Source organism: Microtus oregoni, unplaced genomic scaffold, assembly GCF_018167655.1.
Source record: "Microtus oregoni isolate MIOR12 unplaced genomic scaffold, Mior012 000035F_ref0000213, whole genome shotgun sequence".
NCBI lineage: Eukaryota > Metazoa > Chordata > Mammalia > Rodentia > Cricetidae > Microtus > Microtus oregoni.
The window spans coordinates 22764274-22996366 of NW_024543094.1; the positions used below are offsets into that span (position 1 = coordinate 22764274).

The following is a 232093-nucleotide window of genomic DNA, read 5'->3' on the forward strand; positions in this document are numbered from 1 at the left end:
CTGGGCGTGTCTGCTTCTTTTTTTTCTAATGCTTTCAGGTGTGCTGTTAAGTCTCCGATGTATGCTTTCTCTGTTTTCTTTAAGTGGGCACTTAGTGGTATGAACTTTCCTCTTAGCACTGCTTTCATAGTGTCCCATAGGTTTGAGTATGTTGTTTCTCTATTTTCATTGAATTCCAGGAAGACTTTAATTTCCTTCTTGATTTCTTCCTTTACCCAGGTTGGTTCAGTAGTTGACTGTTCAGTTTCCATGAGTTTGTCGGCTTTCTGGAGGTAGGATTGTTGTTGAAGTCTAACTTTAATCCGTGGTGATCTGATAAGACGCAGGTGGACACTGATATTTTTTTGTATCTGTGGAGGTTTCCTTTGTTTCCGAGTATGTGGTCAATTTTCGAGAAGGTTCCATGGGCTGCAGAGAAGAAGGTATATTCTTTCCTATTTGGGTGGAATGTTCTATAGATGTCTGTTAAGTCCATTTGCTTCATTACCTCCAGTAGTTCTCTTACTTCTCTATTAGGTTTCTGTCTGATTGACCTGTCCATTGCTGAGAGGGGTGTATTGAAGTCTCCTACTACTAGTGTGTGTGGTTTGATATCTGCCTTGAGTTTTAGTAATATTTCTTTTACATACATGGGTGCTTTTATATTAGGGGCATAAATATTCAGGATTGAGACATCATCCTGACAAATTGTTCCTGTTATGAGTATAAAGTGTCCATCTCGATCTCTTCTGATTGATTTTAGTTTGAAGTCAGTTTTGTTAGAAATTAATATGGCCACACCTGCTTTTTTCTTAGGACCATTTGCTTGAAAGACCTTTTCCCAACCCTTTACTCTGAGTAGATGCCTGTCTTTGTGGTTGAGATGTGTTTCTTGCAAACAGCAGAATGTTGGATCCTGTTTTCATATCCAATCTCTTAGCCTGTGCCTTTTTATAGGTGAGTTGAGACCATTAATATTAAGTGATATTAATGACCAGTGGTTGTTCATGCCGGATATTCTTGTTGTTTTTGGGAGTAGAATTTGTGTGTCTCCCTTCTTTGAGTTGTGCTAGTGCAGGGTCGCTAGATGCCTGAGTTATTGTAGGCAGTGTTGGCAATGTTGGATTCCTTGGGTTGCGGTTTTCCTTCTATTACTTTCTGTAGGGCTGGATTCGTGTCTACGTATTGCTTAAATTTGTTCTTATCCTGGAATGTCTTGGTTTCTCCATTTATAGTGAACGAAAGCTTGGCTGGGTATAGTAGTCTGGGCTTGCATCCATGGTCTCTTAGCTTCTGCAGTACTTCTATCCAGGACCTTCTGGCTTTCATTGTTTCCATAGAGAAATCAGGTGTAAGTCTGATCGGTTTACCTTTATAAGTTACTTGGCCTTTTTCCTTTGCAGCTCTTAGTATTCTTTCTTTAACCTGTATATTTTGTGTTTTGATTATTATATGGCGAGGGGATGTTTTCCTTTGATCCAGTCTGTTTGGTGTTCTGTATGCTTCTTGAATATTCAAAGGAATATCTTTCTTTAAGTTGGGAAAGTTTTCTTCCATAATTTTGTTCAAAATATTTTCTGGGCCTTTGAGCTGTGACTCTTCTCCTTCTTCTATTCCTATTATTCTTATATTTGGTCTTTTTATTGTGTCCCATAATTCCTGAATGTTTTGTGATGAGAATTTGTTGGCTTTGCAGTTTTCTTTGATCAGAGTGTTTATTTTCTCTTTGGTGTCCTCAGAATCTGAGCTTCTTTCTTCTATTTCTTGTATTCTATTGATTATTCTTGTTTCTGTAGGCTGTGCTCGTTGACCTAGATTTTCCATATCCAGCTGGTCCTCAGTTTGTGTTTTCTTCCTTGCTTCCATTTCAGTTTTCAATTCTTGAACTGTTTCCATCACCTGTTTGATCGTTCTTTCTTGGTTTCCCAGGGTATTATGTACATATTTACTCATTTCTTCAAATTTTTGGTTATACTTCTCATCCATTTCTATAAGGGCATTTTTCACATGTTGTTTAAGGGACTCTACTGCTTTCAAAAAGTCAATTTTTTCCACTTCTTCTGTGTTAGGGTGTTGGAGACCTTCTGTTGTAAGATCATTGGGTTCTGGTGTTTTCATGCTGATTTTCAGATTATTGGGTGAATTCTTTCCTTGACGCCTGCCCATCTCCTCCTATCGATGCTATCTAAGGGGTCTGTTAAAACTGGTTCAGGTTTCCCTGCTGGCCAGGGGCTCCTCTTACAAAATGCCCTTGCTCTGTTTTCTGGTTCCTGCGGGGGGGGGGGGGGGGGGGGGGGGGGGGGGGGGGGGGGGATTGTAGTGGGGCGATCTGTTCTCGGTGTTTCGCGCAGTCCCTGCAGCCTGCTTCTGCTGCTGGGATGGTTCCCGCCACCAGCAGCCTGTGTCCTCTGCTGCCGCTCTGGTCCCCGCTGGTTCCAGCCTGTCCCAGTTGGTCCCCGCGGGCTGTGCTGGGCGTCCTCCGGCCGCCTTCCACCGCCCGGTGTTCCGGCCGCCTTCCGCCGCCCGGCCTGGTGTTCCGGCCTAACGATGAATTTTATAGCATTTAAAGGATCTTTAGAAATCCTCAGCCATAATGCAATGTCCAAGGAAGAGGAAGGAATTTGTTTTATCAATTGAAAAAGTCACAGTCAGTAAGTGTTTGCCAAATAAATACACTAAGCATGTGACTGTGTGCTGTTATCTCTACGTATGTTTTATCCATGTTCCATGTCAGGTTCCCATCAGAAAACCTGAGATTATCTTTCCTAAAGTTAAAAGTGAGAATTGCTTCCCAGCCTCTCTTCCTTCCTTCCTTCCTTCCTTCCTTCCTTCCTTTCTTCCTTTTTTCCTTCCTTCCTTCCTTCCTTCCTTTTTCCTTCCTTCCTTCTTTCCTTCTTCCTTCCTTCCTTTTTTCTTTCTTTCCCTCTCTATCCTCTCCATCCTTCCTTTCTTTTTCATCATTGTTTGTTTTTCTATTTACTTGTATTGTTAATGATTTATTAAAACTTGTTTATTTCATTTCCTATGCAGCCAGAATGACCTGTAACTCACTAAAGTAGCCCAATTGGATTTGTATTCCCGATCTTCCTGCCTTGACCTTCTGAGTTCTGGGATTATGAAAATATGCCATCTTGCCCTGCTCCTTAATTTTTGTGAATAAAAAACCCTCATGATGGGTAATGTTATAAACCTTTCACTACAGCACTCTGGATGGTGAGACAGGAGTATTGTGAATTCAAGGCCAGCCCAGGCTGAGTAGCAAAACTGTGTCTCAAAACAAACAAACAAACAAACCAGAAAAAATACCAGGGGGTACAGGGGTCAGTATAATCTAAAGTGAGTCCTATGTGGATGCTCACATCTTCAATAGGTATGAAAAATGCCATGTGTTCTTTGGTGTTTTGCCAAATTACACATTCTCCAGAGTTGTGAAGAAAAAACAAAACGAGAAGCTACATTAAGAGTAAACACATCCCAGCTTCCTTTCCCTCACCATCACCTCTAGAGAAATCCCCAGTGCGCCTGATCCTCAAGAAGGGGACATACCAGGTAATGTATTCCCTAGATATCTGTTTAATCATCTGTGACATGCTTATTGGCAGGCAGACTCTGCTCCTAGAATCTAGCCTACAGAGTGTGAAGGGGCAATGAAAAGTGATCATTTTTATTCTGCATCATTTAAAAGCATATTTATGAGATATTTAAAGACAACAATATTTCTCCTTGGGTGTGTGTGTGTGTGTGTGTGTGTGTGTGTGTGTGTGTGTGTGTAGTCCTTGACAAGAGGAACCCTGAGACTTGTAATATGCTAAACAAGTGTTCTACCTCTAAGCCACAACAACAGCTCTATTCTTTTTTTTCTATTTCCCATAGTCCTTTTATTCTATCCAGAATTACAACACATCAGCATGGCACTGCCCACATTCAGAGAGGTATCTTCCAACCCATGTAATCTCTTGAAATGAGTTTATAGAAACAACCAGAAGTGTCCCTTTCCTAATTTCCACACCTACAAAATTTTATTTTTATATTGTGTACTATTTCATGATAATTCCCAAAAACATACAGCAACTTGTACAGAGAGTTTATTCTGGCTCATGGTTCCAGCGGGATAGAAGCTCATCATGGCATGGAGGGGTGGCACAGGTGTCAGCCATGGCAGCTCAAGTAGGAAGCCTTACATTCTCAACTGTGAGCATGAAAGAGAGACAACAATCTAGAAGTGACATGTGGATTTCAACTCTCTCATTCCCAACCCCCATGATATATTTCCTCCATCAAGGCCATATCGCCTAACTGTCTCCAAAAAGACTCATCACCATGAGACCAAGTGTTTAAATATCTGCACTTATGTGATGGGACATTATAATTCAAACCGTTACAATTTCCAGAATTAAATCTCAATAAAATCACTTTCAAACATAACACTCTTTAGCTTTCTTCATTCTTTTTATTCAAAAATGGTTGCTATTTTTAATGACATGCATTAATGATCAATGAAATGAAAATAAGAGGCTTACATTAAGCCTTATCTATAACTGGGTACTGAAATTTGACAAAATATTTCTCCCACAGTAAATTGCAGTCTGATTTGATGTGAAAACAATTTATAGCATTACCAAAGAGTCGATGAAGTCAGAGTCGCTGAGTCTCAGCCTGGTGTAGCAGCTGAATATCTAGCTACTCATTAACTGAAGATGGTGATAATAGGAACACAAAATACCAAAATTATGAAAGCCTACTAGTTTTTATCTGGATGTCACATATGTTTCTCTGGGAACAAATAAAGTGAACACATTCTCAGTCACCACCAGCTCTATTCTTGACCTTAACTTAGACTATTTTATTGTCCATTTCTGGTCCTAGAATTTTTGAGAAACAGTCTCTCTCAAGCACTGTAAGTAAAAGGCTGTGTGTATCTTAAATACTTACATGTTGCAAAGAAAGCCTTCAGGAACACGGGTGTCTTTAGAGACCTGCTGGCTTTGTTGGTGAATCTGCATAGTCATTCTTTCTACCTTTTAAAAGTTTTTCAAGGATCTCAATATATAGTTCTGGCTGTCTTGAAACCCACTCTGTAGACCAAGCTGTCCTCAAACTCACAGAGATCCACCTGCCTCTACCTCCCGAGTGCTGGGATTAAAGGCGTGTGCCACCACCACCTGGCTTACATATTTGTTCTTAAAGTGTAGTTGACCCGGCTTTTGCTTTGTTCTCTGACTTCTCAGTTACCACAAAGTTAGACTGAAAAAAATATTAAGTAGAAAATTCTAAGAGTGAACAATTCATAAATATTAAATAACATTATAGTGTAGAGTTAAATTACTCTATTTTAGTGTTAATTATTATTAATTTAAAAGTATAGCTAATTAATCTTTATCACATGTATGCATATAAAGGGAAGATACGTTGATTTCTCTACATTTAATACTCCATAATATCAGGTATCAGATGGCACCTGGGAAAGTATACACACACAAAGGAGAGAGAGAGAGACAGAGAGAAAGAGGGACAGAGACTGTTCACTTTCTCATTCCAGGATTCTGTCCAGATGAGGGGGGCTGCTTTCTGCTCTGAGTCCTAAGTGACCCTGTATTTACATATGCTCAGGTTCTCAAGATAATAAGTCTTCTTTGGTTAGTGAATTACACTGGTGCTTGGGGTAGGATCCTTCCCATGGGGTCAGTAGACAGACTTAGGATTGGGTTGCCTGGGACTTTCCTGGAGCTCCATAGGGTGTTCTCGGGACTTTGAGGCTGCCTGTTGACAGCCTCACCTTGTCGAAGTGTTCTTAACTGTGGTAGTCACAGGCAGGCTGTCAGTTCTTTGCGGTCCATTTACCTGATTCTCAGTGATCCCAGAAGACTGATGTTGGAGCTTGTCAGTGAAATAACATGAGAGAGAAATGGGTGTAAACTTAGGGCCACCGTGGTGCTCTCATTGGGGGTTCTTTTGATGCCTGTTCCTTTTCAGTTCACTTTGAAGACTATCTTTCATTGGCATACAATATTTATTACATAAAATGAAATTTTATAAGAAACTTCATAGTTGGTAACTAAAAGTATCTAAATAACTTGAATGTAATATACTGAGTATGATTTTTAAACAGGATTTCTTGTAAATGAAAGTCAGATAGTAATTATAAAATGTAACAGGAAGCACATGGGTAAAGCATTGTGAGGAAAATCACCTTCTAAGAAATTAGAATGAGGACTAACGCCCCTATTTCCCTTGCCACATCAGGGAGAGCTCTATGGTGGCTCACAGGGCTGAAAGTGATGGAAAGCTTCTCAAACAATAAGCAGGACTCTCTGGTCCTATCCTGTCCTTTCTACTGCAGAAAGATGTACTGTCACCATCATTGTACCTCAGACAAACGTCCATGTCCCAATCTTTTGATAGAGAAGGAGGAATAAGCTTGTCTCCTGATAAACAAAGGCCGAGAATTTCCAAAGATATCTCAAAGCAATGAATCTATTTCCCCACCACATTTCTTAAACCCAGGGGCTCCCCAAAGCACAGCAAAGATATTGTACAAAGCATGGGGATTTCTTAAAAATGTAAAATATTTCATATTTCATATTTAGAAAAACCGACTCTGACAGTATTCTACAGATACACACGTGCCTTCTACATGAGATCATCTTGGTTACTGGAAAGAAAAAAGGTGGCAAGCTTGGGAAATGGCAGCTTCCACCAAATGTGTGAACAAGAGAAAAGCTGGTTTCTTCTCCCTCCTCTCTGGATCCTGTTTCCACCGGGGAAAAGGCTGTCCTGTTTCTCTTTTCACTGAACACTTAACAGTTCCTGCAGCCAGATTTCTTACAGAGGAATGAGGGAGAAGGGTGAGAGGCAAATTGTGGGATTTCCAGTCATATGGTTGGCACTGTGCTTGTTAAAATGGATGGTTATGTTACTTCTTTTCCCAACCTCCTGCATCAACTGTTTAAAAAGAACGAAAGATAAGATGGCAACCAAGTATTTGTTTTTATTCCTGGGGGACTCTTAGTAAACATACCATAAAGTATCCCTAAGGGACTCTTGGTAAATATACCATGAAGTATCCCTAAGAGACTCTCAGTAAACATATGATAAAGGGCTTGTTTCCCCACGTTTATTACAGCAGGTTTCACAGTGCCAAGTCATGGAATTGGTCTAGGTATGCCTCAACAGATGGATGAAGAACATGTGGGGGGGGTTTCAGGCATAATGAATAAATGTATCAGGACTAGTGGCACACATCTGTAATCCCAATACCTGGAGACAAAGGGGACTTAAGTCATTCAGGTACACACCAAGTTCAAGACCATCCTGGCTTTCATAAGACACTGCAAACAGCCAAATGAACAACAAAAAATGGGATTATGTCATTTGCTAGAAAACAGAAGGAGCTAAAGATGATATTAAACAAAGTAAGTCAGAAAGACAAATAATATATTTTCTCTCATTTGTATATTTTAAACACATATGCCATGCTCACCCCTAGCATGAAATTTAACGACCTGTAGAAGGAAAAGGGACTGTGGGGAAGGAAGAGAGGTTATGAGTATGAGTGTTTATAAAACTCAGCACTGTGTCAAGGGATTATACATCAATATAAAGCAGTAAATAAACAACCCAGTTCGGCAAGGGATTTGACTGTCAAACTTAGTAAGCTGAATTTGATCTCTAGATGCCATGTAAAGGTGGAAGGAGGGAGCCAGTCCTACAAAGTTGTCTTCTCACCTTCACACACACCATGACATATGTGTATATGTATGCATCCTACACAGAGGGGAGGGAAGGAGGGAGAGCAGGAAGTAGAGAGGAAAGGAGAAGGAGATAGGGGAAAAGAGACACAGGGAGACAGAGACTCCAACGTTTAATAACCAATGAAAAAAACATTTAAAATAAATGGAACAATTCTCATTTAATTAAAAGACCAACAATAAGAAGCTTTCATCTTTAAGTCTTGGGCTTTGATCTTAGACATTCTTTACTGGCACTAGGAACTGAACATTGGGCCTTATACATTACTAGGGTAGTTTTATTGTTTTGTTTTTACCACTGAGATACACCTTTCACCCATGATGGACAGAGATTTATTATGTTGCTAAGGTACTTCTCAAACTTGCTTTCTCCTCTTCCTCTGTCTCCCCTCAAGTACTGGAATTGCAGGCATACATCAAGATATTTTAAGGTCATTCTCCAGGTTGAAGTGCTAGGGATCAAACCCACAACCCTCATCACAACCATACAGTGCTGTGGGAGAAATTCACTAACTCAGCTACAGTTCCTAGTTAAATAATCTGTGCTTCTTACATCTCAAAATTTTAAAATAAAAGCCACCCAGTAAAAGTGAGGAGCATGGTTTTGTCTCCTCTCTTTCCTCTTCAGCCTGAGTCCCTTTGGCAAACACTTCTCTGTTTCCCTTGGATCCTGTAACAACATATGCCTAGTATGGTTTTCCCAGTGTATCCCCTGGCGGTCAGAAGCTAAACTGGTAGATGGTATCTTCAAGCAGAAGTGCCCTGTTAAAAAAAGGGGGGGGGGGTTGTTGATGGCAAAAGGAAGCTCCCTCTGCCAGGTGTGGGCTTCTTCTGCAGGAAGGAAATACTGAATATCCACTTAGTGTCTGGATACTTTACTACCCTGCTCCAGAAGTCTTTCTTACAGTGGACAAGCTGATCTTGGGGTCTAAGACCTCAGAGAACTCAGTTAGGAAATGCTGGATCAGAGCCCTTTGTGGATGCTCTCTGAGGCTAAATACCCAAAGCCTAGGACTCAGGACAGAGTTAAATTACAGTGCTCATCACTAAGAAAGGGACAGATGGCAGACCTACCCTGAAATAGCTTTTCTGGAAGGCTAACACATGCTAAATTGCATTAATTGTAATAATTGCTTTTCATGCCTTGATGAAACACTGGCAAAGACCTTCGGAGATCTTCTAATCATGGCAAATTAGCAGAGTACCCTCAACAGACAGAGCCCTGGAGCTGTGTTTTGACTTTTGTTAAGAGACTAAAAAGACCATAGGAAGCACTTGCTTGTGAAAGAGGTGGACAGCTGAGGCCCTGGATATAGCACACGCTAGAGAAGCACCCAGTGCTTCTGCAGTCAAGTTGTGAGCATTTCTTTAGTGACTAACTTAACTGATTCAGTAATGAACAGTTGGAGGTTTAGATACTTCTCCCTATAACAGGCTTCATTCCTTTCAACTCAGAGGAGCAGAGACACTGGAGGGTCAGACTTGCTACAAAAATGTTCATGATTTTCTTCTGATAAACAAAGCTGCGTTAGAGTTTGGATAGTGGTTTGCCCCTGAAGACCTATGTTGTAGGCTCCAAACCCAGCCTGGTGTGCTGTTAGGGTTAGGGTGAACATCTAAGGGGCAGGGACAGAGTGGAATGGGAGGAAGCTGGGTTGTTAGGAGCTATTTTCTGGAGGGGTACATGGCCCCTTCCTTTCTTTTTTGTCTCCTGGATGCAGTAAGAACAGCCCCATGTCTATCACATACTTCTGTCGGGATGATCTGAACTGCTCAGACCCAAATCAGCAAACTCGAGGGAACTGGAATGAACTCTCTAAACTTGAACCAAAACTCAACGGATCCTCCTTTATTTTAGTTGAATATCTCAGGCATTTTGCTACAGTAATGGAAAGATGACTAACACAGAGACCATGCAACACAGGGGGGATTTACATTACCTAAAAAAAGCTTTCCAGTCTTTCCTTTTCCCACTTTTCTACGGTGATGTTTATGTTTTGCTTTATTGTACCTCCTGTAAGTATGTTGAGCCAAACTTTTGCTTTAAGCATGGTATCAGTGTACAACTTTGGATCCTTGCCATTACTTTAATCTTCGAGGAATATGCATTTTCTTTCTACTTCAGCTATTCTGCCAACAAATGCAAGGAACCTTTCTGGAGAATGCAGTAGACTCCCAGGTACTGTGATAGTACAGAGGAGTTTATGGAACATCAGATGGAAAACTTGCTAGTAGCTAACATTATTTGATCCAAACACTACTGTAAGCTCTTTTGTAATAACTCATTTAAGCCCCATGAACTTAGAAGTCATTGTTATCCCAAGTTATACAAATGAGAAGCCTACTGTGCTGACATAATTGATTTTCTCAAGATCATACAGTTATGAGTAACAGAATTGAACCTCGTAACTTGGGAATCTGCCACCAGAGGCCTTGCTTCTTGTAGTCCATATCACGAAGAACTAGTGGTGATTTTGCAGGTGCCTTAATTAGAACTTATATGGCCATGACAAGGCAACTTGAGGAAGAGAGGATTTATTTTAGCTTTCAGCTCTCAGGTTACTCTGTCTCACCAAGGAAAGTCAGGGCAGAGATTCAAGGAAGGAATCTAGAAGCAGAAGCTGAAACAGAAGCTATAGATGAATACTGCCTACTAGCTTTCTCTCCAGGGCTTGCTCAGCCTGCTTGCTTATACAGTCTCCCCAGGGGTGCCACAACCCACAGTGAGCTCGACCCTTCCTGTGACCTTTCACCAGTCAAGAAAATGCCCCACTAGCCTGGTATTTGGCATTATCTTTATGAAATTTTCACTTCTTAAATAACTCTAGCTTGTGTTCAGTTGATGAAAAAATAGCCAGGTCAGTGAGTGAACAAGTCAGTAAGCATAGTCTCAACCCAACATCCAGGACCCATTAAACAGGAGTACTTGCTCTTGGGCAGTTGTTGGCAAAGTTTTTATGCCAGATAATAAATAACTTGACTTTGTGAACCAAAGACTCTGCATAGCAACTACTCTACACATTATCAAGAAAGGCCTATAGACAATGTGCCAATAAACAAGAAGGCTATGTTCCAATAAAACTTTATTCATAAGAATAGATGTTCTTTGTTTTCTGACAACTTGGTTTCTTCTGGGAGACTGTGGTTTGGTGTCAGCCATAAAGAGTAACCTAATATCAGGTCAAAATAAAGACTCGAGGTTAGACATTTGCACTAAAATTTGGATAGCAGGCAGCAGGGAAGAGAGTCAGTGTACTAAAAAGATAAGTACTTAGGAATTATGAAAGTAGGTAGCACATGGATAGTTGGGAAAATGCAAACATGGTGAGAGGTTCATATGACTTTGGCAAACTGAGAATTTGTGCCTAGTTTAAAAAAACTAGTGTCTTGTAAAGTAACTGCTTTCTAAGTTACTCATTTAAGAACTTCTAATTTTTCTCTGTGAACAACTAGTTTAGCTTCAATGTTTTCCTCTTAACTTAAAGCCTGGAAAATGTTTCTCCACAAACCAGGCATGGTGTCACAAACAGGTACTCACAGGACTCCAAATGCTGAGGCAAGACGATTATGGGTTTGAGGTTATCCAGAAACATGTAGCAAAATCCTACCTCGTAAAATGCATAACAAAAACAAATAGTTAAATAAATAAAATGTATCCATATGCAACTTTATCAACAAAATAGGAAGAAATTATAGAGGGTCTACTAAGCATTGCAAGAAAGTCACAAAGAAATGTGGAATTTCAGAGATAATACACTGTAACATTCTAGAAGATACACTGGAGATGAGAACAAATTTTTGTCTTTTGCAAAACCCTGCGGGTGTAATTTTGCCATTAGTTAAGATGGATGTGTCCATGGTGAGACATGAGAAATCTTCGCAACTCCAGCGGCATAACAAGAATGCTGCAGGGAAACATCATTGCTGGCGCCATTCTTTCTCTTGGTCTGTAAGTCAACTAAGGGTGCTCTTGACAGCTTACTGATGACAAAGGATTTATTTATAATGTCCACAGACACTTGTTTAGGTTATCAAGTTTATTGGGAAGGCTACATAGATATGAGGGATACTGGGTGTATTGCTAGATTTTATTCCCCAGAGTTATGCAACATTCCCAGAGGCATGTCTAGAACTGGAGGAGAAAGTGGGGTAGAAGACTCACCAGATTCCCTCAAAGCATGATTAGTTCTCTATGCGATTAGGCCATCATCTTAATTTAAGGACCCCTATATAAAAGAAAAAGATTGAAGTTTCACATCAACTTTTTAGGTAAAATTCTTAAGACAAGTTCCAAGCCAAGATGTGTGTGTGTGTGTGTGTGTGTGTGTGTGTGTGTGTGAGAGAGAGAGAGAGAGAGAGAGAGAGAGAGAGAGAGAGAGAGAAGAGAAAGGGAGAGGGAGAAAAGGGTGGGAGGGAGAGGAAGAGAGACAGAGACAGAGACAGAGACAGAGAGAGAGAAGGTACGTGTGTGCACAGCGCATATGAATGTGCCAGGCTAGAGGACAACCTCAGCTGGATCACATGTGTCCCTTTGGCACTGTTCACCTACTTTTTTGAGGCAGGGTCTCTCTCACTCATCAGATAGGTTAGTCTGGCTGGCCAGCAAGTCCCAGGGATCTGTCTCTACTCCCCCAGTGCTGGGATTAAAAATGTTTGTTATCATGATAGGCTTTGCTTACATGAGTTCTAGGGATTAAACTCTGGTCCACCTATTTGAAAGGTAAGTTCCTTATAATTAGCACCTCCCCCGCCTAAGCTGTTTGAGTTTAAAAAGAGGAAGGCAAAAGTACTGTGTGATTTTTTTAAGCAACTTACTCCGTGGGAAATAAATGGACAATAGCAGGGTTCTTGGAATTTTATTTTACTGTATTCACCCAAGAGTGCAGAGTAAGGAGGCTTTCTCTTGTTCTTCAAGCCTGTTGGGCTTGAACTCATGTCAGATAGAATTGTAAGGCCCTACAAACTGGAATCTGACTTCTAAGGGTGGAAAGAGACCAGGCAGTTAAGGAGACACCAAAGCTAGGGACCACCCTATTCTTTGGCAACTTTGAGAGCAATGATGTGCAAGAATCTCTTTTAGATTGAAAATGGGTCATGTGGGAAGGTGCTGATGGTGTGGTCATGTGTGTGTGGGGGTGCTGATGGTGTGGTCATGTGTGTGGGGGGGTGCTGATGGTGTGGTCATGTGTGTGGGGGGGTGCTGATGGTGTGGTCATGCCGGGGGCATGGTGCTGATGGTGTGGTCATGTGTGTGTGGGGAGGGGTGCTGATGGTGTGGTCATGCAGGGGGCATGGTGCTGATGGTGTGGTCATGTGTGTGGGGGGATGCTGATAGTGTGGTCATGCCGGGGGCATGGTGCTGATGGTGTGCAAATTTCTTCATCCAGTTTAAGACAGACACACAGAAATAGAAGGGACTTCCATGGAAAGAGGCCAGAGTTCCAAAGCCACAAATGAGACAGCAGGGAAAGGTACTCATTAAGGGTACCATAGGGATATCACCAGCCCCAAAGACCTCCCCAATGCATCCACAGAACTGTCAATAAAATGATAAAGCATTATATCAGTCAAGATGAAAAATGTGGATATATCACGAACAGCACGAAACAAAACCTTTTTTTGCCCCATCACCCACCTGCCTGCTCTTTGTGGCTGTTCCTTCCCTCTGCTCCAATGGTGGAGGTATCAGAACCAGCATTTAGCACAGCAACCTGGGTTAGGAGGAGGAGTAATGAAGTAGTAATTGGGACAGAAAAAATACCACACCTTCTTCCCCCGTGGAAGGTTCTGACTCCATTGAGTCTGAATTAGGAGAAGGAGAAGGAGAATCAGTTTGGATCAGGTTTAAAATATTCATGCAACTTGGAAACTAGCCTTTCAGCTCACATGGTCTGTTATGGCCAGAGAAGAACAGAGATGGCACAAGCCCTTCCTACATTGTCATCCAACATTTGTAGGACCGAGTTGGAGTCAAGTAGTTCTTTTTTTTTTTTTAATTTTTTTTATTGCGAAAAGAAGAAAAAAAACATAACCAAAAAACAAGTTTCCACCTCCTCCCAGCCTCCCATTTCCCTTCCCCTCCTCCTACCCCTCTCCCCCTCCTCCCACCCCTCTCCCCCTCCCCCCCACTCCTCTCCCCCCCCTCCCTCTCCAGTCCACAGAGCAGTCCGGGCTCCCCACCCTGTGGCAAGTCCTAGGTCCTCCCCCCTCCGTCCATATCTAGGAAGGTGAACATGCAAACTGGCTAGGCTCCCACAAAGCCAGCACATTAAGTAGGATCAAAACCCCCTGCCATTGTCCTTAGCGTCTCATCAGCCCTCATTGTTCGCCATGTTCAGAGAGTCCGGTTCTATCCCATGCTTTCTCGGTCACAGTCCAGCTGGCCTTGGTGAGCTCCCCGTAGATCAGCTCCACTGTCTCAGTGGGTGGATGCACGCCTCGTGGTCCCGAATTCTTTGCTCATGTTCTCCCTCCTTCTGCTCCTCCTTGGGACCTTGGGAGCTCAGTCCAGTGCTCCTGTGTGGGTCTCTGTCTCTATCTCTATCCATCACCAGATGAAGATTCTATGATGATATGCAAGATATTCGTCAGTATTGCTCTAGGATAGGGTCATTTCAGGTTCCCAATCCTCAGCTGCCCAAGGAACTAACTGGGAACCTCATCTTGGGCACTAGGGAGCCCCTCTAGGGTCAAGTCTCTTGCCCACCCTAAACTGGCTCCCTTAACTAAGAATTGTGGTTCCGTGCTCCCCTATCCACCTTTCTTTTATCCCAAATCTCCTGTTTCCCAGGTCCCCCCTCCTTCCCTTCTACCTTTTCTCTCCCCATCTCCCTTTACCCCCATCCCACCCCATCCCCAAGATCCCATTTTCTCCCCGGAAATTTGGTCGACTTCCCTTAGCCAAGAGGACAACTATATGTTTTTCCTTGGGTTCACCTTCTTACTTAGCTTCTTTAGGTTCACCTCTTGTAGACTCCGTGGTCCTTATTTATGGCTAGAAACCAATTATGAGTGAGTACATCCGATATTCATCTTTTTGGGTCTGGGACACCTCACTCAGGATAGTGTTTTCTATTTCCATCCATTTGCATGCAAAATTCGAGAAGTCATTGTTTTTTACCGCAGCGTAGTACTCTAGCGTGTATATATTCCATACTTTCTTCATCCATTATTCCATTGAAGGGCATCTAGGTTGTTTCCAGGTTCTGGCTATTACAAATAATACTGCTATGAACATAGTTGAACAAATGCTTTTGTCATTTGATAAAGCATCTCTTGGGTATATTCCCAAGAGTGGTATTGCTGGGTCCAGGGGTAAATTGATCCCTAATTTCCTGAGAAACCGAAACACTGACTTCCACAGTGGTTGCACAAGATTGCATTCCCACCAGCAATGGATGAGGGTACCCGTTCCTCCACAGCCTCTCCAGCAAAGGTTATCCTTGGTGTTTTTGACTTTAGCCATTCTGACAGGTGTAAGATGATATCTCAAAGTTGTTTTGATTTGCATTTCCCTGATTGCTAAGGAAGTTGAACACGACCTTAAGTGTCTTTTGGCCATTTGAACTTCTTCTGTTGAGAATTCTCTGTTCAGTTCAGTGCCCCATTTTTTAATTGGGTTAATTAGCATTTTAAAGTCTAGTTTCTTGAGTTCTCTATATATTTTGGAGATCAGACCTTTGTCTGTTGTGGGGTTGGTGAAAATCTTCTCCCAGTCAGTAGGTTGCCTTTGTGTCTTAGTGACCATGTCCTTTGCTTTACAGAAGCTTCTCAGTTTAAGTAGGTCCCATTTATTCAATGTTGCCCTTAATGTCTGTGCTTCTGGGGTTATACATAGGAAGCGATCTCCTGTGCCCATCTGTTGTAGGGTATTTCCCACTTTCTCTTCTATCAGGTTCAGTGTGTTCGGGCTGATATTGAGGTCTTTAATCCATTTGGACTTGAGTTTTCTGCACAGTGAGAGATATGGGTCTATTTTCATTCTTCTACAGGTTGACATCCAGTTGTGCCTGCACCATTTGTTGAAGATGCTTTCTTTCTTCCATTGTATACTTTTAGCTCCTTTATCGAAAATGAGGTGTTCATAGGTTTGTGGGATAAAATCCGGGTCTTCTATACGATTCCATTGGTCGACTTCTCTGTTTTTATGCCAGTACCACACTGTTTTCATTACTGTAGCTCTGTAATAGAGTTTGAAGTCAGGGATGGTAATGCCTCCAGAAGATCTTTTATTGTATAGAATTGTTTTGGCTATCCTGGGTTTTTTGTTTTTCCATATAAAGTTGATTATTGTCTTCTCCAGATCTGTGAAGAATTTTGATGGGATCTTGATGGGGATTGCATTGAATCTATAAATTGCCTTAGGTAGAATTGCCATTTTTACTATGTTGATCCTCCCAATCCAAGAGCAAGGGAGGTCCATCCATTTTTTGGTATCCTCTTCAATTTCTTTCTTCAATGCCTTAAAGTTCTTGTCAAATAGATCTTTCACTTCCTTGGTTAGATTTACCCCAAGATATTTTATGCTGTTTGTGGCTATCGTGAATGGTGAAGCTTCTCTGATTTCCCTCTCTGCTTCCATATCCTTTGTGTATAAGAGGGCGACTGATTTTTTGGAGTTGATCTTGTATCCTGCCACATTACTAAAGGTGTTTATCAGCTGTAAAAGTTCTTTGGTGGAGTTTTTGGGGTCGCTTATGTATACTATCATATCATCTGCAAATAACAAAAGTTTAACTTCTCCCTTTCCAATTTGAATCCCCTTGATCCCATTATGTTGTCTTATTGCTATTGCTAGAACTTCAAGCACTATATTGAAAGGTATGGCGAGAGTGGACAGCCTTGCCGTGTTCCTGAGTTAAGTGGGATGGCTTTGAGTTTCTCTCCATTTAATTTGATGTTAGCTGTCGGCTTGCTGTATATAGCTTTTATTATATTTAGGTATGACCCTTGTATCCCTAATCTCTCCAAGACTTTTAACATAAATGGATGTTGAATTTTGTCAAATGCTTTTTCAGCATCTAATGAAATGATCATATGGTTTTTTTCTTTCAGTTTATTTATATGCTGGATTACATTGATAGATTTTCGTATGTTGAACCAGCCCTGCATCTGAGGAATGAAGCCTACTTGATCATAATGGATAATTTTTCGGATGTGTTCTTGGATTCGATTTGCCAGTATTTTGTTGAGGATTTTTGCGTCGATATTCATGAGTGAGATTGGCCTGTAGTTCTCTTTCCTGGTTGAGTCTTTGAGTGGTTTTGGTATCAGAGTAATTGTGGCTTCATAAAAGGAATTTGGTAATGACCCTTCTGTTTCTATATTGTGGAATACATTAAGGAGTATAGGTATTAGGTCTTCTTGGAAGTTCTGGTAGAATTCTGCATTGAAACCATCTGGTCCTGGGCTTTTTTGGTAGGGAGGTTTTTGATAACAGCTTCTAATTCTTCGCGACTTACAGGTCTGTTTAGATTGTTCACCTGGTCCTGGTTTAGTTTTGGTAAATGGTATTTATCTAAAAAAGCGTCCATTTCTTTTACATTTTCCAGTTTTGTGGCATACAGGCTTTTGTAGTAAGATCTAATGACTCTCTGAATTTCCTCTGTGTCTGTGGTTATGTCCCCCTTTTCATTTCTGATCTTATTAATTTGCGTGTTCTCTCTCTGTCATTTGATTAGTTTGGATAGGGGTTTATCAATCTTGTTGATTTTCTCTAGGAACCAGCTTTTTGTTTCATTGATTCTTTGGATTGTTTTCTGTGTTTCTATTTTGTTGATTTCAGCCCTCAATTTGATTATTTCCAGTCTTCTACTCCTCCTAGGTGAGTCTGCTTCTTTTTTTTCTAGAGCTTTCAAGTGGGCTGTTAAGTCTCCAGTATGTGCTTTCTCTGTTTTCTTTAGGTGGGTACTTAGTGCTATGAACTTTCCTCTCAGGACTGCTTTCATAGTGTCCCATAAGTTCGAGTATGTTGTTTCTTTATTTTCATTGAATTCAAGGAAGACTTTAATTTCTTTCTTTATTTCTTCCTTAATCCAGGTATGGTTCAGTAGTTGACTGTTCAGTTTCCATGAGTTTGTAGGCTTTCTGGGGGTAGCATTGTTGTTGAATTCTAACTTTAATCCATGGTGATCTGATAAGACACAGGTGGTTACTAATATTTTTTTGTAACTGTGTAAGTTAGCTTTGTTTCCGAGTATGTGGTCAATTTTCGAGAAGGTTCCATGAGCTGCAGAGAAGAAGGTATATTCTTTCCTCTTTGGGTGGAATAATCTATAGATATCTGTTAAGTCCATTTGCTTCATTACCTCCATTAATTCTCTAATTTCTCTGTTAGGTTTCTGTCTGATTGACCTGTCCATTGGTGAGAGAGGAGTGTTGAAGTCTCCTACTATTAGTGTGTGCGGTTTGATGGCTGCCTTGAATTTTAGCAATGTTTCTTTTATGTACGTGGGTGCTTTTATATTAGGGGCATAGATGTTCAGGATTGAGACTTCATCCTGATGAACTGTTCCTGTTATGAGTATAAAATGCCCCTCTCCATCTCTTCTGATTGATTTAAGTTTAAAGTCAACTTTGTTAGAGATTAGTATGGCCACACCTGCCTGTTTCTTAGGTCCATTTGCTTGATAGGCCTTTTCCCAGCCCTTTACTCTGAGTAGGTGCCTGTCTTTGTGGTTGAGGTGTGTTTCTTGTAGACAGCAGAATGTTGGATCCTGTTTTCTTATCCAATCTCTTAGCCTGTGCCTTTTTATAGGTGAGTTGAGCCCATTGATATTAAGTGATATTAATGACCAGTGGTTGTTAACTCCGGTCACTTTTTTAGTATTAGGGTTTGTGTGTTTTCCTTCTTTGATTTGCGCTGGTGAAGAGTCTCTAGATGTCTGAGTTATTGTGGTCATTGTTGGACTCCTTGGTTAGTGATTTTCCTTCTATTATTTTCTGTAAGGCTGGATTTGTGGCTACGTATTGTTTAAATTTGTTTTTATCCTGGAAATTTTTGTTTTCTCCATTTATAGTGAATGAAAGTTTGGCTGGATATAGTAGTCTGGGCTTGCATCCGTGGTCTCTTTGTTTTTGGAGAACATCTATCCAGGACCTTCTGGCTTTCATGGTTTCCATAGAGAAGTCAGGTGTAAGTCTGATAGGTTTACCTTTATAAGTAACTTGGCCTTTTTCCTTTGCGGCTCTTAATATTCTTTCTTTATTCTGTATGTTTTTTGTTTTGATTATTATATGGCGAGGGGATGTTTTCTTTTGATCCAGCCTATTTGGTGTTCTGTATGCTTCTTGAACCTTCATAGGTACATCTGTCTTCAGTTTGGGAAAGTTTTCTTCTATAATTTTATTAAGTATATTTTCTGTACCATTGAGCTGCACTTCTTCTCCTTCTTCTACTCCAATTATTCTTAGGTTTGGTCTTTTTATTGTGTCCCATATTTCCTGAATGTTTTGTGATGAGAGTTTGTTGGACTTGCTGTTTTCTTTGATCAGAGTGTTTATTTTCTCTATGTTATCCTCAGAATCTGAGATTCTTTCTTCTATCTCTTGTATTCTGCTGGTTATGCTTGATTCTGTAGTCTCTATTCGTTTACCTAGATTTTCCATGTCCAGCCGGCCCTCTGTTTGTGTTTTCTTCTTTGCCTCCATTTCAGTTTTCAAGTCATGAACTGTTTCCTTTATCTGCTTGATTGTTTTTCCTTGTTTTCCTAGGGTATCATTCACTGATTTACTCAATTCCTCGAACTTTCTATTATACTTCTCATCCATTTCCATAAGGGCGTTTTTTATATGCTGTTTAAGGGTGTCAATCACTTTCATGAAGTCAGTTTTTTCTACTTCTTCTTGATTAAGGTGTTCATGTCCTCCTGCTGTGGGGTCACTGGCTTCTGGTGGTTTCGTGTTGTTTTTCAGATTGTTGGGAGAATTCCTGCATTGGCGTCTGCCCATCTCTTCCTCCCAATACTCCCCTTTGGATCTTCTTTTACAGGATCAGGTCTTCTTGCCCACTGATGTACCTTCCCAGTGATGTCACTCCCCAGAGATGTTTCTCCACAATGATGTTTCACTCGGTGCCCAGATCGAAACTCTGTGCTGCCTGGTTAGCTCTCGAACAAAGGGCCCACCCTGCTCGCTGCGGGCAGGCTATGGGAACAAAGGAGCTACAGGCCACCCCTTTGTCCTCCCGGTTCGGTCCCAGCGTCCTAGCAGGCTGGGAAGGGAGGCGCTATGCCCCAAAGGAGGGAGAGAGGGAGGGAGACAGGAGGTGTGGGGATCTGGATGTAAGCTGAATGGGATAGAAATAGAGAGGCGGTTTGGGCAGTATAGCCCCTGTAGGATGGCCTGGAAGTGTGGGCGGGCTGAGGTATGTTCCCAGCTGCCGCAGCACTCACTCACCACAATGATGTTTCACTCGGTGCCCAGATCGAAACTCCGTGCTGCTCGGTTAGCTCGCGAACCTCAAGTAGTTCTACTAATAAAACTTAAGCTAAAGGGAAGTAAAATATGGTTGCTTTGCTTCTTTGTTTGTGCTGGCTACTCTGGATCCTGCTACCTCCAGATCACTTGTCAACCTCCACCTTTTTGATTGGTGCCTTAGGATAGTGGTAGCACAATTCTAAACTGAATCCCTAAAATTTAGTCCCTTCCCACTGCATGCACTGATGTATAATCTCTTCCCCTTGAATGTTGCCAGGCTTTATAAATTCAGGAGAGTCAGCCCTGTGGTTATGTGACTCTATGTAAAGCTGTCTTGGAAGTCCAGAGAGGGAGAGTTGCCTACTGGTTTTAAAGAAGTCAGAGGTCATGCTGAGATGGCCAAGCAAATAGACCCTGGAGCTGGTTTCTGGAGAACCCTCTAGATCCCACAGCCAAGAAGACAACTGGTTCTTACAAATTCGGGAACAGGAATTCTGTTAATAACATATTGTTATTATTGAATAATCATGGGGAAAAGCCAAAATATTTCATGAGGTCACTGTCCTGGCTGAGACCTTGATTTTGCTATGGGAATCCCAGTACAGAAGCAGCTCTCCCATGTCTGGACTCCCATCTAGGGTAAGCATGAAAGAGTAAATATGTATCTGTCTGTGTAGTAACCTGCTATAGGATAAAGCTAACACACAAGGTTTGTTTTTGAGGGCTGCTTTCCAAATTTCCCATGTCAGGTGGTTTCCAGCTTCATTCAGCTAGAGCAGAAGTTCTCATCCCTTAGGGGTTGAATGACCCTATCGCAGGGGTTACATATCAGGTATCTTGTATATCAGATATTTACATTATGATTCATAACAATGGCAAAATCACAGTTATGAAGTAGCAACAAAATAATTTTGTGGTTGAGGGGGTCACTACAACATGAGGAACTGTATTAAGGGGTCACAGCATTAGGGAGGATGAGAACCACTGAGCTAGTGTGAGGTGTTCCAGAAAAACAGAGAGAGAAAGAGAGAAACCAAGGCCTCTCTCTCTCTCTCTCTCTCTCTCTCTCTCTCTCTCTCCCATGGATAATAATTTCACAGACAGTCAGAGACCAATACATCGGGTAGGCACTGTGTCTTAGTCTGGGTTACGATTGCTATGATGAAACAGAGCAAGACTAAAAGCAAGTTGAGGAGGAGAGGGTTTATTGGGCTTACACTTCCACATAACTATTTATCAATAAGGGAAGTCAGGACAGGAATTTAAACAGGGCAGGAACCTGGAGGCAGGAGCTGAAGCAGAAGTCATGGAGGTGCTGCTGTTTGTTCCCTATGGCTTGCTCAGCCAGATTTCCTTTTTCCCTCCCCTCCTCCCACTTCCCACCCCTTCCCCCCACCCCCTCCCCCACTCCCTCCAGTCCTAAGAGAGGGCAGGGTACCCTGCCCTGTGGGAAGTCCAAGGCCCTCCCCCCACCACATACAGGCTTAGGAAGGTATACATCTGAAGAGAATAGGATCCCCAAAAGCCAGTACATGCAGTAGAGACAAATCCCAGTGCCATTATCATTGGCTTCTCAGTCAGCCCCCATTGTCAGCCACATTCAGAGGGTCTAATTTGATCTCATGCTCATTCAGTCCCATTCCAGCTGGATTTGGTGAGCTTCCGTTAGCTCAGGCACATTGTCTCTGTGGAAGAACCAACCCCTTGTGGTCCTGACTTCCTTGCTGATATTCTCCCTTCTTTCGCTCTTCAAGTGAAACTTGGGAGCTCAGTCCAGTGCTCCAATGTAGGTCGCTGTCTCTATTTCCATCCGTAGCCAGACGAAGGTTCTATAGTGATATTCAAGATAGTCATCAGTCTGACTACAGGACAAGGCCAGTTCAAGCACCTTCTCCTCTACTGCCCAGGGTCCTAGCTGGGGTCATTCCCATGGATTCCTGGGAACCCCTCCAGAGCCAAGCCTCTTGCCAACCCCAAAATGGCTCCCTTAATTAAGATATCTCCTTCCCTGATTTCCTCCATCACAACCATCCTACTCCCCAAAGCTCTCCCCAACCATCCCCTGTGCCCCTCTCTCCCCCTCTCCCCTTCCCCTACCCTACCTCCATCCCCAATGCTCCCAAGTTTTTCCTGGCGATCTTGTCTGCTTTCAATTTCCAGGAAGATCTATATGTTTTTCTTTGAGTTCACCTTATTACTTAGCTTCTCTAGGATCACAAACTATAGGCTATTACCCATAGTGCTTAGCACATTCAGGTTAGTAATGAATTTCTGAGATATGCTTATGTTTAGTAGAATAATGCATTGAAAGCTTTGGCATTTGGAACTTCCAGCAAAAGTTTACTATTTAATCTATAACACCATGAATCTTAGGTGTCTAATGCTCAGCACTGGATGCCAGGCTAGTTTGAGGACCCTGAAGGAGAAGTCTACACCTTCTCAACCAGTCTACCCTCTCTCTGGAAGGAACTGCACCACCGGCCTGAATTCCCCACTCCCAGCATGAACAAGCAGTGACACAGGAGTGTCCTACTTACCTTACAATGGAAGTAAAACATTTCAGAAAGCCACACATCTGTCCATGCTGGAGACTCCTGCACTAAAGTGGAGGCATTTCCTCAAAGGAACTACATTCTAAGACTGCTAGAAAAATGTCAGCTTCGTTGTCCGTTGATGGTGGGCTTTGAGGACAGCCTTAAGCTCACAAATAAAAATGTTCAGGTGTAGAAGCTCGATAATCCAGCAAAAAGGAAGATGTTGTCTTGACCTTTTATTTAACATTTCTATGTATATAAGAAAACAATCAGCCAATGGTCTGAACTTTAGGTTAATAAAGGTGGGCTCTTGGCTCCTTACAAAGCAAACTGCTTGGAATGTGACAGGATCACCAGAGGTAGCCGGATGCTTTGCTCATCAGTAGCTGTGGGCAGACAGAGGAGGTGAGACCCATTAGTGTGATGGACCTTATACTACGGAGTGGATCCATGTAAACCAGTCCTCCCATGAGTTCTACGGTACATTAACTGCCTTGCTTGGTGTTGCTTCTTTACACAACAGTGCAATTCTGTTGTGGCTCACCTTTGGGCAGGAACAAGATTGTCACTTGAGAAAATGTTCAATTACATGTCAATATGTGATGTAAAACATCTGCCATTTGATTCTGAACTCATGATGATTCTGTAAGGGGAAAGAATTCAAACTTAGGTCAAATGATTCTCTATGATGTCATTGAAGGAGCCCTCTGTCAATGCCAAGAAATGGGTGTGATAGGTGAATGAGCATACTCCTGATACAAATGCCAGTTAATACTTTCATTCACAATAAGTGAAACAGAAAACAAAAGATGTGTCAGAGTTTCATCAAGTTGTCAATGGCATGAGTGACTTGCTTGCTCAATCAGTTCATAATTTCTGAATACTACAACATTCCTTCAACTTTTTGAAATGTTTGGAATGTGCAATGTAGTAGACACACATTTTTAAAACACAGTGAGCATAATTCACATAGTCTAGAGTTGCTTAGTCTGGAGGAACTAAAAAGTGAGCAAATCAAATTCCAACAGTAGTGTCAGCCCATTCCTGTGGTGTAAGCTTTGGCATTCTCAAACGTTAGACCTGACATGGAGAAAAAAATAACTTTATCTATTACACTCAACACAGCACCTTCAGACCCTGGAGAGTTCAGGACATAGGAGATGAGTGGTTTTAATCAAGAGAATTAGGGGGCTGGGGAAATGGCACAGCCAGTAAGGGTTGGATGTGAAACCATGAGTACCCGAGTTCTATGCTCAGCATGAATGTTGAAAATAAAAAGACAAAAACAAAAGGACAAAACGAACAAATAAATATACAAAAAGAAAACCAATCAAAACAAAATCAGATTTGCCAGGATGTGCCAAGCCTGGTGCTGAGGAGGCTTCCTGGCCAACCAGCCTAGCATCAAGCTCCAGGTTCAGTGAGAGACCCTGTCTTAAAATATAAGGTGCACAGCAATTAAGGAAGAAACTTGACATCACACACACATGCGCACACACATGCATGCACACATGTGCATGCACACATATGTGCATAAATAGGTTCTTCCCATTCTGAAATAAATGAAGAAGAAAATGGAATATCCTTTCCTGTCAAGGACCAATCTTGACAAAAATACCTCTTGCCAGGGTTGGGGCATGGGAATCTAGAAATATAAGTAAAGAATACAGAGACACATAAAAAAACAAGACAAAAAGCATAGAATAATACCTGGAGGGCATTCCAGTGATTACTGAAAATCATCTGCGTTTATTTTTCCATAGTTTTTATAGCCAATGTAATGGTGGGGAGGGGGGAGAAAATAACAAAAGACGTTGTTATTAACATGATACAAAGGACAACTCAAACAGTCAATTGCTCTAACACTCTGGGACATCAAATTATTATGAAGTGGAGCAAAAACAAAGGCAGAGGTATTTAGGGTTTATAAATATTACATTTTGTCCCCACAGTGGCAGCATATCTACCACTGCCTTTCCGGGACTTGAAGAGGCCAAAATAAGGCCTCGCCTTTGTCCTTTAAGCAGAGGTGCTATGGTCACCTAGCCTCAGCCTCTATTGCTGTTGAACCCAAGGGAAGAGTGAAGGGAATGTGGGGGTTAGCCTAGGTTACTGTTGAGATTGTGGCAGTCCACTACACACGCTGTAGCCAACTAAATCTGACCCACATGATGTGGTGGATCCAGAAACTTCAGACAGGAAAGCTTACAGGGCTATACCTCCCACAGTCAGCACACAGAGCCAGTCAACAGAAATGCCTAGAGGCTGTTTGACCCACGAGCCAAGGAGCCTATATGGATAAATCTATGGCTTTTAACAGAGGAGAGGATTTAAGAATTCTCCCAATTTTATGGTTACAAGATTTAAAATAAATAAACAAGGGTAATAAGAACCCACGTCGCTATACCCGCCTAAGCTTGTGGTCTCACATGGGAGTCTCAGAGCCACTATAATGGCGGACACCTGAGAGCCTGTAAATTTGTCAGCTGCCTCTAACACTAGCCTGTGATGGGACTGTTAAATGTTAAAAGCATGGCCTATGTCCAGGCACAGCTGGGTTCTAGGGTCACGCATGTGCGGACAAACCCTCAGGCAGAAGTGCCTAATGGTCCTAGGGATCTTAAAGGACTCCTCATGACCCACATGCCACATGGTTGCATCATCTACGGATGACACTGCTGTGTGAGCCCTTGTGCACAAGCGTGATCTCCATCATCTGTGTATGGCATAGTCACGTGACCCCTCTGTGTGCATGTGCTAGGCAGCCTTTAAAAGCTGGATGCACCATCTTCAGCTCTCTCTGCACACCAACCTCACCAGGCCTGTACACCCCACCCCCTAATAAACTCCTAAGCGGGTTTGTTGCATGTTCCGTGTTTCCTTCTCACTCATGCCAATGTAATTTCACCTACTCATCAAGCACATGCGGTTTCTGATGGATCAGTTCATGTTTCCCAGAGTTTTGATTGGTTAAATTGCAGGTTGTGCTCTTTCTTGGTTTTCTGGCCTGGCTGATTCAATTAGCATGTTTATCTTGTGTTATGGCAAAGGTTGGTTTACTCTTTTTCTTCTTCTCTCCCACTATTCCCCTGCATCTATGTGCAGAATCTGTTTATCATGACTGTAGGTGCTTGTTGAATTGTTTTAAGACCAGACCTGGAGAAAATATATACAAAGCAGATATTTGATTAAAAAAAGGCTTCATCAAGAATATATAGATATTTCCTAAAATTCAGTAGGAAAACAGCTATCCTAACTTTTTTGTTTTCAGCAGAGCTTGGTAACTGTTTGCTGTCCATGAGGGAGTTAGCATTTAGTCATGCTCCTATGCTATGCATATAAACATGATGTGTATATCTTTTCTCTCAATAGTGTTCATGGCTATTTCTTCTTCCATACCATTTCTATTTTTACACCTTAAAATTTTTGTTATTCATCACCTGCCGAATTCTTTTCAGCAATCAACTTTGCTTGAGAAGGGCTCACAATACTCTGTTCTCTAAATTTTTTCCTGCTTAATCATAGCTTCCAGGAACCATTATTCTTTTGCAGGTATGGCACTGGATACTGAATCCTGGGTCTCACACATAAGAGGCAAGCACTCTATCACTGAGCAACATCCCAGTCCCCTCTCCCCTCCTTTTTCCTTGGATTCTTTTGAAACTGGCTCTTGATAAGTTGCTCAGCTACCCATGAACTTCCTGTAGCCCAGCTAGGCTTGAACTTATGATCTGTCTGTCTACGCCTCTTGACTAGTTAGGATTTCAGGTGTGTGCCACTGGGTCCAGCTCATTATTCTTTATATTTAGTTCTGTGCATCTATCTTCTATCAAATCTCAGCCAGGTATGTAGTGTTTTGAAAGTTAATCCTTTGTGAGCTTTAAGTTTAGATTTCTTAACTCTTGCTTTTCATTGAAATGGCACACAATTGTATAGCTATTATCATTTGATAATTATTTCTATGATTTTTTTTATGATCTTTGCAAAAGCTTTCACTCTTGAAGGTTGGTGTCCTTCCTGTCTAGGCTTCAGTAGCTCCTAGCACAATCATGGTTCAGATATTTCTTTAATACATTTGATTATTTGTTTAATAAACACCTGTTAAGCAGTAAATATAATTGACAGCAGCAACAAAAAGTCCCCCTCTTATGAAACTTATATTCTGATGGAGAGAGACAAGAAATAAATGCACAGCATACATAGGGTGCTTTAGAAAAACATCATACAGTTTTATATATCTCTGCATTTGTGAATATTTTATTAAAATACATGTAAGAATTTTTGAAAAAGTATAAAACTTCATATGCTTATAAAATATACCTTTTCTAGAGTATTTTAAAGATAAATAGGTAAGGATTCTAGTCTAACAAAATCACACCATTCATTTACTAATTGTAATAATCATGTGATTTCAACGAAATGGGAAGGTTGATTAACACAATCCTAAAGTCCTAGAAAAACTCTCCTTTAAAGGCTGAGATCTGGTGGAAGGTCAGGCAGTACTGTTGGGGATTAGGGTCTGCTAATATGGTGGTTGGAAATGTTTTACCTGCAAAATAACATTTAAGAAAATGGCTTGGGTTGTAGTAATAAGAGCGGCGGGGCTGCGTCCTCAGCACCCCCTAGCCGCCTGCTAGCTTATGCCCAGAAATAATTACACGGACACTGTATTCTTTTAAACACTGCTTGGCCCATTATATCTAGCCTCTTCTTGGCTAACTCTCGCACCTGGACTAGCCCATTTCTAATAATGTGTAGCACCGAGGTGCGCTTACCGGGAAGATTCTAGCCTATGTCCATCCTGGGTCGGAGCTTCATCATGTGTGTCTGCCCAGGAGCGGGGAGCATGGCGTCTCTCTGAGCTCACTTCCTCTTCCTCCCAGCATTCTTTTCTGTTTACTCCTCCCACCTATGTTTTAACCTATCAGGGCCAAGCAGTTTCTTTATTGCTTAACCAATGAAATCAACAGATTGATCTATGACACTCCCACATCATTGGGTTTTTTTTTTCTCACACTACTGGGCATCAAACAAAAACACTCTACATCTAACCATTTTCTGAGTTTTATGTCTCCATGCCATGATGTGCATGAGGACAATCCACCTCCCATTGTCCTTCCCTATGGCATCTTGGATAAGATCTCACAGGACCAAAGTGAGGATTAAGGCATGCTCGGGCTCAATGACCAGTTCTACCACATTTGAAACATGGGCCTTGTGGTTCTCGAGTCCCAGGGGGCAAGGGAGCAGCACAAACATCACGGATTGGGCAGTCTGTCACTTCGGTGGTCAGGGGGCTGTGGCTAGCATGTGACAGTGATGGTTATGGGCTTTGTCATTCTTTGCATGATACACCTTAAAAGCCAACTCTAAGACTTCTGCCAGTGGGGTCAAAGGCCTTTCTCCAAATGTCTAAATTCAGCCTTAATTTCAGGGTAGCACTGAGAAAAAGAATGAGTCATGAGTAACTGTCTGCCTTCCGTGTTTCTGGATCTAAGTTAGTAAATTGTAACAGAGTTTTAGTGAGGTGTTCCAAAAATGCAGACGGATTTTCCTTCATATCCTGATTAACCTTTGAGAGCTTAGTATAGTTTACTGGCTTGAGGGCCAGACCTGCCAGAAGGAAAGTCAAAAACCGGTACCTATCTAAAATTCCACCTGGGGTGTTATAATCCCAGTGTCATTTCTGCTCAAAGACTTCCTCTGCCCCCAGTGGGTATGTTGCATGAGTTTGGTGAACCACATCAGCATGTAGTCTGGCCTGCTCCCAAACTTGCCTGCGCTCTTCAGTCTCACAGCACCAGTGAAATTACCTGACAAGAGTAAGAAGGAAACACAAAACAAGCAACAAACCCGCTTAGGAGTTTATTGGGGAGTGTACAGGCCTGGTGAGGTCAGTGTGCAGAGAGAGAGAGAGGAAGATGGCACTTCCAGCTTTTAAAGGCTGCCTAGTACAGTTGTACAGGGGGATGACGTGGCTTATGTTATTTGCAGATGACAGAGCTCACACGTGTGTGCAAGGATTCACACAGCAGTGTCATACATAGATGATGCAACCATTCACACATAAGTCATGTGGGGTCCTTTAAGATCTCCAGGGCCATTAGGCACTTCTGCCTGTAGGTTTGTTTGTCTGCACATGCGTGGCTCTAGAACCCAGGAGTGTCAGCCATGCTGTGGCTGAACCACAACACTAGGAGACAGGGAGATGGAGGAAGATGGATTTGCAAAGGCACCTGAAGGGACTGTAGGGAGAGCAGGGTAAGTTCATGGTCTTGAGTGTGGCCAAGTTTTATAGGTATTTGAAATACAAAATACCAATGTGATGTTTTCACACTTAGAGAATTTACAGATTAGTGTAGGCATACTAAAGCTCAATAAAACTGCTACCCTTGTCTGTGGGCATTGAGCAAATGTTTACAACTGCAGTTAGACATTATGCTGGTTTAGTAAATTAGAGGTTGTTGCTTCTCCTCCAAACCATGGCTTCACTACCACTGATACTTAGCTAGGTTTCTAGTACCAGCCATTGTCTACCTCTTATTAAGGGGGGGGGGGAGCTTATGTCGAATTAGAGAGCTGTTGGTTACCATAGAGGTATGTGTGCCACCTCTATACCTTTAGGCCATTTTGCCCAGGTTTTTACAACAAAATGAAACATGTAAGACATTTAGACAGTATATAATATAATACCATGTTAAAGCAGTTTTAAATGACCAGATGCCATTTCTGTGAAAATATATGTATAAAAAACATAGTCATAAATACTTTTTTTAAAAACAGACCCTTTCTCATTACCGCACACGCATACAAGTCTTGAACTCACCATGTAACCCATGCTGGCCTCAAACTTATCAATCTTCTGACTAATTTTCTGAAGTGCTGGGATAACATGTGCATATACCACACTTGGCTACATGTACTTTTACATATGTATATGTATTAAATGAAATATAACAGATACATATATAAATGTACAGAAATACATAGTTACATGTATGTATGTAAATTTATTTGTAGCCATATAAAATATGGGTACCTTTCATTGTATGTAACGATAGATTTTGTAGATGCTTATGTGTGTTTATATAAACAAGATTTGAAGTAATGTTAAATGTGTTGGATATTATTTCTTAGTTTTAGGCTAGTTTCTTTTAAATTGGGTTTTAAGCTCTATATATTTGAGTTTATTTCAAGCATCTGTTCATTGTTTTTCTTTTGGTAAATGAAATGGTTGTGATGTTATAACTAAGAAGGAGGAGGATGGGGAGTCAGCGGAAGAACAGAATAAAGTATTTCCAGTGGTGGAACTACCTGATGTGGGAGGGGCTTGATGGGACAACAAACAGGAGACAACAATGAAAGGAAGCCCAAGTAGCTAAGCTAGGAGTGGTCCAGGAAAGTGGGGAGGAGGGCAGACTTCTCTTACAGGTTCTCACAGGTGCCCTAAGGCTTTGGCATTTCATCTACTTTAGAAACAGGATGCGCATATTTTTTATGTGATTTTTATGAGTCAGTACTTTAGATCTACTAAGGCAGCTGCTGTCTTATTGAGGTTTTAGTAGTAACAGAATAATCATTCCTAGTAAATTAAATATAATAGAAAAATATTGAAAACAATATGAGTTTCCCTGACATGAGCAGGATATTTTCAGCTGTGGACACCACTCTATAGCTAAAACCTCAACCTTGACCAGGACCTGCAGTACTGAAGTGAATGCTGGTCTTTGCTTTTCGTTCTACCATAGTCAAGAGACTGTACAGACCTAAGCAACTGCACCTTACATGCACCACATGAAAATCAACTTCAGTTAGTAATGAAAGAAACGGAGCGGAGGCGGGGGAGGAGGAAGAAGGGGGAGGAAGAACAGGAGGAAGAGGAAAGAGGAAATGGAGAGAGGAAGGACTGCAAATCAAACACACCTGGATGAAGACACACATAAAAAGACAAAGAAGTCAGGAAGGGAGAGCAGATTTAAAAAGAAGCAAAAAGAAATGTAGAGAATCCCTGGCAGCAGACCTGGGTTGATCCCTTCAGGCTCCAGTCTTGCTGTAATCATTTAGCTCAGTGGGCTTGAGCCCGAGGCATGGCCCCCAAAGGGCTTGGACCCATCACTGTGAGCAATTAGTCTCACTGTGTTTCCTTCCCTGCCCTGGCCATTTTCATTGCCTCAGGCCACAGTCTTAGTGGGTTTTTTTTTTTTTCTGACCCCTCAGATTATTTACCTATAAAATGGGAAAAACAATTTTTTTTTCTAATATGCTTTTTACCTCATGACCTGTTTTTTAACATTTGCATAATTTACTTGAAGGGATCAGAATGTCAATGTTTAAAAGAGCTTTGAATTTAGAGCTAATGTGTTTTCCCCCTCTTTTTGGCTTGTCAATAAAATGAAGACTCACTATGGGGTTGACTTTTGTCCTCAAAAAACTGTGTTCCAAGTTTGACGCTGTGGAAGAAACAAAGAGATAGACATTATATTTTTTAAAAAAATGAAGGAAAAATCTTTTTCCTCCAAATGCACAAACATTAGCTTGCAAATGACAATGATAAAAAAAAGACAAGATTCAACATAAAGAAAAAAATTGTAATATATAAAATATAGTTGGCATATTTGACTATGCCTATTCTTTAAAGAATAAAGATAGGAACACTTAGCAAGGTGTATGCACAATAAATAAGAACATGAAAGGATGCTCAAAATCATTCATTGTCGCCCATGACTAGGTACCATTACACTGCCCTGAGAATGACCAAAATAAAATAAATATGGCAACACCAAGTATATGCAAATATACATGAACTAACTGGGATTCTGTTCACTGCTGATAGGTATATAAAATTGTTCAACTTCTTTTTAAGACAATTTTAAAGTTTCTTATGAAATTAAATTCATGATCATGCTGTACCCCACTCTGTTCATTGCTTTTGTATCTCTGTGACCAAACTACTTGACAGAAACAATTTGAGGACAGAAAGCTTATTTGAACTCATTGTTTCAAAGCTAGAGTTCAGTACATCCCCAGAAGGAAGGCATGGTAAAAGAAGATGACCTGACATGGCCTGATGGCAGGGGATGAAGCAGAGTCTGTCTCTAGACCTCGACTGAAAGTAGAGAAAATTGGAACCATTCTAAGTCTGCCTCAAGTAACCTGGTTTTCATCAGCCAGAACCATCCTCCAAAGACTCCCCAACTTCCCCAAAGAAGGACAAGTGTTTAAATTGTGAAGCATTTTAGGAAAATAGGAAGCGTTCTGGGTTCAATATGTAATTTTGCTGCACTATTTCTATGCATGGAGAGATAGAAACATGCGCCTATGCCAAAACTTACTCATCGTAAGTAAGATAAAACTTGCCTGAGCCCCAGTACTTGTGGGGCTGATGTGAGGGTGTCACAGGTTCAAGGCCAGCCTAGGCTACTTAGGAAGACACTTCCTCAAACTAACAAAAAAATTTCTGGTCACATAAGACTTATTGACAAATATTTAAAGTAGTTTCATTTATAATAACCTCCATACGTAAACAAATCAAGTGTTTCGACAGTTAAAAAAGGCACACATAGTATAGACCCTACTAAACTATTAAAAGCCCCTCACGGTAAGAAAACCCTACTGATGATACATTTCATAATATGGGTGAGTCTCGAGAGGATTGTGTTGCCCAAAACAGTCTAGATATCTTTATATAAAACTCCAGAAAAGAAAAACCAAATTTATGGTGACCAAAAAAATAGTTTAATACTTGGTTGGTTATGGCTAAGGGAGAGTGGGAGTTGGAACTAAAGAGAACTTTTGGGGTAATAAAATGTTTCATACTTTGATTGTGATGGTAGTTACATGGGCACATAAATTTGTCTACAGTTATTGATATGTATACTTAAAATGGCCACATTTTATTGTATATGAAGAATACTTCAATAAAACTGATTTAACTTTTTATTTTTTGAAAGAATGCTTACATCAAGTGGGTTAGCGAGTCTCAGAAGCATTGCATCCTCAAGGCATTTTATTCCACATTATAGCAATTTGAGGAGGGGGAGAATCCTCTGGTAGCGAATCTTAAAGCCTGTTCTAATATTAACATACTTTCTATATTAATGCTGTCATCAATCAAATATCAATCTATAAAGTGACAAAGCTGCTAAGTAAATCAAGCAGCACACAAGTCCCTCTTCTGACATCCTGACTATGCTTTATAATGTCACCTGCCTTCAAACAAATCAAGTTCTGTCCTGAGAGGCACTACTCATAATGTTTGTGCCATGAGTTTTACATTTACTGTGCGGACCGACTGATGGCAAGGTTTTTTAAGCTTAAGAGGTTTAAGTGACATTTGAAAAATATCTGAGATGAAAAATATAGTAGATAAATAATTTCTTTAATCAGTATAATCACCAAGAAATTGATGATCACAGTTTATAGCCTGCTCATGGGGATATTTTAAAAGTCTCAGGCTACTATAAAAATACTCCTGTGTTATAAGTGATCATTTACAATACAAAAAGATGAAAATTAATAATAAAAGATACTTTTTCATATCCCTTCTACTCAAGTTACCTCCAGTTATGTTCATTTATTCTACGGCAGAATTTCTTGCCATTTCCTTTTTAGGACCTACAAATGCTTGGAGTACTCACAGGTACAGGAGTAGTATTGTTGCAAAGTGTGCTGGGGAATAGCCAACCACTGTATTCTTTGTTTATCTAAAAATGACAATATATTTGTTGCCTTAATCCTTGCAAAATGCTCCCTATCTACTCTATTCTAAGGCATGTTGGAACAATGTAAATCAACACTTTGTTGAAAGGTCCCCTTCTGTCTCCACATATACCTGGTTGCTATGCAAGGGAATCCAGAAATCTCATTTCCACTTGTTTTCAGATGCAGCTAGGGAAATGTCTTAGTCATTGTTCTATTGCTGTGAAAAGTTACCATGACCAAGGGAACTCCTATAAAAGAAAATATTTAATTGGGAGCTTGCTTGCTGTTTCAGAGGTTTAGTTGATGGTGGGGAGCTTGGCAGTGGAGCAGTCATTGAGAGTTACATCCTGATCAGCAGGCAGAGAGAGAGAGATTCCAGGCTTGGCATGGGCTTTTGAAACCCCAAATCCAGTAACACTCTTTCCTACAAGGCCACACCTCTTAATCCTTCTAATCCTCTCAGTGTCATTCCCTGTTGACTATGAATTCAAATACATGAGTGTATGGGGAGCATTCATATTTAGATTATCACAGAAATCATGGTCAGAATGCAATGAAAGTCTTCTGTTCTTAACCAAAGTCAAAGGTGGCAGAGGTCAGAGGACATAGTTCAGGAGTTTGTTCTCTCCTTTTGTAGATCACAGGGATTTAATTTAGGCCATCAGACTTGGTGGCACATGTTTCCACCCACTGAACCACCTCAACAGTCTTAATTTTGATAACATGGCTTCACAGGACAAAACTAAAGAAAGAGATTTATAGGGCATAGGAAATAATTTATATTATGTCACATGAGAACATATGATATGTAAGATTATGCAACTTTTTTGTAAAAATGTGTGTGTATATATATTAAATACATGCACAGAAAGATAGAAAGATGCATGCTAATTGTCATCTGTAGAAAAAAATTAAAGGAGGTGAATATGATGAGTGAAGGTAATCTTTTCTTTTTCATTTTATGTCATCTTAGATGTTTGCAAAATAAGTGCATATTAAATAAAAGTATTTAAACTTATAGTATCCTTAGTTTCTGCAGCATTTGATTATTTTATAATATTTAGGTATGTTGACAGAGGTTTCTGTCCTGCCCGGTCCCCCAACCATTCAGTCCCAAAGAAATACACAGAGGTCTACATTAATCATAAACTGTTTGGTCTATTAGCTCAGGCTTCTTATTAACTCTTATATCCTACATTAACCCATAATTCTTGTCTGTGTTAGTCACGTGACTTGGTATCTTTTATCAGCAAGGCATTCTCATCTTGCTTCCTCTGCATCTGGGTGACGATTGTAGACTGAGTCTTTCCTCTTCCCAGAATTTTCCTGTTCTCGTTGCTCCACCTATATTTCCTGCCTGGCTACTGGCCAATCAGCACTTTATTAAAGCAATACAACTGACAAATCTTTACAGGGTACAAGATCATTGTCCCACAAGATGGATATGTTGCTGGGCAGTGGTTGTGCATGGCTTTAACCCCATCACTCGGGAGACAGAAGTAGATGGATCTCTATGAGTTCTAGGCTTCTCTGCTCTATAAATAGAGCTCCAAGACAGTCAGGGCTATTACACAGAAAAACCCTGTCTCAAAAAGACAAAACAACAAAACCAAAAAATTTATATGTATATGCTTATTTAAAAATGAGAAGTGCAATTCATCAAGGAGTGCAGAAGGCTGTGTAGTGCGGAGATGTGGCCACGGGCTCCATTGCTCCACTGACTCACTGTGTGATCTTCAGCAAATCTTTCCAGCTCATGGAGTTGTCGTCTCTCCATCTGTTAAATGTCACTTGTATCGGTTAGAGAGAGATTCACCTATTTGCTTATCCAACAAACACTGGTTGAAGTTTTACCTCCATATGTCTGTCCCCATGGCTAGATCTACAAATGCAAAACTGAAAGTGATACATCTTTACTTTCTGAGGAAGTTGTTCAGAAACAACAGCAGACATTAATAGGAAGTGAACGTGTTGATTAGTATCTCACTGACTGCAAGTCACTAAACTTCTAATCAAACATGGCTTAATCATACGACGGTATTTTAAGGAACATTTCACAAGAGAAGTTCCTAGGGTCGGTTAAATGCAGTGGTTAGCCTATCATTCTGATGTTGGCTCCATACTTTTTCTTTCAGATCTGATAAACTCAGTATGTTGGTTTTATATCCCAGGTTTGTCTCCACTCATGGATAAAGATGACAGCTATAGCTCTAGACATCCCATCTTGATACAAATAAAGATAGGGAGGGACCATGTAGAACAGGAGAGATAGACAGCTCAGTTGTTAAAATGCTTGTCTTCACCCTGTAGAGTTCTCTGGGCAAGGTGGCGCACACATTCCCAGTGTTGGGAATGCAGACTAGCTTACATGCAGAGTTCCAGAAGCAAGAGATCTTGACTTGAAGAAAAGGTGAAGAATGATTCTTGAGGTTGACCTCTGGCCTCTTTTTGGATTCCCATCCAAACATACATGTGCAGCTACTCCTGCACACATGATGGAAACTGTGATGATTGGGGAAGAAGGTGTGTTGGACTCTGGTACACAGAACCAGCTCAGTGGACATTAGCTTTAATTAATTTTTTTTAAAAATATCATACACTGCTAACTTGTTCCAAAGAAAGTGCTTGTGTTTGCTAGAGGTGCCAAAAAAGTTATTACACATTGGGGGATTTAAACAACAAATTTATTGTCTCACAACTCTGGAGGCCACAAGTCTGAAATTAAGGTAACAGATGGCAGGACTGGTTTCTTCTGTAGGCTGAGAAGATTCTCTTCCAATGGAATCTTTGGACATCTCCCGATGTGTCTTCACTGTATATTCTCTCTCTAGCTCTCTCTCAGTCTCTCTCTCTCTCTCTCTCTCTCTCTCTCTCTCTCTCTCTCCCTTCTCTCCCCTCCTGTCACACACACACACACACACACACACACACACACACTCTCACCTCTCCTCATACACACACACACACTCTCCCCTCCCATCATACACACACACACACACACACACACACACACACTCCTTCACTGTCTTTTGGTTGATAAGGATGACAGTAATGTTGGATTGTGACCTGATCCTTCATGATAGATGTCAACTCCCCTGGTGATAACTGCATGTGCCTAGTTTCCAAATAAGGTGACAGCAAGGGATCTCATTGTAGAAGGAGCTGCGGGCCACTTCCCACCACCCGGCCACTGGCTAGCTTTACCCAAAATAATTACACGGAAACTGTATTTATTGAAAAAAACTGCCTGGCCCAATAGTTTCAGCCTCTTATTGGCTAATTCTCACATCTTACTCTAATCCATATTTAGTAATCTGTGTAGCACTACTAGGTGGTGGCTTATTGAAAAAGATCCTAACCTGCGTCTGTCTCGGGTCGGAGGATCATGGCATCTAACTCACTTCCTTTCTTCCCAGCATTCTGTTCTGTCTACTCCACCCACCTATGTTCTGACCTATCAGGCCAAAAAGTTTCTTTATTAATTAATCAATGAAAGCAACAGATAGATAGAAGACACTTCTACATCATCTCATGGTCAAGACATCAACTTATGAATTTTGAGTGGTGGTTAGGACTTTAACCAAGAAAGTTTACCCATGGCACTGCCCATTACTGATTGAGTGTCTTCATTAAAAATCTTTCCAGGGTATGAAAGTAAAAGAGGAAACACAAATTTCTGGCTGCATGTTCAGTGCCTTCACGTTTAGATGTCCCCTGCAGGTAGCAAACTCCTTCCTCTAACAATTTTTGGGGAGATTTATGAGCACATGGAGGGGAAGCTAGAGTAGAAACTTTGCACATGCTCAACTCTCTCCATAAAGAATAACCTCTGCTCCCAATTTTGCTTTCATTGGCCCCCCACCCCATCATTTATTTTCTTGTTCCTTTTAGCAAGAGGAAAAAAAATCTCCTGCTGCAATCATTTGCATTTTTGTCCCACCATGGGGGAGAGTTGCAGTGCCCAACAGCTTGGGAGTTTCTTCTTGTCTTGTCGCCATCCTTTAGACGTTGGGTATTGGCCATGGTTTATATAGAGCACAGCACAACAACGCATGGTGCCTTTCACCCACTCACAGTTGCTCCTAACTGCAGATGGACTTTGTAAGCTTCTCCAAGTCAAATGCGTGTGGTCAGCTGCTTGGAGGAAGCACAGAGACCACCCTGGTGATGCTCTTCCGCCTACAGCCACAGTCACTCTGCCCTTAGCTTGGAGAGGGACTGGATGGAAAGAAGGCAACTCTGAGTTTCATCTCTGGAAAGAGATGGAAGCTGAGAGGGGACAAAACAGGAACTGTCCTCCGCCACTGCTAATCAGCAGGCTTGCTGGCTCCCTTCCTCACGCTAAGCTGAGTTTTCTGTTCTCAGCTCCTCTTTACCTCTGTCTGCTTCTCTCTTCCTCTTTCTCACCCACCAGACACCAGACCTCCTTCTGTTTGAGAGCTGCAGTTTTTAGTTTTGTCAGTCTGAGCCATCCCACCTAAAGCCTATGGCACTTGTGCAGGGTGGCACTTGCTTTGCACCCACTCCGTGGGATGGAGAGCCTGGCACCTACCCTGCCACTCACTGCGGCTCTGTCCCTGCCTTCAGTCACAGAGACAGGTGCAACAGTTAATTTCTAACTACACTTCCTGAACACCAAATGAGATGTATTTTCTTTCTTTTTAATGCTTACCGTTAATATTTTTAAGGAGAAAATGGGGGAAATTTTTCAGCATCTCCGACAGTGTGTTCCATGGGTTTCCTGGTGGGAGGTGATGAAGGCATTTTTTAACTGACTAAAAATGGTTAGCCACAACACCATGAAAATATCTCAGAATGTTTTAAAATGAAGGGAAAAAAATTCCTCTGTGACATGAAAATAGCAATTGAGAGGGGGTCCTTGGGCTGCTGCTAGCTTTGGGTGGCTGATTTTATTCTTCTCTGGACCTCTCTAGTGATTACCACACCAATTTCCATCTACTTCAAAAAAAAATCCAGCCTCCCAAGGTTCAGGGAGAAAAAAGTATTGGCCATTTGTTATTTTGGACACAGATAATTCCAGCTGAGGGAGGACATTAAAATGTTTCAGGAAACACAGCCTTTGAACTATCGCTATAGTTCTCATCTCTCACCAATTCTTCCCAAATGTGAACCCCTCCATCCAGAGCAGAGCCCTTTTGTGGCTCTGCAGGCTTCAGAGTGCCCTCCCTGGGTACCTTTTTAAGTAGTGGGATTTAGCCAGGGCTTGTACCGATGCTGAAGAACGACTTTATGCCACACACGGTTCTACGCTTCAAATTATGGCAGACAGCACCATTCCAAAACCTTCCACCCTTTCCAACTTTTCTGCCTCAAAGAGGGTGGAGAAAGTCCACTGCTTTGCTCTGTGTTTCTGACCAGAGGGGTTGAGGTGAGGGGTGGGGATCAGTACCATGATTGTCACCATGTTTTGTGTCTCTTAAGAGAGGGAGACTTCAGATGGTATATGTGGAGGCCAATGCACATACTCCGAATGGAAGTATGAAAGAAATGTCAGCATTATTAATAATGCCTTCAAATAACACAAGGTGCACATGTTCCAGTTGCAAATGACTGGAGCTATTGCATTGACTTATCTCTGCAGGAGTTTCTGCTACTCCACCCTTTTTCCTAGCCATTCTACACTTGGATGCTCCTGAAGTGGCCTAGTCTAGATCTTCCTCTACGACCTCTTAGGGTGGCTCTCTGTTTGTCATTTATTCAAGAGTCCTCCTACCTAGGGAGAGGCTCCTGGAGGAGCCTGTAACTTTGACTTAGAAATTGAGGGTGTCAAGAACGGAAAGAGACAGCATAGGAGGGAACACGAAATTCAGCCCAAATCTGGAGAATGGAAATGGACCAGGGGGCAGTAGGCTGAGTCTTATAAAGCCACAGTTCAGCATTTCCACATTGTGCTGGGAGTGAATAATGATGGAAAGGCACATCAGAGCCAAGCACAGATGCAGGACCAGGCAATAACACACCCGCATCCTTGGTCTTCTCCTCACTGTTAGCTTGTCAGGGAGATCTTGTTTCAAACACGCAGGGACTTGATTTAGGGAGATCCACTGAGTCTGGGTTTTTGTTACATTAGTTGAGATGAATTTTAAAAACTCAAATGTAGATCTCTGCTGTCTCTGAGACTCATATAAAACAAATCAGTCCCAGTTGGGCTGTGGTGGTGCATGCCTTTAATCGCAGCACTTGGGAGGCAGAGGAAGGTGGATCTCTGTGAGTTTGAGGCCAGCCTGGTCTACAAGAGTTAGTTCCAGGACAGACTCCAAAGCTACAGAGAAACACTGTCTCAAAAAACAAACAAACAAAATACCCCCCCCCCCCCAACAACAACAAACCAAACTAGTCCCATTTCACCAGACTTGGGTTTGTTTGATCTTTTCCAGGTAGTTTAGTTTGCTCAGATAACTAAAAAAAAGGGTGTAGGTTTTGCTTCTGGGCATCAGATTCCTTTCCCCCTCTTATTACCCCCTTGTGCGCATCCAAAAAAGTCTCTTTTGTAGCACATTCCAGTCAAGAGATTCTGCTTTTGTGAGCCAGTTTGAAGCGATGCTGGCCATCTGCTTCCTCCTCCTAATGGTGAGGCTAATTGGTTGGTTTACACTATGGTTTAGTAACCATTATACACATTATTGGGCTGTGACACTTATCTTTGTGTCACAAAGTGATTATGGCTTTAATCACTCTCCAAATATCAGATTTCCTAAATCACTTAATTCTTCATCAAACAGAGAGGAGAGCCAGATATTATCTCCTCTCACTTTGGATGAGGAGCCAGAGACACATGTATGATTTATGAGGTTTGGACAACGTCTGTACACATTGTGCTGGTCTCTCTTGTCTTCTCTAGTGTTTTATTTAAATGATCATTGATATCAAGTCCTAGAACCTAGATTCTAGTCCTGAACTTGTCATTCATGTGTGGTATGACTCTTGGATGTGAAAGAATCCCTCTATCTCTTGGAGCTTTTCTTATCCACCAAATGAATGGGTTGATCAAGATATGCCAGAACAATTCTTCAATATTCCCCAGCATTTGGCTTTCATACTGACCTTTGCAGAATAGAATAGGGGACAATGATGAGATAGTGACGCTATTTCATTTCTCAAAGTTTTGCCTAAAGTGGATTGGCTGAAGAGGTAACTTGTGTTTACTTACAGAATGCACATCTACTAATGCGGCATGAAAGCTTGATATCAACGTTCATTTCAGTCTTATTGGACAGCCTGATTTGAAAAAAATGTCTCTCTGTGTGTATGTGTCATTTGTGAGTAACCAGAGAGGCGCAAAGAGGGCAATGGATCCCCTGGAGCTGGCGTTAGAGGTACTTGTGTGTTGCCCAACATGGATGGTTGGAAACAAATCTGTGTCCTGGAAGAGCAAGCAGCAAGAGCTCTTATCTGCCGAGCCACCTCTTTAGCCCTGATAGTCCTGATCTTGTAAGTTTCTCAGTGTTGGCACAAAGGTGAACTTGATCTGTGTCACTTAGTCTTCATGGAGAAATGCAGTTTATTACCTTTTCCAGAGCTAGAGGTTAGGAGGCTGGAGAGGACCTGGGCCCCTAACAACCACATGACAGTTCATAGCCTGCTTTAACTCCAGTTCCAGGGCATCCAATGTGCTCTTCTGTCTTTTGTGGGCACCAGGCGCATGCATGAGATGCACAGACATACGTGAAGACAAAATACCCATATGCATAAAATACAAATAAAGAAATCTTTAAAAAAATAAAAGCGGTAAAAACAAAGAATCCCTTCCAAAAATCAAATTAAAGACTGCTCTTCTGGTTCTTGAATTTGCTCAAGGTCCTTCAGTATGAATATATCATTGCTGTGAGCTACAATGGGCATCATTTCACTATCAGAGTAAACACTGGAACTGTTGACTGAGGTAACCACATAGCAGTTTTACAGTCTACATGTTGCCAAGGCCATTAGATCCTCCTCTGCTCCACATCTCCCAATGGCCTTTAACCATAGACCTGGGATCTCATTCCTCTTATTCTGTGGATGCTTCGAGGGATTCCTTTTGGATTTGTGGTAAACCCCAAACTTTGTAGGGTTGTTGAGTCTATTCTTCACTGTTCTCTAGACCCGAGAACAGCACCAGGGATGCTGATGGCCTTTATGTCCCCCTCTCCCTCTCTGTAGGCTCCATCCTTTCCAGTCTCCCCTCTGCTTGGACGTCTCTCTCTCTCTCTTTCTCTCTCTCTCTCTCTCTCTCTCTCTCTCTCTCTCTCTCACACACACACACACACACGTATGTATGTATGTATATCAGAGAGAGGAGGGAGGAGGAAAGAAGATGGAGATAAAGAGAAATTCATATATTTACATAAAATCTAGGATTCACGAATGAAAGAAATCATGCAGTATTTGTCTTTCTGAGTCTGGTTTAATTTGCTTATTATGATGATCTCAAGTTACATGATATTCTAATCTTACTTAGTCCTTCTTGTTATTGCTCGTTACACTACCAAAGTTTTCCCTTTAGGAGGATTCAGAATTTGTAATTCCATAATTATTTGTGTGAATATTAGTCTTTGGATGGTTTCCTTCACTGGACTAGATTTTATGTTACAAAGGGCAAGGCTGCTCTTGCTTCATTTAAATGGCCTTCCCCATAGTTAGGATAGTCTGTATATGAGTGTTCAGTAAGAATTCATTTTAAAAATTGTTTAGAGAAAGCATTGACAATGTAGGAGTAGGTTTCTGACTGTTGACTAAACTGACAGAGCACACACTGTCTTAAACACCTATGCTTTTACCCATAGCCAAAGGGAAGTCTGTCTTTATAGACTGTGACAATGCATTATGATAAAAACATCTCTTATAGTCTAAGACTGGAACTTTTGCTGGATCATATAGCCAGAGTTAACAATAACACACCTTGAGGTTACTTAAGACTGCTGCCCTTCTGTGGACCCAACTTGTTTGTTTAACCTGCCTTTATGAGAATAGTAACAGCCAACCTTACTTGCCTTGGATTTCCTATGTAGTCAACTTTTACAACCTAAGCTAATACATAGATTTAACGGGAAGTTATGTACTCTTCTGTGACCCCGACCCAGGAGTAATGTATGCTTGTTGTGATAATTATTTTCTGGAATTAGAAACTAGATAAAAATAGCCTTATAAATGAGTACACAACATAAATGCTGAAAGCAGCATATGGCTATTGTTTGATAAACAATGATGCTCGTAATACTGTTGGTTATTTGGGTAAGCTGGGCTTAGTTTGGGTCAGTGACTTAAAGACCTTTAAAACTCAAAGATTTCTGTAAAGTGTCCCTCATTACTTTCTCTGTGATGCTTTCTGTGTTGTTCAATAGAAGAGAGGGCAACACAGCTGAGGCACAGACTCATGAGGACAGAGACAGGCACAGGGACAGATCTGCAAGACAGCCCTTAGGCAGGCACACATAACACACAGTCACAAGGATGGAAGACACAGGGAGAGTGAAGTAGATAATTCAAATCTGGACGTAGTCTTGGTTAATGACACCATGGAACATGCTTTGACTTCTTAATGTGACACCCACACATTCCTGGTGATTCTGAGTTTATTATTCACATCCACAGCAAAAACTAACAATGGTGGAATCAGACACTCATGGCTGCCTAAAATATAGAAAAGTAAGCAATGATACAGGGTCACCCTTTAACAAGTCACTAATACTGCTCAGGAAATTCCGTGGGAGAGGGGGCTGGGACTATGTGAGAGCCAGAAGGCAGGAGGAAGGACTAGGAATGCAATTATTAAAAAGGAAATTGAAGTTTTATGTGCTTATGTATTCAAAATACTTCATGTCCCCTTCTAAAGAGGGCACAATACTATGTATTCACTTATCCTAAATGCTTCATTCATGTCAATCCTAAAAAGGGAATATCACTGAAAAGCAAGTCCCCAGCCTCTGTGCCCAGGATCAATTTCTGCCGTACTGACATACAGTACACTGTATACTTGTTGAGATAATCTGAGAATATATAAATACATATTTAGCATATATTCAACAAATATTCTTCAGGTGAACAAGATAATAGACTGCACCTATTATTGTAAACTTGTAAAAACTTGAGGGGGCAACAAGATAGGAACTTCTTAGTCTGTTCATAAAAGTATATAAAATAAGCCTTTCCTAGCTGACAACAAAAATAATTTAGGCAGCTTAGAAACAAATTTCGTATTGATTCTTTTTGTCTTCGTTTATAGCTGTGGATCAGAAAATTAATATGAATACACACCGTCATCCCCACCTATAAAGAAATGAGGGTTCTTTAATCTAGGAAATAGGAAAGTTATTATTTTCTTGAAACATGCAATTCCATTCTTGGAATTTGCTGTAGCAATGGAAGCCACCCAGAGAAACAGGAATTCTTCAGGTTCTTAATTGGGGAGCTAGATGCCTGAACCTGTAGCTAGGTGAGGCATTTCCTAGAGGTGCTGCCAGGCAACACCATCTCGACTGATAGACCCCATGGAAGTTGACCACACACAACAGAATGAAAACTTCCGGAAGTTTTGGGCGGTTCTGCTTCTCTATTCTGAGCACAGGGGTGGTCACTTCTGGCTACACATATTTCTCTGTGCTGAATACATCTGCTTGTGTTTGTTTCCCATGGGCACCAAGTACCACAGACACAGCAGTTTAAAACAGCGGATACTTATTCTCTGGCTTTTGGAGATAATTTTACCTTTTGGATCTGAAGTGTCCCCCTGAAAGACCCATGTGCTGGAAATTTGGTCCCAGCTGGTCCATCCAATCACTGATGGGTAGCAGTACCAGGAGAAATTTAATTAATCCATGGATGGATTAATAATATAATAGTGCTACTGGGAGGTGTCATAATTAGCCTTAGCTGTCGTGACACAACCCAGAGTCACTTGGGAAGAGGAAACCCAAAGTGAAGAATTGTCTAGATAAGTCTGGGCTGTAGCCATGTCTGTGGGTTTGGTTCATAGCTAACTGATGTAGGAGAGCTCAGCCCACTGTGGGCAGGGCCATCCCTAAGTAGGTGGGTCTGAGCTGTAGAAGAAATATGGCTGAGCAAACTGGAAGCAGTGTTCATCCCTAGTTTCTGCTTCAAGCTCCTGCCTGAGTTCCTGCCTTGGCTGTTTTGACGTTGGATCCTAACTTGTAAGCCAAATAAACCCTTCCCTCCTCTAAACTACTTTTGGTAATGGTGTTTTATCACAACAATAGAAAAGTAAACTAGAGTAGAAAGTTATAGAAATATAACTAGGTGGGGCCTAGTTAGAGGAAATAAGCAACTGGGGGTGTTTGGAGAGTATATCACCCATTTATCTGTCTGTCTGTCTATCCATCTACTCATCACCAATCTTGCTACATCTTTTTTCTCACTTTCTTGCTGCCACAGGTTGAACAGCTTTGCTCTCCATGTTGTTTTGCCTCCCTACATCTCAGAAACAAGAGAGCCAGCTGAGCACAGGCCTAAGTCTCTGAACGTGTGAGCCACAATAAATCGTTCTTCCTTGTAAACTGTGTTCTTCTCAGTACTTTGTGCCAGCAAAGAAAGACTGTATAACCAAGTTTCCTCTGAAGTTTCTAGAAGATCCTTCCTTGCCTTTTCAACCTAAAGATGCTGCTGAGCATTCTGAGGTTTGTAACATCATCACTCCAGGCTCTGCCCTGGCCTTCACTGTCACATGACCTTCTTTCCTGGGTCTCTGTCATCACAGATTGCTTGTGAAGATACCAGTCACTGGTTGTGGCTTAATCTAATCCAGTAGGTACTCATTTCCCTTGCCTGATTATATAGCAAAGAGTATTTCCCCATAAAATAACATTCTCAAGTGCTAGGTGAACTTGAATCATGTAGGGTAGGGAAGGATACTCAATCCAGGACAGTGCCCAAGGCGAACTTGAATCATATAGGGTAGGGTTGGATACTCAATCCAGGACAGTGCCCAAGACGGACTGGAATCATATAGGGTAGGGATAGATACTCAATCCAGGACAGTGCCCAAGGCAAGTGAAATGCTACCAAGAAAAGCCAAAGCCTGCAGCTATCTAACCATCTCTAGCCCCACTAATGTTGACTTCCTCTGGAGCCTGCAGCCATCTAACCATCTCTAGCCACACTAATGTTGACTTCCTCTGGAGGCTCTTCCACCCAGCAGACCCAGTGTCTGCATCTCTGGGCTTCCTCACACCTCCAGTGAAAACAACTACCCTTCCAGACTCTCAGGTCTTACATGAACTGTCCTGTCACTGAAAACTACATGATGAAGGACCTTCGCCCACACCACCATCAATGCTGGAGCAGCTGAATGGTGAGATAACCTGGAAGCTGAGGCCAAGTCTTCAGGCAGAGCCGCCCTTAGCCTCAGCCTTGGTCTTGATGCTGCATTGTGTATGGTGATGCACGTAGATTTGTTAAAACTATGCAGCAAGCAGCCCACACAAGCAATGGGACCACAGCTGAGTGTGGCAGGCAGGCAGATTTTGGGGGGTTACTCTGGAGGACTTATGAATGGATTGTGCTCCCCACCCCTACTTGCAGCTGTTAGTCATGGTAACACTTTCCTCCTGGGCTGAGACACGTTGGTTTTGCTGACAACATCTGTGTACAGAACGTGCCAGTTTCAGAGTGTGGACGAGTGTCAGAGCGGGTTCCAGATCGGTAAACTGACCTGTGAACTGGAAAATTAGGATGATTTGAGGAATTGCACGAGTGTGTGTGTGTGTGTGTGTGTGTGTGTGTGAGAGAGAGAGAGAGAGAGAGGGGGGGGGAGGTGTTGAGGTGGGTGGAGGGGTGAATATAACCTCCAGCGACAGTGTACTGTCGGGTATGTAATTTACAGCTTGCTCCATTGCTATTGGAGGAACTGATACATTGCCTAGGTGGTTGATGACAAGCCATTCTAGTTCAAGGCCTTTTCTAATAACACTTCATTTTGGCCTGACCTTGATCCCTTAATTCACTCTCATTTTTTAGGGACACACACCTTATTAGACATGTCAGATTCTTCACAAGGCCTCCAAATATTCCATAAGATATGGCCACTACAGTGATTACATAAGTAAAAATTCTTAGAAGAAACAGGATATTGGAAATAGCCATTAGAAACAGGATTGACCCATACAGTAATATTTGAAGTATAATATGTTTGAAGAAGTATGCTGCATATGAGGACGCTATGATGGATATACGGATATAATGGGCTCTCTTCTCCATCTCTGACTGAACCTGTAAGAACAGCTTTCCAAATGGTCTGATCATTCAAAGCTAGGAAATGGTTCAATCCCTTTAGGTGTATTACGCTTCTTTAATGGGGCATCACTGGAAATAGTTCTCTGTTTTAGCCCAGGAGAGAGAGCAAAGGTTCTCTGGAGTGAGGTTTGTTGGCTTCAGTCACTGTCCCACATAGCCAAAAGTGACATGATGCCATCTAACCAACATTAGGAAAAGACATCAGAAACCAAAGGCCCAACACTGATAGATGGGGTCACGAATCAGTACCATGGATATCAACACAGAGTGGGGTGAGATAATAAAATAAACATTTCAGGATATCAAAAGCAGATACTCCAAGTATTAGGATATATGGGAGACCCAAGAATGGCATTTCTCAATTGGTGGGTCATGATCCCCACAGGGGTTACATATCAGATATCCTGCATATCAGGTAGTTGTATTAAGATTCAGAACAGTAGCCGAATCATAGATATGAAGTAGCGACAAAAACAATTTTATGGTTGGGGGTCATCACAACATGAGGAAGTGGATTAAAGAACTGTAGCATTAGGAAGGTTGAGAGACACTGCTCAAGAAGCTTGATTGACAGTCGAGGGGCAATATGGGCTTGGCCATGTGCTTAGGAGCCAAAGACCCTTCCCTTACAGTCTTCCTCTGCCACTTGCTAGCTGTACACCTTGAGAAAAGTTCCTTCATTTCTCTGACGTCACATTTCCTACTACTGATCATGAACACAGAATGAGAATGAAAGAAAACACGTCGGTGAAACGTCTAATATACAGAAGGCCCTCAAGAATGAGTGACATCATCCCTACCAGAAAAGACTAAAGCAGCAATGACAATGAATCCCAGTGCTTACTACATATGAGATAAGGGTTACCGTCACAATGTATGCAGTCTTGACAGAAATGTGACATTCCTTAAGAGCAGAGAAATTTTCTGAAATGTTACCGATGGGGAACTATCCCCTATACATGGAATATAACATATTGTGTATACAGTATGGGAAAGCCTATGAATACAAATGATTAAAACCTAATTTTAGGCCATAAACATGCTTACCAGCAAAAGCGCCATGAATAACTGCAAGGCAGAATAGCTGGCAGAATTGATTTCAGAGCCGAGTTTTATTTGTTCAAAGGCTACGTTTTGCACTATGATTTTGTTGTTGCTGCTATCTAGATAACAGAGTAGACATAGAATAGAAAAAGATGTGGGGGCTGGAGCACTAGCTCACTAGTCAAGGTGCTTGCTGCTCTTGCAGGGCTTGAGAGTCCACTGCCCAGCACCCACTGTGGGAGATTCACAACCATCTGTAATTCCAGCTCCAGGAGGTCTGATTCTGGTGTCTCTGGGCACCCGTAGATATATGCACCTGCACACATACACATACATAAATAATAAAAGAAGTCTTTTTAAAAAGGATGTGGAAATCCATTTTAGTAACAGAAAATGCTAACGTGACATTTTATATTATGCTTTAAATTTAAATACATGATCTTATTTTCTGGACTATGTTATATGTATAATATACCACGTTCATTCTGAAAATAAATGCATTTGATGTTTTTGATTACAAGTTACATGGTCATTACAGAAGTTTAAAAGCACAGAGTCAGGCTAAAAAAATAAAACGAGAAAAAGAATCCTAGTCCACAATGCAGCAATAATTCATCAACCTCTTTGATGTAGTTTTACATGCACATACTACAAACACAACTTAAAAAAAAGAAAATTAGGATCATTTTTTCATAGTTTGAAGATCTTTTTGCTATTTAACCATCTGGTATAATGAGATATTCCCCACCATCCTGAGACGTTGTTCATTGACTGCAGACACTCTGGAATTCTCCCATTCGGTCAGCTGGCTTTCCCTACATTCAGTCACGGCTGCCATGCCACCAGGGCAATCTTCACACACCTCTCTCCGTCTGTACCTCTGGCAGTGCCTTCAGGATATATCCTTGGAAGTAAAAATTCTTGTTCGGAAGGAAATAATTTTAGGTCTTTGCTGTGTGCATTATTGCAGTGCTACACCCAGCCTCGATGGAAATTTATATTCCCTGTGGCAGTAGAGAAGAATGTGGACCTCCCATCCCCCCTCTAACATTGAGTGCCACCTCAAAAAGATTTGCTCACTTCTCACTGCTAGACATTGCTTATTTTTGATTTGTATTTTTTTGATTACTAGTGAGTTTTTGCCTTTTTATTTCCCTCACACTTTTGGGGGATACTGCCTCCTAACAAATGTAAATGCTTGGCCCATATTCCTATCTAGAGAGCTCACCTTCTGAAAGAGAGATTTCTTAAAGACTTCCATATTGCTGTTTTTATTAAGACTTTGCTGCTAATTTAATTGTTGGCGACGGCTGTCATGCAATGGTGGTAGCAGTGTTCTTCCTCGTACAACTTCACAAGCTTTAAAATAAAAATAAAAATAAAAATAAACCATGGTGAGGCCAACTCCGTTTCTGTGAACATCCTTTGGAACCTGGACCAGGGAGTGGCAGTTGGGGCTTCCCATGGGTAATGGTTCCCAGTGTACTAACTGGGAAAAAAAAATTTGTAATGCTGTGCTCTCAGCTGAGATTAGAACTTCATACCCAAATGAATTTGGTCTGACTCTGGCTCGCTTAGGGCCCAGCTGGGAAATGGATGGCAAGTATTGCAAGGGAAATGTTAGGTCCTTCCCCCATAGCCCGCCAGAAGCCCATCTCATTGTACCCGACTTTTGCTGTGAGGTCTCCAGGTGCTCCCACAAAACTTGTGTTTGGGCTTATTTTCATCCCCACGCCCACCACTGCTGGCGAGAAGGAAAACTGCCTAATGCAGAGGGTTGAGAACTGGTCATCTGGTGACCCTGTCAGGGTGGTCCCCGTACCAGGTGTGCTATAGATTGTTCACATTTGCACAACTTTTTTGGCAGCAAGCTCTTAGGAGAATGTTTCTGTGTGAACAGATTCTCTCCACTTAGAAAAAAAAAAACACGCTTGAGTTTCTCTTTCCCTTCTTCCACAGTCCTTGTCTAGCAAGCACTGGCAAAAGTCACAGTTTCGTTTGGTGAACGATGACAGCTTTCCAAAATCCTCTGCCAGAATCTCCTCGAGATTTGTTTTTCTCCTCCTTCTTAATTTAGAAACAGTCTTCAAAGGAGAAGAAAGAGAGAAACCTGATAAATTGATGCGAGAGGAAAGCAACAATGATTTAATTATTTTTTATTTCTTTCATGATAAGGTTCATAGATGATCATTTACAATCAAAATTAGATGAGGTAAATTTTTTGGGGGGTTGAGGGAGTAATAAAAAATGTATATATATACCCCAATACTAGGTTAATTTTTTGTTTTAGTCAAGAAGTAATGTGTGATATAAATTCAAGACTTTATTAAAATCATTTTGGAGTTAAATGAACATAATAGCTTGGCGGTGAAGGAAGATTTTTCTTTTAATAAGGCACAATAATGAGTTATGTGAATAAACAGAAAGAATGAAAAGTGTTAAAAGTGTTAACTGTGACATTTAAGTAGTTACATGATTTTAATTATTCTTTTGATAATAAGCAGCCTTGTGACGTTTATTCAAGGAACTGAAACCCGTGCCTACCATGGAATTTGCAGGAGAATGGGAGCTTTGTTTCCTGCCTTTGGCAATTTTAAGGAAACAAATGGGAATGGATTTAAGGCTTTATAAAATGTACCACCTACCACAAGGATTTCAAAAGTGCAAAGGTGAGGTTGCACTCAAGCACTGGGAGGAGAGACGGAAAAGGATTTTTCTTTTCTTTCTTTTCTTTTTTTTAAGTAGGCACAGGCACGCTGTACTGATTTGTGAGACAGAGCGAGGAAGGCCAGGAGATCTAGAGAGGAGGCCGGAGTCCAGAGTGTCTTCTCCTCATTTGTTCTTGGCTGCTAGGGGTTTCCGGCTGATCTTTTTTGATTTGTCGTTATTCTTCTTTGGGGGTTCTGGGTTCGCCTGCATGTGTCTGCCGTAGAGGCTAAAGAGAGAAAGAGAGAGGGTGAAGTTATGAGCTTTGTTTACTAGTCTGATTCTTTAGAAAGATTTAAATATTCAAGCACCAGGTATGTTTGACAAGTGAAAAATGTTTGTTTACTCTGCCTCATCCATTCTAAGAACTTATGATTTTACACATGCATGTACAGACACGTATGTATGTGCATACCCCCTGTGCTATGGTTTTCTATCATAGACAAGGTTCTTGGTATTTTACACTTCCTGGACAGGGTGCAGGAAGAGGAAGGGACTGTGAACACAGGGCATGTTTACAAAGCCCTTCCAGAGCAGTGTTTCAAAGACTTAAGAGTATTTATACCTACAAGGACAAAGGACTCATTGAACTTGAGAGACAGAATATCCATTTCAAGAGCAGTAAGTACCAATGCTTGGACTGAAAGCCCAGGGGCCAGCTAATGTGACTAAGAGCAATGTCTTAGAGATCAGATTGGCTGCTCATGGATGATGGATAGTGTGGGGATGGCCACCACACATCAATGCCACTTTAATAAGTACCGCTGATTAAATGTTGACAAAGTGCCCCACAATTACAGTGGATGGCATCTATTGCCGGAAGGGTTTAACTGAGCAGGAGATAGTAATTAATCCATAATTTATGAGTAATTCTGATTAAACAAAATTAAAGCCACCCTAAAATAAATAAAGCTCAGCCTTAACTCCCCTTGGTAATATAATTGTGTTTTCCAGAGCGTTCCATGCACCTCTCAACCCTTGGTATCTCTAGAGGAAAGGCCTGGCCTCAGTCACAGTTGCACCTGCTCTTTGTTAATGGGATGAGAGTCAGCCAAGAGTCCCACCTCTCCGGGTAAGCAGTCACTGGTCCTCAGGCCTACTCAGCATCACATCTATTCTTCTGAAGGTTTGTTTCTGGGTCTGTTTGCTTACTGATTTACTTACGGTGCACAGCTGAGGATGAGTCCAGGGTCACGGGTATGCTAGATAAGTGCTTTATCCCTGAGCGACACCCCTAACCCCTTCTCCCAGTTTTGACACTAACACTATATGACTACACACTGTGAGGAACACAAGGATGCACTTGACTGGCGTCAACACTCTGGCTGACAAGTTGAGGGGAGGACCCGGCATAAAGAATCGTCTCCTTGGTAGGCGGCAAGCCAGGCACTGGTGTTATAGTAAGTAACATTATGTTTGCTCTTCTGCAGACTCCCAAGTGCCAGTTTAGAAGATGGTTGTTCCAACAGGGCTGATGGAGAGGTCTGCCCTTACAGAGCTGAGAATTCAGAGTTTACAGCTCACAGGGGATGGAACCCAGAGCCAGGTGTGGGGACTGCTCTGCAGGTAAAAGGGACAGTCATCCTCTTGTATCAAAGAGGCAGCCTATCTCTGTACAGGTTACAAGGGAGCCTGCGGATAGGCTTCAGCCCTGCAGCAATTAGGAGCTCGGAGAGCTTTGTACTGTCATAATGGTCAGAGTGGCCTGGACACCTGGGGTCCTATAACCCAGAAAGAACTAATGGCTTTTAATGGTGCACAAAGCAAGTCCAGCCTTAGTTCTGCCACCCAATTCCCATGCTGTCAATATCTCTGCCTATGTATTGCCTTCCCAGAATCTTGCCCAGAGACAATAAACAGAAAGCACACTGAGCCAAAGCAGCCCGGCCATTCTACTCTTTACCTTCATTTGCACATTTGGAAAAATACTTTTCAACCATATAGCCTCTGTGATCTCTTCACCCAAGGCCACACACCCAGGGCTCCCCTGGAGGACTCTCATCTCTGAGGTCCTTTCGCATGTCACAGAGCCAAGATCTGATTTTGTCTTGTGCACTCACAAGGATGCCCCTGACCTCAGGATCATCTGTTCCACTGATTTCTTATATTTTCCCTCTGTTTTACAACCTCTTATCCCCACAAAGGAAAAAGAAATACACATGCTCAAACTCAGACAACCTCAGACGTGATGGATTAGAAAAGCCAAGAGGAACAAGACAGCTCATTCGTACGTGTTTTGGTGTGAATGTGAAATGCTCTCAAAAGCTGGGTTTGAACCCCCGATCTGTAGTCAATGGCACAATTCTTTCGTGGGGGGCACATGTCTACAGAACTACTGAAATATGGGGCCTAATTGGAAAATGTGGGCCACTGTGGGGGGTGTCTTTAGAATTATACTGGGTTTAGCTTCTGGTCCCACTTGGCTTCCTTATCAAAGGGTGATCCAAGCCATGCCACAAGCTTTCAACGCTATGCCTACATCATGATGGATTGGTATCCCCTGAAATGAAGAGACAAAATAAATCCTCCTTTTTTAAATTGTGGCTGTCAGGTATTCTGTCATAGCAATGAGAAAGTATAACTAATACAACAGGGAAATGCAAAACTACCTCAGTATTAGCAAAGGCATACCAACGACAAGAGGAGATGGAGGGCCAAGAGAGCTCAAGTCTCATGAAGGACTTGACTGGCATGGCCTGAACGCAGCGAACCACATGGGCAAGCAGGACATTCCCTGGAGAGGCAGGGATCCAGAAAAGTCAGTTCTGAAGGAGACGCTAAAGCCACGTGGCACTCGGCAAGGCTCTCCTTCCCTTAGAGAAAGAGCAGGAATGTTCCAGTGTTTCAATTACTGCCTTTGACACTCAGCTTACACTGTGTGTGCTTGGGCTTCCCAGGGCTTTGGAGCAATGCACCACAAAGGGCTAAGCAGTCACTGCCGGCGTGGCAGTCTGAGTTTTGACCCTTAAACAGTGTTGCCGCTGAGCAAATCAGCAGCAGCTTTCACAGGCACCCGCCCTCTGCCATGCCTCAGTTTCCTCACCTGTAAGTAAGGGACTTTCCTTACAGGGTAGCTCTAGGCTGGGGACCATGGTAAATCTACTGGAAGTAGGCAGAAAACACTTTTGAAAACGAGGGCTTATGATATGGAGTTCTACTCAGAGTGGTTAAGTAGAGTTAATCACATGGTTATCTTATTTCATTAGGAGTTTCCTCTGAAAAAATAACATGTTATTTTCTAGCAATGACAAAGCTTTAGACACTCTAGAAGAAAGGTTTTAATTCTCTTTGAAGGAAGCAACCGTGGCTGAGCTAAATGCACTGCCCCACTTCCTCAGTGAGTCACTGAAGGGTTGGATGGTGCCTCTGTCCCCTGTGTGATCCTTTAATTCCTCCAGCTATGTGGGCAGATAAGAGTCAGCCTTATCCTGAGCAGCTGTCCCCACTGAGAGATGGACTGTGGCAGGGCAGTAAGGACACATATCTCAGGGTCCAAATTTTTGGGTACCATTCTTGGCTGCACTACTTATTACCCAGGGGGACCTCCATTTTCTAGGTGTGACAGACAGATCACTGGTCTGCAAAGGTGACCACATCGTAATCCTTCCAATACACTCTAAGGTTTAGGACTTTGTAGACTCCGGCCTCCTCCACTTGTCCCATTCCTTCCCATTTCTGCACCCAAGAAGACCCTAGCCATCCTTCAGCCCCGAACACTCTGTCACTTTCAAGCTGTGATGTAGCCCACAGCATCCAGGACTGCAGGCCCTGGGGTGAAGAGATCCAGCTGTGTACTCATTTCATCTGTACCGCATTCAGTTCCCAATGCTGCACGGCCTTGGGGATACCACTAGGTCACCACAGTCTGATGTTCTCTTCTACAGGACGGAGATGAAATTTCTCTGCAACCTTGGAGAGGGCTTCAGGAAAGATGGAGCTAGACACAGAGAAACGATCCTGTCCATGTTGGCACACGACAGATGCTCTAAAGACTATCACTACCTTTAACATCTCACAAAACTCATGACCCAGTCTACTAGTCCTCCTCTTAAACACTCACACATTCACACACACACACACACACGCATGCACACACACGCATGCACACACGCATGCACACACACACTCACACATTCACACACACACACACACACGCATGCACACACACACATGCACACACACACTCACACACATGTGCACACATGCACTCTGCTGTATGATCTGGAACCTATATTGTGACCATATGTCCCTGGGTTCTGTTTCTTGAAAGGATTCCAACAGGCACTGGCACCTGGCCATGTTGAACTGACAGTGTTGACAGAGAGAATCTTGCTCAAGATTACCAAGGAGCTTACAGTCACTAGTGGCCAAAGTGCTCAAGCAAGCTGGAAAATGGGGGAGTGGGAGATGTGTCTTTTGCAAAGAGTCCTAGAAAATCCCACTTCTGAAATCTAAGAAGATAAATGGAAGATGGTTAGTGAGTTCGAAAAAAAAAAAAAGCCACCACGACGAGGGATACTCTAAAGTGACAGGAAAGGGTCCATTCCTCCCAGGAGCCTGAGAAGCACACCTTGTCAATTTTAAAAGCACATTTGGCTTGTGGTTGCTCTCAGAATCTCCTTGCTCAGGAACACAAGGGCCCTCCACCTTCATCTGTGAAGACTAGAGTGAAAGGAGAAAGCCATGCCCCGAGCCACCAGCAGAAGACGCACTGGGAGGACCAGGGGAACCATTAGGAAAAGATCCTGCACACTGCTACTGTCGTGAGGACCCTACCTGGAAAAGCAGCTCTACTGAGGTGTCTTATTAAAGCAGTGGCACGCAGACCATACCAAGTCCATGAAACTGAAAACTACTACCCGTGAGTAGGTAATGGGGTATTGAATTCAGTTATTCAACAAAATGTTCCAGCCTAGCATATCAGAATAGATTTTGCAATCAGTGTTTCTATTAAGCATTATGAGATGCGCAGTTTCCCATTACGGATGTGTGAGTTCTGCTGAACGGGGACACTTCCAGTCTTAGACAAAGCCATATGTTTTCTTGCGGTCTTCTGCTGTGAACATCTCATTTCTGGAGAGCTGCCACGTGAGGACCACTGTGCACCAACCCACTCCTTCTTCCTGGAAGGTTTCTCTCTTGGCTACGAAGCACAGCCCGGAAATCCTCTGAAGGCATCTTTGAAGACCTCTTCTGTCCCGTGTCTCTGTTTTTATTCCTTTGTATCCTCTTCCACAGAAAGATCACCTAATTTTACAGCTCCGATGAGGACATCAAAGCTTTCCAAGTCATCGACCTCTTCAACCCAGCTGGAGAATCCATTACAAAATGTAACAAAGCAGGCGAGCAGCTCCAAAGAGCCTCCTTGGAGGAATTCTAGCAACACCCTGGAAACTGGATCCAGAAGGCAGTCTAGCCTGATATGATCTCATTGAGGTATCTGGGAAAAAGCTGGGGCTGGAAAGATGGCTCTGGGGTTAAAAAGCCCTTTTCGGATAAACATGAACACAGAAGTTCAGGTATCTGGAAGCCAAGGAAAAGTGATTTAACTGTAATTCTAGGGGTTAAAAATAGCAGGCCACGGATCCCCAGAACAAGCTGGCTAAGTAGCCTGCCTGAAATACAGAGAGATGAATTCAATTGAGAGAACTCATCTCAGTAAATTAGGAGGATGACAGAGGAAAATACTCAGTGACAACCTTGTATCTCCATGGACACACAAACATACATGTGCCCACTCACATGGACACCCATAACACACAAATACACATATAAAAGAAAAAAAATGCTATGTCAGTCTGAGGCCTGATATTAGTGTTTTACCAGCTATCATTCATCTGGGTCTCTGTGCTTTTGCTTTAGATGATCCGTGCTATTACTGCCCAGAATGCTGGCCTGGTCCTTTCTACAAGACAGTTTTCAATCTTACTTTGAGGCTTCCCCGGCTTTCACTGGTCTTCTCTGCTATTCTGCCTTCAGGAAGCACTATGGGATTCACTAGTCTCTCACCATTATGTCCTGGCTAACACAGTGACTGCTGCCCTTGGCTCACTATTTCAAGGCATCGGCGGAATGCCTGATGACACCGTGTTCATGGCACTGTGGCTTTTATGCACTCACTAGCCACTGTCACAGTCGCCCAGTGAAGTAGGTCCCATTGTTATCTTTCTTATCCAAACCAGAAAATGGACACTTACTTTCCAAATTCAGGCTTGGGTCAACCCAGACAATTACTCTGAAGTTCAAACCTGACTAAGTTATCTTGTCGTATGTCATTCCAGACTTTCCAGTCTTGTTTTCTTCATAAGAGGACCATGTTTTTTTTTTTTTCTTCTGGAGAGTGGGGGATGCAAACTTGCCTTCCTTTGTATTCTGTATACCCAAGGCACACTAGAAACACATTGTGTGCCGTGTAAATATTGTGTTTCGGAATGCCAGGTATATGCGAGGAGCAATATGCTGCTCTCAAGTCGTTTGCTGTGTCATATGCCTCCCTACTGTTGTTTTGGGTGTTTCCATGGCAAGTCCTTATACAGACCAAGAAAAGAACCAATTTTAAAAGCTAAGTAGATGGCCAGCAAAAATAATGAGAAGTAATTTTGCTTGTAATCTGTAATCTGATGGTAGGATGCTAAATTTAACATGGCTGCAAATAAATTTGTGGACAAAGTGTGAAGTCTGGATTATTAATAAGCATTTGCACTATCTTTATTTATCCCATCTAGCAGCTATGAGGGGCTGGTGACAGGATCTTAGCACATAAGTCGCTGTGTCCTGAAGAAAAAAACATATAACTATTCCATTCCTAAGATAAGTCTCATTAATTCAAAATGCTATGTTTTTTTTTTTTTTGAGATGCTTCCACACAGTCCTACCAGCAGCAATATGAGCCCTTCACATCTTTGCCATCATCTCTCCCAGTGTTCGCTGTGCTCAACACAGTGTAAAAGGAGTGTACAAACATACACGGGTAAGCAGCATCTATACAAACAGCCCAAAGGAATGCGTAGCTGCTTGAACACAGATGTGAGGCTGTGCCAAAATACCACACATACTAGAAGGCAGAACTGAAAACACTCCACACATCCCAACCTCACTCTCTGCCCCACTGGAGGGACGAACAGTAGATTCGGGAAAGAGCAAAACCAACAATACCATAGCTAGAAGATGCTCATTAAACTTCATCATCCTGTCTACTCTAATGATGCTTTCACTTAATAAAAATTCCCCGAGCAGTGCAAAGGATATTAGACAAAGTCTTTGGCTATGTATCAGAGGTCCAAGCTGTCACCAGCAAGCATGCAGTTCAGGAGGTATGCTCCCCGGGGAAGGAGCAGAAACGGCTTTCACGGAATACATGCAGAGGAAAATCAATAGCTGCAACTTGCTCCGCTGCTTAAGCATTTAAGAAAATAGGTAATCCTTTTAAATTAAACTGCAAAGTGCTAAATGCTGCAATTTCCAAACTGAACTCAGAGGTGAAAGGAAAGATGCCAAGGACACTGGGAAGTTCCCCAAACAGGCTTCTTCGATAAACACTATCCCTGGAGGGACTTCCCCCTCCATTCCCCCGAGGTTAATTTACTTATTTCAAAAATTATTCCTTAAATTCACTACTATGAAAACCCAAACCCCAATAACTTGAGTCTGGTCTTAAAAGTTAAATAGTAATTTTCCAAAGAGATTTTGGAACCTGGATAACTAGGTGCTAATAAAATAAAATACCACAAGCTATTGTGACATTTCGTTCCTATTTTATAAATCACCTTAAACTTCACATTCTGCCAATACAAAATTACCAAGTATATGAAGAGCTTATGATAGCTGGACCAATGCTGAAGCACCACCCTAAAACCCGAATATATGGGAAATAAGATTGTTCTTTGTGTGTTAAATGATAAATCAATACAGAGTGAATTGAAGTAGGGACATGACAAGTCATCAAAATAGCACCAGCACAGTCCCTAAGCCAGTGAGCTTGACCACAACAGACACCCACAGAGATGGAAAGAGACCCTGTTCTTAGAAACAATGGTCACCAATGGAAAAAGTGGGTTCAATGTAGGCAGTGGGGGGATTTCTGCACCTCCAGAGAAAGGCAGCAGGGGACAGCAACTGCAGTGTGTACATGTTCAAGAATGCTACATCCAGAGTAAAGCGGAAGGATCAATCACAGTGGCTTCTCTTGCTCTGCACACATGGGCCATGCCTACATGGTCCAGCCCAAGGTCAGCTCCCTACACTCTGCCATTACTTGTCTTAGTCAGCGTTACTACCGCTGTGATGAAACATCATCACCAAAAACAACTTTGGCAGGAAAAAGTTTATTTTGCTCACAGTCCCAGATAACACTCCATCATCAAAAGCAGCAAGGGAAGGCTTTTTGTAGGACAGGAACCTGGAGGCAGAAGCTGATGCAGAGGCCATGGAGGGGTACTACTTACTAACTTGCTCCTCATGGCTTGCTCAGTCTGCTTTTGTACAAAACCCAGGACCACCAGATGACATCACCCACAATTGGCTGGGCCCTCCCCCAAATATCACTTATTAAAAAAATGCTATACAGCCATATCTTATGGAGGTGTTTTCTCAATTGAGGCTTGCTCCTCTTTGATGATTCTAGTTTGTGTCATGTTGACATAAAACTAGGCAGCACAACTTCCCTCCCTGCTTTCATCCCAGGTTCTTGACACTTCTGACACTGGTCCTTATTTGCCTGTCCAGAGTTCTTCTTAAGTTCTCCCCTAGAAAGGAACTGTCACGATGCTCATTGACCGATGAAGAAACAGAGGCACTGGAAGCTTAAATACCTTGATGAGAAGATAATTAACTCTGAGGATACTGATGGCTTTGGAGGTCATGTGACTTACCTCATCCTAAGCCTGCCAGGATGTCTTGTCATCTTGGCTAAAATAATTGGATGGTAAATGAGCAAGTGGTCCATGATAGCCAACAAGAGAAACAGGTCTAGGTTCTGAGCTGTTGAGGGAAGAAACGCCTTTCTTTTTGTTTACTTAAGAATGAGTGGGACAGGGGACTGACTGCCTAGGAGAGAAACTGGCATAGACAAAGCAGAATGGAAACACAGGGAGGTGTTGGGCCAAATGATGCTAATTGAGCCCATAGACCATGATGTGCCCGAAACCCACTAGCTGCTCTTATTATATAAGATCTTCCTCTTGGACTTTGTGTTCCTTGCCATTAAAGGACAGCTGAGTGCTGACACTCTTACTCCATGCTACTTCAGGTGTGATCTCCCCAGCCAGGTCTTCTTGATCAGCATTGTCACTGATGATATAAGCCCCCTCTAACTGTATGTCACAATAGTGTTATGCTGCTCATATGATTACTATTGCCTCTTGCCCCACCAAACAGAATAATCCTTAGAGGGTAGGAACCTAACTGTCTTCCTTAGTCCCCTCTTTACCTGGCTGTGATGATCAATCCTCATTGTCTACTTGACTGACTTAGATTCACTAGGAGACGGCTCTTAGTATGTTTGTGCAGTTGTTTCCAGAGAGCTTTAACAGAGTGGGAAAGACTCATGTTAATGTGGGAAGCACCGTCTCATGGACTGGGGTCTTGGACTGCACAAAAAGGGAACAAAAACAAAGGCAGGCCAGGGTCAGCATTCCCTATCCCTTTGCTTCCTGATCCACAGAGATGTGAACAAACAGTCTTGTGCTTCTGCCTACAGTCTTGGTCCACTCCCACTGACAAGCCTTCTCCACAATGATAGAATGTTTCTTTAAACCGTGAGCCAAGTCCTTCTTCCTTTAAGTGACTCTAGTCAGGTATTTGGTCAATGGTAAGAAAACTAATGGATACCCGGTAGTGTACTACAGGTACAGTATAAATGTCCGCTGACTGAATGAAATCGAGTATAGCATTACTAGGATTATCAAAAGCATCCAAGTGTTGGAATGACTCTCCAGGTGGATCATGAATGCCTCTGGAATAAGATTATGTCTAAATCACTTTTATTTTTTTGTTCCTGTGCCTAGTACCCAATAGTCACCAAAAATATGGATTGGCTAATGGACAGAACGATGGTAGAGGGTCTGCGTGTGTGTGTGTGTGTGTGTGTGTTTGTGTGTGTGTGTGTGATGGAGAACTATTTGTACCATGGTGTTCAGGAAGCAGAAGGTCTGGCAGGAACCACAGGCTGGGTGTAACCTTAATACGTGTACACCTAGTGACCCATATTGTATAGCTAGGATCTGATTCCTACAGGTTTTTCAGTCTCCTAATTGTGCCATCACATAGGGGAACAAGTGGCTAAAACTGTGGGGGGCACTTCAGCATCAACCTATAACATGTACTTTATGGAACTTGAACAGTGCTTCAATTATACTTAACCAAGGCACAGTAAATGAAACTTCACAGGGTTGACATCTCAAAGGTGCTAGGTTATAACATGACATGATGCCTAACATTGAAAACATTGCAGTATTAGTTTTTTCTTTAGCAATCAAGGAATTTTGGTGAGAAAAATCACTTCTACTTAGAAATTGCAAAGATTAAACCAAGAGCAAAACCAAACAACAAAACAGCTTTAGTATTCAAAACCAGAATGTCTTTAGCTACAGACTATCTATGGTGGTTTACTCACAAGGCTGTCAGCCACCCAGGTGACTTCAAGCAAGAGTAGGAAGAAACAGTAGGTACCTTCTGCCCTGTCCCTATCATAGCCAAGTTCCTCCTGGAGCAGTGTTTCTGGGATGTGGTCACTGGCATCTCTGATACACAGCAAATCAAGTTTTGCTTCTCTATCAGGTCCCCACTTTTGAACACCTAGTGGTGATATAAAGATCAGCAGCAGGGCAAGCTCTTGTGACAAGAGGTTCCATCAGGAGTAGGGAGAGACAGGGGTACTGAATACAAGGCACCGATTATGAGAGGGATAATGAAGATACTACAGCTTCAAAAAACAAATCTTTGGATTTCACGTCCCTTTTAGTCTTGATTTGCATATTTTGAGTTTAAGAAAAGAAACACCCTCAAAAGGAAGTTTATAAGATATTTCCTGCCTTGATCTACTCAGATTGTTCATCATGTATTTTTATATTTTTGTTTTTATATCATATTTTTAAGAGTCTCTCAGACACATACAGTTCACAGAAGAAAAATGGCTAAAACCCAAGATGGTTACAGGCTAGGCTGGCTGTGACCCAAGATCTGCTGGAGGATCCCAGGCACCAGCAAGAAACCTGTGAGGAGACCCAGGGAAAGACAGCGAGTAGAGGCTGACTCTCAGGACTTGGTTTTTGTGTCTGATGCCCCCAACAGGCAAAAACTGTGGCTGTGGGTGGGCAGGGAAGAGCTGAAACCTGTCACAACAGCCCGCTGCATCCAAGAATCTCAAGCGCTTCGTCTAAGAATCTCACCCACCAAACACCCCTGGAAGGTGTTAGAACATTCGATGTGCAGATGGTGAGTGTGAGGTGGAGTAGAAGTGTGCGGTGGAGATGCCAGAGGCACAGGGGGTGTGGCAGTTCCTCCCCGCTCCACGGTTGCATGGGACAGAAAACCTCGAAGGGAACACACACAGAGAAGGAGCATGCAGATGCAATAATCGGCATGTGGGAAGAGCCTACTCAAGCTGTGAGGGTCTATAAAACACGGGGAAGCTCCTGTGGAACAAGGCGAGGCATCATAGTCAAGTTTCATGAGGAAAAAAGTCCTCAGATGATTCTAGACACCAACATTAAGTCCTCTGTGTACATCAAAGCTCATGATTTTTTAAAATTTCTACTTCTTGGTGAAGTATTTTCTCCATGTACCTCAAAACTAAAAACAACAACAACACACACAAAAGAAACCCAATACTCTGAAAATTGAAAGAAGGGTAGATGACCCATGCAGGTTTTCTCCCTCATGTCTGTGACAACAGATGGTGTGTGCCCTAAAAGTATATATGCTGCTTCTCTGTCTGTCTGTCTGATCCTGACAAGGAGTGCTCTCTTAAGAGGTCACTTTTGACTGTGTGTGTGTGTGTACGATATGCAGAGGTGTGTACAGGCATGCTCATAAATGTGATGTGTACATGGAAAGGCTAGAGAATAACCTTGGATATTGTTATTCAGGAGTATAACCCTGACCTTGTTCTTTGAGATAGGGTTTCTCACTGGGATTCAGGGATTGTCAACTAGGCTAGGTTGGCTGGCCAGTGAGTCTTGGGAATCTTCCCATCTCCACCTCCCCAGCACTGGGATTACAAGTGCTTGCCATCCTGGCTGGCTTTTCTGTGGATTCTGAGGATTGAACTCAGGTCTTCATGCTTGTGCAGCAAGAACTTTGACAACTGGCCCTATACCCTCAGCCCCAACATGCTGCATTCAATTTCCTTGTGGATTCAGGTTCAAAACAGAAAAGCCCAGATACACTTAGTGCACAGTATGCTTTGAGAGAGAGGAGACCATGGGAATACGACATCTTCTTCCATGGTCGGCATTTGTATGGAAGCTAACTTACAGCAAACTCACCTAAGTTATTCTGCGAGTCATCTGTAATTCTTCATGGCTGGGTACCTTTGGACAAGTTACTCAGCTTCTCTGAGAGGTCTTTCTCATCTGTAAACTACTATTGAGATTAACAGTACATACATCATAGGATTGTCATGAGGATGAAATAACAAAGTACTGAATATCTGGCAGACACCAAATAGGTACTAAAACATCCAGGCTGCCGAACGCTGTGCTAGAACTGGGGTTGTCCATTCTAAAGTTGAGTGAAACCACAGAATTGCAAAATGCCTTATGCTCGTCTGCACAAAGTTTTACACAAAACACAGTTTCTTTCCAGAGAGATATTTTAAAAGATGCTGTATTATGCATGCCTGAGGAAAATAGGAACTGGTGGAGAATACACAGAAGGTCCTTAGAAATAAAAACACCCGACAAGTTCAGTCACTCTTTGAGGCAGTCTTCACTGGGTATGAGACAAACCACCCCAGTCAATGCTAAAAGCAGGAAGGGAGCGCTCCATGCAGAGGGCTCTGTCCAGGGTTCTGAATGGGCGGCACTCCAACACTAATTGAAAAGAGGAGGCGGGGATCGGGTACATCTTCAGTCCTCATCTTGCTTCAGCCCTCCCATTCACAGGCTAAGCTGTTCTAGAATCTATTCAGATGGGACCCACATTATGTAAGAGTCAATAATCTTTATGGTAACTCTGCAGTGAAAGTGTCATTTGTTGTAATGAACACTGATCATAAGTTAAGCCCCTAGCTACTCTCTGTGTTATTTTTCATTATACTGTTCCTTGCTCTGTTATATTTCAGGAGTACTGAGGGAATTTACCCAACTATGTGTGCTAGTCAGCTCTTCGTTACTCAGATTGCATTCTACTAAGATGTTCCACAGCAATTTGCAAACACAGATTCTTAAGGAAATGCATCAGACACTGGTTATGTGTTCTCCTCTGCTGATGCCAGCAGGCAGCCTTCCCTCTTCTCTTTTCTCCTGGCTATCCGTCCCCTTCATTTGCCATTTTTCCTCTCTCTTTAGCTCCCACCCCATTCACAGTACAGTTCTCCAGGCCCATATCTGAGAGTATTAACAATGTGATACTGGGCATTTTTTTTTACCAGCAGTAATAACTCTTTGTTCGATTCAGCACCAAGAATAATGTTTCCCAAAGCATCATTGCCTCTCCTATAGCTCACACTTGCAAACACCGCTCTGTGCTTACATTACAGGCCTCCCCCTCTGGCTGCTTCGAATGACTCCAAAAGGCACATAAGCGAAGAAAAGCTGGAATGCTTCCAGTTCTTCTTCTTCTTCTTTTTAAACAAGTCAATATGAAAAATTCATTTGGCTTGTTGTATATTAGGCATGAGAGTAGAGTTTCCACCTGCCTCTGTGCCTTGTGCTCTTGGAATTGCTTGTAGGTAGGCCGTGATTTCCCCAGGGGACCACACTGCTGCCATGACTTGGAGATCACTGGTCAGCACAAAGGCATGGAGCCCTCATGGATTCACACCAAGCCATCAGCTCCCTGGCTATAAACAGCAGCAGACTCTGTTGCTCTGGCTGCCCATGGCGCTGCAGCCCATTACTACCAGACACTATAAGGAAGGTTAGTTTCTGTTGCACTGCTAGCTTTGAACAGGATGCTAGAGAAGAAACCAAAATATTAAGAATAAGAAAACAGCATGTAGAGGCATCAAAGATCTCAGCGCTCCATTGCTGGCAACTTTTTAGGGAAGACTGAGCTGGGAATGCTTCTTCTTAGGGAATCTTACTCAATGAACTGAAGTGCGCACAGGCAAGCAAGAAAGCCACATTCTCCTCACTATGTTTTCTTCCTGAGACACGTGACCGAGGAGCTGAGAAGAAACCTTGATTACCATACCTGCATCTCTTTAATAATAGCCTGGCTAGCTCCGCCCTCCCCGGACACATGCATCCTACCAGCACGCATACTTCCCCCAAGAGGAGTGGAAGAGTGTGTCTGTGCTCAGGCCCCTTTCACTAGCGGCCACTCACGGTCATTGAATAGATTCTATTCTAGGTCGACGATGATGCCACGGGGGTAGTGCAATTCTTCAAACTCTAAAATTCAGAGAGGTGGCTGGCAAGATGACTTAGGCCCTGACAACCTAACTCTGAGCCCAGACCCCACATGGTGGAAGGAAAGAACCGATCTCCACCAGCTGCCCTTGAGCCACTTGTTAGACTAAGTGTAACTTTCAAAAGGAGAGACCACAGGGTTCACTCATTTCAAGGCTTCTTCTCTGAACGAAACTTTATTTGTGGTTCCACTCACGCAGGTCAGAGCCATGCCATCAGGCCTGCATGATCAGATGTCTACAGTCGTAAGGTCCAGAAGGTCATAGTGAAATAGCTCAGTTGTAGAAAAGACAGCTTCAGAAGTTTAGATTTAAAAGGCTAAAAGCTGGGGCAAGAGACAGTTCATACACATAAGTGTAACCAGAATAAAAGCCAGTACTCAGTGAGAATAGAGACAGGGAAGCCAAAACTTCAACAGCAGAGGTTGAGGAAGGAAACGGGACGCTCAGCTGCTCAGGATGAATCTAGTCTTTAAAGAAAAGCCTCCATAAGTGAGTCTGTCTGAGGCTCAAAGCTAAAGGACCCTCATTGAGAGCACTTTCAGCTACTTTACAAGAGGCGGTAGGAGTACACAAGTCTGTGAAGGTACACCGAGAGCTGCAGGTCTCTAGATTCAGAACACCGCGGGAGATGATCCAGGCACACTAGTGGGTGGCTTGAGAGATCTGAAAAGTTACACATACAATTCAACACACTGGGCAGCCAGGTACAAAACTGCTAGATAACTGCACATTAGATTACATATCCAGCTTGAGAAAAGCCTCGTGATCATGAACCTCTATATACGGAAGGCAGGGTGGGTAAGAAAAAAAGGGAGTTATAACTTCATCTTGATATAGTCCCTCTTCAGTTACTAGGGATTCCAAAAACTAGAATTCACTGTATCTTGATACATTAGTGTCAAAAGAGACTTGGGACTCAGTGGTGTGGAGAGAGGTTTTGAGGTTTCTTGTATTTGCTCTAGGCACCATTTTATTAACAAGCTGAGTGATCATGGAAGGTGTGTCCAGTACCCTGAATCCCCTCTTAACCAGCATCCCTGATGAGGTGTGGGAAGCTGCAGCAGGGTGCATGTGTTGTGCATGTCTATACACCTATGTGTGGGCAGTGTCACGAGTACTGGTGGAGAGACAGAAGATCTGAACTCACATCCCAATGCTGCTCCATTATGTCCATTCTTGGCCCCACTAGCTTATTGCTTCCATCCACCTCTGTGGACGGTCTACTGTAGTAATAAGAGCGGCGGGGCTGCGTCCCCGGCACCCGGCCGCCCCCACGGCTAGCTTTACTCAAAATAATTACACGGACACTGTATTCTTTTAAACACTGCTTGGCCCTTTAGCTCTAGCACTTACAGGCTAATTCTCACATCCCGATCAACCCATCTCTAATAATCTGTGAGAACCAGTCTTACTGGGAAGATTCTAGCCTAGTCCATCCTGGGTCAGAGCTTCATGGCGTGTGTCTGCCCAGGAGCGGGGCATGGCGTCTTTCTCAGGCGTCTGCTCCCGAGAGAAGAGCTGTGGAGTCTGACCTCACTTCCTCTTCCTCCCAGCATTTTGTTCTGTTTACTCCACCCACAGGACCAAGCAGTTTCTTTATTGCTTAACCAATGAAATCAACAGATTGATATATGACACTCCCACATTAGTCTACTGCTCTTTTCCCATTGGGAATCCCATCCCTTCCTCCTTAGAGCCCAACTCTCTTCACTTTGACAATTTCTGCCCACGATTTTCAACCTCTCTCCCAAATTCCAACTTTGCAGACTGATGGGTGGCCCTCAACTCTGGAGAAAAAGACACCTTCCCATTGCTTATGCCAGGATTTATCAATATAACTAACTTTGGGGAAGAGTCCCAGAGTCCCACTAGATGCCCACACAGATGAAAACAATGTCATGACTACTTAGGAAAGACACCTGGATCCCCTGCCCTTTCCACTTTCCATTTCCCTTACCTCACTCACAGTGCTCAGGGCACACTCTGCCCGAAATACCAGCTCTCTCTGCACACTCCACAGTTAGGTGGAGGTTCTGAAGGCAAGGATAACACCTTATAAATCCCTGTCTGCTCAGCCTGGTCCTGTACACATGAAGTATACTTAACAGATAATTGTCCTGAAGGTTGATTGATTAAAGGAGCCTCAGACTCAACTCCCTTCGCAGGTTCATGGGAAGAAATATACCATGAAACTCAAGGATACAGCTGGCGCCCTAATTAATATTTGTCACCAGGCGGTTCTTAATTAAGAACTCTAAAATAAAGACCCACCTTTCTCCCATGCCAAACGGGTATCACCTTCATCAGCATCCGAGTGATGAAACTGCAGCTTCATTATTTTCTGCTTTTTTTCTCTGCCCTGCCAGATGGGAACATTAGCTACCTAGTATTTATTAGTATAACAAACAGAGACAAGCGCAGAGGCTTGCGGGAACTCGAGCAGTAGACCCTTGCAGTCTTTCGGTGCCAGTTTAGAACAGAAGGGGGAACAAGCCTTCTTTTGTCCGACTTCTAGGAGGGACGGAATATATTTGATGTAGGAAGTAGATTCTGTTACCAACACAGATTCCTTCCTGTCCCCTGCCGGTCCGTTGCTCCCTGGGGGTCTGTTGTTCCTTGGAATTCATTCATGCTTATTCTCATAACAGGCCCACCAGTCCTTGCCTCATGAAAAGATTGGGCCATGCACTTTTAAAACGGGGAAAGATGGCAAAAGAACAAACTTACCATCTTTTCCAAGATGGTCACAAGGTCACTGAAGGGGACAAAGCAGGGTCCCCAGGGTCCTGTCACTGGGAACCACACTGAACTTTCTTTTCTAGGTCAGGCTGGTGCACGAGCCTCAGCGGTTATCAGTTACCTCATTGAATCCTTTCTTATTTTAAAAAGGACCTGGGCATCCTTAGGCACCCAGCACCAATATCATGCTATGATAGTGCCCTCTCCTATTCTCAAAACAAAAATGAACAAGTTCAGGACAGCAAGATGGCTAAGCAAAGGCGCCAGTCTCTAAGCTGAATGATGTGAGTTTGATCCCCCACATAGTGGAAAGGGAGAACTGACTCTCACAAGTGTCTCTGGACTTCCACACCTGGGCTGTGCACATACATGCCCACTTGCACACCACATGTGCACTCAAAATAAATAGATTAAAATGTAATAAAAATGTCCTCGATTGTGCAGTACCCCTTTGCTCACTTAGGTAGTGTTGGAGAAAGCAGAGAGAGAAGAAGAGGTGGGTGGATGGTATCAGCATGGTAAACACACCCCCTCCTTATGAGGGTTCATCCCAGCTCTCAAGATCAGGGGAGAACTCTGGCTCCATCAATGTTCACGAGGGAGACTGGTCTGTAATTCTCTTTCTTTGTCTCATCTTTGTGTGCTTTGGGTATCAGGGTAACTGTAGCCTCATAAAAAGAATTAGGCAGATGTAAAACCTACTTGTCTTATTCTTGAGAATAGGCAGGAACAACATTTATCTACTGAATGCATCCAGTGATACATTCTGTTTCTTTGTGTTCTCCATTATGGTATACTGGGGAAATTAAACCTTTTCAACTATGTGGAGTCGGGGTGTATTATCTACGTAAACTGTATCTGGGTGAGGGAGGCAAGGCTGAGGTCTTTGTGACAGAAAACATTGAAAGCAGTGGGATGGTAGGAAGGCTCGGGGAGAGGAAGTCACAGTGCTCAGCCTAGACCAGCACACAGCAACTGCTCCAGAAACACAGCCACTGTTAATATCACTGATATTATTGGTAACCATCCTTTCTGCTTCATGTTGCTTGACAAACTGCTGGCAGAAAAATGAAATTTACTTTCTGCCTCTCTGGATTTTCCATCCAAAAGTAAGGGAAGCAGTGACGAAGGGCGTCTTGTCTAAATTTGAAGGAGATGGATCACGCATGGCAAACCGCCCAGGAGGGAGGAAGGTTATTCCCAGTAGCTCAGGCAGATAGAGGATACTTCATTATCCTGTCCATTACAAACCACTCCAGACACATAGTTATCGACAACAATCTGCCAATTGATTAAACATCTCAATATATGAATCCAACTTTACATTAATTAGCGGTTTGGAGAACATGATCTTAGGGAAGACAGTTTTGAAAATGTTTACATCTGCCTTTGCTTTAACCTTCTGTGAACTATCACACACAATTTACCTTCTTCTAATAAGCTACATTTCTGGTTCATTTGTTCGCTAGAATAAGACGGGTGCAAGAAGTTTTGCGTTTGGTTTTTATTCCGTGCAACATGAAATGTGGATTTAATAAATAGCTCTACAAGGCAGGTAGAAAAGGTATTTGCTGACACTGATGCACATTTGCTCTCAAGAACAAACAACAAAAATTAATTGTAGAACGCCGTGAGCTTATGACTTCCCTCTCCGCGTGTGCAGTTACAGGGGCAAAGAGGCCGCTGGCTCATGTTCCACATGAAAAGCTTGACAAAGTTGGTTTCAAAATGTAGTTTTGCTCTTCCCTCTTTTTATTAATTCCTGCATTTTACTAATTAAGCCTTACTGTTTGACCTTTCAAAAAATGTCTAGCAAATTCTCCAAAGGGGATTTTTTTTTCTTTAAAGAAGCGAGATAAATTTATAAAAGCTCCCCCGCCCCCAGTTTCTCTTTTATTTGGGTGGCACACAGGCCCTTCTATTTGTTCCTCAAGTGTCTCCCTGTTGGCTAGAACACAGATGACAGCATGAGGTGATGCACTGGGTACAGGCCGCCTTCCAGGAGAATGGCGAACTGGTAAGGGGCTAGAGCTATGGCTCAGTGGACAAGGCACTTGCTGTGCAAGCAGGACAGCCAGAGTTTAGATCTCTGGAATCCACAAAAACTAAAAACAAAAACTAGGCAGGTATGGCAACCAGCCCATGAGCCTCAAGGCAACTTGACAAGCTGGCCTAACCAAACCAGAGAGCAACAGGTTCAGCATTAGATCCTACCTCAGAAAATAAAGTAGAGAGCAATTAAGGGAAACACCTGATGTCAACCTCTGGCTTCCACAGAGACACATGTGCACCTGCACACATACCTGTGAACACACACACACACACACACACGCACGCACGCGCGCACGCGCGCGCGCACACACACACACACACACACACACACACACACAGGTATATCCAAACAAATACACAAGAACATAAGAACCCATGCCTAGGAGCCCAACAGACATGTAGAGCTTGCTAAACTTTAGCATATTCCGAGACTTTCAAGAGATGCATGTGCACGTGAAGGCTAAGGGTCTCGGGGGATCGCCTGCATGCCAGACACAATACCAGGCACTCTGTGCTGCACAGGAGACCAGCGTGCTTGACTTTACTTTCTTTATCCCTTCAACAGAGCCACGGCGCCCATCTGGACCTACTTGTAGGCTGCTCCCGCAGAGCATCCCTGCAGAGAATCAGGACACACCAAGATGGGCTGGGACTCGGCAAGTCCATGAGGATTTCCTCTCCTGTTCAGGAGAGGGACAACTGAGGGCACTGAATTGTCGCATGATAGGATTTCGAGCAATGGAAGATAAGTTTCATAATACGCGAAGAGAAGTAGATTTAATAAGTATAATCCCCCAAATACCTGCTAGTCTTGAACTATTCTTACCTTGGAAACAAGAAAAAGTGTTGGGAAAGTCAACTCTAGTTTAACTGGAAAAAGTTTCAGAGACTGTGAATGGCTCATTGGAGCATCGCTGCTTCCTTGTGCACAGCCAGTTCTGCCAAGATGCCGTCAAGTTTATTTACCTGTTCGTGTCTCGGTATAAAAATGCCCCAGGAATAGTGCTTGTTGAGAATGGTCCATAAGTCTCTCACAGAACTGGTGAATTGCTGTCTCTCTGCACCTCAAGCAAAACCTAAAAGGAGGTTTATGTTTTTGCTAGACAGACTTAACCTACAGATAATGACTGGGTTGTAACGGACAAATTGGGTTATTTTTGTATTAGCTGGGCACTTAAAAAGTAGTTCTACTTGACAATGTTGAGAGAAAGAACACATTAGTGATGGAACCTATCAAAAAAGATTTTATGAGTGTTTTTGTTTTCTTGTTGGTTAAAGATTGTTCTAGAATGTGGGCATGGAATCTTGCCTGTTTCCCAAGTGCTGCCCAAGAAATCCAGACCATTCCCATGGGAAGCGATTAGGAAGATTCTGGGTTCCTCCCTTTAACCTTCTTCTAATAATACTTTAACCTTCTTCTAGTAATACTGATCATCTTCCCCTTTCTTTGTTTTAAAGCAGTTTTACAATGGATGTGACCTGCCCTCCCAATGACTAAGGGTCTGTTAGCTCCCTTCATTTGTTCTCAGAGAGCCAGTGACATCGATCTTGCATCACAGAGCTCTGTGAAGCCTCTACCAGCCTTGTTAATGTAAAAGTTGATGGGAAAGAAGCAGATAATACCAAAAGCCAGCTTTAGACAGCTGGCCCCCAATTCATCCATCCCTTTGTGTGCTGGGAAGCTTTGCTCGCTGCGTGGGCCCACGCTACAGGTGTGTTTCATGATTTCCTTTATAGTGGCCATGATCCACCTAATTGAAAACAATTCATCCTGGGTAGCACTTGCCAGAATAACTCACCAACCTGGGGCACAGTATGCAGCTAAATTAGAATATAATCAGAGTTAGATATTCTGAGAATATATCATCTCACATTTAATCAGCACCAGATTCTTGCTTTGCATTGAAATATCCCAAACCGAATCCCTTCTTTGCCAGGAAGTAATAGTAACAGGTCCTCTAAGCCCTTCCTCATACAATGGCCTCAACTCCCATCATAATGAACTTGATGCGTTATCGTGTTCTGGTAGAAAAATAAGGTTTTATTTTTCCTGTTTCATAGTTATTTACTTTTTATCACCAATAATAAACACATTTGCTTTTTAGGAGCCCTAAGGTTCCACTCGTAATTAACATCCAACTGGCTGCTAGCAAATGATCTCTGATGATTAATTCAGCCATTACAAAGCAAGCTGTGGTGTCCATGGGAGGATCAGAAGCAAGGTTCTTTTGAGAAAGCTACAGTTGTTGCTGGTGAGGCCCATCCATGCAGTTCTCTGAAGGGATGGATTCAAAGCACAGAGGGGATTTAAGCCAAGAGCAAGCTGGGGTGCCCAGGTATGAGGTCCAGCTACCATGGATGACATGCAGCGACGCTCAGACTGTGCCTGCCTAGCGGTAACCAGCATGGGGACCTCCACTGAGTCTGTAGCCATGGGCTTCACAGGAAGGGGAAACAAAGCAGAAGGTTTTTTCAAAGGGAAAACTACACTTTTCGACCTGAGGACCCCTACCTTGTGCCCTAGAAGACCTTCCAATTCCAGAAGACCCACAACCACTAATCATAGCTCACCTTTCTGGTTTGTTTTGCCTTTTTCATTTAAATGCAAGAGCAGTCATTTGCTTTTAAAAATGTTCCCACGTCAGAAAAGAAAAAGAGAAATTCACTTGGTGGGACAATTGCAGAATCCCAAGTCTTTTGCTGGCACTGCCAGGTAAGCCCCGCCTTTGCCCTGCACCAAGCTGGGACCCACTGTGAGCCCAGGACTCCTTCCTTGACCTTGATGCTTCCCCACAGTGAGCACATATACCTCGGCATACAGTAGGGACCACAGAACCTGTTTGCAAGTTTGGCTTGAGTCAGTGCAATGGAACCAGGGAGGCCTAAGCTGATGCTCAAAGTGCATGTGGCCTGAGATGCTTCTGGAATCTGTCCACATATCTAAATCACTTCTGTCTCAACTGACAAGTTCTTCTGAGTCCTCTCTCAGCATGGGTTCTACCCTAAAAAAGGTGTGTGGGAAACCATTCACTGCTAACGTCTGTCACACTCTTAGGACTTATCAAAAGTGCATCTATATCACCTACCACTGTCTTCCAAAGACAATGAGGAAAATACCGTTTATTTTCTCTGTCTCTCTTTTTTTTTTGTATCTCTATCACACAAACAACAGCCACCAGACCAAATTCTTCCCGATGATAAATAAGACACAAGGTTTAGTATTCTCTATAAGCTATGGAAAACAAATTGCTCTCTGAAACTATCAAGGGCACAAAGCCTTTTAAACATTTTTAGACTTCCTAGTTCAGTTTTTTCTTCTCATTGGAGATAACAAGTACATTCTTGGTTTATTAGCAATAAGTTCCAAGTGTCTTAAAAATCCCCAGAGACCTTTAAAAATATACTTTTATTATTTTCAAAAAAGACTTATGTGCACAGTGTTTCCTTATATATACATATATGAATACATATATAGGAAAATATGCACACACATTTGCACTATGGACGCTTTAAAAGCTATGAAGCATAGCATATGCCAAATATGAGAACACAGCCGTCTTTGAAAACTCACGTCAGGGATGTCAGGGCTCCTGAAGATATCATGGACACTAGGTAGGGAAAGAGTGACGAAAATATTACTTGTGTCTCTTAAAATGAAAGGAGACAAACGCTTCTGGTACCTACCACGTGTCTTCATCTGGGGACGAAATGTGAGGAAAGCAGCCAAAGCTGCCACCCCTAAGCTGCCTGGGGGTGCGGTTTTGTTGTGGATTCTTTCATCTGGCCAGGAGAAAGGCAGCAGGCCAATGGCTTGGTAAGGTTTCTTTCTCGGCAAAAGTTCTGAAAAGTCCTGCAGTGAATACGCCAAGGTAGTAGACCCCAGGTTGCTGGAGGCACTTAAGCAGATGCCAGGTGACAATAGGGTCAGAAGGCTGTCAGGGATCTCTAAGGGTTTAGCTTAACTGACCATTACCCTGCCAACTCCAGGACCTCAGAGGCATTCCCTGCCTTTCTACGCTCAGATTCTTTGGGTATCTTACGAGAGAGCTGTGACAAGCAGTGAGCAGGCATCTTTTTGTGGGTGGGTCAGGACCTCAGGGCACTGAAGGGTGACTGGAAGCAACTGGACATCTATACCAACTACCGACTGCCACCTGGTTCAAGGCATCTCCAACTGGTTTTCTCCTCCCCCCTCCTAATTCTCATTAACTTGAAAGACAGCTGACAGCAGTGTGGGATTTCACACTAAGGCTCAATCTGTCTTTCCTAGCATCTTCTATTGATCAGGTGGCTTCAACCAAGTGAACCACAGCTCTGCAGTCTGTGCCCATGCACACCCTTCCACCACACAGGGTTGGCACATGGTGCCAGGAAGCCAGGCGGTGAAGGGGGTGAAATGGGCGGCAATGCCCTCAGCTCCCTCACAGACAAGACGGAACGAAAGACGGCATCGGGGCTTTTGCTCTTGTCTGGTGGGAGGAAATGAAGAATTCTTTGCCCTGGGACAGAGTGCAGGTGACCAGAAGTGTCCCCCAGCAGATCTGCAAAGGTAATGGTGGCATAAGCCAGAGCAATCCAAACGGCGGAGGAGAAAACGTGTTTTCCTGACCCAGCCGAGTGCATCTTCCAGTATGTGTTGTATTTAAGACATATGGGCGCTACTCCTAAGTATATAATGTTTTATATAAAAAGCTGAGTAGAATTCTGTATGCCCTTCCAGTGTTTTAACAATTTTCACATACAACCAAGTGCTTCGTGGAAGCCTAGTCTTGTTGCCTCTGCACCTTATGTTCCAAATTTCCTCACTGTGTCCGCTGCATTAAATGGTGCTCGGTTCCCATGGAATAAACATGTGCAGAGATGTGTTTTTATTACCATGTGGCAGAACGCCACCCCTAATGAAAGGGTGTGAGATCGGAAAGGGAGGTTTAGGGCTGACGTGTTTCTTTCACGTTGTCGGAGGCACTGAATCCACAGATGTTACCGAAGGTTTTCTGTGCTCTGTGATCTGCCAAGACGAGGTCAAGCCTAGGAATTCTTACTTGATTTCACTTCCCAGTTGTTATTTTCTTAGCTACCAGAGTGAAGCCTTTGCCTGGTTACTTATGCAGAACCAATAGTTCAGAAAACGCACATCCATAAAAAGATTACCCACAGAAGCTCCGTCTATAATATCCTTCAGCTGAAAGCAACAGTCACGACCAGGGACAGGGCAGTGGATGCACACCCTGTGCTGTATTTAACAGTGGAAGGTGGGTGCTGTTGCAAATACCCTGGGTAGCCTCTCTGGGTGCAGGAATAAGAGAGGACTTGCTTGGATTATCATCAAGAGCCTTGGTGCTCTTTACTGTCCTACGACACTTCTTCAGCTTCTACATCCATAGTCTCTGTCTCTCTCCCCTTGCCTCTCTCTGCTAGCCAGTTAAAGATTTTTCTAACACTGTATTTCCTGCTCCGTTCTCCATTCTGTCTCTAGCCATGAATCCTATTTTCCTGAATACTAATGGCTGTCAGTGTAGTTCAGATGTAGCAAGGACTCCTGGTTCCACTCAGCAGCAGGAAAAAAAAAAGCCACCTCACAGGTTTAAACACTGAGCTCTGAAAGGAAGCTTTCACCCAGTCCATATACTAGTCTACAGACCTGCATGCGGTTCCAGTGCTGCCACCATCTTCTCTTTAGCTCGGGATGAGTTTCAGAGGCCAAGGGAAGCACCTTTGCTAGAACGGATGCTAGCCCATTCACCAGGCATGAGGGTATGCGCCTGGAGTCCCAGCCACATTCAATGCTGAGGCAGGAAAATCATCTGAGCTCAGGAATCTGAGGCTAGCCTGGGGATAACTGTCCTGTGCCCCACAGAATTCATTTGATTTCCTCTCAGCTGGACACCTACGTTTACACAGATTCACTATACAGCTGCCATGGGAAACACTTGATATCTTCCTCCAGCGACTGCCATTTGTTGAGCAGCCCTAAACCTATCCCAACTAAGCCGGCATGTCCTCACCAAAGCCACATCTGGGCTTCAGTGAGACTTCTGCATCCCTAATTCCAAAGGCTATCTCTTGATCTCAGTTCTCTCTGATCACCGAGAGCGACTGTGTCCACATTCTGGAAGTCCTGGATTCCACTGGCTTTCGGAACACACGTTCTGCTGCTCTGACTTTTCTCCCTAGCAGCTCCTCCTGTGTTTCTTGTGCCAGTCTCTCTCCTCTCTATGGTGCCTAGGGACTCGGTGTGTGACGGTCTTGTCTTTACACTCACTCCTTACACGGTCTCCTCCAGATTCATGACTAGCAACCAACATGTCTCAATCCCCAGCCAAGATCTCAAGCCCGCCTCCAGGCTCCTGCAGCCACCCGCCTACAGAGCCTCTCCACTTGGATGTCTGGAGGCAGCTCACCCTTAACCACTTCTTGCTGCCCCCTCCTTCAAATCTGTTTCTCTTCCAGAAGCCCCCTTTTTAGCAAGGCCTACTTCAGTCTGAAAATTGTACACAGTGTGCAAAGTCATCCCTGACTCCTGTCCTCCTCTCCCAGCCCACACTGAACGCACTGGCAGATTCTGTCAGCCTCCCCTTCAAACACACGCCTAGCACTTCAAGTCTCATTCCTGCAGCTGCCACTCCTGCCTCGACTACTGCACACCACTTTTAAGACAAAGCAGAAGCAACTGTGAAAGTACTAAAATGAGAACTCAGGTCAGACTGCATTTCTGCAATTAGCACACATACTTTAAAAAGAAACAAACATTAAGAAAGAAAAGGCAGACAAAGAAAAAAGTGTTTTTCCTGGTAGAGGAGAGAACAGGAAGATGAAAGCAACAGAAAGAACTGTGTCCAGATGCCCCCACTGAGCAACCATTGTCTGTTTCCAAAACCAAAAAACCAAACCAAACCAACCAAACAAACACAAACAAACAAACAAACAAAAACTCAAAAAACAAAACAAAAAAAGAACAAAAGAACGGAAGCCTACCTCTGACATGTGTGTGGTACTTTACAACTTGTAAATCTTTTCAGCATATGATTGCTGCTACCCTGATAAAGTCTGTGTGGTAGCCACAGCTACGGGATTACCTACTGTTCAGTCTACGTTATATATTTCAATTCGTGTTTGCATATTTATCATCTTTACATGTTCTTCCACAGAGGGTTCTTTGGTCTATAATGTTTGGGAATTGCAGAGAGCTGGACCCCTCCCCTGGGGAGCTCCTGCATATCATAAAACGGCCTAACTGGGGCTTTGCGGGACTTCTGAACTAACATTTTCCTTCTTTATTTTTGTTTGGTTTGACTTCCTGCCTGTTAACCTCCATGAGTCTTATGCAGATCACCCTGGCCTGATTTCTCTCTGGAATGATATCATAGCCTCAGAAGGCTTCGCAGAACTGAGGCCCCAGTGGGCCTGTGATTTAAAATAAAGCTTTTATGAAAACGGCAAGTATGAACTAGCGCGGTAGGTGCGGCAGAGCCCTCAAGCTTTGCATGTTAGTTTCATTTTCCAGGCGAGGGCAGGGGCTGGGGCTGTGCTCACATACAGTTCTAGGGGAGGTCATGTGGGAATGGGGTGAGACTGCATTCCCTGAAATGGAAATGGATGCCCAGAGGTGAGGATGTATGGGAGTTGTGCAAATATCAAGCTAAAGCATGCGACATGACATGAAAATCCACACAGTTCAAACCAGCCGACATAATAGCTCTTGACATGCAGGGAAGGGAGGGGAAAGAACAGAGGACAAGCCAGCGTCATCTTCAGCAACCGATGGCTTTTACAACTTAACAAATGGACGCGGACTTCACTGGATAATTCAGGCTTATTAAATGTGTGAAATTCTTGTGATTCATGGTCCCTCCTGTTTTCTCAGGGACTTTGTGAAATCCAGGCTTGGCACTACCGAAAATAAGAAAATGCAGTGTAAAATGATGTCATTATCATCAGTGTCTTTAAATGCAAAATGATCTCAGACACTTCTCTGCTTGGACTCCTGAGTGACAGCCCCCGCTGCTGAGTGGTAATGGGTGGGGTACTTTATTTCTTTGAGATCACGCAAATGGAACTTCTGAACTCATTATGGAAAAATTATTAAGTAATAAAACACCATTGCTAATAAAGGTGTGCCTATTATACGAAGAGTGATTAAAGTCATACGAGACTCTGACCTGTTAAATAATAATGTCAAATAATAATCCATAAAGCTATAAGCATTTCATCCAGTTACTATAATAATTACCGCTGGCCTCGTCACTAATTGCCTTACCAACTTTTAAATTTCCCCCAAAGGCTCTTCAAATGCTTGCTACTGTCACGTGTGTTCTAGTATCGGCGACGGAGAAGACCCCTGCAATAGCAAACTTCATCTCTGTTCTAATCCTATTGATGAGCAATGAATTTGCGGGCTGCAAAGTATTTTAGTAAAACCAATGCTTTTAAAGGTGGGGGGAAATCCATGCACTGAAACTGAGGGAATAACAATGCCTTCCCATATTTATGCCAACATACTAACTAACCCCGCGAAGAGGATCCTTGATGTGTCAGGTGCTGACTGATGAGTGCCCAGGGCTCAGACTTAAGCACAGAATTTTATTGCCGAAGACACTTTCATCTGCAGCCAAATCACCAGGGAAACACTCTGTCATACGACTTCATTCTGCATGGAGACCCTGTGACAATACTGGCATCCTCAGGATTTGTTCGGGCCCTTCCTGTTGCATCTACCTATCTGTGCCTGGACATATTTATGGAAATATTATTTATGGAAGCACTGCAGCTCATGCGGACACTTGGCTCGGCACCCAGAAGCCACTCAGTCAGCTCATGTTTTATCTCAACAGCCAGCTGAGAATAAGAGCTCAGAAGTTGTAGGTTTTTAATATCAATGAGATAATATATTTTAGAAAGGTTTAATACCCTCACTTCACATTAATGGGAGCCAATGGAGCACCGGGCTAAAAGTTATAGACCAAAGTTACTTTAAAAACACCCACAGCCTTCTGTTCAAGGCGAACCAAAGTTAGGAGAATCAGAACAAGGGCAAAGGAAGGAGAGAGAGAGGGAGTGAGGGAAAACAGAGGCAAAGAGGGGAAAACGTATGCACTCTGAACTCCACACATTTTGAGGTGAACTTTTGAGTTTGTATTCCTATGTGTGTGTACACATTTGTGTTCTGACATGTGGAGGTCAGGGGTGGACATGAGGTAACCTCCTCAGTCAGTCTCCCTCTGAGATTTTGAGACAGGATCTCTCATGGAACATGGAGGTCACTGGCTGGGCTAGACTGGCTGGCCACCGGAGAGTTGCAGAAACCAGGCTGTCTCTGCTTCCCAGCCCCGGGACAACAAGCATACACTGTAGCTAGTGAACTCTCAGATCAAAGACAGTTCCTTGTGTTTATTCAGCAGCACTTTAATGGACTTAGCCATCTGCCTGACCTCTTTGGAACCTTTAATTTTGGATCGTATTTACCTTGGTTGGTATGGCACCACCCACCCCTATCTCCAGAAAATAATTCTTGGCATTTCGCTGGCTATCTGAGCACCGTGTATGTGAATCTTCAGTAGGCTGGCCAGTTCTTTACCCTCTTCTCCACCTTTTCTCTAAGTAAATCCACACTCTCGTTGGCATCCCGGAAGAGCCAGTCAGCTGATATCTCCAATTCTACACTATATATGTAGTCTAATAACAGTCTTTCAAGAAAGTTAATCTGAGGGACTGGAAAAATGGCTCAGTGCTTAAAAGCAGTGACTGCTCTTCCAGAGGACCCGAGTTCAATTCCCAGCACCTACATGGCAGTTCACAACTGTCTGTAACTTCAGGATTCAACCCCCTCACACAGACATACATATAGGCAAAACACTAATAAAATAAAAATAAATTTTAAACAAAGGAAGTTAACCTGGTCATATACCCATGTCCTCCCACACATGCCACTAAAGGACAAAAACTCTTTGCCAGCCATTGGCACCTGGAAGACATGGCCTCTCCCAGCACTGTGACTCTGGAACCAAGTTCCTTAGTTCATGCACAAGCATCCTCTCCCCAGGCCTTGCTGTGTGCTGCCACAAGAACTCTGCATGCAAGTCTTTTTCCTCTGGAAACCCTTTCCAGGCTCAATCCTCTACACCGCTTACCGCTCTTTGCTTCATGAGGTTAGCTCTGGCTGTTCTTCGGAGCTTTGCTTATCTGTGATGAAGTCATAGCACAATGTACCTACCCCTCTTTCCCCAAATTCACGGTGTGGCTTACTTTGTTCTCTGTTGCTGAAAAAAACACCATGACCAAAAATAACTTGGGGAGGAAAGGGTTTAGCTTACCCATCCTAATCAGAGCCTATCCTAATGCAAAGTCAGGACAGGAACTCAAAGGAGGAACCCGGAGACAGGAAAAGAAAGCGGAGGCCATAGAGGAATACTGCTCAATGGTTTGTTTCCCATGAATCATTGTTTGCACTCTTATATAGCCCAGGACTACCTTCCTATGGGTGTCACCATCCAGAGTGGGCTGGGGGCCACTAATACCAATCATTACAAATGAAAAGGCTCCACAAACTTGCCCACACGCCAAACTGGTGGAGATATTTTCTCGACTGAGCTTCCTTCTTCTCAGATTGCTCTAGCAAGTTCACAAAAAACCTCCATGACACTATGGGTCACAGACTATACTTACTTTTGAGTCTATTCAATAAGATGTGTCTCTTACTGCAACGTATACTCATATAGCATAGAACATGTGTGTCTTCAAGCACCCTTGGATCACAGGGCAGAAATAGGTACACAGTCAGTGCTGGAGCCAGAGAATCCAAGCATTAACATTAGGCAAGAGGGCTTCTAGCCTTCCACCACGGCCATCATGAACATTGGGCTCCCACACCCACAGAAGGGTGGTGACCGGATGGGATGACCAGCACCAGCTAATGGTTGAGGTTGTCAGGCTCACCTCAAAAGTAGCTTCACAGAGTTTAAAAACGCTGCACCCATACTCATAACCACACTCTCCTATAGACGGTATCAGTCATCTTTATCAGTGCAACCATAAAGCAAGGATGTGGGGTGGGCTAGACACAGACCAAGTTCTCTTAAATTCTGCCAGATTCCCATTATGAGTACAAGTCCCTGCTTCTCAGAGTAAGGCTGTTGATACAAAGAACCAGGTACTTTCTTTTTAATGGCAAATTTCCTGTGTGTGCACATGTGCAGATGTGTTAATGTGTGTAAATGTGTGTGTACACATCACTGCCCACATGTGGAGGTCAGAGGACTACTTTGGGTATCAGTACTCACTTTTCCACCATGTATGAACATGATCTCATCGCTGCTGTGTACATCAGGCTGTCGGCAGGCTTCTGGGAATTCTCTTGTCTCTATCGCCCATCTCCCTGGAGTTGTTCTGGGATTACAGACATGAATTACCATTGTCCTGGGATTACAGACATGTACTACCATGTCCTGGAGATGTTCTGGGAATACAGACATGTATTACTATGTCCTGGGGTTACAGACATGAATTACCATTGTCCTGGGATTACAGACATGTACTACCATGTCCTGGAGATGTTCTGGAAATACAGACATGTTCTGGGATTGTCACATGTTCTAGGACTAACACCATGTCTGGTTTGTATGCAGGTTCCGGGATCTGAACTGAGGTTCTCACATTTGTATAACAGTCATTTTCTTCACTGAGTCATCTTCCAACCACGAAAGTCTGGCTAATCCGTAAACTTGTGCTACAGACACCTGTACTCATGGATCTGAGTTCTGAGCCAGTGAAAGCCACATGTGATTTGATTACTGACCAATTTTCTGCACCCAGGAGAAGGTGTGCAGGGGAGATGGTGAGACTGACCCTCTTCCTCATCTAAGGGAAGGCAGGAAGGACAGGCAGAGGAACCATTTCTTAGAACAGAATGGAATGTGAGGGAGGTGGGTGACCTGCACTTCAGAGCTAGGCAGAATACGGCTCACAAATTTGGTCCACATGGCCAAGGTTCGACAGGGAACACATCCTTGGCATGTTGGCTTCTAGGTCTGAAAATCAGTATGAATGACTTCTTCCCCTGCAGACAACCTGAGGCACAGCTAACTTTGTAAAGTTGACTTCACAGATTTGTAGCAACAGCCTGGCCTTGATTTTCCTTGGATATGGGAAGGGGAATAATGGATCGCAGCATCTGCCAGATTAGAGTAAAATTTTTATTTTCTTTGTCACCTAATATTTTAACTGGTGATGGAGAATTATATACACATCCACTGTCACTTTAAGCAGTGAGATGAACAAAAAAAGGCACAGAAAGAAGGGAGGGGGCATGTTTTTAAAACTTCAGAAACTAAACTCAATAACTTAGAGACATCACAAAAGAATAAAGTGTTGTCTGTAAAATCCAAGGGGGGCATTATAGAGACAGAAAAAGTACCCATGCCTGCCTCGGACAGCGGACTCTGGTTAACTAGAGGAATCCATTCCAGTGTTAGGATTTGGGTCTCCAATCTTTTTGGTCAATAATTTTTCACACACTGACAACTGCACACCGAGGCATGAGCCCCTTTCTTTTGTCTTAAAATTTCCAGCCATTAATTATGTCCTGGATGGCATATTTTCATGTAGAAAATAAACAGAGAAATATTATTCTTGGCTTGAGAAGGACATCAAAGCTACGTGTAATTTATAGCATTATTCTTGAAATGCAATTTATAATATTCTCAATACAACGGTGATAACAGACTACTGCTGTTTAACCTGCTGCCAAAGGTGAGTCATTTCAATGAACAAGATTATTCTAAATGCTCTATTTCAATTTTATACAGAATTCTTGATCATTTCTCAAGACTTCAAATTTTTATGCCCCATTTCCCACTTTTATAGTCTGGAGTAGAATTTATATACAGTACAATTTCATGCTTACTCTTTAAATAAAGAGTCCCCAATATTTACAATGAAATTGTTAATTTGAAAAAGTGAAATGTAAGAAACTCCTTTCTGAGAAGTGTAAATGCCATTGCTTAGTCTACTCATCAGACAACAGAATGATCAGGTTTTTATATAACAAAGGGATTTATGGGAACTCACAGTTAGGTGAAGGATAGAATCCACTCAAGGATAGCCGCAGAGCTATAGAGAGCTAGGTATGTAAGAACCACAGTGCACATTGAAGTCATCCCAATAATGCCCAGCCATGAGGACTCAGAAGATCTGTCTGGACAAGGTCAAGCACAGAAATGATGATTTCTAGAACAGACTAGCAGATGGAATCTGCTGCTGAGAAGGGAATCAACAGCGCTGTGTCAAAGTCACATGTCAAGAGCTGATTTCTCAAACGAGGCATGAAGATGCACAACTGAAATCCCAGTGCCGGAGAGGCAGGGACAAGAAGAACTCAAGTTTAAAGCCATCTTAGGCTACACAGGGAAACTCTGAAAACACATACATATGCACACACATGATGAAAACACACACACACACATGCACAAGCACAGTCACACACATACACAGTGTAGATTTCTAATGGAAACCTGAAGAGTTAAACATTATTTTCCAGATCGAGAAGAGATAACTTAGCAATTAGAGTGTTAGCAGGCCAAGTGTGAGGGCCGGAGTTTGGCACCTCTGAACTGACATAAAATCTAGGAGGGGATGGCAGGCCACCTGCAATCCCAGCACATGGGAGGCAGAGAGAGGAATTCCCTCAAGCAAGGTGGAGAGCTAGACTAGTCAAAACAGAAAGCCACAGGTTCAGCAAGACACACTGCCTCAATAAAGAAGGAGCAAGACATGCAGCCTCCATGTGCCCATGTGCACAGACACCTGCACAGACCTGAGAACACACACACACACACACACACACACACACGCACACACACACACACATGTGCACACATGCCACACACAGAGACATACAAAATTTCGTATATATGAATAACAGTTAGATACTAAATATGTATTAAACTAGGGAGCTTAGTACTTTGTAGGCAAAAGCTTCATAAATCCAGCTAGGAACAAAGATGTAGGGGACTCTTATTATCTTGCTAATTGTGCTAGCTATTTTGTTTGTAAACTTAACACAAGATAGAATCATCTGGGAAGAGGGAACCTTAATTGAGTGACTGCCTCTATCAGACTGGCCTATAGGCAAGTCTACGGGGGGAGTTTTCTTGATTGATGATTGCTGTGGGGGGCAGCCCACTACAGGCAGTGCCAACCCTGGGCAGGTGGTCAATCCAGTGAGCAACGCTCCTCCATGGCCTCTACTTCAGCTCCTATCCTGGCTTCCCTCAATGATGGACTGAGATTAGGAAGTGTAAGCCAAATAAATCCTTTCCTTCCTAAGTTGCTTTTAGTCATGGAGTTTGATCAAAGAAATAGAAAGCAAACTCATAAACCCTTTTCTCGTCCAAGAATTGAAATGACAACTTTTGTATCGTATTTGTTCCTACTCAACAACTTAAAGTGGTCCAGATATACGTGGTACCACACAGCACCATCTTCATTGACTACATCACTCCTAGAAAGACGGTCACCTCTTCCGCACCTCAGCCTCCTAATCTACACCATATAAAACTAACATTTTATGACTATAACGAAGTCAAAATGTGAAAAATCCAATAACAAGCCCTCCGGTCGAGTGACACCTGCTAAATTCTGTCAGGCAGGGTGATTATTACCAGCAGGTCACTCACTGCTATGTGCCCTAATAATGGACATATAGGGTATCTGTGTGTTTAACAATAATTTTATTTTTAGTTATATGTATGTGTGTGTATCTATGTAGGGGAGTGTGTAGAAGAGAATAGTGTCCACCCTGGAGGTCAGAAAAGGTGTCAATTCTCCCGGAGTTGGAGTCACCTCACAGAGGGGCCGGGAATTGAACTCAGGTTTAAAAGAAACAAACCCTCTTAACTAATGAACCACTTCTCCAACTGGGAAGTCCATGATTTAAACGTGAAAATGTTTCTTGGCATTTTAGTGGACCTACCTTTAAATGCCCCCTTCTACTAAGTAGATAAAAAAAAGTAATCAAAAGTTATACAACCAATGTTTACCAGATGCCTGGGACTTCACTGTGTACTTTATATATAGTCTCTTTATTAATCAAATAATTTGGCATGTGATGCATGATGTGCATATGTGTGTGCAGGCATATAGACCTATGCATGAGGAAAGTGGTCAGAGGGAGATGTCGGGTATCCAGATCTATTCCCTTGAGGCAGGGTCAATCACAAACCTGGGAGCTAGCCAGGTGACCAGAGAGTTCTAGAGAACGCACATTCTCCCATCCCCACCTACTACAGCACAGAGGCTATAGTCCCATGAACAGGCATGCTTCTAATATCAGTGCTAGGGATTCAAACTCAGATCTTGATGCTTGTGTAGGAAGTAACCCTCACCCATGCAGCCATGTGGCCAGTCCTCCATTGCTCTTTCTTCTTTTTTCTTTATAGTTTCAAGTTCACATTATTGGACTAGCAACATACCGTAGCAGTGCAAGGACGTGCAAGTGCTCACAGATGTTCCATATAATGAAGGAAGAGGTTACAGTTAAGAGGAGGTGGATTTAGGGTCTAAGGCAGACTTTGCGGGTGTCTGAAGTCGGCACATTAATGGTCATGCACAGCTTTTGCATGCCAATGGAGCTTCATAAATAAGAAAAAGAAAAGGAATGCCCAAGTGAACAATATGGAAATACAGCAGGTAGGAAGATGGAAGTTCCAATGCCATTACTAACAGGAATCTCTGGAAACACACATTGTGAACTATGGTAGGTCACACTGTACTGAAGAAAACACCAGAAGACACACCTGAGCACTGATTATTTCTGGGTAAATGATGAGAGCCGACTTTTCTCACAGAGCATTTCGGAAAATCCTGTATTCCGACCCAGTTTTAACTACGAAAAATAAAACTCAAGACAATATTTAACAGTCTTGATTTTCTAGTGCTCTTCTTCAGTTGTCTCAGGAAGAAGAAGCTGTGGGTATTGCAGACGCTTCGAGATACACATCTGTGTTTCCTTAAGCCACCAAATGCCACAGCCTATAAGGGAAGAATCACGTTACATGGTTTTCCAAAACATCATGTCAGGGTTGCAAAACCAGGAAGCGTAAATAAAGCTCTGGGCTACTCAGACTTGTCACAAGTCATGCCCACTCTCCATCTCTGAGGGGCAGTCCTGCAGAGTCCGAGAGTGGCAGAAGGGCTGAGCACAAGATTTAGTTAGTATGGAAGGTGGTTTAGTTAGCATGCTTCGTAGAAGACAGCACTTTTCTGTAAAGTTGTCAGAAAAGACACTAGGAAAAGAAAAGACAATAATTATGTTTTTTAAACCCTTGATTATCAAAACATCTCATTGCAGGCAAACAGCAATAATACTTTTTTTCAAAGAAGATTCTCTTTCATGTATTTTTGTAAAGAGCTACGAAAGTCACTTCATATTTTATAAGCTGAAGACGCTAAATTAAACTTTTTTGTCAAACAGGATTTTCCACTCAGATATAAAGCTGGCGAAAAAAGGGTGGGAGAAGGGGAGGGAGATACATGCATTCAAAATTAAACCATACCACAATTAAAACCACAGCAGCTAAGAGTCTAGTTCTTCTCCTGGGTTTTATTGCATGATGCTCATGTTTCCCAGATGAGGAAGTAAAGGAAGTTGAAAGACACTCGGTCAAGAATGCTGTGCTGGCCTGAAGCAGTACCTACCTCTCAGGAAGGGCTATGCGAGGAGTCATGTCTTTTTATCCTTAAGTCCCACATAAGGGTCAAAGGCTGAACGGTAACTGCAGAAGAGTCAAGGCTTCCGCAGGCACTACTTTCCCTCTCGTCAGTCTCCTGCTCTTGAGCAGAATCAAACACTTACACCTTTAGGTTCCAGGGGTCCACCAGACATTCCCATCTCAGCACCCCAAAGACTGCACTAAGTACACTCAATATGTCGTTGTTTCCTTCACTCTGCGTGTCACAGGGGTATGACTCAAAACCTTTTCCAAATTCAGAGGTTACTAAAGACATGACATATTACTTGATCTTTCGGAATATCTGTACCCAAAGGTACTATAATAGTGACCATTTGTATGTAAAATACCACACATGGTTCTCAGAACACATGAGTGTGCAGGTTGAAAAGAGCCCAAGATCTTGTTACAAGTCTGCACACTGCAGATACAGCTGTGCACACCTGAAGTCTCCCCTTGGCTGAGCCTTGAGCTTGCCCTGGGAAGCAAAGAGGGAGCCATAGCGAAGGAGCGAGGTAAACAGATGGCTGACACAAAGACCAAAAATTCATTTTTCTGAAATTAAATGGCAAATTCAGTTGTTCATTCTTTTACTTCAAATCATTGCTTTCCAAAGAATGAAATGTACCTGGAATACATTCAGAGGGTTGGGAACAAAGCGTTTCTGTAACTCACACGGCACTGCTGAAAACCAAGACTGGTTTTTAACTATTAGCATTGCTTAACCTATTAAGAACAGGGAGCTGAAGGATGTTAAATAATTTGCCTGTAGTTATGACACACAATTTCTCATTCTCCCACTAAGAGACTCTTGTCATATACAAGATTCATTTTCCTCGTCCCAATGGATGTTTTAGAAAATAATTTGATTCTGAGATGTTTAGACAGGTAAAGGAAAGGCATTTAAATCTTTCTTCCAAAAAAAATGAGAATTTCATGAACAAAGATTTAAACAACCTCATCTTTATTTTTAATTTATTTCTGGAACATCAATGCAAATTAAAACCTAAAAAGGGTTTTCACCCCCTTTTATTACAAGCAAGCAAGTATTCTAAGAAAATTCAGATTAGAAGGGGCCCTTTTGAGGCTTGAAGATGCGCGTTCAGCTGACTTAGAATTAAATTACTCTCTTTCTGAGATATGCATCTTACTTTTTCTGTACACAAACAACTTGGATGACTTCCTTCTCCAAATCAATTAACAAAATTAAAAATGAAAAAGCACATTCAAAGAGGAGAATCTTATCAGCATTTTACAAAGAAGCTATTGTGCCTGAAAGATATAGTTCTGTAAATCCTAAGTGCTACTCAAATCAGAGCTACAAAAGACACATTAACAGAAAACAACCTTAGCTCCCCTATATGAGACACAGAATTGAAAGAAAATGAATTCAGCTGCCTTGTTGCTGCTATTCGGCAAGTCAAGATAGGAACCTGCCGGAGTGGAGTCCTAGGTTAGACAGAGCATAGTTCTTCACAAAACTCCATGTAAACAGTCTCTGCAAACAGAGCATGCCCAATTGCTTTCATGAATTGTTAGTACCCCAATTTTATTAGAAATTACTCTTCTAGTCTTGCCTGGAGTAAGATTTTCTGAGACATAAGGAGATTTAGGATTTTTTTTTAACTATTAATATACAGTAGCAAAGTAAGTTCTCAATTTGTCAAAAGTGGATGGCAATATCACGTCAGGAGTTTTGTTTAGAAAAACAAAAGAAAACAAAATGCATCCTATTGCCTAGCCTCTGCAAAAGGTCTTGGGTCAGGCTTTTCACATCAGCAAGAAGCACCATTGTAGAGTACTTTGTACAATTACATATATACAATGATCTCATTAATTCTGACAAAAATTAATTCACTCTTTCCCTCAGGCACAGTCTGGGAGAATGGAATAACTATAAAATCAAACAAAATTCAAACATTAGGGTATGCGCATGCCCTAAGAGTAGAGACTTTTTAGCTTACTGTGGTTATCTTAAAAACTGTATTTGTAGATGTGTCAATAGGTAGACACGATTACGTGATCTCATTAATCAGTAAGGACAGAGTTTAAATGAAGACTCAGTAGTTACACAGCTAAGGATACCTTTGACATTTTTGTTCCTACTTAAAACAGTGTTGAACTATTGTTAACATTTATCAGGTATGGCACCTAGTAGGTCCTCCACATATCCTCACTGTGACTATTAAAGACAATGGCAAAGTTATCTTTTGAGCTAATAGTCCTTCAATGAGATAGAAAGAAAATCAAGACATTATATGGCTGAGAACAGGATCTAATCTAACAACGAGGCTACACCAATAAAGATGCTGGGAAAATTTTCTTCATGTTTTTAATCTCAAAAAGGAGAAGCAGTGAATTTTTCATAATATATATTTCACTCAAGGTTTTAATATTTATAACTAATACACATAATATACAAACAAATATGTAGACTGTGGAATTTGATTTACTTGAATCATCTTTATTAGATAAATTAATTTTTTATTGTCACATATCAGGATGGCCTGTGTGCATAAATTTTTACTGTAAAACAGTTTAAAAATTTAAATGCTAGATGCACCAACATTTTTACTACTGAACTATGTGCTTCTTTTTATGTATTTAGATAACATCTTTCTCACGGTTGTCAAACAAACCATGGGGCTTGTATCGACGATCTGAGGCAACTTTTCTCATTCCGTCTGCCGGGTTAAAAGGACTCTGCATCTAATGACGGGACTTACCCCGTCACTGATTCTGGCAACTTTTCGTAGAAAATATATTTGAGGAAGAGTCAGTTCATTCAGATTTACGCTATTTGAAGGAAAAATGCCAAAAGCACATCCTTCAAGATTATACTTTTTACCTTCCTTCTGCATAAGCAGATAAATCCTTGGTGTCATGGCTGCTGAGTACCCTGCTATTTTTATTTTCTCCTAACAGAATATTCAAAGCTGACAAATGTTGTAGAACAGACATAGTTATTAAAAGCTTCAATTTACAGCAAATAGTGACAGTTTGCTGTTGTGCTCATAAAGCAAAATCGAAGAGGAGTAAATACACGGGCCAAGGTGGAACGCATAGCATTGTACACACCTTCAGCAACTCTTCCTGAAGGTAAAGCTCACTGGGCATGCTACTCCCGAGGGGGCTTAGGTATGGACTCCAGATCAGAAACAAAGCAAAGGTGTACAACCCTGAATACAATTTCAAAGCCTTTACTTATGAACACTGTTCGTAGCTACAGATGGCTTTGAGAAGAACTGACTTGAACTGCAGTGTAGCTAGCTGTGTACTAACCAAGAATCAGATGCTTGCCCAGGGGAGAAAAACAATGAAGCAAAGAAGCAAAAATATCTGCTTCCATATCAAAGAAATGACTGATTTGCTGTTGAGATGAATTTCCTAGCATTCATATTCACTCACACTTTTACTTTGTTTGTGCTGCATTCCGGGTGAGAAAAGTATTTTTCTACACAAACACTGTATAAATTCCGGGGCCAGGTAATGTACCAGGTATTTCGGAGACAGCACTGAAGAGTTTATACGTGAAATCCTAAAGACCCTTACGTGACTGACTATTCAGCGTAGGGATCTAAACCATGGATTCCCACTTGGGAAAAGAGACATTAGAAAAAACAAACAAAAAAACCAACAGAGAAATGCACGTAGGAAAATAAAGCAATTTCTCTTCCATTCTAGAAGCAAGTCATCAGTAAGAGGGAGCGAGCTCAGAAAGTCTGTTCTGAGGCTGTAGTCAAACAGACTCCCCTGCCCTTGGGTAAGATAACTAAGCCTCAGTGGAACAGAAGCCACTCTCAAACACAGAAAAAACTTTATGAGGTGGTGGGAAGGTTCGAAACCAAGATTATAGAGCAGATAAAACTCAGGGAGGGGTGTGTGCCAAGATGGCTCAGCAGGTAAAGGCCTGCTGCCAAGTTCAGTCCCTGGGATCCATGCGGTGGAGGGGAGAACTGGTCTTTCCTAGTTGTCTCTTGATTTCCACATTCATGTCAAGATGCATACGAGCCCCCGCCACACACACACACAATTTAATATATATTTTATATATATATGCATACCACACACAACTTAATACATAATATATACACATACCACACATATGCACAACACAACTTTATATATACTATATATATACCACACATACGCACACACACAACTTAATATGTATATATAATATATATACATACCACACACACATATATATCACACACAACTTTATATATATTATATATATACTTTATATATATAGACACACAATGCAAATAACACTTTTATTAAAAAAGAAAATTCATCAGCTCATGCATTTGACATGTTCATGTTAATGAATGCATTATATGTAAATACATATATGTAAAACTAAGACTATTCTATTACTTAGTTTTTTCTATCAATTTTTATCTGAAGATATTCAGGAGAAATGTAGGAACAGAGGGATAAATGTGGAGCACTAACAACAACAAAGGCCATGTGCTGGTTTAAGTAGTGTGTTCAGAGGGCCAAGTGCAAAAGAGGCAGGGCTGATCCTCAGGTTTAAAAGCCTGCATCCATACCACCTGGATTTTAGTAAACAAGTCTTTGGGCGCTAGTGGACTATTAACAGCCCTTCTGTTTTAAAATACAGAGACTCCTTCAGGGATGCACTGAAGGGTACACAAACTAGGAAAGCTGGGTTATGAATAGCTCTCACGCTCCCACATGCGATTCTTCGCACAAAACAATGCACCCTGTGCAGTGTGTGAGTGAAACACAAAAATAAAATCCATTGTGTGCTCTCCGCTGTAGTGACAGGATTTCCCTCTCATGCCCACACAGCACAGACTAGGATCAGTGTGAGACAGGAGCAGACACAATCAAGAATATTTTTCTACACAATCCCTGACCCACCGCGTTCCACAATGTCCCGATGATACTTGCATTTCAAAACCTATATGGCTGAAATAGTGCATCAAAGATTCTTTGGCCACAGATATTGAGGACAATTTTATTTTGTTATATAATCCTTGTTATGAATCAGTTAATGCTAACTATACTTGATTTCAGAAGTGCATGAAGAAGACACTGTCAGATGGGGCTGAACTGTCCGTGTATTGACAATAGAAATATGAGGATTTATTTTTTTTTAGTGTATATGTCTGTGTTTATGTGTGCGTGTGTGTGTGCACACACACGCGTACGTGATGTAAGCATGTGGGTGTGCCAGCCTGTGTATGTGCCTGTGGAGACCAGAAGACGATGTTAGGTGTCTTCTATGATTATTCTCCACCTTATTGTTTGAGGCAGGGTCTCTCACTGGCCTTGAGCTCACAGAATGGCTTTATAAGTCCCAGGATCACCTGTTTTTCCCTCCGCACATCCAGTACTGGAGTTACAGGTACCCTCTACCACACCTGGCTTTTTATGTGGGTGCTGAGAATCTGAACTCAAATCCGTAGGCTTGCAAAGGGCCCAAAAGGACGCATCACCCACTAAACAGTCTTCTCAAACTTAGACTACACATTCTGAAAGTCTGAGAATTGTTTGGGATAGCAAGATGGTGGTCCTAACAGAAGTTCACTGAGAGCCTGTATGTTGCCAGTACTCACGGATGCTTCTGCTGGGGGCAGAAGCCACAGTATCTCTTAGAACGGTAGGATTCCAAAAAGCAGTAGTGTAGATTCTGCCCGAATAGTGTCCTTCCCACATCCCATCCCATGACTCCACATAGCTGCACTGGGAGTGGGAGTGGAAGTGGAACACAAATGCTTTTCCGTGTTTTATTCATTTTCTTTACTTTCAATATTCCTAAATACATAAATAAAACCAGAATCATCTAGCGTGAATTTGTAATAACAACCACCATCACAACCCAAGTGTGCCCTCGTCCTTTCTAACCAGAGAGGGGCATTTTGTACTTATTATACAATACGCTCTGTGTGATAAAATGTACAGCCACTTCTACAATAAGGAGCAGAAGACAAGAAATGGATAGAGGTAAAGTTTTTGTTAGCAAACTGCCACATTTACAAACTAAAGAGATAAAAGGGCAATTACTGAGAATTTGAACTTGGGGCTGGAAGAAGCTCTGGCTTAAAGCTGGGCTCTTCCAGCAGCTATGTTAGTGGAGGGCAAGAATTTGACCAAAACTTTGTTCTCTGACATGTAAAGTAGGGGTGGTTATGGTTCTTGCCTGAAAACTTACATTCAGGGCTTATCAGAGCATCTGCCATTAAAAAAGTATCGAATGATATCATATAACATTACATATGTATATATATATATGTATATATAGTTAAACACCTCTCATTATTAGTATATAATAATTACACCCAATGTAGATGGGCTAAAAGTATGAAAAATAGGAAGTTCATTTTCCCCTAATAATCTTCTAATTCTGAATGTTTATTTGAAAACTTGTTAGTTATTCATCAAATGATAATTTATTACAAATAAAATTTTGGAGCTGGGCCTGGTGGTGCACCCCTTTAATTCTAGCACTCAGGAGGCAGAGGCAGGCCTCTGTGAACTCTGTGAGTTCGAGGCCAGCCTGGTCTACAAAGTGAGTTCCAAAACAGCTAGGGCTGTTATACAGAGAAATTCTATTTCGGAAAACAAAACAAAATAAAAAATACAATATTATTAGATAAATTAGGTAAAAATCAAAATTATCAGGTCGTACTAAATTATAGGAAATCTTACAAAATTCTGGAATCACAAAGAGCAAACTTCATAATTTTTCAGAAAACTATTGTGATTATGGAGAGATATTCTTCAAAGCTTTCCTTTCCTACACAAACATGCATTTAGGAATGGGCTTGCAATCTGCCTCTTAAATTTATGTTATGCAAATTGTCGAAACCATTAAACAGTGGGTAGCAACCCAGCTTTAACTGGTGGCATCAGCATCCACTCATCTGCCTCATCCCATCCAGCACTGCTGGGCACTCTGTCTTTCCCAATTGTTATTACAAATGAGATTAAGCTTGTATTGGCTTGTTCGATAAGAGGATTAGCTCACGCATAAAATAAGGAGAGCGGTAGCTGAAGAGTTTTATTTTATCTCAAGATGTGATATCTTGATATCTGGTGGTTGTTTAATAAAATTGTATAAAATCAAAATATTTGAATAGGTAACTTTTGGCTTCAAACTCCTTTCCACGACGCATCCTTGAGCATCTGTGTGGACATGAGCACCCACAGGGCCATGTGTTTGCAGTAATGGGGTCAAGTAGGGCTGACCCACCTAGCAGAAGAAAGCATTCTTCCACGAGTACTCCGTAAGAAGGTTTTACTGGACAGAAGTGGTTTGGACTAGAGAGATGGATCAGTTGGTGAAATAAATGCTTGCCTTATACGCATGAGGACCTGAGTTTGATCCACAACACACACAAGCCCTAGGCTCAGAGAAGGAACCTGTCTCAAAAAGAAAGGCGAAGATCGAAAGAGAAAGGCAGTCAGTATCAACTGCTGGCCTTACATACATGTGTACACACATGAACACACACACGCACTCCACATACTTGATTTTTAACAAGTCAAAAATATTATTTAAATAGTTGTAAAGAAACAGTTTTGAAATAATGCTGCTTGCTGTTTGAAAAAAAATCCTTATTTCTTATACTATTTAATTAACAAAATTAGCAATGAGGAGAAACAAAAATGAGAGCCAGAGAGCTGACCAGCTGACTGTGATGCTCCGTGTTGTCACAGAGTGGAGCATTCAGTCCCCAGGAAAAGCAGAGTTCTCTTTAAATGCTGAAAATACGCAAACATGTCAAACTGGTCCTTTATTCCACTGCAATTTTTTTCTGTCAGTGTAACAAGCTGACAAAAATCTGAATGCCAATTGTACATACTTCGCTGATGGAGAACATGGAGCCCGACAATAACCACATTCATCTCTCAGAGAGGTCACGTGACTTCCAGGCAGAAATACTGATTCATACCTAGTCTCCTCCTGCCTCAAAATCTGACAAGTATTCAAAGCCAAAGCTAGGAAATTTCTTTCCAAAAAGGTTTTTCTGGTTAATTAGGGAATGTTACATGAATGTCTACTTTTGTCCAAGCATTAAGAGATTTTAATAAGCAGGTTGTTAGGTAATAATAACATGGATGTAGGCAACGCCCTAGATACTGGAAATTGTTTGGAAATGAAGAAGTTAAAGTTAGGCAACATTATCAGACTAAAACAATATCCCTAGTTTGACTTTTAGCTTTTCCCCTCATTTAAAAAATATTGCCATAATAAGCCAATAAAAAGTTAGATTTTTTTGGGCTAGATTTTATTCTTCCAGATTTTTGTGTGTTCTTGTATGAACTATATATTCTGTGACTTCTGCAGATGTCATCCTTTGAGAGGGCTCTGTATCCATGACACTGATCCCTTTCTCCATGGTCAACGGCAAGGCACAACTGACCACTTAGGGATTCTTTTAGGAGATAATTAGATTTTGTGGTGTAATTTCTCCTGTTAAACTCTAGGAATTTAAATGCTCAATGTCTTTTCCTATATCCCAATCACTGCACATCTTGATTCTGTGCTAAGTGTCCCCTTAGGTCCCTCGAGCTATGTCCCCCAGAGGCCCCTGGAGCTAAGTGTTCCCCAAGGCCCAAGGTGCTGTGTCCCTCAAAGGTACCAGATGCTAAGTGTCCTCCAAAGACCCCAAGAGTTAAGTGTCCTCCAGATGCTAAGTGTCCCTCAGAGGTCCCAGCTTTTAAATGTCCTGTGAAGGCATATAATAGGAACCAATGGTCTTGGTTCCCAGCTCACAGGGCTGCTGGCAGATAGTGCTACCTGCAGGAAAGAAAGCTACACTACTGAGACATGACCTTCGTAGGGAGGAGGGGACCCTGTTCCTTCTTATTTCTCATTTTTGCTCTAAGAGATGAACTGTTTAACTGTACCCCATGCCTCTGTCATCACGCGCCACCTTACTATAGTCCCCAGAGAAACACAGCCAAGTAACCAGAGGCTGAAATCTCCAAAACCAGGAGAAAAATATTCTTTCCTTCTGGAGAAGGTGATCATCTCAAGTATCTGTCATAGAGACAAAACTGGCATCTTATTCCGTATAAAGATTTGTCAATTTGAACCATAAAGATACTAAGCAAGATACATATTAGAGCTCAGCTTCCTAAATTATGGGTCACAGCTTCATAAAAGGTTGCATAACTGAATGTATGTGGGGGTTCACAAGAAACTTGACTGCAGCCCTGGTTCCCAGCACACATTTCTATGCCATGAGCACTGTTATTTAAGGCCACTCTGAGTACGCACTGCATGTCTTTACTGTGCACAGTAAGTTTCCACACTTTATAAACACGGTGACCAATTTAAGTATGGAAAACCAAGAGTTAATATTTTCCCATTTTCAATCCTCAGTGACTATCAGACTGGCATATTTGGATTGTGTTGTGTTAGAATGTTTGATTTTTAAAAGGCTGTTTCAGTTCTGACTTGATTTTCATTTAAAAAAAAAAATCAGGGTTCCCTGCCCTGTGGTAAGTCCTAGGTCCTCCCCTCTCCATCCATTTCTAGGAAGGTGAACATCCAAACTGGCTAGGCTCCCACAAAGCCAGCACATTATGTAGGCTCAAAACCCCGTGCCATTGTCCTTGGCTTCTCATCAGCCCTCATTGTTCGCCATGCTCAGAGAGTCCAGTTTTATCCCATGCTTTTTCAGTCACAGTCCAGCTGGCCTTGGTGAGCTCCCAATAGATCAGCTCCACTGTCTCAGTGGGTGGGTGCACCCCTCGTGGTCCCGACTTCTTTGCTCATGTTCTCCCTCCTTCTGCTCCTCATTGGGACCTTGGGAGCTGGAGAGGGATGGGGAGAGGAGTGGGGGGAGGGGGAGAAGGGTGGGAGGAGGGGGAGAAGGGTGGGAGGAGGGGGAGGGAAATGGGAGTCTGGGAGGAGGTGGAAACTTGTTTGTTTTTTTTTCTCCTTTTCTCAATAAAAAAAATGGAAAAAAAATTTTTAGGATACTCCTAAGTAAAAAAAAAAAAAAAAAAATCATCCAGTGAATTTTGGCCTGATATTAGGACAGAATTTTGGCAATTTCTGAAATGGCCCCAACACAGTTCTGCCATTTTCTACTGTATATTTAAGTAAAGTCATTTGTCAGCACTTGGAATTATCAACTTGGAGTACTGATCAACTGTGAAAGATGCTGAAGATGCTATGTCCTTTGGTATCAAAGATCCTGCTAAGATTCAACTCAATTTTTACATAAAAATAAGCACATTCACCTCGAGTATTCACTTTCAGCTTTAATAAGTGGTAAAATTATGTGTACACTAAATACTTGTTTCAAAATAGAGTTCTTAATGATTATCAAAAATGTTGAATTTGTATTCTTATTTTACAAACCTCTATAAAAATGTTCACATAAAACTTTCTCAGGGGTCGTGAGTTGGAAATTTGGAAAAGGTTGCCTCAGAGGGCCGCCACTCCTTTGAGTTCTCTTTGGAATAGTCTAGCTTTAGGGATGATCAACAAAAAGGAAAACAAAACAAAAACAGAGCCACAAAGGTGTGTGTGTGTGTGTTTTAGCCTACAATACTCACACTCAGGACGCTGAGGCAAGGGGAGTGTGAATCTTAGGTAAATCTAGGCTCCATAGTGAATTCCAGGCTAGCCTCGACTGAACAGTGACAGCCTGTGTACAAACACTAAAGAAAAACATAGAATAAACAAAGGACTCAAGCTTAATACCATAGATCTTTGATTGCAGTTCCCTTCCATTGACATATAAAAGACTTTTGTCTAAATATTCAATGTGCATCCAGCTATGGCTTGAAAAACAGTTACCAGAGTAGTTTTACTGTATAACATCCTGCTTAGTAGTAAAGTTAATACTTTTTTATGAATATTAGCCCATCATGTTTCCTGGCTATCTTTTAAAAAAAATTGTGCATATGCTGTGTCAATTTTTACTTCAGTTTACTTCAATTTTTACACAGCACTCATCTCTCACTGAAGACCACTGACGGATGGATGAAACTATGAATAATGTCTGTCTATCATCCATCCATCCATCTAATTACCATACTTCTTCCTATAAACACACACATACCAATGATAGTTGTTTAATTTATAGATAAGACATGGTGAGTGATCAACAAATAACAGATAGCTGTCACAGCACACTAAGTTTGAGCGCTGTGAATGGACTCTCTTCCCCGGGTCATTCAGAGTATGTCACACACTGTACGCACCGTTATGATGATGAGATGATGTCATGCCTCACTGACGGGATGCCGTGAGGTGGACAGCGTTAGTCTATCACGCAAAGGTTACTGGAACATGAATACTGTGGAGGCCTGACAGCTCTCTGCTAACCAAGAGCGTACTAAGTGGCTAACGAGTGTTTAGTATATATACCATAGATATGCCAGACAAAGGGGTGATTCATATTCTGCGAAGGACAGAGTGACATTTCAGCGCACTACTCAGAACAGCATGCAATTTGAAACTAATGAGTTCTTTCTGGAATCTACTGTTTAATATTTTTGGACCACAGTCGGCTCATGCTGCCTGTGCTGTGAGGAAATTAAACTGTACAAGAAGGGGACTGAATTTCTTAGTGTTTTAGATGGTGATATTACCACGGAGATTGTGATCCACTCCCTCAGTTGCACCGAATTTTTATTTACTAATGGTATCGTTAGATAAGGAGAAATATATATATTTTAATGTTATTGAATTTGTCAGTGTTTCCTTGAAAGACTTTATTTTGTTGCGTATTTGATTTATGTTTCTTTGTTATCCTCAGGGTATAAAATATTTCTCCAATATGGGATCAAAAAGATATTCCTGGGGCCGGCGATGACGCTAAAAGGTGGCGCACCTACTAGCACGCACAAAGCAATATCAGGCCTGACACCCAGAAATGCCAAGTCAACAACATAAATATTTTCTCTTTTTTGCTCTTTGAGAGTTCTATAGCTTTCTTTCCCTTTAACCACTTTCTGTTCATGATTTAAATATTCCAATATTTCATATACATTGAACACGCCCATGTGCTGTGCCCTGGTTCCATTTTGTCACTCCACAAGTGCCATCTTGTAATTGCGTCACCTGTCAGCCTAACCTCTTCCATGCACCTTTGGTCCTCAATCTGTCCCGGAGGAGGTTGCCACACGTGCATATGATGCTCTGTTTGGACTTCCTGCCCTCTCCTACTGGCCCGTCATCTAGCCCTACTTTATGCCTGGCACTACCACACCATCTTGGTTACCACAGCTTCATAACATGGAGTGTGAACCCAAAAAGGTATATGCAACAATTTATTAGGGGGTGTGATGGAAAAACAAACTCATGAACACAGAACAAGGCAGATGCCTCCTCTCATCTAGCTGCTGTTGTCCTGCTATTCTTCCAAGGGTGAGAAGGACCAACTGCAATGCTAGCTCCAGCTCTGACCACCCAAGAAAGTGGGCATGCAAACCTTCTCCTTCATATTATCTGGTCATGTCTCCAGAGAAAACCACACCAGTGACAAGTCTCCCCCAAAACCATTGGCTGAATGGATTGAGCTCCCACGACAATTACAGGCCTTGATGTCTACATGTTAAGACATCCCATCTTCCCTACTGTGGTTCCTCCTAAAGGTGTTATTTATCTTTGGTTCTTCACTACTACAAACAAACAAACAAACAAACAAAACAAATAGCAAAAAACAAACAATTGTGGAACATGGTTGCCAGGTTCTACTTTTCCTCATTGGTTACTTTTAATGTCTCTTGTTCTGTGTTTGGGCCTACAGTTCCAACATGACAGGTCTCAATATAGATTTAACTATGTCACTTGGTATGTGATGTATTTCTTCTGAGGGTTGCAATGCTTAAAACCTTTGAAAATCTTCACGTCTTTAAACCTTAACCAAATGGCCTCTGCTACTGGGGAATCTATCTGCAAGGGACACACAATTCTGTGTGCTTTATGGGCAGAGGCAAATAACTTTCAAAAGATGTTTGAAAGGTCAGCTGCTGCTCCCTTGAGCAGAGGGCGAATCTGGTCCCTGTCTAGGATGGTAAAGGTAAGATCTGCCTCCAGAGAGAGGAAGCACACATTTGTTCATAGCCCATTCAATGTCCTTCATTGGAAACAAATTTTCATACAGTATATTCAGATCATGGTTTACCCTCCCTCAATTTGTCCCAAATCCTTTCCACTTCCCCATCCACCATCTCCATTCCTTTTCCCTCATTAGAAAACAAATAGGTAACAACAGCCACATAAAATAAAAAAAAAAAAAACAAACAAACCAGAATAAGAAAAAAAAACAGTGGAAAACACAAGAAACACTGACACACAAGCACACTCTCACAACTCATAAAAACACAAAATTGGACACCATAATACATAACCAAAATACCCATAAGATTTTTTTTTAAAGTCCAAACAAAGCAATACGAGACACAAATGTCTACAAAAGTACCACTGAGTTCATTTTCTATTGGTATCGACTGCCAGGCCTGGGCCTACCCTTCACTGTGATTATTATATCCACTGAGACGTCACTGGAAAAACTAGCATTCATTCTCTTTGCAACTGAGTATCATTTGGAGGTGGCTTCTTGTTTAGGGATGAGAATTCGAGCCCACTTTCACCTTTTAGCACCGGGACCCCACTGCCTGGAACCTGTGCAAGCCCCGTGTTCACTGTGGGCTGCTCTGTGTCATCCCTTGGACAAACGGATCAGGGGGACCCACCTTGATCATGTACCCCATGTGGTCTGATTCAGAGTGTCTGATTCAGAGTGCCCTGTCTTAGACTAGTGTCCCCCCAAACTGAAGCAGGTACACTCATTAGCATGAGAGTAAAGTTTCCCAGCCCTCATAGATCTTGATAATGTCTATGCTCAATACTGTAGCCTTCTAGAACTTCAAATAGACACGTGTGAAAACCTTGCATTTTATCATCATCCCCGAGTTTTAATTTCTCTTTACTATTTTTCCTCTTTGTTTCATGTTGAATATTTTTTCATTATCTTCCAGACCAATCTCTCTTCAGCTGCATGTAAATGTATACTTAATATATGAGTTTTAAACTATCATGTATAATGGCTAATAGTCCCTGTCAACTGTACTAAATTTAGAATCACCATGACAACACACCTCTGGGCAAGCATATGAGGTTGTTTCCAGAAAGGTTTAACCTAGGGAAGAATCATTCCAAACAGGCTGGATGGAGCTCAGGACTGGATAAAAAGAGGACATGAGCTAAGCGACAGACTCCTTGTCAGGACTGTCTGTGGACGCGATGTGACCAGCTGGTTCACGCCTCAGTTACGACTTCTCTGGGACTGTCTCCTATTCCTTCTTAAACTGCTACTGTCACAGCAAGTAGAAAAGGGGCTTTGATACCATTATTATACTTTTAATTCTAGGATACTATCCAGTTAATTAAAAAAAATCTGGCCATTTGATGGTTTCATCCTTGTTCAATTTATTTTCTATATTCAGGACCTAGCATCTCAGTGTCCTAAGGCCCTAGAGATCTAAGTTTGTCTTTGACTATTGGTGCTGAATCTTGTAAACACTAGCATATATTATTTCCAGCTTGGAAAGCTTCTGAGAGCTGGTATTTCCTCATGGTAACGTCACACGAACTGACTCTGTAGAGATCTTGAAAGTGCTGGATATTTGAATTGCTCCTCCAGACAGGGTTTCTGCTCATCGCTCCGAGGGGTCAGAGGGCTCCATCAATGTGGAAACATGCTACCTGACTATTCTAGGCTGTGGCTGTCATCACCATGCTACTGGCATGAACTTCCTCCTTACATTAATCCCCAGATAAGTTCACAATTGCGGAGAGGATACATGAACATGATAATGCATGTTTTATACAACCACAGGGCACATCAATTTGGTCATGTGCTCACTAGCTCTCACGAGCCCTTCACTGAGAACATGGTACTTTGCAAGTTCTGTTTCTGTGAGTTGTTTCGAGTCTGGCTCTTAGTTGGACCCCAGTCCTTGTCATCTATTCCCCAAGTAAACTAAACAACAAGTGCCAAGGTCCTCACCTGAGCACTGTCCTGGCATAGTCCTGGGGGATTGCCTTACACCTTTGGTTTCCAGGCCGCACAAAGACTTGAGGCCCCTTGAAGAACTCTTCTTGTTCTCTGGCAAGTCAGGTGACATATTTATAAAATTCCATTTCCTGGCCTGTCCTGTGTCTAGTCATCTCTTTAGTACGTAGGCTTTTAGAATATCTGAGCCCCATAAACTATCATTTCTTTCAGACACCCACAAAATGGGCATCTCTCCCTTCAGCAGGAGCCTCTTAGAGCTGGCTAAAAGTAGTCGTCCAGGAAAAGACTGAACATTTCTGGGAATTACACAATTTACATCAAAATTCATATTATTTTGCAATATCAAGACCTCATAAACTCATCAGATTGTTTCTCAAATTTACACAGGCTCAAGACAATGGAAGCTCAGACATCATTTTACCCTGAGCTCACAACATCTATGGCTACCACGTCTCCCTGAGAAAACTGGTAAATTTCTAAATGAATTTCTGATGGATTGAAGTACAAGAAAACACAGGCATATTGACTCAAGACATCCTACCTTACTACTACAAACTCTAAAGTTTCAGGAATAGGCACCGTGGCCCCTTAGAGTCCTTAACGCTGTCTATTGTTCCTTTCCCAACAGAATCACACTGTGACCTTATGACTTCCTGTGACATGCACTTTCTTACCTCTAAGAGCTCTTAACTGACCTGTAAATATCTTAATTGTGGCAAAATTGAATCATAGCCTCAGAAGTATATTTTTGGTGGCTTGACACCCAATTTTAGACACATCCGAATGAAGGAACCAATAAGTGAGAACATGGCTGGAGCTCCGTTTCTGTTGAAAGAAAAGAAGCTTCCAAACTTCAATCAGTTAGACGCCCTCTGATCGCTCATATGCTGATTCATACAGACTTATTTTAATTAAAGAAAAAAAATTAGGCTACATTTTTGTCCTGCCTTCTTAAAATTAAAAGATAACATCATCAAAGAAATCTCGCACAGGATGACATGAAATACTCTGTGAAGTTAAAGATGAGATTAAATTTGACTAAAAAAATCCAGGACTGATGGAGTAAGAAGTTGCCAGTGGTAATAATAGCTGGAGGGGGGGCATCCCTCTGCAATCCTGCGGTAAGAAATAACTTCTCTACGTCTGGAAGGAGGAGAGTGCCTTTTCTCGGTATAAAAACAGAAAGGAGCCAGAAATAATGATGTTTAGAAAAGCCCATTCATGCCTCAGACTGTGGTTTCTGCTTCACAATGCCTAACTCCCTGAAATATCTTCCGGCGAGATCTGTGTGTGCCATGGCAGCCTGGCAGACAGCGTTAGCAGTGCAGTGATAAATTTATTCAGGACAGTTCATTCAAAGCCTTCCGTTCCTAAACAAGAGTGGTACATGTTCATGCACGCTGGGGGAGGGGGTCATTTGTGATGCTCAGGCTTGGTCTGCCACCCCACAACCCCCCACCACTGCCTCGGAGTGAAGAGAGATGTCTTTATTCTGGAAAGATGAAGGGACTGAGCATAAAGATGGATTTAAGGTTATAATTTGCTTATTTGGGTATCTACTTTCTTCAATTGAAAAAGCTGCACCAAATCTCTTTGAACATTTCCTAATGCTCTTGATAATGGGTCAAAAATATTCTTCAATTAAGCCTCAAAACCACTCCATGGAAGAAGCCCAACTATTATCTCTCCATTGTATGGTGCAGGAGACTCTGTAGGCTAGGAGGCTATAAGGACAGCCAAAAAGGTCACCGGGAGAGCCACTCACTGTGCTGAACAAGAACTTGTGTCGTCAGCAGGCAAAGGTCATCACTGGTCTTTCTTAATTTCCCACATGGTCGCCAGCAAAATACAGAAGATACAGGACTTCACTATACACGCCACACAAATGGGTGACGACAATCTTTTCACTTTAACCTTGAATACAAAACTGCAGCCATGCAGGAAGAGACACTCCTAATTGCATGCCATTTAACAGACAAAATCACATCTTTTCAGATTTCTACGCAGCGACAAGCTAGTCCCAGAGCCAGGCACAGATTAGTTACTGCCTCTGAGAGACTGCCCAGGTGACCACGGGACTTTTTTTTTAGAGGTGACAGGTAAAGGGGTACATTCAAAGAAAAGTAGTTAGTGAACCTGCTATAGGCTCCAGGGACCACAGGAGGGATTTGGGTTAAATCTGCCTCTATGAACACTGTTTATGGTCCCAACACTGACCTTTCCTTTATTGAGAATTTTATAGAATTCACTAAAATATACAGCACAGAAGCACCGAATGCAGTTCCTTTAACACATGACTGTTTTATAAGGAAGAAAGGCTTCATTTTAATCTTAGACATTTATGAGGACCCCAGGGAAATTCTAGAAACTCCAGTGCAGTTATTCCTTGTGAGTCCTCCTACCTGCAGCAATAGCTCCCAGCCCAGCTCACTACCCATCCGTAGCTGCGTGCTTGGCCTGATGGTGGAGCAAGCTGCAGGTCTTGATTATGTGGAGAGCCAGCTCAGGAAGGTCAATAGTGACCAGAAGACCAAGCCAAAGGAGCAAGTTCATGTTAAATATTGGTTCAGCAAGTTGCCACATCTTAGTTCCTGAACCAGTCACCACATCTAGGAGTTCAATGGTTACTTCTTGTGAGTAAGACAATGCTTTGGTACAGTCTGGGGACTAAGCTGTGTTCCAGGACACCTAGTTAGTGTTCTCTCCCGGCTGGCTGATTCCCATGGGGAGTTGCATTCCATCTATGCAAAGAGAAGGCATCCAACTGCATTATCTGAGGCGTCTCTAGTGCTGCGCCACTATGACATTCTGGACTATCAGTCTTATTTGTTCCTTATCAGTTCAGGAGGACAATATTGGAGAAAAATATCATTTTCTCATAGATCCTTCCCTAACCTCAAGCTTACTCTTTCTGTGACATTCTGTGATACACTATTATTGTCACTTAGAGCATTTTTTTACTCTTAAAGTAAGTTTATTTATTTTACATACTTGCCATAGTTTCCCCTTATACCTCCCAATCCCTTGCCCCCTCCCCAAACCCTGCTCTTTCCTCACCCCCAAACCAATCCTCCTCTGTGTCTGTTTAAGAAAGGCCAAGTCTCCCATGAGTATCAACAAAACATGGCATATCACGTTGCAGTAAGGCTAACCCCCCCCCTCCCACCTTGTATTAAGATTGGGCAAGGGGATCCAGTATGAGGAGTAGGGTCCCAAATGCCAGTAAAAGAGTCAGAGACAGCTCCTGTAGGTGTCCCATGAGATGACAACTGTATGCTGAGTGCCTAGGTCAATGCCATGCAGGCTCTCTGGTTGTTGTTTCAGTCTCTGTGAGCCTCTATGAGACCAGATTAGTTAGTTTTTATGTGAGTTTTCTGGTGGTGTTCTTGAACCCTCTGGCTCCTACAATCCTTCCTGCTTCTCTTCTGGAGGATTGTCTGAGCTCCACCTAATATGTTTGACTGTGGTCTGCATCTGTTTTCATCAGCAACCATGTATTAAAGGATTACTACATGGTCAATACAGTTCTCAGGGACCTACATGCATTATCTTATATACATTTGATTGACAACATTACAAGGAAGACATTGTTAACTGATGTTCAGAAAGCTCCGACAGCGGACTGGAGAGATGGGTCAATAGATAAAAGTGTTTTCTAAAGAACTGAGTTTGAATCCCCAAGCACCCATAGAAAACAGTAGGTTGGCCACATGCACACCTGACACCCCAGCATCGTGGATGTGTGAATCGGAGGTCACTGGGCCTCCCGTACAGTCTAGCTCCAGGCTCAGTTCTGAGACATTGTCTCAAAAGAATGAGACAGAAAGCGACAGCAGGACACTGAGCATTGTCCTCTGGCCTTTGTTGCATTTGTACAGGGGAGTGCACACACACAAATTTAACAAATAAAGGCATGGGTTTAGAATATGAATCGAAAGCCATCTGTCTTCAGAACTCGCCATCCCTTAATTTTAAGTAAGAAAGAGTATTTGGCATCTAATTACTAATCATATAACAATAACTTTAAAAATATTTTTATCCAAAGCTTATTCTTTAAAGATTAAAAAACAGGTCTTTTCCACAGAAATTTACTATTTTTTAAAAACCTTAAATAAAAGATCCTATTAAACAAAATGGAAATGATAAAATTTGGGCTAAGAAGATGGTGATATTGAACTATTCCACAGATAACTGCGAAATTTAGATAAATTTCTAGTCTTGTGCCATGACAAAATGGACAAAATAATATAGTGAGACACAGAACAAGATCTCGACAGTTCATCTAGGCAGCTATGCAGTTATGAATAATTTTAATAAATATGCAAAGCTGGTATTCTGCCACATAAAATACGTAGTCAATTGTGAACTTGATATATATTTGTAGACTATAACGTGTCCTTGGAATTAAATAATTAATTGTCACTTCCATGAATACCACTATCTTTTGAGTCTAGGCAATCTGCTTTTTGTCTAGTACTTTTTAAAGATTAATTTTGATCTTTCGGCATTTTGCCTGTGAGTGTTACCGATTAATTTTATAAGTCAAGTTTTATTCTACAGCGAGAATCTACTGCCTACTAGAAGCTAATTGCAGACTCCTTGCCAAATGCATTTCTACACCTGAGATGCTGATGTAAAACTATTTTCAACGATAAGCTGAAATAAGAAATCTTATCTACGTCTATATCTTTCAAAATAATACAGAAAGACTCAGAAGAACACATATACATATACATACACATACAAATATACATATACATATACATACACAAACACATACAAATATACATATACATACACATATACATACACATATAAATATACATATACATATACATACACATACACATACATATACATACACATACACATATACATATACATACACATACACATATACATACACATACACATATAAATATACATACACATACACATATACATACACATACACATACATACACATACATATACATACACATACACATATACATATACATGCACACGACAGCTCAAAGACACAAGTGCTCATGTCCTTGCTGTGACTAAGGATATGACTACATGGATAAACAACCTACTGAAGGGAACATACGTAAGCTCTTCCTGTGGTCCATGCTTGGGATGCTCTTTCATCATCACTGAGTCACAAAGACTATGGGTCTGTCTTGAGCTCAAGGAAGAAACTGACGTTTGTCAAAGATAAACCATCCTTGGGCTGTCTGTCTAGTTTGGAATCCAAACTTGTCTTGGGCAGGTTTTACTAAGATTTGCTTTTCTCACTATTTTCATCATAGATAGTGAAAAATAAGGAACAAAAGAGTGGGCGCACCTGGGCTTGGATTCTGTGTCACGTTCTCAAGCTTTCTTAGATGTAATTCCCTTTACTGGAGCTATACATCGATTTGGGGACTCAAACTCGGGTCCTGAAACTTGCTCACTCTTACGGTGACTGCATCCTTACCAATGGCTATGAACCACTGAGTACTTCCTGCATGCTTTCTCTACTTAATCTTCAAAACACTGCACTCAGAGCTAGAACACAATGACAATAAAAACAAAATCTCCTATAATCTCGTCCACTTTCCACACGATCACTAAGCCTCCTGCAGTACAAGGACATTAGTGACATGACTCTAACACAGGTGTCAACGGACTCCAGTGCCAGGAGAGGTACGAGCGATCTGATGACAGGCCACTCCCTGCTGGGCCAGGCCTGAGTTCCCCGTGTGCAAGAGGGTTTGCTCTACAAGTGTGAGGACCTGAACTCAAATCACTAGCACCAACAGAAAAAGCTGGGCATGGCATATGCGTGCCTACACCAGCACCCTGAGGCAGAAACGGGAAATTGTTCCTAAAATAAATACATATGTGAAAGAAATATAAATGGAATTATCAAATAGCAAGGGAGACAATGCTCTAACTAGACAACTTTCACCACCAAGTGAAACTTCCAATGACAGGAATGGGTTACATCTGGTTGAAATTGGCCAAAGGGGACCCATGGAAAACCCCAAACATCACTGGCTATTGCCATGGTTATTAGATGTGTTCCAAAAGTTTTTGGTAAGGCCCTATCGCTGACAACACCTACATACCTTGTTGAACACAGATGTCAAGGTGGTGCCTAACTAGAGCCTTCAGCCCTCCTGGCCAGTGTTCCTGCTATTAGAATGTATTCTGTATGCTACTGGAGGAGAAAGGTAAACACTAACCCAGCTACAAATCCTTCAGTCAACAATAGTGATCTGCTTGTGAGATCTACTCGTGCAACAGTGGCACAGATGTTGGGGGAGGAGCCACCTACTCTCCGATTGGATTTAAGGTCTGCTCCATGAGATGCCATGCCTGACACTGCTAAGGGGGCCATGAACCTTAGACTGGAAAGGCCATAGGACTAGGGGAAAAATCAAATACTCTTGTTCTGTTAAAGGAATAAAACAAGGATATGATTCATGACATTCTGCTATACCCATAGGTCAGTGCCTCAATCAACCAGCATCAGAGAAACTTCATCTTGCAGCAGATGGGAACAAACACAGACTCTTTAACACAGTTCCTCATGTTGTGGTGACCCCCAACCATAAAGTTATTTAATTGCTACTTCATAGCTATAATTTTGCTACTGTTGCGGACTGTGATATATAAGATGTGGACTACTCTATGAAAACAGTGTCTAACACTGCAGGACTGATGCACACATGAACTCAACAGAGACTATGGCAGCATGCACAGAGCCTGCACAGGTTCAGACCAGATAGGATCCCGGCACTGAGAGGGAGAAGCGAACATGGGCTCTCACACCTAACCGAGAAGATATTATCAAGAAGATATCTGCAGCTGACATACATTTGCAAAGGAAAAAATAATTTTTTCCAATGGATTATCACTGGAAATACTAACCAAACTTAAGGGCAGGCCCCATGCCTAGCAGTAGACGGCCAACACAAAACAAACTCAATACAATTTTTGTAGACATTTTTGGTCTCATATTGTTTTGAGGTGCTCTTTTTTTATTGGTCTTACTGGTCTTTGCCTGTGTATTATGGTTTCCGATCTTGATCTTGTGTTTTTATGGATGTTATATATGAGTTTCTTGGGTTGTTGCTGTTTTTCTATTTGTTCTCTTTTGGTTGTTTGCTTGTCTGTTAGTTTGCTTTCTAAAGAGAGAGAGAGAAAGCATGGAGTTAGCTGGGTGGGGAAGTAAGAAGGATCTGGGAGGTGCTGAAGGAGAGGAAAGCAAGGCCAGAACATATTTTATAAAAAATTGTTCAATAATAAAAGAAAAAATTGAAACTACTGTGCAGTCAGAGAGTAGGCTGGTGATGCCTGCAAATACAGGGGATAAAGGTGCGGGGGTGCAAGGGGATGCATGTTAGCCCTGTGAGGTGAGAAACCCTGGGGTTGGTGAGCACATGCCTATCTGTTTCAGTCAGCTGCTCTTGGAAAATGATGTCAAACTGTATACTGTAAAGATGTGACTTACTGTAGGACAAGTGCCCTCCAATGGAGATGTTCAGTTAAAAATAAAAAAGTAACTCCTCCAGTAGACAAAAGGTAAGATTGCACTTTGAACCCAGATCTCCTGCCTGCAGTTCCCAAAGGTCCACTTTGTACATAAATTCTGTCTTCCTCTTGGGGCCGTCAAAATTTCCAGGGTAGAACCTGTGTCAGAGCCCTCCTCCTCAGGGTCATGCCCAAGCAGCATCAAGACATTCCACACTTGGTGCATACATCTTTCCTGGCTATTCAGGAGGCTTGAAGGAGGCTTCAAGCTGGGCATGTGGTGCTGAATTATCATCTCAAGATCTGGGGGTGGAGGCAGGAGGATCATGAGTTCAAGGCAAACTTTAATTATACAACAGTGTTCTGTCTTTAAAACAAAAATGCCTTCTCCAGATCCCCAAGGAAAAGATACACCTCTAGGAGCTGCAAAGGCTCACTGGCCAGAAACAGGCCGAAGAAGGCTGTGGGTCCAACACGTTCAGTGCAGTGGCTGCGTCTCATTCATGAGGCAGGCAGCCACATTTGTCTATTAAACCACATGCACCTCAAAAAAAGGACTTCTCCCTCAATTCTAGCTATAACTCCTCTCTGCAGTCCTCCCTCCCTCCCTGATATGCATAACTAAAAGGAATTCACACTATTCTCTTTAGAACTATAAAATGCCACCCTCTCCACTGAAACCCTTAATTAACAATGAAAATTTAATTAGAAGTTTTGTAGTAACATAGACACTAATCCAATCTGTAAGAAGATTCAGTACTAAATCTGGAGCCGGCCAATGATGGGATTCTGCTGCTTGGAAAGAAGCCGAGTGTTTTAAAGCAGTCAGCATTCCGCAAATTGTGTGTCCCTGGATTCAACAGGTCAGGCTGCATCACAGGTGATAGCGGTGTGGGATAAATACCACCACTCTCTATTGGAGGATATGGCTCCTTCTCAACATGAAGCAGGAGGCTCCAATTCCTGAAGACTGAACAATGGCTGAAGGAATTGCTTATGCCTTTCCACATCTACATTCTCAGATTTATAGTGGGATCTGGGTACTTCTTCTGCCTTGTGATGTCTGAGCTGTCTCTTCTAGACTGGTGAGGGGTCTTGGACCTTGCTCTCCAGCTGGAGGCACTATTTTAGGTAGTTGTGCATGTTTTGAAGGTAGGGTTCTGACAGAGGAATATTGGGAGGGATGAATAACTCAAAAAACCTTTTGAAAAAGTCACATGAAGACAGACCCACACTGTAGAATCTTTCACATATATACATACGCGTGCACACACGCACATGCACACAGAGTTAAAGTGAAGTTAGCCTATAATAGGAGGACAGTGCCCATAGTAGATACCATATGGCAGCAAATTAAAGGCCCAGTGCCAGCCAGTGCCAGAAATTGGCTACCTCTTTTGAATTGTTACTTACAGTGAGTCTCATAGACCCCCCAAACATTACATGTTATGGACAATGCTGTTGATTGACCTTCAGAACCTGGCCGTAACACCTTACCAATGAAGAAACCACATTCTCGAACAGAGAACATGGAGATACCAAGCTGGTACAACCACAGAAGCCTCATCCCCAGTGGCTTGCTTTTATAGTGCTGGAAGGTGCTATGCATACAACAGAGGAGAAAGTAATCATCACTTCTGTGAATTCTGTGAGCTATAAAAATACCTGGCCTGGAAAGATAAGCCCACTGGTGCAATAGAGGCATAGACATCAGGGAAGTAACCAGTCACTTTCTGATTGGACTTAAATTCAATTTAATCCTGCTCCACAAGATGAAAACCATGCCTGGCACCATTTTCAGGCCAAGAACCTGTGGTAGACAGGTCACAGGCCCCAGCATAGAAACCCATAACTATTATTCTGCCAAATGAGCATAATATTAAACTGACTCTTAATGGCTTATCATTAAATCCATTGATTAATGAATGCATCTTTTAACTCTTATTGGAGAATCTAATATTTGCATTAGATGTTAATAACACAAAGACTCATAACTGGCCAAGATGCAGAGAATAACCCTAAATAGCATATCTTTATCATATTTCCCCATCCTAAGGCTCGGGAATCGTTGTAGAAAATGAAACAGAAAGACTATAAGAACCAGTGATGGTGGATGAATATAACGAAACAGTGTCTTCCTGACTGAACATGGCAGCTACGCATATGAACACACAGTGGTTGTGACAACATGCACATCCCCGTGCAAATTCACGGCAGAATTAAAGGTGAACCTCAGCATGGAGAGATGAGGTGGACATCATGGCCCACCACTAAAAATCTATTAGAAATTGCTAGCTACTGAGAGATGGGTTAATCAGTTTTAAGAGTGCTGTCCTTGGTAAGTTGACCATGCTCTAGTGGAAGGCCACAATTCATGTAAATATATAAGTTGATGTATTCAGATGGGTCTGGACCAATAAATTCCGATAATGCAGAAAAGACACACGAATGCACGTACACACATGCACACACACACACACACACACACACACACACACACACACACCTAGACAAAGAGGCAATGGTGGAAGATGACAACTTTCTACTCAGGCATCTAGTGGACCTCACGCCACGCTGCCCTAGTCATGAGGCTCAGTCGAGAAGTGTGCTTTTGGGTCTTAGTTTTTGCATTCAAGTGCTATTTCCCACCTCAAGGAAGGGGACTCTCGGAGAATAATCACTTCTTCATAAGGGTAAAAAAATTAAAACCAAGGTCTACAGCTAATAAGAAAACAAAGACACAAAGAAGAAATTGTGTGAAAGTTCTTTATGTGTATTTACTTCCTGTAAACCAATCTAATACAAGATAATCTGTAAAAGGCCAGAAGTCCATTTTAAAATTCAAAGAGAAATCAAGCATGCTAGAGAACAATCCTACTCTGAGCTGATGCTGGCTCAGTCAGTGAAGTGCTCACATAAACATCCAGGCATGGAGGAAACACTTGTAATCACAGGGCTGGGGAAGGTAGAGGCAGAGGGATCCCTAGAGCTTGCTGGTCAGCTGGTTTAGCAGAATCATTGAGCCCCATGGTCCTCTCCAAGTCCTAATGATTGGTTCAAACCCCCCCCCCAAAAAAAAAACAAAGCAGACAGTACCCAGGGAGGAGAGTACCTGAGGGGGTATTCTGAGCTCCATAACCAGGAACACACACACATACCCACATGCACCCAACCCCTCACCGCCATACACACAGAGTAATTTACTAACTAAATGAACAAATAGAAAGGGCACATATTAATGACGTAAGTCAACTACAAAATACAACCATGAAGCCTACAGTGAATGTGCACACACCCATTGAGCCAGGGAGTACAGCTGCCCAGAAAATTGGTCTGTACCTTTTGCATCAAAACAACTCATCTAACAGGCATGCTAAGTCAGAATCAAGGTGACTTATGGAAGGGCAGGCTTTGGGGACTAAAGATGGAGGAAGGGAGATCCTGTTGGCGATCCCTAGTACATTTATCTTCAAGTAAAGCAGAACATATATGTCTCTGTAGGCCAGTGAACTGGCTCAAAAGCAGACGAGCCAAGTGCTCATGAACATCTCATTAATCTCTACGCATTGACATCCAATGAAGGTGTGTAACAGACTTCTAGTCACTGTGACCAAATAGCTGAGAAAACAACATTAAAGGAGAAAATACTTGTTCTGCATTAGTTTCAGGTTCCTGTCTGATGGAGGAAGGTCATTGGCTAATAAAGGAACTGCCTTGGCCCATTTTATTGGTTAGAGGATAGGGGGGAGGAGTAAACAGAACAGAACGCTGGGAGGAAGAGGAAGTGAGCTCAGACTCCACAGCTCTGCTCTCCGGAGCAGACGCCTCAGCAGAGACGCCATGCCCTGCTCCCTGGCAGACACACGCGATGAAGGTCCGACCCAGGATGGACATAGGCTAGAATCTTCCCAGTAAGCGCACCTTGGGGTGCTACACACAGATGATTAGAAATGGGCTAAATTAAGATATGAGAATTAGCCTAGAAGAGAATGGGCCAAGCAGTGTTTAAATGAATACAGTTTGTGTGTTGTTATTTCGGGCATAAGCTAGCCGGGCAGGCGGCCGGGGGTGCTGAGAACGCAGCCCCGCCGCCCTTATTACTACACCTGTCCATCATTCTCTTGTTTCATTGTTAGAGGTTTGTGCAGAGACCTTGGGCAGAAATCTATGGTAAAGGAGGCTGCTCACCTCATGAAGTCAGGAAGCAGAGAAGAGATGGAACTGGGGAACCTGGGGCCAGCCAGATAAAGCCGCAGTGACATTCTCTGAGTGACTGGCTTTCTCCTTTGAGGACCCAGCTAAGGTGTTCTATCACCTCCCAGTGATGCCACCAAATTAAAAATCCATCACAGATGAAATCACTGATTAGGTCAGAGTCTTCAGGATCTAGTTGTGGCCACACCAACAGCTGGCTCTTAGTATGAGAGCTTTGCTGAGGGGGCAACCTCATCTAAAAGTGTAACAGAGTGACGTCACTCCTTCATTCATTCTTAGACATTACCCTAAAGCAGGATGAAGAAAGAGGTTCATTTGGGAAATGAGCTTTAGGGGGATCCAAGCTTTTGCATTCTGGTACTAGTTCCTACTTCAAGGAAAGAAGGACACTTGAAAAGGAGTTTTTAAAACAAGAAAGGCTGAGTTTGACACTTGGTTCTGTCACAAGCCTCGTCTACCTGCTGTTCAGTTTCTCCTGTGACTGTTTTGCCCCTGCAAGCAGAGGTGGATGCCAACATCTCTGAGCCACGCCTTCATGGGAGATGAGGCCTGTGAATGCAGACCCCATGGAGTCTACAGCACAGGTGGAGGTCAAGGAAAGTGGCTTCTATGCTGTGAGTGCAACCGGAACGGAACCTGTCACACACTAATCTGTTTAGGTATCAGCAAAGGAAAAACTTGCAGAGGTCGGTGCCTCCTGCTCTGAACTTCCTTAGTGAAAGTAACTCACGGTCCTACTGTTCTTCGACTCTCTCTATCTGAACTGCAGTGAAACCGAAGTCACCCTGGAAAACCTGTTCACCTGATGGGTGGGCTTCAAGGAGCCGTTTTCACTATTTGCCATCATATCTTTTCCAATCATATTTCTCTATAAAATTGATTTTCCTCTGTGGCTACCAGTTTTCTTGTTGCCCCATCTTGTTAACTAAACTTAGAAAAAAAGAAATAAAGCAGAAAGCTGAAAAAAAAGTTTCAAGACTTTTAAGTATTATCAAACAAAACTTTTACTGACAAAATTTACATTCCTCTGGAGCTATCTAGCTTTTGGTACCAAAATAAATTTGCTAGTTGCAAGACACATGCTATTAAAAGATCACCACTCAGGCAGTTTTTATCAAGCACACATAATAAGAACAGATTTAAAGTGCTCATCATCACACATAAACAGTCTGAAACACACATTTCATCTTAGCTTACAGGCCCCAAAACTGAAGGAGGGAAGGAAAACAGTCCTCCTTGAGTATGAGAACAAGTATGGCACCTCCACGCCACGTTCCTTACTCCCACCCCTGTGTTCTTTAAATGACGGGAAACGTTCCCTCTCAACTTAAACCTAAAAGGTGAAGAGAATATGCCCACTCCATATTACCTCGACTAGTTTTGTGGATTTTATTCCCTCTAGGGAAAATCACCTTTCCTAGTTTATTGTATGTCCCTCAGAAATACTCCTCAGGCTCACAAACACAGTCATATACTTCCCAGTCCTAGGAAGACATCCCTTGGTGGACAAACAAAAGCCTGGCAAGTAGCAAACCCTCGGATTCACCCAGGTCTCCCTCTGAAGTGAGGCATCACTTTGCCATTGACAAGTTAGGAAAGGTACTTAGACGTGAAGAGAGCTATAAAAACAAGAAGCACCTGGAAAGACCTAATCTCCTTCAACCACATACTGAGAATGCGTTTTAATGTTCAAAGTATTTAGCAACTCCCTGAAAAAAACAAAAAGTGCTACACACTTTGGTCCACTTCAGACCTCAGAACGGAATTATTCTGAAGACATCAGGTGACCTGCCAAAGACTCCTCTGCATGAGATGGTTCGTTTATGTAATCAACGAGAGCATACCACATATAAAGCTACATAATCAGGAAATCAGGACTCTCACCTTCAGAGATGCCAGGCTCATAAAGCAAAAGCATGTGTGGGCATTCGTGAGTGTGTGTACACACATATTACTCCCAAAATATGTGTAGTATTCACAGTAATGAATAGTACATACATGTAAGAAGCCTGGTGCCTGGTAAACCCTTACATATGACAGCAATTATTACAACCATCATGAAGACTGCTACCAAGAAAAGGAAAGGTCCTGAAGAAATAGTAGAAGGACCCTACAGCAGAAGGGTAGCAAGGGATCTGGGAAAGCACAGTTAAAGCTGAAAATGGAAGAATACCTGAATATTCCACAGGCAAGGATGGAAATAAAGAACACTCAGCAGAGACTCAGCTAACATGAAGGTCTGTGGTGGAAATTAGGTGTCTGTCATGGGATATCTCATAGCCCTGCCATTCTAGGTCCAGCCTCAGTGGCTCTGCATAAATGCTTTGTCATGCCAGGGCCCTTTTGTCCTGAGGATCATGAGGAACTGATACATTCAAGAAAGAACTAGCGATAATAGAGAAACCCCCTTCCATGCAGCTCAGCCCCCACCACAGAGCCAAATCTTTAATTAAACCTTCTAAAGAATATCAAAATCTAGTAAACCAAAGTCAGTTTCCATTCTTCAGAAGAAACATGTGAAATATATCTACATGGAAGGCAATTTGAATCCCACCCCTTCCTTTGTGTGGCTTTGCCACCATGCCCAAAGGCCTGACGCCGGTAATTCTGTTATGGAAATTCAGAAGAAAGTGCAGGTCCTATGTCTGCAAAACACTGGAAATGATGCTTTCTACCTCCTGTTTATTTAGCATCCTGGGTTTCATAGTAAGCTAAGCACGATATTTTTCTGAAGAAAAACAGAAACGTTGCCCCCGCGAAGATAACGATTGCCCTGCTGACTGCTTGTCTGAAATTATGAGTAAGTTCTCTGCTATTGGCTGTAAAGATCACACACAACTGACAAAAAGCACAGCCTTAAATGGTCCTGTACATGCCTCTTTCTCTACCCTATTAAGATGCTCGTTGTTTCTTTGATTTATCTGATAATAAATTTTTGATGACTGGTAAGTCTCATAAAATTGCTCTGATGCTGACTGCATTGATTAATAAGTCTGACAAATCGAAAGTGTCAGGAATTCATGTGTAAGAATAAGTTACTGCCAAACATATATTAGATATTCCATAAAGTACAGAATAAAAGGTTGATCTGGTAATTTTATCTTGTATTCATTTTCCTGTAACAATTTATATTTGGGGTCATCATTGTCTTCCTTTGCTAAAAAAAAGAAATCAATAAAGGAAAACTGATTGGGTGTTAAAATCAAGAATTAAACTATGTTTAAAAAATAACGAATTAGTATAACAATAAACCATGTTCTCTAGAATAATAAAGAACTCAGAAATAGTTGCTGGAATGACCCTAAAAGAAGATGTATTCAGAAACTACCTCATTAAAGATGCAGAAATTTGGTGAGATCATTCATCAAAGCAGAACTGAGATAGAAGCCACGCTGGTGTGTGTGTGTGCATGCGTGTGTGTGTGTGTGTGCGCATGCGTGTGAGTGTGTGTGTGTGTGTAAGTGTACACGTGTGGAGGAGCTGTGTGTGTACTTATGCATATGAGCATGTGAAGGCCAGCGGTCAACCATGGTTACTGTTTCTCAGGTCTTGTCTGCCTTGTTTTTGAGGAATAGGTTCTCGCTGCCCTGGGACTTTCCAGGTGTGCTAGGCTGGCTATCTAGCACGCTCCATGTATCTCTCTATTACAAAGCAAGGCAAGGCACCTCACCCAACTTTTTGTTTTGTTTCTTTTTGTCAGAGAGCCCTTGCTGTCCTAGAACTTGCTTTGTAGACCAGGCTAACCTCAAACACACAGAGATCCAGCTGCCTCTGCCTCCCAAGTGCTGGAATTAAAGGAATGTGCCACCATGTTCTTTTTAACGTGGGTTCTGGGGCTTGAACGCAGGTCATCAAGCAAGCACTTTAGAGACTGAACTATTTCTCCAGCCCTTCCTTGAAACTTCCTTTAAGACCAACATAGGCTATAATTATTCTCTTTAGAATTCATGTGTTGTTTCTTTACTTAAATAGTAAGCCTATCATTGAATAAATAAATAGATAGATAGATAGATAGATAAATAAATAAATAGATAAATAAATAAGAAAGAAAGAATCACTACCCAGAGCCTTTCCTCCTTTCTCTGCCTTCAGAGTTTCACAGTAGAGTCACCGTGTCTTTATGGTCTCATGTTGCATAGTATGAAAACAAGTCCTTTATCTTTGATGGCTGTTCTGGGAAAGTAAAACAATTTAGCATCAAGAGGAAAGAACTCTAAAGTGCTTGCCATCTTGGCCATTCACTCAGGGATCTCATGAGTCAAAGTGGGAACAATGATTTTAAAAAGTATGCCAGCTCCAGTTATGAGTGCTGGACTCCAGGCTGGGACAGACTGCGCCTGCGCACTTACAGGAAAAACCCCAACAGGTGTCACATAGGGCTGAAAACGTCCCCTGAAACAGTACATGTCTACTGGGAGCATTCAAGTGACACAAAAGCCTGCTAAACGGCATCTCTCTTTGTGACACTGGTATGGTCAACTTGGTCTTATTTAGAAACCCCCAGGATTGTTGGGGGATGCCTGTGGGTGTATCTGTTACAGCACTTCTACAGCAGACTAAGGGTGAGGACACACCCTACACGTAGGTGGTGCCAATCTCCCAGGCTGGGGACCCGGACACAGTGTAAAGGAACAATGGAGACAGCCAGCCCAAGAGCACGGTAACCGTTTCTGCTCCTTGGCTATCATCTGTGCACTGCTCTGTTCTGCCACTGTCCCTCTAGCTAGATAGACTGGCATCCCGGAAACCAAATCTTAGGCAAAACAAACGTTTCCTCTTATGTTGTCTATCAGATGCTTGGTCACTGGGACAAGAAAAGAAACTAACAAGTTCCTTATATGGGAAATGAAATGGTGTCCAGTGGGCAACAATCTATGAAATGTTCCCTCTTGAACCCTCTAGCTAAAGACTGGCATTCTCTTAGCTTTCTATCATTCGCAAGGTACCTTCAAATTCAGACCAGCTTGGATTTTGACAAGATTTAGCCTTAAAACCATTCGCCTGCATCAAAACCTTGTGGGAGCCGGCCTGTGGCAAACATGGTGAAAACCGTGTTTTGGGGGATCATGCTACTCCAGATGCCAAGCAGGGACACAGTACCTGGATGGCAATCTTGAGGGGGCATGGATGGGGAAGTGCTTTGCAGGGACATGTTACTCCAGATGCCAATCTTGAGGGGGTACAGGTGGGAACACAAGACCTCAGAGGAGACGGCAGGATGATTCTACGGCACTTGGGTAACAATATTATGGAGTAGGGGTGACGTTCTCTTCCATCAGCCCTACTATTTGATGAAGATCTAGTAAATCCTACCCTAAATTCAGAATGTGACCATGTTTGAACACAGTATTGTTATAGGAGAAATCAAGTAAACTAAGACCATTAGGATGAGTCTAAACCCAGCGGGACTGGTGTTCTTGTTTGTTAAAAACATGTAAATTTGGTCACAGAACAGAAGGGCATAGAAAGAAAAATAGGTGAAGAGGAGCAGGGAAAGAGAGCCATCCATCTACCAGGGCAAGAAGAAGGATCCACCCACATAGCAGGAAAAGAGGAACCCACATACCTGGGTGACTGACAGGCTTGAAGAGGCACTGCCACATGGTCCTCAGAAGGAACCAACCCCCCTGACAGCTGGCCTGGGATTACTGGCTTGCATTATGGTATGGTAAGTCAAATGCCAGTGTCAATGCCAGTAAACCAATTCCAATAGTTAAGGTAAAATTACCAGAGCAGAAACCCCCATAAAAAGACAAAATAATATTTTTTAAAAGTCAGAGTAGTCATTTATTTAGCATATCATGAAAAACTCATATTTGGCATCTGATTCAACCACTAACCAACCACTATCTAACTGGGCAGAGACTGAGTATAGGCTTACATATTTAATATTTTAAAGATAATAGAATTATTACATTACTAATATGGGCTTCACATATTACTATTATGAAGCTAGCTAAAAATAACTATACTAGTGAGCAACTATTTTCTTTACCATAAACATTTTCATACCATAAATCTTAAAATCACACATGAAACAATATACAAACTCAACATAATAAAACATAAAAATTATCTCCCTGATGCTTGATGAGTAAGTTGGAACCCTGACAAACGTCTGTGAATATAACTTATGTTTAAGTTTTTATCTGATAAAGTTGGTTGAAACACTTTTCATAACATAACTCACTCTGATCCCATATGCCTGACAACAAGGAAAAACACTTAACTGCCAAAAATAATAGTAATAAATAAATAACACCTTCAACAATGCCCAACTAGAATAAGAGCTTGGGGTTCAGTGAAAAGCTAGCATGCAATAAAATAAGATACAACTGTGTAGAGAATAGAAACCAGAGGCAGTTTAGTTTGATCATATAAAAGTGCCACTTTTTAATTTATCTCTCAAATAAAAAAAGTAAATTCAAGCAATATTTCACTGTAGTTGGATAGAAAGCATTGAGCTCTGAGTGCTCCAATTGGGGAATCTGAGAAAGATTATCAATACGGAGGGCTATCTTTGTCACTGAAGATGTCAATATTGGACAGGTCAAAGTGATTATATCAAGTGACTACTATCTAATCATGGAACTCAAAACAGTTCCTCTTGAATAGGAAATCACCTGACATATTTCCTTTGGGGAATGTGGATAGAGTAGTTGGTGTTTATTTTCTTCCTGTCAAGTGTGAGAAATTATACATATTATACTAGTCTTAAAATGACATCATAGTGTGGCATGCCACACATCACAGGCTATACAGAAGCTCAGTGAAAGTCTGAATATCAAAAATCAAGAGAGGGAGTGAAGGGGGGAGAGAAGACAGGAAGGAAAGGGATACTGAAGCAAAAGGAGAGGAAGAAGGAGAAAGAGAAGGAGGAAGAAGCAGGGAGAGAAGGAAGGAGGAGGATGAAAAGGAAAGAGAAAGAGGAACAGGAGGGAGAAAAGGAAGAAGAGAGGGGAAGAGGAAAGGAAAGAAAGGAGAGGAAGAGGAGGAGGAACAGGGTGGGAAAAGAGGAATGGAATGGGAGACAAGAAAAAGGAGGGAGAAGAAGGAGAACGGGGAAAAGAAAGAGGTGAAAGAGGAAGAGGCTATTCCATACCTTAAAATGATCAATTGATGGATTCTGTGGGCAAAGTTCAGAATAAACATCTCCTCCACAGACAGAGCAGGTTTGCCCCCACTTTTATCCTCTAGAGGTAAATCAGGAATTTCTAATGACAACTGCAGGAGTCACTGAGAAAAGTACAAAGCACAGGGCTTCACCTCCTGTCAACCTTGGTACCACCAGGTCCCTGCAGAATCTCAGGAAATCGACATCCTCAAGGCATGACCACACTAGAGGGAGGACCTGAGGAAAACCACGACAGTCATTGTGGACATCAGAAGGGACCATTTCCAAAGTCTGGATTTCTACCTAAGCATGTCGAGAGGGAACCATTCCAAAATAGGATATTATCAAGTGTCATTTTGTATAGACGCCACCTGGAACACCAGCAAGATTCTAAAGGCTGGATTTCAAGCCTTCGCAGGTTGAACTTCACAGGTGTGGCGGGTGAAGACTATCAAGTGTAACTCGCAGAGTATCAGGGCACGGGAAATGTCAAATGGAAAGCACCTTTCTTAATAAAAATTGAATCATTTAACACAAGAGTAGAGAAAACAAATCTTCATAAACACGTTTAAAAGAATAAAGGAAAAAAACTGTTTATAGAATAAATTATGAATATGTCCAATTAAAAATATTAGTTATGTGTGAAATTTAATAATTCTAAGACACAAAATAGAAAGGAAAAAAATCCTTCAATGCAAAACTTAAGTGATTCTCCAAAAAAAATGGAAGACAGAAAAATATTCCACATTCTTCCTCCAACAGTCTATGTATCTCCTGTTACCCTCAAAGGGAAGCACGACTTTACTAGGACAATTACAACTATGACCAGACAGAGAAAGAGTTGGGCAACTAAATCAAATGTTGACAGTCACTATTACATAAACATTTTTAAATTCTGTGCTCACAGTCCATGTGCTATATGGGGAAAAATGAAAGCTATGGGATTTTATGATTTAATGCCATCACCTTAACAAAACTAGCCTAGCCAAGCTCTAAGAGAGTTACATTTATTTAGAGAGAAATAGGGAGAAATAGGATCGTCACTCAAGCAAATAGCTTCAAACAATTTTTAAAAAAGATCTCTCTCTCTCTCTCTCTCTCTCTCTCTCTCTCTCTCTCTCTCTCTCCAGTGCATGGGTGTTTGATTTTGTGAGTTCATGTGCTCGTATGTCCAGGAGCCTGCAAAGACCAAAAGAGACCATATGATCCCATGGACCTTGAGTTACAGGCTTTTGGTTGACACTCTATAAATTCTGGGAACTGAACCCAGGTACCCCGAGAGAGGGCTCTCAATTGCTGAGTCATCACTCCAGCTCTGCAAGTAATCTTGGAAATGTCCTTGGAAGTTTTACAACATGGCGGCTATTAAAACTCAAGAAAGATAGTAATGGTGATGATTTCATGCTTTTATGCTTGCAAATGATTGACTCTTTGTTCTTGGAACCAACCCTCACAATTACCAATGTCATCATGATCCTTAATTCTCTGAGGTCTTATTATATTTCTTTTGTTTTCCTCTCTGGCAGAGATAAACTATTCTACTTTATTCATTTATGAGAGACACACAGTGGTACAATGTACCAAGATGCGGACACTAAGTGGGAATCTAAAAACTGGTGGCTATCTTGGAAGCTGGCTACTGAACGTTCAGAGCGGATGGGCAGCTGAGGTTTGCCTGTATAGCTGTTACCTCTCCATTACTGTGACACAATGTCTGAAAATCAACTTCAAGGAAGAAAAGATTTATTTTGGTTCACAGTTTCAAGGGGGTAAGTCCACACACCCTGCTTGGCCCCATCACTGTGGGTCCATGGCACAGCAGAACATCACAGTGGGCACAGCATGGCAGACCAGAGCTGCTCACCCATGGGAAGTGGACATGAGCCTTCTTATAACGTACCCAAATCCATACTGAACACTGAGTTCTGAGTCACCGAAGAGGATTGAATTTGTACCTGTATGTTTTTGACTACAAGTCAACCCCAAACACACCTAAGGACTGTATCACTTGTTAGTGAAGGGGTGTGGTTGGTGCTTGCAGAAGGCACACCCTTTGAAAGAAGAGGTGGAGGTGCAGTCTCAGGCTCAGTGCAGTTTAAGGGAATGGGTCTCTGCAGGAGGTCAGCAAGGTTTGAAAATGTCTCAAAGGTCAACATGTATGGAAGGCTGCCTCTGCAGCCTCGGGCAGAGTCAGTTGTGACTTGTCTAAGGTTGGCTTCCCCACTCCACCTAAGTGTCCTGGTAGTTTTGTTGCTGTGCCTGTACAAAGTAAAGAGATGTGACACAACCCTACCCAAAATTTAATACTTTCAATGGCTTTCTCTTTTTCCTTTAATACTTTGTAGCAACCCTTGACATTTTGTTTGTTTGGTTTTTGAGACATGGTTTCATTGTATAATCCTGGTTGTCCTGAATCTGGCTCTATAGACCAGGCTGACCCTGATATCACAGAGATCTACCTGTCTCTGCCCCCGGAATGCTGGGATGAAGGTGTGCGCCACCACTGGCTGGCTGTACTGATCCTTGTTAAAGACATGTGCAGACAAAATGGACCAGAGGTGCCAAAAGCTTGAACTTCATCGTATATTGTGGGGGAAATAGAATGATACATTTATTAAATTTAAACAGGAAGCCAGCTATACATATGTAGCAGGTATAAAGGAAATTATAAATGACTGGGAGTAGAATATAGTCAACTTTTAAGATTAAAAGCAATCTCTATATCAAAGCTTTAAGGAAAGCTTTGGTCTTTCCTGTTTATTTCTACTGTACAGAGGTATTGTTTGCATGTGGCTTAATTTATTTCCAGACACAATAATTACACCAAAAAGATCTACAGTGTACTGTATACTGTTTACCAGTATGTAAAATTCACAGAGAGAATCAAAAGGTCCTGATGGTTCAACCCTCTCCTTAGTCTTTCTGAAGATATTCATAAAACCATCTGCTAGCTTTGTGTATCCATCTACAATTCCCTAGAAAAAACTAAAAGGCTTTCAGAGTTTTCATTAGATATGATTCCCTGCTTCACATGGCTGTCTTAGAGTGAGAGAGCCCACATTCTGGGTTCCAGATGCACTGGTAAGGGTACAGAGACTGGGTACCAGATGCCCTGGTAAGGGCCCACAGACTGGGTTCCAGATGCACTGGTAAGGGTACAGAGACTGGGTACCAGATGCACTGGTAAGGGCCCACAGACTGGGTTCCAGATGCACTGGTAAGGGCCCACATTCTGGGTTCCAGATGCACTGGTAAGGGTACAGAGACTGGGTACCAGATGCACTGGTAAGGGTCCACAGACTGGGTTCCAGATGCACTGGTAAGGGCCCACATTCTGGGTTCCGGATGCACTGGTAAGGGTACAGAGACTGGGTACCAGATGCACTGGTAAGGGCCCACATTCTGGGTTCCAGATGCACTGGTAAGGGTACAGAGACTGGATACCAGATGCACTGGTAAGGGCCCACATTCTGGGTTCCAGATACACTGGCAAAGGTACAGACTGGTTTCCAGATGCACTGGTAAGGGCCCACAGACTGGGTTCCAGATACACTGGCAAAGGTACAGACTGGTTTCCAGATGCATAGGTAAGGGCCCACAGACTGGGTACCAGACACACTGGTAAGGGAGCACAAACTGGGTTCCAGATGCATAGCCTGGGTCCCAGATGCACTGGTGACTTAAAGAACTTCTAGGCTCTGACTCAGCAGCTATTAGACGATGTGTTAGTTGATTAATAAAGCCCATTTATGTCCATTATACCCTGGGACAGGTTTGCCCACAGTGCAGAAGGAAAGGTAAGTTTGTTTTAATTCTACATGCAGATAAAATAACTAGTCCTCATAAATCAAGCAAGTCGGCTGGTTTTGCCGGATTCCCCAGCGAAGAGAAATAAATGCTTGGTGGTTTTTCGTAATTGCCCACCTGCCCTCGAGCACTGTTCCCACTAACCCACGTGAAAGGAGAATCCCCCAAGGGGGCGTATTTCCCCGGGGAGAAAAGCAAGCCACAGGGTAGAAGAACGAGGGAGAAGCATCTTTTGTGTCAAGTCAGGCTGGGAATGAGAATGTGGGCTTGCCACACTGCAAATTGCACCCTTCATGGGGACGCCCGTGTTCCAAAGGCCTCTTTCAACTAACACGTCTTCAGCCCAGCATTTGTCAAATGTCTCCTTTTGTTAACTTGTTGACAAGAGTGAACTTGTCAGCTTTTAAAATGGCTGCGGTCGCTGTGTGCACGCCTAAATGGAAATGTGGGAAGTGCGAGCTACTCCCTTTCACAGTAGATCTTGTCAAGCACTCAGACTTCAGCCGGGCTGCTCCTTCAGCAGGAAAAAAAAAATCTACCTCTGGAAAGGTAACAAGCAGTGATGGGTCCATCAAATTTCTACAGACATCAAAGAAGTCAAATAGAAATAAGTAGGTGAATAGGTATCATCCCCAAAAGAGTTCAAAGGTGATGTGTGCTTTAGCAACGGAATGAAAACGCTACTGTGTTTAAATGTGTTCCCGAACTCCAGACTCAGCCACTCAGTTTACATTACCAGGGGCACAAGACATAACGGGTAACACAATCACAACAGCCAGTATCTTCCCCTTGAAGCAAGAAGACAGGTGGACACAGAGCAGTCTCCACCTGAGAAATGGCTACGACCAATGAACACCCAGAGTGTATGTATTCTTCAGAGCATCTCTGAAGAGCCATATGGCGGGGCTGGTGAGATGGCACATAGGATGGATCACTGGGTAGAGGGGCCTGTACACATGTCTGATAACTGGAATTAAACTCCTGGGGACTACAATAGGAAAGGACCCATTCCTTACAATTGTCCTCTGACCGCTACATGTATGTCATAAATACACACACACAATGAAAAACAAATCAACATCCTAGCTGCCAACACCTATTGCTCTTCTTACTGCTTCACTAAGCTCCTCTTTGAATAAGTGAAATCATCTCCAAAAACCTAGGGTTTCATTTCTGCCCAATCACCAATTCGCTGTCCATTTTGAGTATCCACGTTTTTCCCTGTAGCCCATCAGAGCCTGTAAACCAGATGAGCCAGCCTTGTGCTTGTCACATCCCTACATCCAGGACATCTTGGGGATGTGCTTAAAGGTGTCAAAGGCACTGGGGAAAATTTTTCAATCACCTGCATGAAAAGAAAACTTTCTGGAATGTTCCCTAATTCTTTCCTGCTTCTACCTAGGTAAAGGATGAATTGGATAAGGGGAAGTGGGGGAGGAATTTATCCTCAAATTTCAAAATTTCAAATGCCGAAATCAAACTGTTTTCATAGGTGTACATGTATCTTTAATATGTGGCCATATAGTAATATAAGTACATTATATTATGCACATTAGATTATGTGTATGCACATTAAGTGTTTTTAAATAGAGGAGATATGATATATCAGATAAAGTAAAAGATATAAAGAAACAAAGAAGTAATTATTAGAAATTATAAGGATGGCTGGGGAGCAATGATAGTTGGCAAAGTGCTTTCTGGTTAGCATGAGGCTGGGTAGATTCCCAGCACTCATACAGAAGAACCACTTAGGCTTTAATCTCAGAGCTGGGGAAGCAGAGAGAGTGATGCCCTGGGACTCGGTGGCCAGGCGGCATGTCCATCTTGACAAGCTCCAGGCCAGTGACAGACCATGTCTCAGTGGACAGCATTCCTAAAGAATGATGCCCAGAATTGGCCTCTAGTCTGCATGCACATGTGCACATATTCACATACGTGCATGCATACACATGACCACATACCCCTACCCACCCCCACACAAAAGAAACTATAAAACTTCAGGTTCTTTGAGAACCTAAGACTTAGGCACTGGACATGGAAGTTGCCTTCACAAGAGTAACGAGAGCCATGAATAAAGAGCCACGTGGTCTCCTGTCAAACTTGAAAAGGTGGTTTTAGATTTTTTAATTTTTAGAATTAGAGTACTATTGTTTCTGATAGAAGGACACTATGCAATGTTGCTTTGGCGGTAATGGAATGGAGGTGGGCGCTAATTACCTCGAGGGTGCGTCTCTCTGTCCATGTCCTTGCAGAGGCCCCCAGGCTGCAAACAGTCCTGCATGTTAACATGTGAGGACGAGTGATGTAGAACAGTGCTGGACATGCAAGCGCTTCATGACTATGACCTGGGAGTCTGTATCTTAACTGCATAATGATCCATATTTTAACCTAGCCTATCTTATAAATGATGCTAGTTATGATGACAGAATATGGTTTAAAAAGCTGAGAGAAAGAAAGCCATCAACATTCACTCCTGTCCCAAGGAGGTGGGAAGAGGTCACAGTGCACCCTGCCCTTCAGTGCTGAACAGAGTAGTGGATGGTACCCTAAAAAGGAGACATGGTCTTTGCACGCTTCCTTACACTTCTCAGCGTTGATTTAACTCTACCGAAGGTGATCCACTTTGCCACAGTTAATCTAACACACAAGATAGGTTTATATAATACACAGACTGCTTCGTTACAGCAACCCTCAAGGCGAGGATGCTAATAACGGAGGAGGTGAGAATATAAACATCAGGGCTGAGGAGACTGTTCAACAGGCAAGGTGCCTGCCAGGCAAGCACGTCAGATCCTCAGAACTCACACAAGACCGGACACAGACACCACAGCACTCACTAGTGCTCCCATGGTGACATGTGGGATAGAAAAGGAGAAATGCTAAGCTTGCAGGTAGGTTTGTCTGGCATACACAGCACTGAGATCCCATCTTTTTTTTTGTTTGTTTGTTTTGTTTTTGTTTTTTTCAAGACAGGGTTTCTCTGTGGCTTTGGAGCCTGTCCTGGAACTAGCTCTTGTAGACCAGGCTGGCCTCGAACTCACAGAGATCCACCTGCCTCTGCCTCCCGAGTGCTGGGATTAAAGGCGTGCGCCACCACCGCCCGGCTCTGAGATCCCATCTTAAACAAGGTGGAAAGCAAGGGCTGACATCCAAAGTCATCCTTGACACCCATGTGCACACTGTAGTACCTGTGCACTACCCCCGAACACACAGGTAAACACACATACATATACAGGTGTGAACATACACACACATGTATATGTTACTGATTAAAATCATCACGTATTCATCTTCAAATAACTAATGAACTAAGTAAACAAGATACCCCTTCTTCATCCAGAATCCTAACTAGGACTGAATCAATTGAATCCATTGATAAGATGTATAATGATGATTAATGGCCTAATAATGACTCCGAGGTACCATAAACCCCAAGAACTCACAAATTAATCTTTATAAATGAAATTCAACTTAGTAGTGCTTTCATACACAATGAATTCTAATCTCCCATAAATTATAAATTAATTTAGACTAAATCAAAAGTTGTTAATTGGAATAAAAAGCAATGCTTCCTCTACTTCTGAATTAATAGAGGCTGGTCTGGGCACTTTTCTGCATATTACCACATAAAAAAAGTTCCATAGCCTTGCATTTGATAACAAAAAATTATCAGCTGTGAGCCAGAAAAAAAAAAAAACCATGATGCCAATAATTACCAAGAAGCACAAAATAATCTGTTAAATTGCAATTATATTTTCACACATTTTCATTAACTAAACAACTTCTAAGGCTGAGTTATATTTGCATTTTTGAAAATCTGGAATCTATAATGACTGTACATACCTGTTCAGTCCATATACAATAATGAACTCTACATGTACATTATTCTGAGGGCTTGCCTCATGAATGTCTCAGCATTATCTAGAAGGTATGCTGTAGTTGTTTTACCTACAAGGAGGTGCTGCCATATTGTCAGCTTCTATGTAAATTCTGCCTTCCTGTGCCATTCTGCCACTGAGCTAAGTTCCCAAAGCTTCAGAGTATTTCCTTCTCTCCCCAGCATAGTCTTCTCTACAGCACCCCTGCTGGAAGACTGCAGAATGACAGCTGGCCATTTACAGAGACTGCCTCTGTCCTGTCACCGGATCCAGACCCACTGGCCCAGTACAGCCTTGATGTTTTCAGTTGGGAGTGGGGGTAAGGCTTTTTCTATTCTCAAAAAGAAACCAAGAGACTCTTGAGGGAGCACATCCTTTATTGATATTCTTGCTTTGCTCTAGCAGGCAGGATGCTAAACTGGAGCTGAAAATAGAAGCAGATAAAATACAACTGGATTTTTCTCAAGTCTCCCTGAAGATGGTTAAAACTACACTAGCCTTCTGCATTAGGAACCAGGGAAGCATAGAGATAAATGAACATCTTAGGGTGTAGGAGCTAGGGGGAGATCAAAATGACAGAAGGCAGCACTCGTAGGCGGGAGGTGGGAAGATACCCATGAACCCTGAAACACGAGGAAGAGAGAAGTGGGAATCATCAGTTATTGTGGGAGGGGCTTCCCATGGTCCCCCTTAACCGTAAGGGGGGACTTGAGATATGGTGTAGTCATGACCTAAAGCTCGCTGGTTCTTCTTTCTCTTCCCTCCTCATCTTCTGTCTGTCCTGTTTCCACTGGAGCTCATTATCCCACTAGAGTAAAACCTTCTGCACAATGGAATGGCTGGCCTGGTATTCTCTACAGATTTTATAAATAAAGGCTAAACAAGGTTTCTCACAACATGTAACTCTCCTATACAGAACAGTAAAGGGCACTCTGATCTTAACATGTCTGGTTAAGTTCCTGGAGTACAATGCATATTTAACCAATTTAATACCTTAAAAATTCTCTAAACAGAACTGGCAAAAATGCCCTTGAACATGTCAAGTAAAAATACTGTACATCTATCAAAGACAATTTACCACCTGGAGTTTTCAGTAAAACATTTAGCAAAGCTATGTGCTCACTACCAACACACAGAGAAAAAAATGCCAAGATGTTTTTTAAAAACACATTTAAATATTTAAAATATTAATTTAAAAATCAGTTTGAAGTTTAAGAAAAGCATAATTTACTTACTACTTGTAGGTCTCAGAACGGATATATTCAAAAACATGGGAAACACCAAGCTGGAACTGATCAGCAATTGGGGTGACCCAGGGGTTGTTCTCTGCTTTGAAGACCTGCTTCTGACCAGTTAGATCCAAATTGCCTGAAAAGATGGAGAGAAGGAAAGGGAAGCTGAAGGTTCTGTCATCCAACAGGGTAAGCATGAAGAAATCCTTAAGTACACTAAGTCATTTTTATTTTATTTTTTAAAGCTCTTAGCCCAAATCTTACTGGTACACATAAGCAGTGTTGATGATGATACCCTGATTCAAGAAACTGATACCAAATGGAGGGAGGGAGGAAAGAAGAAGGGAGGGAGGAAGGGAGGGAGGCAGGGAGGAAGGGAGAGAGGAAGGGAGAAAGGGAGGAAGGAAGGGAGGGAGGCAGGGAGGAAGGGAGAGAGGAAGGGAGAAAGGGAGGGAGGGAGGAAGGGAGGGAGGAAGGAAGGAAGGAAGGGAGGAAGGAAGGAAGGAAAGTACAGAGGGAGGAGAAGAGGGGAGGGGAAGAGAGGGGAAGAGAAGAAACAGAAAAGTTCATAAGCACCAACTTAAGAAGATGCTTTGTCCAGTACAGCATGCCATATTTTGCTAGGTTTTTCTATAGAGACTAAAAGTCTTATTCAAGACTGAAAGTGGGACTGGAGAGATGGCTCAGCAGTTAGGACAGTACACTGCTCTTGCACAGGGCCCAGGTTTGGTTCCCCACACCCACATAAAATGGCTCACAATCTCCTTTAACTCCAGTTCCAGGGCAATCCAGAACCTCTGCCTTCATAGCCATGGACAGATTCACCCATGGACATACTCACCCATGCATATAACTAAAATCAAAGTTATTCTCTAAAACAAAAGTTTGAAAGAAGAGATAACATTGAAACCTCCTGGTGACACTTGTGTGTATCGGCATTTCATTTGTATTTTATAAATAAAGCTTGCCTGAGGATCAGAAAAGTAAAACAGTCACACTGGCCAGCCTTATAGACCAGGCAGTGGTGACACACATCTTTAATCCCAGTAGACACACTAGCTTGCCATAGAAAGCAGGTGGTAGTATACACACCCTTAATCCCAGCACTAGAGAGGATTATAAAACAGGAGGAGACAGTTCTCATTCAGTGTCTCATTCTGAGATTCCTAAACGTAGGATCGCCAGTTTGGACTGAGGTAGAGGTAAGAGCCAGTGGCTGACTGTTTTGCTTCTCTGACCTTCAGGCTGAATCCCAATTTCTGTCTCTGGGTTTTTATTCATGGTGCTACACTAGTGTTAGTGGATCTAAGGCAAATCAGATCGCCAGAATGTTCTTCATCAAGCACAAAACCAAGTAAGGTGATAGGAGGGCATTCCATTGCTGTGTTACCCTGTATCTACCCCTCAAGAATGATGAGCACATGGAAAACCAGTCCTAAGTGAGTCTCATTAACACGGTGATGATGCAGGCTAACACTTGTATCGCTCTAATCAGTTTACAAATTACCTTAGGAAATTACTCCCTCGTTTAGTTTTCTAGCAATCTCCGAGCTCAGTTACTAACATCACTTTATAGGTGAAGAAATGGACATTTGGGGTGAATGAACTAATGTGCCCCAGATCAGAAAATGTCAGCACGGGAATCTGAATCTGGTTCCAAACCTTGTTTTCTTGCCATGGCCAAAACAATCTATGTGCGTGTCCATCTAGATCAATAATGTGTGTTAATGAAGCATTGAAGCCAGGAAGTTCCCTCCCACCTGTGGATCACCTACTCATGATCAATCGAATCTTCCTGCCCCAACTTTTGGACTCCTCAAAAATAGAAAAGGAACCATGAAGGTACTTCCTTCCACCTGTCAGTCAACAGAAGACAAGATCAAAGACAGAGTACTTCTACAGCAGGAATGGATATGGCTTCACCTGGAGAGTCCCCACAGCCTTTTCCTGAGAGGTCCAATTTCAGTCTTCTGTTCTGCAGCCAAGGGCTGTTTGAACAGAGACTCTCAGCAATTACCCTTCTCAAGACATGCCAAGTGACATGGCTGTCCTGTTTGGACGCGTTACTGGCATTTTCCCAGAACTGATGGTAAGGACAATAAAAATATATTCTTGAGATGCAAGTAGACCAACACAAATAATCTTCCCATTCCTCTGAGCTCTGGGAATGAAGGACTAAACGATAAAAAATTATTTTCTTTTGTGATATGTAGTGTATGCATGTGTGTGTGCGCGTGGTGTGTGTGTCTGTGTGTGCACGTGCGTAAGCACATGTGTGTAGTCTAGGAACAAATGTTGGGTGTCTTCCTCACCTGCCACCCTGCTTTTCTCAGAGTATCTCTCAATAAACCTGGAGGTTACTGAAATCGACTGGCCAGCAAGCCCCATGATCCTCCTGTCTTGCCCAGTGTCAGGATGATAAGAATGCACCATTGTGCCCATGCTTAGCTTTTCACACAGCGTTGGGAATTTGAGTTGAGATTCTCATGCCTACAGGGCATATACTTTACTGACTATGCCATCTCTCCAGCTCCAAAAATTTTTGCTACAAAGTGGTTAAATTTGTTTCTTCTTAAAACAACTTTGATGCTTTCCCCTTTGTTATAAAAACTGAAAAAAACAGAGAAAGAAAAATATTAATGAAAAAAGAGGCCATGATATTAAAGGATGAGGGGTGTGTCGGAGGATTTGGAAGTAGGAAAGGGAAGGGAGAAACATTATAATTGTGTTATAATCTCAAAAATAAAAAAATACATTTCTACAAGCCTACAATAACTTTTAGAGAAGACATATTACTAAATATTAGAGAAGTAATTAATCACATCTTTCCAAAGAAACTGATTTTGTTGATATAAAGTACAAAAACAAGCAGATACATTGCTCTCCAAGATTATCAATACTGTCAATTTCCTCAAGTTAATGATTAAACATTGGTCAGCTATTATATCACCCGGAAAATTAATGAGCTTGATTCTCCAAATCATTTCGTGTACTTTGGGAGAGGGAGTGCTGTTGTGGTTCCTAAGAGGGAGACTAATCTCTCATTTGCATTTTTCTGTAGCTCTGATTTCTTCTTATGATCTAGGTTTTCAATTCCTAAGTCATCTCTTCCATACCACTCTGTCACTAATGCTTGACCTTCAGAGTCCCCTTATCCTAAAGAGGATGATGATAGAAATATTAAAAGGTAAGTCCATATTTCTTATATGTTGTATCTTTCATGAACAATATACACTCTATACCCTGTCCTTAGGATGCACGACCACCTGAGCAAGGTCCCTTGTACTAGGTATTAGTCACTACAGGAACAATTCAATAAAAAGCTGAAGTGAACAAACCCCTCTAACACACCCACCTGGCATGTCACTGAAGCTGACATATTGTCATCTTCCTGCATCTAAGTTCTTCCGACCCACTTAGCCTTGTCAACAATGAATCAAAGAAAGATCACTGGGACAAGGTGTAAATACTACAGATTGATGGAATTAGGACACAAACTGACTTCTAAACAAAAGGGATTCCCCCAATCGGAGGGAATTCGGTGGGAACTCTCTTCCCTTTCTGACCCTAATGCTGGTTACCCTGCTGAGAAGTATAGCTGAATTTCACTTGGTACAGTTCTAATCTGCAGACCAAGCATCCAGGGCATTGCATCATTTGCCCACTACCATGAACTAAGGCTGTAGCAATGGCTTCCTCCGAGTGTGTGGTTTAGACAGAGACCACAGGAATATGAGGTTTTCATCACTTCACAAAGAGGAACAGGGACTTCCAAAGGCAAGCTGTGTTGAGGCACAAAGGATTTCTGGCTGTGCTATATTTCCAGGGCCTTGGGTCAGTGTAAGAGTGCACGGGTCATGGCAGAGACTGGGGAAGATGCCATGGACCAGCATCGGTTAATTCAAAGTTCAAATTTGATTGACACAGACAGTTAGGAAAGGGGGCTGGCTTCTTTTTCTGGACTATATCATGAGCTCCTTTCTGCTGCGTACTAAGGCTTGCCCCAATAACCTGAAAACACAAGGACAAGATGGCATGGTGGTTCATATCAATAATGCTAGGGGACGAAACTGAGACGGGGTGGTATGAGTTCTAGGCTAGCCTGGCCTATACAGACTCTGTCTCAAAAAAATAAGTATGATACAAACAAATTTTCAATGTAGCATCCTTGAACTTAAGATTTCACATTTCTACAGGAAAGAAGAATCTACGGTCTACTGCGGGCCAACTACCAAGATGTTAAAGTATGGGCATAGCCTCTGGTTAACTACCTGACAGTGTCTTACAAACCCTGCAGTCTTTAATGGCAAGCTTCTGAAAATAATGCACAAAGATCCTATGCTCCCTCGCTGCCACACTTGGAAGACAAACCTAAGGGAATAATGCCAGGAAAGGTCAGCCATACCTTTCTGCCTGAAGCCCTCAGCCCCCTGGAGATCTGTCAGTCCCTGGTGATGTCTCTATTTAGTGCTGTCAGTGGAGACGGGAGAGGCACAGAGGATTGCTAATGACTTCTGCTAACTGGAGCACAGAGGGGATGCTGACTGTAGGCTAGACATGCTCCCTTCAGGGAAAAGGAGTCATAACCCGATGTGTGAGAGTGAGAGGAAGCAGAGAGGACCATGGGATATTATTCATCAGCATCGCCATTTCCATCACTTTGAATCCATTCTGCTGTTCTGCTCTCTGTGCTGCGGGGTGGAGAGGGAGAGCCGAGTTACCCTATGCCTTTATCTTCTGCTGATTTTAGTATCAGTGCGGCTGAAGCAAATACACAGGGGCCCTCACAACCCAAGATGAACCGAGGGGGAGGCGTGTCTGAGAGGAGAGAATGGTTCAAGTTCACTGAAGAGAAAAACAAAACATCAGCTTCCTGTTTGATGAAAGGATGGTGAAGACCACATGGACGGTCCACAACAAACCTTGAAGGAGGAATCAATTACCTGGAACCAAGATGGAAATTACAGGTGATCCTAACAGAGCAGCATCTCCCCAGAATTATCACGGGAGCGGGCATGATGGGATGAGCATCTTTTGCTTTTCGACTTAACGTCACTGGTAGTTAACACAATCCCTACTTCTGTGCAGCTGCAATCCGTCCAGAGAGCGATCTGTCTCCCGGTTCTCTTATCTCACTCTGCACCGGCCTGGCATGCAGCAATTTCAGAAGAGGGCTAATATAATTAGAGTGAAGATGGACCATTATGGCGTGAGAAAAGATGACATCTGTCTCATATCGGCCTAGCAACAAGTTCCCATCGCCTCGGCGAAGCTCGTCTGTCAGCTGTCGGGGTGTGTTCCCTTTTAAGTAATAACAGGCAGGCAGCATCTCATCCTGCTGTCAGTCAGCCTGCAATCGCCCTCACACTGCACGCTTCAGTGCATCCAGCAAGGAGCCCTCCCCCAGGCCCCTTTATTAGAAGGCTGAGCAGTGCCCTGGTGGTGCTCTAACAAGGACCAGGCAGCAGGATTAAGCACTGTGACAAAGAGGATCTAATAGGCTCCAAAGTGGTGCATCTACAGACACGCTGGCTGGCTCGCAGACACAAACTCACTTTGCTCACTCCTCAGTCGGGAGGAGCGGGCCGCTGGGGGAGCCAGGCAGCACCTTGATTAGCGGTGACCCTCTGACCGATGCTGCTATGAAGATCATCTATCACTCAGAGGCTTATTCTGCAATTGCAAATTGGATTTTCCATTTTATTACCTGCAAAAGGACCACATATGCCTCTTTCTCAGCCCCTAGTACAGCCAGCTTGGCTGTGCGGTGGTAATTGTGTAAACTCTAAATCATGCAATACAATCATTCGCCTTGCTGGTTATAAACGTGATTGAATGCAATAGGCAACCAAGGCCCCATTAATAAGCTTGCTCATTTTCACTTATGGAAATTGGTTGTTTCCCGTAATCACACTGTGAAAATTCTTCCCGGGAACTCAAGATCCTGACGCGGGTGGCCAGGAGCACCGTTTATCACACTGCAAGCAGGGCAAGGCGGGAGAGCTGGGTAAATTTTTCACGTCATCAAAATGGCATTTCCTCCCTCCCCAATTTCACAATGATGCCACAGAGAGCACTTAAATTAATGTACTCCGAAAGTCAGGTTCTCCCTCACTCATAAAAATCTAAGACCATGGTCTAACAAGGCTAACCTAGAAAACCATGGCCGACTAGGGATTCCATCATTCAGATCCCAAGCTTGCTTAAGCCCAGGTAACTGATGCTCATGAAGGAGCACAGACAAGATCGCATGGTACCTGGAAAGTACCCCCTCCCCTGCTCGGCAGTCAATCCCCACAAGGAATCTAATGGCAAACAAGGACAACACAACATAAAAGGTGTGTTGATAGTTGTCCCATATAGAAACTATATATATATAATATATATACACACACACATATATATATGTATATATTATATATGTGTATATTTCATTCCAGTGTGCAACCCTGGCAATTATAGAAATGTGTGATTATAGCTGGCTGACTATGCAAAGTCCCTCTGTCTTCAGTTCTATTTTACTGAATGAAAAATAATAAAAGCTTATAAGATGATAGCCATTTTGCAACAGAAAATACTTGTAATAATAATCTCAGGGACTAGAATGCTCACTACAAGGTGATGAGACAAGAGTGATATTGTAAATGTGATTAGCAATTAAAATAGACATCTGTCTGAACTGGCTTGGAAAGAGGGCCATGTTTCATTTTTTAAAAGTATTGGTAGTCTTCTGATCATTTTTTAAACAAAAGGCAAAAGAAAAATAATCTCATGATATGCATATAATTAAATTTTACGTGTAAAATAAAAAGAAGAAAGGGGTATATCACAAGTATTAATGTTCATTTCCTCAAACAGGAAAAATTAAGGTGAGACAGAGATGTGAACCAGCAAAAAAAAGGGATAACATATTTTCCCTTTCAAGAACGTAATGTTGTAGTAAGTGTGGCTAATTTTCATAATTTAAAAAAGATTAAAGATGAAGAGATGAAAGGACCTTGGAAGCGTTTTTGTCAAAAATAAATTCAAAATCCGTAGTGCGTGGTAACTGCTGCAAAGAAGAGCCTCAGATCCGAGAGGGCATCTTCCCGTCACCGTGACCACCGCAGCGGCCCACCCAGTCTCTTACAGAGGGAGGTCTCTCAGGTTCTAAAAGGCTTCAGAATCTGGGTCTGAGGTTGCCCCTCTTTCTGTGCATCATCAGCGCAATCAAAGGAAGGCAGGATGTCTCCTGAGAGCTCTCAAATTTATTCTGCAGGGAATGCAAGGCCACACCATCATTCTGCCAACTGTCGGGTGAGCCTTTCTTGGGCAGGGGCAACCTGATTTGAAAATAGGTATTCTGTTTATTTCAGGCATGCAATCCATGGATGCTTTATCGTGCATGCTAAGATAAACAGTTATTCTTCCCTGCTAGTCCAGGGAAAGGCATAATTTAAATTTTAAAAGATTATAAAACAAAAAGGACCCCCCTCACCCCCCCTCCACCTTCCCTCCAAATGGATCCAACGAAAGCAGCTCCTGATGTATGTGAATACGGGAGCAAACAGGTCCAGAAGCTTTTCCCCATAGAGAAAATCACACTTTGCATCGTTTCCATCTCATGTTCTTCTTGACCATTTTAAAACTGTGGCCCAGAGTAATAGGGGACGGGGGTAGATCTTGTTCACTTGTAGATATGATCACCTTGCAACAAAACAGTGAGCATCCCCAACACACACCATCACAGCGGCTTCATTTTGCAAGTGGAAATGGCCACTAATAAATAATTCATGTTCTAAACCTGGCATTTGTTTAGGACCTCCCTATCACTCGTCTAAACATGGGAGGCAATACAATTTTTTCTTGCCAGATTCCTCTTGTATTGTTCACGTAATGTCAGATCTTATAGAAAAGAAGCTCCATGGTCCCAGATTCTGTTTAGGACACACCATTCACTGACTTAGCGACCAGGAGACTGGGCAAACCCTGTGCTCTGTGGAGCTTTGCTCTCCCTGTCCACCAAGTGAGAATAATCAATGGATGGGTGTCAAGGACGGCCCATGAACTGGTTCTATGGAATGGAAAGCATCATAGGATTATGAAACATGATTTCATTATGATTTTAAGTAAAATCTACCATGTGCATTTGACAAACATTTCCCTAGTTCTGTGAGTTCCCTTAAGGAACTGACATGTAAACTCAGAAAACTGCCATTCTTCTGAGGGTAGGGTCCTGCGCATAAAAGGTTGGTAATCAAGAATAGGGATAAGGTGGAGTGTGTCTGCAATCTCAACACCCAGGAGGAAGAGGGAAGAAGACCTTTCATGAGCCACCAAGGGAGTTCCAGGTTCACCTACATTAGATATCAAGAGCCTATCTCAAAATAAAGTGAGGATATAATGCAGTTTAGAAACAATGATTACAATGATTGTATTTTGTTTTTTTTTGAAGACTGAGAGACTGCTAGTCAAGAGTGGTTTGTTACATCTTATTGTGTGGTTTCCCCAAGAACACTGGTCATGGCTTGTCTTAATCACTATGACCCTCCATCCCATCAAATTCCCTTGCTCGTGGGGCTACTGAAGGCTTCCTTCCAACTTCTTGAGAAACCAGAAATACCAACCTTGAAGAAGTCTCTGGTAATGTGGAAACCCAGTGAGAAGTCATTTATTAAAGAAATATAAACTAATAACAAAATTAATATTTAATAATAAGTTGCTGCATTACCCCTTTTAATTGAATTGATACAGCTATCATCAACCCATCTTCACCACACCCATTTAAATGAAATAAAAAGAACTTTTTCTTTAATGACGAAAACTTTTACAGTTAGTTTAACATCAAGTTAGCATACTCCCTCAGGCATTTTCAGTAAACCCTCACTGGCAGGATTTAGTATTCAGGTCTGTCACTTAACTGCTTGCTGACATAAGTAAATAGAAACTATTTGTTTTTCTCCTCTTAGAATCTCTTCCAGCTTTTACTTCGCTACAACCACAGTACCAGTGGGAAACAACTTGAAGGAGGAAGGATGTGTTTTGGCTCATGGTTTCAGAGGATTCAATTGGTTATGGTGGGGAGAGACTTTAGAACATGACCATTCATGCCATGCCAGGAAAAGACTCAGACAGCAAGACAGGAATCAGACAGGGGCTCACCTGCAGTGGCCCACTATCTCCAGCCTGACTTCATCTTCAAGACGACCGAATCTTCCAAAATCGTACCACCAGCCCATGGGACACATTTAGTCTTTCAGACCCTATGTATTCTATCAGAATGGATTAAACCATGAAGAACGGAAATTCCAGGTGACCAGGGTTCTAGAAATGGAAATGTTCTCTACATTGCTGGTCAGAACAGCAATCTGTACCTGTTTTCTGAAAGGCTGTTAAAAAGTTCAGATGATTTGACTGAGGAATTTGCATGGTGGTGAACATATGAGCAAAACTATTCTGAGAGATTTAATATTGTAAGTTTTCGATTTAAGAATTGTTTGCATTCTCGATGGACAACTAGACACAGCTTATTGGCTAAGACTTGGTTAATAAATCATGAAACACTCATAGAAGGCATAATATGGAGTTACAGGATTTAAAATGTTTAAATAAAATTTAACGACGTGGGCTCATTGTCATGACATAATAGTAAAGGCTGAAAGTAGGCTACAAAACTCAGAAACAATCTTACTTTCTACAAGACCATGAATATAGACATAGTAGGAAGAGAGAACAGAATATACACATATGAAAGTATATGCATACAGATGGAGAAAAACAGAATTAAATGCATTTAGGAAACTGGTTATTTCTCGATGATGGGATCATGAATACTAAACATTTCTATGTTTTTTAGGTATTTGGGGAAGAATCAGTTACAAGTATTTTCTCACATTCTGCAGGGCACCTTTTCACTGTCTTCCCTTTCCTTCCTCTTTCTCTTTCCTCAGAGACTTGTCTTGTTCCTCAGGCCACTCTGGAACTCCTCAGTTCAAGTGATCCCCCTGCCTCAGCCCCTATACTGGAATTACAGCAGGCTTTGCTACTCTTAACGATACTGTCTGTCATTGGACATATATTCACCCCCCCCCCCCGAGTTCAACTTTTCTATTTCCTCTTTTGTTGCCTATGTCTTTGGAATCATATCCAAACCCCACCAAAGCTAATGTCATGAAGCTTTTGCTTTATATTTTCACCAGAGAGTTTTACTGTTAGTTGGAGAGTGTCCTGTCGAGTTTTATGTCACCTTGTCACAAGCTAAAGCCAGCGGAGAGAAGGGAACTTCAATTAAGAAAATGCCTCCACAGCATTGGGCTACACACAAGCCTGCCTGCAGGGAATTTTTCTTAATTAGTAACTCATGGGGGAAGACTCAGCCCAGGTGGATAGCACCATCCCTGAGCAGGTAGTTCTGGGTTCTATAAAAAAGCAGGCTGAGCGAGCCATGTTGAACAAGCCAGTAAGCAGAGCACCCCTTCACAGTCTCAACATCAGCTCCTGCCTTCAGATTCATGTCCTGCTTGAGTTCCTGTCCTGACTTCCTTCACTGATGAACTCTGATGTGGAAGAGTAAGCTGAATAAACCCTTTCTTCCCCCAGTTGCTGTAGTCATGGTGTTTCATTGCAGCAGTAGAAGCCACAGGGCTTCATTTCAATCTTTGATCCGTTTTGCTGTCTGCATGTGTTGTTAGGGAAGAGTCTGACTTACTGTCTTTTGAATGTGGACATACAATCTTCACAGCATCATATCTGGAAAGACTTGACTTTCCTCCATTGATGGTGAGATAGAATTTCAGTGCAGGTTTTTGCCGCTATTTTGTTTTGGTTTGGATTTTCCGAGATGTGGTTTCTCTATAGGTTTAGAGCATGTCCTGGAGCTCTCTCTGTAGACCAGACAAACCTAGAAACTCACAGAGATCCACCCGTCTCTGCCTCTTGAGTGCTGGGATTAAAGGTGTGCACCACCACTGTCTAGCTTTCAATGCAGTTTTGATTGGCATTTCAGTGATGAGTAAAGAGGCTGGATCCTGTTCATAGCTTTCAACAGTGTGATGGCTACACACTGCATGGAGAAGACACACTACTACAGCCATCATGAAAAGCCTCATGGAAAAGTTTCCTTTAAAAACTAAAAAAAAAAAAAAAAATCTACCATATAGTATATGTATACTGGGTACTGGGTACACATCTGAAGGAAACGAAGCCACTACACAAAAGAGAGGCCACACACCCACATTTGCTGTGGCATTAGTCTCAATATTCAAGATTATAAAATCAGCCTGTCAACTGCTGAATTGATTATACAATACACATCATAAACAGATGACACATATATGGAGTAGTACTCAGCCATAAAGAATGAAACTGGACTGGAGGTAACTCCATTAAAGGAAATATTCCAAACACGGAAAAGTAAGTACTTCACATTCTTTCTCGTGTGTGTGTGTGTGTGTGTGTGTGTATTGGGGGGGGGAGCATGACAAAAAAGTCCACTCAAAGGCAGAAAGACTTTCAGAGGAGAAGGTGCCTGGCAGGAAGAGAGAGAGCCAAGAAGACAAGAGAGTGTCGTGGGAAGAGTGGGGATTATACAAACATGCCCCATGTGTATACGGAAATGCCACAGTGCAATCATTAATTTGAATAACTAGTGAGCTAATAATACAAACAAACCCATTCGACCACATACACGAGAATTTACATTCGTGTTCTCTATTCCACTGGTCTGTATCTGAAATTATGATAGCACTTTTTATTTTATTTGAGTTTTGCACTGGGGCTAGAACCCAGGGCCTTGTTCACACTAAGCAAGAGTCGAACCCCTGAGCCACATCCCAAGCCCTTCCTTATTTTAATTACTGTACTTTGTACATGTTTTCAATTTATAAAGAGTAAGTCATCTAGATTTGTTCTTTTTCAGCACTGTTCACCATTTGGGCCACTGGCATTTCATGTGAATTTCAGGATTTTTCTTTTATTTCTATAAAAGGTATTGTTGGAACTTAACGGGGATCCAATTAAATGCATGAACAACTTCCAGGAGCAAGGCACAATTTTATTAACAGGGCAGGATATTGAATATTTTTTACCAGGCCACACTCATCAAAAGAGTCCCTATGCAACAGTCACAACATACAGAGATATACTTTTATGTAATCTGATAATATATATGCTTTTAAATGAATATCATGTAATTCTAGGTTGACTAAGACACAATTTTATTATATTCTCACTTATGAAAATCAGCATACAGAGATAAGCGACTTGGAAATATCTCAGGTGACTTTCACTACCAGGGAAAGGAGAGATAGGTTTGAGGGAAGGCAAGGCAGAGAAGACTCCCAGGGTAGGGTGTGGCTGATAAACAGAGCACAGAAGGACTGTGGTGTCCTGGGGGAAGTGTGAACTCCTGGATGCTGGCATGTTCTATCTTAACCCATTTACTTTTCGAATGGAAACCTCTATAATAGTGCAGAGAAATGCTGTGACTCACACTCGGCAATGTGACACACACTTCACAGCCTTGAAGACCCCAAGTGTGAGCATTGCAGTTTTCAATGTTCTTTTTTTATGGAAGTAAGGGTGGCCCTACTTCCTCGGTGGTCCTCCTCTCTAACAAAGACCCCTGAATCAACAGAAGGAAGCGGTCAGACCTGACTAACAGAACCCAGAAGACTCTTTAACAAAGATCTGAGAATTGTGTGCAGTAGCGGAGGCCTGTAGCATAGGGATGCTATCAAATTTAATTTCCAAAATATGTAAAAGGGGGAAATAATTTACTAGATAACATCAGAAGAGATAAAAAGCCAAACAAATACAGAATAATGCAACAGGCTTGAATATGATCCCTTAATCTGAACAATAATCACCTCAATAATGTTCCCAATGGCGAAAACTTACTTTTTCCATGTCTGACCTCATAAACACTATCTTAGGAAGAAGCTGGGCTGTGCTTTAGCCAATCAGATGAAAGCTGAAGTTCTAATGTCACTGTAAGGCAGCAGGAGGCACATTCTCATAAGAAAGCAGAGAATGAAATTAACTTTATTTTTTATTTATATATAAATACCCTTGAATCCAATTTTATTAAAGGTTAAGTCAGGGATCAACCACCTACACAGAACCTAAACTTAAGTTATATGTAAAAATGGCTTGTTTCAGCTTTGCTTCATGCTTGAGAGCTTATATTTTTATTACCTTGGTGCTACGTGTTATATTCTCTGCAGAGGCTGTGGATGATAAGGGTGTGGACACTGTGTCACATAAAATATGTACTAAGATAATTAACAATGGTGAGTGACACAATTGCTAAGTCTACAGGTAAGACTGTAATAACTGGAACTTAATTTTCAGTGAATTCCGAATTTTCACAAGCAAAAAATAATTAATGTTTTTAGGCTACATATTAACAATCCATTTTAATGAGTGTTGATTAAACTTATTTTCACTGATTATTCACTTATTAGTATTAATAAGAAAGTCTAGAAGAAAAGGCAGTGATAGAATTCTGTTATATCCTCCATGTGCATAAACACACTACACGCACAAACATAGATCCTACCTCTAAACACAATGAAAGCAAAAACTACACACCAGAGCAGAGTAAACTGCAGGGGATTAAAATGAAACTATACATTTTAATAGAGACAACTATACCCCTTTGTTTCCCTTGTGACAAAAGGCAATAAGCATCTACAAATTATTATGATCTGAATATGAAACTCTGCCCACAGGCTCATTTGATAACACCTGGCCTCCAGCTGGCAGCGATAATGCAGAAGGCAATGGAAACTTTAGGGGGTGGGGCTTAGGTAGGGGAAGTAGGTCACCTGGTCCCTAATCTCCCATCCCTCTCCTAGACTTGATTTCCCCCTGCCCTGCCCCCAAAATGACCAAAAGTTGCAAGGTAGGGTGAGGGGGACACCCAGGACAATAAACTCTTAGCAACTATGAGCAAAGTAAGGTTTCTTCCTATAAATTATTCTCACAGGTATTTTGGTTACAACTATGTCAAAGTCACTAATACACATCGTCTTAGTCTTTAGTGTTGATCCATATTTAAGCAGAATACAAACACATCCACTAACACAGTCTAAAACTTTCAACAGTAAAGCATAAGAAATATGAATGCAAAGCCAGTACGTGACTCAAGGGAAAGAATCTACCACACCTCTCACGGATTCACTTTGATAATTTATGAATCCTAACATAAAAAAGCATCACTATAAATAGCACAGTGAAAATGGAGTTCTACCACAATTTTGGATGTGGGTGAGAATGATTATATCATTACATCATGAATTTGTTTCCAGTATTTTTAGAAAGCCAACTGCTTCAGGTTAAAAATATGAAATACTGTCACAGTAACAATTAACAAAAACAGAAAGTACTATCATACTCTACTCAAGAGGAAAACAATCAACAATTACAAAATCATCTTCACTGTGTGAAGGTGTCTCTGAAGCTCAGTTTATTTACAGGGGAAAAAAAAAACCCTCAAGCTTGAATGAGTCAAACTCAGGCTTGGTTCCAAGCATTAGCACTTAACAACTAACTTTTCTGGTTGCAACTCATTCCCACAGCCTTGCCAATCCCAACTGGCTACTAGTGCCTTCCAAACTGATCACTCTGACATTCTGATCATCACCACTTTAACACTGGCATCATAAAAAATAACTTTTACCCCCTACATAACCTCCTTATATCACTATAGCGTCCTGTTGACCCTGCCTTTTTCCAAGCTTAGTTTCATGTCGTGCGTGGGTGCGTGCGTGCGTGCGTGTGTGTGTGTGTGTGTGTGTGTGTACACACAGGTCTTGTGTGGGTGGTCACACAGGCTGTGTTCATGACTGCAACGGACATGCCACTTCTAGAAGATGGCACTTTATGGAAGACTCCTCCCCATCCTCTGGCTCTTACACTCTTTCCACCCCCTCTTCAGCAATGTTCCCTGGGCCTCTGAGTGGGTGATAAAAGATGTCCCATTTAGAGCTGAGCACTCAGCAGTTCCTGATCCTCAGCACTTTGACAGGATATGAATCTTTGCTTTGACCAAAATAACAACTCCAAACAGTGAACCAATTCCTTCCATGTGACATTTTACATGTTATTCCTATTTAGTTAATACTGAGCATATGGAGAGTTTCAGAAACTTTTCCATTTGGTTTGAAGCTACAAACTATGAAGGAAGAACCATCAAGGGCCAAGTCTCTTACCTGACATCATTTAGAACAGTCAATGGAAAAGCCTGGGGAACACAAAGCTACACTCCATAGAGTAGTCAGAGTCATTGCTTAAATTTTAAACAACTGTTCCTTAAAATACAATATCATTCAAGGTCATTAAATGACACTCCAGAGAATCATCTTGTAAATCACTTTCCATCATATGACACATGGTTTGAATGCATTATCTAAGTTCACTTTGGTCTTTCTTGCTCCTGAACCCTATTTTGATGTGGGATTCCCCTCTATATGCTGTGAATATGTTTTATTACCATTGGTAAACCAATAAGCTGTTTTGGCCAATAGTTTAGCAGAGCAAAGTCAGGCAGGAAATCTGAATAGAGATATATAGAGAAAGTAGGCGGAGTCCAGAAGAAACCTTGTAGCTGCTGAAGGAGACAGATGCCCAGAACTTTATCTGGTAAGCCACAGTCTCATGGCGATACACAGATGAATAGAAATGGATTAATTTAAGATATAAGAGCTAGCTATAAATATGCATGAACCATTGGCCAAGCAGTGTTGTGATTAATATAGTTTCTGTTTGATTATTCAGGTCTGGGCAGCCGGGAAATGTATGAGCAGACTCTGTTTACAAAATGGCACCCAATGTGGAGCAACTATATTCACATAAAAACTGAGAGAGCTTGGGAGGAATTCTAGACACAAAAGAACAGAGTTAAGCACAACTTTTTGGTAGCTACATTTTTTTCCGGTAGGTTCTGTTGCTGGCGGCTAACAGAGGTATGGCTTCTTTAAGAGATGGCTTCCTGGTCTGTGCTGCAGAAAACTCTGGCTCTTTAGAGAGGTCCTGCACTTACATGGGGTCTATGAGCAATGTGTTACAAATTATTTAATAGCGACATAGACCCCCTGCATCCCTGGAGCTGGGGCAGTGAGCATGACTTGCAGAGGCGGTGAACATGCCTCTGCCATGTTGGACTGGGCAGAGCAAACAGGCAAGGCCACAGAGTTAGTCCTGGTCATGCCTGCTTCACATTAAAAAAAAAGTTCTCCTGGTCAGAAAATTATTACAGATACACAATAAAGAGATATTCAGATGAAATAGACCTCTGAATGAGTCACAGCGTTGGATAAATATACATAGGATTGGGAGAGAGGAAAATGAGTATTGACAGTTAAAAAATAAAACAAAGTCTTTAAATAGAGTAAAAGTAATACAAAAGAGTTCAGACAGTCATAGAGTAAAGGAGTATGTCAGGAGCCAATTTCCTCCTAAAATCATTGCAGGAACCATCACCCTGGGGAGTCTGCAGAGAACCCCACACCCTTAATTGTGTTAGGAATAGTTCTATTGACAGAGCCTACCCCACACCCAAATTGGCTGTTAATGAGAGCTATCTGTTAGCGGAACCCACCCCACATTCCAAACTATCTAGGGATCTAGGTGTGTCAACTCGCGACTTCTTGGCCTACAGTGACCTGACCGAAGACAACCTCCTGCCTACGTGACCAACTCGGACCATGTGACCAACGTGAACCACGCGGCAAGAGCCCAGGCCCCTGTGCCCACCCCCCAACTCTTTACCCTATAAAAGTTGTACTCCGTCTCTAATAAACGGAGGCTTTGACAAGAATTTTCGCTTAGCCTCATTCCGCTTTCCTAGCCCATTATCTTCCAGGTAGTGCCTCTCCGTGACCCTGGAATAACTGACTGCCAGGTGGGTTACTAACCCTAGACTGAGTAGCCCACCCCAAGGCAATCAACAGGAGTAAATAAAAATAAGCCACAGGAAGATGGAATATATACAGAGAATCTGCATTATGTATATTATTTTCTTTTTCTTTGAATTTTTGACTTCAGAGACACATTTGATTCTGGGAGCTGCAAAGTTAAACCAACATAAAGGTATCTTGACTTCAAAATTTGGGTCTAAGGATATGTTACTTTGGAAAAGAGGTTCTGCTTTTGTTTCCACAGAAGATGAGAACCCTGTGGATTTCTTCCAGGCTAATGTGGTTTGATGGAACAAGACCCCTTGATAAGTTTCTTTGAATCCTAAAAATACTTCACCCAATAAACAGCAGGAAGCAGACTGGAGAAAACTATGCTCAAATTCCTAAAATGATTGTTTATAAATGTTTATTTTTATTTAAAGGGGGTTGATTAAAATTGATTAATAGTCACAGTACATTTTAAAAAATAAGAAGGATATTATATAAAGATGAATATTTTGCATTGTTATGGATCTTAGCCTACTAATACATATTTAAGGTTAATTTTGTTATACTGTGTATATGTATTTCTGTTCTTGCTTACGGTATTGTGTTTGTGTAGCCCATTTAAAAATGTAATGTATAGTGAAGAAATACAGATTAATAGTCATCTAGAATAGTCAAACTGTAGCCATGTTAGTTAGTTTTCTAGATGTTCAGAGGTATATTTCAAATGGATAAGTATTCTTCAAACTTTTCAAAGATTTACAGAATGTGGCATTTAAAATGTTTTAAGAATTTAGACTTTTCTTGACAGTGAGACATGTCTGCTTCTGGCACTACCAATTACTTCAAGAGGATAATGGGCATTAAAGAGGCTCTTTATGGAGTTTGCTAGCCACTTGGGTAGGAAACTGCTCTTGCCTGGACTGTTTGATGGTATGCTGTATGAACTTGACATGCAGGACTCACAGAAAAGTGACTGATAAATTTCCCAAAAGATGGGACAGTCCTTCAGGATTTCTGCTTCATGAAGAGTCTGCCAGACATTTTGTAGGATCTAGACATTGTGTAGGATACAGAAAAAAGTGACTGACAAACTGTCAATATAGGTAAAGCAGTCCTTCAAATTTCCTGCTTCATGGAAAAGTCTACTAGACACTTTAAGTCCGTAGACTGAAGAGGGATTCCCCAATGTTATAGAAGAACTTTGGGTGACTATTCAGGAAGCAAGAAGTATCTGTCAATTCTAGAGTTTTGGAAATAGTTTATAATATACTTCCTGTTTACTTAGGTAATGTATCTTTCTGGGGTCTTTGAAGAGTTGAAGACAGTTATAGTTAAAGCTTTCATTAGTTATAATAAAAGATAAACTAGATATAAATATTGTAACTATAATTCTTGCTTAAATCCTGTTCTGTTATATGCAATTCTACTATGTTAAAGTTAAAACCCTCCTTTTTATTTAGACAAAAAAAGGTGGTGGAGATGATGTGAGATTCTCCTTTGTTTGCTGTGAATATGTTTCATTACCATTAGTTAATAAAGAAGCTGTTTTGGCCAATGACTTAGCAGAGCAAAGCCAGGCAGGAAATCTGAATAGAGATCTATTGAGAGAGTAGGTGGAGTCAAGGAGATGCCAAGTAGGTGCAGAAAGAGACAGACACCCAGAACTTTACCAAGTGAGCCACAGTCTCATGGCAATACACAGATGAATAAAAATGGGTTAATTAAAGATATAAGAGCTAGCTACAAATATGCACGAACCATTGGCCAACCAGTACTGTAATTAATATCATTTCTACAATTATTCAAGTCTGCGCAGCTGCAAAACAAATGAGCAGTCTGCATCCACACTATTTCCTCAGCTTTCGGATCAAACTTAATTCTTTCACTGATGTGCTTAAGAAGGTGACCTGCACTGCACTTCTCCACTGAAGGATGGTCCCCATTCCTTTCCTTGGTACTCATTTGCTTCCCAACATTCACTATGTTTCACAACTCTTTTGATGGCTATCTTTCTGTCCTGGATCGTTTTATGTCAACTTGACATAAGTAGAGTTATCTGGAAGAAGGGACTCTTAAGAGAACATGCCTCCATAAGACCAGGCTATAAGGCATTTTCTTAATTATTGATGATTGATGGAGAGGGCCCAGCCCATTGTGGTTGGTGTCATCCCTTGGGTTGGTGGTCCTGGTTTCTATAAGAAAGCAGATTGAGCAAGCCAGTAAGCAGCATTTTGCCATGGCCTCTGCATCAGCTTGTGTTTGAGTTCCTGTCCTGACTTCCTTCAGTGATAAACTATAATGTGGAAGTGTAAGCCAAATAGACCTTTTCTTTATCAACTTGCTTCTTGGTCATGGTGTTGCACCGCAGCAACAGAAACCCTAACATAAGCACTCAGGGCAGAGAATATAGAGGTCTTGTTAAGGACAATGCCTGGCACCATTTCAACCTTTTGTCCCCACAAGCTCTCTAAGGCTTGCTTAGAAAGATCTGTGCCTGTGCTCCTAACAAGTGACAGGAACCCAACTGTGGCCTTTGCAGAGTCACTCACTAAGCAGGCAAAAAGAAAATAAAAAGATGCTTGCTTTAAATCGCTATTTATTTATAACTCACCATTGAAGAAAATACATTGAACATGAATAAACCAGAGCCCAACCCAGACACTTTCTACGTAGAAGCTCAGGGCTCAAGGGAAAGTGTACATTGAAGAAGGTGCTTTACAGTTAAGAAAAGCAAGGCTTAGGAAGGGCTTCATCGTACTGAAACATCTCAGGGCCAGCAAGAGTTAGAGCTGGAATCAAACCAATGTCTGGTATAGGAACTGGGCAGGGTCAATGTGAGAAAACACCTCTTTGTTTTTCTGCTCACTATGCTGTCCACCCAAGCCCTGCCTATCGTTACTTCCCACCACTGCGCTCTGAAATATGAGAGATCAACAGCTAATAGCCTTTGATAAGTAGCCTGGTCAGGGCAATTGGCTGAGCACGACTAAAAGAAGGCAAACCATAATTATGACCAAAAGCATATGCTCTATTACGTGAAAAACTCTGAGTAAACACTGAACAAACTGTTTCAGAAACCTCCTATACATAACAACATAGAGAAGTCAAATATCAAATAGAGACAAATGGACAGTCACCAGCCATTCTAGAGAATGACTGCACTGTACAGATGACCTGTGAATACTTCAAAAAGACAACAACAACTCAAATGAATCTTCAAGAAATGCAAACTACTAACTTCATGGTTGGGTCCAGGAAAATGGAAAGTTCTCTGCTCTAGTTCTTGCTAAGCATGTCCTTATGAATTAGAGTTTCTCTCACATTATATGTACTCTATGAGGAATAAATTGCTCTAAGGACCTACTAAGTACATCCCCTTCTTTTACACCAGCACAGGGAGCACACATATGTAGTCAACACACCCCCTCTGACTATCACACAGGTTTGTTTTTTTAAAGGAACAAAGAAAAACTATCTTTTTTCATTTTACATACCAATCCCAATTCCCATTCCCTCCCCTCCTCCCATCCTTTTCACCTTCTCCCCACCCCTGCACCTCCCATCCACTCCTCAGAGAGGGTAAGGTACCTTGCTTTGGGGAAGGTTCAAGGCCCTCCCTACTACATCCAGGATGAGCAAGGTATCCATCCAAAGAGAATGGGCTCCCAAAAAGCCAATACAAGAAGTAGGGACAAATCCTGGTGCCACTGCCAGTGGCCCCGCAGTCTGCCCCAGCCATGCAACTGTCAACCACATTCAGAGGAGCTAACCTATGCTGGTTCCTTCCCTGTCGGGCTGGAGCTGGTTAATTCCCACCAGCTCAGATAAACTGTTTCAGTGGGTATCCCCATCATGGTCTTGACCTCTTTACTCATATTCTCACTCCTCTCACTCTTCAACGGGACTTTGGCAGCTCAACCCGTGCTCCGATGCAGGTCTCTGCCTCTGTTTCCATCAGCTGCTGGATTAAGGTTCTATGGGGACATTTAAGATATTCATCAATCTGACTACAGGGCAAGGTCAGTTCAGGCACCCTCTCCACTATTGCTTAGGGTGTTAGCTAGGGTCATTCTTGTGGATTCCTAGAAATTTTTTTTAGTGCTAGGTTTCTTGCTAGCCACATAATGGCTCCCTCAATCAAAATACCTTTTTACTTGCTCACAGAGATCTGCCTGCCTCTGCCTCCAGAGTGCTGGGATTAAAGGCATGCACCACCACGGCCTGGCTAATTGAAAACTTTTTTTAAAGCATTGGAAAGATCTCATGCATGCTATTATGACGTAAGAGCATACCTGAAAGTTCTAACACAAAAGGACAATCACATGCAAAAGGGGTTGACCTGGGGGGAGAGGAGGTGGGAAAGAACTGGGATGAGTAGAGATAGGGAAAACTGTAATCAGGATATATTATATGAGAATAAAGTCTATTTTCAATAAAAGAAAAAAGGGACATGGGCCTATAAAATATTTACTGGGAGGGCAAATAGAAAACATTTCTGGACAATAGCAGATTAAGGAAATCAAGGTATCTGAAAAACACATTATTTTAAATATTTAAGGTACTAATGCATCCATCTAAACAACAATATATATCATGCTGGTTGGAGTGATTTGGGCTGAGAGATCACAGTTGCATGAGAATCTGACTTCATTATTCTCATCATTTTGTTGGTCTAGAAAAAATGGATGCAGTCAAATATAAAGGCTAAATATCTTCTTAATTATAAAATATCCACTTTTATATTTTTCACTCTGCAGATAAAATATTTCTTCGAAAGTAATGCTGTCACTTAAAATCCTTAACATGTGTGTATTTTTAAAAGAATGACTGTGCCCTTTGAAAAGCAATGTCTTTATCTTTAGGGGAATGCCACGTTGGCCCCAAATTACACACAGAAGAACAAAGAGCACCTCACTACAGTTCAATGAAGCATCTGTGCAGGCGCCCTGATGGCAGTTTTCAGATGCTCTTTGATGATGAATGATAATATTAAGCTCATACTCAGAGACAGCATACAATAATTCTCCATTCCCTGATATTAAAAACCTATAAAAGAACATAAAGCTAGCCTCATATCATAATTTACCCCCTGCGGTTAAGGCACTTCTTTGTGATAACTTAAGTCAGAAAAGAATAAGAGGTTTCAGGGACATTGGTAGGTGTCGGGGATAAGGCAAGACAGTCAAGAGCCAAACCCAGAAAGGTAGAGGACAAGCTATCAGGTGGAAAGGGTCAAAGACAGCTGACTTCGGTTGCACTGAAAGATGCTCTGTCTATAGGTTTTACTTTATTGTGTTTTTTTAAAAATAAGGTTTATCCTAATATAACTTAGAAGAGATACAATCAAATGGAATGATGGTTTTTTATAACCTCTTTCCTCAATTTAGATAGAAGGGATTTGATCCATAATATATCATTTACAAAAAAACAAACAGTCACATTCCACTACCACAACTGTAATGGGCACTAGTTGAGGGAAGAGAAATTCAGAATAGAATGGGGGAAAATGCTCGCTGTGCCATCCAGCTCCAAGTGTTCGAACATGATACAGACTGTAGTGACAATAATGAAGGCCTCTCAAGTGAGCTTTGGCGGAAGTCCTAAGATCCAATGTCTCAAGCTTGTTGGAAAGAAGGCGAGGAGAACAGTGGGCATCTCCAGAGAAGCTCTGTGGGGGTTAGAAACAACTTCTTGTTGCTAGAGAAGGAAGGAACAGCCGTGCAAAGGGCATGCAGGGTCGCACAGCAGCCTACCAAGGGGCTCTAACTTTGCTACTAGTCCCAGAGCAGAGAAATGTATGAAGAGTGACAGGGCTGTTGCTTAAGGAACTATGTCATCTGAATGAGAACTGGAACTAGTAAATAGATAACTCCTATCATGGGAGCAATGAAAACGAAGGAAATGCGGCCTTAGGCAATAATGTGGATAGATCTCACGTCATAATGCCAAATGAAAGGAGACAGAAAGCATGCCAAATGATATGGCTTTATATGAAAGTCAAAATGAGCAGAAGTAAAAAATTACACTAAGAGATAAGGTAGAAATTATACATATATAGAAAGAAAGGTCTTTCCAATGTTTCCAATGACTGTAAGAAGACACCAAGGCACTTCTGAGGCTCTGAAGGTTACCTATTTATTGATCTGTGCAGTTATTGCTTGAGTCTTCATATGACAATAATTCCTTTATAATCTTATGCATGCTGTGCTTTTACATATGTGTCTATGTGTGTGAGTGTGTGTGTGTGTGTATCGATGTGTGTGTGAATGTGTTTGTCTATGTGTGTGTGTGAGTGTGTATGTGTGAAAAAAGAGGAAGTGCAAGAAAAAACACATGAATAGATATTATGACTATAAATGGATGAGAATAAATGGGCATCTGAGTTAAAAGTGTAAGTCACTAAGAAGTGGATAAACCAACATGGCTTGTGATATTACTTTAGCAAAATTCACAGGGACATGAGATTTTTATATTCAGACAAATTAACTCTCAAGCAAACAGAGAACAAATGTTCTCAAATGCTATGCATTGCATCTTTCTATGTCTTCCGGAATTCATGTCGAAACTCAACCACCAATTAACAGCACTAAGAAGTGAGGCCTTAGGGAGGGAACTCAGAAGTGAAAGTGGAGTCCCTGAGGATGGATTGTGTGTCCTTATGAAGAGGCCTGGTGGCGGGGTTCACACCCCTACTCTTCTGCTACCAGCACAGTGAAGACATAGTAGGTTGCCCCTCTTGTGGTGGAGGAGTAAGTCAGCATATAGCAAGCAGAGAGTAGCCCTCAGCAGACACCAACCCTGACCGAGCTTTGATGAAGGACTTTTTAGGCTCCGTTGCAGTCTTGGGTCTTTGTAATAGCACAAAACAGACAGTGGTACCGAGTATACAGACACACAGGATATAGAACATAAGCCATTTTAGATAAAGCATCTACTGGATAACTGAATCCAACCAATTAAACAACATTCATAAAAATCTATGAATCTACAGTTTGAAATAAAGCTACAATTTAATATTCTAGAAGTTCTAACTTTACATTAATGTTTTGGGAATTAAAAATATGCTAATACTCTTGGTCAAGTAGTAATGTTTTAGAAATTTGATTTTCCTTCCTTAAATTTACTAAGCTAAGTAGTTTATTAGTTTAAACAATATATACCACTTGTTGATCTTCTGTCTTGACATTTATTAAGTACTGATCAGCAAAACAAATAATTGTTATTTGAGGTGGGGGAATATTGAGTGAAGTATTGCTAGCTTTCAGAATTCTTTAAATCTATAACATAACAGACATTAGTTTTATGAGAGTAATACAATATTTTTCCAAATTGTTTTTTTTTTTTTGAGTTAAAAGCTAAATAGTCTTTCGACCCCCAGTATATGTCCCCTTACTTACACATCCCTACTCACTCAAGGCCTCCCTTTTCCCCTTACTGGAGCAGTTAGTGGGATGCTGGGGGAGAGGGTGCCATGTTCCAGGAAATAATCCCCATTGGTGCTCATGCAAGAAAACATAATTAAGCTTAGGGATCAAAAAGAAAAAAAAAAGATACCCAAGTGGGGCGGGGGGCACATCTGGAAGAAAGGGGGTTCAGTGAGAGAGGAGGAGGGGATGAGAGAGTAACACGGCCTAAAAAAATGTCCAAAACTCTGTGTGTGTGTGTGTGTGTGTGTGTGTGTGTCTGCATACCTGAAATTGTCAAATAAATAGAAATAAAACAAAAAAGCTTTGCTCCCTACTCTACCAAAAGATAAAAAAAAAAAAAACATAAGCAATCAAAACCCCTGAGATATTTAATGTCTAAAAATAATCCACCTCCTCCATCTCTGTATCCAGTGAAGGAAGGAAATGAACCAAAGTTTCAAGGCAAGTCAAATCCCCTAATGACAAAACAAGATCTACCAGGCAGCAAGGGGCTGTGTGTGAGCTGCTCTACCAACAAGATGACACACACAGATACCTGGCGTTGTTTTCCTGTTATCGAGCCAGCACCCTGCACTCCACTGTGTTTTCTCTGACATTGTATCCCCAGTTAATGAGGAAGGTGTTTCAAGGAACTAATTAGCAGAAGCAGGGTTTTCTCAGGGATGCCTACCCAGTAGAGAGCCCCAGGCCCCTCCCCTCTTACCTGCAATGACAGCTGTCTAGGACTTGAGAGTCCACTCGCCGGTGAGAACATGAAGATGTTCCACCTGGCTGCACATTTTGATACAATTACTTGACCCTGATATTTTGGATGGAGGTTAATGGATATACACCCACATAAAACATCTGATACAACTTTTCTAATAAGCTGAAAACAAATACCCTACTTTTTCTAAGGTTAAAAAAAAAAAGTTGCTTCTGGCCAATTGAAGTTCAAACACAAACCAGCAGGAATTTGTTTTTCCTTGGCAACAGCACAGAGCTGTTCATGGATGGACCACAGGTATGTACAGGTAAGGCCACCCATCATACCCATTGTATAGGTACCAATAGCGTTGGAACATCCAAGTTGATGTATTTACAAATGCAGCAGATACCCAACAGAGGCCATCAGTGTGGGCCTAAATTCCAGGAGACCCTCAGGGAGCATTTGCACATTCCTTACTCCGGCTCCATCCTGGGAACCCACCCTGAAACCTCCTATGGCACCATGAGTAAACAGCAAAGTGAGAAAATTGGAATTTTAAAACAGTATTCAAGACACCCCTAGCCAAACGGTGTCGTGCTAATGACTTCTACTTTTAGCTGACAAGTCGTGCTATTTAAACAACCACATTTTGCTGCAAGACAGCCTTCACGAACAGGTACCAAGGCAACCAGGCTGCTGCCGGGCTGTGGGGAGCTGGGGGAGGAAGGATGCACTGATAAGAATCCAAATCACCACCACAAACTCAAAAAAATATCCGAAAAAAAAACGAAGAACTGGACTTCATTCAACATCCATCTGGCATCTCTGCCAGGAAAGAAATAACATAGGGCTCCACGTCTTTAACCAGTTTCACATTTCAGAACTACATGGAAGGAGATTCAACGCTGCTCAAAGATATGATCTGAAAACGATTTCTGTGGCTGACATTTTGGTGATATTTCTGGACATGACATCTTTGGTTGATGACTTAGGTATAGAATATGAAGCTAGTAATCTCTGTAACCTACTCCTGTTAGAAGAGCTAAACACAACACTGCTGCTGTCAAAATACGTCACCATAGACTCATATGCCAAAATAGTTTTATGTCAAAAGCTATTAATCATAATATCAGTATATAGAATGAGGGAGGCAAGCAATATAAATTTCATTTCTTCCCAATATGAATAATAAAAATCTGTCACATGTCTACCTACATTCTGAATCAAACCCCAGAACCAAATCCTGAAACTAAGCAAGGCCTGCAAAAGTCCAGTCTGCTCTGGTGGAGGATGTGATGGGGCCCACCGTGGGGGGAAACCGGTCAGCAAACATCTACCCTACCGAGGTGGGAACACTTTAACTCTAGCTCAGTGAAACTGACTTAGGAACTTACATCAAGAATTGCACGAAAGTCAACTAGTTTTTTATTTTTTATTTTTTTTTTTTAGTCACTGAATTCAGACAGTCTGTTGTAGCAGCAAAAAGAAACTAATACAGTGACGGTATATAAAAAGCATTCTGGGTGCCTCCCTCTATAGGCTTTTACAATGAATCGTAATGCCACTTCTATTTACTGAGCTATTTCCAGCTTTCAGGCCCTGTTGACAAAATCTATACCAGCTGTTGCCTAATATTAAAATGTGGAGTAAAATAAGTGTATTTTGGTCTTGGCATAGAAAGTATACAAATGTATATGTTTGGACTCTTACAGGAGGTTATTACACATTATTAGTGATATTACAATAACTGAAATATACTTCCAAATCTTAATCCTGTAATACGTTACTTAACAGTGGCTTACCTTCATTTTCTCAAAAGAAAATGAAGAGTAAATGGATGGATGGAGAGGTAGTTCAGCGGGAAAGGTGTTTGTTCATGTGAGCACGGGATGTGAGTTAAGAGCCCTCAACCCATGTGTCTTAGTTAGGGTTCCTATTGCTGTAAACAGACGTCATAGCCATGGCAACTCATACAGAGGAAAACATTTAATTGGGATTGGCTTACAGCTTCAGAGGCTTGGGTTTAGCCCATTGTCTTTATGGTGGCATGCAGGTAGACACGGTGCTGACCCACAGGCAGAAGCCACTGTACCACTCAGCATGGCTTGAGCATAGAGACCTCAAACCCTGCTTCCGCAGTGAGACTTCCTCCAACAAGGCCACACCTCCTAATACTGCCACCTCCTATGGCCCAGCAAACACATGAGTCTATGGAGATCATACCTATTCAAACCACCACACCATGTAAAAGGTGGGCAACACTAATGCTGGACAAGTGCAGACAGGTAGATCCCTGAAGCTCTGGAAGTCAATTTAGATAAATAAATATGCTCCAGGTTTAGCGAGAGTCTCTGTCTCTAAAATGTCAAGTGAAGAGCAATAGAATTGCAATCAGCATTGATCTCCGGCCTCCACACGAACACAGAATGGATACCTGCATGTACACATGTACACATATACACAGAAACACACACACACACATACACAGGGAGAGAGATAAAGAGGGGGGATGAAGAGAGAGGAAGGCTGCAAGACAATGGGTAAGTCCATATACCTAGTAATTAACAGTAGAGAGGCAGGTGGTGAGCAAATGAGTGTGAGACAGAGAAAAGCTAGCTGCACGCCAGTTACCTTTCCTAGCTACAATACCCAGAAAGATTTTTTTTCTTTTTACAAGTGTTGGGAGTTGTTATGCACACCTGTAATCCTATTTATCAGAAGGCTGAGGCAGGAGGCTAAGAATTAGATGCCAGCTTGAGCTACTTGGTGGCTACCACACTAGTGCCACCTTGTCTCAAAAAGCAACAAAAATCAAAATAAACAGAAAAATAGGAAGCCTTTGGGATAATAGAAACCTAGGGTACAGAAACCAGGATCTGGGTGAATCCAGGCGTCTTCCTTCTTTCTTTAGGTCATTCGCTCATTGTTTATGGCAAATACAGTTTTCTGAAATAGCTCCAAGAATCCCATCCTCCCCTCACCACCACAGGCTTTGCACACTGAGTCTGCATTTCATTGTGACCATTCCTTTGGCCAATGTGAAATAAGTCAAAGAACCTGGATACCTGAGGATACAGCTTGTGCACATGAGAGATAACCTGGGGCATCTTCTCAGAGGACAACCACACAAGCAGGGCTCAGGGGACCCAAAGAGAAAGAGGACACTGGAACAAGCAAGCTGTCTTTTTGACAGGAGTGTAAGCCCACTGTACAGTGAGATGATCCAACAGCCATCATTTCATTTTCTGCTGCTATATAACAGCATCATAGGCTGGACAACTTAAAAAGATGTTTTTGTCACGGTTCTAGAAACTGGGACGGTCCACATCAAGAGGTGGGCATGTGGTTGTCCTTCCTGCAACATCTTCCCATGGCAGAGGGCACTGCACCGTGAGAACCTGCTGCTGCTCCTTCCTCTTCCTTTTCTGCTGCTGTCTTCCTTCTTACTGCTCCTCTCTTCTCCTCTTGATAAAGCCGTTAACCCCATCTAGGGAACTGGACCTACAAGATCTCATCTAACTGTGTGCACTTCTCGTGGGGCTCCATTTCAAACACAAACATCAGATGTATGATGAGAGCCTTTGTTTCCCTAACAATCAACTTTCGGGGGTGCCATTTACAAGCAGAGCACTCACCAGTCAATCAGCCCCCCAGCTGAGCAGGCTCACAAAAGATCCAAGGAAATAACAGCGAAAACAGTTCTGCATAGGAGAACTGTAAGTGAACCAGAAAGCTCTGGTCAATATTATAGCTAAGAATCGACAGTGAGCAATCCAGTAGGCAAGAAAACACGCAAATCTGTGATAAACTGGTGTGCAAAGAACTGTTAAAGAAATAACACGGACCAGAAAATTTTCATTCATACATAACACAACACATGTCCCTAAGGAGCGAGAGACAGTTAATAATTGATAGGAGAAGAGGGGTTATATTCAATAGTAGCCACTGGTAAATCGCCTGTGCTCAAGTAAATAACCTCTTCCCTCCACCTATGATCATGTAAGCAAGCCTCATCCTTTAGGCACTGGGCCAGGAACAGAGACAGCTGAGAAATAACATTCTCTTGGATGTTAGGTTGGGTAAGTCATTTTCTGCATCCTCTTACAACAAATTACAGCTAGCCGAGTCTTTTGGATAGCAATTGCTTTCACTGGGGTCAGTCAACTGAAATGACCAAACAATGAACCTTTACCACTGACCATTGATCTTGTTAATTGCATGTGCCACTATATTTGCTTCTGTGGTTTCCACCCGGCCCTCACTTAGCACTGCTCCAATTGCTAAATGGTCAAAACATACAGAGTGACAGATTTAGTATTTCACCGGCAATTTATATAACTGTCAGCTACTTAGTTGTTGTGGTGAATTGTGATTTATTTGTCTCACATTGTAGCACATAACCTTTTAAATGGAAGAGGAAAAGTCAACTCCTTTGTAAAGCTTAATATATGACCATCTACCCCTTTACCCTATGAACTGGATTTGAAAGAGAGGGGAATCAAGTGAGTGATGTATTTCCCTTCCTACAGCTCTTTTTTCAGTATAATGCATTCATATACGGGGCTTCCATTACTAAGCTTGATTTGCACACTGCACAAAAATCCATAGGAGATCTGAGCGCTTTACATGAGGGACAGTAGGCTATCAGCTGGCTAAAAAGAACCTAAAATAGAAAGTTGAAACAGGATTGTTTAGGGGAGAAACGTTATACTGAAGGCTCTGTGGGAAATTATGGTTCTGTGGGTAATTATGGGGACCTTAATAGTTTCCAAACTACACATAAAGCTTCCCAAGTAGAAATGTACTCCTGGTTTCATGAGTTTCTCAAAAAAATTGACATCTTCTGACAATTAACAATAATGGCTTAAGATACAGCCGGTAGCTATCATAACTAACGGGACTAAATAATGGCACTACATTAAGGGGCATCAAATCCTGTTACATAGAGCAGTTTGTAAGCAAAATAGAAGACAGGTGAGAACTGCTTAGGTCTGCTCCCCCAAACTGATAGAAGTCCCAGTATCTCAGAATGTGGCTGTATCTGAAGACACGGACTTTATGGAGGTGATTTATTTAAAATGGTATCCCACGAGAGTGGACATTAATCCAGTCTCCCTGGGCTCCAGAAGAGAGGAAGACATTTGGATACAGATAGAAAGGTGCTGTGAAGACACAGGGTGAGGCAGGCACAGGGAACAGCATTCCATGGACAAAGAAAAGAGGTATGGAACAGATCCTTCTACATCACCAATACCCAGAAAGATCCAGTTCTCAGGTTCAGACTTCCAGCCTTTCCAAGCGGGAGGGAGACCTGGGTTATAGCACAATGCTACTTAGAAAACTAACACAGTTTTAGGCATAATGGTGAAGAGATGACATAAAAAGCAATTAAGACTCTGATATTGTCCTGGGTAGTTAATATGAGAGGAAAAGGGTTTCAAAAGATGTGTTTAGACAATTGTGATTAGATATGTACCCTGCTATGTTTGAAATAAACACTGTCAGTGAGTGCACAGTTGGAAGAATAACCTCTTGAAGTTGTGTAAACAGGAAAGAAAAACATGCTATGTTACTGTCCTCCACATGGCCAAGGATCAAAATGAGGCCAGATTTCTGGATCTAGGCACAATGAGTAACTAGACAGTAATGCAATAAGTGCTTCTAGATATCAGGCAAGATGTAGCTCAGTACTAGACCCATAAGAGAAAGGAGATACACTGGGGAAATCCATATTCATCCTCGTTTTCACACATGGATGTTTCCAGGTAGTTACAGCCGAAGCAATAGATCAGACATCATGGTATGGCGGAGTTGAAAAGACAGAAATCACACCTGTCTTCAGAGAAAGCAAGGCAGTATTAAGAAAGGAATTAATAAAAATACAAAACAGAGGCACAGAAGGATCTCCACGAGTCAGTGACCAAACAACACTGATGTCTAGTACAAGTGTCCTCAAATCTAAGAAAGCAAAACAAAACTCACCAGGGAGGAACAACTGCAGATAGATGTAACGGAACCATTGCTGCAGTTTGCAGAGGATCAAAACTATGCCCAGACCATGATGAATGCAGAGCCCCCACTGTAAACATGGTCACACAAGGAAGTCTGATGAACTGCGGTAAGCTAGTCCCAGAATTAATCTAGTATGCATGGACTGACCCCATTAGGCATTATAAACACGCCTTGAAAGAAAGAATACCTTGAAAGAGCTACTTTGCTTGCAGGTAAAGTAACTCTCCGCTGGACTTAAGCTCAACTACCTGCAAAGGAAGATAGCAGAGGTCACGTGCTCAGAGACACACTGTGTCAGGCCGGGATGGAGCTTAGTCTGCAGTGTGCTTGCCAGACTTGCAGGAGTCGTATGATCAAGCTCCAGCATCACATAAACTGGGTGAGGCGTGCATTTCTGCAAGCCCAGTGATAGGGAGAGAGGAGCAGGAAGCTAGAAGTTCAAACGTCCTTGGCTACATGAGCAGTTTGAGAGAAGCCTGCCTGATAAATAAATAAAGAAATTTGACTAAAATCGTATCTATGGTCTCTATAGATCATATTTATTTATTTAGTCTACTATGCAGTAGACCAGAAAACAAATTAATCAAAAATTTTAAGGGTTAAAAATATATACGCTAGAAATTACACAACACTGTAAATCTGAAAAAAGTATTAAAAACTCTCAGAAATGGCAAATTCTGGAAAACCAAAACTCTCAATTTTGAAACAATTAAAAAGCCAAGGAAGGAATCAGAAGGGGAATTAGAAACCCTTTTAAACTGAAATATAATGAAAATACAGAGTATGTGGCATGCAGTTAATACAGCAACAAGGGAAATTTTTATATTTTAAATGCGTATTATAAAAGAGTCATTAAAAATTTTAACTTTTCAGCCGGGCGGTGTTGGCAGACGCCTTTAATCCCAGCACTCGGGAGGCAGAGGCAGGCGGATCTCCGTGAGTTCGAAGCCAGCCTGGTCTAGAAGAGCTAGTTCCAGGACAGGAACCAAAAAACCTACGGAGAAACCCTGTCTTAAAAATCAAAAAAAAAAAAAAATTAATTTTTCACTCAAATCTAAAAAAAATAAAAATAAACCAAACCAAACCGAGAAAGGAGAGAATAAAAGGAAATTATATTTAATAAAGTATCTGACCCACTCGAAGGTGGTAGGAAGGAGAGAATAAATGCAAATTCCAGCTCTAGCAAACAAACTCGGACAGCATAGATTTAGATGCTACACAGCTTAAAAGGTGCACACAAGATTTTTGAAGTCCTAAATTCCACCAGACACTAGGAGAAATAGAAAGTCTTCAAAGAAGTGGATGGTTAAGACTATTGCTAAAACCACGCATCACAGCCAGAGAAGTCAGAGAGACAATGCCGACACCGAGCTGACCCTTCCTCCCTCTAGCTGGTCTGCACAGCACCAGACATTGCCATGCAGGCTGGGGAGGGAGCAAAGGCTTTCCTCTATGTAAACGCTGTTCAATGGTGCAAGATTGGAGCACGTGAACATCCCTATCCAACACACACACACAGACACACACACACATACACACACACACACACACAAACACACACAGATTCTAGTTAACAAGGTGTGGTAGTTTGAATGTAACTGACCCCCATAATCTCATAGGGAGTGTCACTATTAGGAGGTGTGGCTTTGTTGATGAGGGTGTGGCCTTGTTAAAGGAAGTGTGTCACTGTGGGGGCAGGTTTTGAGGTTTCCTATGCTCAGGAGACTGCATGGTATCTTAGCCAACTTCCTGTGGCCTGCATATGAAGATGTCGCCAGCATCATGTCTGTCACACTCCCCACCACGATGACAATGGACTGAACCTCTGAAACTGTAAGCCAGACCCGCAATTAAATGCTTTCCTTATAAGAGTTTCCATGGTCATGGTGTCTCTCCACAGCACTTGAAGCCTTACCTAAGACACAAGGTGATCGCAACCCATTTGTGGTTTCATGGGAGCACCCTCGTCACTGTGGACAACTGACTAGAAGGAGCAAGGCTATGGTACCACGGAGGAGGCTGTTTGAAGTTGAGCAGCCCTCTAAAATGCCTGGGCTCAGAAATGTTTTAGATTTCACATTTGTTTCAGATTTTGGAATATTTGCATTTACATAATGAGATATCTTAGGAATCGGCCCAAAGCTAAACATAAATTCATTTCTATCTCGTAGCCACCACAGACACAGCCTGAAAGCAATTTTACACAATAGTTTTAACAGTGTCTGTATTTGGACTTCAACTCGTCACAGGCAGTCAGAAGAGGTTTCCCACTGACAGTGTTATGTTGGCCCCCAGAGAGTCTCAGACTTTTGGATTAAGGCAACTGACTGTACATAATAACCCAGGTGAGAAACAAAGAAGGCAACAGGTGTGCCACAGGGGAGCCGACGACAGTCCCACAGACTGAGACACTAATGTCATTCTGATCTTGCAATGTTTAACCATTTGCTTTAATACTTCCTTCTGTCAGAGATATTTGCTATTGGAGGGGGAAAATGTTTCATTTACAACTGTTCAGCCAACCAGGAGACATAGGAACACATCCTACACAGAAACTAGGATGAAAAAGAAGATTGGGTATGGCTGTCCAAGGAGGTGGCTTTCTCTTAGCATTGCAGACCAGTGCTTCCAACCGGACTTAAGTACACACATAGCACATTTAGATGTTCTCATCCCAAAGCAGTCAGTGTAGGAGAATAAAATTGATGAATGTGCCAACAGTTCATCCCAGAAAGGTCTAAATGAACATAGTCTTAAAAGTTCATCAACACTACATCCCTGATGTTGACAATATGAAGGACAGCCCTCCCCATTCTACTCCATTCCCAGCTCTGGTATCCTGAAATGTTTACACTCACGTTTCTAATAGCATTTGAGGTCAGTCTGAACAGAGGGTTGCTCATTTACTTCAGCTAGGAGTAAGACACAGGGGATGCTTTGAAAAGAGATGCCACAGAACTGGGAGACATTGTATATGCGTTCAGGGGGTAAGAACTGTGTTCACAGACACGCCCGTGGAATAACAAAAATTAAATCCGGGAGCTTGGTTACTGCCGGCATTTCTCCCAGGGCAAGCACACATTTAGTATCCCATTAAATCAAAGGATGCCCACTGCACACAGTGGCATGCTTCACCAGCTGGTGCTAACACGGATTGATGTGTGTGTTCAATCACACCGAACCTGACGTGTCTCAGGAAATTTATACTGCACAGCGGAAACGTTTGCTATGATACAGCTTCCCACTCCCTTGAAGGCAGTAACTCACCAGGTAGAAATACAGCTCACTTAGCAGTTTTAAAAATCCATGCTTAAAGTATTTTCAGGGGCCAATGATTCACCGGAACAGAATAGATAAAGTGCGACTTGTTAAAAAATATCGTGGAGGAGGCTTGAGAGGGGGTCATTTTTGATTATCCACTAAGACCATGGGGAATCAAAAGATATGAAACATGGCTTTTTGTAAAGTCTGGTGAAAGATATATCACCAACAGGGATAACATGTAAGAGCCAGCCCACAGTACCATCCAAGTCAAAATTCAAAGTTTGGCAAATTTTTTTTTTATTCTTTCCACTTCCTTTTTTCCAGATGAAATTAGGAAACATATTTGGGATCATTCCAATCTGTCATCTAATGGCATATTTTACCTTCTCGTTGGCTCGATATCAGCATGTTTATAAACTACCAGGAGGAACACTTACTTTTAAAACCAAGAGATCTGAGCTAAAAACCAGATCCTCTGAACAACAGACAATGTCAATGATGTAGGGAATGATGGACGAAGCACAGACCGTTGGAGTCACCTTACAAAGAAGCCAGAAAGCTCTTCTTCCAGAGAGCACAGAACTGAGAGTTTAGGAGACAGTTTTGCAAATAGAGACATTTGGGTTATAAACTAAGGTGTTATGTAATTCTATTAAGTTTAAAAACAGGCTTAAAGTGTGAGTAACCAATTTTGTTTCATATACAAGTAAGAAGTGACATGGGTTTTTGGCAGAAAGAAAAATTTACAGGGGCAGGAAAGATTGCTCAGTAGTTAGAAACACTTTTTGCTCTAATAAAAGATTGAGTTCAGTTCCTTGCACCTGTGTGTGTGGCTAAACTGTCTATAACTCTAGTTCCAGGAGTGATCTGATGTCCTATTCTGGAACATTCACTTATGTGCACACACACACCCACATACATAATTAATACATTGGGAAGGAAGGAAGAAAGGAAAAGAGGGAGGGAGGGAGGGAGGGAGGGAAAGAGAGAGAGGGAGAGAAGAAAGAAATAAAGCTAGGAAGAGAGCAAGCGAGCAGACCAGCCTTTGTCACTTGGTGGCCTATCTCTTCAGCCACATCAAGCCACATGCCAATCATTTCACAGACTTAGCATTACATCTTTTACAGTATCTTCATTAATCTACAGTGCTTTGCCGGGCGATGGTGGTGCACGCCTTTAATCCCAGCACTCGGGAGGCAGAGGCAAGTGGATCTCTGTGAGTTCGAGACCAGCCTGGTCTACAAGAGATAGTTCCAGGACAGACTCCAAAAAAAAACCACAGAGAAACCCTGTCTCAAAACAAACAAACAAACAAAAAAAAAAAACAAAAAAAATCTACAGTGCTTTAAAAACCAAGATGTTCTTTAGAGAGACCAATCTATATGTTATTCGGTTCTAAAAAGGCATAAAGCAAAGAAGTCAACAGCCCATGGTGCTCCTTTTCTTAACCTGGTGAACATACTGCACACAGTGGCCTGACATCCACACTCCAGATCCTAGTGCGACTGCTTGTATTACTCTATTTTTCTCATGGCTATGACACAATACTTGACAGAAGAAAAAGAAGGGAGAAGAGTTTTACTTGGGCTCAGAGTTTTGAATGATACAGTCTATTATGGAAGTGAGGGCGGAGGTGCAGAATCAGCAAGGTCTTTAGCAGCAGGAGTCTGTGGCTGCTGCTTCTCACATCCTGGCTAATCAGGAAGCAGAAAACAGACTAGAATCAGAACTGGGTGTAACCTTCAATGCCTGTTCTTAGTGACCCAATTTCACCAGCAAGGGCTCATGTCGACAAACTCCCTAAACAATGCCACCAGCAGGGACCAAGAGTTCAAATAATAAGTCCGTGGGGAGTGAGCATTTCCGGTTTAAATCATCACACCTCCCATGGGTCCTTAGCATGTCCTTCAACCTCACAGAGCTGTCAGTTACTCACCCACTAAATAGGGAGAAACACCCCAATTTCACCACATTGTTGGACGTTCAAATGAAATGATATGTATAAAAATGATGAGTACATACATTTATACACTCAATAAATACTAGTCTTCTCTTCTATTCTTTGTGACTTCTTCAGAGTAATACAGAAAAACTGAAGTAATTTTTTTAACGAGGAAATAAAAGGTCAGTATTCACAGGTGCTCAGGAACCTCTTGGCTCTCATTTCTGGTCTCCTTTCTTCTGCCTCTCCCTGGCTCATCTGAGAAAGCTTCCACACACTCAGCTACATGCAGCAGCTACTTTTGTGACAAACATCTCGCAGCAAAAACTCATGGTTCTGGAGGTTCTCTGTTTGCCATGATTGGGAAGGTAGGATGGTGATCATGGTAGTAGCAGCGGCAGCAAGCGGAGGGCTGCCATGCCAGGGACTCCAAGAACTAGTCCTCGTGAAAACTTACACCAACCCCTTAGAGGTTCCATAGCTTTCCATCTAGAGAATTAAGCAGTCAACACATAGCCTGTGGGATATTTTAGATATAAACTGTAATACTATGCTGCTCCAGATTCCAGGCTTCGCAAGAACATGTGTGCCCTTGGTAATGCGCTCTCTGTTGCTTTTGCAGGCTTCCTATGGGGGCAAAAGCTAGTGGTATCTGTGGAAACTACGTCACTTGGAGAAAAAGCCAGCACTTTGACGCTGGCTTTCCCACTGACCCTCTGTGGTGGGGAGGTTATAAACCTTTAGGAGGTAAGATCTGCCTGGAGGGATGTGACGCTGTGGGAAGGCTCTGGAAGTTATAGCCTTGTCTTACTTCCAGTTCCCTCTCTGCTTCCTGTGTGTAGATTTGAAAAATGTGATCAGTCAGCTTCCTAATCCCGCCTCTGTGACATGCCTTCCTTGCCACAGTGGACTCTATCCCTCTAGAAGTATAAGCCCTTTCTCCCTCAAGTCACTTTTAGTCAACGGTATTTATCACAGCAGTTAAGAAGTAACAAATGGCTTGGGCTCTCTGCAGGGCCTCTACTCCCAGCATACCGCCTCTTTCTTCCTAGCCCACCCAGCTTCCATCCAGAACCCTCCACACTTCGGCCCCACCGCCCTCTTTCGGCACATAACATCACCCAGCCCAGCCTGTCTGGGCACTGGGTCCGAATCCTCGGGGCACCCAAGCGGGTGGGAGTTCCTTTGCTTCTATGGCCTGCCTGCACCAAGCAGGGTAGGCGCTTTGTTTGCAAGCTGCCCCATCAGCACAGAGGCCTGATCTCTAGGCACCAGGAGAGCCAGCATTGGGGAGAGCCAGCGTTGGGGCACCAGGAGAGTCAGCTTGGGGAGAGCCAACATTGGGGAGAGCCAGCGTTGGGTAGGCAAGGAGACCTGATCCAGTAAAAGAAGATCCATAAGGGAGCATTTGGAAGAAGAGATGGGCAGACGCCAAGGCAAGAATTCGCCCAACAAGCTGAAAAGCAACATGAAGCCACCAGAAACCAGCAACCTCACAATGGGAGGACATGAACACCTTAATCAAGAAGAATTAGAAAAGATTGACTTCATGAAAGTGATTGATGCCCTTAAACAGCATGTAAAAAACGCCCTTATAGAAATGGATGAGAAATATAGCAGAAAGTTTGAAGAATTGAATAAATCAGTGAATGGTACCCTAGAAAAACAAGGAAAAACAATCAAACAGATAATGGAAACAGTTCATGACTTGAAAACTGAAATGGAGGCAAAGAAGAAAACACAAACAGAGGGCCGACTGGACATGGAAAATTTAAGTAAACAAACAGAGTCTACAGAAACAAGCATAACCAACAGAATACAAGAGTTAGAAGAAAGAATCTCAGATTTTGAAGATACCATAGAGAAAATAAACAAACTGATCAAAGAAAACAGCAAGTCCAACAAACTCTCATCACAAAACATTCAGGAAATATGGGACACAATAAAAAGACCAAACCAAAGAATAATATAAGTAGAAGAAGGAGAAGAAGTGCAGCTCAATGGTCCAGAAAATATATTTAATAAAATTATAGAAGTAAACTTTCCCAACCTAAAGAAAGATATACCTATGAAGGTTCAAGAAGCATACAGAAAACCAAATAGGCTGGATCAAAAAAAAAAAAAAATCCCCTCGCCATATAATTATCAAAACACAAAGCATACAGAATAAGGAAAGAATATTAAGAGCTGCAAAGGAAAAAGGCCAAATCATTTATAAAGGTAAACCTATCAGACTTAAACTTGACTTCTCCATGGAAACCATGAAAGCCAGAAGGTCCTGGATAGATGTACTGCAGAAACTGAGAGACCATGGATGCAAGCCCAGTTTACTATACCCAGCCAAGCTTTCATTCACTATCAATGGCGAAAATTAAATTTTCCAGGATAAAAACAAATTTAAACAATACGCAGTCACAAATCCAGCCTTACAGAAAGTAATAGAAGGAAAATCACTAACCAAGGAATCCAACAATGACCACAATAACTCAGACATCTAGAGACCCTTCACCAACACAAATCAAAGAAGGGAAACACACAAATTCTACGACTAAAAAAGTGACCGGAGTTAACAACCACTGGTCATTAATATCACTTAATGTCAATGGACTCAACTCACCTATAAAAAGGCACAGGCTAAGAGATTGGATAAAAAAACAGGATCCAACATTCTCCTGTTTACAAGAAACACACCTCAACCACAAAGACAGGCACCTACTCAGAGTAAAGGGCTGGGAAAAGGCTTATCAAGCAAATGGACCTAAGAAACAAGCAGGTATGGCCATACTAATCTCTAACAAAGTTGACTTCAAACTTAAATCAATCAGAAGAGATGGAGAGGGGCATTTTATACTCATAACAGGAACAGTTCATCAGGAAGAAGTCTCAATCCTAAATATCTATGCCCCTAATATAAAAGCACCCACATACATAAAAGAAACATTGCTAAAACTCAAGGCAGCCATCAAACCGCACACACTAATAGTAGGAGACCTCAACACTCCTCGCTCACCAATGGACAGGTCAATCAGACAGAAACCTAACAGAGAAATAAGAGAATTAATGGAGGTAATGAATCAAATGGACTTAACAGACATCTATAGAACATTCCACCCAAATAGGAAAGAATATACCTTCTTCTCTGCAGCTCATGGAACTTTCTCAAAAATCAACCACATAGTCGGTAACAAAGCAAACATCCACAGTTACAAAAAAATATTAGTAACCACCTGTGTCTTATCAGATCACCATGGATTAAAGTTAGAATTCAACAACAATGCTACCCCCAGAAAGCCTACAAATTCATGGAAACTGAACAGTCCACTACTGAGCCATACCTGGATTAAGGAAGAAATTAAGAAAGAAATTAAAGTCTTCCTGGAATTCAATGAAAATAAAGAAACAACATACTCAAACTTATGGGACACCATGAAAGCAGTCCTAAGAGGAAAGTTCATAGCACTAAGTGCCCACTTAAAGAAAACAGAGAAAGCTCACATTGGAGACTTAACAGCCCACCTGAAAACTCTAGAAAAAAAAAGAAGCAGACTCACCTAGGAGGAGTAGAAGACTGGAAATAATCAAACTGAGGGCTGAAATCAACAAAATAGAAACACAGAAAACAATACAAAGGATCAATGAAACAAAAAGCTGGTTCCTGGAGAAAAATCAACAAGATTGATAAACCCCTATCCAAACTAATCAAACGTCAGAGAGCGAATTTGCAAATTAATAAGATCAGAAATGAAAAGGGGGACATAACCACAGACACAGAGGAAATTCAGAGAATCATTAGATCTTACTACAAAAGCCTATATGCCATAAAACTGGAAAATGTAAAGGAACTGAACACTTTTTTAGATAAATACCATATACCAAAGTTAAACCAGGACCAGGTGAACAATCTAAATAGACCTGTTAGTTGCGAAGAATTAGAAGAGGTTATCAAAAACCTCCCTACCAAAAAAAAAAGCCCAGGACCAGATGGTTTCAATGTACAATTCTACCAGAACTTCCAAGAAGAGCTAATACCTATAGTCCTTAATGTATTTCACAATATAGAAACAGAAGAGGCATTGCCAAATTCCTTTTATGAAGCTACAATTACCCTGATACCAAAACCGCACAAAGACTCAACCAAGAAAGAGAATTATAGACCAATCTCACTCATGAACATCGATGCAAAAATCCTCAACAAAATTCTGGCAAACCGAATCCAAGAACACATCAGAAATATTATCCATTATGATCAAGTAGGCTTCATCCCAGGGGTGCAGGGCTGGTTCAACATACGAAAATCTATCAATGTAATCCAGCATATAAATAAACTGAAAGAAAAAAATCATATGATCATTTCATTAGATGCTGAAAAAGCATTTGACAAAATTCAACATCCCTTTATGATAAAAGTATTGGAGAGATTAGGAATACAAGGGTCATACCTAAATATAATAAAAGCTATATACAGCAAGCCAACAGCTAACATCAAATTAAATGGAGAGAAACTTAAAGCCATCCCACTAAAATCAGGAACACGACAAGGCTGTCCACTCTCGCCATACCTCTTCAATATAGTACTTGAAGTTCTAGCAATAGCAATAAGACAACATAAGGGGATCAAGGGGATTTGAATTGGAAAGGAAGAAGTGAAACTTTCGTTATTTGCAGATGATATGATAGTCTACATAAGCGACCCCAAAAACTCCACCAAAGAACTTTTACAGCTGATAAACACCTTTAGTAATGTGGCAGGATACAAGATCAACTCCAAAAAATCAGTCGCCCTCTTATACACAAAGGATATGGAAGCAGAGAGGGAAATCAGAGAAGCTTCACCTTTCACGATAGCCACAAACAGCATAAACTATCTAGGGGTAACTCTAACCAAGGAAGTGAAAGATCTATTTGACAAGAACTTTAAGGCATTGAAGAAAGAAATTGAGGAGTATACCAGAAAATGGAAGGACCTCCCTTGCTCTTGGATTGGGAGGATCAACATAGTAAAAATGGCAATTCTACCAAAGGCAATTTATAGATTCAATGCAATCCCCATCAAGGTCCCATCAAAATTCTTCACAGATCTTGAGAGGACAATAATCAACTTTATATGGAAAAACAAAAAACCCAGGATAGCTAAAACAATCCTATACAATAAAGGATTGTCTGGAGGCATTACCATCCCTGACTTCAAACTATATTACAGAGCTATAGTGATAAAAACAGTGTGGTACTGGCATAAAAACAGAGAAGTCGACCAATGGAATCATATAGAAGACCCGGATTTTAACCCACAAACCTATGAACACCTCATTTTTTATAAAGGAGCCAAAAGTATACAATGGAAGAAAGAAAGCATCTTTAACAAATGGTGCTGGCATAACTGGATGTCAACCTGTAGAAGAATGAAAATAGACCCATATCTATCACCATGCACAAAACTCAAGTCCAAATGGATTAAAGACCTCACTATCAGTCAGAACACATTGAACCTAATAGAAGAGAAAGTGGGAAGTACCCTACAACAGATGGGCACAGGAGATCGCTTCCTATGTGTAACCCAAACAGCACAGACATTAAGGGCAACATTGAATAAATGGGACCTACTAAAACTGAGAAGCTTCTGTAAAGCAAAGGACACTGTCACCAAGACAAAAAGGCAACCTACTGACTGGGAGTAGATCTTCACCAACCCTGCAACAGACAAAGGTCTGATCTCCAAAACAGATAGAGAACTCAGGAAACTAGACTTTAAAATGCTAATTAACCCAATTAAAAAATGGGGCACTGAACTGAACAGAGAATTCTCAGCAGAGGAAGTTCAAATGGCCAAAAGACACTTAAGGTCATGCTCAACCTCCTTAGCGATCAGGGAAATGCAAATCAAAACAACTTTGAGATACCATCTTACACCTGTCAGATTGGCTAAAATAAAAAACTCCAATGATAGCCTTTGCTGGAGAGGATGTGGAGGAAGGGGTACCCTCATCCATTGCTGGTGGGAATGCAATCTTGTGCAACCACTTTGGAAATCAGTGTTTCGGTTTCTCAGGAAATTTGGGATCAACCTACCCCTGGACCCAGCAATACCACTCCTGGGAATATACCCAAGAGATGCCCTATCATATGACAAGAGCATTTGTTCAACCATGTTCATAGCAGTATTATTTGTAATAGCCAGAACCTGGAAATAACCTAGATGCCCCTCAATGGAAGAATGGATGAAGAAAGTGTGGAATATCTACACATTAGAGTACTACACTGCGGTAAAAAACAATGACTTCTCGAATTTTGCATGCAAATGGATGGAAATAGAAAACACTATTCTGAGTGAGGTAACCCAGACCCAAAAAGATGAATATGGGATGTACTCACTCATAGTTAGATTCTAGCCATAAATAAGGGTCACGGAGTCTACAATTGGTGATCCTAAAGAAGCTAAGTAAGAAGTTGAACCAAAGGAAAAACATATAGTTATCCTCTTGGCTATGGGAAGCAGACAAAATTGCCGGGGAGAAAATTGGGATCTTGGGGGTGGGATGGGATGGGGGTAAGGGGAGATGGGGAGAGAAAAGGGAGAAGGGGAGGATTGGGGGAACTTGGGGAAAAAGGAAGATTGGGATAAAGGAAGGTAGGATAGGGGAGCACGGAAGCACAATTCTTAGTTAAGGGAGCCACCTTAGGGTTGGCAAGAGACTTGAACCTAGAGTGGCTCCCAGGAGCCCAAGCCGAGGTCCCCCAGTTAGTTCCTTGGGCAGCTGAGGATAGGGAACCGGAAATGACCCTAGCCTATAGCAATACTGACGAATATCTTGCATATCATCATAGAACCTTCATCTGGCGATGGATAGAGATAGAGACAGAGACCCACACTGGAGCACTGGACTGAGCTCCCAAGGTCCCAATGAGGAGCAGAAGGAGGGAGAACATGAGCAAAGAAGTCGGGACCACGAGGGGTGCACCCACCCATTGAGACAGTGGAGCTGATCTACTCGGAGCTCACCAAGGCCAGTTGGACTGTGACTGAAAAAGCATGGGTTAAAACTGGACTCTCTGAACATGGCGAACAATGAGGGCTGATGAGAAGCCAAGGACAATGGCATGGGGTTTTGATCCTACTTCATGTTCTGGCTTTGTGGGAGCCTAGCCAGTTTGGATGTTCACTTTCCTAGAAATGGACGGAGAGGGGAGGACCTAGGACTTACCACAGGGCAGGGAACACTGACTGCTCTTTGGACTGGAGAGGGAGGGGGAGAGGAGTGGGAGGAGGGGGAGAAGGATGGGAGGAGGAGAAGAGGGGTGGGAGGAGGGGGAGGGAAATGGGAAGCTAGGAGGAGGTGGAAACTTGTTTTTTTTTTCTTCCTTTTCTCAATAATAAAAAAAAAAATGAAAAAAAAAAAGAAGTAACTAATGCAGTCTGGAAGTCCATACCCCACCACCACCACTACCTTTGCTACATTCACACAACTTTTCTTATTTCTCCCAGAGGAGCCGCATCAGGACCTGGGCATGGGCTGCTCCCTCTGCCTGGAAGGTGCCTTCCCTCCTTTAGGTCTCAATTAAATGCATTATAGGCTAGGCAAGACCTTCTCAGATCACCTCTCCCTTTACCCAGCACTTGCTCAGGCCTGATTTTCAATACTACATGATTTAGCATCTCTCCTCACTTACCTAGATCTCTCAGACTTTGTCAATTGTCTGCATGTCTCCCCTTCCTTCCCTCCATATGGCTGCTGTCTCCTCTTAGCACCCCTGGCAGATATACTAAACAGAAGCTTAATAAATACTTGTTGGACAAGCGAATTCTGCTTCTTGGGAAGGTCAGTCCTTTGGAATTAAAACAAAATAGCCTAAAGAAGGAAATTAATAAATGCCTGAATGAATACAGGAGCAGATGACTCAATTCCCAATTTATATCTAATATAAATATATAAATATATAATTAATATCTAGAGATATTTCTTCTGCGTTGTGCTGAGAAATCACCTGACAGAAACAATTAAGGGAGAAAGGTTTATCTTGGCTCCCGGTTTCAAAAGGAATTCAGTTCTATATGAGGCAATGGCAGTCACATGGGAATAGACCAAGAAGCAGAGAGAGCTGGGTAGGAAGAGTGGGTAAATTCTTCAAAGACACCCCCCCTCCCCCAGTAGCCTAATTCTGACAGCCAGGCCCTACCCCTGAAGGACTCCACAGCGTGAAGTGGTGCCACGAACTGGGCAATAAGTGTTTAAATCATGAGTCTGGGGTGACATTACTCATTACAACCACTACAATATAGATAGCCTGATGTGAAAGCGAGAAACCAGAAAAACAGTCTAAGTAAGGAAATAAGTCTACTCAAGGAAAAGAAAAGCCACAGAATTCCAAGCAAGCCCCCGATTTTCACTGTGCTGTGTTCCTTCGTGTCCTTGGATTAGACAAATCTGAATGCATCTGGATTTCTCTGCTTGGCTGAAATTCTTTCACCGAAGAGGTTTCAAATTACAAACTCTGGGTTTATTAGAAAGATTTTCACAAAAATCTCAGGAGCACTTACCTTGCTTATGTAAAAACTAAATAAGCCAAAAGGAAATCACCACACACTTTAAAACATACTCAGAGGCAAAGCTGCAGCCAGTGGGTACACAGAGACAGGAAGGATGAGCTGAATGAGAGAAGGGGCTTCAGAAGGTCACTGGGCATCACGTGCACAAGTGAAAGCCGAATCTACTGCAGTGCTTGCTTACCAAGAGGCAAGAATCACACAGGCAAAGCGACTGGCTTGGAATGAAACAGCAAAATAGTAATTCATTTTGCAAAGCCCATTTCAGGCACACTTTGCATAGTATTCCAGCCTCACCCAAGGACCAGCAAAGCCTGCCATGTGATTGGCCTTATTGTATCAAACTTCCTCCTGCACCATCTTGAAGGGCTGTTGTTTTTGGTTCAAATTCGGAAGTACATGTCTAGGAATCTTCTTCCTGCCATATGGGTGGGTAGGAGCCCATCACATTGGTCAGGAACATGGGCCTGGTGGAAGACTGACAGGTTCAAGGAAAGCCACTGTGACTCATAGCTGGGCCCTTAAGGATATGTCACAAATCCTCCCTGAGCCTCAGTTTCTCCATCTCTAAAGGTCTGTTCCCCATTCTCACAAGTCCAGAAGAGATTGCATGGAAAAAGTACATATTACTGCGCTCCGGCATCCAAGGCCTTACCAGCTATGATTATATTACCAGCTAGCATGTTGCCCTTGGTTTTTAAAATAACCACTGCTCAAAAATCTTCATCTTTATTTTAAATTAGTAACTAGGGTTTCTGAAGAATTTATTACCTATTTCAAATGAAAGTATTCACTTCAAAGTAGAAAAAGACTAACAGACAGACGTGGGCAATGTTTTCTAGGTATGGCTAGCAGAAATGAAGCCACCCAAAGACTCGTTACAATTCTACTCCTATCGGATACCTTAAAGGAAATGTCAGAGAAATATGATGGCATAGAATATTTATGTAAACTAAAAAAAGAATAAGGCTTAAAAATACATAGATAGACCTATTCGGTTCAAGGAGGCACTTTTCTAATAAATCATCCAATAAAAGAATTGCCAAGCCAAACAGTGATGGTGCATGCCTGTAATTCCAGCACTCTGGGGGGCAGGGGCAGACAGATCTCTGTGAGTTCAAGGTCAGCCTGGTCTATGAGCTAGTTCCAGGGCAGGCTCCAATGCTACAGAGAAACCCTGTCTTGAAACCCCACCCCCCAAAAAAAGAAAGAAAAAGAAAAAAAAAAGAATTGCCTAGCCTAATACTTTAGATTACCATATTGCTTGCAGAACTGAAAAAGCAAGCAATATGGCAACCAAATGCATATTTACGTCTTCCAGTTTTACTAGTCACACTAAGCGAAGACACGCGTCAGAAGCACTGAGCGAGCTTCATCCTGTTACACAAGAATCTGTCTCACACTCGGAGTTTTGATTCAATAGTGTAGGAGGAGGTGAGTTATTTATGTTCTGTAAAATGTCCCCAAGTATTGCTAATGCTAAAATCCACAGTTAACAATTACTGGCCCAAGGCAGTGTTTTTCCCTAGGTAAGTTGTTTCCCCTTAGAAAATTCTCACTAAATGCCATTGCCTTTAAACTTTTCTATTCCCAGACAGGACCCACGAAGCCCAGGCTGGCCTTGAACATGTGAGTCTCCTATTTCACATCTCAACTGCTAGGTTTACAAGTTTATATGACCAAAAGAATACTTTTTGGCTACTATGTTTTGCTTCGTTCCTTCCAAAGCAAAACTTGACTCCTTGTAATTCAGTAAAGAAAAGGTGCTGAGCAATTATTCCTAAACCCTGAAAACTTGGTCCTCCTAACTTCAAAGGGGCGAAGAAGATGGGAAAGTGGGGGTGAAGTGGGGTTCATCCCATGAAATCAAGTGCCTACTTGTCTTTACAGCTTTTGTTTTTATGTGTACAGCTCTATCTGCATGAGGGTAAGCCACATGTATGTAGTATGTGTGTATACGCCTCTATCTGTGTGAGGGTAAGCCACATGTATGTAGTATGTATGTGTACGCCTGTGTCTGTGTGAGGATATGCCATAGGCATGTAAGTTCTTGCAGAAAAGTTGGGTTTCCAATAACTGGAGCTACCGATAGCTGTGAGCCACCTGATAGGGTGCTGAGAACCAAACTTGAGTCCTCTGGAAGAGCGACAATGCTCTTAACTGTTGGTCCAGCTCTCCAGGCCCGTTTATCTTTTATACAGTACTCTGCTTCAGAACTGTGGTCTCCTGTGTGACAACCACACATAGCTATGAAACATCTGACTTGTGGCTGGTGGCCTCTGTGCTGGGAGCACAACTCTAGACAGAACCCACATTGTGCCCGCAATCTTCCTAATACTTTAGTATCCAAGATTGCCACTTCATTACCTCATTCAGCAGGTTTTGTTTTAACTCGATACCGTCCATCTGGCATGGGTGAGCACGGAAGGCAGAGCAGGGAACAGACATGAAAATGCTCTTACTCTCATGGTATTTTATATTCTCATTTGCAATGGCCTTTGAAAACCACCAGTCCTACTGTAGAATGGTTTTCTCCAACAAGCGTGAGTCAAATAAAGTGTTTTTTTTAAAAAAATATCTTATTTTGGTGTAGAGAAACAAATAATTGAGAAACAGTATCAGTTCAAGAAAGTTAGGTGGGTCAAAGGAGAGAAGAAATGAGAGGAAATGAGAGGCCAGTGAACATCAAGATTTTATTGTTTCTGTTTAACAATGGGTCTCACCGTGTGACCCAGGGTGACTCATGAGTCCCCTCCCCTGACTCTATTTCCCAAGTGTGTGCCTGCCATTCATGAGCTTGTTGCCAAAGGGCAGTGTCAACTCATCAGTCAAACTGTGGGTTCAGAGGTTACAAGAGAGGAAGAAGAGACATCCACCTGAGGCCACACAGAGAACTGAAATTTAGCCCACCTGTAACAGGACCAAAGAGTTCTCAGTAAAACACATTTAACAATTCTCACTGGAGATGGCATCAGGACAAACCAAAGCCACCACTGGAAAAGGCGTTTGCAGGTAGCCAGAATAAATACGCTTTATCTAGTTGGTGAAAAATTTTAGTTGTGGGGGGGGGGAGCAAGAGATAATAAGAATATTGTTTTGGCAAGCCATTACTAACCAATGAGAACCCAGAAAGCTTGCTCAGCTATCACACAAGGCATTCTAAAGGAAGCTCTTACTGCTAACCCCAAGCTCCTCCCACTACACCACCAGGTTGCAGGCCGTCCCTCAGCAATTTCTGAGATGCTGCCCCCTACAGCTGTATCACAGAAAGTCAATTCATAATACCTGGGCTCTGGCCAATGACAAATGGCCCTGATTTGATCAGAATGGGGTGCCTGAGTGAGTCGAGAGTGAGTGTCAAGGGGAGGAGAGAGGTCATCCACAGTCGCAAAGTTGGGGTTATGAACTAAACCCAGCATGAAGACTCTGACAAGCATCCTTACCTAGCTCTGGAGGCAGAACAGTCAGGCGGTTCCCCTGGATGTGGAGCTCCTTCAGCTGGGTGAGCTCGCCGATTTCCTTAGGCAGTGAGATCAGGTCATTATCCCTGAGGCTGAGCTAAATATACGAAAACAGGGAGCTGTCAAAACAATGTTTCATAAAGAGGTGCTCAACAGAAACTCACGCCCTCACCCAGTGCCCTCTCTTCCTTCAAGGCTCAATCTTTCCAATTCATTTAAAAGTGTCTGAGGCTAAACAAGAAACAGAAGCAGGAGCAGTGGTTCATTCCTGCAAAACAAACCTTACTCCTGCCCAAATTGACTTGATTCTACTCCTACAAGGGCTGCAGAAGTGAATTGATTTTCTAAGAATTTAGATAAATTACTTACTATCTGCAACTTCGTGAGCTTCCCAATATCTGGAGGCAGGATTTCAAAATCGTTGTCACTTAGATAGAGTGCACGCAGGGTGGCTGCAAATTAAACAGCAATATATAAACAGGGTGGCAAGGAATCCAACCATCTGGGGTCTGATCAATGCAAGGGAGTCAGCTTTGATTAATAACCCTGGCGAGGTGAAAAGCCTGTGACATACCTAGGGCTCATTCTAATAGCGAGCAGGTCAAACCTAGGTTTATCGGTTGATTGTGGTGCCGGTGTATCCAGGAAAACATCTGTATCCAGAAGGACTGACACAATTAACAACCCCGGGCTTTACACAAAGAGGTTGGCACCCTTGCGATGTTTCCAGAAACGATAGCCGTGTTTCCCTAGTACTTTAGATTCACATTTATTATACCATTTGCAGTTCCAAAGAAAGAAGGACCACGTGGTCCCACAGGGCCACCCACATCAGAATCCAGAGCAAAGGGGCTCGTCCATCAAAACGGATCTACGTCAGACTAGGACTTTCTTATACAAATAGATCCATGTTGAGAAGAAGTATATGAAGGGCTTTCCCATGACGGACACCATCGTCGTGACTTTTTTGTTTCCATAATCAGGCTAATTACTGTCACTTCTCTTTGTCACTTTAATGATGTAACTGAATGAAGACAAAGGTGCTAAAATGAGGACATAGATTTAAGAGATTAAAGCTTAAAGCAAGCAGAATACTTGCACAGATTATAAAATGATGGCATGATCCCAGCCGCCGAGGGCTAAAATCTTAAATAGCTACCAAAAACAGAGCAAATTTAAATAGATGTACTTTAAAAATTTGCTTAGCAGCTATCAAATTACATTCCAACATGGGAAAACAGACAGAAATATATGTTATCACATATAAGAAAAATCATTTTCTCTGTGGCCCAAGAAAACAATTTAGAATTGGTTTTATGTGCTTCAGAATGTCTGGTAGACGGCGTGAAAGGGAAGTTAAAAAGTGGAATTTTATAGGCTGCTTCAGAAGTGACAGATTTTCTAGTGTGGGCATCATGACAAGAGGTTAAAGAAAGGGGACTCACCACAATGTGAGGCCTGCCTGGTCGCCATAGCGAAGGCTAGGCCACACAAAGCTATATAGTGCAGTCCTTTCTCAGCAGTAACTTAGTAATAGAAATGAACACACAGAACATGGCCAACAGACTGTCCACACAACACAGAAGTCCCTGTCACAGGTGCAGATAAACTGACTTCACATACAACTCTTCCCTGAGTATGTCATGAGTTGCTGGGATGTCAGTCATCCTGATTTTTCTATGTATCTATAGCAAGAAAAGATAAACATGTAACCATCTGTAACAAACAATTCCATAATGGTTGTATACTAGACAATGTCAGTCTATGGCAAGGAGAGCTCTTCAAAGACTTAAGTAAGAATCTGAGCTAGATATTTAAACAATTCTGTTAGCAGCTTATGAATGGATATTTTTATAAATAATTTTCTGGAGTATCTTTGAGCAGTGCATTGCAGAGAATTAATAGTAACCAGGAAAGAACCTTTTCTTTATTTTCTTTCACACTCTTAAAAAAATCAAGATTCCTAGCTAGATGTGAGACTTGGTCTCACTGAGGAACAAAATCTCTCTCGGAAAGTTAATGTGACATTATTGAGTCCGCTTATACATCGAATACAAATACTGCTGAACGATGAAGGAATATGCAAAAGGACTGTGATGGAAATACATAAATACATATATTTCTAACGATTTCTCTTAAGAGTTTTGGCACTGGCAAAGAAATCAGCACTCTTAGAACCAAAGTACCATGTTAAAGAGATTTACAGAATGAAAAGTTTCTCACTGAGGTAGAAGAAGTTTCCGGGGAGAGAATGTTCATTCAGGTTGTTGTAAGTCAAGTCCAGGACCTCCAGAGCCGGGAGAGAGCCAAATCCTCGAGGCAGTGTGTTCAGCCTGTTCATGCTGTGGTTTGAGGACAGAAGGAACTTGTCACCTCTCACAAAGCAGAAATTCACCAAGAACACTAGAAACGGTGCAAACCCAGCTCATCAGGATGAAAGCCCCAACGCCTGCCATGAGTCAGCATTTACGGAATACAATTGATTTTTCAGCTTATTCAGGTAATTTAATTGACCAGAGGAAATAGTCACACAAATGGTACATGCAACATGCTGGATCATCACGTTAAGCTATTTAACATATTCCTTATTCCATGAGCATTTTGATCGTGCTGAGACTACATCAGGAATACAAATACATACAAATCTACTCTCTGAGCAGCTTTCAAATACAGTAGACACTGTTGACTCTAGTTACTGTGGTATATAATAACCTCTTGAACTTATGCCTGAAATTCCTGGTCTTTTAGCATCTTCTTACTTCATCCCTGCCACCTGCCTCTGGTGAAAATCACTTTATCCTGCTGACTTTCATATTTTACCTCTCCGATGAGATAATGCATACTAACCTCAATCTAAGCATTTTACTCAGACAACCCATGTTCACAAAATGAAAATTTTTAGTTATCACTTCCTTCAATAGGAAAACTCGAACACCACTCTACATACGAATACACAAAATACCTGTCTGTCTGATGAGAAACTTCCTTAAACATGAGCAAACAAGAATTCAAAACATGTATTCCGGGTATTTGCTTTATTTCATCCATTCATTGTGACGGGAAGGGACATCACATTCCTGTTCTCTAACTATAAACCAATGATCACAATTGTCTCCAGTTAGAATGCTGGTTGCCAGGGCCTGGGGCAGAGGGAGGGAAACTGGTTGTTTCAGGTTTGTAAGACAAGAGAATTCATGTGCAGTAGCAGTGTGGAAGCAGCACTCTTGACTGCCACACTAAAGAAAGGTTAAGATGGTAAACCTTATGATACATATACACACACTCCTAAGTGTGTATTGCGTGCGTATATGTGTGGTGGCTAAGGTTAGCTGTCAACTAGACACACCTGAGCAAAGAGACTCTTCACTGAAGAACTGCTTCTATCAGACTGACCTACAGGCATGTCTGTGGTGTGCTTTCCTCATGGCTCATTGGTGTCAGAACGCCCAGACACTACGGGTGGTGCCATCCCTCACGCAGCTGGGCCTGAGCTGTAGAAGCAAGGCAGCTGAAGAAATCAGACGCGACAAGCTAGTAAACAGGTGTTCTCTCTAGTTCCTGCCGCAGTTCCTGCCTTGGCATCCCCTGATGCTAGACTGTAATTTGTCAGCCAAATAAACCCTTCAGCCCCCGCATTGCGCTTGGCTAGCATTTTATTACTACAGAGAAGTGAATTACATATGCATACATACACACATATATATGGATATGTATATATAAAATCAAAGAGAATATTTTGATATTATCTTTTATTCTTCAAGACCTTTATTTTTCTTATTGCAGCTCTCTTTGAGAATACTTAAAAGTCACTTTAAAAACACTTCAGTGTAAGCTGACAGGGAGGAGAGGCTGTGACACTGGAAATAAACCCAATCATTGACCATTCTAATAAGAGACACAGTGTTGCCCACCTCTACCAACCCAGACTTCATAAGGGAACCCAAGAGAAAAGTGGATTTACAAGTAATAAGCAGAGGGGGTCCCAGGCTGGACTACTCACCTTAGAACAGAGGGTTTTTTAGGGTCCCTATGATGTCACAGTCTGTGAAACACATCTATGTCAGGACTTTCATCTGGTTCACTAACTGCCAAGTGCTTACAAGATGAATTCTAGCAACAAACTAGGCTGACAGTCCAGAACAGTTGACTGTGGTCCTCTACAATGAAGTCTGCCCAAAACCTATTAAACTGCAAACTCCGAACATCTAGGGCTTTTCATTTCTTGTAAAATACACAATGCACTGTACTTTTAAGAGTTAAGAACAGATCAAAACTTTCTCTTGTGAGCTGGCCTAAAGTTCTTTCATGTCTTGGAATCATCATAACAAACAGCAAATATTACATAACACGAAATCTGTTTGGTTAAGTGCATCTTCAGGACTATGGATGCGCGTGACCTAACCTTGTGCTTATGGTCTTCCGAGTGCACACTTGCGTTCTACCTGCTTGTGCCAAGCAGTCCTCTCCATCCTGTCTTCCCTGGCCTTAATGTGCATGTATAAGTCTCTATGACATTCAAGGACAGAAACTCCTTTGTTGAAACCCATCTTAATTCCTTCCCCAATGAACTAAAAGTTTTGTTGCGATGCCAACTTCTATGGAGCTATGGAATTAAACACTGGAAGTTTTACATAATCAATAAACTTAGAGCCAAAAGTACAACTAATTCCAAAAGGACAAGAAAATAACTAAGGTGCATGTTCATCAAGTTGACCCTTCTGTTCAAACTCAACTGAACCAAGCCTGAGCTTATTATGCTCTTCCCAAAAGTGTCTCCATCTCAAATTCCAAGCTCAACACAGAAATCTAGATTGTATCCCTCCCATCAGTAACTGTCTGGGCAATTTTTCTTCTACATAGTTTTCAAATTAACCCCTCCAGCCCCTCCTCCACTGTCACTGACCCGGATCATCTCAGCCACAGAGGCAACTTCCCCGCTGTTCCCCACTGGCCTCTTGGCCTCTACCCCAACTCCCGTTAGCACTCTCCACGCTGAGCTTTCAGACAAAACTTCTCTCATTTCATACCCACTACTCTGCAAGACAAATTCTTTAATTGTCAGGCAGACACAGTCTGCAACTAGAGCTCCATCATATGAATCAGGGCAACATGACGGCTCCATTGAGCCCCATGATGGCTGCATTGCTATTACCTAAAATGGCACCTGGTAACCACCTGGAACTCAACGAGCATCCATCAGGTGATCGGCAAGCAATTCCCAAGTGTCTGGCTAGTCTTGCATCTCACGTGACTACCACCTGCCTCACATTTTACATCCAGTTACACCAGTGAACTCTCAATAAACAGCCCAGCAGTTCCAGTGCTCTGAGCTTTGAAACGTGTGGCTCTCTCAACCTGAGATGCCGGCTTGGTTGTCTAGGTCAGAAACTCACTCGCAAGCATGGTTTGGGTTCCAGCGTTCATCCTGTGTGAAGCCTCTTGAGAACCCCATCTACAGCCTAACCCTAACCCTCATGTCTTGGATTCCATTATAGTTCCATCAGCCCCAGCACAACTACGACCCTACTGTGTTCACTGACAGTGTGCCGTGCCCCTATCTTAAGGTCCACACCCAAGATATTGATCCTTGCTCCCCATCAGTAATGCTGACATAGAATAAGCAACTTCATAGTCAAGAAATAAGTGAACAAATTAGTGAAACATTGATGATAACAATCACTAGTGCTGTGCTCTGATTAACATATATTAGGTCATGTTCCTAATTACATGCTTTTCAAATATGCACTGTGCATTAATATCCTTATAATATGCTAATAGATGTATATACTACATATACATACATCTTATATGTATTTTTTTAATTTTACAAATGCACAGCTTAACAGTAAAGATACATATTTTTAGCATTTTTGCATACTAATTTACCATACAACTAATGTTTTTTTTGTATGTTTGTGATTTATGTACATGTACTTACCTGTATGTGCCCCTGCGCAGGCCAGAGAAGGACGAAGAGTGTGTGTCTTCTTTAATCACTCTATACCTTATTTTTTAAATAAGTTAGTTCTCCCACTGAACCTAATGCTTTCTATTTTGGCAAGGCTATCTAGCCAGCAGGTTCCCAGGATCTACCTGTGCCTCTCTCGATACCCCCAGTGCTGAGCTACAAGTACTCAAGGCCAATCCTGGTTTTTACATGGGTGTTGAGGATTTGAACCCAGGCCCTCCTGGTTCCAAACCAAGCACTCTTACCCACTGAGCAATCTCCCCAGAGCCGGGACTTATTATTAATCTTCAAACTCAAGAACTAAATGCATCATCCTTCCTGTTCTGTTTCATGGGTGGGGATCCAGTGTGAACACGAGCAAGGGAAAGCTGTCATTTGAAGGGAGGTTGTTCTCTTTCACTCCGCTTTCTCTCACGCATTAGCAAGCAGATGCTCGCAGATCTTGTAAAGCTGGTCTCTTATCCAAACGGAGCTTCAAAACAAGAGTTATCTAACCAAACCCCTCATGTAAAAAATGAACTAGCAGCCATTTCCCAAGCTCCCTATGAGACTGATAAATACGCCTTGTAGCTCGCTAACATGACGGCAACATCCAGTGGCTACAATTTTATGACTAAATTGGCTTGTGCAGAGATGGGAACATGAATGGACTAGCACTCAGCCACCAGCTAGGGAAGCGGAGATGAAATTCAAAAGCCAGAGTTCCACTTGCCATCCATGAGGACTGATGGACCCAAATCAATGGAGGTCTCCACCTCACTAGGCCACCAAAGCCAGGGGTAATCAGGAGCAAATGGCTTAACCCCTTGCAAGGAGCTTGGTTGCCTCTTTGTGTCAGGAAAGTGCTGAATCCCGCCCTCTCCACCTCACAAATTGGACAGGGTCAAGTGCTGGCACAGGAACTAACAGGCCAGCACTACACAGAGGCAAGGTACAACTGCCGTTCACTGATGCTTGGTTCTGCAGCCTCAGCTCAATCACTCTCCTTTCTTTACCTTGGTGTGAAATGTAGGACTGCTCCCTACTCCCACAACACAGGAAAACGGCAAGAAGTCACAGTGCAGTGCGAGGGGCCACTGCACAGACGGAATGTGTTTGTCAAGCTACTTCTATGTATACACAGAGAACAGTCCAACAGGAGCCCAGGTAATCTGAACAGTTAATGCTGTTCAAGTCAGTCCTTCCTTGGCCAGCACAATGAAAATCAAATGTTACTGGAAACAAATCATCATGAAAAATAACTTCCTTATTGTGTGCCAACAATCAACCAGCTTCTCGATTAGCTCCCAACTAGATATGTACTAATGGAGGACAGCGAAAGGAAATATTAAAACAACAGCCTTTTAAAAAAAAAAATAAAAAAAAAAAAAACAACAGCCTTTTCTTAAGCCTGAAACATAAAAAGCGATGAGAAACTCACTTCTCCCATGGGATAACCACGTAAATGCTGTCCCTCGCTTGCCCACACCCTGATTCCCTTTACCTCTCTACCAGCGTCCCTTCGGCAAGCTCGTCCAGTACTCACCCCAGGTTCAGGTGCTTCAGCTTCTGAAGGCTGCTGATCTGGGTGGGCAGTTCCTCGATCTGGTTGTTGAAGAAGTTAAGCACCTCCAAGTTCTTCAGTTCTGCTACGTTTGGGGGCACAGCTATGGGAATGGAGAGGCCACGTGTGAATTCAAGGTGTAAAGGATGCATTTTCCCTGCGAAAGCAAGCGAGGTCAGCCTCCAGGGTTGTCCACGCACAGGTCTCATTTACATTTTGTAAGTTTACTTATTTTCGTGGGTAATAACTAATGACGACGTGGAAGAAACTGAAGTGTTTCTTTTATGTGATCAGATAAAACCTCGGGTGTACGGAGGGTGGCAGCAGGAATGAAAGGAGGACCCCAACAGGCAGCAGCCTCTCGGGGAACAGTACACCGCACACATGTCCTTGCCATAAGTCTAACACTTGCAGTTATTCTCTTCCTTGTGGTTGCCTTGAAACTCCAGCACTAGACAGCTAACTGCAGTGAATGAGGCTACATCCAAGCTTCATAAATAATACTGTATCTGAGAAGCTGTCCTTGTTAACATTGAACTCAATCACAGTTTAACCTCAACCTGAAATAGTAGAATAGTACAATGTTCTTCCTTCCTAATTTTGTCCTTTGGAGTAATATACTTTGATAAAAACATACATACACACACACACACACACACACACACACACACACACACGTCATATTAATAACCGATCAATACATTCTTTTTGGGGGTAGGTGGGGTTTGAGACAGGGTTTCTCTATGTAACAGCCCTGGCTGTCCTGGAATTCACATTGTAGACCATACCACCAGCAGCTGGCCTCGAACTTAGAGATTTGCCTGCTTCTGCCTCCCAAGTGCTGGGATTAAAGGCTTGTGCCATTACTGCCTGGTAATCAATACATTCTTGTGTTGAAATGCGGAGAGCCAACTCAGTAGCATGCTGTGGACAGTAGTGTACTGGTCACAGGTGAAGAGAAGCACCTGGGACCTGCACGGGATCTCCTTACTTATAGTCCACGACTGAAGACAAATAAAAAGTCTCAAAAGTCTTGGCAGCCGTTAGTATCTGCTACTTTGAGGAACCCTGAGTGCACAAATACCAGCAGCACCTTTTGCTTTCAAATGGAAGTGTCATGGCGCTCCAAGGAAAGCAACTAGCTCACAGGTAGGCTGGGTTTACTTCTTATTAAACCACATCCAGGAGTCAATCAACCGAAGATCAACAATACTTGGAGAAAATACTGCATCCATCCTGACTTTATAGAGCAGGCTTTCTTGTTATTACTTCCTAAATATGCAGTTTAACAAGCATTTGTATCTCATGAGATACCATCGTAATCTAGAATGATTGAAAGTGCATGGAGAATGTGCCTGGGTTATGTGCATATACTGTACCTTTTTACCTAAGTGACCCGAGAATCCCTGGATTTTGTTAACCAGGGCTCTTATAACCAATCCCCAGTGACACTGAGAAACAAATGTTCCACTTCAAAATGGTAGCAAAGTGTGTGTGTGTGTGGGGGGGGGGGGATTGGTTGGGGAGTTCAACATATTTCCACTCATCTATCCTAATTGCTATCTAATTTTCTGTAAGCAAACACATGCAGCTTATCCGTAGTTCACGGAAACTATACTTTCCAAACTTTCCAGACCACTCAAAACACCAATGTGGCCTTGGATGCAGCACGAGCAAGCGGGCCATGCCTCATATTGGAGCACTCACTTCCCTTCCCAGCAGCTCAGCTCTCTTCTCCCAGCCACTGACAGCTGGGAAAATCGCTTTGCTGGCCAGCCTTCCTGACTCTGAGTTAAGTCTAAACTCAGAACCAGGAGTGCTTGTGCTTAGGACTTCTGCACAGATGTATGAAAATTCCAAACATCTGAGAGATGGATCCAAACAGCCGTTCCAAGAACAGCACTTGGCAGCTCCCGGGAAAGACAAAGTAAAGGGTGATACTGTTGGTATTCGCTCTGAGTCACTCTTTTCAACACTGAGATAGACCATAGGTATCAGTGGCCTGGTTTCTTTTGAATTTGATTGTGAGCCTAGCCTCTAATGCTGAGCCATCTCTCCAGCCAAATCTATGGCCTGATTTCCTTAAGAGAGGAAATACTTGGGACGATGGAAAGGAAATGCTTCTACTGGAAGGAGGGACATGAAAGACAAAGACTGGGGTACACTCCAGCCACAGGCAGGTGGCAGTGGTCCCACGGAGCTTTGCATTAGCTCCCCAAATGGATGGAGACAAAAGCACCAGCATTTTATGAAATAGTCTAGACAGCTGGGAAGAATTTCAGAATGACTTGGGGATACTCAAACAAATAACTAAGAGCCTAACAAAATGGTGGCAAAACCATATTTTAGGTGTGTATTCTTTCATGTAAATAAGTGATGTTCACTTTATATAGGCATCAAACTTTACTCTAAGGGTATGTGTTCTCTCCACAGACCAAAGTGAAGGGCAGCTACCAGAGACCTAACCCTCTTCTCTGTCCACCCTGGAGCTAACAGTGAAGCCTCCTCTCACTACAGTGATCTGATTAGCTTGAAGAGCAATAAAGAAAGTTACTGAAACCAAGAGAAAATGATGATCTCAATTTAGCCACAAACCAAGAATAATGTGGCCAGAATTACTGCCGCCTCCCCAAACCTACTCTGCCAATGCAATTAAAGGCTGGTCTAAAGGTATCGCCTCTTTGACAGGATGAGAGATTATTTCACTCTCCTTGCTAAAGTGGTCCAATTTAAAACCACCAATTATGTTAAATGTGATTTAGGACTTTGTTTAGTGGACACAAACAATAACCCTGCATTCAATTTACCAAACCTCTCTCAGCCTTTTGGTGTGCATTTGAATGTGTTGTGTTGAGACTCCATTCACACGGGAAGGGAAGAACCAAATGCATAGCTATTATTTCCCTGTAAACTACAGAATTTTTCATCAGCCCTGGCAAAAATAGAATAACATTCCGATTTATTGGGACAGAAGACCATTCATCCAACCAAAATTCAGAGACTGCTAAGCATGTGCAGGGTGCTATACTCCTGACATCTAGGGTAGTGATGCTTTGCAGGTAAAGTAAGAGATTTGCTGTGCTATTTAGAGAAAGAAAGTTACAAAAGAAGGGTTGTTGTCATAGTCTACCATGGAAACAGAGGCAGTGTCTGGAAAGCCCGCTTATCCTCACAAAACCATGACCGACGTAAAAGGTTAGCAATAGGAAGCTATGGTGAATAAATCATGTGTATACACAGCACAGACGATCCCAACAGTTAGGGTAAGGTGGCTGCAAAATCTCGCCAGGCAAAAGCCTCTCCTGGGGTATTCCACGGCATCCGTGGGACATGTTAGCAAAAAGAAGCACTTGAAAACATAATTAAGGGGACTGGTGAGATGGCTCAGCAGTTAAAGACACTTCCAAGGGAGATAACTTGTATTTAATCCTTGGGGAGCCACATGATGTCATATAAGTACCACACGCTAACTGATTGCGCCACTGAGCTCCAGGGAATCCATGTGATGTAAGGAGTGACTGTAAAGGTTGCCCTCTGACCTCTACATATACATCACAGCATGCACAGATACACATCACACAGACACACAAAAAAACAAATAAATACAACTTCAAAATTTTTTTTAAGAGAATATAAGTAAAGAGTGTGCATCAATGTCTCTTATTACCACTCGGAAACCCTGTCCATCTGCCTGCACAGTGCATGCTCTGGGAGCATCGGGTCCCTAGACGATGCAGAATTGTGTGCCCAGAAGCAGCAGAGAAGTACTAGGCATCTGGTCAGACATCACAGGCTGACTCAGACCCTCCTGACTCTGCCTTGTCCTTTCTGGGTGTCTCCTTACAACAGACAACCTCTCCGGAACTCCTTTTCCTCCAGAGTAGAATGAGAAAGCGAATTGTGGTCATTTTAAATCCTCTTCTACCTGCTTTTAACATTTTATGAGTCTAAGAAGAGAAGGATTGTGAAAATCAATGATAATAGATTCAAATCATGCAACTCTGGGGTCCCCAATTAGGATGTGCAGTCATGCAGAACTGTGCTTGTCACAAAGGACTTAGGAGCATTCTCTGTCTTGTCAGTGACAGTTCCTCTAATTTTGAGAGTTCAGCTGCTAAATTTGGGAGGAAGGCCACAACTGTTCTCTGCTGCTCCCAGGCTCCCAAGGTCACACACTCTGTGTCAATGGGAAGACCACACTACTTCCGGGGCTCCTTTTTAGCCCAGATGTTAAGCCCAGGGCCTGTTTGCTGAGTACATTCTGGGGTTTCTAACAATTTTAGACAAACCAACCTAGCATGGCCCTATTTCTTCCTTCAAGTTTTTACTTAATGAAAATAAAACCAAACAAAGCAAAAATTATGAATGTTGTCTTAGAGGTTTGTCTACTTTATATTCTGGCTCAGAGTCAGCAATTCAGAAAATAGTCTCCAAAGTATCTGGAAGGTTCCAGGTCCGGCTATCTTATATTCTGGCTCAGACTCAGCAATTCAGGAAATAGTCTCCAAAGTATTTGGGAGGTTCCATACACACACACACACACACACACACACACACAAAAAAAAAAAAAAAAAAAAAAAAAAAAAAAACCCGAGGGACTTAAAGGCCTCATTAGCTTGTCTTTGAGGGGGCTGCATCAGAGCCAGCACGGTGTCACGCATCTGTAATACCATCACTCAGGGGACTAAGATAGGAGGATGACAGGTTCAAGAACGACAAAGTGGGTCCCACTTAGAGTTCCCCTTAGGCCACTGTAGAGCAAGAAGCCTCATAGTGCACCTCCCTCTCTCCATCTCATCCTACAGATCATGGGCATTCCCGAGGAAGAGTGTGACATCTAAAAGGACATTTGCCGCCATGCTATACACATTTTTAAAATTTATGTATATGTGATATTTTGTCTGCATGTATGTCTATGTACCACGTGCATGCCTGAAGCCTGAGGAGACCAGAGCAGGGCATCAGATCACCTTGAATTGGAGAAACAGATGGCTGGGAACTGCCATGTGGGTACTGAGAATCAAACCTAGGTCCTCTGCGAGAACAGCCAGTGTCCTTAACTAGAAAGCCATCTCTCTAGCCCCTCATCATTTTATATTTACAACCAGCACAAGCTACATGGCCAATAAGGGACTCTTGAGAAGGGTTTTCCGCACCTAGCTGGCGAGCAGCTGAGCACCCCCAGCAAGAGGAGGAGTAAGACAAACGAGGTCACAGTAACAGAGCTCCACTCTTGAAGAATTCTGTTCTGTGGTGTAAACTTAGTAATTCTCTGACTGATAAGTTATCTTTAAGCATTTTAAGAGTTTATGAACACAGTAACAAAATTTCTCTAGAGCCAAGCTGGTCAGTGGGTAACCACTATTTATATATATATGTTTAAAACTAGATTAATCAAAGTAAAAAAAAATACTGCTATGATTAGGATCTGAAAAGACCTCACAGGCTCATGCTCTGAGCACTTGTTACCTGGCTGGTGGCACTGTTTGGGGAGGCTGTGGAGTCTTGAAGAGGTGGGGCCTGGTGCCTAGTAAGTCACTAGGGGCAGGTCTTGAAGAAGACAGTCCAGCCCCCAGTTCAAATCCCACTCTCTCTACCTCCTGGTCGACAGCAGAGCCACATAAGGCTATGCCACAAGCTCCTGTCACCATGAACTGAGTCACTCGACCGTGCCTTCCCAGCTAGGACGAACTGGAAACCAGTGAAACCACACAGGAAAAGAAACATTTCATCTTTCAGTGGTCGCCACTGCACTTTCATATTGGGAAGGGCTGAACAATCCCATGAGGTTCACAGTCTCTAGACTCTTTATTTCCACCTCTGCAGAATGTTCTGTTGGGCAGGTACTGCTCTAGGACTCTGCATCGTAAGACATGGAGCATAAATCTTGAGCAGCGAAAGATTTACAGATGGAGTGGCCTAGATTTTCATTTCAGTGGCATGGGGATGGACCTGGGAACCTGCATTTCCCATCAGCTCTAAGGGATGCCAAGGCTGCTGTTGGTAGATAGCCTTTTCTAGTTTGGAGATCTGTCAGTCTATTGGTCCTATTATGATCACTTCATCAATGTCTACCCATTACTCCACACAATTACAGTGATAGTCATATGAGCAATCTTACCGAAACAAGAGAGAGCCTGGGGAACTGATCAAAAGCGGGAAAAGGAAGAAAAAAAGAAAAAGTACTTTGAGACGAATCCACCCAACCTAGACGCTACCATACCGCATTACTAGTCGACACCAGCTTCTCCAACTGAAATTCCCCTGGTGAGAACCATGGTGGGTAAGATAAAAGACACACAAAGGTGGAAATCCTCAAGTCACTGAATTCAGTCACCCAGGACCAAACTCATCATGAGCCAGTGCGGTCCTGTAGAGACGGTTCAGGTGCTGGAGTGCCACACCAGGGCATGCTGGAGAGATGAAGACACATCACACAGACTGCCTTGGGTGGGTTCAGTCATTCCACGGGTTTTTTGAGCAAAAAGCATTTTGCCCCCTAAGGCTAAGAAACAAAACTGTGAAGAATGACAGGCTCTGGGAACAGCAGGCATCATGCAAAGCATAAGGATGGGAGCCCTGCCTGGGAGCAGCCCACGGAGGGGTCGGGAAGCCACGTATTGGTCTTTGGCGCCATATGGTTAGTGCCGACAGTGGTTCTCCTACAGCTCCAGAAGGGCAGCTAATAGACCGTGCACCATGTTAACACCCACGCTGCCAGGAAGCCAGGAGCAGCGCAGAACATGTGGGTTTCCATCAGAAGCAAAGGCATAGAATCCGGAGGTGACCTTCTCCCAGCCCCCACCACCAAACGTGGGGTGGTGAAAGCTACATTGTGACGACTTCTCCAGAAGCACCAAAAGCTGTTTAAGCTCCAGTGATTGCTGGGCTGGGATGCAGAGCCCAGGGGACCCAGCCCTCAGACGATTTTCAAAGAAGCAGATTCACGGCTCAGTTTTAACGTCCTTTATGGGAAGCCAGTGACGGAATGGAAATCCCCAGAGGATGAGAAGAGGGAGACCCAGAGCACACACCTCACAGGGTCATGCGACTGCAGCACAGCACAGGGCTGAGAGCAGCAGGCCCAGGAGCGCACACATCTGCCGAGGGATAAGGCAGAACACTGTTGTCACCTGTCCATTTCCAGGGACACAAAGGCGTCACCTAACCCAGGTCCATTAGCCAACAATATCACACGGGAGGGGGTCAAAATAAATTACAACACACATCACTGTTTCGAAAAGCCTAGTGCGTTAAATATGTGCGGGGGGGAGATGGGGCAGTAAGACGCTTTGGGGGTAAAGCGCTTACAGGGAATCCCAGTGGGCTGAGTTTGATCCTCACAAAGACCGCATGAAGGCAGAAGGAGAGAAGTGACTCCACATTGTTGTCTTCTGATCTCCACATGCACACCATGGCAGGTGTGCCCAGAAACGCGCGCACATACACACACACACACACACACACACACACACACCAATAAAAGTTTCAAAGTAAGTATTTTGGCTACTGCCCTAACAAAACTATGTGCTCTTGTTTTTTATTTATTTGTTTTGTATGGGGGAGAGGTTGGGTTTTTAAAATTGTTTTTATTGAGCTACTCCCCTCCTTTCCTCCCCTCTCCCCTGATCCCCATGTTCCCAATTTACTCAGGAGATCTTGTCTTTTTCTACTTCCCATGTAGATTAGATTCATGTATGTCTCGCTTAGTCCTCATTGTTGCCTAGGTTCTCTGGGGTTGTGGATTGTAGGCTGGTTTTTCTTTGCATTGTGTCTAAAAGCCACTTATGAGTGAGCATATATTATATTTTCTTTCTGGGTCTGGGTTACCTCACTCAATATGTTTCTAGATTCATCCATTTGCTTGCAAATTTCTACAGGTCATTATTTTTTTTTCTCCACTGTGTAGTACTCCATTTGTAAATATACCACATTTTCTTTATCCATTCTTCAGTCAAGGGGCATTTAGGCTGTTTCCAGGTTCTGGCTATTACAAATAATGCTGCTATGAACACAGTTGAGCACATGTCCTTGTGGTATGATTAAGCATCCTTTGGGTATATACCCAAGAGTGGTATTGCTAGGTCTTGACGTAGACTGTTTCTAATTTTCCGAGAAATTGCCACACTAATATCCAAAGCGGCTGTACCAGCTTGCATTCCCACCAGCAATGCAGAAGTGTTCCCTTTTCCCCACAACCTCTCCAGCATAAACTGTCATCAGTGCTTTTGATCTTGGCCATTCTTCCAGGTATAGGATGGAATCTCAGAGTTGTTTTGATTTGCATTTCTCTAATGACTAACAATGTTGAACTTTTCCTTAAGTGTTTTTCAGCCATTTTATATTTGTCTACTGTGAGTTCTCTGTTTATGTCTGTACCCATTTTTTTTATCGGATTATTTGTTGTTTTGATGACCAGTTTCTTAAGTTCTTTGTATATTAGCCTTGCCTGTCCTGGAACTCACTTTATAGACCAAGCTGGCCCCGAACTCACAGAGATCCACCTGCTTCTACCTCCCACGTGCTGGGATTAAAGCTGTGCACCACCACCGCCTGGCATGGTCTTATTTTTTACACTCTAGGTTTTTATGGCCTTTCTTTTAAACAGAAAAGAAGAATGGGTGGTGAAGAATACTAAGCTAGCTTGTTCCTACATCAATGGTAAAGAAATGCTACCAAGGACACATACATGAAAATGAGCAAAGCTTCTCAAAACATATACGACCATCCAAGACAGAAGAGGAAGAACCAGCATATCAACGACCAGATTTTTCATGGATCAGGACACTGGATGGCCACTGTCCTCTTGTGGCCTAAATTCACAGAACCTGTTGGGCATATGGCTTGGAGCATGACTGGAGAAAATAAAGCCAGCGGGCCTTTAGCTCTTACCCATCCCAGTTAGAAAACAGCTCCTAGTCCCACCGGAGGCACTGTCTAGGCTCAGTACATGTGTGCCAAATCCTACAGCAAACCAGGAATCCTAACCTTCAATGCGATTTCAGCGATTCCATGTAAAAAAGAGATCTTTGCTCTCACATGCAAGAACTTATGCTCCTTGGAATTTTATATGCAAATAAAAAAGAACATTTCTACTGATGGTGATTAATTACCTTTGCTTTCCATCCAGAACCACGAGGTGGATAATGAAGTAATTATATATTACTGTACGAGTTTGAAATTCAAAAGTACACTAATCATGTTCAGCTTCACAGGTTTTATGGGGTTTCCTCCAAAGCAGCTATTAAAGCAGTGAATTCCAGGAATTACAGGTTATTTAAAAACATAAAGTTTATGAAACACTGAAGCAAGTTTTCATTTAAAAGGTTCTAGATGTCCCTCAAGGTAAAAATAAAAATTCACAAAGTATCTAAGCCTCTACCTTAATGAAGGCCACCAGCTCCCCAAGTATTATTAGACTTACAGGTAACTACAATAATTCCACCTGTGGTTAATCAACAAGGATTTGCGGAGCATGTGTGCCCAGGGGCAAACACATTTCATGGTCCTCTTTAGGGTTCTGCAGTTTAAGAAGTGTTATGAACCAAAAACCAAACCAGAACAAAACAAAAATATCCCTGAGTTAATCGTTGCACAGACACACAAATATGGTCCCTCTCCTACCAGCAACAATGTGAACCATCAGTCATACAAAAATTAGGAGAAAATGGCATAAATAAGCAATAAGGCAGATTGTGTAATATGAAACCAAATGTGCAAAAATATAGGTCCCTGAGCTATAAAAAGTGTGCATGCACAGCTAAAGGAGACACGCGAAGAGCCGACAGGCATGGGCTGCTCCCCTTCCGAGCAGCGCCTGATGCCTGCACTAACTTCGCAGACAGGAAAGCAAGGACAGTCCGTACTGTCTTCAAGAGGACTTACAAACCCGGGGTTCTGCTGGGAAATATATTCCTAATTACACTTGATTCTGGTCTCCACTAATTCAGTCACACATCAGCAGAGAGCTGTCGTTTGGGGGTAGGGCAGAACAATTAGCACTCAAAAGAGGAAAAAAACGGCACTCAGAGGCGTGGGAAAGAAGTGACATCTAGTGAAAAGGAAGAAAAGAACAGCGCTCCTGCTATGAAAAATGCCCCAGAAGCTCAGAAACAGCAAGAGAAAGAAACAAACAAACAAAACGCACACAAGGTCCTCCGTTAACAGAGGAAGCGAGCGTGAAGTGTTTAGTTTCTTTGATGTGCACTTTAGTATGTATAGAGTACAGTATAGTACAGTATAAATATACAGTATATGAACACATGGATGGCTCTTATATGCTTATTAACAATAAGAGGCAGACAGTACTTGAATCAAACCTTCAAGACATGCTCAGACCACGCTTTGCCAATAGTTTCTGTCTCCTCTTATAACTGAGATTACTTCCATAAGAGACCACATGGGGTTGCTTCTCTTCCTATTAGAGCATAAGTTTAGAAGCTGAGGAAAAGTGTAATTCCATGAGCAGGGAAGGAAGAGGAAGTAGAGGAAGATGACCAGAGATAGAAAGATGCACACAGTCCACTGAGTGGTTTTAAACTCAAGATGTAAGTCCTGCCCTCCAACCTTGGCAATCCTCCCTTGTCTAACGGAAACAAGTAAAACTCTAGAGTCGCAGAAATGCTTGGTCCAAGAAGCACTGGATTTCCTTTGCCTGGGACAGTTAAACTGTACACAAAGTTCACATACAGAAGTGGCCAGAGACATGGGGGTTCAGAGACTCGGGCTGCAGGAGGACACAGCCCTTCTGACTCCGATTATCTAACCACATTAAGTCTAACTCCTCCACTTAAAGGAGAGTTTGCTTGCATGAATAGCATCTCTTGTCTCACTTAATTCTCAGCTCATTTCATATGTGGGGTGCTGCCCTTCGACCCGATGGACTGTGGGGTGTCTTCTATTACATGCCACACAGCCATGGTCCATTCTGAGGGAGAAGAGGACTTCATGGAAGTGACAGGAGTTCCCTTGCGTGGCTGAACAATGGCAGGTTTCAAAAGGAGGAGCCAGAGCTTCGGAGCTGAAAATAAGTAGAACAAAGAACATACAGGCGAGGAGAAACAATACCGAAAATAAAATAAAAATCATACAAAAGACAGTTCAGATTGAATATAAGGTCAAAAGTTTACCAACCATGATTACATGGGCAATTCTGTCCTAATAGACTAAGTGGCAGAGAAAAAGAAAACATTCTAAAGAAATTCATTACTTAAAAACACAAACACACACACACACACACACACACACACACACACACACATAAAACCACATTTTACTCAAGACCAGGGGCTATAAGATTAGAAATCCTTATTTTGAAATGTAAATTTAAGCTGACAAATTAGGTGGTAGATATGAACACTTTTTATTTGAGTTTCTCATTCTGTATGAAAATCATCTTTTTAAAGTTCTGGGGAACTTTCTTCAAGAAACAGCATCAGTTTTTCCTGTCCTGTGTTTCCTACAGCCCAGGGTTTCCGAATCTGAGATGCATCGGCTTAAAGAACTCATGTCTGGGCAGAGCAGGACCCAAGGCCAGTAAAATCATAAGCCCCACAGGCACATCTCCAGGGATTATGATCAGTTTTCCTTTGATTTTTAAATAATAAGGGTAATAATAATAACTCAATGATTTAAGAAGTTAAGAAATCCTTTTTAAGATGCTCATGCCTGTATATTGCACATTCTAGGATATATTCATTCACTTTTTATGTCCCCTCCTCCATCTCGTGTGTGTGTGCTTGTTGTCCTTGACTTAACCTTGGCTGGCTCATGGTCTAGGACATTGGACAACACTATATGCAGATCCTATTTTGTTATTAAGCCATTTCTGCTCGACAGACATTTAACTGTAAATAGAAAGAAAAACTGCTCAATATCAACCCGTAGGATGGGCTGGTTAGGATTTGGAAGACAACAGGCTCCTCTACCCCATCTTATATTTTCTCAGCCTGTCACCATTCTCGAGCTGTTATGATTGATGTCCTCCCATTTGAAACGATACCATTGGAGAATTAATATGCTATATTTTAGGTGGCTTCCTTTTATCATGGAACCAAGTCCCAAGAAAAAGGATACTAAATTAGGTACTTTTGAGGGGTGGAATCAGCAGCCAGGGGACCAAAAGGAACATGGCCCATAAGCCAAGGGTGAGGTGTCACAGGAGCTAGGAGCAAACAGACCAAAAGGAACAGCGTCCATCACCCAAGGGATGCCATGAACAATCTCCATTCACTGCGCTCACTGCCTGAGATCTGACCTGGGGCTGGACCACTCTCTCACACGTGATGACATCACATGCCTGCTTACTGATGCCAAAAATAACAGCACACGGTCAACTGCAGGCAATTTTTCAAGGTAACCTGACGACCGGGAACAGCAGAGAGATATTGTTTAATTAATAGCTGTCGGGTTCAAAAATACTATGTGCACACTTTTCCAACTCCAATCTTTCAAACGATGGCACAATAACAAACTGATAAATGTGCACTAATTAAAAAAATAAGCTATTGATCAAAGCCTCTGTGTTATAAATACATTTGTGCTCTGTTAAAATGCAAACAGCAAGTTGTTTTGATATTGTCACAAGATAAATTCATGGTGCAGGAGATTTATTTTGCATACCCCCCTTCATACTTTAATTTCATCCAAGCCCGGAACAGAAATTTTTGCATACGGGATGACAGATAAGCTATGAGAGAGGGAGTAACTACAGAGCCAGGAGCAGCAAGGTCTTGAGAAGGTGGTGAAGGTCATTATTATGAATTGGAACAGTAAATTCTTCTCGCTCATCCAACAACCCATTATGGCTATGGAGAAGGTCGTCAATGTATCCCACCTTTAAAACCGGTTCCATTTTCTTCTTTACCTCTGAATCTGCACATTTTCCCAGGGCTGTGTGTTCTTCCTTAGCCTGCTCAGTTCATTTACAATGATACTGGTGGTGCATATTCTACTGGTCTACATAAAATTTACAAGCAATGGCCTAACTCGCTATGTACTCAGAATATCAACCTCGGGTTTTTTTTAAAAAATGAAATCACTAAAGAAAATATCCTAGCATTTTCTTGTTCACTATGATTTCAGATTCACATCTGAGCTCTCAGTAATGGGAAATCGCCTTTTCAAAAGTCATATCTGGCCATAATACTTGGGTTTACTACCTAACAAGCCATTGCCAATACATTAAATGACAAGATAAAGCCCACAGCTAAGATCCCAAACTGCGGCCATAACTGGCAATACCTCAGGAAATGTCCCACGTGACAGTTAAAAGTTAAAGCAGCCAACTGCACGATTTCATTCAGAGACACACACTTGGGGCACGTTGTCCAAAACAGAGGGCTGCTCACTGGTAGCAAAGATAAGAGATGTGATCTGAGTTCACAGCTCAAACTGATGATGGCTCCATGCGCGACATGTAGGGGCTGTACAATGAGACATGCTGTTGTTTTATTTAAGCTGCTTACAGTACCTACAGACGCTTGTTCATACAGGATCACTTTCCAAAGTCAAGAGAAGCGTCATGTTGAAAATGAATGTCTAGAGGCTTTCATCTCAGGTTGAAGGAAACCCATGTGATAACTCCTAGCATCTGTCCCTAAACAGCATTATTAATTAGTGCAAAAATCAGTATGAATGTGAGCAAGATGAATATTTCCCATTTGTTTTATTTGTAAATTAACAACTGGTCATAGGCATGTGTATGCTGAACATCCTGCTATAGAAAATCTCAGTGACACCCAAAACGAAACAGTGTAGCAAGGAACACATTTCCTTCTACTTAGACCTACTGGGAAAAGAACTGTTCCTCACTTAAGAAAGCAGCAATAATAAACAGTGAAAAACAGTGGTGTGTGGAACTGAATACATATTTCAGTTTTAACAACCAAACATAAAAACCAAATAGCTCCTTTGATAAAGAGCTATTGTAAATGTAACAAAACTTCACGATGTAAATGGCAACAGCAACATGCCCTGTGGTACAAAGCCAAGTCAGAGAGCTGCCAAAAACATTTCTTTTGACAACAGGAACTTGTTTTTCAATCTTAGGTAGCAGACCTGGGGGGGGGGGGGGTGGGTTCCAGAGTCAAATGTGTGTCTCAACAGTGACCTCTAGTGGACAAGACTTGAAATGATTGTCTCCCACAGAAATTCTTTGCAATGATGCTAACATCTCCAAAATGTTTAGGACCAAATTAAGAAGCCAGCTGGAGAAGATCACACAGGATGACTTCGCACAGGTCATGGCAAAGGTGGTCAGGGACAGACAACTGTGATAAACACTTGTCTTGTCTCTCTTCTTACTGGATTCGTTCGTCCCAGCAGGCAGATCCTTGGCCAGGCCTCCCACAAAGGCAAGCAGGTCTGGGAAAGTTACTGCTGACATTAGTTCCCTAAGTGACTTTATCAGAATCCATCAGCACTTCCCCAGTCACCCAACTTTAATGAAGCTCCAACAGTTATACCTTGGGCCTTGATTTTTCATTTTTGTTGTTTCTTAGACAAGGCTTCAAGAATCTCTGGACTGGCAGTATGCTTGCCTCGTATTCACAAAGCTCTGGGTTTCATCCCTGGCATCGTAAATAAGTAAATGAATGAATAACAGCTCTTTAGAAAGAAGTCAGATTTAGATCTACATAAAGAAAGAATGAGTTCAGGTAAAATAAAAAGTCAAATACAATTCTAGGGCTGGGTGAGTACTGGGCAGCTTTATAAGATCGGGGACCCAAGTCTACATGCTCAGCACCCAAATAAAAACAGCATGGAGGTTGGTGCAGCTGTAATCCCAGCAGGTGGGAGAGGTGGAAACAGGTGGCTCCCAGCCTAGGCAAAAAGGTGAGCCCCACGCTCAGTGCAAGAAGTAAATAGAAAACAAAGGAAGATACTTGGCTTCAAGCTCCAGTGTCTATGTGTTCATGTACCCACACACGTGAACACATGACACGCTTAAACACACACACATTCTGCACACAAAAATATCGGACAACCTCAGGAATGATAAAGGCCTCCTTAAGGTATTGATAACCTCACTTGTAGTGTATCGCCCTACATGGATCTATCAAGGTCAAAACCCCAACAGGAAAAGGGCTGTCAACCCAGCGCCACAGTGATCAGACGTCTCTGCAGATGTTAACTCAGAAGCAAATGGTGTCGTCAGACAAGGTCCCAGTCTGGATAAGCTAGTCATTCCTTCCGCAGGCAGGCGAGAAGAAATGTCAGAGAGCAGTGTAATTGGCACAGTGAGAGAAAAACACAAACATTTTAGCGAGACAAAAGTAAGCAGTGCTGAGGGGGTTGTATTTTGAGTCCCAGTGGTTTTAATGTAGCCTTGTCAGGCGGCCCCTATTAAAGAGCAATGGGAAGTGAAAGACACTGATTAGAATAGAAAGTGACAGGAGGGTGGGTTCAGCCGTGAACGTTTAATGCATATTTATATTTCCATCAAATGGACATATTTACTATAAACACTTGAAAAACCACAGCGAAGTCATTCATTTAAATGCCAGAAAAATAGTAAAAGATGCTAATTTGACCTTAGTAGAACAGATCGGGTGTCACTGACACTACAGGACGGCTTGAAATAGAGTCTACCAAGACGATTAATTAACGCTTACTGGATTAGGTCAAGAGTTTCTCACATGGAGGGAGAAGAAGCAAATGGGGAAAAAAGACCAAGTTTGGATTCTTTCATGGTCACAGTCTACCACATTTACACCTCTCTAAAGTATCTGATGGAGAAAGAGACAGATTGACCCGTTGATTCCTACGGCTCCGGTCTGCAGGTGTGCAAAGTGAAACAAAAAACAGCTATTGGGATGCTTTTTAAAAATCTAGATTGACGAATGATCTATAGGGATGCAACGCATCCGACTGTCTTGCGCAAATCTAAGCGAACAAACCTTAGACCTACTGATCAGCTAAGACTTTTATAAACTACAAACTCGGAGTACAGAGAATTCCTCCTGGGAAGTCCCAGGGAATTCTGAGATCATGTATGGGGCACTTTTCAAAACAAACTGCAAAGCTCCTCTGAACTGGAACTGTGGTCATCGAATACAGCAAGACGGGGGCTATGAAAACAACACAACCAGCACATTACCTGTAACAACAAAGGTTACGTGGGACATGGAGATCTCATTTTCAGCTTCTGTGGTCACTGCTACTTAAACACAACAGTGCTGCCACTCCGCCTTTCCTTACAAACATGCATTCTGCCTAAACATGAGCTAATCGGCTCGTTTCTAGCACATGAGGGGCCCTCCGTTACTGCCACTCTTAATCCTCAATAATCAACAGCTCGCTGACATTGCCTCTGGCTATGTATAATGCACACGCACACATAAATTCACAATACAAATCCCTCAACATGACATTCCGCTCAACGCCATCGGACTCGGAAAGCCCCTAACAAATGCTTGCCACGTGACTAGAAAATCATTCAAGTCTGCAGGAAATCTGGCGAGTGGGAAGATGTGACAGTCAATTAGGAAGGAGGAAGGAGAGTGGGCCCCGGCCATTAAAGTCTTTAAAGCCTTAACGCCAAGAGGGAACTGGACCATCGTTCACTTCTGATATTCCTTTTAAAACAGGTATTAATTCTGCTGCATGTGAAGCACTTCAAAACACCATGGATGCCCGCGAGAATCCCACAGGAGGGGCCCGGAACCAGCCTCAAAAAAAAAAAAAAAAAAAAAAAAAAGAGAGAGAGAGAGAGAGAGATGTATTCAATGTAGACAATTTTGTGAGCTTTTGTCCATTTATAAAGCAGGGACAAAAAGCATATCCAACAATGAAATCTTCCCCACTGTAGGAAGAAATACAGGAGAAAACAATTTTTATTCTAACATACCTTTGTTTAGTTGTTGAGAGTGGGAGGGGCACCCAGGACTTGAATACCTGGGCATCATCTTGCCTCAGCCTCCTGCACAGCCACACCCAGCTCAATACTTTCCTTAGGAAATGTTAACCACTGGCCAGGCATTTCCATTCCCCAGCGGATTCAGGATAGGAAAGCATTCTCAAAGCAGAGACAAGCACAGAATGCAGAGAGAGAGAAGGGGAACATACACATTTTCACTGTCACCTAAATAAACTTCAATTTTGTCCCAAGTGATCGCTTCTCATTACTTTCTTTAGTGGAAAGAATAACAGAATCAGCAGCACTGTGGCAAAATATAGGCGGGAAGCCATGTAATGAAAAAGAAGCTTCACTTACTTGTTAGCTTGTTATGACTGAGCACCAGTTGTGTGATATGGGCCAAGGAGACTGGAAAAGAAAGAACAAAACAGTCAGGAATGTTACAGTTGCACTCCCTTCTCTCCCAGATAGGCTGCAAAACTATTTTTAAAGGTTGAGACGCGTGCCACTCAGAATACAAGCTAGGATCCATGCAAACTGTCTTCTCAGTGCTAGACGGGGCAAAGAAGCCAGACAATAAATGGTGCAATTAGCACGGCACGTTGGAGCTAATGAGATTCCTGTTACAGATCAAACATTACAAGGACTGCTTAGCTTTACTTGGAGACCTGGTCAGCTGGCCTAACTCAAATCATCCATTCCAATATAGGGCAGCTCAGAAGAAAGGTCCAAGACTGCAGAGAAACAAAACAAAGTACCAAAGAAAACCTTCATATCCAACTGATGTAAGTAGACAAGGAGCACAGCTCCACCCCACTGTCCACACTGGAATTCCTTTACAGATAACTGCAGGATCAGAGATAAACCTCTCTGACATCCTCTAAACATAATTTAGTTGATAAGTGAAAGTACTGACTTGGAATGCGTACTGTTTGCCAGTTTCCAGCCTAATGACAGGCTCTATCTGTGTCCCCAAGGAACTTGCCACGGTCCACTGGGTTCCAAAACTCTACAGGGTGTATACACACACACACACACACACACACACACACACACACATAATATATACACACATATATATATATAAATTTTCTTCTAATACTCTGTCTCTAAGCACATTCTTTTAATGAAGTTGAAATTTTTGTTTAAAGAGGTTAGAAAAGAACCATTGCCAGCTTGCTCTGGAGACAGCAAGAACTGCCCCTAAGTATAACATTTTTAATGTCTGTTATCATTCCATCAGTTATAGAAGAATTCAAAATATAATTCAAGAGCAAACCTTCCTAGTCTGGTCCACTGAGACCAAGCCACTAACCCATAAACTTAGGGAATATGGGGGTAGGGGGAGGTCCTACATGACCATCTAAACCAAGATCATGGCCAAGTGTAATGTCAGCTCCCATTCAACAAACACCCCATTTGTTTGCAAGAAAACTTTGAATCTACAATGCACGGCATTGCCAACCCTTCTCAGTGTTCTTTAGTCTCAGAATATCTCCTGTCCCTGACTTTCATGGCCTTGGTGACTGGGTACTGCACCCAGATCATTTTTCATTATGTCCTTGCTATGGTTCCAGTGAGCTCCTGGCTTTGGGGTGGGGGTATTCAGGATAACACATGCTTCCTCCATAATGTACAACTTTCAGAAGAAGGCCAGACAGGCTGATGGGTTCACAGTCTTGGACTTGAGTTTCCAGAACTGTGAGCCAAAAGAAACTTGGTTCAATTTCCTAAGTATCCCTCATCAGGTGGCAAGGCAAAGCACTTGGGGGTCCGCCCCTTGCCTGGACTCTCCCATCCACTGGTCCTCATGAGTTTGGCTACGTTTCTCTGACAGGTGCATGGCACCAATACATTCTCAACTGCGCCCTACCCAGCAGTCTGTGTGACATTGCCCTATAACTTAGGATCTTCCTGTGACCACAGGTCCCACCGTCAATTTAGCCCATTGTCTCTAGTAAGCATGTGGAGGAGAAAGGCTAAACAAAACTACACCCATGCTCTGTTCCTTGCCCGACTTTAAACTTGCTTGTTTTTCAGTTCCCAACTGAGGCACATGTCCCTCCCACAAGTGACTTGGTATAGACTACTGTGACTACTAAAAAATCTAAAACTTTTTGCATGATTTTCATTAAGTATTTATTAGACAGCAATGGTCTAAATCCCTGAAAATATCTCCAAGAATGCCAGGGCACAGATCTATAGCTCCAGCGTTTACATGGCCATGACCAGTCAAACGTGAAAGGCAATGAACATGCTTACCCAGGCTCTCCTGGAACTAAAACTCCTCCCTCAGACCCTCTTATTGGTTGCACAAATGTGCCCTGCTCTATACAACTGAACAGCAACCCTAATTGGCTGTACCAGGTCAGTATAGACTTAGACACAGAACTTGCTTTCTCCCGCTGATCCACATAGTCCATGCCTAAGTCCTAAAGGGGAATAGGCTCTGGAGACAAAATATGCGCATCTCGATGACAAACCTTCTTCTCCCACCTCTCTCAGCCTGGCTCCCTCCTCACTAGTCTCAGATGCTGGCCCATGACCAGCTGCTGGCCACCAGATGCCCTATCACTGTGTGGATTAAGATACACCACTCTGTAAGGTTGTCTTCTTGCCCATTCCTGCCCCACACGCCACCCTAGGTCATCCCTGAACGCTCTGTTCCACTTCTATTTTAATGATTTCGGGGAAGCATGGGAGAGGAAAGAGAGCAAGGCAAATCGAAGCACTCTGTGGTTTGTAAGAGAAATCATCATGGTGGCCCCATGTGACATCAGAGAGCTCGGACGCTGTGGAAACCCTCATGCATTTACTGGTAAGAGTTCAGATTTTCTTGTCTACTAGATGAAGTGAACCTCTGTTTCAGAGGTAGAAGTCTGACATGACAAGAATCTCCAAAAATTCCCCTGCACCACACAAGTCTCACAGATGAATCTGTTAAGATTATGTTCCGCTTCCTGTTGAGAGAAAATGACAAATGGCAGGGATTGCAGCTGCACAGGGGCATCTCCAGCACACACACAAGCAGTCCGGAGGGATTGCAGCTGCACAGGGGCATCTCCAGCGCACACACAAGCAGTCCGGAGGGATTGCAGCTGCACAGGGGCATCTCCAGCACACACACAAGCAGTCCGGAGGGATTGCAGCTGCACAGGGGCATCTCCAGCACACACACAAGCAGTCCGGAGGGATTGCAGCTGCACAGGGGCATCTCCAGCACACACACAAGCAGTCCGGAGGGATTGCAGCTGCACAGGGTCATCTCCAGTACACACACAAGCAGTCCGGAGGTCCCTTGGGTGCCCAAGCTTCGTTCTCATCTCGTGTGGGCCAAATGTCTTTTCACATGCACGTGTTGACATGCTAATCCCCAAAAGTATTTGGAGGTGGGGCCTTTAGCAATTAGGCCATGAGGGTGGAGCATCCATCAGTGGCATCAACACCTTCAGACAAGAAACAAAAAGAGACGACCTCTCTACATTCCTGCTGCCATCTCCAGCCAGTGAGGATGTGACCCTCTGTAAACCAAGAGAGGGGATCTCACCAGGCACCAAAACTGTTGGCACCTGATCCATCAACATGCCAGCTTTCAGGACCGTGAAGGGTTTAAGCCACCCAGCCTATGGCGTATTTCTTTTAATAACCCAAACTCTGAGAGAAACATCATGATACCAGTTGACTAAATGAGGTCGGCCATCACACCTCCATTCCTCCTAGGAAGAGGGAAGAGAAAGCAAGTCTTCCAGGATCTTTTGAGAACCTGTACATGGTCTACCCATTCACAGGCTTTCCGTATACAGGCTACTTACTGCAGGACAGGCTGGACATACAGCCTGTATTCCAGGCAACTGCTAATTAGCCAAAGGGGGAAAAAAGTTGAGGTTTTACTACCAAGAAAGAGCAAACTAAATCTAGCAGATAAATAGCAGTCTCTCATGCTGACATCTGGATGTCACAGGAATCAATTCTGATTACAAAAGAAAATTGATAATTTTCCTATCTCCTTCTGCCTTAATTTTTCCTCACATATCAACAAGTAACTAATTAGAAAGGGAAAAAAACCAATCTGTTCTTCTTAACGATGGGCAAAGTTGACAGTGACAGATTTAATTGGGAGAAGCCAACTCTTTTCAATCATTTCATCCTGCTCGTCCAACCATCACTGAGCAGGCAAGAAGGCACCAGAGCTGAAAAGTTGAGCTGTCTCTTTAATCATACGTTGTTGTTCCTCCTGACCGCACCACGAGAATATATTTTTCTTTCTCACTATTGTTACAGGGCTCCAAGCCAAAGTAGGTGAGAGGGAGAGAAACTAGAGCAGGAAAGAAAAAGTTTATAAAAGAGCTTTGAGGAAAATGTTTAGGGCAACAAAGGGCTGGAGGTTGAGTCTGCAGGGAAGGCAGTTAAGTCGGACAGGATCAAGAGAAACCTGCCAAGCCTATGACAGGAACAGACCAAGTGACAGGGACGTATTCATCCAGCCAGCCACTCCCTGTCACTTGGGAAAGGTGGCTTCATTGTGACTCTAATATGACAACTGTGCAGTTAGGAGGGAAGAAAAAGTTGGCCACAATAGAACGGGTTATTTCAGACTACAAAAGCCACCCTGTTAAACATGCCAAAGAAATGGAAATGGGCTGCACCCCCTGACCTGCTCCTGGTACCTCGCTGACCATAATCACACCCAGCAATGGTTTTCTGCTGTGTTAATAATACACTCTAAGGGTAGGCTCTGCTATTCATAAGCTCCACCAGAACACATTGTTGGCAAAATTCCAAAAGCAACATTCAAGTGTGATTGCCCCGGTATGTGTAGAGTCTGTATCAAAATTCAACTAAATGAATGAAAATGTGCCACAAGTTATACGTTATGGTACCTTCACTATTCTTCCCCTTCAACCTCTTTAAGCTGTGTTACAGGGTAGGTATTGCAGCAAGCCTGGGAAGTCCTGAGTGAAGACATACTATTTGGCATGCACACTGCCATGTCAAGGAGCCCAGCGCCCCAGCCTTCCCTGGGAGAGACTCAGAAGGACAGCAAAGTCTCCCTCTGGTCCTGGTATGAATGTTAATAGTGGATGCAGAAAATGTCCATCATAGTTTTCTCCCCCTGGATGTTTACAGCCTGAAGACTGAGATTAGCTAAGCCTGCCTCCTTGTTTAGCTCTACGTAATAAGCATGCTGCCACTTCTCCATCAGAGATCCCAGCCCACCCAGTCCCAGTTTCTCTCTATCTGTGTGCCTATCACTTCTTCATTCCCTTGTCACTCCCAGTCAAGTTTCCAAAACCCAAGCTCTGCAAGAATGTAGTAGAATATGATAGTTCGTTCATGTACTCCTGGCTGACCCAAGGGTGGAAACAAATGTATTACAAGTTCCAAGCCAGCCTGGGAGACAGAGTGAGTTCCACAGTGAGATCCTGCACCAAAAAGGAACAAGAATGCTAGCTGGACATGGGATCAGAGCAAAACAAGAGTGGGAGCAAAATGGCTGGAGGGAGGCATTTGTGGGGAAGTGGGGACAGGCAGAGGCTGCTGGCACTGTGGGTATATATTTATTCTATAACTAAGAGAACAAGTAAGAAAGTGCTGAGGACTTGGCTGGATCAATAATTTCACAAGAAAGACAATGAAGGGTTCATTTGGGCACTTACTAGATATTTACTGACAGAACACCAGCCAACACACATAGTCTCTTATAAGTGGCACCGACTGACTGCCCATCCTGGTTAGCCTGGGATGGTCTCAGATCACATCTGCTGCCCCAGAATAGTCGCCCGATGTAGGAACACAAGGCATGCTGGTAGAAGAGGCTCACACACTCAAGGGAAGGAAGGAGATCTGAAAAGATGAGCTATGCAGAAGATGCTCCTCATGGTGAGGTGAGGAACACCAAGAGATGCTCGAGTGGACAGACACCACATACTGGAGCTGGCTCTGGGGAACATGTGGAGACAGAGGCAGTGAGCATGAAGCTGCAGTGTGGGGAAGGTGCAGAAGCAGGAGGAGCTCAGCCCAGATTTCACTGGGCAAATTCAGGAACAAACAACTAACTAATCTCCTGGGAAGGAAGATGGCTCAGATGGTAAAGCTCTTACGGCACAGCATGGGTACCCGAGTTTGGGACCCTAGCACCTATATGGTATGGGTCTGTAACTAATGGTATGAGTTCTCACCAGTAAGTGAGTCCCAGCTTCGGTAAGAGGCCCTGTCTCAACAAATAAGGTGATAATCGATAAATGGAGACACCAGACATCATCCTCTGTCCTCCAAGGCACACGTACATATGTGCAAGCACACAATAAACATGTACACACATATAGGTCCCCAGACATATACATGTGCAAATAAAATCCTAGAAAAGAATCACTATTTCCAGGAAAGCATCTATTGTTTAAACCAGGTTCCGTGTTCTTCCTTCTTCAGCAAAAAAACAGCCAACATGAGAAAAACAGTAACAAAAAATCAGCAGGTAAAGCCACCACAACTATGATGACATATTGTAGAGTTATTTCCAAAGCAACCCCACAAATCACAGCCACGTGGAGCACTAAGAGCTGTCTCCAAGGCTTTTCATGGGGAAACTGGGATGCAAATGATTCCTCTGGTGGCCCTTTACATATGGGAGGAAAGTTCTGGCTTCAGAGAATGACATTTACATCCAGAAATGACAGAAAAGACTGCAAGGCTCGGGAACACACAAAGTGGCACAGAGCCTGAAGTGGTCACGAAGTCTGACAATGGTCAGAACTGGCCTCGACTGATTTCCCAGTGAAAACTCCTGTAATTTCGGTCCCACTAACAGAATGTCAGCCATCAGTTAGTGTTGGAGGCTGTGTGCTAAATATAGCAAAAGCTTCTGGGAGGCATTGTTATCATGAGAACACAAATGGCTTCCTGAATCTTGGTATCTTGGTGCCTCTTCTGGTATAAAATGGAACACGACAGACCAATAACATACCTCCTCAGATATTCAACATGGTCACCTTACTGTACAACATGGGACACTGTTTAAATTCTGCAAAATTCTACTGTGAACAACAATATCATTTGCAGATGAGCACAAAGACCACCGTGTTAATACAAACCCATGCAAAGTTGTAAATTATTAAAGAAGAATTGCTTTGAACTTTGCATAAAAGATGATCCTAATACCATTTTGGTGTCCCAGTGGGTTAGGCAGCCTTAAGTAACCTTGACTCAAAGACACCACAAGAACGTGGGCACTGACCAACTGCCAATATCAATGATGACCAACTTGAGTTTTGCATCTCTGTGATGTGTGATTAAAATGCCTGCCTGTGTCACCCAGTGGAAGTTATTTCACCCCTGGTAGTAGAATCCAGACTCAGTCCTTCTTATGCATGCAGGTTCTGGCAATATATCAAAATGAAGACAGACAATAAAATGCCAGATACTGAGATATAACTCAAACATATTCATCAACACACTCAGAATCATAAAAACATTTGTTTTGGATTTCACTCATAATTTAAACCTTTAAACAAAAATCAATGTGGTGTGAAAGTTTTTCTTCATTTCACAGCTGATTATTATGCAGATTTGCAAACCGGTCAGTGTCTTTTTAATTCTGTTGCTACTTCATAACTTTTTAAAAAATTGTTTCTATTGGGCTATACATTTTCTATGCTCCCCTCCCTTCCTCCCCTCTCCCTTTCTACCCTCCCCATGACCCCCACACTCCCAATTTACTCAGATCTTGTCTTTTTCTCCTTCCTGTGTAGGTCTATGTATGTCTCTCTTAGGATCCTCTTTGTTGTCTCTGTTCTCTGTGGTTGTGACCTGTGGGCTGGTTTTTCTTTGCTTTATTTATAAAAGTCACCAAGGAGTGAGTACATATTATTGTATTTGTCTTTCTGGGTTATCTCATTCAATAGGGTTTTTTTTTTTTCTAGATCCATCCATTTGCCTACAAATTTCAAGATGTCATTATTTTCTTCTGCTGTGTGGTACTCCATTGTGTAAATGTACCACATTTTCTTTATCCATTCTTTGGCTGAGAGGCATCTAGTTTGTTTCCAGGTTCTGGCTATTACAAATAATGCTGCTACAAACATAGTTGAGCACACGTCCTTGTGGTATGATTAAACATCCTTTGGGTATATACACAAAAGTGGTATTACTAAGTCTTGAGGTAGACTGTTTCTAATTTTCTGAGACATTGCTACCCTGAAATCCAAAGAAGCTATACAAGTTTGCACTCCCACCAGCAATAGAGGAGTATTTGTTCCCCTTTCCCCAGATCCTCTCCAGGTTACTATTTAATACAAAGTGTTTATCTACTCTAATTACCTCTTGTCCTTCATTCACTAGGAACACAGATTATTACAGATGACAACTGAGCAAAAATGTGATATGTCTTTCTGCCCTAGAAGCAAGAAAAACATCATGATCATGCCACTAACTGAGAGCTTGGGGTTTGCCAGGACTTCAAACAACTGGACTGTTCAGGATCAGAACAGAGCAAGGATGGAGAGGAAGGGTGGGTTCTCCTCTTCTGGAGCTGGGGCATCCATCTCCCATTCTTGCTCACGACAGCTTCTGACTGCTGAACATTCAATCTCTATGATTACATCACTGACCACTCCCCTTTCTCTGGGATTGTGTCATTGACCACTCCTCTTTCTGGGATTATGCTACTGACCACTCCCCTTTCTCTGGGATTACATCACTGACCATGCCCCTTTCCCTGGAATTACATCACTGACCACTCTCCTTTCCCTGAAATTACATCACTGACTACTCCCCTTTCTCTGGGATTACATCACTGACGACTCCCCTTTCTCTAGTTCTCAGTCCTTTGGTCCTAGTATGGTTATACCACCAGTCTCTCTAGCTTTCCATCTTGTGGACGGCAGAAATGTGACTCATCAGCCTCTGTAACCTCATGAGACAACTTTCATAATAAATCTCATCCTGAATCTGTACATGTCTGTATAAAACTGACCATTTCTGTATTCATAAAGGATAGAAGAGCCTGTCTATGAAAAGAGGACAGATTAAAAGAAAAGATTAAAGAGTTTCAGTTAAAAAAAATCTTCAAGAACCAAAGTCAATATAATTCCACATCTGCCCTCCAACTTCAGTCTCCTCCTTTACTTCCTTTCCTCTGAGTTGCTTATTTGCATCAACTAATTTCCTTTTGGTGACAACTGCTGTATTTGTGTAACATAAACATATATTTTTAGAAACTATAGTTATTTTGCTGCTTAGTTTTCTTGTCAACTTGCCCCAAACTAGAGTCTCCTAGGAAGAAGGAATCTCAGTTTAGGAACTGTCTACATCAGCTGGCCTGTGGGCATGCCTGTGGAACACATTCCTTGATGACTAATGTTGGAGGACTCAGCTTACCCTGGGCAATACCATCCCGAGGCAAGTGAACTGAGCTGCAGAAAAAGGCAACCCGTAAGCAGCATCCCTCTGTGGTTTCAGCTTCCAGCTCCTGCTCAGAGTTCCTGCCTTGGCTTGCCTTGACGATGGATTGTATCCTATCAGAATAAATAACGTGTTTCCTGTCCTAGTTGCATTTGGTCATGGTGTTTATCACAGCCAAAAAAGCAACTGGAGCCAAAGGAATCTATATCTTGGTCATTTTGTGTTGTTATAATCAAATGCCATGGACTTGGTAATTTAAAATAAAGAAAAAGAAGTATTAATCTTAAAAAAAAAAAAGAGGAGGGGGCAACATAGGACGACTTTGAGGGAACAAAGGAAAGAGGAAAATGACATAATTATATTATAATCTCAATTTAAAAAAATAATTTATTTCTGCAATCTAGAAAGTTCATGCTCAAAGGCCTAAATCGACATACAGATTGCTAACTGCACAATTTCATGGCAGGAAGCAGAAGGACAAGAGAGGGGAAGGCAAAGGAACCAGAGGTACCAATTCAGTTTTACAACAACCCCTCAGGAAGACTGGCACGCTCCCGAGATGGCATTAACCAACTCATGAAGACTCCAGAGCCTAGTCATCCCTTTATAGGGCAGATTTCCCAACTCTTAGAAGCTGGATGCAGCTGCTGGCACATAGACTTTGGGGGACACACTCAAACTGCAGCATGTTTGAAATCTGAGAACACACGATCCATGAGCTGGGTATTTTTTCCCAAGAGCCCACAGAGCATCTGAATCAAAGCTGAGACTACATCCTGGATTCGTGATTCTTAATCCCGAGTTTATTGTTTCTAAACTGGGAATATAATATTCACACTTGGTCAAGAGTTCTTTATAAGACAGTAGAAAATCTTATCATAATAAAAATAGTATAAACCTGAAAGGAAAGAATCTATCTTGAAAACAAAATATGAGAGTTACATAAAAGAACTGAACTGAAAACACATGACACAGACCCAACCAATATGAGCTCAGCCTGTGTCCTATATATCCTAAAGCTATGACAGCCTGAGACAATCACTACATCCCCCAGGAGCACAAATTCCTCATGTTAAAAAGAAAGGCTGAGTTAAAGTATTTGATTCTGCGACAGGAATGAATGTACAATGTACAGGACCCGTGACATCAATATGCTGTGTTGGGATGATAATAATACTAAATGCTTGCCAAAGGTTCACAACACGGCAGGCACAGACCTAGGAATTTGAACTCACCTAGTCCTCACAATAACCCTATACAGTAATGGTCCCATTAACTACCTGCACCTCTCCCAGATTCAGAAGACAAGGAAAAGGAGACCAGGAGAAGTCAAGTGACTTGCTCATGGCTGCCGAGCTTGCAGGCGGAGAGAAGCTTTCTAAAACTATCCAAACAAGAAACTGGATGGTGTCCAACACTAGCTGCTGCTCCCAAATAAGCAACATACAAATGCGCCACTTACAGCACCCACAGTTAGCTTGACTGTTGGTCATGCAAAGGATAGAGGAGTGCACAGGTTCACTGGTGTGGCTCCTTGCTAAAGTGAAGCATCAGTACCGTCAGGCAGTAGCTCAGTGCTTCTCGGCCCCTAGGGAATTTCACAGAGGAACTTGCTGCTATTGCGTACATGGCGGCAGAGGTTCTGTCCTACCAGGTCTGATCTTGGCATTTCTATTCACTGGCTACCTGCCCTGGGCTATAGATCTGCCAGTACTTCAGCTTTCTCCTACACATCTCTCCTGAATCTGTCCATATTCCTCTGGCAAAGGCAAGCTGAGCCCCTCCACTCCCCGCATGGACAAAGAATCGGGAGATGGAATTTGACCTTCTAACATCACAAGAGCCGTGTGGTTCTCAGAGGAGGGTCTGTAGAAGCAGAGCAATCCACAGTAGATGGACAGGAAGCAGAATAAGGCCCCAAGAAGCAGGGGCCAGGTAAAACCATCAGGGGCAGAACCCCAGTGACACACTCTCTCCAGCTAAGCACCACCTGCTATGGTTTCTGCTACCCACACAAAGAGAACCACCATCTTGGAAGCACATGCTTAAAAAGGTGTACCTGTAGGGGAGAACGCACACTAAACCCTAACAGTGCTCCTCATAACTGACGGAGCCCACATGGGGCCGTCCTCTGATTTCTTTTGTACATGCATCTTTTCCTGCATCCCTGCTACAATCTGGCCCACCTGGCTGACCCCCTCAACACACAGAGATGTCACTCTCGGTGTCCATAAACTCCCATCTCGGGTATTTGATTCTTCACCTCCTAACCCCTGACCATCCAAATCTTCAAAAGAGATAGGATTCAGCTTAAGAGACACAAAATCTAACAATGGATGGTGACGAGGATCTTGAGTGCCTGCTCCGCACAAGCTATTCCAAATACACAAGCACATCAGCCTTCATCTGAGGAGAACTGTACTTTTCTCATCTCAACAAAGACGAAATCAAGTACAAAGACACTGGGTGAACCATGGAATGACATCTGACCAACAGTAGAGATAACTAATGAACTATAAATGTTACAGTTGGAATATGAACTGTCCCACACAGATTCACCTGTTCCAACATGTGGTCCCCAATGGCTGACCTGCTTTGGAAGGCTGTAGAACTTAAAGCAGATGAACCCCTAGGACCAGATTTTCTTTGACTGGCTCCCCTACTTTTCTGAGCACTGCTCTGATGTAACTGGCTTCTTCCTGTTGCTACTACCACAGACTCTCCTTCACGATGAAAAACTTCTGAAATCATGAGCCAAAATACCTCTCTCTCCTCAAGATACTTCTGCCAGGTACTCCAGGCATGGCGAGGAAAAGTAATTAATTCAGACTTCTACTTGAAGTTCACTTCTTCAGTCAACTTCACAGGCACTTGAAGAAACACAAAAAGAATCAATATCTAAAAAAATCTCTTTTTCTCTATAGAGAGGTTAAGACTCTAACTAGGAAGGCGCTCTGGTGAGCAGCAGAGAGGAGTAACCAGTGTCTTCCCCACCAAAACTCACTTTCCTCTCCACCTGCAGCAATGTTTTAGTGTTGGGTGAAGATACCAACACCAGCTCCCTCTTCTACTGCTGCTGGTGGGTATGGTCTTGAGGATACCTTGATTTATGGATGTCAGATATGGGAATCAATGCATTTCTGATGTTCTACGGAAGCACAAAGCTTGTGCAGCAGCCACCGGAGTCTGATACAATTGGACTAAAAGAAAAATGTTAAAATCTCAGCATGTAGGGAAATAAAGAACAATGGCTTACACGGGGAATAAAATGGGATGTCATCAGGCTTTTGGACAGCCATAACTTTTGCCAGAAGAAAATGGGAAGACATAGTTACAGTGTTTCAAGAAGCTGAGTATTGTATATAGTAAAACTGGTTTTCCAGGCAAAGGCACAGATCTGTGTTTACCATCAACATGCAAGGACTCTAGGAATCCTTCTAGATGAGTCTCCCAGATACATCAGAATAACTTGAGACATTGAGCATGGGACAGCACAAAACAGCACATCTGGGCCCTGCACAGTAACTCTTACCAAGAGAGACTGAGATGGGTAATCTAGGTCCCTTACAAACAGAGACACTCCACATTCCATCGGCTTCACAAGTCAGGATGACCAAGGGCCACCTGCCCCAAGCTGCACACAAAGGGACCTAGAAAGAAACCGAGGTCTCTGCAGTATAACAGAGATGTTTATTGACTCCCAACACCTGCCTCTGGCTCTGACAGGAAAGAAAGCTGTTTTCTTCAAGCCTTTATAGGTTTCTTGTCCACAAAGCACAGCCTGGACTCCAAGTGACTTATCTCACAGCCAATAGAGAAGAAAGCTCCCTGCAGATAATCTGTGCTAATGAGTGGGTGAAGCAAAAGATTCCAGCCCCCAGAACTTAGGGCAAGGGTGTGGTGGGCGGCCTGCATTGAAGGGGCCGTAAGGAGGGAAGGGAGTGGTACAGGGCTTGCTGGGGTGGGGATGGGGAGACACAGGGCCTGCAGTAATGGGAAGTGACATAGGGCCTCCTGTGTGTGTGTGTGTGTGTGTGTGTGTGTGTGTGTGTGTGGTGTAGACATACATGCACGCTCACACATACACAAATAAATGATTCCAATAAAACAAAGAAAATTCAAAGTCTACAAAAATTCAGTTTACAAACTCCAAAATAGAGGAAGGCGGGACCAAACAAAAGCCACAATATTAATGGCATCAGTACGGGTGTGGTAAAGGAAAACCAAAACAGTAACCAGTCAGAGAATAGTGAACGCCATGGGAGTTGACTAAGTCCACTCAAAACTTGAGCAGATGACAGAAGAGCAGCTCAAATGAGGAAGGGCTGCCCATTCCAAGATGAGCGCAAGGCCAGTGAGAGCTGAGGGCTGGGACAAGCTCAGCCCAGGACCTGGAAAATGACCACCAAGGGCTTCCTATCAAGACAGAGCCCAGAGTCAAGAGTGGGCAAGGCAGAAAGTCCAGAGACGCAGGAGAGGGACAGTACAGGGGGAGGAGGGCTGAGCTGGTTCATCTATTCCTGAGCTGCTACGTTCTGAGAGACAACAGTAGGTGGAAACTTATAATAGTAAAACTAACTTGAAATAGAAAAAAAGAAAAATGGAAATGAATACAAAGTCTATACATTTATTAAAATGAAATATAGGGCAGAATACAAAAACAGCATTTCTTGGGCAGGGTCCTGTACCGTATAGAACAGATGTAAGCTGGGCATACATGACTGCGTGCACGGCTCTCTGCTTTCCAGCCCTGGACACGGTATATTCACTGCGTCACGCGGACAGGGTAAATCTTCTTCCTTCAGTTGCTTTTATCAGGTATTTTACAACAACAGGGAAGGACGCGAAAACACTCCAGAGTGCACGGAAATTACTAAAGGGTATATTCTTGTCCAAAGAACTGAAGAACCAGAAGGGGCTTCCCGGCGTTAGTAGTCTGAGCTTGTTACAGTAACTATGACAAAACTAGCCTGGACAGAAGCAAAACTTACTCTTCAACGCAAAAGCTGACACGGACGCCACATTCAGACCTTCATAGCTCTTGGTCCGGGGTAGGGACTGCACTCTACAGTCTTAGTCCTTCCCTGGGTGATGCTGACATACAGCCATGTTTGGAAGCCTCCTGTGTAAATCAGATGGACCCCTCAGTGTGGCACTTCTCAGAGAGGGGTCTGAGATGTGAAAAGTTTGCTCAGAAAGGGGCAATGTTCTAGAAAGTGCCTTCCTTGTTTGACCTGGGTAGTGCCCTTTCAAAAACCCAGTATACACTAAGAGGGCTCAGTGCAGGTCGGCCACATACTTCTCAAATATTCCCCCTATTTTGGTGATTCCCACTTTGTATTTTCAAAAGCATATGGGCGCACATTCCACCACCCAGCAATTTGCTCCTTGGTATTTAACCAACAGAAGTGCACGCATATGTTCACCAAAACGTGTCTCCATATGCTCACGGCGGTGCTGTTTATAACAGCTCTACCTGGAGAATACCTGTGGCAGGTAGCTTTGTGTTACTGTGCATGAACACACTCCAGAATAGGTTGATGTGTGTTCACATTCTGGAGGTTTCAGTTCCTGACTGCTTGGCCCTTGTGGAGGTTTGAATAAGAGGGGGCCCCAAGAGGTATGGTCTTGTTGGGGGAAGTATGTAATAGAGGGTAGGGTGGGATGGGCAGGCAGGAGTGGCTTTGAACTTTTGAAAGCCCAAGCCAGGCTCAGTCTCTGTCTGTTACCCGGGGATGAGGATGTAACTCGCAACTACTGCCCCAGCACCATGAATACTGTCATTTACCCTGCCATGATGATAATGGATTAAGTTCCTGACTGTGACAAGCCCCCAGTTACATGTTATCCTTTATAAGGGTTCTTTGGTCATGGTATCTCTTCACAGGAACAGAAGAGTGGCTAAGACAGCCCCAGCCCATTGCTTTCAGGCTGGAGTAAACCTGCTTGAGCTCCCGGCTGGGGAGGAAAAACCAAGGAGAAAGGGCCGCATGCTAAAACCCCCTTAAAGGGCATGCCACAGTGACTGGCTCTCACAAAGTCTCCTTGCATCTTAAAGTCTCTACCACCCACCAAAAGCACCAGGACAGGAATTAAACCTTTTGTAAACATTTCAAATCCAAACCAAAGCAATTCAGTGATGGGCTGGTTGAACTAACTGTGTCTACAACCAGCTGCATACGAATGATGAGCATACAGGCAAGCACACACTGAAGCCCGTATTGCATCATGCTCTTTCGCTTTGTTCCCCACCACGCACTGGTATACATGAGAAAACAGGCAGCATTCATCTATGCTTCTAAGGCTGGGACGACGAGTGGGAGCGCTCCTAAGATGCTGCCAGTGTGAACACTGGAATTCTACTGCGCTGAATGCAGAGCATGAAGTCTTTAACCAGGTGTTCATGGGGGCATCTTTTAGAAGGCATGTGCAAATCGGAAAGAGCTCCGATTTCCTCAGCTCAAAAGATACAAACACGGGTAGGTCAGCAGCCACGAATGCACTCCTAAACAGATAGAAAGCCACTAGCCCACCCAGGCAGGAACAGCGCCACGTCAGGCATTAAGTTCCTGTGCTCATTAGTCGTTTATCTTTGCCTCCTCCACAGGGTTTGTACAGAACTTGTCAGGAAAGCTTGGAGGAAGCCAAGACTGTGGCTCCTAGATTCTGGGGGCCTGGATTCAAACACTTCTACCACAGCCCTGGCATTGCTTAGGCTCCCTGCGCGTGTTTCTCCAGTCATTAACTGGATCATCATCATTACAGGGACCATGGGTTTAAAAAGTAATTGGCAAGAGAGTTTGCACAGTGGTCCATGATGAATGTTAACATGTGTCAACACACTCTACCTGTACAGGGTACCAATGGTATACCCACCCCCCTACCATAAACTACCTGTACAGGGTACCAATAGTATACCCGCCCCCCTACCATAAACTACCTGTACAGGGTACCAATGGTATACCCACCCCCCTACCATAAACTTCTCCAGCCCAGGGGCTCGGCTGCCCTTCCCTATATAACCCGGCTACTTGGGTTAACTGGTCCTTTCATCTATGCTCTAGGGGGTCTCTTGGCCCAGGCTGCCCCTCTTGGCTGGCAGTTGCTCTCCCCTCTCCCATTTCCCTCCTTTCCTCCCAAGGCTCAGAGTCACGTACGCTCTCGACTCTCCCAGAAATCAAATTCCCTTCCCAATGAGACACGCGGTCTGATGATACATACCGCTCATTTGACCCTGTTCATTTTTAATATTAAAAGCTATTCTGAGTCCAAAGAACACAAAGAAGCATGTGGGAACAGAAAGATCTTTGAGAGCCGTGGTTCTCGACCTTCCTAACGCTGAGACCCTTTAATACACGTCCTCATGTTGTGGTGACCCCCAACCATAAAATTATTTTCATTGCTACTTCATAACTGTAATTTTGCTAATGTTTTGAATTGCAATGTAAATATCTGTGTTTTCTGATGGCCTCAGGTGACCCCTGTGAAGGGGACGTTTAACGCAAAGCAGTCACAAACCACTGTTCAAGAGCTACAGGCCATTACAGCTCTGTCATTCTGGCTTACTCTGTCCCACAGGAGCCAGAGTCTCCCAGAACAGTCTTTTCTAGCCCCTCAGTGTACAGAATGCCACAAGCCAATGCTCTAAGTTTGAAGCCAGGGAAAAAATATGAATTAAGATATACAACAGAAAAGGCTGTCACACAATAAATGATTAAAGAAACAGTACATCTCACATGTGGTCATCAGATTCGGTGCGGACTGATGGTTTCTCAGGAAACCTCAAAGCAAGGAACAGGCCAGCTGGCCCTGCTCAGATAGTGATTACACCACTTCTGGGTCTTCTCCAGCACGGCACTCTGCAACCACTGTGCAAATCCAGGGGCTGAGTTGGCCGGAGGCACACATTGTAGAAGCCTAACACGGTGTTTGAGGGAACCATGAAATGGAGCCAAGCATGGAGAGGCAGGCCCTTAATCCATCTCTCAGGAGGCTAAGGCAGAGCACAGTGAAGTTCAAGGCCTATCCGGTGACAGAGTAAGTCCAAGCCTCCTGGCTACTGAGAATTACGTGACCATGGCTATAGCACAGTAGCAGACTACCTACTTGGCATGCAGGAGGCCCCTGGTTCAATTACCAATAACCCTAATCCCCTCCCCACAACACACAAAAGCATACTTTTTGAGAAAGAAAGAACATAAAGTTGGGTAGGTAGATGGACAGATCTAAGTGTAATTGGGGCAGGGGAGAGACCATGATCAAAACATATAGTATGAAAACTTTGAAAAAATAAAATAACCCAAAGAAAACTGAAGTTGAACACCCTGAAAGGCAGGGCAGCCCCAGCCAGCCCTGGGAAATGTCTCTTCATCATCCCTCCAGGCCTGTCACCTTTTGGCAGGGCAGGAAAACAATCTAACACAGGACTAAAGAGCAATGCTTCGATTCCACACTTACTGCCTCAGCCATAGACTGCAGCCCTTCCCATCTCCAGAAGGCTGGTAAAGACCATGTGCACACAACGGTGTCAGGAAAACAAGAACACTCAGGGGCATTTCAGAGAGACTCTCCACTGCAGACGGTAGGGATGGCATCATGTGCTCCAAATCCCTGCCTAGGCCTGGACCTCGAAGTCCCTCGAAGAAGACTCTGCAGAGAGCATCTTTACAGAGTTAAGTGAGTTAAAATGCAGAGGTTGGATGGCCTTGGTCCAAGCTGACCACTGTCCTCAAGAGAAGAGGAAGACAGACACCAGGAGTGCACACGGTCAGAGGAAAGTCCTTCTGAGGACGGAGGCAGAAAACAGGCACCTGCAAGCCAGGCAGAGATGCCAGGCAGAGATGGTTCAAGGCAATGAATCCCGCTAACGTCTCAGCTTGGAATTCCTAGGGGAAACTGCATCTCTCTTGTTTGAGGAACTCAGTCTTTGGCATTTTGTTATGGTAGCATTTTTCTTTTTTACTTTTCCAACACTCTAAATCCAAATCACTGTTTTCCATGATTACACACACAAACACACACACACACACACACACACACACACACACGCTGGACAGTCTACTGGATCGTACACTCAGGAGCATGTTGGGAGGAGGCTTGAAGCCTGGTGAAGATGTTTCCGACCGCAATCTTACCATGGGTGAGATTCCCCTCCCCTGTGAGGTGAAGCAGGTGATGCCCCATTAGGTGGTACAAAAAGGAGAGGTGAGAGACTTACAAAGCAACCAGGAAGGCAGCAGCAGAGATCAATTGCCTTCTCTAAGCAGCTCAACACTGACCCCTGCTGGTCAAACTGTGACATAGCCAGACCATTCCTCAGCCACTAACTACCTCTTTGGATTTGAAAAATCGAAAAACTGTGCCAATTCCCTAACCAAAAATGCAGGAGGCCTTTTTCAGCCACGAAGTCACCGTCAGCATTTATGGTGTCTTAGCAGATCTCACATACAGACAAGGCTTTCTTTCAGGAAAATAGAAAGACGAATCAAAGGTTATTTCAAGGTGTTATTCACACCAGCTCTCACACTGATCCACATTCTCCTAACAGCCGGTGCAATGGCAAAGCAGTGAGCGGCATGGTTTTTATGGGGAAATCTGCTTTATTATCCAATACCACTCTGTACAGTCTTAATATAGTAAATATTAATGTATCACGGGATAAAGATTCAATATAAAAGAAATCCCTGAGAGTAGTGCCCAGCATAAAGACACATTCAAATCAGCAGCTGCTACTCGATACAAGGCATTTTAATAGTTGAAAGCTTGTCAGGTTCTTAAGGTGCATTTGTGATTCTCAACACAACCCGAGTCGTAAATGTATCACAGCTGAAGTCCTGTGGACAGCCTCCCTGCCCCCATCCGTTCCTGGACCATCACTTTCTACTTCTGTCTACTTTCTACTCTAAACTTGCCAGTGCGAGGACACAGCTGCTTCTGACTAAGGCACACAGGACACAGGATAGAGAGTGCCAGGGTGGTGAGAAACTGAGACCACTGAGCAAAAAACACTGGAAACACACCATGCCTTACACTTCCGGGTCATAAACATTGCTGTAAATTTTTATACAATCACAGGACAACTATAAATTAAAAGCGTGGGATAATGAGATGGCCCTGTGGATAACAGTCCTTGCCCCCACGTCTGAGGATCTGAGTTCAATCCCGGGACTCGCCTGAGATGGTGAGATGGCTCTGCGGATAACAGCCCTTGCCCCACATTGAGGACCTGAGTTCAATCCCCAGGACTCACACAGGATCACAAGATGGCTCTGTGGATAACGGCCCGTGCCCCCACATCTGAGGAACTGAGTTCAGTCCCCCGGGACTTGCGTGGTAGGAAGTGAAACCCAACTCCAGCAAACTGTCATGTAGCATACATGCTGTAGCAAATACACATATATACACACGCACATATATACAAGTAAATAAATTTCTAAATGTGGGGCATTCACAGGACTTTGGCTGCGATATGTTTGTGGCTCAGGTTCTGTTGAGAATCATGAACATGCTTTAAAAACTTGGCAATTTTCCAATTATTAGTTAAAATGTCATATGCCATGTAGCGGCTACTGACTAAATGCGTTTTCATGCTGGGCACTACTCTTACAGGATTCCCTTCATACAGACTGGGGAAATAGGCTGAGTAGATACAAAGTGTCTACTGGGCACTCTGCAGGCCCTTGGAAAGAAAGACTAAATATTCTTGGTTTATATACAAGGAAGATGAGGCTCGGAGCAGACTATTGATTTGTCTGCTTACTAGATTTTCACCTTAGGGTGCCACAGCTAGGCATGGCAGCATATGGGGAGGCTGAAGCAGAGGGATCACAAACTCAAATCTAGCCTGGGCTCCGTAGACAATCTATTTACAAAACAAAACAAAATGTCACTGCCAATTGGAGCCCAAGTATCCAACACTTAATAGAAAATGCCATTACCGGTCCAGTCATACCAAAAACGACACATCTTCTCTTTAGCCTCATTCCTCATCTTAATAAAATATTTATAGAATTTAATGGTATGTGTATAAACCATTTTAACATATATATTAAAACTCCAAACAAAACAGAAAAACTATTTAGAAGTTCTATCTTGTCCTGATAGTTGCAAACTATCCCCTCTAGAAGCTCTGAGAGAAACCTCTCTGGAGGGCCATGGCCGCAGCTCATCTTCCCTGATTTACTGTCTGCTGCAATGCCTCAAAATCCCTTCACTAAGTCTAAAACAACCTCAAGAAAAGAACCCAATTTTAAAAACGGGCAACAGAACTAAGCAGAGAATTCTCAAAAGAAAAAAAAAACACAAATAGCTAAGAAATGTTTAAAGAAATATTCAACATCCTTATCCACCAGGGAAATGCAAATTAAAACTGCTTTGGGATTTCATCTTACATCAGTCAAAATGGTCAAGATCAATAAACCAAGTGATAGCACACGCTGGGTAAGGACACAAAGAAGAGGGAACACTTACTTATCTACTGTGGGCATGCAAACCTGTGCAGCCACTATGGACTATGCGAATCCGTGTGCTGGCTCCTCAGAAATCTGTACCACTCTTGGGCATATACCCAACACATTCTATATGCTACTACAGACATATTTGCTCATCCACGTTCATTGCTGCTCTGTACATAATAGCCGGAGTAGCCTAGCTATCAATCGACTGATGAACAGATAGTGAAAATGTGGCACAATTACACAATGAAATACCAGTCAGCTGTTTAAAGAACAGAATTATGAAATTCCCATCTAATTGAGCGAAGCTATAAAAAAAGCACCCTGAGTGAGGAAACTAAGAATAGAAAGATATTGCAAGTTGTTTATGTGTGGATGTGTGCTGCAATCCATATCATATACCCACAGCGGTTAGGTGGGTAACTAAGGGACTGGTGGGGGGGGGGTGAGAGGATCTCCCAAAAAAAGGAAGGAGAATATATTGTTAAGGAAAGATGGGAGAGGGAGGGACTAGAGCAGAGTATGAAGTGAGGAGGAAGATGGAAGAGAGGAGTGATGGAAGGAATATGGGGAGGGACACTATCACTAAGGGACATTATACTATAGGACTTCCTAATATAAAGAAAGTAAGTGGAATAGCCAAAGAATGGAAGACAATGCCCTAACTAGAAACCTTATACCACCAGGCGAAGCTTCTGGTGTCAGGAATGGATTATATCTGAGTCTTTGTCAGGGGCCCCATGTAAACCCACAGATATCTTAGGCTAACTGCTGAGGCTATGGGTTGCTCTCCACAAACTGATGGCAAGACCCTATTGCTAAAAAGAGTCCTACATATCTATCTCATTAAATATGGAGAAGGTGCGCTGGTGCCTGTCCAGAGCCTTCACCCCTACTGGTAAGTGCTCACGGTCCTGGAAGGTGCTCAGCACACCAACAGAGGAGGAAGGCAAACATCAGTCCAGCGCAAACGCTGCAGCCTACAGCGGAGACTTGCCTAGGAGATAGGCTAGTGTGATAACAGCACAAAGAGTTGAAGTTAAGGCCCATGAGATGGGTGGCCAAGAATCTGAGACTGAACAGGCCATTGGTCCAAGGAAAACTAAATACCAGAGTTCTGCTAAAAGAACATACAACACAATGGCTCCTAGTGACACTCTGCCACACCCAAAGATCAGCTCCTTGCTCAGTCATCATCAGAGAACCTTCCTCTTGCAGTAGATGGGAGCTAATACAGAGTCCCACACTGGACAATGTGCAATCAGGGAGCGCTGCTGCAGCACTCAGTCCTGAGTGTGATGTCTTCCTCTAACCTCTCCCCTTGGGGATGGGGGCTCAGGGAGCAAGGCAGAAGAGCAGGCAGAACAACTCCAAGGCCACGGTGCCCTCCAGACACAGCAGGACTGACACACAGAAACCCACAGAGACCATGGCAGCACGCACAGGGTTAACACAGGTTCAAGACACATGAGGTCCCAGTGCTGAGAGGGGGCAGGGACACAGGCTCCCCCTCCTTTGCTTGCAAAGAAAGGCTTCATTTTCTCCAGTGGTTTCTCAGTGGGTAGATTAACCACACTTCAGAGGAGGCCTGTGTCCAGGAAGATCTGGCCATGATGCATGAGTTTCTGGGTTTTTGTGCTTGTTAGATTTATTTTGTTTTAAATGCTAAATTTTTTAAAGAGAGAGAGAGAGAGAGAGAGAGAGAGAGAGAGAGGAATTAGGTGAACAGGAAGGGGGAGGGAGTGGAAGAGGGAAAGCACAATCAGAACATACTGTATGAAAAAAAAAAAAAGAAAAACTTTCCAAACAAAAATGCTACCAAAAAGCAGTAACATTCTTCACTTCATAAACTTTCCCCTAGTATTACACTAAACAGAGGAGACTCTTCAGCAAACTGGAGGGGGCTGATGGAAGCCTCCCAGAGGCAGAGGGGGCTGGTGGAAGCCTCCTGGAGGAGGTGACGTGGGAATGAAGTCACTGTCAGAGAAGTCATCTATTCTCTGCACAGCTTTGACAGAAAAAGGGGGGCTCAGCAGGAGACAGAAGGGAAATGGGTATCCCTGCACTTTCCTGCACAAAGCTGGGCCTGTCCACCAACTTCAAAACTGAAAGATTTCAACAGACGATAGCTAATGCAGTTCCTCACACTGTGGTGACCCCAAACATAAAATTATTTTCATTGCTACTTCACAACTGCAATTTTGCTACTGTTATGAATCGTAATGTAACTATCTGGAGGATCATTCGACTCCCAAAGGGTTGCGACCCACAGGTTGAGAACCACTGCTTTAGACAGACACCCCCCACCCCCCCACCCCCACCCCAGCTTACATTTTAGAGATTTATCTGGAAAACATTTTAATCTAACTTGTAAAACAAGAAAAGGCTGAAAATGCTTCAAGCACTCACAAAAGAAACTTGAAGATATTAAAAAGACGCAAAATATTTAAAAAGAAGAAATGAGAGGAGAAAAAAAAAACTGCTACAAAATCCCTGTGACCACTGGTGGGATCCTTGGACTATTGGAAGTTCATATGGGAAGCCTTAAATGCAATCTTATCAAGCAGGAGAAGACGGGTGGGTGCTCTAGCAAAAGATTTCCACGGATCTCTGTGAGTTCGAGACCAGCCTGGTCTACAGAGCTAATTCCAGGACAGGCTCCAAAGCCACAGAGAAACCCTGTCTCGAAAAACCAAAAAAAAAAAAAAAAAAAAAAAAAAAAAAAAAAAAAAAGATTTCCACGGAGTAAACAAACAACTTGCTTTGATTTGTTTGGCTTTGGGCAGGATCACACTTGGAAACTTAAGGAGAACATGTTAGGTAGAAAAGAATTTTAAAAGATGAAATAAAACGAAGTTCAAAAGAATAGCGACCCAAGTCACAAAGGCGGCAGATGATCTATGTTCTCAAAGGGAGCACACAAAACAGCGATGTCGGACAGGGGTGTTGCACTGAAGTCTAGCTAATCAGGACACGGGCTAATCCGGGCTCACCTCACTGCCACTCTGCTGACATCAGCATTCAAAATGCATTCCGGATTTAAAAGTAAAGCGCTCTCATGAAGCCTGGAGGGGGTAAGGGGTGGGGAAGGGGCGGGGCTGAATTTCCAAACAACAAGGAGGATCTTGAAGTTTGGAAGATAAAGAATCTGAAACCAAACTAACCCACCTCAAATTCTGGCTCCTAAGAATGTCCCAGGGTAGGATTTGAACATCCCCAATCTCTGCACTGGTCTCCTGCTTGAAATTGTTCCCCATCAGAAGAGTGTGATATAAGCCCAAAGCGTCTTGCAAAAAGTAACCTACTTGCTGAAGATGGAAGGAGGTTAGCACATGCTTGCCCAGCACCAGGAAGCCCTCTCTTCATTTCTCAAAGATAGTATAAACCACGTGTGGGGGTACACACCTGCCATCCCAGCACGTGGGAAAGAAACCCAGGAGGCTCCTCCTCAGCTACAAAAGGAGGTGAGTTCCAGACCATTCTGGCCTACAGGAGAGCTTGTCTCAGAAAAGAAACAAGGCAACTCACCACATCTGAGGAAACACTGTGCTCATTCATCATCTCTACCACCCCCCAAACAGAAAAAGTAACATTTCAAATGCTTCAAGGTAATACAAATCCTCCTTTCTTATCCTCAAAGCTGAATCATTAAATTATTTTTAAGAAATGAAAGTAAAGGCAATAAAAAGAAAAGCTTAGGATACAAAACTGTCAACAACAAACGTTAGTTTCCTGTGTTTAATCAGGACACTAACAGACAAAATGTCACAGCTGTAGGTAAACTTCAGTAAGCAAAAAAGTATGGGAATTCCTACAGGAAGCTCAGAGTAACCCTGCCATATCACACACATTGTATGCTAACTGATTGCCGCTTTCAATGTGTTCCTCACACTCTCTACACAAATGCTTGACCACTGAGCTCCTATCCAGGGAATGGCTGATAGATAGAGCCAGTTTAGGAACAGGCGTCCAGTGAACATTCTAGAATCTTCCAGGTTGTCCTGATCAGGGAGTCAATATATGCAGCCTTTCCTTAAACCACCACCACCAGAGAGGGTGACATTTTCCAAATATCCACTGAGCTTTCCAGGAAGTCCCAGTGTTCTCCCTAGGCTTCTGGTCTGAGCAATTACAGGATGACCTGGCTTATTACCCCCAAGTGCTAAGCCAGAAGCATTTTTTTTTTTTTTGTATTCAGGAAGCAAGTGGCTATCTTTTCTTCTACAGTAAGAGCCAAGGCTTCAAAGAGATAATGGAGCTGGGTTGAAATAGCTAAGCCACTCTTGCCATTTGTTAATATTACATGGATTCTCATCTTCCAAAACAACATAAAATGGCTCTGCCCAATTCTGACTCACACTTCAGTCCATAGGGAAGGATGCCACGGGCAGAGAACTAGGGAGTGTGCAGGACTCAGATGTACCAGGTTCCCTGTTTTCTGCTTAGCCTCTCCTTCCTCTACTGCAGTGGGACCCAAATAAAATTCATGATCACCAGAACTGGGCCAAAGCAATGGGAATACATCTATATTGTCAATAGCCAACTCAGTACCAAAATGAACCACGTATCGAGCAAGTCAAGACATTGTTGAGATGCTAAGATGCTAAAACCTATGTCAAAGCAGGACTCTAATATAATGTTGTGTCAACATCCGGCCCCCTGTGGCCCCAGTGCAGACGATAAACCCACAGTAAACTCGATTTTACTCTCTTCATGCCTAGGAAGTGCCCCACCATCTCTAAGCTCTCTGGACAGCTCCTCTAGTTGATTCTGCTGTGGCATCTGCTCTGGCTCTCAGGAACTCATAAACTCCACCCACCATTCTCTGCTTCATTCCTCAAGCATTTCAGAGCACCTCCTGTGGTCCAGACTATTCTCAAGAACACAAGCATGAATACTGCACATCTTTGGTTCTCCTGGTATCGAATGAGGAAGAGAGGCTATTGGATGAAAAAATAAATCAATTAAAGTCGATGTAATCTATTCCTTGAAGGAAGGCCAATTTCACAGGAGGAAGAAAGAGAAGGCTTTTCACAGTCTGTGATGTCTGCACTGACTCTTGGCTATCAAGTTAACAGGCTACAGGTGGAAAGGGTGGGACACGGAAACAGCAGACTCTCGAAGCAGGGAGAGCTGACTGCTCAGGTTCAAGCAGAGGAGTTTATTCAATAACTTCTGGTTGCCGGATTCGTGAAAGGATCCACTTATGGTCAGAGTCCGACCTTGTGTGTCCCACCGAGGAATATGGGCACCACTGTCAATTGCTAAACACTATGAGGGTCTAAATCAGTGGTTGCTAACCTTCCTAATGCTGCGACCCTTTAATACAGATTCTCACTTTTTTGGTAACCCCTAACTATAAAATTATTTCGTCGTTTCATCCTAATTGCAACTTTGCTACGGTAGTGATTAGTAATGTCAAATATCTGATATGCAGGATATCTAATAGGGACCCAAAGAGGTCGGGACCCAAAGGTTCAGAACCACTGGTCTAAACGAAGTCACTCGCAACCTGCAGAAGTGTTGTGTCTCATGTAGAAAGTGTTTTCAAATGGCACAATTAGTTCCCAACGCTTAAAATCTACAAAAACTTGGATTTAGGGATTATTTTTTTTAAAAAATTCTGGCAATATTGGTTCAACATTCACACATGGTGACAACTGTCCAGATGTGGAGAGGTCCCTCCTGCCAGAGGGGCACAGGCAATGGAATGCATGGCCATTCCCACTTGAACTGAGTTTTACAGATGAGTTAACACAATAGAATAGGTGTCACACAAATTTAAGGCTGAAAACAACACCCTGATTAAACGGGACATTCAACCGGAGGCAAGATGGCGGTGAGCTTGGAGGACAGGAGTGAGCAAGCCTGAACACAAATGGGAGAATGGCCCCGAAATAAATAATGAAGGGGAAGGGTTGAAAATACTCCTGGCATTAAAAGTCTTACTAATTGTGTAACTTTTGAGTGCCCCTGACTCATGATCCATATAGAGTCAAGTGACTTCCAAATTAAAAATATAAGTGGCCATTAGGGACACTGCATGGAAAATCAACTTCGAAGTCATGAAGCCACCTCAACAGCTGATAAGGAACTGCAGCACACCTCCTGTGCGGTTCTCATCTGGTTTACCAGTCCGAGCAAAACAAACTGTGGTTGCAAACTTTCTGAGCCAGGCTCCCGACAAGTGACGTTTACAAGCAGAGGTGGGATGGGAGCCTTCTGAAAGTGGCCTCCCAGGAGTGCAGTTTCTTAGCAAACTTAGCAACCATCCGAGAACTTACACAAGCCGTTGACATCCAGCATACTGGAGATGCCCCTGTCACTCATGTCCACTTCCGGCTGGTTCTTCTCCCTGCTCTCCTCCACCAGCTTCTTCAGTGACTTAGACATGTTCTGCAGCAAAGGACAACAATGCACATGGGCGATGGCAAGAGTGTGGAGAGTGGGGGCGGGAGGGGGAGGGAAGGGCAGAGGCCAGGGTCTCCAGGGCAGTCTGGGGGAGCGTGGGCATCACCGCGGAGTCCTGAGTGGGAGGGCCCGGACCCCGCGCACTCACCACAGAGGGCAACAGCTGGCGGGTGTGCGTGGGAGCCTGCAGGGGAAACTCGGGTGGCGACAGATGCACTCGATCAGCCAAAACCAGGTTCAGAAAGGAGGAACACACCCTGTCCCGGCGATCAGCGCAGGCGCACACCAAATCCGGCCAACCCCACGCCCCTCCCGGCCTGACACTTCCCAAATTAGGAGAACAGTTTCCCAGACAGGGCTCCGGGCGCGGCTCTGCCCACAGAAGAATGTGGACCCCGAGGCTGGCCAATCATACACGATTTTAGGCTCAGAGGCTCCGCCCCACACTGAGAGACGCCCACTTTCCTCGGGTTTGAAACTTGGATTGGACGCAACGAAGTGCTTGCGGTTTAGTTTTGCACATGCGCAGTAGGTCGTTTGAAGGACCAAGCTCTGTGGGCGGAAGCAGGGAAGTTTAGGGCCGAATGCTGTAAAAAGGGTAGGTGTAAAGAATGGAGAGTAGCTTGTTTTGAGGGCTTGAGGATCGAGTCCTGGGAAATCCAGAAGTCAGTTATTCTCTTTGTCCTGCGTCTTTCATTGTGGCTCCCCTCCCAAGTGGGATGAGGGTGGGGAGGAAGAGCAGGGAGGGTATTACCCTGAATTCCTCTTCATCTGTGGCTGTCACAAACCTGGTGAAAGCATGAGGTCTGGATTATGATCATGCTTCTGAAGATAAGAATTCCGCCAAAAAAACAGCCTTCAACAAAACGCTCACAGGTGTCAGTACCTGCCTCTGACCTTGGTCTTAAGCAACTGGAATCTCCCTAAGGGTTAGACGCGAACAGTAAACAAACTCAGTCAGAGTTCCACCAGAAGAGGAGGAGCCAGCTCCACCTGAGTCTTTCTGCCATCATTGTCTGAGGAACTCTGACACTGTGAGGCAAAAGAAATTCTCCCGCTCCTAAGGTATTTCTACCAGGCGTTTTGTCGTGGCGATGTGAGGGTAACTTATAAATTATGTCGTTAAAATGTAAAACAGAAGTGCAGGTGAGCAGCCTAACGAGGAAGTATATAGGGCAAGGTTTGAAGAGTCTGAGAAACAGGCTACAAGTGGAAATCCCACCCTCTGGACTTGCTGGTGTGCTCACCAGCAAGGAAGTTCTCTGAACCCAGTACTTACTTTGGGATGTGACCCCATGCAGGCTTTAAACTCACTGGGTAGCCAAGACTGGCCTTGAACTCGTGACAACCCGTCTGTCTCTCAAGTGCTAGGATTTTGTACAGTAGTACATGATTTCTTCATTCCATTTAATACCATCAGATTTTCCTATGGTGGAGTAAGAGAAATGGTTCCGTGGTTAAGAACCCTTGCTGCTTTTGCAGAGGACTAAAATTCAGGTACCAGCACCAATGTTGGGCAGCTCACTGCAGCCTGTAACTCTAGTTATAGGGGATCAGATCTTCTGGTCTCCAAAGTTACCAGCATACACACATGTGCACGCACGCATACACACACATAAATAAATAAATAAATAAATAAATCCGCAAAAACTTTCCAATGGGTCTATGGCTGTAGATCAATTGTCATATTCTTTGGGCTAGATTTGAGCCTCTTTTTCCCATGGTTACTGGGGTTGGAATCTCAACTCTGTCACTGTGAGTCTGTACTGGTTTTCTATAGCTCGCTTTTCTCATCTGTGAAGCGGGAGTGATGGTTTCTACTGTTCCGGTGTAGTATGTCACACAGCTGCACTAAGATTCTCTCCCTTAGACCTGGATGGAGGGGGGTGGACCTTGGACTTCCCACAGGGCAGGGAACCCTGACTGCTCTTTGGACTGGAGAGGGAGGGAGACAGGGAGTAGGGGGAGGGGAAGGGAAATGAGAGGAGGTGGAAATTTTTAATTAAAAAAAAAAAGATTCTATCCCTGTAACTATGAGAAAGACTTCTGAAGAAATTCTTCTTGTTCACTGGAGTTTAAATGAAATAGGAAATTGTGAGTAGTAAAACCTACATCTGTGGCATTTTCTGATCTCAGACAGTCATGGCCTATATTTCCATTGGAGCTTTTGTCCCAAGAATGCCTCACGTCTCAACGGGTTCCACTGAGCCTCTCTTTCAGCGTTTCTTTTGCTGCGATGATCACCATGACCATAAGCAGCTTTGGGAGGAGAGGGTTTATTTCATCTTGCAATTCTCAGGTCACACTTCAGCGAAGAAGGACGTCAAGGCAGGAACTGAAGCAGAGGCCATGGAGGGATGCTGCTTACTGGCTTGCATCTCCCTATGGCTAGCTCAGTCTGCTTTCTTAACTGCATCCAGGCCCACCTGCCCAGAGGTGCACCACTCACAGTGAGCTAGACCCCCTACATCAACCAATCAAGGAACAGATTTCCCTACAGGGAGTCTGCTGGCAGAATTTTCTCAGTTGAGGTTCTTCTTCCCTGATAACACTAGCTTATATCAGGTTGACAAAAAAAAAAAAAAAAAAAAAAAATCCATCAGGATAGGACCCTATGAGAGTCTACGGGCCTCTGAGAAAGGTATTCCAGCCAGATCCTAAAAAACAGACGTAGACACTGTGGTAAGAGACGGTGCACTTTGTCTTGACTATTAAAAGCAAGCTCAAGTTAGTTAATGGGGGAGGGCAATCAGAGGGCAGTGGAAGACTGGTTTCCTCCAGTATCACCCCTGGCCCCAGACAATGCAAGAATAGGGTGGACTCCAGTGCCCAGAGGATTGAATTAGAAAGCTGCTTCCAATCCTGTATTAAGGTGCTTATTGCTGGACCACGAGGAAGCAAGAAAAGGAAGTGGTGCTGGAGCTGAGATCTTGTTTTCTGACCTGCCCCATCTCGGATAGGATGCTGTAAGTTTCCATTTGTCCCTGAAGTCAGTGGTTTGCTATG

At 42.6% G+C, this 232093-nt stretch overlaps 1 protein-coding gene across 2 annotated transcripts; it reads right to left on the minus strand.

Annotated features, from left to right (window-relative positions):
• Positions 1-49812: 49812 nt before the first annotated feature.
• Rsu1 (Ras suppressor protein 1) lies at positions 49813-230500 on the minus strand. Of its 2 annotated transcripts, none has more exons than XM_041630832.1 (9): positions 230367-230500; positions 228961-229072; positions 202182-202232; positions 184949-185069; positions 179679-179797; positions 177825-177907; positions 177438-177552; positions 129240-129372; positions 49813-50606 (listed from the first exon to the last, which is right to left on the minus strand). In XM_041630832.1, exons 1-9 carry the CDS (start codon positions 230382-230384, stop codon positions 50504-50506), a joined length of 855 nt encoding a protein of 284 aa, XP_041486766.1. In that variant the 5' UTR covers positions 230385-230500; the 3' UTR covers positions 49813-50503. The 2 variants fall into 2 exon arrangements, with proteins under 2 accessions (XP_041486766.1, XP_041486767.1); XM_041630833.1 differs by lacking the exon at positions 230367-230500 and adding an exon at positions 229236-229448.
• Between the last annotated feature and the right edge of the window lie 1593 nt (positions 230501-232093).

Bases quoted from the DNA above. Each gene is read 5' to 3' on its own strand.
- Rsu1 (XM_041630832.1), bottom strand. The intron at 177,908-179,678 runs GTGAGAAACTTT...TTTAATTTGCAG, and splicing joins CGGAAACTTCTTCTACCTCA to CCACCCTGCGTGCACTCTAT. The intron at 50,607-129,239 runs GTAAGTAAATTA...TTCTCTCTTTAG, and splicing joins CGTTCTGAGACCTACAAGTA to CCTCTACGGCAGACACATGC.